This window comes from Vipera berus (genome assembly GCF_964194415.1).
Source record: "Vipera berus genome assembly, chromosome: 3".
NCBI lineage: Eukaryota > Metazoa > Chordata > Lepidosauria > Squamata > Viperidae > Vipera > Vipera berus.
The window spans coordinates 206,418,274-206,706,631 of NC_138204.1; the positions used below are offsets into that span (position 1 = coordinate 206,418,274).

Consider the following 288,358-nt stretch of genomic DNA (forward strand, 5'->3'; position numbering starts at 1 on the left):
GCAAAGTGGCACGTTAGCACAACATATTGAGATATTTTGTCACTGTACAGACACAAGGAAAAACATTTCTTGGGAATCTTGCAAACAGGAACAGTATAGCCCAAAGCACTACATATTTACACTTATCTAAAGAAGGGAATATATAGACCTAAAATACATAAAAATAGCAAGGTTATACAGATGCATTTTCATTTTAATGAGCTGTTAATAAATCCAGACTGCTATTTCAGACTTCTAATTAAATTGCTCTTCCGATAAATTGCTCTTCCAATTAAGTTTAATTTCTGAAAGATAATGGCAGAGACAGAAATCGACTGCACCACAAATTATTGATTGATAATACAGTTAACATGGTCATCAGGATCTTTGTTTGCAGATTAGCTATAGAATAAATTACAGGAAGACAGAAAAATGAAGCACTAAATCCTCCCTGATTCACACATAACTCAGTAATACCGTTTTTTTTTTTTTTAAAAACCACCACATTAACCATCAACATTATGACAATGAAAGAAAAACCAGAAGACTGCCACTCTGAAGCTCAGTAAATTTGCTTTTGGAGTTAAGTTCCATCAGCTGTATTTCCAAATCCATTGTGTTTGGTCATAGAACTGTACAAGAGAAAACTGAATCAATACTTCTGGAACTTTGTGCAAGCGTTTATATCTTGAACCCGCTTCAGGATTCTATGATCTCTGCTAAGTTATTTAATGTCTTCATGAAACCATAGGTGATCAATACGCAAACGACTCCCAGGTTTTTCTTTCACCTTCAGGAAAAAGCTTTGGTTCTATTTGTCTTCAGCCCAGTTTCTGGAAGGAGTTGATGAGGACAAATTGGAAACCATCGTAAGCAAGCTAAGTCAATGGTCGGTGGGATGAAACTGTGGAAGGTCAGTGCCCTCTGAAAAATCTTAACTGTGAGAAAGACTAATTGATCTAGTGCAAACATGTCAAACACAAGGCCCGGGGGCCGGATGCGGCCCGCGAAGTGGTTTCATGCGGCCCGCAAAGCCATCCTGGAAACAGTGAGGGAACGGCCCCCACTGCCTTGGCCCTGGCCCAGAGACCCTCCTTCTGCCAGAGACCCTCAGATCTGTCCCACTCCTGCCCAGGCCCCCATAGGCACCCTTGATGCAAACGATGTAGACCTGGCCATGCCCACCCAGTAGGCCATACACACTCTAGCCACGCCCACCCAGTAGGCCACGCCCACCCAGTAGGCCACGCCCACCGTGGCCATACCCACCCGGCCCATTGAGGGCAACCGCAATGCTGATGCGGCCCTCAATGAAATTGACACCCCTGATCTAGTGCTAGCTTCAATGGCTTTCAAGTACCTGTTATTAGTTGCAGCTTAGTAATCTTTGTACAATTAGACATGGTTTCATAACTTCCCACCTGGGTTTCTGAAATATATCACATGTGGGAATGTTTTTAAATACAGTTCAGAAATCAGTTTGCTAATAAAGGGCTGCAAGATTACTACCTAGCGTTGGGGGTTGTGGCCATATTACATCAATTTTCAGTGATCGTTTGAAGCTACAACAGCACTGGGGGAAAAAATCACTTATGACCATTTTTCATGCTTAGGACCGTTGCAGCCTCCCCAAAGTCAGGTGACCAAATTCTGGGTACTTGGCAACTGGTTCATATTTATGATGGTTGCAGTGTCCTGGGGTCATGTGATCAAGTGTCATTTTTCTCACTGTGCATTTGGGAGTGAGTTAGCCACCTCATTTCTCATGAAGGATGTTCAGAGACGCAATTTACACATTCTCAAAATGTAGCATCTAAAATTTACACGGGGTGTTATGGGCAACATAAGCCTTTCCAAACTGCAGCCTAAAAGTCATATTATATAAAAGACAGGTGTTCCAAACAAAAAACCCCATATTTAAGAAATTATATGGGGAAAACCGATCAATGAATGTTTAAATTGGACACAAGTTAGAAAATCAATGCACTGAGAACTAACACGATGGGTGCAGATCAGGAAACCCACGTAAAATTTACCATACAATCTGTTACACTACAAATCTGTTAGACTACAAAGGCTTTTCTTTAGGGCAGGGGTGGGCAACCTTGGCTCTTTTATGACTCGTGGACTTCAACTCCCAGAATTCCTGAGCCAGCCACGCTGAGGGGAAAGGGAGAGGTTTCCAAGCTGAGCCATGCTGGCTCAGGAATTCTGGGAGTTGAAGTCCACCAGTCATAAAAGAGCCAAGGTTGCCTACCCCTGCTTTAGGGCATTGTAAGAATTAACAGGCATCCTTTCACTATCAGTATCTGACAAACAGAAGTATATTGTCTCCAATATCCAATTATTACAAGTTTATTCTGTGAAGTTCTTTTGTTGTTTTAGAACCTCCAGAACTAGCAAATATCACCACAGGGGTACTATAATTCATGGAGGGATAAAGAAACTGTCTGAGAGATGAAACTTTATATTCTAAATAAGATATATGCTGTTGTCATTTAATAAAGATAATTAACATGTTCAAGACAGAGGTTTCAGGTATACTCTTCGTAGCTCATTTCAGCACTGAGTATTAATACTTAATGTCATACGGCATGGTGCATTAAATCGGACATATTTAAGATACCCACATGAATAACAAGGCAAAAAGCAAGCATGACTTGAGCTATAGAAAACTAACATGCAACTTTAAGGAAATGGAGCAAATAGCCTTGAAACAAAGAATACATCCAAACAAAAATAAGGATGTTATTTGAGATACAGAGATCAGATCTGCAGTTGCGTATCTTATGCAAATGTACTCTCAGCTTGGTTCATGTGATGGGTTTACCCACAATGAACTCATTTTTCTGACCACAAAGACTCAATTCAAACAACACCCTAGGCTAACATGGGGTTAGCTAATTTGCAAGATCTTAGGGGTTTACAAATCACTTGAAAGTATATAGCAGTAGTGGTACCAACAAGAAAGATGATACAGAAAAGTGAAAGACAGAGAGAAATGACTATGGCCTATAATAAAACTTGAGGAAAACAAAAGTTCTCAATTGAAGAATGGAGACAGTTAGAAGAAATGCAACCACAACAGAGTTACTGGCCTGAGAATTTGCAGAATGACAGCTACACCAATCTGTAATTTTCATTCATTCATTCATCCTGACAAGTGAGTCTGGGTGGCGAAGAAGCTAAAATAAATTAACATAATTCCAACTGCAGATATAAACATTTAAATACATACCAGCCAAGAAAGATATCACAGTGCACAGTTGTTAATACAGGAGACAGACCCTTCATACACTAAGGCTGGGACCCGAAAGTAGGTTTTTAAGACCTTATGAAAGACCACCAGGGTGATAATTAATGCAGGTCAAGATATAACCTGGTTAAAGCCTAGAAATGCCATTACGGTAAACACTAAACATGTTTACCTGTTCACCTTCAGCTGCTAACTGAAGCAGTGCAGTTGATTTATGTGCAAAGGTGAATGCAGCACCTGGTCATTATAAAGGTAAAAGGTAAAGGTTCCCCCGCACATGCGTGCTTGTCGTTTCCAACTCTAGGGGCCGGTGCTCATCTCCGTTTCAAAGCCAAAGAGCCAGCGCTTGTCCGAGGACGTCTCCGTGGTCATGTGGCTGGCATGACTAGATGCCAAAGGCGCATGGAATGCTGTTACCTTCCCACCGTAGTGGTCCCTATTTTTCTACTTGCATTTTTACGTGCTTTCGAACTGCTAGGTTGGCAGAAGCTGGGACGAGTAACAGGCGCTCACTCTGTTACGCGGAATGGCAGGTTTCTGATCAAATGCAATGACAGCTCTAGGTAAAACCCATTACCGCAGTACTGCTAGTTGACCACAATTGAGCCCAACATTCCTGGTGCTAAGCAAGACAGTTAAGTGAGTTTTGCCGCATTTTACAACCTTTTTGGCACAGTTGTTAAGTGAATCACTGCAGTTGCTAAGTTACTAACACAGTTGTTAAATGAATCTGGCTTCTACACTGACTTTGCTTATCAGAAGATCACAAAAGGTGATCACATGATCCCAGGACACTGCAACTGTCATAAATGCATGTCACCTGTCAATTTGGATCACGTGACCACAAAAATGCTGCAATGGTTGCAAGTGTGGAAAACGGTCATAAGTCACTTTTTTCAGTGCCATTGTAAATTTGAACAGTCACTAATTAAATGATTCTAAATAGAGGACTATCTATAACAGAGGCAGAAAGGCTAAAAAAAGCATAGCCTATTGGGGAGATGGGTGGTGTATAAATTTAATAAATAAATAAAAACTAAATCCAAATGGGTAATCTTCGGCCAGTCATTCTCCCTCAGCCCTAAAAAAGGAGGCAGTGAAAAACCATTTCTGAAAAACCTTGGCCAGGAAATTCGAGGGATAATCATTAGCTATCCAAAAAAGGAAGGAAGGAAGGAAAGAAGGAACGATGGATCTTAACCAGGGCTCGGTGAGAAATAACTTCCTCATTCAGAAGGGTAAGAGAAAGAACTATTAGAGATACATAAAATTGTTAGGAGAAAAGATACTATAAGAGCAAAGGGGGGGGGAATAGAAGAAATTGTATAGGTAGTCCTCAACTTACAACCACAATCGAATCCAAAATTTCTGTTGCTAACCAAAACATTTGTTAGGTGAATTTTGCCCCATTTTACGACCCTTCTTGCTACAGTTAGGTGAATCACTGCGGTTGTTAATTTAGTAACACTGTTAAGTGAATCTGGCTTCCCCATTGACTTTTCTTGTCAGAAGGTAGCAAAAGGTCCCATCCCCAGATGCAGCAACTGTTGTAAATATGAAGCAGTTGCCAAGCATCCAAATTCTGATCACGTGACCCTAGGGAATGCTGCAACGGTGGTTTAAGTGTGAAAGATGGTCACAAGTCCCTTTTTTCCACAGCCATTGTAACTTTGAACAGTCACTAAATAAACTGTTGTAAATCAAGGGCTACCTCTATTCAACCAGGCTCAAGGTTGACTCAGCCTTCCATCCTTCCGAGGTAGGTAAAATGAGGACCCAGATTGTTGGGGGCAATAAGCTGACTTTGTAATAATGCCGCTTGGGGGGGGAAAGCCCTAATAAGCAGGCATATACATAGAATGAAGGCTATTGCTAAGCACATTGGTTTGTGCTTAGAGTGTAAGCCGCCCCGAGTCTTCGGAGAAGGGCAGGATATAAATGGGATTTTTTTTAAAAAGGGAAGCTTTTTAAACCTTTAAAGAGGGGAACACAAGGAAGGGGGTGGAGAAACATGATTCCCGCAATTGGGAAGTAGGCAGACCCGATCCCTGGGGAAGGAGGCGGGAATAGGTAGTTCAGAAGCCCAGAGAAATGAAACCAAACAAAGAAGGGGTGTCAAACTCGCAATGTCACGTGATGTGTTGCGACTTTGTTCCCCGTTGCTGACAATGGGGTTGGCGCGGTTTAGGCATGACACATCCGGCCCAGTTTGACACCCTTGAAATAAAGGGATGTACATGTAATACATCTCAACCAGATGGTGTTGTTTCTCTGGGTCGTACAATATATGTGGATATATGCAATTTTTAAAAAAATTGGTCATATTTATAGTGTGTGTATGTATGTATGTATGTATGTATGTATGTGTATATATATATATACAGTTAGAACAATTAACCAGTGGAACAACCTGCCTCCAGAAGCGGTGAATGCTCCAACACTGGAAGTTTTTAAGAAGAGACTGGACAGGCATCTGTCTGAAATGGTATAGGGTTTCCTGCCTAAGCAGGGGGTTGGACTAGAAGACCTCCAAAGTCCATTCCAACTATTATTATTGTTGTTGTTGTTGTTACTGATGAGACCATCTCTTTCCAATTATATTTATCTACCCATCCAACCAAGCCTAGCAGAAGAGATATATAATCCAGGTCCCATCCACAAAGAGGTCTGGGGGACTCGGTAGATGAGCCTTTTTTTGTTGTAGCCTCCACCTTCTGGACCATCAGTCCATCTGAGGGGATATTAACCCCACCTTTGCCAGCTTTCTGGAAAGCCTTAAAGTATGGCTCTTCCTCGGGGATCCCGTGGTGAACCTGCAAAGTCCTTGTATGAGGCCAAAGGAGGTTGAGTGGTCCTGGGTGCCTCTCTGAGCTTGGTTGTTTCCTTGCAGACGTTTCATTGCTCAAATTAGGTAACATCATCAATACTAGACTAGCAACCATCTTGTTCCTCAGCTGGGTAATGACCTCCAAGGTCCCTTCCAACTATTATTATTATTATTATTATTATTATTATTATTATTATTATTATTATTATTATTATTATTATTATTATTATTATTATTATTATTATTTAAATTATAGTGTATATTGGAGGCAGTGACCCTTTGAGACCTGTATGCAACGGAATTTCATTTAAACGTCTGCCGATTAGGGTACATTTAAAGGGACCATCAACTTATTCTAGCTTATTCTATTCCGGGTGGGGGCGGGGGGGGAGGCAGGATGCGTTGACCAGCGAGGGAACCACGAGGAGGAAGAGCAGCAACAGAACCACGTGGAAGGGAGGGGCCAGGAGCGGTTTCCAAGGGGACGGGAAGAGAGGGGCTCGCGCTCAGGGGCGGGGCCGCAAGACAGGGGGAAGGGGGCGGGGCCAGCCCATGTGCCGCGCGGGAGGGGCCGAGCGCCTCGGCAGACGGAGCCTGAGAGGGGGGAAAAAAGCGCGCGCGGTGAAGGCTTCCCCCCCTTTTTCTTTTTCCCCCCTCCCTTCCCTTTAAACCGAGGCTTTCCCCCGCCCTCCTTTTCCTCCAGCGCCTACTCACCGCACTTACCCCCTCCCCCGAAGCTGAGGGGAGGGACCCCAGGTGGGCAAGCGGAGCCGCGCCGGAGCCGCCCGCAGTGACCAGGCGACTGGGTGGAGACGGACGACGGCCACCGCCGGGCGTGCGTGCGTCACGCGCGTGCGCGCCTCAACGAGCCGGATCTACCGGGAGGCGAAGCGCAGCTGCCGGGGAGAGATGGTGGCGTGCGGCAAGGGCGGTTGTGGCGGCGGCGGCGGTGACTCTTCCAGCCACTGCGCATGCGCCAGAGCCGGCAAAAGAGGAAGGGGAGAAAAAAAAAACCCGAGTTTCTCTGTGCCTCGATCAGCGTTGAGAAGGGGAGTCGGGCGGGCGCCAAAAAAAAAAAGATCACGGGGGAATCGCGTGGCTTGTAGTTCCCCAGGCTCTCGGGTTTGACCGCTTCGGATCCAAATGGAAAAAAAGACAAAAGAAATCCTTTATATATATTTTTTTTGGACTGCGGATCGGGCGGAGTGCCCGTCCCTCGAAAAAAGCCAAGACTAAATGGCAATGCTTTTTGGGGGAGTGGGGTCAATGAGGAAAAAAAAGGGTTATCAACCCACGAAAACACAAGGTGAGGCAGAAGATATGCTTCCTCCAGGCCAGGGGTCTTCAAACTTGGCCCTTTTATGACTTGTGGACTTCAACTCCCAGAATTCCTCAGCCAGCAAAGCTGGCTGAGGAATTCTGGGAGTTGAAGTCCACAAGTCATAAAAGGGCCAAGTTTGAAGACCCCTGCTCCAGGCCATATGAAAAGAAAGGACTCTGGAGAACCCTGGACCCGATCAATACTTTGCTCTAACCATGGCTTGTTGAATAAACTGCCATTTTGCTATACATGCCTAAGTATAAACCAGAATTGGGAAGCCAGGGTGCAAATTACCTTGCACTCGGCCAACAGTTCCCAACCTAGAGACCATGGTAAGAAGGGAAGGTGCAGGAAAGAAAGTCAAAAGAAATACATATAATTATGTGCTATCATAATTCCTGGGCTCCAAGATCACAGCAGATGGGGACTGTAGCCAAGAAATTAAAAGACGCTTGCTCCTTGGGAGGAAAGCTATGGCAAATCTAGACAGCACACTAAAAAGCAGAGACATCACCCTGACAACAAAAGTGCATATAGTCAAGGCTATGGTCTTCCCAGTTGCAATGTATGGCAGTGAAAGTTGGACCATAAGAAAGGCTGAGCTCCAAAGAATTGAGGCCTTTGAACTATGATGCTGGAGAAGACTCCTGCGAGTCCCTTGCACTGCAAGGCGATCAAACCGGTCAGTCCTAGAGGAGATCAACCCTGACGGCTCTTTAGAAGGCCAGATCCTGAAGCTAAAACTCAAATACTTTGGCCACCTAATGAGAAGGAAGGACTCACTGGAGAAGAGCCTAATGCTGGGAAAGATTGAGGGCAAGAGAAGAAAGGGACGACAGAGAATGAGGTGGCTGGATGGAGTCACTGAAGCAGTAGGCCTGAGCTTAAATGGACTCCAGAAGATGGTAGAGGACAGGAAGGCCTGGAGGAACGTTGTCCATAGGGTCGCGATGGGTCGGACATGACTTCGCAACTAACAACAACAAATGTGCTATCAAGTCATTTTCAACTCCTAGCAACCACATACATTTTTTTTTTTCCTAGGATGATCTATATCCTTAACCTGTTTCTTCAGATCTTCCAACAAGGCCTAAAATTTCACGAGATTGCCAAATTTGGCAAGATTTCAAAACCGTGCAATGGGGCTGCTTTTCCCAATTTATGCTTAAGGACCACAGCCAGTGAGGCAGGTTGCAGAGGCACTGATGTGCACTCCCGATTTACAGTACCTGGTGGCTCTCTTTGATGTTATGGAAAACTGTACGTCGAAACCATTAATGCTGACCCCAAAGGTTGGAGAGCCGCACACAGCCCTAAGCCGTGATTCACCAATCACAAAAACCTTGAGTGGCTCAAGGTATCAGTCGTTTGATTGGTTTACAATTGAGCCCAGAATTTATGTTGCTAAAGGAGAAATTTGTAAAGTGAGTTTTGCCCCATTTTACGACCTTTTCTTGCCGCTTTAGTTAACTGAATCGTTGCAGTTGTTGAATTAGTAACATGGTTGTTAAGTGAATCTGGCTTCCCCATTGACTTTGCTTGTCAGAAGATCGCAAAATATGATCACATGATCTGGAGACACTGCAACCATCATAAATAGGAACCATTTCTCAAGCATCTGAATTCTGATCACATCCCTGGGGATGTTGTAATGGTCATAAGTGTGAAAAATGGTCAGAAGTCACTTTTTTCAATGTTGTATTATTTATTATTATTATTATTATTTATTGTATTTTTATACCGCCCTTCTCCCGAAGGACTCAGGGCGGTGTACAGGACAATAAATATAAAAACGGAATACAAAGGTTAAAAAACGATTAAATATTATGCCCAAGTTTAAAACAGTAATTAAAAACATATTAAAACCCTAACCCATCAAACCAGGTCAGATTGCTCAAATAAATAAGTTTTTAGATCGCGCCGGAAGGAGCGAAGGTCGGGGGCCGTCCGGAGCTCAACCGGTAAGCGGTTCCACAGGTCTGGCGCGCCCACAGAGAACGCCCTCTCCCTGGGGGGCACCAATCGACATTCTTTGATTGGAGGCACCCTGAGGAGGCCCTCTCTGTGGGAGCGCACTGGACGGAGGGAAGTTGATGCCGGCCGCAGGTGTTGCCGTAGGTATTCCGGACCCATACCATGTAGGGCTTTGTAAGTTATTACCAACACCTTGAATCTCACCCGGAGGACAACCGGCAGTCAATGCAGCTCGCGGAGCAAAGGTGTAACATGGGAGTATCGGGAGACTCCCAGCACAACTCGCGCGGCTGCATTCTGCACCAGTTGGAGCCTCCGAGTGGACTTCAAGGGCAGCCCCATGTAGAGAGCATTACAGTAGTCTAGACGAGAGGTCACGAGCGCATGAGTGACTGTACGCAAGGCATCCCGGTCCAGATAGGGTCGCAACTGGCGCACCAGGCGAACCTTGTAACATTGAATGGTCACTAAATAACTGTTGTAAGTCAGGGACTACCTATAGGACGGTAGTTGCCTATTAATAAAGATGTCCACAGTTAAAGCAACACCCAAAAGGATTTGGCTATTGCTCTAGTCCAGTGGTCCCCAAACCCCGATCCGTGCACCAGTACTGGGACATGGCATGCCAGCAACGGGTCTGCACAAACAAGCAAAGCCGCATCTGCGGGATGCAGGCAGCACACAAAACCACACACCCTCCAGTCTGCGGAAAAACCTCTGTCCACGGAACTGGTCCCTGGTGCCCAAAAGCTTGGGGAACCTCTGCTCTAGACAGTAATATCTACAGGTAATCCTCAAGTTACGACCACAACGAAGCCCGTTTTCTGTTGCTGACTGAGACATTTGTTAAGTGAGCTTTGCCCCCATTTTTACAACTTCACAATTGTTGACTTTGACTTTGTTTTTCCAAAGGTTGCAAACATGACCCTGGGAGACTGCAACCATCATAAGTACCGTATGAGTCAGCTGCAAAGCGCCTAAATTTTGATCACGTGACCATGAGGATGCTGCCGCAGTCATAAGTGTGAAACGTGGTCATGTTACTTTTTTCAGTGCCGTTGTAACTTCCGTCACTAAGTGAACTGTTGTAAGTCTAGCACAGGGGTGGAGAACCTTGGGTCTTTTATGACTTGTGGACTTCAACTCCCAGAATTCCTGAGCCAGCCATGCTGGCTCAGGAATTCTGGGAGTTGTAGTCCACAAGTCATAAAAGACCCAAGGTTCCACACCCCAGTCTAGGACTACCTTTGTTGGTTCGGCCCTATTCCATGGTGAGCAGCAGCTGTTCTGGCTTTGTTTCATCCCTACACAATGATGAAGCTATTTGCTCCTTAAATGGGTCCTCCGTTAACACCACACCAAAAGCCCCTCGCCAGCAGACCCTGCAACAAATCCCTCTCCTTATGGTTTAATCCGATTAGTAACAAAACCCTGGTGGGGTTTTATTCTTCTGAATGGCACGGTCACAACACTGTTAGAAGCAACAGAAGCACGAATCTTGGTTCAGCCTCAGACATGCATTCACCTCTGGTTCTCGTCGGCCAGATGGCCACAAAGGTGGGGGAGAACTGGGGTTGTCGCCCAACACGCCAGGAGGACTTGAGTTTCAAAAGAACTTAAACAGAAAAGAGGATTTCTGAATCTCAAGACTTTTTTTTAAAAAAAAATGCCAAGCTTTAGATAGAGGCCATCAGCTGTTCTTCTGCACTGCCAGGACTTTAATTCCACCCTATTGGATGGCCTTATAGTCTTGGTTGCAGACATGAGTGTGAAAAAAATGATCAGGGATTCAAGAGGAAGACCCCGGGCCAATGGGGTCTCATTTCAGATCTTGTTGCAAAAAAGATGTTGAGTCTTTGGAAAAAGTACAAAGAAAAGCAACTAAGATGATTAAAGGCCTGAAGAACGGTTGCAAGATTTGGGTTTAGCTAGTCTAGAGAAGAAGGGACGCGGTGGCTCAGTGGGTTAGGACGCTGAGCTTGTTGATCAGAAAGTCGGCAGTTTGGCGGGTCGAATCCCGAGTGCCGCGTAACAGAGTGAGCGCCTGTTAGTCGTCCCAGCTTCTGCCAACCTAGCAGTTCGAAAGCACGTAAAAATGCAAGTAGAAAAATAGGGACCACTACGGTGGGAAGGTAACAGCGTTCCGTGCGCCTTTGGCGTCTAGTCATGCTGGCCACATGACCACGAAGACGTCCTCGGACAAGCGCTGGCTCTTCGGCTTTGAAACGGAGATGAGCACCGGCCCCTAGAGTCGGAAACGACTAGCACGCATGTGCGGGGGAAACTACCTTTTTTAGTCTAGAGAAAAGAAGGAGTTAGGTGGGAGCAGTATTTCAATATTAGGCTGCCACAAAGAGGAGGGGGTCAGTTTATTCTCCAAAGCACCAGAAGGCAAGACAAGAAACAACAGATGGAAACTAATCAAGGAGAGAAGGAACCTGGAATTAGGGAGAAACTTCCTAACAGTGAGGACAGTTAACTAGTGCAACAGCTTGCCTTCAGACGTTGTGAGTGCTTCATCACTGGAGGTTTTTAAGAAGAGACTGTCTGAAATGGTATAGGATCTGGAATACTGCATCCAGTTTTGCTCACCACGATGTAAAAAAGATGTCAAGACTCTAGAAAGGGTACAGAGAAGAGCAACAAAGATGATTGGGGGACTGGAGGCTAAAACATATAGGGAACGGTTGCTGGAATTGGGTATGTGTAGTTTAATGAAGAGAAGGGTGAGGAGTGGCATGATAGCAGTGTTCCAATATCTCGGGCTGCCCCAAAGAAGAGGGACTCAAGCTATTCTCCAAAGCGCCTAAAGGCAGGACAAGAAGCAACGGATGGAAACTCGTCAAGGAGAGAAGCAACCTAGAACTAAGGAGAAACTTCCTGACAGTTAGAACAATTAACCAGTGGAACAACCTGCCTCCAGAGGTGGTGAATGCTCCAACACTGGAAGTTTTTAAGAAGAGACTGGACAGCCATTTGCCTGAAATGGTATAGGGCACAGGTCGGCAACCCGCGGCTCCGGAGCCGCATGCAGCTCTTTCAGCTGTCTCCTGTGGCTTCCGGTCCTCTGCCATGTGCAGTCCAAAAAAAAAAAGGGACTAAAAAAGTTCAACCAATCAATTCAAATATGCAGGGTAGGTGCATATCTTGCCTTGGCTCCACTCTTCAGTCAATCCCTGTTCTGCGCATGCGCACATGTACATGCATGTGCACACATTTTTTTGCGGCTCCCAGTTTTTCCTTTTGTGAGGGAACCGGTTCCGAGTGGCTCTTTCACTGTTTCAGGTTGTTGACCCCTGGTATAGGGTTTCCTGCCTGAGCAGGGGGTTGGACTAGATGACCTCCAAGGTCCCTTCCAACTACTACTACTAATTATTATTATTATTATTATTATTATTATTATTATTATTATTATTATTATTATTATTATTATTGTGTTTGTTGTTGTTGTTGTTGTTGTTGTTGTTATTATTATTATTATTATTATTATTATTATTATTATTATTATTATTATTATTATTATTATTATTATTATTATTATTTTCCATATCCTATAGAGGCAGGACTAGAAGAACTCCAAGGTCCCTTCCAGTTCTATTCTGATTAAGTTGACTGTGCAGGTGGGAATCCTTTCGGCCTTTATTATAAAAGCCCAACTGCAGAAACTACTCATAGATCAGAGAGGAAATCCTGATTGGTTGACTGATTGATTCTCCAGGACCATCTTCTAGAGTCCCAGGGGTGTCAAACTCAATTTCATTGAGGGCCGCATCAGCATTGCGGTTGCCCTCAGGGGGCCGAGTGGGCGTGGCCAGGGTGGGCGTGGCCTACTGGATGGACGTGGCTAGAGTGCATATGGCCTACTGGATGGGCGTGGCCAGCTCTATATTGTTCGCGTCAAGAGTGCCTATGGGGGCCTGGGCAGGAGTGGGACAGATCTGAGGGTCTCTGGCAGAAGGAGGGTCTCTGGGCCAGGGCCAAGGCAGCGGGGACCGTTCCCTCACTGTTTCCAGGATGGCTTCGCGGGCCACATGAAACCACTTCGCGGGCCAGATCCGGCCCCCGGGCCTTGTGTTTGACATGTCTGTTCTAGACAGAGAAGAGTGACTAAGGGAGAGCTTGTGAAGGTCTCTCTCTGTTGACTCAGTCCAAGGGCTTAGTGGTACAAATAGTCCTCAACTTATGACTGTAATTGAGCCTGGAAATATAGGTGTAAGTCATGCCAGTCTTTAAACAGCTCGCCATGTGACTGCGCCCGATTTGAAGAAAGTTTTTTGAGGTGAACGTTAAGCTAATGGCACTCATTAAGCCAATCCATTGTCCTCAATGGGTGTTGTTTTTTTTTTTGCTGGAAACCAGAATTAAACGCTAATTTCCAGGAAAAATGTTGTAAATCACCGTCACATGACTATGGGATGCTGTAAGCAGTTGTAAATGTGAGCCAATGCTATTGCGTGGGGTGTGGGGTGAAGGTTGGGACCGTTAGAAGCTCAAATCCAGCTCATTAAGTAACCCTGGGAAGGGCCTTTGTAACTTTGAACAGTTGTTAAGTGACCGGATGGAGCTTTATCTGGAGATTAAGTGGGCAAAAAACACACAGCTATCTGACACCTAGTCAAGAACAACCTTAGCCTTTATGGAAATCGCTATTGCGCACCGTGGTAGGAAGATCAAAGAACAATCTGGAAAAGTGGGCTTTTCTTTTGAAGATACTCTGTGTGAGTGTTTTGAAGGTACTCTGTGTGACTGTGGAAAAGAACAACCCATATCACATATGCTACGCTGCATGCTATGTCCTTCAACATGTACGGAGGAAGGCCTTGTGCTGGCGAGAGAAAAGGCTGTCGACCTGGTCCAATAAATCATAATTGGCTGGAATGACCCAATACATTAGGCATAAGCCCCACTGGGTCAACCAGAGCTAATTCCAAAGAAAGATTTGAGTGACACATTTCTCCCCCCCCCCACAAAAAAAAATTAAGGCCAGAAACGGGCAATACAATTTTCCCAGCATAGTCTAGATTTAATTTAATTTAATTTAATTTAATTTAATTTAATTTAATCCATGCTAGCTCTGGAATTCTTTGAGTTGAAGTCCACAAGTCATAAAAGAGCCAAGGTTGCCTACCCTAAAATTACACTGCTGAATTTAGTAATTTCATCATAAATGACTTTGTGAGCGATCCGAATCAGGTCAGTGACTTGGTTTATTTTTCAGCTTCTTGCATAATTAGAAAAAGGAGAGCAGTTGCATTGTTAGCATAACTGTAGTTTTATTACCCAATTCTTTTGAGTAATGATTTTCTTAGTGTCGTTTCCCAGTTTAACACAAATTAATTGCCCCATTTTAAGAGCAAAGTTGACATGGGACTTACCTAAACAGCCACAATTTGTGTGCATTGTGCTTTCAGGTTCCTTCATATGGTTCAGAAGTAAAATACAGGTAGTCTTTGACTTATAACCATAACTGGGTGTAGGATTTTGGTCACTAACCAAAATGGTTTGAGACCGGAACCTCATTCCATGGTCATTTTTATTGTGGTTGTTAAATGAATCACTGGGGTTGTTAAGTGAATCCGGCTTCTCTGACTGAATTTGCTTATTGGAAGCTATTGGAAAGTCACGCGATTATGTGACTGCAAGATACTGCAGAGACTGTAAAGGTGACCGGTTGCCAAGTTGCAATCATGGGACTGGGGGGAAAGGTGTGTGGGGGGGAGTGTTGAGTTGTGTGCGACAGTCGTAACATTGAGGATGGGTTGTAAGTCACTTTTCCAAGGCTATCATAACTTCAAACCATTGTTAAATGAAAAGTCATGAGTTGAGAACTACCTGTGTTTACTTTTCTGACGAAGGAGGAGGAAGCAACTGACAAAAAAAATAAAATAAACCCACTTAAGTGAGACATAGAAAAAAAAAGCAAAGGAGTCCCTGTGGATTTTACTCTGCTAGTCATTGCTGACTATCGGGAGCGGTGCTCATCTCCGTTTCGAGGCCAGCGTTGTCCAAGGTCATGTGGCCAGCATGACATCACAGAGTGCTGTTAACTTCCCGCCAAAATGGTACCTATTGATATACTCGCATTTGCCTGCTTTTGAACTGCTAGGTTGGCAGGAACGGGAGCTCACCCAGTCAGATCGCGCTCAGGTCTCTTTCCAGCCAAGCCCAGCATCTTAAACCACTGAGCCACTGTGCTGCGCCTTTGGTGAGACGGGCAGTGTAGACATTTGGTCAATAAATCAATAAATAAACTGCAAAACTTATTTCTGCACTGGGATTCCCCTTATCACAGGGTTGTCAAAGTGGCGACCCACGGGCCGGATGTGTCACACGCAGGCCACGCCCAGCCTGGCTCCGCAAAGGCAAAAAAACATTGCGACATGTCATAATACGTCATGTGAAGCGATGGGAGTCCTGCTTTTTGTCAGATAGAACCTGGAAAACCTCAAAGTAAAAATCTTCAAGCAGAGAGACCTTTTAAAAGACCTTGCTACAGGCTCATGACACGCTGGATATGGCTAGCTTTATCATAGTTCTCGCAACCCATTTGGAGGGAGAGGTAGGTCGGGATTCCCATCCTCCTTTGTGTCACCTGTTTTCCCTTTGGCAGGGACGTTTCCTGCAAGGCTTGGGAACTGAATTATGCATGCAGTGCTTTCAAAGCAATGCAGCATTGTTGTTTTTTTAAATGCTGAAAGTGCCTTTTTGCAAAGACCCAAGGTTTCACTGAATTTATAAATTTCCTCTATTCTCTTCAGTTAGGCAATGTCCCAGGCAGCACTCAAATGGGGCAACTTAAAACAGCCAGGCCGTAAACCTTACAAATGTGCCAGAATTCAATTTCTAGAACCCCTGACGGGAAAAGTCATTCATCTGGAAAGTGCTGGTTTTTCAGAAGCTGCACAGCTATTTCTACCAGATCATGGTTGTCCCAAAGCGCTTTTCCAAAAATCAACTTGTTTTTCCTTGAAGACATTTCACTTCTCATCCAAGAAGCTTCTTCAATTTTGGACCATTTATACTCATGAACCATTCAAAATAGACTGTGATTAATACATAAATGTGTATACATACATACATATATGTGTATGTATTGTATGTGTATATATATGTGTGTGTGTGTGAAGGTTCCCCCGCACATGCGTGCTAGTCGTTTCCAACTCTAGGGGCCAGTGCTCATCTCCATTTCAAAGCCGAAGAGCCAGCGCTTGTCCGAAGACGTCTCTGTGGTCATGTGGCCGGCATGACTAGACGCCAAAGGCGCACAGAACGCTGTTACCTTCCCACCGTAGTGGGCCCTATTTTTCTACTTGCATTTTTATGTGCTTTCGAACTGCTAGGTTGGCAGAAGCTGGGACGAGTAACAGGCGCTCACTCTGTTACGCAGCACTCGTGATTCGAGCCGCCAAACTGCCGACCTTCTGATCGACAAGCTCAGCATCCTAACCCACTGAGCCACCGCGTCCCTTACTCTACATAAGAAACTATAAAAGAAATACAACAAGAACAAAATGTGAAAACTGTCCTGTATTTTTATTTTGTCCCATCTCTTTCAAAATTTGAAAGAGGTGAAACCAGAAAGTTTGAAAGACATGACACAACACAGGTAGTCTTCGACTTATGACCACAACTGAGCCCCAAATTTCTGTTGCTAAGTGAGTTTTGTCCCATTTTACGACCTTCTTTGCCACAGTTGTTATGTGCATCACTGCAGATCTTAGGTTAGTAACACAATTGTCAAATGAATCTGGCTTCCCCCATTGACATTGCTTGTCAGGAGGTCACAAAAGATGATCACAGGACCTCCTGGGACACTGTGATTGTCATAAATATGCATCTTAACCCACTGAGCCACCGCGTCCCTTACACACACACACACACACACACATATATATGTATATGTATATATAAGGGACGCGGTGGCTCAGTGGGTTAGGATGCATATTTACACACACACACACACACATACACATATATACACATACATACGTACATACATACACATATATATATGTTGTTGGCAACACCTCTGCCAACATCCCATTTACAATCGAACAGTGTTTCTGTATTTTAATGAAAGTCAGCCACTTCTAATATGTGCTAGTGTACTGACAGAAAAAAACTGACAATAAAGGTTATCTCACCTTACCCCAAATTATATAGTTAAATGTCTACGGGGATTCTCAATCATCCAGGTCATGGTTGTCCCAAGGGTGCTGAAGAACGGAAGCAGCTTCTTGGATGAGAAGTGAAATATCTTCAAGGAAAAAAACTAAGTCCAGTTGCCTTTTGGAAAAGCACCTTTGGGATATTGACAGTATGGTGACTAGTGCCTGATTATGGTAAGGCAATTCTTTAACTGGCTGAGGAATTCTGGGAGTTGAAGTCCACAAGCCATAAAAGGGCCACGTTTGAAGACCCCTGAACCAGCCCAAGGAAATCACCTCAGCTAGCAAGTCAGTTCCAGAAGGATTTGATAGTTTATGTCAAAAACAACAGTGCCATTTACCTGGCTCTTGCAACTTAAAAGGCAAGTAAGGTGTAAAAACTCAGTAGATCAGCTGGCAAGAAAGTGACTGTCCAAATTGATTTATAGTCTCCCCTCTTTTTTTTCTCATCACCCCCCCCCTTCTAATGGAAAAGTAATGAAGCTGAGTTCCTCCCTTGCCACATTTATACTGCATTCCAAAAGATAAATGAGATAAAAAGGTGATATTTGAGCCAGGCAAATGTGATTACAATAATATTTTTATTGTGTATTGCCCTGTTCACCGCCCTGAGTCCTTCGGGAGAAGGGCGGTATAGAAATCAAATTATTAAATTAAATTATTAAATTAAAATTACTGAATAAAGGACTGCTTTAAAGCACCCTTTCCAAGTGGGGTGCCCTTTAGGCGTGCTGCTATTACCTCTCTGCAGTTCTGTCTTTCCCATCATCCCCAGCCAGGTGGTGCACAAGATTGATGACAGAATCTGAATGTTAAGGTTATTCCGGAGAAGATGCCTGCTAAACTTGCACCCAGCCCATGAAATATAGTTTGGCCAGATTTACACCGTGAATGAAACTAAAAGCAATCAAAATCACCCTGTAAGTGTTAGTAAAATGTGGGAAAGTAGGAGCTATATTTACTGAACAAGCTTTAATCAAATCAACCTTAACTTAAGAGTGATCTGTGAACAGGGACAAGACAGATTGTTGGGGGCAATAAGCTGACTTTGTAATAATGCCGCTTGGGGTGTGTGTGAAAGCCCTAATAAGCAGGCATATACATAGAATGAAGGCTATTGCTAAGCTTGTAAGCCGCCCTGAGTCTTCGGAGAAGGGCGGGATATAAATGGAATTAAAATAAATAAAAAAATAAAGTACTTCAGTAAAACATGCCCCCTGTTCCATAATGCTCTAATGCCTAATCCGTTCTCCCACTCTTCCATTTTCCATTTTGTTCCAAGCAATGGGCAGCCAGGTTTCTGTGTCACATGGAGCATTCTGATAATAATGTCGACATCGGAACATCTAGGATTTCCAGATCAGGTTCCAATTAACCAACTGCCTTTGATGGTGCCACTTGGCAAACCTGAAAAGCAGCATCCAGTGGTGGATTTAGAAATTGTGGAGTTGGCACAGCTCTATCCTTTAACTCCTTATGTCTTCCTTTCTTCCTTCCCTCCCTCATTTACCATTTTCCTTCCTTTCTTCCTCCCTTCCTCATTTTCCTTCCTTCCTTCCCTCCATCCTTTATCTTTCTTCCTCCCTTCCACATTTTCCTTTCTACCTTCCCTCCCACATTTACCATTCTTCCTCCTTTCCTCCATTACCTCCCTTCCTCCCTCCATCCCTTTCTCATCTTCCTTCCTTCCTTCCCCTCTTCCTCTCCCTCCTCCAGTCATAAGGAAACCTCTTCAAATATGGCCGCAAATACACTCATTTATCTGCAAAACATTTGTGGAAATGAAGATTATGGTGTAATTATTATTAGCCTTCACTTTGTAAAATACCAAAGTCTGCTAGGCATGTTAAATAAAGTTGCCGTCTTGACTTTTTTTGTCCACAGCCAGAAAACACCCCTGTCAACATCTCATTTACAATCAACAGTGTTTGTGTGTTTTAATGAAAATCAGCCACTTCTACCACAGGTTGTGCAGAAAGGGAACAAGTCCATTTCCTAAAACTGCAAACTTTTTGTTCCACTTACTATCACTTAGTGTCATACAGTTAAAAAAATAAATCCCCAAAGAACAGGGAACTAAAGTCTCACGTTGACAGCAGGGGAAACTTCCACTTAATGTGGTCTGGAATAACGATCTGGTTCCTCCTTTGGAGAAATAAGATTTCTGTCTTAAATATAACTTGAACCGACAATGTGCAATAGCAAAGATATGGTATGAAACACGCCTGTGTGACCAGAAGAAGATTCCCAAAGAAGCTGGACCAGCCGACTGGGGATAATGGGAAATGTAATCCCAATCTTAAATTGGTGAAGACTTGTGAACATGATTAAAACACACAGTCTCCCATCCAGGTCTGTCAACTGACATTCAGAGCTATGATTTATGCCCATGCTTTGAAACGTACGTACGTACGTACGTACACACACACCATCACCAGCCTTACTGACTGCAGGTGCTGGGAATTGCAGTTCAGCAGCATTTCAGGCGTCAGTCTCCATTCCTGCTCCATCTGCAGCCTGCTCTGCAGAATTCCAGATTTGAGCTGAGTTTGCTTCTCTTACAATGGCCTTGGGTTCACCTTTTCCTACGGTCCGCTCGCACAAGGTATGGAAGCAAGTGGGGAGAGAGAGAGAGAGAGGAAAGGGAGTTGGTTGGAGGTACCCAATTTGTAGCCCCAAAAGGCAGCTGAAAAGCAAGGCAAGCCCCAGAAGCAGCTCCAGACGTGGTTGGAATACCACCAGCAGGGCTGTTCCCAGTAACAGCAATAGCATTTAGGCAGGTCTAGAATACTTCACTGTGGTTGAGTTGCCTTGGCCGTCTTGCTGCAGGACAGCTTTCTACAGGACAATTCAACGCGGGATAACTCAAAGAGAATGACAAGTAAATTGCAGCAGGCCTTGTCTTGCTTTAGGTTTGAACCTTCTCAAGTTAGAAGTCCTCGGGGCTGGGGTGAGCTGCAATTCCACTTGTCCCTCTCTTGAATTATTCTGCATTGAATTATCCTGCAATGAGATGACCGCAGTGATTTGGCCGCGTCAAGGTCTCCCATTCCACTTTTAGGCTTCTATACCCACTCCGTAGTGCTTTATTGGGTGATTTACAATGTAGGAGCATTATTTGCACATCGGCCCCAACAATCTGGGTCCTCATCTTAATGACCTTGGAAGGGTAGAAGGCCAAGTCAACCTGGAGCCGTGCTCTTTAACCACGGTGCCACCAAGGCTCAGTAAACTGACTTTGCTACGCAACCGGCACCAGACCCAGCTCTCTGTGGGTCACCTCAGAAGTATCTGAAAGGGTTACAAAGTGCTTTGGATCTGACTCAAGAAGGTGCTTCAAGGATATGAAGATAACACACTTGCCCGCAACTCTTTAAAGCAAGCCTATTCTTTTCCCAAGATTGGCCACAGGAAAAGACATAGCTGCATTTGTTCGTTCCTTCCTTCCTTCCTTCATTTGATTTTGATACTACACAGACTGACTCAAGGCATAGGTATGTTGTAAGCCACACAAAGTAAGGAACAGCATAAAAAGAACAAGTAAGTAAAAATGCAACAAATTTAAAAGAGTTATTACAAAAACAAAAACAAAAAACCACGATTACAAAAGAGTTTATCAAATGGCAGCCCAAAAAACAGCACTTTTAAACAAGGAGTCCCATCCAGCCTACCCCAAAGCCTGAGAGCGCCGGCCAGGTTTTCAAGCCATCTAGAATGTCATCAGTGTGGGAACCACTGAGACCTCTTTGAGGGAGGTGGGTGGTTCAGAAATGTGAAATATCAATCAATCAATCGATCAATCTCAGGGTTAACCTCATTCAGGGAGGCAAATGCCACGACAGGGAAGACACATTTCCTGAGTTCCAAAATATGACTTTATAGTTGTATACCAGGGATCTTCAAACTTGGCCCTTTTATGACTTGTGGACTTCCAACTCCCAGAATTCCTCAGCCAGCTGAGGAATTCTGGGAGTTGGAAGTCCACAAGTCATAAAAGGGCCACGTTTGAAGACCCCTGCTGTAAATTATAAAGTATTAATTGAAGGGACCTGGAGTGCGCTCATTCTGCTGGATTCTACAAGATGGTAAAAAAAACCACAGGAGAGAGATGGTCCTTCAAATTATTGGTCCTTCTGACATGTTGGGCTTTGGAGGTCATAATCAACACTTTGATTGCCCCCAGAAGTGCACTGGTCACCAGGCTAGATCGCAAAGAAGAGGTGTTTCAGAAGTTCAAGTTCTGAATAGAGGTCATGTGGGCATGTTGAGGCAAGAACCTCTCCACCTTCTCCTCTGCATTCTGGACCAGTTGGAGCTTCTGAGGTGTCTTCAAGGTCTTAAAATCCCATACGACTCTCCAAACACCGTTTCCAAATTATTTCCAAAGACCTGTAGAGTCCTAATGCTTGGAGGTCAAATGTGAAGACACTCTTGACCAGCTCTCAGAAGCCTAAATCAAAGTATGCATGGTTGTCTTCCATGCCACCTTAACGTATTGTTTATTTAACCATGATTTCTTGCAGAATTCTCCAACAGGTAATCTTCCACTGGAATCTTGCAGTTGGATGGGAGGTGAAGTTTCGATACAGGTAGTCCTCAACTTACAGCCATTTGTTTAGTGACTGTTCATAGTTAACAACAGCACTGAAAACAGAGACTTATGACCAGTCCTCACACTTCTGCCTGTTGCAGCATCCCCATGGTCACACGATCAAAATTTGGCTGCATGCATTTACAACAGTTGCAATATCCTGGCTTCATGTGATCATCATTTGTGACCTTCCCAGCTGGCTTCTGACAAGCAAAGTCAATGAGGGGAAGCCGGATTTGCTTACCAACCATGGGATTCACTGAACAACTGCAGTGAGTCACTTAACAGCCATGGCAAAAAAAAGGTGCTAAAATTGAGCACAACTCACTTAACGCTTGACAAATCACCCTAATTGTCGAAGAATATCTGTATATTGCTAAGTTGAAGAAGATTCACTTATTCAATGAAACACACATGGCAGGTTCCTAAAGGTAAAGGTAAAGGTTCCCCCGCACATGAATGCTAGTCGTTGCCAACTCTAGGGGCTGGTGCTCATCTCCGTTTCAAAGCCGAAGAACCAGCGCTTGTCCAAGGACGTCTCCGTGGTCATGTGGCCGGCATGACTAGATGCCAAAGGCGCACGGAACGCTGTTACCTTCCCAACGTAGTGGTCCCTATTTTTCTACTTGCATTTTTAGGTGCTTTCGAACTGCTAGGTTGGCAGAAGCTGGGACGAGTAACAGGCGCTCACTCTGCTACGCGGCACTCGGGATTCGACCCGCCAAACTGCCGGCCTTCTGATCGACAGGCTCAGCGTCCTAACCCACTGAGCCACCGCGTCCCTGGCAGGTTCCTACTGTGCCCTAAATGCAAACAGGATACTTTGGCACTGTCTGAATCCATCCAGAGTTTTCTTTCCAGCCAACCCCTTCTAAGCCACAAAATCGCTTAGCAGCCACGATTTAGCCTATGACAGATGCATCCTTCGATAAGCGAGCAGGCGAGACGAGGGAAATCTCAGGCCCAGCATCTGCTCTGACATAAGAGGATAATCTGCTTTTTCTTCAAATGAAATCTAACCAGATCACCCTACTATAGGCGGCTAGGCGTGTGGTGGATGCTAACCCTTGGATAATTGTAGCCAGCTTCTTAGAGATGTCTCAAACAGAAGGAACGATTGGCTTAAAGCCTTAACAAAACTGGGAAGGGACAATGTGCCCATCCATGCAGCTTGGTAGGTTTAAGGTAGCAGGTGACAAACAACAGGTAACGACCTGGAATATTTCATTTAAAAATTAAGGTCATAATTCCCTTGACCAATTATGTTTTAATTTTACGCTTCCCCTGAAAAACTAGGTGAAACCTAAAACCCTTGTTCCCAGTTTCCTAGAGCAAAACATTTTACAATCTTTTTTTTCTCCATTCTGCTTTCAATGCCAACATCAGATAGATATGGGACACAAACCAAGAGCTAGTAGACTTGTTCGCATTCTTTCTCTCTCTTTCCCCTTTCACAATATCTTTACTAAATTCCAGCAAACTGGCATAAAAGGGAAAAGAAAAAGGAACAGTATAAAACCAATTAAAAGTGACAATAAAGTACAACCAACCGATTTGTAACGACAACAATGACCTCCAGCTTTCTTTAGTCCAGAGATAATAACAAATTCAACCAGCTCAAAATTTAAGCAATACCAATATCTTACCCAAACCCATAAAATATTCTTCTCCTGATTTTAATCTAGCCGAAGAGAAATTGGGAAATGAGAATTATATTTAAAAGCTGCAATATTTCTCTACTTCAGTCCAGTTTAGTCCTCAGATCCCAAAGTCAAAAGTTGATTTTCCTCCTTGTTTTGTCAGAAATCGAACAGTGGTCTTCAAGGTTTTTAAAAACAAAAGAACCAAAAAAAAACCGTGAATTTGCCACGGTAAGAGCCAAAAATAAAGCAGCAAGAATCTATCAGCTATGAACCCCAAGTGGAAGGTTGTGGGCCTGTCAAATTTGACCTTAGAACTACAATAATTGAATGGATTTAGAGACTGAATCTCTTAACTAGTTCTAAAAAAAATACAGACGTTTGAAAATTCAAGACCACCTAACAGGGAGAGAGTTGAAAAGCTGTTTAAAAGCCTCTTCTTCTGGATGGACAGAGGCTGAAAAAGGCTAGAACGTCAAAGTCTGAGAAGATAGCATTCTTAGTGGGACCCAAATCCTTCGCTAATTCTCCTCACTGATGTCCTCGCGTTGTTATAATCCTGACCAAAAAAAACATTGCTAAATAAAAAGAAATGGTTCACACTGTGGTTTAGGTAAAACTCAAAAACAGAGACAGCAAGCTGCTTTACCATCACTCTTAAGTTCATTTTGCCATAGAATCCCTAGTTGTACCAACAGAAAAGAATATTTGTAGCTCAGGACTGACCTGTATAGTCCAGGGGTCCCCAATCCGTGGACCAGTACCGGGCTGCAGCATGCCAGCAACCAGTCTGCACAAACAAACAAAGCCTTATCCCCGGGATGCAGGCAGCACACAAAACCACGTCCCCTCCGGTCCACGAAAAAACGTCTCTCCCTGGAACTGGTCCCTGGTGCCCCAAAGGTTGCGGACCTCTGGTGCTCTCTGAGCTTGATGGTTTTCTTGAAAGACGTTTCGTTACCCAACTAGATAACACCATCAATGTTGACAACTGTAAGTATTATTAGTTGGGTAACAAAATGGCCGCAAGAAAATAGCCAAGCTCAAGAGAGCACCAGGGACTTCAAGCCCCAATTGGCTAAATCCACATAGCTTCCAAGGCCAAAACCAAACAAATCACACCATAGTTTAGGGCACCATAGGCAGCCAGCCAGTCAGCGTCAATTAACGTGTCGACAGCCAAGTTGTGTTCCCCTTTGGAGCTAAAGTACATCTACAGAAAATGTATTTGTCCTCAGTTCCCTCAGCTTTCAGAAAATCTCCGTGGTTGAATCTCCATTGTCTTCAAGCTCCTTTTAGTTCCTTGGCCTTAAAGTCTTAACTTTCCTTAACCAAACCAGCTCACTCATTCAGACAGATCTTGAGCTATATAGAACACACCCCGTCAGACTAATCTGCTGAGAAAAAGGAGTCACAGATTATGTTTTCCACCCCATTCCTCATGACTAAAAACAAGGGCAGAGAGGTTTTTGAATGGGGTGGTTAAGTCTAACAAGGTCTCTTTAGGGCAGTGTTTTGTTGTTGTCTTTTTTAAATTAGGCAACTTGTATGGATGTATGGAGTTCAACTCCCAGAATTCCCCAGCCGGCCATGTTGCAGTAAAAGGGTGGATGAAGGGCCAACGGACTCCCTCATGGAGTCAGGAGCCCAGTCCACACATCTCCAGGTCTGCCTGTGTTTGCACTATCAAAACTAGGCTATTCTTTCAGAGTACATGCAGATTGTCTGCTCAGCGCAAGGAGGGCACCATGAAAACCTGGCCAATTTTGGCCAACAAGCTACCAGCACGGGCAAACCCTGTTTTATCCTTAAGCATTTTCGTGCTATTTTACGCAAGCCACGACCTCCAATCTACGGTAGATACCAGCTTGCAAGCCAATAAACGATTGGCCACACCCAGCCTCTTAACAAGGTATATGGAACGTGCAAGTAAGTAGTCCTTGACTGACAAGCACTCGTTTAATGATCGTTCAAAATTGCAACGGCACTGGGGAAAAAAATGACATGTCCATTTTTCACACGATGGCTGGTCACGTGATCAAAATTCGGCCGCTTGGCAACTGGCTCGTATTTATGATGGTCGCAGTGTCCTGGGGGTCATGCGATCCCCTTTTGCGACCTTCCGACAAGCAAAGTCCGCGTGGAAGCGGCGAACGTAATAGCGGCAAGGATTCACCTGACAATTGTGGCAAGAAAAGTCATAAAAGGGGCAAAGCTCATATAACAACTGTCTTGCTTAAGCAGTGGAAATTTTGAGCTCGGTTGTGGCTGTAAGCCGAGGACTACTTGTACTCACTCCAAACTGCCCTTCAGAAGTACCTGAAAAACCTGGGTTTGTCGACCCATTTGGGATCAAAAGGGGAGCCATGGGGCTGGTTAGCACCTTGAAGACCCTCCCCTGCCTTTTAAACTTTGAATTCAAATCATTCATTCCACTCTTGTTTTAATGGCCCCCTAATAGTGGGTTAGGACGCTGAGTCTGTCGATCAGAAGGTCGGCAGTTTGGCGGGTCGAATCCCGAGTGCCGCGTAGCAGAGTGAGCGCCTGTTACTCGTCCCAGCTTCTGCCAACCTAGCAGTTCGAAAGCACCTAAAAATGCAAGTAGAAAAATAGGGACCACTACGGTGGGAAGGTAACAGCGTTCCGTGCGCCTTTGGCGTCTAGTCATGCCGGCCACATGACCACGGAGACGTCCTCGGACAAGCGCTGGCTCTTTGGCTTTGAAACAGAGATGAGCACCGGCCCTTAGAGTCGGAAACGACTAGCACGCATGTGCGGGGGAACCTTTACCTTTAATATAGTATTAGTATACTAAAGCTTTTGTGTGTTTTATGTTCTACTTGTACTCGCTTTATGACGGAGATGGGCAGTTTTTAAATTTGATGTATAAATAAAATAAAGCTGCCATTAATGATGCTTCCAAGCAGTAAGTATCAGGAATGTCATTCCTTAGCTGGAGAAGAAGCATTGTTTGGTGTTGCCTTTGGGCATGATTTATATACACCAAGGAGCATCTGCAGTAATTGTGTTTTGTTGGAATGATAATATTGTGTAGTGCGACAACATGATACAAGTCTCGCCTCTTAAGATACTTGTCTGCCCATCAGACTACATTATCAAAAGTGCAAAGCTCACAATGCAGATTTCACTATAGGTCGTCCTCAGCTTCCAACAGTTCATTTAGTAACCATTTGTAGTTACAATGGCACTGAAAAAAATTGACTGGTTTTTCAGGACCGTTGCAGCATCCCCCCAGTCATGTGATCAAAATTCAGATTCTTGGCAACTGACTCCTGTTTATGACGGTCGCAGTGTCCCAGAAGCCAGATTCACTTAACAGCCGTGTGACTCATAAACAACTGCAGTGATTCTAGGAAGAAACCTAACCTTGTACTTAAAAATGAAACTAATTTACTATCGGTAAATTACAATTACAATTGATCGCTTAGTAACTGTTCCAAGTTATGACCTACCTGAAAAAGGGACTTACGATCCAGATTCGAAAAGAATGCTCCAACACGGGAAGTTTCTAAGAAGAGACCCGACAGCCATTTGACTGAAATGGTATAGGGTTTCCTGCCTGAGCAGGGGGTTGGACTAGATGACCTCCAAGGTCCCTTCCAAATTTATTATTATTATTATTATTAGATGGCCAGGCATGCCATTACTTAGCAGAGAAACATGAAAGAGGGAAGAAAGTGCTCAGATGCTGTTTTTCATATAGGACAGGGATCCCCAACCTGTGGGCCGGGGCCCACTACCAGGCCGTGGCCTACTGACCACCGACCTGCAGAACAGCTGGCCAGTGCGTGCACTCCTCTCTCACTCACACCTATGCTACCGACATGCAAACGGGGTGCCGTGCGGCAAAAACGGGGCACCGTGCAGTGAAAACACAATGCTGTGTGGTGAAAATGCAACGCCACACGGCGAAAATGGGGTGGTCCTAGCGCCCGCATGGCAAAAACGGGGTGGTGCTAGAGAGTGTCATGCGGGCGTTAGCACCGCCCCATTTGCATCACCTGCACTTGCGGCCCTATTTGTGTGCGCACGCATGCGTAAAATACATAATAATAATAATAATAATAATAATAATAATAATAATAATAATAATAATAATAATAATAATAATAATAAAGTTGGAAGGGACCTTGGAGGACATCTAGTCCAACCCCCTGCTCAGGCAGGAAACCTTATACCATTTCAGGCAAATGGCTGTCCAGTCTCTTCTTAAAAACCTCCAGTGTTGGAGCATTCACCACCTCTGGAGGCAGGTTGTTCCACTGGTTAATTGTTCTAACTGTCAGGAAGTTTCTCCTTAGTTCTAGGTTGCTTCTCTCCTTGATTCATTTCCATCCATTGCTTCTTTTCCTGCCTTCAGGTGCTTTGGAGAATAGCTTCCCCTCCGTTTCCCTCCAGTCCACCAACTGAGAAAGATTGGAGACCTCCGATATAGGAAATGCTTTTGAAACTCAGCAAGCCCCTAGAATTCTTTCATTACCGCTTCATCCCTTTTTCCCAGTAGAAGATCATTTAGCATGATTTCTTGAAATCTTTGGATTCTGGCCTAACTTATTCCAGTCCTGATGAAAATATATTTTATGCCAAAAATCTAGACAGATAAATCTAGGTGTCCTGCCTTGGGAATAAGTCTGGTTGCACTTTGTCCAAAACTGCAGAGGTAGTCCTTAACTTACAGCCATTTGCACTTAACAAGGGCACTGGAAAAAATGACTTACAACCAGTCCTCACACTTACAGCCACCACAGCATCCCCCATGGTCATGTGGTCAAAATTCAGGTGTTTCACAACTGACAGGTATTCAGGATGGTTGCAGTGTCCCGGGGTCATACGATCACCATTTGCAACCTTCCCAGCCTGCGTCTGACAAGCAAAGTCAATGGGAGATGCCTGCTTTGCTTTACAACCATGTGATTCATTTAGCAACTGTTGCAAAAAAAGTCCTACAATCAGGCACAGCTCACATTAACAACCGCTTGGTTTAGTCATGGGGAATTCTGCTCCCAATTGTGGTGAGCAAGGGCAGCCTGTGCCTGTACAAAATTCTTACCACCGCATCTGGTTATTCAAAGAAGCAAAGCCTCCTTGACTGAGCACCAGGTTTATTATCTCCGTACAATTTTCTTAGTAAAAAAAAATACCAAAGCAGTTTCTCCTTACAGGGTTTCCTCCTTGACCCAAGGGTTGGTCTAGATTCTAGAAGACCCTCCAGGGTCCCTTCCCACCCTATTTTTCTATGCTCTATCTAGCGTACAGCCACAGGATTCTCTTGGGGGTCCTTCTACCCAAATCCTAACCATATCCAACGCTGTTCAGCTTCCCAACCCAAGCAAAGCTCAATTGGTTAGCACTGAGCCCACCCACCCACCCACCATTTTCTCCCTTCCAGGCATCTCCCCATCATATGGCTAGATTCACACAACCCCCTAAGACCACCCTGCGGTTGTTTCCTTCTTGCGCTTGGCTTTTGTCATGTCAAAACAACCCCGATGTATCGCAACCGATTCTACACCGGATCCGATTGCGGAAGGGAAGGCAAGGCAAGGCAAGGCAAGGCGAGGCGAGGCGAGGCGCGGGAAGGGAGGAGAATCCGAACCCTCTGCAGCTTGACCCCCAATGCCCAGATCGCCCTTTCGCCGTCCGGATCCTTCCTCCCGCACTCAACCCCTAAACGAGATCTACAGGAATTTTCTACACCCGGGGCGAGATGGACTCTCCTGGGTGGAGTTGCAAACACAACCCCCCCCCCAAAAAAAAACCACCCACCCCTCTCCTTTCTTCATTCTCACGAGCAGCCTTTACCCAAGCATCGCCCCCTTTATGCGCCGAGCTCCGAGCCTCCCTCCGGACCGGGGGGAGGGGGAGAGAAAACCCGACCCCGGGTCGGATCCGGACGACCCACCGGAGCACCCAAGGCAGCCAACCCCACCGCGTGTGCAGGCAGCCCAGGCAGACGGGCTGTGCCTTCTTTCGCTTTACTCCACCCCGCAGCGGCGCGCACTGGAGGGGGGGGGGGCTCGTTGGGCGCCGGCGGATCGGAGCGGAGCGCGGGGCTGGGTTCAGCGCATGGCCAGGCGGGCAAGCGGGCCCCCGAACCCCATTCCCCCAGCCAGGCTTCCCGCCGGAGCGGGATCGGACCCAAAAGCAAAGGGATCGGAGAGGTCCGGTGGGAGGCAGGACGGCGCCCTTCGGATCGCCTGCAGGCGCCCTGAATAGCCGAAAGCCCATTCTCGGATCTCTCCCGTCTTCCTTTTCCTCGATCCCTTTTTCTCTTCGGGCAAAAGCCTCGGGCTACTTCCTCCCCGCCGTAAAAGAGGGAGCTCCCCGTAGGCATTGCCGCGCCCCCCGCCCTCGCCCCGCTTACAAGGGGTTTCCTCGGGGGGGGGGTGTCGTCTTCAGCCCCCAAGCCATCGGAAGCCCCCTGGTCCGCAAGCGCCGGATTCCAAAGCCGGGAAAGCCACACTCACCGTTCGCTGCTGCTGCGCGCCGATCACTCGCACCAGCCCGGCTCGAGAAGCAGGCGGGCTAATTGCTGGAGCCGCTCCCACCCCCCCGCCACCACACGCCGCCGCCGCCGCCTCCTCAGGAGGGGGAAGAAAAAAAAAACCAAAATGCAAAAAAAAAGGGGGGGGGAAACCAGATTCCTGCAGCCTCTCGAGAAGGCAGCGAAGCTTCCGGGTTGGTGGAAGACACAACGTCACTTGCTACAGGTTTACGAGGAAGAGGAGGCGGCGGCGAGTCGCAAGCGCGCGCGCGAGAGAGAGACAGCTATAAAAGGAAGGGATCGGGGAAAGGAGGGAAGGCGGAAAAGAAAATGGGGAGGGGGGAAAGAAAGAAAGAAAGAAAGAAAGAAAGAAAGAAAGAAAGAAAGAAAGAAAGAAAGAAAGAAAGAAAGAAAGAGAGCTGCCGACCCCAATAGCTTAGATCTCGCCTAGACTCTTTGACACACACACACACACACACACACACACACAAACCCGCCAGGTAAACCTTTTCTTTTGGTAGAGGAAGGAGCCGAATCCGGAGCAGCCTTTGCGGGGTTGGCGTCCCTGCAGACGGACATCTAGCAGCGCGAGGTGCCGCGAAGGTTTTTTTGCATAAGGCGCCAAACGGGTTGCGCGGTTGCCTGCGTCCCTTTTCGTGAGTTTTGGCAAGACGCTGGTTCCGAACGAAAGGGGCTAGAGGCTCGCCCCACCTGACGGTCCAAAATATGAAGCCAAGATTAGCAATGAGATCTCATCCGTTTTATGTTGTAGAAAGGTGGCTACGATGGCTTGAACTGATCAGGATAGGTAGGTTGTGAGAGGCTGGTCAAGGGATCCGGAGACGTTAGCCAACTGAATTAATTCAAAGATTGTTCAGTCTAGACCAGGGGTAGGCAACCTCGGCTCTTTTATGACTCATGGACTTCAACTCCCAGAATTCCTGAGCCAGCTGGCTCAGGAATTCTGGGAGTTGAAGTCCATGAGTCATAAAAGAGCCGAGGTTGCCTACCTCTGGTCTATACTCTAGACCTAGTTTTTTTTTTCAGCTTTAGCAACTTAAAAAATGGATGAATTCAACTCCCAGGATTCCCCGGCCAGCGTACGGAGGTTAGCGGCAATGAAAGTTGGGTTTTTAATTGAGCTAATGAAACCTGCGGTGTGAATGCTGTTTCTAGAGTTGGGGCTATCCGATCTTCCCTGCAAGACTTCAGATGACCGCTAGAGGGCCAAAGTCCTGTTACTCTTTGCTGCCCTCTAGTGCTCCTAACAAGCTTTTGAAACCCGGATCTACTAACAATACAGATATCCTTAGTGATGCTTTTTGCTCTCCCTCCCCCCCCCCCCGAAAAAAGGTCTAGATTATGTTATATTAACCATGCTTCAGATGACGAATTCATAGTTCTGCCAACACAGCCAACCAGGTTTAATGAGAAGTGTGTGAACCCAAGTTCATCAGGCTTCTGCGTATTCCCTGGATAGCAAAAGTGGCTAACAAGTACTGGAGCACAGGACAACCAGAACTGTCACTAGAAGACAAAAATCGTTAAAGTGCATCTCACTTACTTTGGCCATGTCATATGGCGGGATTCACTGGAGAAAGCAATTGTGTTGCAGGATCCAATTTGGGTCTTTCACTCAGACCAGAGGTTTAGTCTTCTGAGCTTGCAGACTCATGCTGAAGTCCATCCTCTGGGAACTTCTCTCTCACCAGAACTTCTCACCCAGAGAACTTCTCTTTCACACATTCAGGTGAGAGAGATGAGGATGAGTTTCAGAATGAGTTCGAAAGCTCAGAAGATGAAATAAAATGAGGACCCAGATTGTTGGGGGCAATTAAGCTGACTTTGTAATAATGCCGCTTGGGGTGTGTGTGAAAGCCCTAATAAGCAGGCATATACATAGAATGAAGGCTACTGCTAAGCTTGTAAGCCGCCCTGAGTCGTCGGAGAAGGGCGGGATATAAATGGAATTAAAATAAAAATAAAAAAATTAAATCTCTGGTCCCACTGACCGATCCAGATTGGATCCTGCAACATTATCTTGGAACGCGTATATTCGCCTTCATTCATGAAAGCAATTATGTTTGGAAGAGTTAGCAGTAAAAGGAAACCAGGCCGTCAAAGAACAGTGTAGCTCAGAGGTCCCCAACCTTTCCGTGGAGAGAGGTTTTTCCGTGGACCAGAGGAGACATGGTTTCGTGTACTGCCTTCGTCCTGTGGATGGGGCCTTGCTTGTTTGCACAGACCGGTTTCTGGCATGCCGGGGCCCAGTGCCGGTCCACGGACCGGGGGTTTGGGATCCCTGATGTAGCTAGATACAGTCAAAGCTGATACCAGCCAGAGCATAGAAAAACTCAAAGAAGTCGTGCAAGATCAGTAGATTGTGGAGGGACCTGGGCCATAGAATTGCCAAGAGTCAGCTATGACTGAATGGATAACATCATCACCTAGAACTGTGGTGGCGAACCTACGGCATGGGTGCCACAGGTGGCATGCAGAGCCCTCTCTGTGGGGACGTGCGTCATTACCCCAGTCCTAGCCCTTCAGCTGGGTTTTATAAAACCTTTTCGCTTTAGGCCACCACCGCTGTGTGCAAAAAAAAAAAAGGCTCAATCAATCAATTTCAACTTCTCGCAGGGAAAAAAAAAGTTGGAATTGATTGAACCTTTTAGTCCCACCCAGTCTGTCATTACCACCACAGCCATGCCCACCCTATGGGCCACACCCACCCAACGGGCCACGCCCACCCAGCACCCAACAATATATAAATTGGTTTTTGGTTGCAGTTTGGGCTCTCGGTTTCTAAAAGGTTCTTCATCACTGACCTAGAAGATCCCACCAAAGAACTGATGAGCATTTCTAGGTTGGTCTCAACTCTACAATGAGCCTAGCTGCAGCCATCTTTGTCTCATTCTAGGCTGCCACATGAAAAGGGTGGGGTGTTTCACAGGTTCTTCGCTAGTCTAAACAATATTCTACACTTAATCTTAGCCAAAAGGCCAAGAAGCGATAATCTAAACAATATTCTGTCCCATGGGAACCAAGGTCATCTTTTACTCCCGGGACTAGGGACAGGGCGTTGTATTAAAAAGCCCGCCAAACATTTCTATTGGGAAAAGTAGTAAATTGCATATTTTGGGGGGTGGGGCATTATACTTTGTAACTGGGTAATTTTTAGTGGGAAATTCAGGCTTGGTTTCACTTTTGACCGTGCCGATACTTTGTAACCAATAAACATGTTCTTTGAGGAATTTACAAACTTTGGAGTTCTGCTTTATTTGTCTCTTGTCTATTGCAGGGGTGTCAAACTGCTGGCCCACGGGCCGGATGCATCATGCCGGAACCATGTCCACCCCAGCTCCAGCAACGGGGAAAAAGTTGTGACACATCACATGACGTGGCGGGTTTGGCACCCCTGGGTCTATCAAAACTATGACACCTGGAGCCGTGACATCATTAGGAATCAAGCTTCAGCCTAAGGAATGTTTATGGGCAGGATTAGTATTTCAGCAGAGTCCAAATGCATTGTTAACCCATGCCACAAGCAGAATATCTGGCAAATGAACAAGCTGTCCTTTTTTGGTACCTGGCATCTCTAAAAAGCTAGAGCCAAGAATGGTCAAGGGCGGGGGTAGGCAACCTTGGCTCTTTTATGTCTCGTGGACTTCAACTCCCAGAATTCCTGAGCCAGCCATGCTGAGGGAAAAGGGAGAGGTTTCCAAGCTGAGCCATGGTGGCTCAGGAATTCTGGGAGTTGAAGTCCACGAGTCATAAAAGAACCAAGGTTGCCTACCCCTGGTCAAGGGTTTTGTTTTTTTTTTGTTTTTTGTTTTTGTTTTGGAATCTGAGACCAAAATGGAATGATGTCTGCCCTTTGCTCCACTTGTGAATGGTGGTTGGACTGATAGATGACTCCTATTTCAATGCTGATGACCACACACAGGCTCAGGGTGATATCCTGCTGCTACTGCATTCTCCACATCTGTCTCAGCAGTTGCCATGATGCCAAATGACAGACCTGGCCCTGGCAAGATCCTCGTTGCTTCTTAAATTTATTCCTCCCAGATAATGGAGGGTCTAATGAAAACACATGGATGGATATGGAAGAGCAACAGTGCGCTCAAAACCAGTCTGTTGAAATATGTAGATTGAGCTGAGGAAAGCATGGGACTACATCACCCATATGCCCTCCAGTTTGGTTGGAATGGCCAGGAAGCTGGCATAAAGCCAGGCTGTTGAAGCAGAGGCACTTCTACAGAAAATGGTTCCTTGTAGTTGGGAACTGCACTATCCGTTGCGTTTGAATTCAGAATCTATTTTTAATGTGTACGCTTAATATTTCCAATTCTTTTTTCTATTATCTTCACAGGGGTTCTGAGGCCACCAATCAGGTAATCTGCCAAGAATAGTATATTTTCTGTATCTTTTTAGTTTATACAATTGTTACAATTGTAAGCTGCCCAGAGTTATCCTGAGGTAAAATGGGCAGCCAATAAATTTTGTAAATAAATAAATAGATGGATGTTGTCATAAACTGTCACTCAATTATGAATAATATAGAACAGCCCAATGAGGGACATTGCATTCTTGAAACCTCTCTCTCTCTCTCTCTCTGTGAGTGTGTGTGTGTGTATGTTTGTATATATGTATGTTAGCATTCCCCTTCATGGATTACTGCCTTGTCGTGGCGAAGGGGCTTGCGTAATTCAATGAAGCTATGAGCTATGCCGTGCAGGGCCACCCAAGACGGAAAGGTCATAGCAGAGAGTTCTGACAAAACGTGATCCACTGGAGAAGGAAATGGCAAACCACTCCAGTATCTTTGCCATGAAAACCCTATGGACAGTACTAAAAGGCAAAACGATATGATGCTGGAAGATGAGCCCCTCAGGTCGGAAGGCGTCCAATATGCTACTGGGGAAGAGCAGAGGGCTAGTACTAGTAGCGCCAGAAAGAATGAAGCGACTGGGCCAAAGCCGAAAGGACGCTCAGCTGTGGATATGTCTGGTGGTGAAAGGAAAGTCCGATGCTGTAAAGATTTTTTCTCCATAGGAACCTGGAATGTAAGATCCATGAATCAAGGAAAGCTGGACGTGGTCAAACAAGAGATGGCAAGACTAAACATCGACATCTTAGGTATCAGCGAACTAAAATGGACAGGAATGGGTGAATTTAATTCAGATGACCATCAGGTATACTACTGTGGGCAAGAATCCCTCAGAAGAAATGGAGTAGCCTTCATAGTCAATAAAAAAATAGGAAAAGCAATACTGGGATACAATCCTCAAAATGACAGAATGATCTCAGTTCGAATCCAAGGCAAACCATTCAATATCACAGTAGTCCAAGTCTATGCCCCAACCACCGGTGCTGAAGAGGATGAAATTGACCGGTTCTATGAAGCCCTACAGCACCTTATAGAACTAACACCCAAAAATGATGTCCTTATCGTCATGGGGGATTGGAATGCTAAAGTAGGAAGCCAAAAGATAACTGGAATAACAGGCAAGTTTGGCCTTGGAGTACAAAATGAAGCAGGGCACAGGCTGATAGAATTTTGTCAAGAGAATACGATGGTCATAGCAAACACTCTTTTCCAACAACCCAAGAGACGGCTTTACACATGGTCATCACCAGACGGTCAACACAGAAATCAGATTGACTATATGCTCTGCAGCCAAAGATGGAGAAGCTCTATACAGTCAGTAAAAACAAGACCAGGAGCTGACTGTGGCTCAGACCATGAGCTTCTTGTTGCAAAGTTTAGGCTTAAATTAAAGAAAGTAGGGAAAAGCGCTAGGCCAGTCAGGTATGAATTAAATCATATCCCTGTTGAATATACAGTAGAGGTGACAAATAGATTTAAGGAATTAGATCTGATAGACAGAGTGCCTGAAGAACTATGGACAGAGGTTCGCGACATTGTACAACAGGTAGCAACCAAAACCATCCCAAAGAAAAAGAAATGCAAGAAAGCAAAATGGCTGTCTGAGGAAGCTTTGCAAATAGCTGAGGAAAGGAGGGAAGCGAAAGGCAAGGGAGAAAAAGAAAGATACGCCCAATTAAATGCAGAATTCCAAAGAATAGCTAGAAGAGATAAGAATGCCTTCTTAAATGAACAATGCAAAGAAATAGAAGAAAACAATAGAATAGGGAGGACCAGAGATCTTTTCAAGAAAATTGGAGAGATGAAAGGAACGTTTCATGCAAAAATGGGCATGATAAAGGACCAAAATGGCAGGGACCTAACAGAGGCAGAAGAGATTAAGAAGAGGTGGCAAAATTACACAGAAGAACTATACAAGAATGAGCTTAACGTCCCTGATAATCACAATGAGGTGGTCACTGACCTCGAGCCAGACATCCTAGAATGTGAAGTGAAGTGGGCCTTAGAAAAGCTGAGCAACAACAAAGCTAATGGAGGTGACAGTATTCCAGCTGAGCTATTCAAAATCTTAAAAGACGATGCAGTAAAAGTGCTACACTCAATTTGCCAGCAAATTTGGAAAACTCAACAGTGGCCACAGGATTGGAAAAGATCAGTTTACATTCCAATTCCAAAGAAAGGCAGTGCCAAAGAATGTTCAAACTATCGCACCATTGCACTCATTTCTCATGCTAGTAAAGTTATGCTTAAAATTCTACAAGCTAGACTCCAGCAGTATGTGGATCGAGAACTACCAGAAGTACAGGCAGGATTTCGAAGAGGCAGAGGAACTAGAGATCAAATTGCTAACATACGCTGGATCATGGAGAAAGCTAGAGAGTTCCAGAAAAACATCTACTTCTGCTTCATTGACTATGCTAAAGTCTTTGATTGTGTGGATCATAACAAACTCTGGCAAGTCCTTAAAGAGATGGGCATACCAGACCATCTTATTTGTCTCTTGAGAAATCTATATGCGGGTCAAGAAGCAACAGTGAGAACTGGACACGGAACCACTGATTGGTTCAAAATTGGGAAAGGAGTCCGGCAAGGCTGTATACTGTCGCCTTGCCTATTTAACTTATATGCAGAGCACATCATGAGAAAGGCAGGGCTAGATGAATCAAAAGTTGGAATTAAGATTGCCGGAAGAAACATCAACAACCTAAGATATGCAGATGATACCACTCTAATGGCAGAAAGTGAAGAAGAACTAAAGAGCCTCTTGTTGCAGGTGAAGAAGGAGAGTGCAAAACTTGGGTTGAAACTAAACATTAAGAAAACCAAGATCATGGCATCCGGCCCTCTCAACTCCTGGCAAATAGATGGGGAAGAAATGGAGGTAGTGACAGATTTTATTTTCCTGGGCTCCAAGATCACTGCAGATGGGGACTGTAGCCAAGAAATTAAAAGACGCTTGCTCCTGGGGAGGAAAGCCATGGCAAATCTAGACAGCACACTAAAAAGCAGAGACATCACCCTGCCAACAAAAGTGCGTATAGTCAAGGCTATGGTCTTCCCAGTTGCAATGTATGGCAGTGAAAGTTGGACCATCAGAAAGGCTGAGCGCCAAAGAATTGAGGCCTTTGAACTATGGTGCTGGAGAAGACTCCTGCGAGTCCCTTGGACTGCAAGGCGATCAAACCGGTCAGTCCTAGAGGAGATCAACCCTGACTGCTCTTTAGAAGGCCAGATCCTGAAGCTAAAACTCAAATACTTTGGCCACTTAATGAGAAGGAAGGACTCACTGGAGAAGAGCCTAATGCTGGGAAAGATTGAGGGCAATAGAAGAAGGGGACGACAGAGAATGAGGTGGCTGGATGGAGTCACTGAAGCAGTATGTGTGAGCCTAGATGGACTCCAGAAGATGGTAGAGGACAGGAAGGCCTGGAGGAACATTGTCCATAGGGTCGCGATGGGTCGGACACAACTTCGCAACTAACAACAACAAATGTTAGCAAAAGGGACGCAGTGGGTTAGGGCGCTGAGCTTGTCGATCAGAAGGTCGGCAGTTTGGCGGATTGAATCCCGAGTGCTGCGTAACAGAGTGAGCGCCTGTTACTCGTCCCAGCTTCTGCCAACCTAGCAGTTCGAAAGCACGTAAAAATGCAAGTAGAAAAATAGGGACCACTAAGGTGGGAAAGTAACAGCGTTCCGTGCGCCTTTGGCGTCTAGTCATGCCGGCCACATGACCACGGAGACGTCCTCAGACAAGCGCTGGCTCTTCGGCTTTGAAACGGAGATGAGCACTGGCCCCTAGAGTCGGAAACGACTAGCACGCATGTGCGGGGGAACCTTTACCTTTATGTTAGCAAAAGGAGTAGACAGATGTGGAGGCAGCAGATCCTGTTAACAGAATTGAGGGTTCTTTTGCAAGACTACCGTCAATGATTCATTTTTTTGGATTTATTTTTTTTTAAGTTCGTGGTTAGATGGTGCCCTTGCTTTATTATGAAGTCAGGAGATTTGACGATTTACTGCAACTGGCCACGATGGCAGGCTGTTTGTATTTAAATACAGGTAGTACTTACGACCATGATTGAGCCTAAAATTTCTAAGCGAGACAGTTGTTAAGCTAATTTTGTCCCATTTTACGACCTTTCTTGTAACCATTGCTAAGCGAATCACTGCAGTTGTTGAGTTAATCACATGGTTGCTAAGTGAATCTGGCTTCCCCATTGACTTGACTTGTCCGAACACCACAAAAGAGGATGGCGTGACCACCACCCCAGGACACTGCAACTGTCTTATGAGTTTTATGAGTCAGTTGCCAAGTCTTATGAGTCAGTTGCCAAGCATCTGAACTTTTGATCACAGGACCATGGGGATGCTGCAACGGTCCTAAGTGTGAAAAATGGTCATAAGTCACTCTTTCAGTGTCATCGTAACTTTAAATGGTCACTAAATGAATGGCTGTAAGTGGAGGACTATCTGTAAAGGAATAGAGCTCGGCTCTTCTGTGGTTTTCATCCGCCACCCCTATTTTCAGGGTTTTGGAAAAATAACATGAGTGAAAGAGTCAAAAGGCATTTCCACAAGGCCACCCCAAGAATGACAAAACACCCCGCCACTTATTCCACAGTATCTCAAGTTAGCTTGCTAGGCAATGCTTTCATTTGGCTACTAGACCAGGATGGAAGCAGAACAGGTTCATGGGAACGGTCTCTAAAATCAAGGAGGGGCAGCACAGACAGTAAGTAGGATTCCAGTACTGGATTGGGGAGGAGGGGGTCTCTCCAAAGAGTTCTGCGTTGTGGAGGGCCTCGGGGCTCGCTGCTCTGTCCACTTCTTTTCAACATTAGTACGAAATGACTGGCGAGGTCAATGGCTGGCATGAGATCTGATACCCTCCGTAAGTTGATGCTACCCAGTTAGACATCTTGGCCTCTGGCAAGAGACGGGCAATGCAGCCGAAGTGCTGGGCCACAGTCTGGATGCTGCTAGGATCTGAACGGAGAGGAGCAGCTCTCTCAAAGCAGAATGTTTTGGGTCTGGGGGCTCAATGATTCCATGGAAATGCTTTTGAGTACTCTGGTTTTGATACATACATGCATCTACAGATACATACATGCATCTATGCATAAAGGTAAAAGTAAAGGTTCCCCCGCACATGCGTGCTAGTCGTTTCCGCCTCTAGGGGCCAGTGCTCATCTCTGTTTCAAAGCCGAAGAGCCAGTGCTTGTCCGAGGACGTCTCCGTGGTCATGTGGCCGGCATGACTAGACACCAAAGGCGCACAGAACGCTGTTACCTTCCCACCATAGTAGTACCTATTTTTCTACTTGCATTTTTATGTGCTTTCGAACTGCTAGGTTGGCAGAAGCTGGGACGAGTAACAGGCGCTCACTCTGTTACACGGCACTCGGGATTCGACCCGCCAAACTGCCAACCTTCTGATCGACAAGCTCAGCGTCCTAACCCACTGAGCCACCGCGTCCCTTCATCTATGCATATACGTATCTATGTATGTGTGTGTGTGTGTGTGTATGTATGTATATGCCAGTGAAGGAAGCTGAAGTCTTGTTTAAGGTGAGTTGGTGTATTATTTTCTTGGCAACAACTCAAAAATAGTTTGCTTTTGCCTGCGGGCTTTTAACTTTTCTGTGGAGCTTACACCTCTGGATTCCCTTCCTGATTTGGGGAAAGAAAAAGAAAAACAGGAGGGCTTTACTTGCTGCAAAGGGGTGGTAAATTTGAGTGAAAGAATGCAGAGAGGAGCAACAATGATGATTAGGGGCCTGGAGGCTAAAATATATGAAGAACGGTTGCGGGAATTGGGTTTGTCTCGTCTAGTGAAAAGAAGGAATGGGGCGACATGATATCAATATTCCAATACCTTAAGTGGCTGCAACAAAGAAGGTGGGGTGGGTGTCAACATATTTTCCAAAGCACCGGAAGGCAAAACAAGAAACAATGAATGGAAACTAATCAAGGACAGAAGCAACTAGAACTAAGGAGGAATTTCCTGACAGAACAATTAATCAATGGAACGACTTTCCTCCAGAAGTTGTGGGTGCTCGACACTGGAGGCTTTTAAGAAGAGACTGGAAAACCGTATGTCTGAAATGGTACAGGGTTGGACTAGAAGTCCTCCAAGGTCCCTTCTGTTATCAGTGCAGGCCTACTCTATTGTGACTTAATTCCGATCTATTTCCTCTTGCAGAAAGCTCTGGTTGATAAAAGGCCATTCAGAAGGTCTGGAATCAACTGAATACATTTATTTAAAAGCAATTTTAAATATTAAAAAAGTAGAAATTAACACATACAGTACTCGAACGGTCACATTAAACACATAAGGAGACAAGTGTACTTGTGTAGGATGATGATTGTAACATTCAAAGGAGATTTCAGTATCAACTAGTACTATAAGATCTGTTTTTCTTCTACAGGTGGTTGCAGTATGTCATAAAAAAATAAATAGCAATTGCTGTTCAACAGTAAGATAACACATCGTTTCCAGAACATACTTCCCTCCCTGGGAGAAAAAAAAAACTCCAAAAAACAAGCAGGCTTTCCAAATATATCATGAAATGTACAAAATTGCAGATAGTGGCTCTGAGTTTAAATAAGAACCCTTGTACTTAAACTCAACCTATATATCATACATTGCATCTTAATTCGCCTATGGACTCTAAATCAAATAGTCAGCTCTTGGTTCCCGATGGAACTCATTTTATTTAAAAAATCCATATGCTACTTCAAAAAGCTTACAAAATAATAGACATTTGACTCTACATCATTTTACACATCTTTATAGGTTCACTTTTATCTTTTTTTTTAAACGTGGATTTTGAGTTTGTTTTAAAAGACAGTTGACAAAGTGGATGAGTTTTCTCCTTTAATGCACTGGAAGGATGCTTAACAAGCAATATGGAATGCTAAGTCATTTTTGTTCTAGCATTTATATAAACAGCTTAAGCTGGAATGTTTGCAAACAGGTTCACTCATTCATCTTATACCTTTGAACAAAATGTAGGTGACCCAGACAAAGCAACGGTTTGAAAAGTCACTTTGCAATAAGAGCTGATAAATGCTTTGCTTTCTTTCATGTTAAGAGTTCTTAAACTGATTGCATTTTGTATGTTAACCAAACAATGAGGGTTTTTTTTTAAAAAAAAACCAAAACAACAGGTCCATATTGCTTTGGCTATGGATGTGTTGCAAAACTCAAGTTTATTTGATTTAACATGTAATTAATTGGAGCTCAGTGCTTGGAGTGAAATGAATTGTTTTGAGATGGAATTTCAACAGACTGCTCTAGAGGAAGTGAAACTTGGTCTATTGGCAAAGTAGTTTTTTTTAACCAGTTTCTGCCCAGTAAAACTGCAAAATATGTAACAAAACACTAGCTCTATCCATTTGTCCCTCCCAAAAGGTTTTATCTATTCTGAAAATGTTTAGGAAGAAGTGCTTTGGCCCAGCAATTCTCTGCTGTTTATCAGATACCTTTTGTAGGCTTCCATGCAAATCTATATTAAAAAAAATGTACTATTACTTTAAGGGATCAGCTCCTTAAACTGCAAGGAGTGGCACTTTTTTTCAGGTTTTGCAGAAATTTCAGAGAACACCTAATTGTGTAGCAGAGAGGTGTGGCTATTGTGCAAAGTCTGAAGCCTTCTTCCAAACTGTGTTTGAGGCATGCAGTCTTAACAAATAAATACGTAGCCGAAAGGAATTATGCCCTTACTACCTTGATTGGAAAAAAAATGAATCGAAGTTGCAGTCATAATATTTTAGCAGTCTTAATAATCACAGGTCCAAACAGGTCCTTCCTACATTGTTAACATTGTGGCTGCCAGACTCTTGGCATTGTTCAGTTTAGGCAAGCAAACTACTTCCAGATGTTCCTGTGGCTTCTCAAACAGCAGCTATTTTTCAGGAAAGGATATTTTTTTAATTGTTTCGCTAACGATTTTGAGTTCTCCAGGCAGTAATACAATAGCCATATTGTGACTGAATATGGCTTAGGTGGAATGAAGGTTGAAATCCCCCAATAGCTTAGTGAACGAATTAGACAGCCAGCTAATACTCTGATCAGTTGACATTTTGATCTGGATGGTAAGGAGATCACTCCAAAGCTACCCTATTTGAAACTGGAAACACAAGCTGACCAATGTCACTTAAGTTCTTGCCTGAACAGAGACTATAAGCAGAAATATGAAGAAGCCATGCGCGCAGTAGGAATGTGCTTTATACTGAGATCCTGAAAGAAAACCTCCAGCCAGGAGTTTCCTGTGGCTTTCTTTGCGAGGCTGAATAATTTTTATTAAAGACTTCTGAGATGGAGCCGAGTGAGGTAAAAGAGCACAGGAAGAGACTGCAGTTACACAATACAAACATGAACATGTGGCTTAATGCACCACAACAATTCTACTGGTTTTACCTGTAGCATTAGTGCATATTTTCGTTGGTTGGATGGATGGATGGATACCAAGGAAGGGGGGGGTTGCCAACTGACACCAGCTGTTCCTTTGGGGTGGGTGGGGAGAAAGGGAAACGCTGCTAGCTACCTACTTTGAGAATACTGATGTATTACTACGAACGGTAAATTCTGTACAGCTGAATAGGACTGAATGGGAACTAACAGTTTATTTAGAAAGCTGGCAGTTCACACACACACAGAGACAAAAAAAAAATTAAGTGCTTGATGCCAAGAATGGCTTGAGCAACCCAGTAAGGCATGCCAGCTTCAACAATGACCATAATACTGGCAATGGCAAAGAAACACCTTCTATATACAATACAGGTTTGAGTCCCTCATACGGGCAGGACCGTGTTCTTGTCTTGTTAACAGCAGTTATATATATATACATCAATATCCACAATTATGCACAGAATTACAGGGATGCAGCAGCTGTTTTGCTTCGTGCTTAAAGCCTGACTTGCAGGAACAATGTGCAATACTTAAGTTTCCGATTGGATTTAGTCTGATAAAATGTGGACGAAGGAGACGGGGAAGACCCCTTTCCGTTCTGGCTTCCCTTCAATATGGCCGATCTGCAAAGAGAAGAGCAAGGTGTCAGGCATCATTTGGCAGGAGGCATTCTCGGGAGGAGGAAGCTTTCGAGAGGCCTCCACCGTGTGAACAAGTAGTCCTCACCTTACAACCCCAATTGAGTCCATTTCTGTGGCTAAGCGAGGCAGTTGTCAAAAGTGAATTTTGCCCCATGGTACAACCTTTCATGACGCAGTCGTTAAGGGACTGACAAGGTTTGGCAAATATAAACATTACAAAGTGAATTAATAATGGGGTTTGTGTTAAATTTCCAGGGGCCGTGCAAACCCCTAGATCGCGGCTTTTCAACTTTTTCACCCATAGCACCACTTTTAGGATATGGCAACATCCGAGTACCACCAGTCGCCTAGCAAGGGGTCAAAAACTTGATGACCAAAAAAGGAAAAAAAGTGATGAAGTACAGGTAGTCCTCGACTTACAACAGTTCGCTTAGTGACTGTTCGAAGTTACAATGGCACTGAAAAAAGTGCCCAAGCCACAGCTGAGCAAGACACCTGCCTGCCTGCCTGCCTGCGCTCTTCCTCCTGTCTGAGGTTTTCATTGTTGTGAGCATTTCTGTTGAGGATTAGCAGCGGGGATGGGGTGGAGGGGGTGTTTGGTTTTTATTGCCCCCCACTGTCTGCTGGGTGGTTGCAGCAGGTTTTGGTCACTTCACATGACCCTGGGACGCTGTGACTGTCATAAATATGAATCAGTTGCCAAGCATCTGAATGTAAATCACAAGACCCTGGAGATGCTGCAACATTCCAGCTGATCGGCGCTTCTTGTAGGCTCAGCAGAAGCACTGGGATCAGCACCGAGCTCCAGCTGGATCCTGGCGCTGATCCTGGTGCTTCCGCTGAGCCCTGACAGCCCTGCAGCTCCAGCTGTCTCTCGCTCAGGCTTGTGCGGTGCTGCCACTGGTGCAGCTCATTCCCCTCCCCCCGCTACCACTTGTCTAGGATGCTTGCGTACCACCTGCCAGGTGCCAATGTACCACAGGTGGTACCCGTACCACTGGTTGAAAAGCCCTGCCCTAGATTTATGTTTCCAGAAGCAATCATGTAAAACGGCCAACTACAGTTGTATAAGGCCCTGCACTAAACAACATCACAGCATCCGTGTGACCCTCCAATTGCCATATGTGATTTTCCCTCACAGCTTCCTACGAGCACATCAGTAGGGAAACCGGCAGGAGGTCAAAAATGGTGATCATATGTGACATCCTCCCTTAATGACCTACCGTGTTTTACTTAATGACAGCAGCCAGAAGTGCTGGAATTTTCATCGCAAAACAATGTAATTGTGTGATGTTATGCTTTATGGCCAGGTTGCTTAGTGATGGAAATTTTTCTCCCTATTACTGCTGTTATGTGAGGATGACCTGCATACTGATATGTACTATATCCTTTGTTTTATTTAAACTGTTAAAAGTAGAAAAATACCTACCCACCACTCTTGATCCTCCTCTCCTGTTACGATAATAATTTCGCCTTCTACAAATGTAAGCTCATCGTCATTATCTGCTTGGCAATCGTAGATTGTCTTCACCCTCCTGACTTTATTCTTTCCCTGAAGAACAAAAAGAATCAAGTATATCATTTTAGCTAAGATGGAAAAAAGATGTGTCATTCATCCTTTAGGTTGCTAATTGTAAGCGGAATGGGACAACCTGCCACAGCCAACACGCCACGGAAGAACTTGCCATGCCAATGTGCCATGGAACAATTCACCATAGCCAGCTCGTGGCCAATGCACCACAAAGCAATTTGCCAGAAGACAACATGCCATGGACAATGTGCCACGGGAGAACTTGCCATGGACAACACACTACGGGACAACTCACCATGAGACGAGGGACAACTCGCCACGGGACAACTCACCATGGGATAACATGCCATGGGACATGTCACAGCCAATGTGCCACAGGACAACACGCCATGGGACACATGCCACAGGACAACTCACCACGGCCAATGCGCCATGGTACAACATATGGGGCAACACGCCATGGCCAATGCGCCATGGTACGGCACACTACGGGACAACACACGATGGCCACGTACCATGGGACAACTCACCATGGGACATGCCACGGCCAAAGTGCCGCAGGACAATTCACCACAGCTAACATGGGACAACTTGCCACGGGACAACACATCACAGCCAATGCATCATGAGACAGCTCACCATGGGACACATTTCATGGGACGATATGCCACGGGACAACTCGCCATGGCCGATGCACCATGGGACAACTCACCACTGGAAAACTCGCCATGGCCAACATGCCACAGGACAACTCGCCACGGGACAACACACCACAGCCAACGTGCCGTGGGACAACTCTCCAGGGCCAACGCACGACAGGACTACTCTGTGGGACAATTTAACAATTCTGCTTAATTATTTAAAATAAATTAAAAAAATATTTTAATTTTTGCCCTTCACATTTCAATCCTGTCCCTCCTTTTGCATCCTTTCTTGAACGGTTCTATTCTACCATTTCTTTGATATTAGTGTAACTCTTGTCCCACGGCGAGCTGGCCGTGCCGCATTGCCATAGACCCGACTACGAGACCAATGAGCCTATTCAGCTGCAGTCAGAAAACCTAGGGCAGATTTCTAGGCCACAGAGATAAGGCCGGTCCACTTGTGAGTAAGGAGTTGGCAAAATCTTTCCACTTGATGATGCAATTGTCTCTTTCAGAACAGGGATAAAGCATAATAATCCTTGTTTTACTGACCATCTAGAAACCTAACGATTTCCTGCTCTCAACACCACTACATTTTATAGGTATAATTTATCACGTGCAGGTGTATTTCTGAAACGCTGAATTCACAGAAATGCCAATAATTGTGTTAAACCAATCAACATACTTGTGCCTGGAGATGTACAAATCTGGAGAATAATTAGTCCTGCTAAGCATCTGCTTGCCTCTTTGTTTTACGATTACAGGTAGTGCTCGCCTTACGACCACAATGGAGTCCAAAACCTCTGTTGCTAAGTGAGACAGCTGTTCAGTGAGTTTCCCATTTTTACGACCTTTCTTGCCACAGTTGTTAAGTGAACCACTGCAATAACAGGGTTGTTAAGCAAATCTGGCTTCCCCATTGACTTTGTCAGAAGGTCACAAAAGGGGATCACATGACCCGGGGACATTGCAGCCGTCATAAGTATGAGCCGGTTTCCAAGTGTCTGAATTTTAATTTACTCGACCATGGGGGGGTGCTACAATGGTCATAAGTGGAAAATGCTCATAAGCCATTTTTTGCAGTGCTGTTGTAACTTGTAATAGTCACTAAATGGAATCTTGTAAGTCAAAGACTACCTGTATGGCACCATCAAAGGTGACACCAGCCAGAGGATAGAGCAAGGAATTAGTGCAAGATTGAAAGACAAGGAAAGATCTAGCCCAGGGGTAGGCAACTTTGGCTCTTTTATGACTCGTGGACTTCAACTCCCAGAATTCCTGAGCCAGCATGGCTACTAAGCATGGAAACCTCTCCCTTTCCCCTCAGCGTGGCTGGCTGAGGAATTCTGGGAGTTGAAGTCCACGAGTCATAAAAGAGCCAAAGTTGCCTACCCCTGGCCTAGCCTATAGAATCACCAAGAGTTGGACATGACTAAATGGACATTATCATCCATCCTTCATCATCATCACCACAACAGTATGGAGCCATAACATCGGAAACAGACCTACCATGTTTATTTTTCTAGGAAGTGGCACAGGGGTTTCCGCTGATCCAGGAGTTGTATCTCCAGACTCTTCAGATGCTTGTTTCTGGACAATCTCTTTCAATTGTATCTTTGGGGAAAGATCCATATTGGGCGATTTCTGATTGGCCTCAGAGGGCTGAGATCGGGAGGATATCTCCCCACCAGGAGATTTTGCCAAAGTTTCTCCTAGTTGTGGCTTTGGAGGGAGATCCTTCATTTGGGGTTTGGGAGGTAAGTCTGCTAGTTGGGGTTTGGGAGGCAGGTCCCCCAGTTGGGGTTTTGGGGGTAATTCTCCTGGCTTGGGGGCTAAATCTGCAGGCTGGAGTTTCTGGGGCAGATCGATACAAAGTGAAGCGGACTTTTGAAAAGTTTCAGATTGGTGGCTGGATTTATCCAGCGAAGGGAGATGAATTGTTTCTATTTTTCGTAACGCCACTGAAACGAAAAACAAAAACAGTGAGAGAATTTCCGATGAAGCCTTTTGCTTTTCCTTCCCTGTTTTCGGGGAAAACAAATCCCGTCTGTCTCCATTGCAGTTTTACCACCGCCACTTTATATTTATATTTATATTTATTAAACTTTTATACCGCCCTTCTCCCGAAGGACTCAGGGCGGTGTACAGGGCACTAAATATTAAAAGACAAAGTACAAAAGTTAAAAAACAATTAAATATTATGCCCGATATATACAATAATTAAAAACCATGTTAAAACCCCAACCCCCAAACCCATCAAACCAGGCCAGATTGCTCAAATAAGTAAGTTTTTAGATCCCGCCGGAAGGAGTGAAGGTCGGGGGCCATGCGGAGCTCGACCGGCAAGCGGTTCCACAGGTCTGGCGCGCCCACAGAGAACGCCCTCCCCCTGGGGGCCACCAATCGACATTCTTTGATCGGAGGCACCCTGAGGAGGCCCTCTCTGTGGGAGCGCACTGGACGGAGGGAAGTTGACGCCGGCCGCAGGTGCTGCCGTAGGTAATCCGGACCCATGCCATGTAGGGCTCTGTAAGTCATTACCAACACCTTGAATCTCACCTGGAGGGCAACCGGCAGCCAATGTGTAACATGGGAGTATCGGGAGACTCCCAACACAACTCGCGTGGCTGCATTCTGCACCAGTTGGAGCCTCCAAGTGGTCTTCAAGGGCAGCCCCATGTAGAGAGCATTACAGTAGTCCAGACGAGAGGTCACGAGCGCATGAGTGACTGTACGCAAGGCATCCCGGTCCAGATAGGGCCGCAACTGGCGCACCAGGCGGTATCAACTTTATTGGGCACAATATACTAATTTATACTGGGACCCGCTGACAGCAGCAGCAGAAGTGATAAACATGCAGTCTCAAAAGCCCAAATGCTATACAGTATACGGGGGGGGGGCAGGGGGAACGAACACCTGTGGTTTCTTTCGTTTACTCTTTCTTTTTCTATAGGACAATCTTTTATTTTTATTATTTTTTTCTTGCACAGGTGTGTAAAAAGAGAGAAAAGTCTATGGAGATTCTCAAACATCCAGGTCGTGGTTGTCCCAAAGGTTTTTGTTGTTTTTTTTCCCCAAAAGGACCCAGATTGTTGGGGGCAATTAAGCTGACTTTGTAATAATGCCGCTTGGGGGGATGTGAAAGCCCTAATAAGCAGGCATATACATAGGATGAAGGCTACTGCTAAGCTTGTAAGCCGCCCTGAGTCTTCGGAGAAGGGCGGGATATAAATGGAATTAAAATAAATAAATAAATAAATAAAAGGCAATTGGATTTTCTTTTTCTTTTTTTTTTCCTTTGAAAACATTTTGCTTCTCATCGTGGAAGATTCATAGAAACTGAAGAAGTTTCTTGGATAAGAAGCAGCCCCTTTTCAAAGAAAAAAAAAACAAAAAAAAAAGTCCAGTTGCCTTTTGGAAAAAAGCATCTCTGGGAAGAAGAGAGAAGAGAGGTTAGCTGAAAATAGAAAAACGATTTTAACCAACCCAAAACAACGGAAGGTAAAGAAGAGAATTTAAGGCAAAAGTCTACTTGTTGCATACTTGCAACGGCTGGCTCTTAAAGTAGTTGAATTACGGAGAGCAGATTCCATGGATTTTTATTTCAAACCATCTTTCAATGCAATTCTACACATATTTTACACACACACACACACACACACACACACACACACTGAATTGCACTGAAAGATGGTTGGAAGTAAAAATTCATGGAATCTGCCTACATCAAAGGCAGACTTTATAGGTCTCCTACCTTCATTCACTATCCTAGCTTAGATTGTCCAGGGTGGGTTTTTTAATTTTATTTCTTTTGAAGTGAAAGCCTATCAGCATATTAACATGCTGACATAAAATCCCCCTTGAGTCAATCTTGATAGTTCTTAATAATAATAATAATAATGAAGTTCTTTCATGGTATTTTTTTTTCTCCTCATCTAACTTACAGCCCTGGGATATTCTTGCGGTTTCCCATTCCAAGACTAACCTTGCCTGACCCTGCTTAGCTTTTTTTCCACTATCAGCCTTACCTTTCTGAGGTAGTTTTGGAAGCACTCGGGGCCCTAAGGCCGTCTTAGCACTCCCGGTGCTGATGAAGAAAAGACACAAGAGGTTAAATTCTATATTTATTTATTTTTTTAAAAAAGCCTCGTATTTAAGAACAACAGGCATCCATCAGCATTGCCAACATAAACATTTTTCAGACTGGACATCTTACAGAGGTGCTTACTGTCATTGTTACCACACTCGCAAGCAAACCGTGTGGTGAATCCCTCTTCCTTATGGGACTTGTCGGAAGCCAGTTAAGGAAAATCACAAATTGCGAGCGTGAGGCCACAAGGCGCTGCAACCTTCATAAATGTGAATTGGTTGCCAAGTGATCATGTGACTGTGGGGGTGGTACAATTGTAAACTCAAGAATGGGTCGCAAGTCACTTTTTCCCAGGCCATCGTAACTGTGAGCCGTTATTAAACGAATGGTTGTTAAGTTGAGGACTACCGTTGAACGCAAACTGTGCAAACACTAGATTACAGGGGTGTCAAACTCAATTTCATTGAGGGCCACATCAGCATTGCGGTTGCCCTCAGGGGGCCAGGTGGGTGTGGCCAGGGTGGGCGTGACCTACTGGGTGGGCATGGCTAGAGTGCGTATGTCCTGCTGGGTGGGCGTGGCCAGCTCTACATCGTTGGCATCAAGGGTGCCTATGGGGGCCTGGGCAGGAGTGGGACAGATCTGAGGGTCTCTGGCAGAAGGAGGGTCTTTGGGCCAGGGCCAAGGCAGTGGGGGCCATTCCCTCACTGTTTCCAGGATGGCTTCGCGGGCCACATGAAACCACTTCCCGGGCCGGATCCGGCCCCCAGGCCTTGGGTTTGACATGTCTGCACTAGAAGAAGCTAGGAAAAGGAGATATCAATGCAGGTGTGTGTGTGTGTGTGTGTGTGTGTGTGTGTGTGTGTGTGTGTGTGTGTGTGTAAAATCCTCTACAACATGAAAATCATATCTGCTTTCACATTCTTGTGTGATGACAGTAAATATACATCAACATATAAATATCTCACCCTGACTGTTGAGACATCCCTTCAAATTTGTTCGCAGTTTTGGTGGCTGGTGGGCCCAGATCATTACCTAAAAGTAAGAATATTGAACATTAAAATGTTTAAAGTAGCAGCCATGTCATTAAATGATTAGAATCCGTCATAGAAATGGCATAAAGCTTTGGACGTATATTCTTATGTATAATGATTTCAGTGAAAGATGCACGGCTTTCCAGAACGTTACAGGTAATCCTTGACTTATGACCACAGTTAAACCCAAAATGTATGATGTCAAGTAAGACAGTTAAGTGAGTTTTGGCCCATTTTACAACTTTCTTGTCACAGTTATTATGTGAATCACTGCAGTTGCTAGCTTAATAACCCAGTTGTTAATTGAACCTGGCTTCCCCATGGACTTTGCTTGTTAGAAGGTCACAAAAGGTGATTGTGCGACCTCGGGACACAGCAACCGCCATAAATATGAACTGTTTGCCAAGTGTCCAAATTTTGATCATGTGACCATGGTGATGCTACAACAGTCGTTAAGAGTGAAAAGCAGTCATAAGTCACTTTTTTCAGTGATGCTGTAAATTCAAACGATGACTAAACAAATGGTTGTAAGTCAAGGACTATCTGTAATTTGATACAATAAAAATCAGACTGCTAATGAGGAAAGAATATTCAAAATGAAACAGTCAATTCAACCTAATGTCAAACTCAATTTCATCTACATCATTCAGTACCGACTGCATCTCTGAATCTGTTTATCTATCATCAATTGTTGTGGTGTTTGGAGCTGTCCTTTGACATCATGGCTAGATATTACCAATAGCCATTCTTTCTTGAAGTGACAGAAAAAAGCCATTTCACCCAATTCTCTAGAAAAGGGAACAAGAGAGAAATGACTCATTTGCACCAGAAATCTTGGAAGCTTTCAGCCAGTGGTTATACGCCAAAGCAGCAGAAAAGCCCTACAAATTAAGGATCCTAGGAAGCTGCCTTAAACTCAGTCCACTAAGTTCAGTATTGTTTACAATGCTGTCAGCTGCTTTTCAAGGTCTGAATCTAAGATCTTTGATAGGGAAAGCATGGGCTGTCTCACCATCTATAGTCTTCACTCCTGAACCAATATCCAATCAATCTATGAGAAGGCAAATGAAACCTTGATGTATAGGAATATTCAAAATGAAACAGTCAATTCAACCTAATGTCAAACTCAATTTCATCTACATCATTCAGTACCGACTGCATCTCAGAATCTGTTTATCTATCATCAATATATATCATATCCATCATCATCTCTGCCTACCATATCTATCTATCTATCTATCTATCTATCTATCTATCTATCTATCTATCTATCTATCTATCTATCTATCTATCTATCTATCTCTTTCTCTTTCATATGTGTGTGTATGGATGTATGTATCTGTCTGTCTGTCTGTCTCTGTCTCTATCTCTATCACATACACTGCACCCACTGGCAACTCCTTCAATCAAATACTGTATGCCTGCTCCTGGGATTACACAGCCCCCAATCACCTTCTATTCACAAAGTCTTTATTTCTCTTTCACTAGACCTGCTACAAGCAACGTGTTCAAACTTTCAGAGAGAAAAAATGTATTTGATTCTGATACATTTCGCATTGGCCAAGGATGGCTAGACCTCCAAAGCAAACGTTCTCTATTGATTGATCACTTGATTGATTTATAGGTTGCCCAGCTCCAGTGGGCTTTGGAGCTAGCCTTGGATGCTGTAAATAAAAATGGTTTTTGGAGGCAAATTATCCAGAAGAAGTACTAGAAATGCACACCACTTTCCCTGCTTCCTAACCTGATTTAGGCTGTCTAAAACTGTAACCTTTTTCTCCATCAACGCTCTCATAATCTGGAAAGCCAAGAGTGGAAATCAGAATAGGGAGATCTCAAGAGATTCAGACCAGTCAAAATGCATGGAACTACTAAAAGATGATACAGAGAGAAACTCTTAAAGAAAATGGTCTTAACAGTTATAAACGTTGACAAGAAAGCTGAATACTCCAGAATATTAGGGATAGGAAAGGTATATACTAGTGCTTAAAAGGTTGTGAACCCTTTTGAATTCTCAATATTACTCTATGAATATGACCTAAAGCTTGATCTGTTCTCCACCCAAGCCCTAAAGGAAGAGAACAAAATTATACCAGTTAAAAATGTTATATTTTAATTTACTTATTAAGGAAGATGATGCAAAGTACATATCTCTGTTCTCTTTATCTAGTTTTAGGACTTCTGTGGAGAACGTTTTAACTCATGTTTATGCACAAATATTGAAATTATTCACAAAATTAAAAGGGTTCACAAACTTTCAAGAACCTCTCTAGAAGGTGTTGAAACTCATCTTGTACATATTCCTCCTTTTTTAATGAAAAGGTTACTTAAAATTCACGGCATACTCAAAAAAATTACAAACAACTAAGGTAATAAAAACAGACAAAATACCGTATTTTCTGGCGTATAAGACGACTTTTTAACCCATGAAAATCTTCTCAAAAGTCAGGGGTAGTCTTATATGCCGGGTGCTGAAAGTTTAGGGACATGGCTGGCTGGAAAACCTGGAGCGGATCTCCCATTTGGTCTGCGCAGGGAAAATGGGACCAATTGGAGAAGAAGCTGCAGTCTGTGATTTTTTACAGGCTGGGGTCTGGGCGTCTTTCGTTCTAAAGTTGAAGAGCAGCTGCAGTCTATCCCAACTTGAAAGGCAGGTGGGGAATGCAGCAGTCAGAGCAGCTGCTTAGCTCTAAGGACACATTTGACTCAGGAACTGGGCGGGTTGCCTGGAAAACCTGGAACAGATCTCCCATTTGGTCTGCACAGGGAAAGCTTTAGAGTGAATTAGGAAAAGTTTAATCGACTTACACTGTTTTATGTTTACATGTTTGATGACAAACAGCCTTATGTTTATAAGTGACAGTTTTCCTACTAAGTACCTGCATGTCATAAGCATTTGAATTAAAATTACCATATTAAAATCAAATCTGATGTTTTTTAATTTTTATTTGGTGTGCGTTGGAAGAGGGGTAGTCTTATACGGCAAGTATAGCCCAAACCCTATAATTTAACAGGAAATGTAGGGGGTCGTCTTATACGCCCAGTCGTCTTATACGCCGGAAAATACGGTACAGGTGATCTCATTCATCACATGAAAACTGCAGATACACTAACACCAAATAAAATGCACAATACAATATCTGTGTATGCCATTCTTCCCCTCACATGTCACGGCTGCTACAGACTCAGACGCTGTGTTGTAATTTATTGTTAATTTATTTTTGATCTTCTGCTGTTTAATTATGCTCAGGTTTGATCTAGGGGTTAAGGCACCAGGCTAGAAAGTGGGAGACCATGAGTTCAAATTCCACCTTAGCCATGAAAGCTGGCTGGGTGACTCTGAGCCAATCACCAGGAGACAGAAAATTCTAGTCCGACCTTAGGCATGAAAGCCAGCTGAGTGACTTTGGGCCAATTACCAGGAGACTGTGAGTTGTAGTTCCACTTTAGGCATGAAAGTCATCCGGGTTACTTTGAGCCAATCTCTCTCTCTCAGCCCAACACACCTCACAGGGTTGTTGTTGTGGGAAAAATAGGAGGAGGAGGGTTAGATATGCTCGCCATCTTGAGTTATGTTTTAAAAAATAATAAAGGTGGGCTATAAATAAATATAACTTGGTAGTCAAACAATATAGAATTCAGTAGATTCCTGTTTAGCTTTTTTTGCACTTCAGGAATTAGAACTATATTCTGTATAAATCTAGAAATATATTTGGCTATCATTATATGTCACCTGCGCTGATGTATAAGGCACTTTGAATATGTAGCAACTGTTGATAGCCTTATAAAAAGATTAAGATTTGATTTTTAAGCTGATAGAAAGTCTATTCATCTACAGCTCCACTGTTTACAAATTTCAGCTTTCACTCTGTTTTGAATCAATGTTCCATTTCTATTAAATTTTAGTGGTCCTTTAGACTTTTTAAAATGTTGGACATAAATCAGCATAAATGTTTATGCTGTTGATTCAAAACCATTCACAACAAAGTATGTAGTTCAAACAATCCTTAAACCTTTTTTAAAGCTAAAATTAAAAACAGATAGCCTAATGCAGGGAATCACAACTTAATCAATTAAACGTTTTAGTCCTCTGAAATGTTCTGAAACTATAACTGAAGCATACTGTTTTTATTATCTCTTTTTTTAGCACCATAAAATGCTAATTTAAACCATTTTCCGCAGAACACAAAATTAATATGTTAGAGGGAGGTCAACAGTTGGATGACAACAGCTTCAAAAGGTTTCCTAGGATGCTTCAAAACTTACTATTACGTCATCTCCCAACACAAAATACATACTGATCCAAAGACTGTTTTTCTAACAAACTTCCTGGCTTTACAAGGAGGTCATAATTTCCTATCTATCACAGGTTTCAGAAAAAAAACAACAATGAGCTATAAAACTTTGGAGTAACTCTAAAATTCCAGCAAGAGCATTTAATTTATAACCAGTGGTTCCAGCTCAATTAAAACATCATAACCAACCATGTTCTCATGTTGCAGAGAATTGCAACCATGTCTTGAACTTTCAAATATTAGGCATTATTTTTACCTTTACCTTTTCCATTTTGCATTTGTTTCTCTATTCTTCCACGCTGAAGGACTCCAGACACACAGTAACGTAAGATTTGTCAAGACACCACACCAAGCAACAACAGAAATCATGTTTCCCAAAGTTCAAACCATAACATGGGACACCACTAAGGGCTAGGACTCCCTACAAGCTGGCAACTTAAACCTCCCACTATACTAAATCATAGTGAGAATTCCTTAATCATGGTTGGATCGGGCACTGTTAGGCTCAAAGAATCAGGACCGAGTGCCAAGATATATTGCTTGTGCCGATACACAAGAATTTAGTCAACAGCACTAAATTGGTATTCGATAAGAGTTAATGGAATTCAAGGGGGAGCTGGAGTTGGACCAGTTGTGGGAATGTAATGATTCCAGACTGATTCCTCTCTTGACTCCACCCCCAGGCTCTACCTGTCCTTTCCCTACAGGCATTGAAACTAAATCAGTATGAATATTATTGTAACTCACCCCAAGACATTTGGCCCTTATTCTGGGGCCCATGAGGTTGTGGGCTGGGTGGGTCTGATAGGGTTCTTTTGTGTCCAGGGGGTGGGGGAGGGGGTTTCTTCTTAGACAGGGTGGAACTGCCACTAGAGGCTGGAGTGCTTAATGGGAGTGTTGAAGGAGGGCACGTTGGACCTGTGGAGATAAACAAATGTCTTCTTATCAACACAAAAGATGGGTTAACACCAATACAGCACAAGGGAAACTCAAAATCAGACAACAGGAAAAATACAGCAAAGGAGTGAAAAAAACAAAAAACCCCACAACAAATGGCCATTCCAAAAAGTGGAAAATTTAGCAAAATTCTTTTCCAACTATTAATGTTTCCAGCAATTACTGCGATTGGAGAAATAGATGCACATGTAGAGACATACATACAGTTTCAGAGAGAAGGCAACACAAAGAAACCTAAGATGCAGGAAGAGAAGTTTACATACAATACCAAGTAAATCCACTGACCCCAATTTGGATCGGTCACCAGAGATTTAATTTCCTGAGCTTTCAGACTCACTAGCTGACGGCGTCCATCCTGAAGAGAACCTCAGAATGTGTGAAACCTTCTGATGAGGGAAGTTCCCTCAGGATGGGGTCCAGCATGAGTCCGAAAGCTCGGAAGACGAAACCTCCGGTCCCAGTCACCGATCCAGATTGGATCCTGCAATTGGATTATGCAGGGACATGTACATTTGCCTTCATTCGTAAATCAAGGGCCTTATATTACACTGAAATCCATGATTTCAGTGAATGTACTTAAGAATAACTGGTGCAATATATAAATATTCATACACTGAAAAAACAAATATTAAACAAAAATAACATCTCTGGGCGGAACATTCAATTTTGGAAATAGAGCTAAAGCAAAGAGTGTATTATTTAAATGGTGATTACGTCCCACAAAAATAATCTCCGCTATATTGAGTCTTCTCAGTAGAATAAGTTAATTACTATGGTAAACCCCATTCATTAATGTTGGTGGTTTACAGATATGATTAAGAGTAGATCTGACTATTTACCAATAAAAATATTCATCAAAGTTAGAATGAATAAATCTAAGTAATAATTTTACTTATTATATCTAATGTTAAATCTAAAAGAATTGTGTCAACAGCCAAAAGTACAGTTTTAATGTAGTAAAGATCTCAAGTTCAAAACACTAACAAGCCGAGGTGAATGATTTATCAATGCGAAATATACTCTTGATTATGCGTTTATCTACTTGAACGTGATTTGAATTGAATCACGTAATCTTTAATAGAACAATTTTAGTCTCAAAATAGATACGTTTCAACACTGTTATATGTCTGATGTCTGTTTTCATATTAATTTCAGCTTATTTATATTTTTGCTGACTCATTATTCCTCTAGAAAAAAACTAGCTGTAGGATTATAAGCAAATACATTAATTAAATAGATTTAATCAAACTATTCATTTGTTGATGGTGTGCATACTAAGCAACAAAACAGCATATATCTCCCTTCATTCTATTAAGCTTGATTAGCACCCTGATAAAGAAGCGTGAGTGTGAGTGAGTTTAGGCAAGAATGCTTATTAATTGTAATCACAAGTTTCTTTGCATTGTAAATTAAACAATTTTATTTAAGAAAAGATAATGTATGCCATTTGAGTAATTAAATTAAATTAAATCTGTGTCCATTGGTATCTTATCTTGGGAGAGAGCATATATCAACTGATAAGCAAGGGGGGATTCATATCTTTTAGGTATCTGTCATAGTTGGACACGATTACAGTTGCCCTAATGTAGTCTTTCAGGTGCACCAAGCACCATAAACCAAGATGGTTCATTAATGGAAAAGATGTAAAGCTACGGGTTCGAATCACCACGGGTATAGGAGCACGTGCAAAGGCAATCAACAAAGTTCTTTGTCCTTGTTTGCAGTAAAGATTCATTTAGCTAAAATGTGTCCGAAAAAGTTCTTTCGAACCCAAGCCTAGGATTCAAATTTGCTAGGCAAAGTTAAGTGGTCTCTGATAAGAGATGATTGGTATCATGTATCCACTTTATTTTCCAAGAATGCTCTCAGGTTAGATTTGGGGATACAGGGAGTCCTCAACTTACAACAGTTCATTTATTGACTGTTCAGAATTGCAACGGCACTGGGAAAAATCATTTTACAGCCATTTTTCATACAACCGTTGCAGCATCTCCATAGTCACGTGATCAAAATTCAGAAGCTTGGCAACTGGCATGTATTTATGACAGTTGCAATTGTCCCGGGCTCACGTGATCCCCTTTTGCGACCTTCTGACAAGCAAAGTCAATGAAGAAGCCAGATTCATTTAACAACAGTGTTGTTGACTTAACAACTGCAGTGATTCGCTTAACAGCTGTGGTGAGAAAGGTTGTAAAATGGGGCAAAGGTCACTTAACAAATGTTTTGCTTAGCAACAGAAATTTTGGGCTCAATTGTGGTTGTAAATTGAGGACTACTTGTATTACCTATGAATATTACTTAAAGTAAATCTTTTTGAAGGTGACGTTTTGCCTTGCAACATACAAGCTTTCCATTTAATTACACTGAAAATGTAATTGACGCTTAATGTTTCCCTAATTTCTGATAAGGTTTGTTGCAAAGATCCTTATCTCCTATAAAACATCCTGCTCTTCCTCACAAAATAATGATTTGCTACTTTTCATTATTAAGCAATGAACTATCAGGCAATACAATGGAACAGATCTTATCATATTGTATATCTTGAGATATTACCTTGATATTTCCACTCTTTAGCAATAATTAATTTGACTGTTAAAAATTTGATTTTTTTTATTTTTACAAAAAAAATTTGGTTCTGCTATCAAATATATTTAATAAACCTAACCCTGGGGGAAAACCTTCAATCTTCTGTTCAATTATATGTGAAATCTCATTAAAAATGTTCTTCCGAAAACTTGGAATGTATCATATTTGTGCTCCAGAGACAGAATATATAACACCTATACAGAAGTATGGCTTATTGGGATCTTATATTAAAAGATCCACTTTTCGTGTGTGGTCAGAATCCAAAAATTATATATAATGCAGGCCTTCATTTGAAAAAAAACAATACAGTTGAGAATTATATATGCAGTACAGATTGTGGTAAATTGTACAGGTGACATAGAAATAGGGCTCGCATTTTCTTTTACATATTTTTATTCTCTTTTTAATATATGGTATTATTACTGTTCTATGTTTTATATTTTATATTCTGATATGGCCTAACAGCTGATCCATAAACTATTATTATCACTGCGTTCTAATGCTATTATTACATGTCAAAGATTACAGAAAACTGCCTTCAGTTTATAGTCATTATAATAGTTCACTGAATATTTTTAGGCTTTGAGAATCTTAGGTGCCACTGATGTTCAAGCACACTTCCTGTTTTGATGCAAATTAACAATTCTCTAAGGAATTTATCTACTTTAGGGTAGATTCGCCAACATTTATTTCAAATAAGAGCTGATATATTTTTGAAATTGTATCTGTAGTTGCTGTAAAAAATAATAATTAAATTTTCAAAACTAAATAGATTTCCATTCTATTTTCATTCTCCACTGTTTTAAAATTTCATACTGAATTGATCTGATACCATAAAAACCATAATATCCACCATCCTAATTGTGATTCCCTTTGCTTTAGACTGCAAGGTATGGAGTGTTTCTAAAAATCATTTATATTTCATAAAAGCTTTCCCCCAGTATAGGGTCTATGCTAACTAAGCTTGGCATCTTTTGTCCACAAGGGCATTCAGATTTTGCACTGAAGACTCAGAATTTATGCATTTACAAATAACCAAACATAAAAAATTATAATTTAACTTTTTTCACATTAAGTGATATATAGAGCAATTTGATGCAATCATTCTCCAATTAAGCCTAACTATAATCAATGAGATTTCGTCTGAAAAGAATTTATACATTCAAGCTTTAAAATATTTCCTCTACTCATATTAAAATTATTTTATCACTTTGATATTATTTGGCATTTTTAGGCAATTGTGCACCCATTTGGTTTGAACTGTAAGTACAATAGAAACTAAGAAACTAGATTACCATCTACCTGAGTAAAGCTTGGAAGATAATTGATAGCATAAACCATTTTTTGCTTTAAAATCAATTGATTTATTATGGAGGATATTCTAAGAACTAAAATCGAAACCTCTTTAGAAATATAATTTACATTCAACACATTTATCAGGAGCAGGGCTTTTTTTCTGATAGAACGCTCAGAACGGAGTTCCAGCACCATTTTTGGATGGAACCTCGTAGGGTAGGCAAGGTGGGTTGTATGACATGTGTGAGTTCCGGCACCTTTTTCTTTTACAAAAAAAAGTACTGATCAGGAGGTTTGTTTGGATTTTGCTTAGCATACTGTACAATTCTGGTTACTGCCACTTGAAAACGAGAATCTAAGGTTTAGTGTGTAGGGGAAAGACAAATTGTGGCTTATTTATACATAATTGTTAAGCAAACCACAAGTCTGTATAATGCATGAAAAGATTCCCACATCTTCCACATTACAAAGTAATAGTGAAAACAGGATTTTTTTTTTTAAAAAATGGCATCACTCAAATTACTGAGTGTAATTTGTAACTATTATCTGCTAGTTACAAAGAACAAAAATACTACATTTTTGTAGTACATACTACATAGAATTTTTTGTAGTACATACTACATAGAATTTCCTAAAAAATATAAAAAAAAATATAAGGTGATCATAACAGCTGTATTTTAAAATGGCAATAATATAATCACTGATTAGTGTGGAATAAAAATGTGTCACTCTCTGCTTAAGATGTAGTAGAAGATGGAGCTCCGATTTTCAAATCATTGAATAAGAAAATCGGCAGATTTCAAGCAGAAATACCGCTAGGAAGTTCTACATCCTGACCATTCCTGATACTATTAAAGCATCCAGGAGTATTTGTTAATTCTTGTGTAAAAGTTTCTAAACACAAGCGTTCATTTTTATTTCAAAAATGCTTGAATTTAGTGCCAGCAGAATGATTCCTCTAAGTATACTAAAGAATTGTCCTTTATTCCATCCCCAAGGTAGTCCTTGACTTATGACCACAATTGAGCCCAAAATTTCTGTTCCTAAGTGAGACATTTGTTAAGTGAGTTTTGCCCCATTTTACGACCTTTCTTGCCACAGTTGTTAAGTGAGTCACTGCAGTTGACAAGTTAGTAACACGGTTGTTAAGTGAATCCAGCTCCCCCCATAGACTTTGCTTGTCAGATGGTTGCAAATGCTAGCAAGGTTCTAACTGAAAAATGGTCATAAGTCACATTTTTCAGTGCTGTTGTTAACTTTGAATGGTCACTAAACAAACTGTTGTAAGTCGAGGACTACCTGTGGCAAATTCAGCCTCATTTTCCAATAATTGCAAAATACTAATGCCTGCCTATATAAGTCATTGTCCGGAAATTTTGGAATTTATAGCTTCGCAGCAATGCCCTGTCTAAACGTTACTCAGCTTTATAAAATACATAAAAAGAGGGAAAAAGGGTTTTCTGCGCTTCTGTAAATATGCCTAGCTAGTGAAACGAACTACTACCCATCATCACCACTTGAAAACCCTCTTCCAGAAAGCTAAAATCAAACGGTAAGTTTCTACAGAATTGGGAGGGAAGGGGACATAAATTCAAGCCCCATTCCTGCAACCCTCACAAGATGGCTGAACAAATACCTTTTCCAGCGTTTCTGGGAGGAAGCGGAGGCCCGTCTACTGCTGTTGGCGAAGTGGACGAGTCGATGCTGCCAGAGACAAAAATCTGATGTGGGAAGGCGCCGTAGGAGAGTCTCTGTTTGTCTCGTGGAGTGCTAAGACCGGGAAGAGCCATTTTGTCTTGGGGAGAAATACTGGAAGAATGACAAAAACTCTGCGGTCTCGGAGAACGTTCTTTCTTAATGGGACTAGGCTGTGGGGGGGGAAAAAATAACACTTTTTATTTCAAGGTGCCCTGTCTATTTGACTAATAAAGTTTATTTCAAAGTGCCCTCTCTATTTGACCAATAAAGTCAAAACTTTCCAGCTGAAGAACAGGAAATGAAGATTGCTCGGTAAGCCGCTGAGGCACGAACAGTGATTTTCGGTTTTGTCGTAAGAAGTTTCCTTATTTATTTCAACGGCGGGCAGAACTTTGCATTATACATCTCGTGAGAAAGACATCTACCCCCCCAAGAGGCATTTCTGAGCACACGGAAAGCTGATGAACTCCTTTTAAACTCTCTGAGAAACTTAGAACTGGAGGAGGCAAGAAAATAGGTTAGAGAGTTATATATGGACATATGATTTCTAAATATATTTTATTTATATATTTATTTATTTATTTTTATTACATTTATATCCCGCCCTTCTCTGAAGACTCAGGGCGGCTTACAAGCTTAGCAGTAGCCTTCATTCTATGTATATGCCTGCTTGTTAGGGCTTTCACACACATCCCAAGAGGCATTATTACAGAGTCAGCTTATTGCCCCCAACAATCTGGGTCCTCATTTTACCTACCTGGGAAGGATGGAAGGCTGAGTCAACCTTGAGCCTGGTGGGATGTGAACCTGCACTAATTGCAGGCAGCTGGTGTTACTTAAGGAGGCATTAGCCCACTGCTCCACCAAGGCTCTTTATTATTTTATTTTATTTTATTATTGCCAGGTGCAATCACCTAGAATTTCTTGTGAATAAGTCAGTAACTTTACTAACATCTACTGTATATCACGAGAATCTCGTCTGACTGTCTGCCTTCCCCTGGGAATGGCCAGATAAGGCTTCAAGGATCTTGGGGAATGTTAAGTTTATGCTGCTTGCAGCTGTGCAAGGACTCCAAGCTAGACCCTTGCTTGACTCCCTCCTTCCAACCTGGCTGGCAGTTTCCTAACCATTACTGAGTGAAGCTCTAAATAGGTGATTAGTATTTTGTTCAGGAGCTAACTAGCATTCATCACACGAAAACACGTGCAATGAATCAAGATCTATCCTACTCCAGTATCTTTGAAGCTACATCGCTCAGAATCTGTCTGTGGAGATTCTCAGTCATTCAGGTCATGGTTGCCCCAAAGGTGCTTTTTCAGGAGGCAACTGGACTTTCTTTTTTGAAGATGTTTCGCTTCTCATCCAAGAAGCTTCTTCAGCTCTGACTGGATGGTGCAGAATGGAAGGATTTATACTCCTCGCAGACAGAATTTACATTCTTTTAGAGCCACTTGAAGGTTTATCTGTGTCCTCAAGGTCACCTGAGTGGTGCAAATGGGTGTGGAGCCTTCTTGGAACTGCTCAGAATCATTAAAAGTCGGACAAAATAGAGGTTTGATTCCTCCTCCTCCTCCCCGCAAAAAGTATTTAATGGACTATTAACAATTTACTTTCATGAATGTGGTAACTACTGGTTAAATTTGTATGTTATACAATTATGCATAGAAAAGCAGGATATAATAAATGCATTTTTTGTAAATCAACCATTCGCTTCCTCAGGTAGTCCTCGACCTACAGCCACAATTGATCCCATTTTTTTTGCTGCTAAGCAAGATAGTTGTTGTGAGTTTTGCCCCACTTTACGACCTTTCTTGACACAGTCGTTAAGTGAATCACTGCACTTATTAAGTTAGTAACACGGTTGTTAAGTGAATCTCGGTTCCCCATTGACTCTGCTTGTTGGAAGGTCGCAAAAAGTGATCACAGGACGCCGGGACACTGCAACCGTCATAAATATGAGTCAGTTGCCAAGTGTCCAAATTTTTAATCACGTGACCACGTGGAGTCTGCAACGGTCCTAAGTTTGAAAAATGGTCACAAGTTACTTTTTTTCAGTGCCGTTGCAACTTCGAAGGGTCACTAAATGAGCTGTTGTAAGGCGAGGACTACCTGTAATCCCCCAATTCTTCTTTACCTTGTCATCCAGATCATCGTCACTTTCATCCATTTCTTCCTGCCGAAGATTCCACTCGTATTCGACGTGGACGTGTGGATTAAGTTTCCCCACTTTGGCCTGGGAAAGCTGAAATACATGTAATTCTGAAGTGTCATCCTTTGTGTTTGTGAAGAGCACATTCTTTCCTCAGCCAAGACCTTTTGTACTCTCCTGAAACGCACGGCTCTGTCTGACTTATTGAAAATCCTTTGTGATTATAAAAGAAATTAAGAAATACAGCACGATAAACTTTCTCACGCAACAGTTCATGCTTTGATATGAGGAATTCTTGTTTTTGCTAGGGGGAAATAGAGAAAGGCTGAAAAAGAGCAGAATGTCAGCCTGGCATCTCTGTCTGTAGCCGATTCATCCCATTCTACACTTGCAAAAAGAAAAAAGGAAAGACAAGAAAAAGAAAAAATTTCAGGCAAATTTTCCCTTCCCATCTTCTAATTGTAAAAAAAGCATGATTTTCTTACCAAATCTTCACACTGGATAGCTTTCAGTCTCTTCGCTGTGTCCAGGGCCGTTTCTCCAGCTTGATTTACTGCAAAGTGTCGGGATAAAATTAAACCTCCAAATATTGCCATGAAGTTAAACATTCATTAACCGTTAAAAGAAAAGAGGCAAAGAAAATCAAACGGTTGTTATAGAGAAGAAAGGTATCTGAGTTTAGTTATACAAGTAAGTCTTCAATTTATGACAGTTCAAAGTTACAACGGCACTAAAAAAAAAGTGCCTTATCACCATTTTTCACACTTACGACCGCTGCAACATCCCCATGAGATTTACATTCGGATGCTTGACAACTGACTCACATTTATGACGGTTGCAGTGTCCTGGGGTCATGTGATCACCTTTTCCAAACTTCAGACAAGCAAAGTCAATGGGGAAGCCAGATTTGTGTTACAACTGTGTCAAGAAAATTTGTGAAACGGGGCAAGGCTCACTTAACAAATTTCTCAATAGCAACATAAATTTTGGGCTCAGTTGTGGTCGTAAATCGAGGACTGCCAAAATCAAGGACTACCTATTACTTAAAGAAAATATTTTTGAAAGCGGTGTTTTGCTTTGCAACCTACAAGCTTCCCACTGAATGACATTTAAAATGTAGAAGATGCTAGTACATTTTAACATTCCCCCAATTTCTGATAAAGACTGTTCCAAGGATCCTAACCTCCTATAATAAATATCAACCCTGACTGCTCTTTAGAAGGCGAGATCCTGAAGCTGAAACTCAAATACTTTGGCCACCTAATGAGAAGGAAGGACTCACTGGAGAAGAGCCTAATGCTGGGAAAGATTGAGGGCAAGAGAAGAAAGGGGCGACAGAGAATGAGGTGGCTGGATGGAGTCACTGAAGCAGGAGGCATGAGCCTAAATGGACTCCAGAAGTTGGTAGAGGACAGGAAGGCCTGGAGGAACGTTGTCCATGGGGTTGCGATGGGTCGGACATGACTTTGCAGCTAACAACAACAACATAATAAATATTATTATTATCTGTTGTTTTACAAGTACACTGAGTGCTTCTGTACTGGAGGTTAATTCCTTCTGTGTCTAATGACACTTGGCCAAATAAGTAAAGTATACATAAAACTATAGGAAGGAGTCACAGTGAATTGGTTGCTTCTTCTTTCCTGAAGTGATCTCCAGAAAGTTTATGGAGATTCACAGTCATCCAGGTCATGGCTGTCCCGAAGACGTTTTTTTCACGAAGCAATTGGACTTTCTTGTTTTTTTCTTTGAAGACATTTCACTTCTCATCCAAGAAGCTTCTTCAGCTCTGACTGGACGGTGCAGAATGGAAGGATTTATATTCCTTGCAGACAGCTGGTCATTTGCACTATTTTCAGTCTTCTTTTGGGCATTCGAAAAGAATGCAAATGACCAGCTGTCTGCAAGGAATAAAAATCCTTCCATTCCCCCACCGTCCAGTCAGAGCTAAAGAAGCTTCTTGGACGAGAAGCGAAACGTCTTCAAAGAAAAAACAAGAAAGTCCAGTTGACTCTTTAAAAAAAGCAGCGTTGGGATGACTTCCAGAAAGGTAAGTGAACTGGGGCATGACCAGGAGGGGAGAGGCCGAAGTGTATGAGACCCAGCGCGACAGGCATTGGAGCATGTAGTGCCTCATGGCGGGGAGGAGATCATGTGAGATGGGGAGGTGCTGCAGTGCAGGCTGGGGCCTGTGTCCAGCTTCCAAGGGCCTCCCCCACTCCTGTGCACACCCCATGCTTCGCTTAACAACCCATGAGGCCACTAGACTATGCAACAGGTCCAACAGGGATTGTGGGCAAAGCGATCACATGGGTACCCCACTCAATGACCGTCACAACTTACAACCATAAGTCTGGGCTGAATTGTGGTCATAAGTTGAGGACTTCCTGCAATTAGAACAAATGGAAATTTATGTGTGTGCCACGTATAGGATTTTTTTGATGTTGGCAAACTGCAGAATGAAAATAATGCTTTGCTTTTTGCCCATGTGAGCAATGGAGCGATCTAATGGCAAGCAGGCACAATCTGAGTTCCTTGGTTACCGGTGCAAAAAACCAGATACGGGAATCAAGAATTACAAATTATGGCCCCTCCATGTTATATTTCATTTATGAATGTTGGGCAACACTTGAGAACTGTACATTATTCAACCGTTTGATCAATGGCATCTTATTTTAACAAGTTAACATCAAAAGCAGGGACCGCTGAGGTAAATCATCAAAGGCCTAGCTGAAATATGAACAAAATGCAAATAAAGAATCGTCAGGAGACTGCACTTCAGGAAAAGCTTTTTAGGGTAATAACTAGAGAAATACTGGTAATTACTTCCAGTCAACTGTGCCTATTTTATAGTGCAGTGATGGCAAACCTTTTAGAGACCGAGTGCCCAAACTGCAACCCAAAACCTACTTATGTATCATCAGGTGCCGGGTGGGCGTGGCCCATTGGGCGGGTGTGGCCAAATGGGTGGGCATAGCCCATCGGGTGGGCGTGGCTGTGATGGTAACAGGAGACTGGGTGGGACTAAAAAGTTTAATCAATCAATTCCAACTTTGCGAGATTTTTTTCCCCCGTGAGATGTTGATATTGATTGATTGAGTGAACTTTTTTTTTCTTTTTGCACACGCCGGCGGAGGCCTAAAGCGAAAAGGTTTTATAAAACCCAGCTGAAGGCCTAGGACTGGGGCGATGGCACGTGTACCCACAGAGAGGGCTCTGCGTGCCACCTGTGGCACACGTGGCATAGGTTCGCCACCATGATTATAGTGTATATATACATACATATTGAGCTTAAATGGACTCCAGAAGATGGTAGAGGACAGGAAGGTCTGGAGGAACATTGTCCATAGGGTCGCGATGGGTCGGACACGACTTCGCAACTAACAACAACAAATACATACATATACACATACATACATATATATATCACACACACACAGACACACACACACATACATACACACACACACACACACACACACACACACGTGTTTGTGTCTGTGTCTGTGAATATATACTTCTAGTACGCTTTATTGACTAATAGTGGAGAGAACTTACCTAGATGCAAAGTCGGCTTCCCCTTCAAAGCCAACTTCAAACATTCTGGTTTGTTATATATACTGCAATAATGCAGAACTGTATTCCCCAATGCTGTTTGCTTATCCAGGTTTCCACTAAAAAATAAAGAAAAAAAAATCCCTATATTAGCTTCCATGCCTAATTGTGGATCGACATGCAGCACGTATTCGCGAATTCATTTTATTCTGTAAAAAGTGTAAAATATACGTGAACCGCAATGACTATGTTAGCCATCAACCATATTTAAGAACTGCCCATCCCCTTCACAGAGGGAAGATCTACAATAAGATACTGAAAGCATAAAAAAAACAGCGTGTAAAACTTTAAAAAGGCAAGAATGTTAGAAATTGAGAGGTGGGCGGGGAGGGCTTTTAGGGGGGCTAAACAGCCCCAGGGTTGTGTACTTGTCTGGGTGCCCAAGCAAGGGCACAGACCCATATTTTTACACCTTTACGGAAGGCCAAGCGACTGGGGGCTCCTCCCCACCACAGGCGGAGAGGAGAGCGTGTGCCTGAGTTACTATATGCATGCGATTACACTGTGAAAGTCAGGGAGAGAGTAATTTATACCACAATAAAAACAAAGAGCGGTTACCAGTTTTGTACAAGGAAGTCAACCAGATGGAGAGAGGAGTGATCAGCAGTCCGGATTGCTAAATGAAGAGCGGTTTCCCCTGGCTCCTAAAGGCAGAAAGAAAAGGTGAAAATTAACAACTCTGGCTTATTTATGTCCTAACACAGACATGTCGCGTGACATATCGGAGCTTTTTCTCCATTGCCGGCAATAGGGTGGGCGTGGTTTCGCACGTCCGGTCCGCGGGCTGGCAGTTTGACACCCCTGCCCTAACAGAACCACAGAGTTGGAAGGGACCTTGGAGGTCTTCTAGTCCAATCCCCCGCACAGGCATTCCAAGATATACCATCCCAGACATATGGCCGTGCAATCTCTTCTTAAAACCTCCAGTGTTGGAGCACTCACAACTTCTGGAGGCAAAAGCCGTTCCACTGATTAATTGTTCTGACAGGAAATCTTCCAAAGAAGTGTTCGGTAAGGTGCAAATGATCACTCTCACCCACCATATATGTCTACGGTACAGGTAGTCTTTGACTTATAACCATTTGTTTAGTGATTTTTACTGGAAACCAGCCAAAATATGACAGAAATTGTGGTCATCTGACTGCAGAACGGCTGCAGCTGGCTGTAAAGTGCACAGGTTGCCAAGTGGCCATCATGACATATGATGGGAATCCCAGCTCCATTATGGTCATAAGTTGATGACTACCGGGAAGAATATGCAATTGTTTACTTTCTTAGGTCGAAGTAATAGTTGGATATATCAGGAGCCAAGCTTAAGGCAGGAGGAATGGGCTACTTAGAAGTGTTTGGTTAAAACAAAAAAAGTTAATTATAGATCTATTTCAATACACGCTTCTACACATATACACTGTTCTGTCCCAGCCTTTGTGAGTCTTTGTTAGCTCACAAGGACCAACCCCTCTTCCAACAAGTAGGCTGGAAATGCAGGAAAAACAAACCCCTTTTAATATTATTTACAGACCTGCAAAATGTCCCAAAAGCAAAGACAAACAAAACACGATTCAAACGGAGAATTGTTCACAGGCAAGGCAATCAGAACAGGATCCCATGAAACATGAGTCCTTTGCAAACGGTTGCCTTCAGTAACCAGCACCACCCACACCTTCCCTTTTTATTATGCAGCCCCAAGGAGTGGCTTCTCAATGCCTTCTCCTCCTCCCTTGGAGTCACCCCATTGCCTCCCTCTGTCCTGCTCTTGTTGCCTTTCGGCGATTACGAGCGTCTATGATGTCTTCCAGCTGTGAGTCCTCAGAGTCTGACTCAGCTTCCCAGCACAGCTGAGCACGAGTAGAGGGGCCAGGCTCTTCATCAGATTGTAAGTCCTGGAGCTCATTAGAGCCTTCCTCTGACTCTGATGGCTCTCCAAGCCCCTCCTCCTCCTCTGATTCCGGGTCCACTGGCTAGCACGGAATCACAACATACACATACAAACATAGAGAGGTATGTGCATTGCTACAAATATCATGACTATGATGCAATCCTCATTCCTGCCTGAGCAGAGGGTTGGACTAGATCACCTCCAAGGTCCCTTCCAACTACTTCTTCTTCTTCTTCTTCTTCTTCTTCTTCTTCTTCTTCTTCTTCTTCTTCTTCTTCTTCTTCTTCTTCTTCTTCTTCTTCTTCTTCTTCTTCTTATTATTATTATTATTATTATTATTATTATTATTATTATTATTATTATTATTATTATTATTATTATTATTATTATTATTATGCTTTTTCCCCGCGTACACGTGTCTCTTAAATGTATGCAAATTCAGATCCCTAATCTGAGATCTCACCTGTCCAGGCTCTAACAATGGTTCCATGAGTTCAACTCCTTCTGCATAAACTTGAATTAGTGCAAGTAAATCCCTGGATCTAACAGCCTCTAGTAGTTCATTCAGCTTAGCTGCTGTCGATGCACAGGTCTTTCTGGAGAATTTATGATCTACATATTTAGCAGTAATAAATTCTTTACGGGCAGTCCTGAAAAAAAAACAAAGCAAAAAATGTTAACCAGACTGCTTTTACAGAAATGATCTGATTCAAAGTTACATTTCAGGTCGACCCTTAACATTAAGTCATCTTTATTCATCTAGTCTCCATAATCCATAATGGTCTGCTAGAGAGATGCTTCAGATGGGATGTGTGGAAAACCAGCAACTTCCTTTTTCAGCTTTTGCGGCAGCAGTGGTTTCTGAGTATCTACACACGGCAACAGCTCACAGTCACTCGTGACCTCTTGTCTGGACTACTGCAAAGCACTCTACATGGGGCTACCCTTGAAGAGCATTCAGAAATCTGTAGTGCAGAATGAAGCTGAATGGGAATAAAGAGTGTTAGGTGTTTGACACATCATTGCTTCCTTGGATTGAATGGCTTGCCAATGTGCTTCGGAATGCAATTCAAAGTGCTGGTTATCATCTGCAAAGCCCTTCACAACTTGGACCTGGGTGAATTGCAGGACCATCTTCTTCCAGTTGTTTCTACCCATCCAATTCAGGCAGGCAGGATGGGCATGCTGTGGATCCCATCAGCCAAGGAATGTCAGGTGGCAAAAATCAGGAGACATGCTTTCTCTGCCATTGCTCCCTTCAGATAACAGTAGCAATAGTGATTGCACTTAGACTTATATACCACTTCGCAGTGCTTTAGAGCCCTCTCTAAGTAGTTTACAGAGTCAGCGTGTTGCCACCCCCCCAACAATCTGGGCCCTCATTTTACCAACCTTGGAAGGATGGAAGGCTGAGGCAGCCTTGAGCAGGTGAGAATCGAGTTAGCCTGTAACACTGCATTCTAACCATTGCACCACCACGGATCCCAGGATAAAATTCACGCAAGGCTGTGAAGACTTAGCTGTATGCCTGGGTCTGTGGCCCCGAATGTATTAAGGGCCCCCATTTCCTGGCTGTATTAACATCCATAGCTATGTTTTTACTGGATATGATATATAATTATTTTTAACTGTTTTAATAGTTTTAATTGCCTGAACCGTGAGATATGCAGTAAATAAATTTGATAACTAAAAATTGTCTTTGTTTTCATGATGTACCCCGCTCAGATAAATTTGATAAATAAATAATAAGAACTGTCTTTGTTTTTATGCTTTGTTAAGTACACAACCCAGAGTAACTTGAGATGAGTAGCTATAGAAATCATATAAACAAAAAAGTATTTTTTTATTTTTTATTTTAATTCCATTTATATCCCGCCCTTCTCCGAAGACTCAGGGCGGCTTACAAGCCAGAGAAACCTACAAAAGGGTCCTGAAGCAGCCTCTTCCCTCCAACTTTGCAGCTTTCAGAAAAGCATCAGAGGAACATGTTGTTTGCAAATGAAGTGTTCAATAATTTGCACAAGTCTCATAGGTGTTTGTGAGCTGTAAACTGCACTTTTTTTGTTACTTACATATCACTTGATGGAGTAGGTTTTGGAGACGGAGTCGGTAAGTTTCCCTCCATAATTTCATTAAAACTATTATTTCCTATATTCTTGGCCAGCTAAGAATGAAACAAAGAAACAAAAAAGCATGCAATTAAACAGATGACATTCATCTAAGACTTTGCAACCACAATATAGTTTAAACCTATCTGATATTTAAAAGCTGTCCTTCAACACAGTTTTATAAATACTGAGAGTGAAAACCAAATGCAAGACTCAATAGTCTATATCAGGGGTCTTCAAACTTGGCCCTTTTATGACTTGAGGAATTCTGGGAGTTGAAGTCTACAAGTCATAAAAGGGCAAAGTTGGGAGACCCCTGGCAAAGAGGAATGCAACCCCAACCAAAACAGAATTAACCTCAGTCCCTGTGTCTAGTTTCATGTTTACCAATAACACATTAGTCTTGTCTGGATTCAACTTAGTAGGCTTTCCTCGAACCCATTCCTGATTTGAGCATTCTGAATCTCGTGGCAATGCTAAACTTCCCAAGAATGCCCAACCTCTTCCAAACCACACCATCTCAGTTTCTGGAGGTAACTATTCTGAGTAGGAAGAGACTCCAGATATCCTGGATATGCTGTGGCAGACAAAACCAATCTGTCTCAGGACCAGAATCCCCTGGAACACCTCAAATTGCTTCCAGCCTCAACTCCAGATTGAACGTAGATTTCTGAAGGATTATCAATGCATAGTCAGTTTGGTCTAGATCAGAGGTCCCCAACCTTTGGGGCACCAGGAACCGGTTCCATGGAGAGAGGTTTTTTCCGCGGACCGCAGGGTGCGTGATTTTGTGTGCTGCCTGCATCCTGTGGATGGGGCTTTGCTCGTTTGTAAGGACCGTTTCTTGGCATGCCTCGGCCCAGTGCCGGTCCACGGACCTGGGGTTGGGGACCCCTGGTCTAGTGGAAGAGACAGTTTCATCTAGTGCAGGGATATCTTGGCAAATTTATGTGGACTTCAACTCCCAGAATTCTCCAGCCAGCTATGCTAGATGAGGAATTCTGGGAGTTAAAATTACCAGGGTTGGACACCCCTGGTCTAGTAGTTAAGACATCAGGCTAGAAACCAGGAAATTGTGGAGTTCTAGCCTTGCATTAGGCATAAAAGCCAGCTGGGTGACTTTGGTCCGGTCACTCTATCTCAGCCCAACCCACCTCACAGGGTTGTTGTTGTGGGGAAAATAAGAGGAGGAAAGTTATGTTTGATGCCTTAAGTTACTTATAAAAATAATAAAGGTGGAACATAAATACTGGTCTATCCATTTTTTCCTTAAAATTACAGCAGGTAATTAATTACCAAGAGTTCAGATGTTCCTAATTTGTCCAATTCTAAAGATTGGATACGAGAAATATGAACACCCATTTCTCTGTGTATTCCAGAACATTCTATACAGGTTAAAATGCCCAGGTTAGTAGAAATCCAGGTTGGATCTAAAGAAAATAAAAAACAGAGAAGAAAAACGTTAAAAAAAATCTTTCAATAAGAACAAGTTTGGGTACAGATTGTCCTAGCCCAGGGATAGGCAACCTTGGCTCTTTTATGACTTGTGGACTTCAACTCCCAGAATTCCTGAGCCAGCATGGCTCAGCTTGGAAACCTCTCCCTTTTCCCTCAGCATGGCTGGCTCAGGAATTCTGGGAGTTGAAGTCCACGAGTCATAAAAGAGCCAAGGTTACATACCCTTGGCTTAGGCCTATGACAATTGAGACCAAAATTTTCACTGCTAAGCGAGATAGTTAAGAAAGTTTTGCCCCGTTTTAAGACCTTTCTTGCTATAGTTAAGTGAATCACTGCAGTTGTTAAACTGGTAACATGGTCGTAAAGTGAATCTGGCCTTCCCCATCGACTTTGCTTGTCAGGAGGTCACAAAAGTGAATCACGTGACACACCCCCCCCAGCACACTGCAGCTGTCATAAATATGAGCCATTTGCCAAGCGTTATGAATTTTGATCACGTGACCATGGGGATGCTGCAGTGGTCATAAATGTGAAAAACGGTCATAAGTCACTTTTTTCATTGCTGTTACAGCTTCGAACAATCACTAAACAAATGGTTGTAAGTTGAGGATTACCCTTAGTTTACTGTAATCAGAAAAACCTGATGCTTTTTGATAAAGTTTTGTTATACTTTAGACTGTATATCAAATATGTCTTAGGTACAAACTTCCAGGAGTCATCTGTGTGTGAGTTGGGCACCCATATATATATATATATTAATAAATAGAAAGAAACTGTATGGTTCCTAAGATCCTGCCATACATAAAAAAACATTTTGGAAGCAGCAGAATACAGCTTCCAAGATCTGCAAGTGGGCATCGCACACCACCCAGAGGCTACCATATGAGGACAAATCATACAATGCAAACATTGCTTGGAGGTGGAAGATGCTTCTCATGTAATCTACCAGATTCCCTGCATGGATTGCCCCTGTGACTATGTAGGACAGATGGGAAGGAAGCTAACCACCAGATTGCAAGAACACAAGCGAGCGGTCAGATGAGAAGACCTGAACTAATTGGTAGCCTCACACTGCAGTGAATAAGGACACACATTCAATTTCTCAGCTACTAAGATTGTTGGACGAGCAGGCACAAAAACAGCCAGGGAAGTGATTGAAGCCTGGGAAACAGGCCCCTTGTCAGTCAGCAGGAATGCTGATTTACCACCACCTTATCAGCTACTTAGGAGCCCAAGGAAACAACAGCCAATGACTTAATAGCCAGACATCAACACCCCAATCAACGAAGAAAAATCCAGACACAACGGAATAGCCCAAAGCACACATTCCGCAGAGAGAGAAGTTCCCTGAGGATGGGCTCCAGCTTGGAAGATTAAACTTCTGGTCCCAGTGACTGGCTCAGATTGGATTCTGCAATAAATAAATAAATTTCCCAAAAAAGTTATTGTTAATCTACACCCAAGTACCTGGTGATCCACAGTCACAACAGACATCATTTCCAGCCAATCTCTGAATGTCATCAATGATGGCTTTTGTAAGATCTTCTAGGCTGTTCTCCCCTGTGCTCTGTTCTCCACGGAAAGCCATATTCAAAGCTTCTTCTTTGCTGTTGGTCAGTACTGATATCCACCTAAAATAAAACAGAAATGATAACAACATCAATTACTCTACATAAGAAACTATAAAAGAAATACATCAAGAACAAAATGTGAAAACTGTCCCGTATTCTTATTTTGTCCCATCTCTTTCAAACTTTGAAAGAGGTGAAACCAGAAAGTTTGAAAGACATGACACAACACAGGTAGTCCTCGACTTATGACCACAACTGAGCCCCACATTTCTGTTGCTAAGTGAGTTTTGTCCCATTTTATGACCTTCTTTGCCACAGTTGTTATGTGCATCACTGCAGATCTTAGGTTAGTAACACAATTGTCAAATGAATCTGGCTTCCCCCATTGACATTGCTTGTCAGGAGGTCACAAAAGATGATCACAGGACCTCCTGGGACACTGTGACTGTCATACATATGAATCAGTTGGCAAACGTTTGAATTTTGATCATGTGAGCACAGGGATGCTGCAGCTGTCATAGGTGTGAAAAATGGTCATAAGTCACTTTTTTTCAGTGCCTGTAACTTTGAACAGCATCCCCAGGGTCACGCGATCAAAATTCAGCCACTTGGCAACTGACTCATAGTTACAACGGTTAGACTGTCCTGGGGTCAAGTCGTCACCTTTTGCGAGCTTCTGACCAGCAAAGTCAATGGGCAAGCCAGATTCACTTAACAACTTTTGTCACTAAGTGAACAACTGCAATGATTCACTTAACAACTGTGGCAAGAAAGGTCATAAAATTGGGCAAAACTCACTTAATAAACGTCTCACTTAGCAACATAATTTTTGGGCTCAATTGCAGTCGTAAGTTGAGGACTACCTGTATACAGCCATTTTAGCAGGCAACATTAATCTTGTTTATTAACTGGACAAAAATGAACTTTGCTAATAACTCCAGGAAGGAAAATGTTCTTACGCGACATAATCTTGTTCATCCTCTGCCTGAAAGTGGTATGTTCTGTTATCTGGAACATAAACATGCAAATCTTCAAAACAATGAACACATTAATTGCATTCCTAGAGAAAAAAAATATTTAAAGACTTAAAAGCCAACGTTTAGTAACTAAGGACATATGCTGAAATGAGTCAGGGAACCTTCAGAGATTCTATTTTCAATAGGAAACATTTTGTTCACATTAAAAAAAAAAGAGCTAACTTTCTCTTACAAAAATATCCAGACAGGAATAGTACTAAATCAAGGGTGGGCAATTAATTTTCCCAAGGCGCCACATGAGAAACTGGAACTGTTATGGAGAGCTGACAACGCCCCCTCTGCTGCCTTTGTACCACCCCCCAATGCCGCCACTGCACCACCACCCTGCCCTCTGCCACTGCCGCCGTCCCACTCTCACCATTGAAGGTCAGACTTGGACTGCCCATAGGCCAGATATGGCCCACAGGCTGTAAATTACCCAGTCCTCTTCTAAATCAATGTACTATAGGCGAAGCCTGAGGGAAGGGTCAAACGTGTCATAAATCATGAGTCCCTGCATGCCCACAAGAGATCTAAGTCCAGCCCACCTTGAATTCCTTCTTATCTCCTGCTCATTTCCCTTGTCCATTAGTTGGCCAGATTATTGTAGATAGCTTAAGCTTGCAATAAATCTTTATACTCATTTGAACTGCCTGAATCTCTTGGCTTCCAACCAAGGCTTGACATGTACATCCTCCAACAACTGTTCAAGATAACCCCCAATCCTAAACAACCTAAAACCCAAGTAATTAACTTGAAAGACATACGTGATATCAGGTCAAATGATTTCTTGTCTTCAGCATTTGGTTTCACTTGGCATGTCAGCAGATTTAATTTAGCAGGTTGCCTGTTTGACTTAAACATAAGAAAAACACAATTTCAGTTTATTTAATGTCTGTTTCATTATATTTTTAACTTAAAGGTCACTATCGCACTGATGTTGTATTTTTTTCCCTTGTCCATTACCAAATGTATTGACCTTTTCATTTGCACCAATAGTCCTTGGTGGGCTAAGGGTGCATTAACAGAAATAAACAATTTCATCTTATCTGTAACTCATTCCTGAGAAATGTTAGAAGGTTTGGAAGAATTGATTTTTTTTCATGAGATGTCAGGAGGCATATTAATTTTCTTTTCTTCTGTTTCATTATGTCTGATTCTTAAGGATTGCTTGAACAGGTTCCTGTAGTTTTCTTGGGAAGTTTTTCCAGAAGTGGTTTGCCATTGCCTCCTTACTAGGACTGAGGGAGACAGACTGGCCCAAAGTCACCCAGCTGGCTTTGTGCCTAAGATGGGACTAGAACTCACAGTCTCCTGGTGATTGGCCCCAAGTCACCCAGCTGGCTTTCAAGCCTACGGCGGGACTAGAACTCTCAGTCTTCTGGCGATTGGTCCAAAATTAACAACCTGGCTTTCATGGCTAAGGCGGGACTAGAACTCACAGTCTCCTGGTATCTAGCCTGGTGCCTTCATCATTACACTAATGTTGCTTTCCGTTACTTGATTACAGTAATCTAAAGGCTACACTAAGCATAAAAAATGGAAACAGAAATAATCATAAAGAAAAACAGCCATCATTAGCTTAGCTTTTAAATCAAAATGAGCTTGGTTATTAATGATTTTTAAAAAATACGTTCTAACACAACGCTGGTAAAGAAAAAAAAATAAGTCTCTTTTAAGCCTTCCAGAAAAACTATTTCTTTCTCTATTACTTTACAAAAAAAAAACCATATTAATTTGGCCAAACATGGATGGAGATAATTTTGCAGCTGAGAAGAAACTATTTCCATCCATTAGAAAAAGTATTCCACAATCACTACTAATGACAGCTTGTTCTTGAATACAGGTCGTCCTTGACTTACAACCAAAATTGAGCCCAAAATTTATGTTGTTAAGCGAGACATTTGTAAAGTGACTCTTGCCCCCTTTTCCAACCTTTCTTGTCCCAGTTGTTAAGTGAACCACTGCAGTTAGTAACTTAGTAACTTGTTTGTTAAGTAAATCTGGATTCCCCATTGACTTTGCTTGTCAGAAGGTCACAAAAGGGGATCACATGACCCCGGGACACAGCAATGGTCCTAAATATGAACCAGTTGCCAAGCATCCGAATTTTGATCACGTGACCCTGGGGATGCTGCAAAGGCCGTAACTGCGAAAAACGTTCACAAGTCATATTTTTCAGTGCTGTCGTAACTTTGAACGGTCCCTAAATGAACTTCTGTAAGTCAAGGACTGCCTGTACCAAATTCAGCCTCACTTTTCAGAGACGCAGCTGGAATGCTTTGGAAAACAGACAGAACACAAGGGGGCGATATTTGCTCAAGGCTGATCATTAAATCAGAATTAATCAGATTGGAATTTTTCCTTGCTATTTCTATCCTCTTTGAAGCAACTTTGGCTCAAAAGTTGTAAACGTGATTTAAGGCTTCAATTTACACTCTCTGTTTTAAGCCAGACCATCACTCAAAACCACGAAAGCTATTTGCTCCCAATGATGTTCATTGAGTGACAGCAGAATGGCAAACCTTCTAAATTTTGAATTTCATTTATATAAGGGAACACATCTAAATATCAAAACTTATTTTCAAATGGTAAATTTCCCTGGAGACTGTCTTGTATGGGCTGGGAGTGAACGTCTGGCTACAATAACTACTACTAAGTGTTATGTGAGGTAATAACAAGGAAAACTCCTAATACCAAAGCTCTTAAATGAAGGACTATATTTAAATTAACAATAGATTTCTTGATCTACAAGGGTAGGCAACCTTGGCTCTTTTATGACTTGTGGACTTCAACTCCCAGAATTCTTGAGCCAGCATGGCTCAGCTTGGAAACCTCTCCCTTTCCCTTCAGCATGGCTGGCTCAGGAATTCTGGGAGTTGAAGTCCATGAGTCATAAAAGAGCCAAGGTTGCCTACTCCAATAATCCAAAGTGTTTCATGCATTACAAGGAATACGTACATTTTTATCTACATGTTATGAATAATGGTTTGCAAAGAGAAATCTGAATTTACATATTTATGCCCAATTTTGAGAAGTTACCGGAAATTTAGCAGAACTCAAACTAGGGCGTTATGAAGCCTGTAGAATCGCAACAGAAAATAGGGCATTATGAAGTACAAGTAGGCCTTGACGTACGACCACAATCAAGGCCAGAATTTCTGTGGCTAAGTGCAACAGTCCTACTTTACAACCTTTCTCACCACGGTTGCTAAGTGAATCACTGCAGTTGTTAAATTAGTAACACGGTTGTTGAGTGAACTGGCTTCCCCATTGACTTTGCTTGATCGGAAGGTCGCAAAAGGGGATCACGTGATCCCAGGACGCTGTCCCCGTCATAAATATGAGTGAGTTGCCAAGCATATGAATTTTGATCTTGTGACCATGGGGATGCTGCAACGGTCGTAAGTGTGAAAAACGGTCATAAGTCACTTTTGTCAGTGCCATTGTAAGTCAAGGACTACCTATATAACAGGGATGTCAAACTCAATTTCATTGAGGGCCACAACAGCATTGCAGTTGCCCTTGCGGGGGGGTGGGGGGGGACAGGGGGGGCGCGGCCTACTAGGTGGGTGTGGCTGGAGTGCGTGTGGCCTATTGTGTGGGCGTGGCCAGCTCTACATCATTTGCGTCAAGGGTACCTATGGGGGCCTGGGCAGGAGTGGGACAGATCTGACGGTCTCTGGCAGAAGGAGATGGGACCGGGGCAAGTGCCAAGGCATGGTCCACTGAAGGAGCCTCACTGTTCCTCTCAGGCCATGCGGGGGAGGAGGGCGGAGCTGGAGGGTGGCGCGGAGGTCAAATGCCCAGCCCAGCCCTCAAGGACCCGCGGCACTAAGTCCAGCCCCACTTCCCCAAGGGGTGCCCAGCTGCACTTACCTCAAGGCTGCTGCTGCTGTGCTTGCTCTCCTTAGCCAGGTTGCTCATGATGGGTATGAGGGCAAAGTCAAGAGGGAGGCCCACTCCCTCTCCATGTAAGGAGACCCGGCTTTGTATCCAAAGCTCCCTTAGCAATAGGATGGGAGACACCCCAGGATAGGCCAGGAGGAAGGGGCAAGGGGATGGTGAAAGGGCAGCAGGGAAGGACTAAGGCAGGACTTCCCTCAGACCCTCCCTCTCCTTCCTTCCTTCCTTCCTTCCTTCCTTCCTTCCTTCCTTCCTTCCTTCCTTCCTTCCTTCCAGTGGTGGGAAAATATTTGAGATGAGGGAGGGAGAAAAACAGGCAAGAAACGCAGCTGGGGAAGTGTCATCCTTCGTGAGGAATGAAGAAATGCACCATCGCCTGGAAGTGGCCAGCATATGGCCCTCACCTACTTCACATATCCGACTTGGTGGGCTCTGGGGGAGGGGATGCTGTGAGCAGCATGAGAGTCGATGTTACCTGCACAATGCTGCCCAGTCCCCAGCCTGCCCGGTTTTGGCAGGCAGCGGGGAGCTCTCTTCACATTGCTGAGAGACTGAGCCGGATGGCATGAATCTGAAGAGAAGCGCAATGCTGCCCAGCCCCTAGCCTGCCCGAAGTAGGCAGGGCCATGTGCTGGCCACTTCCAGGCAATGGTGCATTTCTTCATTCCTCACAAAGGGTGATACCTCCCCAGCACGCGCCCAGTGGACGGGGCCGACGCGGCAGGGGCTGGTCCCTCGCTGTTTCCAGACGGCCTTGTGGAGCTAAGACTGAATGCGTTTCAGCATAGATGGCCACCACGAAATTGTACATTGGCTCCCGGTTGGCCTGGGCCAGGACCAAGGCAGCGGGGGCCGTTCCCTCACTGTTTCCAGGATGGGGTTGCGGGCCACATGAAACCACTTTGCAGGCCGGATCCGGCCCCCGGGCCTTGTGTTTGACATGTCTGCATAATGACAGGTAAAGCAGCTTCTCGGGAAATGCCATGTTCACTCTCGCTCCTCAAAGTATCAACCATTCACAAAAGCATCCTGTCACACAGCATCACAGTCTGGTTTGGAAGTATCGCTGCTTCAGACAGGAAGGCGGTGCAGAGAGTGGTGAGGACAGCAGAAAAGATCATTGGCAGTTCCCTCCCCTCCATCCAGAACATAAGCATATAAGCGTTTCTTGAGCAGGGTCCGCAGGATTGTCTAGGATGCTACACGTCCTCTCCATGTCCTGTTTTCCTTGTTACCTTCTGGGAGGAGGGGGCTCCGTGGTATCCGAAGCAGAACATTCAGTCACAGTTTTCTTCCATACAGTATTAACTTTGTGAACTTTAAAGCGTCCTCCTTCCGTTATGTATTCAAGATGGACAGTGAGTAATATTTATGTTACTTATATGTAAGGATGTAGGTCTGTACATATGTTGTATATAGTATGTTTTAAATGAGTGTTATGTATGTGTACACTTTGAGAGGAAGCAACTAGATTTCATTTTTAATGTGTGCCATTGTGCCCACAGGAAAAAAAATGACAATAAAGGTTATCTAATCTAATAACAGAGAAGTAGATTCTCCACAGAAAGTGGTCCCTTGAGAAATATTCCATAGGTCTGTGTAAGACAATATTATCACTGTTCCTTGCAGACAGAAATTGCCTTTAGGAATAGTCCTGGATTTCCGACCGTTTGTTTAGTTCTATGTTGTAACGGCACTGAAAAGGGTGACCTGTGACCCTTTTTCACACTTGTGACCATTGAAACATCACATGAACATCACATGAACAACATGTGTCATGGTTCCGACAGATAAAACTCTTCAAAGAACTTCAAGGCATTGTTTACCTTAAAGAATCTTTATTTCAGTAGCATAGCATCGGCACTTACATAATCGAAGCCCAAAACTGAATTCCCCTCCACTGGGCACATAATATCAAAGCACAATTCCCTCCCCCAATTAACAGTCATAAATCACATTCCCCAATTACCGGTAGTTTGAAATGCAGGCTTCCTCTCCAGCTCGCCAATTCTTATCATCTCTTATTTCAATAACCTTGGTTCTCATACTAGGTTCAGTATTGTTATGTCTAGCTAAACTCTCATGCACATTCCTCCCCCCAGCACCATCTAACTCTAAGAGTAAAAGCAAAAGAAGAAAATGGTTGCATCTCCATCTGTTGTCAAAGCAAAAACATCCGACGTTAGCAGCGTTGACAACATGTTCATGTGATCGAAATTCGGACACTTGGCAACTGGCATGTACTTATGATGGTTGCAGTGTCCTGGGGTCATGTGATCACCATTTGCATCTTTCCGAGGAGCAAAGTCAAGGGAGAAACAGTTTCCAGCAAAAAAATGCCCATTTTGAAATATTGGATTCTCATTTATAATCACTACATTCATTTAACGACCACAGCAAAAAAAAAAAAAAAAAGGTCTTAAGATCACTTCCGGTGGGCACCTCAACTTACAACCAGTCCCAATTGGAGTCGTAAGTCGAGGACAGCTGTGTTCTACTGCTATTCAGTCAAAAATAAAATTAATCTAATATGATCTAATCACTAGACTAGCCTTGATATTAACTTCACTCCACAGGGTGGGGATAATTTATTTATTTATTTTTATTTTTATTTTATTAAATTTATATAGTGCCCTTTCCCGAAGGACTCAGGGCGGTTTACAGGGTATTTAAAATAACCAGTACAAAAGTTAAAAACAAATTTAAAAAAAAAAGATTAAATCATCCCTAAAATTAAAAACCCCAGTTAAAAATAATCATTTACAATATAAAAAGACTACTCACAGTTGCATGCGAAATGGTCAGGATTCCATTTTTAACTGTACATTTTCTTCTCTGCCAAACTTTACGTATGCTGATAAAAAAAAGCAATATGAATCAATCTGCTATTATTCAAAATTAAGATTTTTTTCCCCATCAGGTGCGGCAGAACAAGCAGGCACCATCTGATATACTTCCCGCATTTGTCAGAAATATACACAATTTGTATTTAAATGAAAAAAACCCCTATATTACTCAAGTACACAAATAGGACTACTGATAGAAGAGAATATTTGTAGCTCAGAGTAGAACAGTGGGGTCCTCGGTGTTCTCTGAGCTGGGTGGTTTCCTTGCAGATGTTCCGTTACCACACTAGGTAACATCATCAGTGCAATGGTTTGGTAATGAAACATCTGCAAGAAAACCACGCAGCTCAGAGAACACCAAGGACCCCACATAAATAGGACTTTTCTTCATAGGCAATTTTCACTGCTCCATTGAATTTCTTGAGTTTTATATACACTGCGTGCAATGACACACCACTAGGCAGTCAACCAGTCTACTATCTAAGAACGATGGAAAAGCGCAGGGTGTTAAAAATTAAAAAAAAAAACACCTAACTTTTAACTCACCTGTTGTATATCCCTTACCTCTGACAGAAACTCATTATTCAAAACAAATGACACTAAGTCAAGTTAGATTAAACTACTTAAATTTGTTAGCAAATAAATAAAAAACATACATAACTGTAAATATTTTTCAGAGTGCCTCTTTGAGGTACCTCCAGGGTCCACGAGCCCTGGGAGACATTTTGGGAGAACGCTCTTGCATGGCCTTGCGGCATCCAAAAACGGTAGGAGACAAGCCCGATTCTCATGCAGAAGATCAGGACCCTCTTGTGTGGCCCAAAGGGTCTGGAGGCCTGGCGTATCCCCCCAAATGAGATGACGTATCGCCTGTGCCAAGGGACTTCAAACTTGGCCAATTTAAGACTTGTGGACTTCAACTCCCAGAATTCCTCAGCCGGCATGGCTGGCTGAGGAATTCTGGGAGTTGAAGTCCACAAGTCTTAAATTGGCCAAGTTTGAAGACCCCTGACCTGTGCTGTGACAAACTTGTCTTAGATCTGTTACCACCAATCTAACAGCTAACAAATATGTTAGCATAAAGGTGTTAGCTTTGTTAACAACTAACAAAAATGGTGCAGAGTCTCCTTGAGCAGGGAGTTGGACTAGAAGACCTCCAAGGTCCCTTTCAACTGTTATTCTGTAATTCTGTAAACAGGGCAGGTGCAGACTTAGTTCTGCTTGACGATAATTCAGCAAAACTGGGTTGAAACAGCCACATTATTCTCCCCAGTATGAGTCCTATTTCTTCCAACTTTACAGTGCCAAAAGGCATTTTACTTTTCCTCATGCACAGTAGGTACCTTTCTGAAAAGAAAAGGCTGTGTTATTTTTTTTTTCCTGTTCCATGATCTACATTTTTCTTTACAAAAGCTCTTTCATTAGGCTTCTTACCAGGCCCTCGCCACAGGCCTGCACGTGTAATGACTAAGCATATGGGGAACAGCTACATTAATTTATCCATTCAATTAAAATAACACTAAATTAACATTTAACCAAACACCATACTGGTTTTGGACCTCCACCCCCCACACTTTTTTGACCCCTGCTAAATTGCACTTGATAGTCAAAGCTATGGTTTTCCCAGCAGTAATGTATGGCCGCGAGAGGTGGACCATAAATAAGGAAGGCTGAAATATTGATGCTTTTGAATTGTGGTGTTACAGAAGATGCTTGAAGTGTCCCTTGGACTGAAAGGAGATCCAATCAGTCAATCCTAAAGGAAATCAACCTTTACTGCTCTTTGGAAGACGGTGGATTGTTGTGAAAAATTGAAAGCAAAAGGAGAAGGGGACGGCAGAGGAGGAGATGGTTAGATAGTGTCATCAATGCAATGAACATGAGTTTTGGAAAACTGCGGAAAACGGTGGAGGAAAGGTGGGCCTGGTGTGCTATAGTCCATGGGGTCACTAAAAATTGGACATGACTTAGCAACTGAACAACTTCAACAAATTGCACCTCCTGATGGAAAGTTGGATTAGTTTTGATTTGCACAAACATAATAATAATAATAATAATAATAATAATAATAATAATAATAATAATAATAATAATAATAATAATAATAATAATAATAATTTGGAAGGGACCTTGGAGGTCATCTAGTCCAACCCCCTGCTCAGGCAGGAAACCCTATACCATTTCAGACAAGTGGCTGGCCAGTCTCTTCTTAAAAACTTCCAGTGTTGGAGCATTCACTACTTCTGGAGGCAGGTTGTTCCACTGGTTAATTGTTCTAACTGTCAGGAAGTTTCTCCTTAGTTCCAGGTTGCTTCTCTCCTTGACTAGTTTCCATCCGTTGCTTCTTGTCCTGCCTTCAGGTGCTTTGGAGAATAGCTTGACTCCCTCTTCTTTGTGGCAGCCCCTGAGATATTGGAACACTGCTATCATGTCACCCCTCCCCCTTCTCTTCATTAAACTACACATACCCAATTCCAGCAACCGTTCCCTATATGTTTTAGCCTCCAGTCCCCCAATCATCTTTGTTGCTCTTCTCTGTACTCTTTCTAGAGTCTCGACATCTTTTTTACATCGTGGTGACCAAAACTGGATGCAGTATTCCAGGTGTGGCCTTACCAAGGCATTGTAAAGTGGTATTAGTACTTCACACGATCTTGATTCTATCCCTCTGTTAATGCAGCCAAGCACTGTGTTGGCTTTTTTGGCAGTTGCAGCACACTGCTGGCTCATATTGAAGTGATTGTTCACTAGGACTCCGAGATCCCTCTCACAGTTACTACTATTGAGCAAGGTACCACTATACCAGTGCATTTGATTTTTCCTGCCTAAATGTAGAACCTTACTTTTTTCACAATTGAATTTCATTTTGTTAGATAGTGCCCAGTGTTCAAGTCTGTCCAGATCCTCCTGTAGTCTGTCCAGATTATGCTTAACATCATTATTTCTTTATTCATAAAAATTACTGGCTCACCTACTAACACACACCTGGAAATCTTATTAATTTCAGTTCAAAGATTTAGACCGGGGGTGTCCAACTTTGACAACTTTAAGACCTGTGGGCTTCAAGTCCCAGAAGCGTGGCTGGCTGGGGAATTCTGGGATTTGAAGTCCACAAGTCTTAAAGTTGCCAAAGTTGTTGGCTATTCCTGTTTTAGAGAGATCAGAATATGCAGAAATTTAATGCACAACGATGGCCTTTCTACTATGTCAATTAATACGTAATGAACAACAAGCATCTCATTAAAAGATAAAGACTGAACTTTAAAATTATTGACATGTTTAGTCATATTTGCTCAGATCTGAATGCGTTATTACATTCCACTGGGTTATAATAAATGGAGTTTGGGCTGAATCTTTAATTATACTTAATATTTACTTTTTACTTTTACTTTTATTAAATTTGTATACCGCCCTTCTCCCGAAGGACTCAGGGCGGTTAACAGGGCATATATAAATAACAATACAAAAATTAAAAAGGAATTAAACAAATGCCCAATTAAAGATTACAATAGCAATAAAAGACCCATTAAAAACCCTAACGTTCCCCATCAGGCCAGACCAGCTAGTTCAAATAAGTGGGTCTTTAACCCGCGCCGGAAGGAGCGAAGGTCCGGTGCCATCAGGAGCTCAACCGGCAGTTGGTTCCATAATGCCGGAGCACCCACAGAGAAGGCCCTCCCCCTGGGGGCCACCAGTCGACATTCCCTGACCGGAGGCACCCTGAGGAGGCCCTGTCTGTGGGCACGCACAGGGCGGAGGGGAGTTGACGCCGGCAGCAGGTGGTCCTCGAGGTACCCTGGACCCATGCCATGTAAGGACTTGAAGATCATAACCAAAACCTTGAACCTCACCCGGAAGACAACTGGTAACCAATGCAGCTCGCGGAGCAAAGGTGTAACATGGGAGTACCGGGAAACTCCCAAGACAACTCTCGCGGCCGCATTCTGTACCAGTTGAAGCCTCTCTATCAGAGTTAGGAAGAGGGTTGAAAGAGATTGATTTTTTTTTTTTTTTTGGAAGTGGGGATTTGTGACTGATCAATAAAACAGCAATAAAACAGGCTGCCTTCCTAGGCAATTTTATTTTTCTGATTTATGGGCAAATAACCTTGAGACTGCACAGTGCTCAGCTACGAAATGGGACATTATGGTTAAGAGTTCTGGCACCACGTCTAGTTTCTTTATTGCGTGTTTCGATTTCTCAGGAATGTGTATGTCGTGCCAGCTTAGGAAAAAAATGTATTTCAAATACATGCGGATTGATTTTTAAAAAATAAATAAAGCATGAATATTAAAAAGAAATACAGGTAGTCTTCGACTTACAAACTATTAGTTTAGTGACCATTCAAAGCTACAACGACACTGAAAAAGTGACTTACAACTGCATAATTCACTTAACAACCGTGGCAAAAAGTTGTAAAATCAGGTGCAGCTGACTTAACCACACTTGCTTAGCCATGGAAATTCTGCCCCCAATTGTGGTCATAAGTTGAGGACTACCTGTACTTAGACTTATTTTCTTCAAGCAACCTATAAATACATGATCCCTTCAAACCCAAGTCAATTCCTTTTTATGATTAGTGCATTTAGCACATAAAATCCCTACAACAGCTTTTCAATTGTTACGTCAAACCGAGGTGAACCGAGCTGAAAAATGAATCTTCCTTTTCTAACACATGAAATATATTTATGTGTATCCTTTGTAAAAAAAATATTTTAAAATGCCTATTTATTAGCTATATAAAAACAGATTTATACCACAGTCTCAACCAACCATGTGCTTCCCTTGAGCTGCTGTGAGATGTTTGATTGGACAAGAATGGAGTGTAGTGTAGTGTAGTGTAGTATAATGTAGTGGAATGGAATGGGATAGAATAGAATAGAATAGAATAGAATAGAATAGAATAGAATAGAATAGAATAGAATAGAATAGAATAGAATAGAATAGAATAGAAACATCTTGTCTGGAATAGAATAGAATAGAATAGAATAGAATAGAATAGAATAGAATAGAATAGAATAGAATAGAATAGAATAGAATAGAATAGAATAGAATAGAATAGAAACATCTTGTCTGGAATAGAATAGAATAGAATAGAATAGAATAGAATAGAATAGAATAGAATAGAATAGAAACATCTTGTCTAGAATAGAATAGAATAGAATAGAATAGAATAGAATAGAATAGAATAGAATAGAATAGAATAGAATAGAATAGAATAGAATAGAATAGAATAGAACAGAATAGAACAGAATAGAATAGAAACATCTTGTCTGAAATAGAATAGAACAGAATAGAATAGAACAGAACAGAACAGAACAGAACAGAATAGAATAGAATAGAATCATCTTGTCTGGAATAGAATAGAATAGAATAGAATAGAATAGAATAGAATAGAATAGAATAGAATAGAATAGAATAGAATAGAATAGAATAGAATAGAATAGAATAGAATAGAATAGAATAGAAGAATAGAATAGAATAGAATAGAATAGAATAGAATAGAATAGAATAGAATAGAATAGAATAGAATAGAATCATCTTGTCTGGAATAGAATAGAATAGAATAGAATAGAATAGAATAGAATAGAATAGAATAGAATAGAATAGAATAGAATAGAATGTGGCATGGAATGGAATGGAATAGAAAGTGGCATGGCATGGCATGGCGTGGCATGGCATAGAATAGAATAGAAATGGAACAGAACAGAACAGAACAAAACAGAACAGTTGGAAGGGACCTTGGAGGCCTTCTACTCCAACCTCTTGCTCAGGCAGGAAACCCTATACCATTTCAGACAAAATGGCTGTCCGTTCTCTTCTTGGAGCAAAAGTTCTCACCAGCATTAACAGAAGCCAATTTTTGAAATGCTGGAAGGTTTTGAATGCAATAAATGGAATACAAAATACTTGCTCTATTCCAAGAAGGCAGTTCTGCATTTTAAAAAAAAATCATTTCATTGTATTAATTCATCTGTCAAAGATCGTAGTGTGAAATCCATACCCATCGCTTTTCTTTAAAAGGTATCCCTTTTTTTCACTGCCGTATTCTTTATTTCCCTGAAGTTGATGCATGCTGTATCCTCCTTGCCGGCTCTGTGAATCCTAGACAGTAAGAAAGGGACAAATATATTGATATTTTCCTTCCCCTGATTAGATCTTTGTTTTCTTTGCTTCACCTTAATTCCTTTATTTACAGAACTACAGCACAGAGAATGATTTCGTTTACAGAAGACTGGGACACAGACTGTGTGTGTATATATATATATATTGGCTTAGCAGATAAAGGATTATTGCATACTTCCACAGTGCCAAATAGCTCTGAATGAAAATCTTAGCAGCACATTTAGTTAAAAATAAAATCAGAATGTACGATGGAAAAAACATAGAAGAGATGGAAGCAAGCAAGCTATATACACACATGTAAAACACATGTACGGTATATTGATTGTTCAATGATATTTCCAACATCTCATTTTTGTTCTTGGGTTTGAAATTCGAATGAAATTCAAAGGTATACATGTGCGGATGTCTGTATATACCTATGGTAAACATACACAAATACACAAGCCTGATGAAAAATGTGACTGACAGTGACGACAAGATCTGCAAATTTACTGTGAATATAATAGCCATTAATGCATTGACTTACTCTCCTAGACTTCGATCAGAGAAGGCAAAAAAAAAAAGAGAGAGAGAGAGAGAGAGAGAGAGAGAGAGAGAAAGAGAAAAGACAATTTATTTTTCTAAAAGGATAATACTTTGCAGCCTATTTCAATTCTCAACACTTAGCAAGGGGTGTAATAAAAAATAGTCAGAAAGGATCAGACAATTGTTTTTCTTTTATAATAAAATTCTTAATGCCAATAGAAAGATGTGACACAAATCCCCACAGAAATTGTGTATACAGGGAACTTAGCAACCATTCATAGTTACAATGGACCTTCCCAGGATACTTGCAACCCTATTCCAAAATTCCAATGGCTATCCCCACCCCGTAGTCATGTGACTGCATTTTGGGTGCTCGGCAACTGGCCCATCTTTATGGCAGTTTGCAATATCCTGTGGTCACGTGGCCACAATTTACAATATTTGGTGTTGTTGTTTTTTTGCTGTAAGTTGGCGTTTACTTCTGGTTTTTCCACCAAAAAAGAGAGCACCCATTGCAAATAGTGGATTTGCTAACAATCACTGCAAAAAAAAAAAGGTCATAAAATTGGGTGCGATCACACGATGTACCTCCTAAACACTGGCACAACTTACGACTGTAATTCCAGGCTTAAATTCGATCATAAGTCGAAGATCACCTGTTATGTATGTTTTTTTAAAGATAGAACAGAACAGCAATACCAAGAGCTTACTGACAGCCATTCTGTAGCGTATGCTCTGATAAATGGCCACTGATTCTGAATTTGAAATTAACGACACTAAAATTTAACCACAATTCCCCCCTTTCCCTATGTTTCACTTTCGTTAAGATTTGTTGAATCTGAAACAAGAGCACTTGATTTCCCACAAGATCGGAGTCCTTTTCTTTGCATCGTGTCAACTAACATGCGACTCAGTGAGTACAACGTTGTTTTGGATAGAGTGGGTAAATTTGGGAAACACAGAAAAATCCCCGTAAGGAGATTTTTCCCCCCTACCCCCAAATGTAACACCAGAACACCCTTTCATTCTTCTCCATGCTTCTGTTTCCCAAACTGTTTTCCTCCTCCACACTTCCCTACGTAGATCCAGAATGGCAACGACGTTCTTGCAATTTTTACAGGGAACAAAGCACCGAAGGAGATGATCCGGTTAGCAGGGAAGAATTTTACACTATGCACTTGCTCTACCTTCTACTTTTAACATCAGCCTTGAGAAAATTATCATTATTATTATTGTTATTGAATGGGGCACTAATTAGAAACTCATGATAAGTTCGCCTATTTTCCTACAAACACTTTCCACGAAGTCACTGTGGAAAACAGTACACAAGACGCCAAGTTTAATGTTGCTCCCTTCCATCATGCAAAATCGCAGATTTCCGAGACGATTTAACAAAAAAGCTCTATACTGAAGAGTTATTTGAAGGGGAGGCACATGCCCATGTACTAGAGCAACAAATCTAACTTTTTAATCCCATCCTACATGCCCAGGGAGCAAAATGACCTTTGGAGTGTGTTGGTGTTTCATTCACAGCAACTGGGCAGGGCTAGTGTTGAACAGTAGAACTGGAAAAGGGGAAAAAACCTATTGTGAATAAATGAGATATATTACTCATATTTCTGTACCGCTTCTTTCCATTAAATGGGTCTCCCAGTAGTAATGTATGGCCGTGAGAGTTGGACCATAAGGAAGGCTGAGCCCCAAAGAACTGATGCTTTACAATTGTGGAGTTGGAGGAGACCCTTGAAGAGTCCACTGGACTGCAAGGAGATCCAATCAGTCAATCCTAAAGGAAGTCAACCCTGACTGCTCTTTGGAAGGACACAGACTGTAACTGAAGCTCAAATACTTTGGCCACCTAATGACAAGAGAGGACTCCTTGGAGAAGACCCTGATTGTTGGGAAAGATTGAAGGCAAAAGGAGAAGATAAGATAATCTTTATTGTCACTTTACTGTGGGCTCAACGGCAAAACATCAAAAATGAAATTTAGTTGCCCACTCTCAAAAGTGTACACATACATAACACACATTTAAAACATACTATATACAACATATGTACAGACCTACATCCTTACATATAAGTAACATATAAATATTAATCACTGTCAATCTTGAATATATAACAGAGTTCACAAGGTTAATACTGTATGGAACAAAACTGTGGCTGAATCTGGATGTTCTGGATGTTCTGCTGTTCTGGATGTTCTACTTCGGATACCATGGAGCCCCCTCCTCCCAGAAGGTAACAAGGAAAACAGGTTGTGAAGAGGATGAGTCGTGTCCCAGATAATCTTACAGACCCTGTTCAAACAATGCTTCTGTGCTATGTCCTGGATGGGAGGGAGGGAACTGCCAATGATCTTTTCGGCCATCCTCACCACTTCTCTGCACCGCCTTCCGTCTGAAGCAGGGATGCTTCCAAACCAGACTGTGATGCAAAGGGGATGGCAGAGGAGTAGATAGTGTCATCAACACAATGAACATCATTTGGGGCAAATTCCAGGAGACAATGGAGGACAGGGGGAGCGGGGGGGCTGGAGTGCTATGGTCCATGGGGTTGCCAAGAGTTGGACACGACTTAGCGACTTGAAGAACAACAAGAAGTAGATAATGTGTAGGAATGACCTTGGGAGGCAGGAGGAAATCTTGCAGCCAGGGCAATGTCCTGGAAGAGGCAGCTCAGTTCATGACATCAGTCTTGCAAGGTAGCCCAGACAAGAAACACGACCAGATGATGTAATCCTATCTTATTGTAAGGCTGCTGTCAACTCTACAACGAACCTGGCGAATCCATCTTGATTGTTCTAGGTTGCCACAAGAAAGGGTGGGGGTGTGGAGTATTTTCGCTAGTCTAAACAATTCTGAGTCCTGTGGGAGCTAAGGTCAGTTAGCTTACAGCAGGGGTCTTCAAACGTGGCACTTTTAGGACTTGTGGACTTCAACTCTGGGAGTTGAAGTCCAAAAGTCATAAAAGGGCCACGTTTGAAGACCTCTGCCTTAGAGGGTTAGGCGTTTTATTGGAAAGCCCGCCACGTTTTTCTATTGGCGAGCGTAACTGATTGCATAGCACTGGGGTGGGAAATTTGACTTTGTAGTAGTGTAACTCCTTGGAGGGAATTTCAGACTTGGTTTCACTTTTGACCGTGCAGATATTTTGTAACCAATAAACATGTTCTTTGAGGAAGCCTCTAGCCTCGGAGTTCTGATTTAGTTAGTCTTAAGCATCGGAACCATGACAGCTACATTAACAGAATCTTGCAAGACTTCAACTATTTTCTGCCTCCTCTGTTTTTAGTCTCTGGAAGACTAAAAATGCTCCCAATGCTTTCCTACTAGCTGCAGACTGAGCTGCCAAAGAGCTATGGTGGCCCAGTGGTTAGAATGCAGTACTGCAGGTTAACTCTGCCCACTGACAGGAGTTCGATCCTGACCGGCTCAAGGTTAACTCAGCCTGCCATCCTTCCAAGGTCAGTAAAATGAGGACCCAGATTGTTGGGGGCGATATGCTGACTCTGTAAACCGCTTAGAGAGGGCTGTAAAGCACTGTGAAGTGGTATATAAGTCTAAGTGCTATTGCTATTGCTATTATCAGACCGTAGACCTTTTTCTGTTTCCCAGAGTCATTTCCACACACAGGTAGTCTTTGACTTATAACCCCACAATTTCCGTCACTAAGTGAGGCAGTTGTTAAGTGAGTTTTGCCCCATTTTATTACTTTTCTTTCCACAGTTGTTAAGTGAATCTGGCTTCCCCATTGACCTTGCTGGCCAGAAGGTTGCAAAAGGTGATCACATGACCTCGGGGGCACTGCAACTGTCATAAATACTAACCAGTTGCTGAGCATACAATCACATGACCGCAGGGATGCTGCAACGGACATAAGTATGAAAATTGATCATAAGTCACTTTTTCCAGTGTCATTGTAATTTTGAATGGTCACTAAGTGACCATTGGTTCAGGTATGTCGAGGACTACCTGAACAATCACAGGGAGGCTCCAGGAACTTTGCACTGATTGCAGGAACTTGGGAGGAAGACAAAGTAACCATAATAGTTTCTGAATATAAGAGCTTTCCCCGAGAGTTACTTGCAAATATCTGGCAGCGTTCACAGCCTGTTTTCCCAAGGGACAAGAAGCAAAAGTTGAATCCTCACAAGGAAGAAGCTTGCTGTTACAACAATGCCATTCGTGGGATGAACCTTTAGCCCATATGGCTAAAGCCACTAGACAAGAGAGTGGAAGTGATCATCCACATCCTTCAATCCTCCATGTATAAAAATGAAGAGTAAATTAAGTTTAAAGAGCTAGGCCAGGGATGTCCAATCTTGATAATTCTACATCTCATGGACTTAAACTCCCAGAATTATCCAGCCAGCTATGATGGCTGGGGAATTCTGGGATTTGAAGTCTACAGGTCTTAAAAGTTACCAAGCTTGGACACCCCTTAGCCAGGGTGGCTAGGGACTTCTAGAAGTTGAACTCCACAAGTCTTAAAAGTTGCCAGGGTTGGACGCCCCTGAGCTAAGCTATTTAAAGTTGAATCAAAGAGAACAAAGTAAAACAAAGCAATGTTCTAGAACAAAAACACAGGAAGCTCCAGAAATGGAAGAGTTATCATTATGGTAATCACCATAATGAAAGGATTCCAGGGGAAGATACATTTAGGCAGGGTTGTTGAGCATCGGATAAATGAAAGACGGTAATGGCTGAATTAAACTAGCACCAATAAAATGCTAAGCATCCTGGAACTGGGTGTTTTAAAGTACTTCCTTCAACTATTTAAGCCTAACTGGCCTTTGAGACGGCCACAAAAATATGGGTCACCGTGCTACTTGCAGGCCATTAAATTGGCAGGCATGGGAAAAACAAGCTTCTCCGTGGAGTTTGTGGCTACATAATTCTCTTTCAAAGATATAATTTCTACTTCCTCCGCAGACTGTTTTCAATTGGAATCTAAAGAACTGTTTTTGCATCTGTTTTGCAAAATCTGATCTTAAAAGGAGAATTTAAAGGTTGTTGTCATTTTATTTCAGATTCTGGAATGAAATCTGTTTCTGTGTGATTCTTATTGTAAAGGTTGCATTCTTTTAATCACGAAGTTTAAATTATGTCTCCTTTTGAAAAAGATGTTTCAGCCCTGAAATGTACCAGAAAAGTTATTAAAATACAGTATTGTTTCTTAGCTTTTCACCAAAAAATACTTTAATGATTCATTTAGCAATCAGTTTCAGTCAGAGTTAGAACTTGTTCTCCAAAGAAACAAAATAGGTTTTGAATAGTTTTAATGGTGACCTACAAAAACCTTGTGAGGGATGGTTTTCATTCATTCTTTCCCACAAAATCTTAAATTAATGTGAACTAATTTGCCCAAGGAAATAAATATTTCTCTAAACTCAGGTAGGATACATAATGCACAGTCCACTAAAGGAATAAAGTGGCTTCATTTTTAAAAATGTGGAAGGGCAAAGCAGAGACGAATAAACATATAAAAAGCATACTCACTTTAATGCTATCTAGGCTAAATAAACTATGACTATGGTTAATTTTGCCCATTGCCAATGCATGAAGAAAGTCACTATTAAAGAATTTTATAAGCAGCACTTACACATTCTTCTGAGCATATCTGGGTTTGGCAAAATAAGAATCAGTGAGCATTGCCACCTGATTCTCAGATTGAGAAGGTGACGGCTATTATTTTATTAAAACTCTTTTATTCCACTTTTTAACTCAGTGGGCTATAGAATATTAATCTAAAGGTGAACACTACAGTAATATTAGATGCAATTCATTGGTTGTCAATCATAAAGCCCTTTGAGACTTAGGATCTGGTTACTTATAAGACCAACTTCCTTCTCTTTCTGTCTGACTTATCTTATCTGAAAGGGTTTCTGCATTCTGAGCCCCCTCCGTGAATGCTGTCATTCACGGAGTAAGTAACACCAGCTGCCTGCAATTAGTGCAGGTTCGCATCCCACCAGGCTCAAGGTTGACTCAGCCTTCCATCCTTCTGAGGTAGGTAAAATGAGGACCCAGATTGTTGGGGGCAATTAAGCTGACTTTGTAATAATGCCGCTTGGGGTGTGTGTGAAAGCCCTAATAAGCAGGCATATACATAGAATGAAGGCTACTGCTAAGCTTGTAAGCCGCCCTGAGTCTTCGGAGAAGGGCGGGATATAAATGGAATTAAAATAAAATAAAAAAATCTTGAAGAAGAATGGAATGGAATGGAACAGAACGCAATAGAATAGAAGAACAGAGCTGGAAGGGACGTTGGAGGTCTTCTAGTCCAACACCCTGCTGAAACAGGAGACTTTATACTATTTCAGACAAGTGGTTGTCCAATCTTTTCTTAAAACCTCCAGTGATGAAGCATTACAACTTCTGAAGGCAAGCCATTCCACTGATTGATTAATGGTCTGTGGGATCGGCCTTGGGAGGAGGAAGAGCAACAATGGTGCAGTAAGAGACCTCTTAGCCCACAGAAGGAATGGAGATGTGGAAAGCATCTCAGACCCTTCTCTAGTTCCCTGGAAAGTGAAGGCAATGGAGCAGAGATGTGTTTTGAGACTTGCAAGATTGATGCCAGTCCTTCCAGACAAGAAATCAACATCCTAAGTAATGACATACCTTTATTATGAGGCTATAACAACATAATCTCTTGAGGTGCTTTCCACACACCTCATTTCTTCTGTGAGCTTAGGAGACAGGCTTTATCTTAAGCTGTGTGTACCCTATAAAACAATATCCTCCCAAAATGATGAAATGGTGTGTGCAAATGACCTTGGCAGACAAGGGGAGGAGCCACAGTTAGGGGAATGGTTGGATAAGATATGAGGTAGCTTAGCCCACAGAAGGAATGTGGGTGTACAAACAACCCAGAAGGGGCCCTTCCCATTTTCTTTAGGAGGAAAGGTACTTTCAGACTTGCAAGATTCCTGTTTACAATAAACTGGAATTAGTTCATCAGGGCGTGCTTCCTGTCTGGATCACATCACAAGGTATATGTGACCCATACATTAATGGTTCTTTCATAAAGCTATAAAAATATGGTTCTAAAGCAAGATAATCTGCTCCCTGATAGCTTATTCTGATTGCTCGGAATTGTCCTTCTGTAGTGCATGATATGCATTTTTGTCTTTTGCTGTTTCTATTACCTGTTTTCTGATCTAACCATAATATTTATTTAATTTATTTATTTAATTAAATTTTTATACCGCCCTTCTCCCGAAGGACTCAGGGCGGTGTAAGGTGCCTAGAGTTACACCCCTGATGGAGGGAGCTGGCTGGCTGGCTAGCTGATAGGTGAAAGGATAGATCTATAGCAAACAGCTGGATAAGCAAATGATTATCAAACACTCAGAAAGAAATCCACAGAGGGAGGGGGGAGAAGGAGGGGGAGAGAGAGAGAAAGAGAGAAGGAGAGGGAGCTAACTACAGTTGCAAGAAAAAGTATGTGAACCCTTTGGGATTATGTGGTTTTTTGCATGAATTGGCCATAAAATGCGCTCTAAGCGTCATGTAAGTCACAACAATAGAAAAACACAGTCTGCTTAAAATAATACTACACAAACATTAGCTGTTGTCATGTTTTAATTGAAGATAAGATAGAAACATTCACAGTGCAGGGTGGAAAGAGTATGTGAACCTTTGGACTTAATAACTGGTTGACCCTCCTTTGGCAGCAATAACCTCAACCAAACGTTTCCTGTAGTTGCAGATCAGACCTGCACAATGATCTGGAGTAATTTTGGACCACTCCTCTGCACAAAACTGTTTCAGTGTAGCAATATTCTTGGGATGTCTGGTGTGAATCGCTCTCTTAAGGTCATGCCACAGCATTCCAATCGGGTTGAGGTCAGGACTCTGACTGGGCCACTCCAGAAGGCGTATTCTGTTCTGTTGAAGCCATTGTTTTGTTGAATTACTTGTATGCTTTGGGTCATTGTCCTGTTGCATCACCCATCCTCTGCGGAGCTTCAGTTGGCAGACAGATGGTCGTACGTTTTCCTGCAAAATGTCCTGATAAACTCTGGAATTCATTTTCCCATCAATGACAACACTCCATCCAGGCCCTGAGGCAGCAAAGCAGCCCCAAACCATGATGCTCCCTCCGCCATGTTTTACAGTGGGCATGAGGTTTTGATGTTGGTGTGCTGTGCCTTTTTTCTCCACACATAGTGTTGTGTGTTTTTCCCAAACAACTGAATTTTGGTTTCATCTGTCCACAGTATATTTTGCCAGTAGTGCTGTGGAACATCCAGGTGCTCTTTTGCAAACTTCAAACGTGGACAGATGAAACCAAAATTGAGTTGTTTGGGAAAAACACACAACATTATGTGTGGAGAAAAAATGGCACAGCACACCAGCATCAAAACCTCATCCCCACTGTAAAACATGGCGGAGGGAGCATCATGGTTTGGGGCTGCTTTGCTGCCTCAGGGCCTGGACGGAGTGTTGTCATTGATGGGAAAATGAATTCCAGAGTTTATCAGGGCATTTTGCAGGAAAACGTACAACCATCTGTCCGCCAACTGAAGCTCCGCAGAGGATGGGTGATGCAACAGGACAATGACCCAAAGCATACAAGTAATTCAACAAAACAATGGCTTCAACAGAACAGAATACGCCTTCTGGAGTGGCCCAGTCAGAGTCCTGACCTCAACCCAATTGAAATGCTGTGGCATGACCTTAAGAGAGCGATTCACACCAGACATCCCAAGAATATTGCTACACTGAAACAGTTTTGTGCAGAGGAGTGGTCCAAAATTACTCCAGATCATTGTGCAGGTCTGATCTGCAACTACAGGAAACGTTTGGTTGAGGTTATTGCTGCCAAAGGAGGGTCAACCAGTTATTAAGTCCAAAGGTTCACATACTCTTTCCACCCTGCACTGTGAATGTTTCTATCTTATCTTCAATTAAAACATGACAACAGCTAATGTTTGTGTAGTATTATTTTAAGCAGACTGTGTTTTTCTATTGTTGTGACTTACATGACGTTTAGAGCGCATTTTATGGCCAATTCATGCAAAAAACCACATAATCCCAAAGGGTTCACATACTTTTTCTTGCAACTGTACTTCACAAATAGACAAATAATTTGGCAGAATACCTGAGAACCTAATGGGATGGATGGTTTTAAAAGGACACAGGTTGACTTAATATTTTGCCACACAGCATTTTTCATTTATCTGAGCTGATCTATGAATATGCCCAATTTCAACCAAATCTAGTAACATCGCCATAAATGCCAGCATGTAAAAGAAATGGTAGCAATTTAATAATAACAATAATAATGATAATGATGATGATGATGATGATGGAAGGGACCTTTGAGGTCATCTAGTCCAACCCCCTGCTCAGACAGGAAACCCTACACCATTTCAGACAAATAGCTGTCCAACTAAGAAGATGGCACGCCTGACTGAAGTAGAAGACAGAGGATAAAGAAGTCAGCCGAAAAATCCTGAGAAAATTAAGGAATCTCTGCAACTTTCCCAACCATCTTCCAATAATCAAGTCAATGGGGAAAGCCAGATTCACTTACTACGACTCACTTCATAATGGCAGTGACTTGCTTAACAACCACAGCAGAAAGGTCATAAAATGGAGCCCAACTCAGAGATGATCAAGGAACTCACTGCTATGAAAGCTGAATGAGCTGGATATAGATATGCTTAGTCCTAACAGAAGATGATTTGTCCACTTCTGGGACAGAAAGCAAGGTGTTTTCTGTCATGAACTTGGGGGACAGACCGTTCCGTTCTAGGAATGGGTTCAAGAAATGACAAGAGAGTTGAACCAACAACTCTGGTATTTTCCATCACAAGAATTATGCTACAAATGTCTTAGGGAATGGCCTTAAAGGATTACAAGAAAAGACCTCACTGCACTAAAGCAAGGATCAGACAAGTACAGTTTGAGCCTGTTCCAAGAAAGTAATTTGGCAAAATGCCTCAGAAAGGCCCCTCTCCAACTCTCATGAAGAGAAAGGGAGGGAGGAGGGAAGCCCATTCAGACTTGCAAGATTCCATCGCTAGAACTGTTCCAATAAAAGTAGTTCTAGACTTACATGGCATTGGTTTATTTAGTTACTAAATTTATATTCCACCCATCTCATTGCTACAGTGATTCTAGTTTGCAGAATGATACAAAACTTTAAAAGATAATGCAAAAGACTTAACATTGGAAAGATTAAATAGTAGGCTTCTTACTCTGGTTTACCTTATAGGGCTCACATATATACCATAAGCTAGAAGCATGTCTGAGTCACACTTGTGATATCCTTGAAGAATGGCAGATAAGTAACTTGCAATAAATTAGGAGACTTTATAATATTACAAATCTTTCCCAGGATCTGCTTGGGTGTTTTCTTTCTTCATTTTGTTTTCCATACTCTCTGGCCATAAGCTATTAATTACAAGAAATGACATATTCCATACTGTATATCAATAATTAATATAATGCAAATAACCCAATTAGGAATGGTGGGGGGTGGGTGGGTTTGTTAGCGTAATTTTAAATGCAGACTTTATTCAGCGTAAAATGGAGTCAATGGCATCCAACCCTTGCTGATACTAGTTTTGCTTGTGATTCTTACCTCTTTTTGGTCAAGTTGTAATGAGGATTTTATCAAGTCCCTCAATGCAGTGAGCTGCTTCTTTTCCTCATCTTGTGTCTGTTTTATCTAGAGCGAAAAGATCCACAACTTGTTACTCATGTACATTCCTTTATTATTTGGATCAACATCAATCTACTTAAGCGTCTGTCTTCGTGGCTGTGCATAATATTAGATTTTTATCCCGCCTTTATTAGTATATAAGTAACCCAAGGCAGCAAACTGCTAAGCTTGTAAGCCGCCCTGAGTCTTCGGAGAAGGGCGGGATATAAATGGAATTAAAATAAAAATAAAAAAATAAAAAACATACTTTAATACTATTTCCTCCCATTCCCCCCCCCCATAACAACACTTTGAGGAGAATTGGGCTGAGTGTGTGTGACTGGCCCAAGGACACCCAGCTGGCTGGGTGACACCAGAAGACTAGAACTCACAGTCTCCTGCTGAATAACTCAAAGTCGCTTAGAGTTTGTGGTACAATTAGTTCACATGGTGTAATAAGATGGAGGGTTTGTTTTCACTGTGAGTTGGGGGGTGGCAGCACGAAGGGAGGCTCAGCTAATCTCAATGTATACATGGTTGTACTTTGACAATAAAGGTTCATTCATTCATTCATTTATCAAGGGTCCCCAACCCCTGGTCCATGGACTGGTACCGGTCCGCAGGATGTCAGAAACCGGGCCACACAAACAATTGAAGCCCCATCTGAGGATGCAGGCAGCACATGAAAACATACCCCTCTTCATGGAACCGGTCCCTGGTGCCCAAAGGATTGGGGGCCCCCTCTGACCTAGATGTTTTTCCTGCTTAAAGTGGGACTGAAATTTGTAGATTCCTGTTGATTGGCCAGAGGTCACCCAGCTGGCTTTCATGCCTAAGGCAGGACTAAAATTCAAGAGTCTCCTGGTGACTGGCCAGAAGTCACCCAGCTGACTTTCATGACTAAGGCAGAACTGGAACTCATCATCTCCTAGTCCCTAGCCCAATGCCTTATACTTTAATTATCTATATGTATGTCTAGAAGGTCGGCAGTTTGGCGGGTCGAATCCCGAGTGCTGCGTAGCAGAGTGAGCGCCTGTTACTCGTCCCAGCTTCTGCCAACCTAGCAGTTTGAAAGCATGTAAAAAAATGCAAGTAGAAAAATAGGGACCACTACGGTGGGAAGGTAACAGCATTCCGTGCGCCTTTGGCGTCTAGTCATGCCGGCCACATGACCACGGAGACGTCCTCGGACAAGCGCTGGCTCTTCGGCTTTGAAACGGAGATGAGCACCGGACCTTAGAGTTGGAAATGACTAGCACGCAAGTGTGGGGGAACCTTTACCTTTATGTGTAGTGGAGATGAAATATTTGCTTTTTTCCTCTCTTCGTTATTTTTTTATTATCTGAAAACTATAATCTGCTCACTCCAGAAAGGAAGTATTGAGAATGCAGATTTTCTTTATTCTTTTTTTTACCAATATGTATATATTCAAAACAAGCTAAATAGAGGAAGTACATTCAGTCTCTTGTACAACAACCACAGTCACTTTCAAGAAATTACTGATCCCATGGTTTGACCACAAAGTCAGGCATTCCTCACGCTACAAAACACCATTTTACCACACAAATCCTTTTTACACTAACTGCCAGCACAGGAGACTCTCGGAACAGTGGGGCTGGTTGAGTATTAACCTAGGTACATAAGAGGTACGTTATAGAAATATAGTTGAATTTAAAAAAGAAAATTGCTGGAACAAATTCCCACATAATGTTGAAGTCGTTGTGATATCCACATGGGTGCAGGGCAATGGGTTTCAAAAAAGGTATAGGTTAGAGCAGTGTTTCTCGACCTTGGCAACTAAATGGCATGGGTCCAGATTATTTACGGGAGTACCTTTTGCCAGCGTTAACTTCCCATCGTCCTGTGTGCTCCCACAGAGAGGGCCTCCTCAGGGTGCCGTCGGTCAGGGAATATCGACTGGCAGCCCCCAGGGGGAGAGCATTCTCTGTGGGCGCGCCTGCCCTCTGGAATCAGCTCCCTGTTGAGCTCCGGATGGCTCCTGACCTTCGCTCTTTCCGCCGCGAAGACCTGGCTATTCGAACTTGCCGGCCTGGACTGAGGGACTGGGATTTTTAGATTTAAAATTTTAAATTTTACATTTTAGAATGTGTTTTATTGTTTAGGGCTACTTGGTTTAATTTATTTTAATTTTTGTATATTATGTGTTGTATATAGTGTTTTAATTGCCCTGTACACCGCCCCGAGTCCTTCGGGAGAGGGGCGGTATATAAATCCAAATAATAAATAAATAAATAATAAGATGTGTGGACTTCAACTCCCAGAATTCCCCAGCCAGCATTAGCTGGCTAGGGAATTCTGGGAGTTGAAGTCCACATATCTTAAAGTTGCCAAGGTTAAGAAAGATTGGCTTAAATAGCTCCTCAAAAGTTCCTAAAATTATAATAAGGTTATTTATTTCTATAATGTACCATGACAGAGCCAATCTACCAGAGGGCTATTCAAATGTGTAGCCAGCCAAATACTTTTATTTTATTTCTCTGAGTCTTCTTTTGGTCATTCCAAAAGAATGCAAATGACCAGCTGTCTGCAAGGAATATAAATCCTTCCATTCTGCACCATCCAGTCAGAGCTGAAGAAGCTTCTGGGATGAGAAGCAAAACATTTTCAAAGAAAAACAAGAAAGTCCAGTTGCCTCCTGAAAAAGCACCTTTGGGACAACCATGACCTGGATGACTGAGAATCTCCATAGACGTTTCATTCTCAGCAATCTAAGCAAACTAGTCCAGTTAGTTTAAGAAGTCTGAAAGTTGGCAAGGCCAGCTAGTCCTTTCGTGAAAGTGAATCTCACCTCACTTTTTATTCTTGGATATGTGTACCCCGCCGTAGGTAATTATCAAAAAGGCCCTATCTTGTGAATGACTTACGTTATATAAATCAGCAGCTAGCTTTTCAATATACTGTTTGAGTTTATCAGCTGTCTTCAAGCCGTCTTGAAAGAAACTATAATGAAAATAAAATGTTATTTATCAGCAATATTGGAATTGGGTTTTAAATTTCACAGGTTCCCCTCCCCCAATATTTAGGTTTGCCCCATTCCTCACATCCCCATGTCAACAGGGGAACCAGAGATATGTACCAGTGGAACAGCTTACCCCCAGAAATCCTGGGTGCTCCATCACTGGAAATTTTTAAGAAGAGACTATCACCTGTCTGAGATGGTATAGGTTCTTTTGCTTGAGCAGGGCGCTGGACTAGAAGACCTCCATGGTCCCTTCCAGCTCTATTCTATTCTATTCTATTCTATTCTATTCTATTCTATTCTATTCTATTCTATTCTATTCTATTCTATTCTATTCTATTCTATTCTATTCCATTCTTATTCTGTAATTCTATTCTATTCTATTCTATTCTATTCTATTCTATTCTATTCTATTCTATTCTATTCCATTCTTATTCTGTAATTCTATTCAATTCTATTCCATTCTTATTCTGTAATTCTATTCTATTCTATTCTATTCCATTCTTATTCTGTAATTCTATTCTATTCTATTCTATTCTATTCTATTCTATTCTATTCTATTCTATTCTATTCTATTCTATTCTATTCTATTCTATTCTATTCTATTCCATTCCATTCCATTCCATTCCATTCCATTCCATTCCATTTCATTTCTGAGATGAATATACTCATTCTCTCTCTGGGGTTTCTAGATTCTTACAAAATTTCATTTTTAATATCGATTTTATTTTTTTTATGATTATGTGTGTGTTGGTTTTTTTATTCTGACTGTTATAAACTGCCCAGAGTCATTTTATATGAGATGGGTCCCCATATAAATTTGATTAAGGTAATCCTCGACTTATAACCATTCCTTTAGTGACGGTTCAAAGTTACAACGGCACTGGGAAAAGTGACTTATGACCCATTTTCCCACTTACGATGATTGCAGTATCCCCATGGTCACGTGATCAAAAATTAGGCACTTGGCAACTGGCATGTATTTATGACGGTTGCACTTGTCCCGAGCTCATGTGATCACCTTTGGTGACCTTCTGACAAGCAAAGTCAATGGGGAAGCCAGATTCACTTAATGACTGCATGATTCACTTAACAAGCACAGGCCAAGCAATAGTAAATTTCCTTCAATGTGAATTATATCTTACATTCAAAGCAGCTTTTTTCTTCTCTTTCCAGATTATAGCAAGTCACCTCCTGATTCGTTTTTCAAACCAGTTTGTGCGACAGTGAAAGGATAATCAAACCAAACATTCTATGCCGAAAACAATAGGAATGAAATATCTGTGACTTCATCTGAGGTTTTGAACAAAGGCCATTCAAATTTTGTTTTTCTTGAAATGGAGAAATTTCAATAAAAGCAGGTGATGTCATCCCCGGGGAGAAAAAAAAAACCTTCTAAATTTTAAATAACCCATTGCAGATGAATATCTGAAAAAGTATACTCACTTGCATTGTGCATGATAATACTTAATAAGATTCTGCAAAAGATCTACGCCCTTTTTTGTCTTGATTTCATTAACCTTAATGAGATACTGTGGAGAGAAAAAAATAAATAAAAGCTCAGTAGATAATTATACATTTGGGCTTAGCTGCATTGAAATGCAGGTTCTATTTGAAATCTATTTTAACAAATTTAGCAATTATCTCACAAGTTGTTTACAGCTAGCATCTAAAGGCACGCTGCTAACGTGTGATTAAAATTGTGTTCTATGTAGAAGAGCAAAACATAGCAAGGATATTTTATATTAAACCAATACTGTGATGTACAGTGCTTTCTAAGTTGTCTAATGCTATTGTTATGTCTTCTTTCCTAATACAATTAGCATCCTTTTTAAACATCATTTAGCTTGGTCTAAATTTGCATTAAGTGCAAATTAAGTAAGCCTGTTCTACAGTACGCCACTGCACTAAATACATTTAGATGCATGAAAAGCTGCAAACCTCAGGTTTGTACGTTCCTCAATATGCTACAACTCCATACGCAAAGTCCAAGTTCATCATAAATGCTGCTTACGAATTATGCTAGCATCACATTCATTTTTAACGTTTTGATTATCTGTAAACCACCTAGAATCGCTTTGGATTGTGGCAGAGATAACTGACACAAATAACCATGGAGCCTTGGTGGCACAGTGGTTAAAAAGCAGTATTGCAGGCTAACTCTGCCTATAGACAGGAGTTTGATCCTGACTAGCTCAAGGTTGACTCAGCCTTCCGTCTTTCTGAAGTCAGTAAAATATGGATCCAGACTGTTGGGGGAAATATGCTGACTCTGTAAACCGCTTAGAGATGTCTGTATGAAATGTCTGTAGGCAATCAACCAAGTTTATACAGCACCAAGAACACAGGTTTCAAGTTGTGTTATACATTGTGGCCAGGATAAATAGGTTTATAGAATGTTTAATCATGAGGTGTCCTTGGCGCCCTCTGAGCTTGCTTGTTTTCTTGCAGACGTTTCATTACCCAATGCTAGCACTGATCATATTACCTAGTTTGGGTAATGAAACGTCTGCAAGAAAACAAGCAAGCTCAGAGGGCACCAAGGACCCCTCATGTCAACTCTGACCTACAAATGTTCTCCTTTATTAATGTTTAATCATTTAAATTTTAAAACGTGACCTACTTCACACATCTGGAGTTGAAACAGCCTTCTCTCTTTCTCCATTTCTTCTGCTATCTCAGCTCCAGTAATCTCTGTTCGTATCATCCCATGTTGTTTGGCGTGTTCCCTTTTTTCCTTTTCAATTTTCGTGCTGTCAAATTGTAAAACAGACCCACCAAAAAGCATTTAGGAAACCTGTCAAATGTTGTCAATCCCAAGAAACCACCCACTGAGTATCTAGGATATAGAAACAACGACATTTCTCATGTTTTCCATTTTATCAGACTTTGTCAAACAATAAATCCAAAACTAAAATAGCTCTCCACCTTAAAAGCTATCTGTTAAGTGCTAAAAACCAAGAGGAGGACTCTATTTTAGAAATCCAACATGAGCATGTCAAGAACGATTCGAGTTATATACCACCTTGGCATTGGAGGTTTTTCCAACTTACGCTTCATTTTAAGGAAATTAACTTTGGAAGCAATCCTGTTCCAAAAAAGAACTGCAATATGTTTTGAATCCTTATTTACTTATTACTTTTAAAAACTGCAACGTGATTCAGGTCTGGGGTTCCCCCAGCCGTGGGCAACAAACAGTAGGATGCACTGCTACAAATTCCTAAGTGGGGCTGAGTTATACATTTATTTTTGACACGATGAACCATGAAGTGATAGACATGTGAAATGAGTTCAAGTACAGGTAGTCCTCAACTTACAACCGTTTATTTAGCGACCGTTGAAAATTACGACATCCCTGGAAAAAGTGACTCGTGACCATTTTTCACACTGACGACCGCGGCAGCTTCCCCAGGGTCATGTGATCAAAATTCAGATGCTTGGCAACTGACCCCTATTTATGATGGTTGCAATGTCCCGGGATCATGTGATCCGCTTTCTGAGAAGCAAAGTCAATGGGTAAACCAGATTCATTAACAACTGTGTTACTAACTTAACAATTGAAATCCTTTACTCAAGCGTTGCTTCAGCAGGGTCCGCAAGATTGTCTGGGACACTATGCATCCTCTTCACGACCTGTTTTCCCTGTTACCTTCTAGGAGGAGGGGGCTCTGTTTTATTTTATTTTATTTTATTTTATTATTTTATTTTATTTTATTATTTTATTTTATTTTATTTTATTTATTTTATTTTATTTTATTTTATTTTATTTTATTTTATTTATTTTATTATTTTATTTTATATATTCAATTTTATTTTCCCATTTCTTCCACAAACGTCAACAAATATATCGCCATACATAAATACACATAGGTTTGGGTGCTGCTCGTCCATTTCCCGTTTCACTGTATCCACCCTCCTTCTCTCTCTTCCTTCTTCTCTACTTTCTTTCTCCCTTTCTCCTTTTTTTCCTACTTCCCTCTTCTTCCTCTCCTCTCCTCTTTCCCTCACCACTCCCCTCCCGTTTCTCCCCACTTCTCCTCCTCTTTCCCTCCAACCTTCCTACTTCCTCCTACAGGAGGGGGGCTCTGTGGTATCCGAAGCAGAGCATCCAGATTCAGTCACAGTATTGTTCCATATTGTATTAACCTTGTGAACTCTCAAGCTTCCTCCTTCTATTATGTATTCAAAATGGAGTGTGTGTATATATGTATATGTGGGTGTATGTATAGGTGGAGATATAGATATAAGGGATGCGGTGGCTCAGTGGGTTAGGACGCTGAGCTTGTCGATCAGAAGGTTGGCAGTTTGGCGGGTTGAATCCCGAGTGCCGCGTAACAGAGTGAGCGCCTGTTACTCGTCCCAGCTTCTGCCAACCTAGCAGTTCGAAAGCACGTAAAAAATGCAAGTAGAAAAATAGGGACCACTACGGTGGGAAGGTAACAGCGTTCCGTGCACCTTCGGCGTCTAGTCATGCCGGCCACATGAACACGGAGACGTCCTCGGACAAGCGCTGGCTCTTCGGCTTTGAAACGGAGATGAGCACTGGCCCCTAGAGTTGGAAACGACTAGCACGCATGTGCGGGGGAACCTTTACCTTTATATAAATATAAATATAAATATAAATATAAATATAAATATATATATATATATATAGAGAGAGAGAGAGCGGATAGCTAGAGTGAAATAGATGGTAGCTAGAGATAAATAGATAGATAGATAGATGATAGCTATGAGATAAATAGATAGCTAGAGATGATAGATAGATAGATAGATAGATAGATAGATAGATAATGATAGATAGATAATGATGTAGATAGATAGATAGATAGATAGATAGATAGATAGATAGATAGATAGATATAGATAGATAGACAGACAGACAGACAGAAAAACAGACAGACAGATATGTATATACAGTGGTGGCCAAATTTGTGGAAACCTTTTGGGAAAAGTGTATTTTTGAGGTTTGAAGGCTAATAACATCACTTTTTTGGCGTAGTACCATAAAATTATATATCAATGGAAAGATCATTTAATCAGGAATGTAATGCAACAACACTTGTTCAATTATCTGCACTGTATTCTCTGAAAAGGTATAGCCAAATACTCAGAAAAAGAAAGCACAACTTGCTTCGGTTGATATCAGGTAGCTTTCCTTCATCTGATTGTAGCCAATGTGCATGAGTGTTTAGAGAGCCAATCAGGTGTCATCTTGTTTTGGCAATGAGCCAATCAGAGCACAGTAGGGTTCAGGTATTGATGTCGTGTATTGAAGCTGAGAGGAGGACATTTGTCAGTGTGTTGTGTGATCGCTATCAAGTGGGTTGGTTTTTTTTGTGTGTGTGTTCTTTCATTTAGTGAGCTTGTAAAACGTAATAAAATTAAAGTAATGGTGCAAAGAGTTGACTGGTTGCCCAGAAAGCGATGTAAATTAGTATTATTAAGTGAACAAGGCTACAGTTATAAAGAAATTAGAAGAAAAAATTGTGGAAACTTAACCAAAGCTGGCATTTCTACTGTACACTTTTCCCAAAAGGTTTCCAAATTTTGGGCCACTACTGTAGCATATGTATATGTGTGTTATGTATGTGTATGGGTAGATATATGCTTTCTTTTGAGAATAGGCAACAGATTTCATTTTTAATGTGTTCAATGTAAAAAAAAATAACAATAAAGGTTATCTTATCTTAACAACTGTGGCAAAACTCATTAAATGTCTCACTTAGCAACATAAATTTCGGGCTCAATTGTGGTTGTAAGTTGAGGACTACCTGTATAGAAAGACAGGAGGTTATTTTATTTTATTTTTCACATTTCCGTCCTGCCCATCCCGCTCAAAGAGGGACTCTGGGCCGTGTACAATAAACGTCTTGACTTTAAGCACAACTGGTTGTTCAGCAAAGTTAACCATACTTACAATTTGGTCTCATAATCCTTCCAGGCTTTATCAAAAGGTTTTTTGAGATCCTTAGGGAAGAGAAAAGTAACTTGAAATAAGTTTATGGCAGTGCTATCTTTATATGTGTACACTTAAGGTATCGTTCCACGCTTATACAATGACTTAAAAGCTTTAAGTATTTCCCCCCCACCCCGAATCTTAACAGCTCGTATATCTCAAGTTTATTTTTTTTTTAAAAAAGGATTGATGGGAAAGATAAGTATGCAGTTGTAAGCAGAGGTTGTCAGTTGTTCATGCAAACGTGATACTATCCCCACTACATTGATAGGTAAAGGTAAAGGTTCCCCTGCACATGCGTGCTAGTCGTTTCCGACTCTAGGGGCTGGTGCTCATCTCCGTTTCAAAGTCGAAGAGCCAGCGTTTGTCCGAGGACGTCTCCGTGGTCATGTGGCCGGCATGACTAGATGCCAAAGGCTCACGGAACGCTGTTACCTTCCCACAGTAGTGGTCCCTATTTTTCTACTTGCATTTTTACGTGCTTTCGAACTGCTAGGTTGGCAGAAGCTGGGACGAGTAACAGGCGCTCACTCTGCTACAAGGCACTCAGGATTCGACCTACCAAACTGCCGACCTTCTGATCGACAAGCTCAGCGTCCTAACCCACTGAGCCACCGCGTCCCTGTTACATTGATAGGTAACAGCAAAACCAGAGAAGCCACCACCCTATTATTAAAGCCCATATTAAATGTCAAGGCTTACCCCTTTAATTCCTTTCAAATCTCCTTTCAACAGGGAATCCAAGGTGAAGATAACATTATGGCTCAACCCTTGCAGCTAGGAAGAAAAAGCAATATTATTCAGTATTTTAAAAACAGTGAATTTAAAATGGACTACTAGTGGCCCTCAACTCACAACCATTCATTTAGTGACTGTTCAAAGTCAAAACAGCACTGAAAAAAATTGACTAGTGACCATTTTTCAGACTTACGACTCTTGCAGCATCCCCATGGTCACGTGATCAAAATTCAGACACTTGGCAACCGACTCTTATTTATGACGGTTGCAGTGTCCTGAGTGATCCCCTTTTGTGACATTCTGACAATCAAAGTCGATGGGGAGGCTAGATTTACTTAACAACCTTGTTACTAACGTTAACAACTGCAGCGATTCATTTAACCACAAGAAAGGTCGTTAAATAGGCCAAAACCTACCGAACAACTGTCTTCCTTAGCACCAGAAATTTTGAGCTCAATTACGGTCGTCAGTACCGAGTACCGAATCAACCTCATTTTTTTGTCTCGTTTCTAGGAGGCATTTGCACTCCAGAGCCGAAATTTAACTTATTCGTGCATATTGGCAGTAGACCAAACTTTGCACAGCACAGGTTTTATCCTAGTTAACAAAGCTAACACCAAGAAAAAAAGGATTTCAAGGAGGTGTTTTTAGATAAAAGAGTAAACCGTTTCAAGCACTGCGGAACAATATTCAGCCAACACAGTTTAACCACCGCTGAAGATCATCCATGGGCTTTCCAAAGATTTTACTTCTTTAAAGCAGCTGGGAGCCTTTTGAACTTCACAGCTTTTTTTTTTTTTGGAAGGGGGAAGAAGTTCTCCGTTTCGTTTTTCATTTAGTTTTCAAAACTAAAACAGAACTGGGGAGGCTACCTTGAAGAACAGGCAAACTGTTCTTCTGTTGAGAAACTTATTTATTTATTTAAGAGGGTTTATACGGCCGCCCACTCACTCTCCGTGACTCTGGGGGCTTGCAAAAATAAAAACCCAATAGGCAAACAGTAAGAACAATAATCCCCACCCCTGGCAACAACCATCAATCAGATAAGCCATTTGATGAGGCTTCGTCGAGTGGGCTCCTGAGGCTTTTTTTTACTTTTATAAAGAAAGGAAAAAAGTAAAGTAATTTGAATGTTAAGATTTGAGTCAAATTGTGAAGCCTTTTCAAGGCGCTAGGGCAAGCCAATGCATTTGGAGATACAAGGGGAAAAAACCAGGACCAGTAGGGTCCCATAAAAAAGGAAAGAAAAACTTGTAGGATTTACGAATGAAGGCAAAGTCAGTGGGCAAGCTTGTAGGATTTAGTTCAGCGTTTTTTCCACTTGGGTAACTTGGAGATGTGTGAACTTCAACTCCCAGAATTCCCCAGCCAGCATGCTGAGAGTTGAGGTCTGTAAATCTTCAAGTTTCCCAGGGCCGGAAAAACACTGGGGTAAGAAGTTTACATGTATGAAATCTGATCCCTGAAAATCAGCTTCAAATGTTTCTGCACCTCTCAACCATGTGCAGATTTGTCGTTCGTTTTATTAAAAACTATTAATCCAAAAGATCACAAGATGTTGAAGCCAATGCATGATGAGCAAAACCAAAAAGCTCATACAATCCTTGGTTGTATAAACCGAGGCATGGAATCAAAATCGTGTGAAGTACGGTATTAGAGCTGCTTTATAAAACCTTACTAACCCCACACCGGAATACTACAATCCAGTTTTGGTTACCACATTAGAAAAAATAAGTTGAGGCTTTGGAAAAAGTACAAAGAAGAGCAACTAAGATGATTAAAGGCCTGGAGACTAAAACATAGGAAGAACGGTTGCAGGATTTGGGTATGGCTATGTTGTGTAGTGAGTTCTTTACTGGCAATAAGCGAGACGAGAGGTTGCAAACAGGAACATTGCTTTATTGAGGCAAACAGGAACAGAACTGAAACAGAGGCTTCTGCGCAGCTACTTATATGGTTGGCCACTAGGCGGCGGCCAATAGGTTTAAAGGAACCCATTCCCACCCCAAATCATCCAATGATCTTCTTGGAGACAACAAGTCTGGCTTAGTCAGTAACCGTAACACAGACATACCAATTGAGCAACCTTAAGCAGCATTCAAACAGACACGTGAAATAGTTCAAGTAAAATCCCAATACATTACAGGCTAGTCTAGAGAAAAGAAGGACTAGGGGTGACATGGTAGCAATATCCCAGGATTTGAGGGGCTTCCACAAAGAAGGGAGTCAACTTATTTTCCAAAGCACCAGAAGGCAAGATAAGAAACAGTGGATGAAAAGTAATCAAGGAGAGAAGCATCCTAGAACAGGGGTGTCAAACTGCTGGCCCGCGGGCCGGAGCGTCACGGAGAAACCGCGCCCATCCCATTTTCGGCAATGGGAAAAAGTTCCGATACGTTGCGTGACGTCATGAGTTTGACATGCCTGTCCTAGAATTAAGGAGAAACTTCCTAACAGTGAGAACAATTAACCAGGGGACTGGCTCGCCTTCAGAGGTTGTGGGTGCTTCATCATTGGAGGTTTTTAAGAAGAGACTGGACAGCCACTTGTCTGGAATGTATAGAGTATCCTGCTTGTGAAGGGGGTTGGACTAGAAGACCTCCAAGGTCCCTTCCAGCTCTATTTGGAATCAAACCATAACTTTGTTTGTCAGAAGCTGACTGTGAAAGTCGCAAAGGGCAATCACAGGACCCCAGGACACTGTAACTCTTGTAAACACCTACCAGTTGCCAAGCGCCCAAATTTTGATCACATGACCCTGAGGATGCTGTGACGGTCACTGGCAACTTACTTTTTTCTGCGCATTTGTACCTTTGAACATTCACTAAACAAATAGTTGAGGACTACCTGTATTGCTCTGGAGTACCAGAGAGGAACCAATGGAAGAGCAGAAACGTTGATACTAAATATGGCCGCTCAAGATTTATACATTCATATTACATGAACTCAAAGCTGCTATGTACTGACTAGCAAAGGTTCATGCAAGATGCTGTCATTTTGACGTGAAGAGCCCTGAGGAAGTATTCTTTATCTGATAGCCATGGATGTCCCAGGCTCCTGCTGCTTTCTTCAAAACAGCAAAAGCCTACCTCTTCTGGATGTATGTGCAACATCAAAACACTCATAAAAAATGGGTGTCACCCCTCCCAGGTAAACCAGACAGGAAACACAACTAAATGAAATTAATTCTACTTTACCGTAAGGCTACGTTAAAAGAATCTTGCAAGTCTGAAAGGTACAAGCTTCCTGCTGCCGTCTTTAATTGCATGACACATTAGGAAAGGACTTTCCTTGATTTCAAACTCTGAGTGTTAAGCTACTCTGGGCTCCTGCCTGCCTTATCTGATTGTTTCCTAGGCAATATCTCTTCCCCTTGTCATCCAGATATTCCATTAGGAATGAGTGGCGCTTGCGTTACAGGGTGCAATGCTGCTTTTGCCAGATTGACCCTCTTTGGAAGTTGTTGCTGATGGATTTGACAGAATAACTGAGGTTATTTTCCAAAAACAACTTTGGAGAGACTCAACAATAGCTTCAACTAGGAAGCTGTGACATCCTAGACCAGGGGTAGGCAACCTTGGCTCTTTTATGACTTGTGGACTTCAACTCCCAGAATTCCTGAGCCAGCATGGCTCAGCTTGGAAACCTCTCCTTTTCCCCTCAGCATGGCTGGCTCAGGAATTCTGGGAGTTGAAGTCCATGAGTCATAAAAGAGCCAACATTCCCTACCCCTGTCTTAGACTAAGCCAAATTCAAAACTGCTAGAGCCTTCCTGGAAGCTTTTCATTCAGAAAAAACAGCAATCTACAGACCCATAGAGATAAACTACATTTACCCAGCATTTGAAAGAGGCAATAAGAAAGCTGAAGAAAGAACTAAAAAGATCAGAACACATCTTTTTCTGTAACCAATACCTAGATATGCAGGGATTAACATCAGACAACCAGTCAAGGAGAAAACAACCCTAATCAAGCAACTAACAAAAAAAAGGCATACCCCCCACCAACATTTGTAGACCAAGCTACTGTATATTAACAGGTAGCAAACCCCACACTCAATAGCACTGATGATGTTACCCTGGTGAGTAATGAAGTATCTGCAAGGTCAGAGAGCACCAAGGACCCCACAGAAGCAACTGCTTAGAATTTCCCTTGCATCAGGCTCTCCAAACTTGGCCCACTTTCAGATTTGTGGACTTCAACTCCCAGAATTCTTCATGCTGGCTGGGGAATTCTGGGAGCTGAAGTCCACAAGTCTTAAAGCTGCCATGTTTGGTGACCCCCACTTTATACCAATGGAACAAATGCAAATGTAGCATTTAGAATATAACAAATACTACATATTTGCTTCACATGGTATTAGAGAAGGAAGGAGAGCCAGTTTGGTGTAGTGGTTACAGAAATTAGGCTATAAGTACCAGTCCCACCTGAAACACAAAGTCAACTGGGTGAATTTGGGCCACTTATTCTTTCTAAGCCCTAGGAAGAAAGGGGGACACCACTTCCTAAAAATATTGGTATGAAAACTGCAATAAACTTGTCCAGGAAATCTCCAATGTCTACTTTGACCTGAAGGAACACCCAAAATTAAATACAATTCATTTACAGGAACAGGATTTCCACTGTATGCTTCCATACTGAATCTTAGTCACCTCTTAAAATTACTTCCCATTTTGTGGCAGCCACAGGTCGCCAGCACATCCAACACACTAACTTTCCAAACTAGAATTACAAGGGAGAATTAAAGAAGAGAACGTGAAAGAAGGGAAGAGAAAGAGAAGGAGGGCAAATTATGATCACATGTTGGATGAGATATTACATTCATTCTATTGTTTGTATGGTGCAGTGGTTAGAATATAGCAGACGTGTCAAACTCGTGACGTCATGCAATGTATCGGAGCCTTTTTTTGCCTTTGCCGGCAATGGAGTGGACGCGGCTTCCAGATGATGTGTCCGGCCCATGGGCCGGCAGTTTGATACCCCTGGAATACAGTATTGCAAGATGAGTCTGCCCACAGCCTGGAGTTCGATCCTGACCTACTCAAGGTTGACTCAACCTTCCATCCTTCCGAGGTGGGTAAAATGAGGACCCAGATCGTTAGGGATAATATTCTGACTCTGTAAACCGCTTAGACAGGGTTGTAAAGCATTGTGAAGTGGTATATAAGTCTAAGTGTTATTGTTATTCCTATTGTATCCCTCAAAATAAGCTTAATTGAACGGCATGTATTTGTACCTTGAAGTAATAATTCCTATACATTTAGACAATAAATACAATATTTTATAGCTTTACAGTTTTGTGTTCTGAGGAATGGAAAAGTTATTATTTTAATACTGAACAGATTTATTAAATGTACTGAACAGGAGGAGATTGAAGGAGAGAAAAAATACACATTCACTTAAAATTATTTCAACAGCATTTCAACCGTTTCTCCAGAAATATCCAGTACAAAAAGCAGACAAGAAAATTAGTTTTAAAATCCAGATTTAGGGCAAATGCTATTACAAATGATTGTGTAGACTGAATAGCTTCAGTCATTCACACAGCTGGACCAAGTGCTTAAAAACATTGCGTTAGTACTCAATAAATGTAACATGGGAAGTCGGGGGGGGGGGGAGGGGGGGAGGGGGGAGAGGAAGGGGGGGAGGGGGGATTTTTTAAGGGAAAAATTGTATGTTAAAACTTTTTAATAAAAAAAAAAACATTTTTTCCATAGCTGCATAGAGCTGGATTTACACTACAATGCTCCCTCCAGAAATGTAAAGGGTTCAGTTGTTTATTACAATCAATACTTATGTAACAATATAACCTACATTTTATATAACTTATATAACAGTCCTTATATAATAATAATTGTAAATATATTGAAGGACAAAAGGATTAGAAGCATCTTACCAGATTTTTAAGCAGTGTTGACAATTCCTTAGTCAGCATGGAAAATTTTACAAAAGCAGTGCCCAGGTCTGGGTTATCTCTACTTAAGAAATTACTTCCAAATTTATCTAGCACTTGTGCATAGCTTTCTTCATTTTGGACGTGTTCTAAAAGAGAAAAATGTTTAGTTAATTCCACTTTGCGAGAAGACAAAATAACAGCAGAAAGAAGTAAAATAAATATTTTTTTTCTAGAAGAACAATGCTAAAATTGGTCATTTCTTCATTTCAAAGATATTTATTTTATTATTTTTTATTTATTGAACTTATATACCGCCCTTCTCCCATGGGACTCAGGGCGGTTCACAAGGTAATTAAAATAACGCTACAAATACAAAAAGTTAATAACAATTAAAATAATTAAATTATCCTTGAGTAAAATATAAAACGCCTATAGCTCCAATTAAAACCCAATTACAATAAGTTAAAATTAAAATTCTCAGTCCTGGCCGGAAAGCTCAAAGAGCCAGGTCTTCAGGTCCCGGCGGAACAAATGAAGATCAGGGGCAGTCCTGAGCTCTACGGGTAACTGGTTCCAAAGGGCAGGCGCACCCACAGAGAAGGCCCTCCCCCTGGGTGTTACCTGCCGGCAGTCTTTTGCCGGCAGCACCCTGAGTAGGCCCTCCCTGTGGGAGCGCACAGGACGAAGGGAACTTGATGCCGGCAGCAGGTGTTCCCTTAGATATCCCGGACCCACACCATTTAGGGCTTTATAGGTCATCACCAGCACCTTGAATCTCACCCGGAGGGCAACCGGAAGCCAATGCAGCTCGCGGAGCAGAGGTGTTACATGGGAGTATCGGGAAGCCCCCATCACAACTCGCGCGGCTGCATTCTGCACCAGCTGAAGCCTCCGAGTGGTCCAGGAAATTAAAGCTATGTTATTTCATTTAGTTATTTTCAGTTGGACGGCATCAGCAAGTATTAACAAGAGACTCTAACTATTAACAAGAGCCCTCTCTCAACAGAGGGGGAGGGATGTGACATCATCAATCTCCAGTCTACAACCACAGTCCTTTCAGCAATTCCAAGAAGGCTCCACACCCATTTGCACCACTCAGGTGACCTTGAAGACACAGATAAGTCTCCAGGGACTTCAAAAACTCTCTAAAACAGGGGTGTCAAACTCAATTTCATTGAGGGCCGCAAGAGCATTGCAGTTGCCCTTAGGGGGCCGGGTGGGTGTGGCCTGGGTGGGTGTGGCCTACTGGGTGGGCGTGGCTAGAGTGCGTATGGCCTACTGGGTGGGCATGGCCAGCTCTACATTGTTCACATCAAGGGTGCCTATGGGGGCCCGGGCAGGAGTGGGACAGATCTGAGGGTCTCTGGCAGGAGGAGGGTCTCTGGGCCAGGGCCAAGGCAGTGGGGGCCATTCCCTCACTGTTTCCAGGATGGCTTCGCGGGCCGCATGAAACCACTTAGCGGGCCGGATCTGGCCCCCGGGCCTTGTGTTTGACATGTCTGCTCTAAAAGAATGCAAATGACCAGCTGACTGCAAGGAACATAAATCCTTCCATTCATCCAGTCAGAGCTGAAGAAGTTTCTTGAATGGGAAGTGAAGTTTCCTCAACGTCTTCCAACAAAGATGCCTTCATCGAATCCTAAAGATTTGCTATTTGGATCATGTTAATAACGAAGAAATGCTCCAAAAGAGTTTCTCCTGCAAATTACATAACCTAGTCGCACGCAGCTGGCTTCAACTTGCAAGTTATATACTCCATATGGAGATGGCAATGAAATGGATTCTTCCCCAATGTGAAATGACCAAGAGGATGCCCTTGAAATACATGGCAAAGAACGTTTGTAGAGGTCTTAAAGACCTTAAACATCACATGAGCAGATACCGAAGTATTAACCCTAAACCAAAGATACATGGTTTGGGAGGCCCTAATGCTAATAATGCTAATTGCAGGACCAATATTGGACTTTTAGGGAGAAATAATCCTAACAATGTTTTGCTCTCTTACAAAGAGTTGAAGTTGAGACTATAAAAAAAGAATTTGAAGAATGACCTGGAAATAAAAATTCAGCAGCAACATCACATCATCATTCCAGGAACGTCTTGTGGTAGTACATAAAGGTAGTCCTCAACTTCTAACGGTTCATTTAGTGACCACTGGAAGTTACAACGCCACTGGAAAAAAGGGACTTATGACTGCTTTTCACACTTACGGCCGTTGCAAAAATCCCCATCGTCATGTCATGAAAATTTGAACTGATTCATATTTATGATGGTTGCAGTGTCCTGGGGTCATGTGATCCCCCTTTTATGACCTTCTGACAAGCAAAGTCAATGGGGAAACCAGATTCACTTAACAACCGTGTTACTAAGTTAACAACTGCAGTGATTCACTTAACAACAGTGGTAAGAAAAGTCAGAAAATAGGGCAAAACTCACTTAACAAATGTCTGGCTTAGCAACAGAAATTTTGGGCTCCGTGGTGGTCATAAGTCAAGGACTACCTGTGCCTGAATATGCATACACTAAAGACCGCTCCCTGGTTCAATTGTCAGGACATGCTTTAATAGCATATCAATTAAAGAATCACCATGCTTTAATAGCATGTTAATTAAAGAGAGAAAGAAAAACAGCAATGTCCAACAAAAGAATTAGTGATGAAACTTGGAAAAACAAGCAAAAAGAAAAGAATGTTTCCTAGAACAAAGCAGAAGTTTTCCTCACTGAATCAGAAACAAATTATTCACTTAAGAGTTTTGATCTCCTTGACTGTGGTTGAGTAACAAAGGACATGGCATAAATAAAGGCTATGAATCACAGCAAACAAACTAAAGGTTAATTAAAACTCTTCTGTTCTGTGACTGTCCAACAAAAGCTGCACTCGACAAGATGCTTAATATAGTTAATATAAGTATGGAATATATTAATAATGCTAAATAAGTGCATCACGGCGATAAGATGCTGGGGGGGGGGGAAAGGGACCCAAACAAGAAATATTTTATTGCCCCAACTGTAGAAATTCCTATGGCAATATATTTTGTCATAGAAAGATATAATATCCAATCTGCTTAAAAAAGGACCAAGAAAGGCTGCACAGAATATAAATTCTTACATTTCAGAAACTGCAGAAAGAATTCAAAGACAAAATTTAATCAATCTCACAATTCGATATTAAGCCTGAATTACAAATTAATTGTCTGTCTGTTTATTTAACCAACATACATGCTGCCCATTTGCCAGAAAATAACTGTGAAAGGCAAGTATACAAGTAGTCCTTGACTTACGACTGGCTGCTTAGTTACAGTTAGAAATTACAACAGACCTTCCAAAAGTCACTTACAATGTAATAACAAAGTTACAATTGCTACACCTACCCCTGTGGTCACACTTTGGGGCAACTGGTCCACTTGTATGACCATTTGCAGTCTCCTGAAGTCACAAGACTGTGATTTTGGATGTTTTTCATGGGTTTCTAGCATTTTAATTTCCATTTCCAGTAAAAAAAAAACCATTGGGTAAAATGCTGCAACCACCTCCAAAAATGCTGAACAATCAAATTCTGTCACGTGATACCTCAATTTTGGACTACAATGACTAACAACTGCAGTCATGGTTGTTAAGTCAAGGATTACCTGTATTGTGGGAAAAAAGATGTTCTTCTTCTTATACATTTTTGGAGTGGGCTAACAAGATGCATAACCAAAATCCGGTAACAACTATCTGCCTTAGGTAAGCTGCTGTTTCATCTTGCCATGAAGTGGTTTTAGGAACAGGCATTACAAAATTTTGCCTTAAACAAATAAGACCAGTTGCACTAAACAAATTAAACAAATGAGAGCTAACTTTGTCTAGTGGTTAAGGCATCAAGCTAAAAAGTGGGAGACTATGAGTTATAGTCCCACCTTAGCTATGAAAGCCAGCTGGATGACTTTGGGCCAATCACCAGAAGAGAATAAGTTCTAGTCTCGCCTTAGGCATGAAAGCCAGCTGGGTGACTTTGAGCCAATCACCAGGAGACTGTGAGTTCTAGTCCCGCCTTAGACGTGAAAGTCATATGGGTGACTTTGGGCCAATCACCAGAAGAGGGTAACTCCCCAGTCCCGCTTTAGGCATGAAAGCTATCTGGATGACTTTGGGCCAATCACGGTGAGATGTTGAGTTCTAGTCCCAAGTTAGCCATGAAAGTCAGCTGGGTTGCCTTGAGCCAGCCTACCTCACAGGATTGTGGCTGTGGATAAAATACGAGACGGAAGATGTGTTCAATATATTCACTACATCGAATTATTTGTAAAAAAAATTAAGACGGGATACAAATAAATAAATAGAAGGGGAACTGGCAGTTTTATTATCTTTATATGTTTCTTTGATGCTTTCCTCTTACAAATTTACATGCTTACTCTTTGGAAACTCAACAAAGTCCTAAATCTCTCTTGGTGCCTGCCGCTTCTTCTACCTCATCTGGCTTTAATTTGGGCTTTTGGCTTTTTAAAGCTGCCATGATGCAAAGCAATATAACAGCTTTCAACAACATATTTATTTCTAGGAATATAACTTACTTTTTCATTAAAGGTTCTGAACAGAAACATAACACAAGGGAATGGCAGAAGCCTAGGAGAGGTTGGAATGGGGATAGGATAGGATAGGATAGGATAGGATAGGATAGGATAGGGTAGGGTAGGGTAGGGTAGGGTAGGGTAGGATAGGATAGGATAGGGTAGGGTAGGGTAGGGTAGGGTAGGACAGAACAGAACAGAATAGGAGAGGAGAGGAGAGGAGAGGAGAGGAAAGGAGAGGAGGATAGGATAGGATAGGATAGGATAGGATAGGATAGGATAGGATAGGATAGGATAGGATAGGATAGGATAGAACAGAACAGGAGAGGAGAGGAGAGGAGAGGAAAGGAAAGGAAAGGAGAGGAGGAGAGGGATAGGATAGGATAGGATAGGATAGGATAGGATAGGATAGGATAGGATAGGATAGGATAGGATAGGATAGGATAGGATAGGATAGGATAGGATAGGGTAGGGTAGGGTAGGGTAGGGTAGGGTAGGGTAGGACAGAACAGAACAGAACAGAATAGGAGAGGAGAGGAGAGGAGAGGAGAGGAGAGGAGAGGATTAGGATAGGATAGGATAGGATAGGACAGGACAGAACAGAATAGGAGAGGAGAGGAGAGGAAAGGAGAGGAGGAGAGGGATAGGATAGGATAGGATAGGATAGGATAGGATAGGATAGAACAGAACAGCTTTGCAAGAGCAAAGGGACCAACTTCATTATTATTGTTGTTGTTGTTGTTGTTCTTGCTGTTACTACTACTACTATTACTGTTACCTCCAAGGACCTTCCAACTCTGTTATTCTGTTATTTAGTATTCTGTATTCCAGTATTTAAAATGTCAACTCTCAAATTTTTCTTTTTCGTACATGAAAAAATGCAAGCGCATTTTTTTTAACGTAGGGAAGAGAGATTAAAAATTAATGATGAATGTAAACGCTGCATAATTGCCACTTTAGCTGCTAAAAGCAGATGTTATTCTGCTCTAGCAAAGCTGTTAATATTCACCACTAAGATTCATTAGTGCATGCATATAAAATCATCCAGCTACTACCTGCATGACGATTGATATAGCAGTTGAAGAATGCTACAGTGTCCCTGGTTGTCTGAAATATTTTTTATTTCTTTGGGTGTTTTATGACCTTTGAGTGTTGTTGTGAGCCACCCAGAGTTGTGTTGTGTAAGAAGAGCATCCGTATAAATATTTTTAAATAAATATCGGCTGGCAAGTGGAAATGGAAGGAGGCCTCCCTACTCTCTGAGTTAAGTTCATCCTCCAATGATTTCTGGTGATCGCCACTTGCGTCAAATATTGGTTCTTCTAGTTTTAATAAGTATGTTAAATATATATCCGAAATTGTGTTTAGAAGTAAAAAAAAAACTGAAAGAAAACCATAACTATTTGTAAGATTTAGGAGTATATCTATCAGTGGTGGCGAACCTATGACATACGTGCCAGTGACGGCACCGAGAGCCCTCTCTGTGCGCATGCACACCGTTGCCCCAGCCCCACCTCCCCCCCGCAGCCCCCTCACCAGCAGCCCCCCTGGAGAGCCACCCCTGGGTGCGGCCCACGCAGAGCAGCAGGACATGGCAGCTGGGCAGCAGGGACAAGACTCTGACCTCGCACCCCATCACGCGCAGATGCTGCTGCAGGGCGCAGGAAGAGGGTGTGGCCGCTATGGCACTGCAGGGCCGCCTGGGAAAACTGCTGCGGCAGGCCGTGGAGGCAATAGGAGGCCCTGTGGGCGGGCGGGCAGCAGAGCGGGTGGGTACACACACACACACACACACACACACACAATGTATATACACACTTAAAAGGTTTTATGGCTCAGTGGGTTAGGACGCTGAGCTTGTCAATCAGATGGTCGGCAGTTTGGCGGGTCAAATCCCGAGTGCCGCGTAACAGAGTGAGTGCCTGTTACTCGTCCCAGCTTCTGCCAACCTAGCAGTTCGAAAGCATGTAAAAATGCAAGTAGAAAAATAGGGACCACTCCGGTGGGAAGGTAACAGCGTTCCATGCACCTTTGGCGTCTAGTCATGCCGGCCACATGACCACAGAGACGTCCTCGGACAAGCGCTGGCTCTTCGGCTTTGAAACGGAGATGAGCACCGGTCCCTAGAGTTGGAAACGACTAGCACGCATGTGCGGGGGAACCTTTACCTTTACCTATATACACACACACACACATATATATACACAACATACACACACACACACACACACACACACAGACAAAATATGTATATATACACTTAAAAGGTAGGTCATGAACATTTCAATAATTTCTAGGAATATAAACAAAAGGATGTAAATCGAAAAAAAATGCATTTAAAAAAATGTTTAAAGTTACTTTCTTTAGTCCGGTTCATCTCTTGTCAAAATATTGTAATAATAACCCATATTTTCCCACTCCATTATATTTTGAAATTCTTCCTAATCCTCATCGTTCAAAACAACTTATTTCAAGTGTATTTATTATTTATTAACATATAGTAAATAATTATATAGAGAAATAAAGCTTACCTTGCCCAGAATTATATATTGCTTTTACAGATTTTTTCACTTTTTGTAGTGCAGTTCTGTCCTGATCTAAGGCCTAGAAGGAAAAAGGAAATGGAGTGAAAATAAGTCAAATCAGGGAAAAAAGAACTTCTGCTTCAATTTGTGTATTTCATTGCAAAACAAGCAGTGCAGAATAGTTTTGCCAGCTGTAAAGTATTGTTTAAGCGCCATTATCGGTCTCTGAGAGACATTCATGAACCATTTCCTTCAATCCAACTACAAATGTTAGCCTGTAGAAAAAGCTAAGAGTGAAGCTCAAAGTGACAACAGTGATTAATGATGGGACATAGGATCACTCCTCAAAGTTCTGGCTGTGGCAGTAACCCCTGTGGTCACATGAACCAAATTTGGGCACTTGGCTCGCACTTATGACTGTTTACAGTATCCCGTGCTCGCACTTATGACTGTTTGCAGCATCCCGTGCTGATGTGATCGCCATTTGTAACCTTCCTGCGAGCTTCCAACAAGCAAAAACAATGGGGAAGCCAGCAGGAAAGATTTCAAGTCACTCCAGTGAATTCTCACACATACCCCGCGGGAGGTCTTTCTTCACTTGCACCATACCCTGTTTTCCCTCTTTGATCACAGTCCCTGTCCCCTCCTTCCCCCTTCATTGACAGGTAACATGCTCTCCTTCTTCCCTTCGTTCTCACTCCCCCCTTCGCTCGCACGCACTGCACCCTCCTTCCCCTCTTTGCTTGTGAACCCTGCACACTCCTTCTCAGAATAACAAGAGTTGGATGGGATCTTGGAGGTCTTCTAGTGCCAGAATGGGACAACTCACCACAGCTAACTCACTGCAGCCAATTCGCTGTGGGAAAACTGAGCCGCAGGCCAATTCAAAAATTTCATTTCATTATTTAAAATATTTTTAAAAAAAATTATTCTAACTTTTGACGTTCCCATTTCATTTTGTCTCTCCTTTTCAATCCTTTCTTAAGATTCTACTTTACCATTTCTTTGACATGAAGTAACTTTTGTCCCGTGGCAAGTTGTCCTGCGGCGAGTTGGCTGTGATGAACTGTCCCGTGGTGAGTTGGTCACGATTTGACTGTAGCGAGTTGTCCTAGACCCTCTAATGCAGGGGTCCACAATCCCTGGCCATGGTCTACTATCAGGCCATGACCTATTCACAACCGGGCCATGTGAGCAGTGGGCTGGCACATATACACATATGTGTGGAGCTCATCTTGAGCAAGTTGAGCTGTGTGTGCAAGTTGAGCTGCACGTGTGCATGCACTGGCCTGACGCTTGGATGGCCTGGTTCCCCTCTCCCCCTTGCCATGCTGCAAAGGTTGGGGACCACTGTTCTAGTGCAACCCACTACTCAAGCAGGAAACTGTATACACGTATTCTGGAGAGACAGAAATTTCCTGAGGATGGGCTCCAGCACAAGTCAAAAAGTTCAGAAGACTAAATCTCTAGTTCCAGTGACTGACCCAGATTGGATCCTGCAGCATTATCCTGGGACACATACATTTGCCTTCATTCGTGAAACCCTGTACCAGGGGTAGGCAACCTTGGTTCTTTTATGAGTCATGGACTTCAACTCCCAGAATTCCTGAGCCAGCATGGCTCAGCTTGGAAACCTCTCCCTTTCCTCTCAGCATGGCTGGCTCAGGAATTTTGGGAGTTGAAATCCACAAGTCATAAAAGAGCCAAGGTTGCCTACCCCTGCCCTATACCATTTCAGACAACTGGTTATCCAATCTTTTCTGAAAAACCTCCCTTCTGATGATGTTACCTAGTTTGGGTAATGAAGCGTCTACAAGAAAACAACCCAGCTTAGACAGCAGCAAGGACCCCCTCATTTCAACCCTGAGCTACAAATAGTCTTCTTTAGTCACTTGCATACACATGGCTATATTATGTATTTCTATCCATGAATAGATGGGTATATATTTCTATCCAGGCAAATAGATGGGGAAGAAATGGAGGTAGTGACAGATTTTATTTTCCTGGGCTCCAAGATCACCACAGACGGGGACTGTAGCCAAGAAATTAAAAGACGCTTGCTCCTCGGGAGGAAAGCCATGGCAAATCTAGACAGCACACTAAAAAGCAGAGACATCACCCTGCCAACAAAAGTGCGTATAGTCAAGGCTATGGTCTTCCCAGTTGCAATGTATGGCTGTGAAAGTTGGACCATAAGAAAGGCTGAGCGCCAAAGAATTGAGGCCTTTGAACTATGGTGCTGGAGAAGACTCCTGCGAGTCCCTTGGACTGCAAGGCGATCAAACCTTGGGGGAGGGCCTTCTCTGTGGGAGCACCAGCCCTGTGGAACCAGATCCCCCATGAGCTTCAGATGGCCCAAGATCTCCGGTCCTTTCGCCGCGGCCTCAAAACACTCCTTTTCCACCTGGCTGACCTGGACTGACAGGGATTTTAATTATGTTTTTAATTTTTTAACTCTAACTTTTAATTTATTTTAATTTTAATTTTAATTTATTGTACAGAGGCCTTTAATTTTAATTTTTATCTTAACTTCTGTATTTATTATATGTTACTGTTGTTAGCCGCCCTGAGTCCTTCGGGAGATAGGGCGGCATATAAGTCCCAATAATAAATAATAAATAAATAAACCAGTCAGTCCTAGAGGAGATCAACCCTGACTGCTCTTTAGAAGGCCAGATCCTGAAGTTGAAACTCAAATACTTTGCCACCTAATGAGAAGGAAGGACTCACTGGAGAAGAGCCTCATGCTGGGAAAGATTGAGGGCAAGAGAAGAAGGGGACGACAGAGAATGAGGTGGCTGGATGGAGTCACTGAAGCAGTAGGCGTGAGCTTAAATGGACTCCAGAAGATGGTAGAGGACAGGAAGGCCTGGAGGAACGTTGTCCATAGGGACGCGATGGGTCGGACACGACTTCGCAACTAACAACAACAACAATCCACAAATAAATGTTGTTTTTGTTATTTCTGTTTGTTTTGTTTTGTTTCCTTTTTAAAATTTCCAGATAGTATATTTTTCAGTTTGTTTTTGTATTCAGTTAATAAAAGCCAAAGTAACAATATTAAAAGACACTCTGTATAAAAGCCCATCGTGCTGAACACTTAGACAATTAAGATGGAGATTTCATTTTTTTTCAAGTGCACTAAATTATTAATATCATGTTAATTAGGTGAACAATTATATGAAAAAGAAAGCCTTCTAAATGGAAGGTATTCCTTTGAAATGTATTTCATAACTGCTTAAAAGAGAGAATATACAGTTTTGTAAAAGAACACATTGAATTAATTATCAATATGCTAAAGAATAAGCTTCACTTCTCTGAAAGATTATTCAGCTTAATTAGTTTTACAACTGAAATACAGCATCTGGTATTCTGCAATATACACTGATAAGAAAGATAAGTCTTTCACTGCGAGGACCTCAAATAATCCAGCTTTGATCAGCAATTTGCAAATGTTACCACATCTTGTTATCCAAGATAAAGAATACTTTCAGCATATTCTCCCATAAGTAAAATTAGAGACTCTTGATTAATTAATTGACAGGTTAAAATATTTGAGCTACACTTACAATTATTGAGCTATACTCAGTCACTATAAAATAAGTTAACCAAGTTCAATAATTTGTTTTAACAACTATTTTTCAGTGATATATTGACCCAGGAAATCTAGAACAAAATAGACATAATGAATGCTACAAAACGTATTTTGCAAAGTCATCTTTCCACAGTCCAGTTACTTTATTTATTTATTTTTAATTAAGAATGCTAAGGAAGAACTTTTCAAGTCAAGTTTACAAATTAGATTAACATTAGGTTTCAGTAAAAATAGTGAAGGAGGCAAGATTTTGAAATCCTGTGATTTCAATATTGAATCACAACATAGTTTCCAGATGACTGTACAGGTTGACTTACAACACAATTGAGACCAATATTTATGTTGCTAAGTGAGACAGTTAAGTGAATTTTGCCCCATTTGATGACCTTTCTTGCTACAGTTGTTAAGTGAATAACTGCAGCTGATAAGCTAGTAACATGGTTGTTAAATGAATCTGGCTTCCCCATTGACTTTACTTATTAGAAGGTCACAAAAGATGATCACATGACCCCACAACAGTGCAACCGTCATAAATATGAGTCAGTTGCCAAGCGTCTGACTTTTGATCACATGACCATGGGGCTACTGCAATGGTCATAAGTGTGAAAAAGCATCATGTCACTTTTTTCAATGCTGTTGTAACTTTGAATAGTCGCTAAATGAATTGTTGTAAGTCGAGGATTACCTGTCGTTCAAAATATATGGAAGTAATCAAGATAGCCAAAGCTAGTTGAACGAAGAATAAATTCAATTTTAATTTGAAATTAATAATTTCTAATATTTTGTTAGTTGAGTTTTTGTTAGTATTTGATAGCAGCATTAACATCTCAAGGTTTTAAAGTTAAAATAAAATCTTAGAAGTCCATATTATTGTCTCTCTCCCAACTCCCAAATATCCTACATGTCATCATGTTGTCTCTTGGTGCTTTACCTTGACCGGACACTCTGCAACAGGGGTCTTCAAACTTGGCCCTTTTATGACTTGTACAACACCCTTTAACTGATTTTTTCTACATTTCAAAGTATCCTTTACCATTGACTTTCATTGACTTGCTGTTCAAAACTAATTGGTAATTTTCTCTCTAGAACAACTCTCTCTACTCTAACCTTTGTTGAATTCTTTCTCACTGATTACAGAAACAAATATAAATTAGAGTTACAAGTTCAAGAGAGTGATGGGAACAACAAATAGAAATCATTTCTTCTTTCTAACTTGTGGCTAAGATTATTCATTTCGGTCAGACAAATTCAAAATAGATTATTATGTAGTTCTGAACTAGTAGTGTAGTTAATGTGTAATTAATTCTTTTCTATGGGTATCAACACAAAATTTTCTTGCATCCCTGTAAATCACTCTGCATTTCTTGCTGCCAAAATTGTGTAATCTTCCAAAAATAATCCGAGTAACATGTCACTGCTTCCAAAGAACAAGTTACAAGTATTAAAAATAAGCACAAAATCAAAAATCATGTTGCAAAATTATATACAGCACAGACGCAAAAGTAAACCCTCCTTCAGAGTTATTATGATTGGCTTTAGGATTTTTCAAAGTATGGAACTGCAACCTAAACAAAACCATGTGGTTCAATCTAAGGCAGGGGTCCCCAACCCCCGGTCCATGGACCGGTACTGGGCCACAGCATGCTAGCAACCAGTCCGCACAGATAAGCAAGGCCCCATGCGTGGGATGCAGGCAGCACACAAAACCATGCACTCTCCAATCTGTGGAAAAACCTTTCTCCACGGAACCGCTCCCTGGTGCCCAAAAGGTTGGGGACCTCTGATCTAAGGAACACTTTGCATGGACATGTATGGAGTTTTCTGCTTATCCAAGCTTCTTCAATGTGAACAATGTGATCCTTCAGATTTCACCAATGTTCTGTTCAACATTGCTGGCTGGGGAATTCTGGGTGTTTAAGTCCACTCATCTTAAAATGGCTGAGGTTGAGAAATACTGCTCTAGGCAGAACAGGGGCTGTAGGAGAACTGAGAGCATGAGAGTTCAAGTAGAAATATGTTTTATTACTTTCTGAATTCAACAGTTCCTGCTCAGATGTATTTACTTCATAAAAGATTAATTTGCATTCCTAAAAATGGAAGCATAAGCATAAACATTCACAATAAGATAAGACCTCTCTTTTCTTCATGCAGTGAGAATTATCTACTGTATCAGAATTGCCCAGAAAGAATTTTAGACCAGGCATGCCAAACTCGCGAACACGTGACATCGTGCAATGTATCGCGACTTTTCCCCCATTGCTGGCAATGGGGTGGGCGCAGTTTCGGCATGATGCATCCAGCCTGCGGGCCGACAGTTTGATATCCCTAATTTAGACAAACAGGAATATAATCCTTGACTGAACTCTATGAGGGAATTTTCTACATATATATATGGAATAGAATAGAATAGAATAGAATAGAATAGAATAGAATAGAATAGAATAGAATAGAATAGAATAGAATAGAATAGTACTTTGGAGGTCATCTAGTCCAACTCCCTACTCAGGCAGGAAACCCTATACTATTTCAGACAAATGGTTAGCCAATTTCTTCTTAAAAACTTCCAGTGTTGGAGCATCTAACTGTCAGGAAATTTCTTCTTAGTTCTAAGTTCTCTCCTTGATTAGTTTCTGGATTTCTTAAGCTACACATTGGCCACCAAAGAAAGACTATACAAGTAGTCCTCAACTTACAACCACAATTGAGCCCCAAATTTCTGTTGCTAAGTGAGACATTTGTTAAGTGAGTTTTGCCCCATTTTACGATCATTCTTGCCACAATTATTAAGTGAATCCCTGCAGTTAAGTTAGTAATATGATTGTTAAGTGAATCTGGCTTCCCCGTTGACTTTGCTTGTCAGAAGGTTGCAAAAGGGGATCACATGACTCCAGGCCACTTCAACCATCATAAATATGAATCAGTTGCCAAGCCTCTGAATTTTGATCACGTGACCATGCTGATGCTGCAATGGTCATAAATGGTCATAAGTTTTTTTCCAGTGCATTATACAGTAGCTTTAGTAACCAAACTGTTGTAAGTTGAGGATACGTGTACTTGATATCTTTTCATAGTTACATGATAAGCATTTTCTTCCACTAAATCATAGAAAACAAACTGTCAGCACAGAATAATTAATTCAAAAATATACTTATTAAAAGTCATATAAATTTAAAGCCAGTTGATACAGTTTGAAAAAAAAAATCTATGTAACACTAAGTGAACGACATAAGGTAGCTAAGCAGCAAATTGTTCGTCCTACAGGTGCTTGTTGAGAAAAGTCTCCATTAGACTGTAATTATCTAACAAGCTATTCATTAGGAGTAAAATGGATTAAAACTCCTCCAAGATTTCCTGAAATTGAGTAAAGACTTACCACAAAAGATGAGGGGATGACTCATTCCAATTTTCTGTACCACTATTTACATTAACTAGTCAAAAATCAGAAAGAATCCCAACGCACCTTTTAAAGTCACCAAATGTTATTAAAAGGCACAATATTTTGTGAGCTGCAGTTTGCTTGGAAAGGCAAATAATTAATAATATCTGCTACTTTGAAAAGATGCCACCAAACAGCTTCAGATGTTTTGCTGCCATGTAGTAAGTAGCGTGGCTCTCCTCCTACATTCATTCAGGTAGTCCTCGAATTACAATCAGTTGCTTAGTGGGCATTTGAATTTCTGATGGACCAACTTCAGGCCTACTTACAATGAGATTTGAAGTTCCAACAGCTTCCCCCCCCAAGTCACATGACTGCACTTCAGATGATTGGCAACTGGGCCATATTTGCAGCTGTTTGCAGCATCCTGTGGTCACATGACTGCATTTTGCAATAGTTTTGGTGAAAATCAGCATTTACTCCCGGTTTTCAGCAAAACTGATTCATAGTGCATCACTGGCTCACTTAACAATTGCAGCGTTTGCTTAACAGCCACCACAAAAGAAGGACGTAAACTCAGGTCGATTGTGTTTTATAACCGGCATAAGTTATGGCCATAATCGGCAGACTCCATTACGATCAAAATTCTAGGACTACCTGTAATTATTTTTTATTTTATTTATTTAGATTTCTATACCGCCCTATTCCCGAAGGACTCAGGGCGGTTTACAGGGCAGCATAAAATACAATATAAAAGATAATATAAAATTAAAATACATTAAATTAATTAAGCCCAACAATTAAAACATTAGTTAGTATCAGCAATTAATTGTCCTGGTTTACAAATGCCCCTGCTCCAGCTAGTACAGTTAGTCCTTGACTGACAACCACAGTTCAGCCTAAGCTTTCTGTAGTTAAGTGAGACAGATATTAAGCGAATTTTGCTCCACTTTATCACCTTTTTTGCCAACTAACTAACTGAAGTTAAGTTAGTAACACAGTTGCTAAATGAACCTGGCTTCCCCATTGACTTTGCTTGTTAGAAAGTTGCAAAAAGGGATTATATAATACCGGGACATGATAGGGGTGTTAGGGTGACATGATAGCAGTCTTCCAATATCTCAGGGGCTGCCCCAAAGAAGAGGGAGTCAAGCTATTCTCCAAAGCGCCTGAAGGCAGGACAAGAAGCAACGGATGGAAACCGATCAAAGAGAGAAGAAACCTAGAACTAAGGAGCAATTTCCTGACAGTCAGAACAATTAATCAGTGGAACAACCTACCTGCAGAAGTTGTAAATGTTCTGGATTGGACAACCATTTGTCTGAAATGATATGGGGTCTCCTACTCGAACAGGGGTTGGAGTGGAAAACCTCCAAGGTTCCTTCCAACTCTGTTGTTCTGTTCTGTTCTGTTCTGTTCTACTCTACTCTACTCTACTCTACTCTACTCTACTCTACTCTACTCTACTCTACTCTACTCTACTCTACTCTACTCCACTCCACTCCACTCCACTCCACTCCACTCCTCTATTCATCTGGGACAATACAACCATCATAAATACGAACCAGTTCTCAAGTGTCCAAATTTTGATCATGTGGCCATGGCAATGCTGCAACGGTAGTAAGTCACTTTTTTCAGTGCCGTTGTAACTTTGAATGGTCACTAAATGAATCGTTGTAAGCCGAGGGATACCTGCATGAAAACTACTTTTAGTTGCGCACATACATGATGCTGTATAACAATTCAGTGACTAATAACAGGAAGTTCTACAGTAGAATTTCTCCATTTCTTCCAGTTCATATAGAAAAAAAAACCCCAGGACTGAACATTCTTTTCCTAATACATAAATATGCAATCAGAAATGCTGTAAAATTGTTTGTGATTCATAAAGAAGTTGCAAGATCAACATTTCTTAGCATCAAAGGAAAAAAATTGCACACATGTCACTCGCATACTCAACTACAAAAGTATGCATATGTGTCACTGCTCAGTTCTGGAAACACTGGTTGCAAAGTCATTCCTATTACTTGAAATGCCAATAACAGTTTGAACTCCAAGTCAGGTGAAAAGAGAACAACTGAAGCAGAAAAAGACTTGAGAGTAAAGATAATGGCTGACTGATTACATCCAATCTCAGAGTTGCCCTATTACTTCATTACTTGTGCTGTTATAATCATATCTAAGGCCCCTTCTTTAAAACAATCATTGTTTTTTAATCATCTGTGGCAATAGCATGATCACGAACCAAACCTACTTAGCTCTGATAAGGCTCAAACAGTAACTGCTATTTTCTTTAAAAAGGCAGCATATCTGAGCAGCGACGTTGGCACAACATGTTTAAACAGACCAGATAAATACCTAGCTAAGCTTGATTAAGTTGGATTAAGGTTTTTTTTTAATGGTATAACAGAGAGTGAATAGAGAAAAATCAGCAACTTGTGTAGTTCGCAAATCGGGAAAAAAAATTCATTCAAATCCAGCAAATTGCACAATTCATGTACAGAGCAGGACAGACCCCAAATAATGTCACCTAACCCAAGTTAAATGATTGCATTGAATGCAATTTTAGTAGCTTTACAGATGCACTAAACATGCAAACTGGAAATGAAAGAATAATTCACCTATATTCCCTGCTTCCAACAGGCCTCTATTTAAATTGATTAAAAGAGATAAGTATTTATGCCCAAAGTATGGCTTATAGAACAAAAGATAAACTAATGAGTGGCATAATTCTAAAAGATGTTAAATTAAAGATGTAATAGCTCTCAAAGGTATTTGAAAACCCCAACCTACTTTCCTAATTGCCCAACACCTCACTCTTTCCTTAATCACTGGTAACCATAGAAAACACTACAGTAATTAGGATTTCCCCAAAAGTAGAAAGCTTTTTGTAAGCCACATAAAACCAGTGTTCTGGCACAATATGAAGATATTTTGGGGAGAGATAATAGAATAACAGTTAGAAGTCACCTTGGAGGTTTCCTAATCCAATTCCCTGCTCAAGCAGGATACCTTATACCAGGGGTAGGCAACCTCGGCTCTTTGATGACTCATGGACTTCAACTCCCAGAATTCCTGAGTCAGCTGACTCAGGAATTCTGGGAGTTGAAGTCCATGAGTCATCAAAGATCCGAGGTTGCCTACCCCTGCCCTATACCCTTTCAGACAAATAGCTGCCCTATTTTTTTTCTTAAAAAATTTCCAGTGATGGAGCATTCACCACTTCTGGAGGCAGGTTGTTCCACTGATTAATTGTTCTGACTGTCAGGAAATTTCTCCTTAGTTCTAGATTGCTTCTCTGCTTGGTTAGTTTCCATCCCTTGCTTCCTGTCCTGCCTTCAGGCGCTTTGGAAAATAAGATGGCCCTCTGCTCTTTGTGGCAGCCCCTCAAATATTGGAACATTGCTATCATGTAGTCCCTTAGTCCTTACACACATACTATCTGTTTGGTTGACCTCTAAAATGTGGGGTCTTTTTCAAGACTGTTTATGAACTTGGAGAATTGTCTGCAATGTTTTGTATCCATCATAATGCTATTTTTTTAAAAAAAAACTCCATTCTTTTATAATACCTAAAACATTAATCACACTGAAGAACAATTTCTTTTGCCATTTCCATACTAATATTAGGTAGGCAGATTTCTGCTCAGCTAAGGAGACCTGCTCACTGCTCTTCCCCCTGCTGGTGTGCAAGTGCGTGCACACAGACAGAGACACGCAAACACACAAACAGATCCTTTCCCTAATCTTCCAATTTGGTCCAAAGAGCCCCCAACTACTTGAGACACATCTGGATGATACATGGGTAAAGAAAACATTCTGTTGGCAGATTCTGTTCTGTTAGCAGATGGGAATCTCTGGAAATTACTTATGTTCGTTTATATCTATGTGTAGCAATAAGTTTAGTTTGAAAGAAAAACTACAGCAGATAAAAATGGAAAAACATAGAAAGCACAAGTTAAACAGCATAACAACAAAGTGTGAGAGAGCAGCAACCGTTATCTAAAACCATTGGTTTTGACACTGAGAAACCTGACTTACAAAATGGCCAAATTTGCTGGTTTTCATGTCTAAGGTAGGACTAGAACTCACAGTCACCTGGTGATTGGCACAAGGTCACCTGATTGGTTTTCATGCCTAAAGTGGGACTAGAACTCACAGTCTCCTAGTGATTGGCATAAGGTCACCTAATTGGTTTTCATGCCTAAAGTGGGACTAGAACTCACAATCTCCTGGTGATTAGCCAAAGTCACCCAGTTGGCTTTCATGCCTAAGGCAGGACTAGAACTCAGTTTCCTAATTTCCAGGCCAGCACCTTTACCACTACACCAAACGTGTTCTCAATTTTCTGTTTTGATAGTTCGCAAAAATATACAACCTACATTGTGTAAAAATGTACCTTACAACAGAAATTTCATACACAAACTAAATCATAATAATAGCAATCCCTACCTGAAAGATATAGCAAAACCACATTTCCTGTAAGGATTTATTTTAAAATGCTGCCTTCACTGATAACATAATTAGTCAGAGGCAAAAGAATTGTAGCTTATGGATTAATGCTGTAAGATGTGGAAGGAACAGGTTAAAATATGGAATACCTCAAAAGTCTGTTTCTTTTGTTCTTCTATTTTTGAAGATCAACATGAGCAACGTTCTTCCACCTACCTTAAAATACACATTTGTCAGCTACTTAAAAATACACATTAGTCCTGTTTGCAATGTTCAGATTGCAGGAATATGACCAGCTTGTTCAGGCTAAGGATTTTTATTTTTTTTAATATTAAGGCTGGACATATTTCTTTTTTAAAAATACCATCTGCCAATAACCAAAGTGAACATGCAGAGCAACATTTCTCAATCTTGACAACTTTAAGATGTGTGGACTTTAACACCCAGAATTCCTGATACAGCATGGCTGACTCTGGAATTCTGGGAGCTGACGTCCATTATGTCTAAAAATTGGGAGTTGAAGTCCACACATCTGAGAAACACTGATCTAAGGAATCATCAACATCAAGAGAGAGAAATCTACAATCTTAAATCTATAGATGTTTAGAGGTATAAATCTGAAGTCTGTTCAATGGATCCTTTGAGTTCAATTGTATCTTGCCAATACAAGCCTGATTTAATATACATTTGTGATAGGAGGGTTTTTTAAAATTAATTTAAACACCACTTTCATCATCCATCCAAAAATAATAACAAGACTCTTCCAAATGATATAAGGAGCATCTTTTTCCTTCCTTCTCAGTAAAGTCACCACTGAATACAATCTTAAGTGATATTTTTCTAAGCTCTAAATATAAGAGTTTACTTTTAAAGGAATAAATACAGTCTTAACAGTAATTTTAAATTTGGCAAGATAAAAGGTATTAAAATATATTAAAGCACTTCCTTAAAGTAAACTTCCTCATAAGGTCATTTCTCAATTACGTACATGTAATGAGTACCCACATGTATGTATATTATGTATAAGCTACTGACATTGCTAATTTGATCTAGAAATACCTGAGATGTAGCATATTATTTTGTTCATCCAGAGAAACATAAGAAGCAGCATAAATCAACTTTTCTTATGTCCCAATGTGCTAGGGAAGTGATGTACAAAATTCCATAGCAATGGTATCCAGAGGTAGTTCTTAAAACCCATCGCTTAGCAACCATTCAAAGTTATGATAGACCCTCCCCAATCTACTTTCCACCTAGATTCAAAGTTATGACAGCTGTCCCGCTCCCCCCCCCCAGTCATATTGACTGCATTGGGTTGCATTTAAATCTGTTTGCAGTGTCCTGCAGTCACATGACCATATTTTACAACTATTTTGCCAAGAACCAGCATTTACTTCCGATTTTTGGCAAAAACCACCCCAAGAGGATCAATTGGTCCACTTAACAAATTGGGTCAGTCACGTGGTTTACCCGATTGACAACTGTCACACGAATTATGACTGAAATAGGCCGGCTCCATTATACTCATAATTCGGGGACTACCTGTATTTCAGAAAAGGTTACAATCTTAATCAAGATAAATTAAAGGAACAATTAATTTTTTAACCCACATTAAAATAAACCAACACAAATTCAATATGTAATATAAATACCAAATAACAACATAGACAATGTCATTCACCTTCTTTATAATCCTAAGCTTGTTTGTGCAGTAGCTTGAATAAGAAATGAAGTTAGGGATGGTAACGCATCAGCATATGCTATATACAAACACTGTATACCTCATGGATACTGTGAAATAATGATTGCCTAGTTGAATAATGAAATATCTGCAAGCAAACAACCAAGTCCAAGGAGCATCAAGCATCAAGCACTCCATATAAAAGTTATCTCCATTTTAAGCTTCTCAGCCCCTCCAAACTTGACAAACTGAGGTAGATACACCTTTGCTTGATTATGAAAACCCACAAACCAAGTCTAGAAATATAATAATTTTGCTGATATTTTGGCAGGTGTGAATAAAAACTGGAGAGAAATATAATGCATACTTTGCTGTCAAACCTAAAGTTCTGAATGTCTGCAAACCTATATGCAAATATATACCAATATATATATGTAACTTTTTTGGCTTGCTAACAAAGAATAGAGACTGATATGATCATTTCAAACTTATTTGTTCTCATCAGTCAGCCATACCCTTCTGAGATTCGAACCTGGGCCGACTGCATCTTAAGCAGTTGTTTTAACCCCTAGGCCACAGTCAGTCTCTCTCTCTCTCTCTCTCTCTCTCTGTATATGTATATGTATATGTATATGTATATGTATATGTATATGTATATGTATTCGTAGATTTTCACAGGTACAGGTATGTAGGTCTTGGCGTATTCGGGTCTTTTCCCGTGTAAGATTGAGAGTGTCTTGGCGACGTTTCGGCAAGGTCCCACTCATCATCTTCAGGCTGGTGTCTTCGGCTTCGTGCTTATTTATAGAGAGACAGCAGCTCCGATCACACTTTGCTCGCACAAGCACGAAGCCGAAGACACCAGCCTGAAGATGACGAGTGGGACCTTGCCGAAACGTCGCCAAGACACTCTCAATCTTACACAGGAAAAGACCCGAATACCTCATGGATACTGTGAAATAATGATTGCCAAGTTGAATAATGAAATGTCTGCAAGCAAACAACCAAGTCCAAGGAGCATCAAGCATCAAGCACTCCATATAAAAGTTATCTCCATTTTAAGCTTCTCAGCCCCTCCAAACTTGACAAACTGAGGTAGATACACCTTTGCTTGATTATGAAAACCCACAAACCAAGTCTAGAAATATAATAATTTTGCTGATATTTTGGCAGGTGTGAATAAAAACTGGAGAGAAATATAATGCATACTTTGCTGTCAAACCTAAAGTTCTGAATGTCTGCAAACCTATATGCAAATATATACCAATATATATATGTAACTTTTTTGGCTTGCTAACAAAGAATAGAGACTGATATGATCATTTCAAACTTATTTGTTCTCATCAATCAGCCATACCCTTCTGAGATTCGAACCTGGGCCGACTGCATCTTAAGCAGTTGTTTTAACCCCTAGGCCACAGTCAGTCTCTCTCTCTCTCTCTCTCTCTGTATATGTATATGTATATGTATATGTATATGTATATGTATATGTATATGTATTCGTAGATTTTCACAGGTACAGGTATGTAGGTCTTGGCGTATTCGGGTCTTTTCCCGTGTAAGATTGAGAGTGTCTTGGCGACGTTTCGGCAAGGTCCCACTCATCATCTTCAGGCTGGTGTCTTCGGCTTCGTGCTTATTTATAGAGAGACAGCAGCTCCGATCACACTTTGCTCGCACAAGCACGAAGCCGAAGACACCAGCCTGAAGATGACGAGTGGGACCTTGCCGAAACGTCGCCAAGACACTCTCAATCTTACACAGGAAAAGACCCGAATATGCCAAGACCTACATATATATATATATAAACATATATCAATATATCAAACAATCAAACATATATCAATATATCAAACAAATAATAACACCAATATATAATATCATAATCTAAAAAAAAGGCAACATTTTTTGAAAAGTACAGTATTTGAACACCATCAAAAAGATCCATTTCATGGGCTTTTAAAAGAGGTGGCGTTTTCCATCACTTGAAACAAATTTCTGTATGTTCAATTGTCAGTTTACTCTTTCTAAAATTTTAAACATCCACCATGGATTTTAAAACAAAGGACTCTGACTCAGATTCTGGGTTAGCCATGCCACTATGACGGAGGAAGAATGTGTTTGGCAGAAATTGAGATGGCAATTGTAAACCAAAAACTTCAATATCTAGCAGGGTTTTTCAAAAAAACACACTACATATTTTGCAATGTAATTACAGTCCTTCATAACAATAGTAATTAACTTATTTTTCAAGTTAGATTGAAAGAATTTTCCAGGGTATAAATTTGTAAAGACCTCTTGAAAAAAGGGTCTCATACCATTCTAGTAGTGAAAAAGAGGGTTTTTGTGAAAGATGCGGTTTAGCAGTTTATCCATCTGTCCGTTCCTCATCCTTTCCCCAACAAGCTCAGGATGTGATCATTTTCATATCATTACAGTTTGCCCTGGCTTAGCCAAAACAGACTGTATTTTGTGGAAAACAGAAGCAATCTCCTTTTGGTAGCTTTGGTATGAAAAGGGTGTTCATCACACTGTTATGTCTTACAGCATTTGCTTTAGAATTTCAATCTAAGTGGGAATGCAAAAGATATATACCAACAGAAGAGAATAGCTGTAGCTCAGGGTTGAACTGAGGGTCCTTGGTGGTCTCTGAGCTTGGATGTTTTCTTGCAGACGTTTCATGACCCAACTAGGTAACATCATCAGTGCTTCAGTGCACTGAAGATGCACTGAATCTTCTGAAGTGCACTGAAGATGTTGCCTGTCTACAAGAAAACAATCAAGCTCAGAGAGCACCAAGGATCCCACAAAAGATATTCTAACCCAAACAAAGTTTTCTCAATATCTTTTCAGTAATTATAATGCTGCTCCTGATTCAATGCCGAAGTACCATGGCACTGACTTATTCCAATCCTAAATCAATGTCCAAAATATCTCAGATGGGATGGAATGGAATGGAATGGAATGGAATGGAATGGAATGGAATGGAATGGAATGGAATGGAATGGAATGGAATGGAATAGAATAGAATAGAATAGAATAGAATAGAATAGAATAGAATAGAATAGAATAGAATAGAATAGAATAGAAATAGAATGGGACCTTGGAGGTCATCTAGTCCAACTCCCTGCTCAGGCAGGAAACTCCATATCGTTTCATACAAATCTTTGTCCAGTCTCTTCTTAAAAACTTCCAGTGTTGGAGCATTCACAGCTTCTGGAGGCAGGTTGTTCCACTGATTAATTGTTCTAACTTTCAGAAAATTTCTCTTTAGTTCTATCCTCGTGCAAAATCCATGTGGAATTGCTTCTCTCCTGGATTAGTTTCCATCCATTGCTTCTTGTCCTGCCCTCAGGTGTTTTGGAGCTTGACCAGTGCCAGACAGTCTGAAACTAAAATCCATAGATCTGAAGGACAGTAAAGTCAGAGCCAGTCACCTATATTTTCCCTATTCCTTCTATTTGACTCAGCCCAATTTTGAACAAATTCACTGGAAAACAGACACAGCAGAGTGGCCTTACTGAGAACTCCCGCTTAAGCCATTCACTTCTAGAAAATCATCATGACGCTGTTGTTGTTTTTTTTTGTAGAGCAAATTACAGGAGGGTTCTGGTGTTCATTTAAAAAAATTCCAAAAGCCAGACTCAAAAGGAGAAGGAAATTCCAGTTGTGTAGAGGAAAAAAACAAAAGTAATTCTCCAAAAAGGTCATCCGGGGTTTGAAGGATAAGAAGACAAAAAGTATTTTGCTAGTGGCTATCTACTCAGATTGGAAATTCATGTCCAAGCAGCTTCTGGGACTTAATTATAACTATAATGTGACTTAGCAATCGTCCCCCACATCCATTTGTTGCCCTTATTATGAATCATTCTGGTTTTTGTTTTTTTTTTAAAAAAACAACTACAGATATGCTGGCCTAGTTACACTGAGTTTTATTTTGCAGCAAATTGCTTTCTGTCCTAACAATAACTGGATGTTCTGCTTAAACATTCATTGGGCATTAACATCAATATTTTTCTTTCAGCATTTGAGCACAAGCAGTAGGATAAGATAAAACCCTATCACAGACCACATAACAAAACCTGCAAAGTGGAGAAAAGTTTCAAGCTATTCATATGCTACCATCTTTTTCTGTCTCTCTGTCTCTCTCTGTGTGTGTGTGTGTGTGTGTGTGTGTGTGTATACAGGACGTTTTCGAGTTACAACAGTTCTTTTAATGACTGTTTGGTGTGACAATGGCACTGAAAAAAGTGACTTATGACTGGGGTTTTTTTTCCCAACCTCCTCATAAGCAAAGTCAATGGGGATTTATTTAACAAACATGTAACTAACAACTGTGGCAAGGAAGGTTGTAAACTGGGGCAAAACAGACTTAATTTTTTTCTGGCTCAATTATGCTTGAATGTTGAGGACTCTATGTGTGTGTGTGTGTGTGTGTGTGTGTGCATGCGTATTGTTAGTGTCTTAAATCCTCATGGGCAGGGAAGCATGTTGTGTTCAAGTAATGCTATTATGCTTTTCCTCTTGTACATCTACATTTAGAATCAAGGGTTAAAATTACCAAACTAAGCGAACACTGAAAATAGGGGGCAAATGATGTGTGCGTGTTATACGCCGATATAATGTTAATGACCCATAGTAAATACCGCACCTTTTTAAAATGAGGTGCGTGTTATACGCCGGTGCGTGTTATACGCCGATAAATACGGTATATATAATATAATTAACTACGAAGAGCTAATGACACAAAAACTATCCTTTTAACATCATCTAAGCATTATGATCCCATTTTTGGCTGTCCATGCAAAGTGTTCCTTAGATCACAGGTCCCCAGGGACCAGTTCGTGGTTCCACGGACCAGAGAGTGCCTGCATCCCACGGATGGGGCTATGCTTGTTCGCGTGACCTGGTTTCTGGCATGCCGCAACCCAGTACCGGTCCACGGACCAGGGGTTGGGGACCCCTGGTTTAGGACTGAAGTCTTTGATCTTCTCTGAGCTTAGCTCTTTTCTGGAAGATTTTTCATTACCCAACTAGATCTTCAGTGCTGATAGGGACTGGCTTTTGCTTCCAGATTATATACAATAGGTTGCCCTGTCAGTGTTGGTGTTGGTGTGACTATGGTTTTCTTCTTGGTAGTTCCTAGATTAGGGTGTGATTTTCCTAATTGATTAAAAAAGGTAAAAAGTTTCCACTATCCAGTCGTGTCTGATGCTAGGGTGCGATACTCATCACCGCTTCTTGGACGAGGGAGGCAGCGTTTTTCCAAAGACACTTCCATGGCCATGTGGCCAACATGACTGTACGCTGAAGCACACAGAATCCTGTTACCTTCCCACCGAAGTGGTACCTATTTATCTACTCGCATTTGCGTGCTTTTGAACTGCTAGGTGTGCAGGAGCTGCAGCAAGGGACGGGAGCTCATCTCATTGTACGACGCTCAAGTCTCGAACTTGGGCTGTCAACTTCCCAGCTGACAAGTTCAGAATCTTTAACCGTTGAGCCATCGCGCCCCTCCTAATTTTTTAGGGTATTAATTATTTGAAAATAATCCCATGAACACAGAAGTCTGTAAAAATCAACCCACTGCTCCTGCATGTCTCAAGCCGAATAACTTGTTATAGGCTATCTTTGCTTTATAGCAGATAATACTTCCTGCCATTTCTACAACTGTAGGATAAAGGTACTAATTACAACAGCAAGCTGCAATAATCGTATCTGCCAATATCCTCGTGCAAAATCCATGTGGAATTTCAATTCAGCTTGTATTGTATTATTCCACTGCTATGGAATCTGAAGACTAAAATTTGTAGCGAGCGTGTCTAGTGATTAAAGGCACATGCGTGCACCACAGACCTCTAAGTGCAAAATTTCAGAGCGAGTCTCAACCAAATATAGTCACAAAAACCAATGTGCATAAATATTGAGCAATGTATAGCATTTGCTGTTGGATTCTGTTTCCTAAAGCCATTACCGCCTGCAGCTGTACGCTTTAAACATTCAAACTTCACTAGCTTAAGAGACCATTTCCATTCAGCACACTAAAAGGACTGTGCTAATGTGCCTGCAAAAATAATAAATTGCACTGAAGCACTCCAATGATGAGGCATTAACTACTGTTGAATATCCAGAAAGAACAGGATGGTTCATGGTATTTATCTGATAACATATGCACTGTTCACTGCCTAAAAACAGTAGCACCAACAACCAGACTGCAACTGCACCAATTATACTACTGTGCATGCATGTCGACACACCTCAGAATAATGAATAATGAATCAAGACATAAAAATATTTGTTTGATATTATACCAACAGTAGGTTTTCAACTTCCACAACATCCTGTTTCCTCTCTCTTTTGTCACAAATTGCAGAAAGCAAAAAAGGAAAACTACAGAGTAGGACTCTTATGGTCAACTGAACAGAGCACGTAATTGAAATTTAATTGTATGGGAAACTTTCTCTTTTGCAAGCTTCTGACAAGCAAAGTCAATGGGGAAGCCAGAGTCGCTTCACAACCGTGTTGTTAACTTCACAACTGCAGCAGTTCACTTAACAACTGTGGCAAGAAAGGCCATAAAATTGAGCAAAACTCACTTAACTGTCTCACTTAGCAACACATTTTTGGGGGGGCTCAATTGTGGTGATAAGTCAAGGACTACCTGTATTTTACCATTACTTTTAGATCCCTTTGGAATACCACATGGTACCCAAAACTGCTAAAAATAAATAAATTACTGTCTTTATATCTTATATGTAGACTTTCCAGAGACATCTGTTTGGACATTTTATGAAACAGGATACTGTCTTAAATGGGCACTTGATCACATTCAGCAGGACTCCCACAAATTATATTTACACTATAATCAGCTATAATATAATCAGCTACAATATAATCAAATATATTGCATTCATATATAGATATACACATGCACATAGTCAAACTGCATAATGATAATTGCCAGGAATGAATATAGAGTCAAACAAATATTACATTATTCTGTTTTGACAATTTGAATGCTGCGAGTTTTGAGTTTCTGCAAGGAGAGATTCTTTTTTTTTATTTTTCTTTCCAACCCAATGGAATGTGAAAAAGAGTGTAAGTAAAAGGATTTGTCTCCACTGGTAGCATAACTCTCCCAAATAACTGAACAGAATGGGATCAAATTTGATGGGGGGGTGGGGGGTAGAAGTCAACAAAAGAAAGGTCAGACTGGAAAAAGAAGCTAGATCAGGATAGAGACTGCAAAGGTTTTTTTAAAAAAAAACAAAAAACAAAAACTCCCCGTGTATTCCGACGAAAGGAACAGCAAGGCAGAGGCTCAGAATATTTGTGTGTGCTCCATACATCCTTCCTGGTCACATGACCCAGAGCTAAGTTAGTAAAGCGAATGGAAAGCATTTCAAATGCCAAACTCCGTATGTCTGCAATAGCACTAGCAATTAGACTTATATACCAATTCATAGCGTTTTTACAGCTCTCTCTAAGCAGTTTACAACAGCCAGCATATTCTCGCCAACAATCTGGGTCCTCATATTATCGACCTCAGAAGGACAGAAGACTGAGTCAACCCTGGGCCGGTCAGGATCAAACTGCTGGCAGTCGACAGAGTTAGCCTGCCATATGCATTCTAACCACTGTGCCATCACAGCTGTAACTATCAATTACAACTGCTGGATCTTCTGGATTTTGCTGTTGTTCAGTCACTAAATCGTGTCCAACTTTTGCTATCCCATGGACCACAGCATGCCAGTTCCCCTATCCTCCACCATCTCCCAGAGTTTGTCCAAATTCATGTTCTTTGTGCCAATGACACCATCTAACCATCTACTCCTCTGCCGTCCCCTTCTCTTTTTGCCTTCAATCTTTCACAACACCAGGATCTTCTCCAATGATACCTCTCTTCTCATTTAGTGGCCAAAGCATTTGAGCTTCAGTCTCTGTCCTTCCAAAGAACAGTCAGGGTTGATTTCCTTGGCTGGTCTGATCTCGTTGCTTCAAAAGATTCTTAAGAGCCTTCTCCAACACCACAATTCAAAAGCAGTCTTCTGGATACCCCTTCTCAATAAGCTGAAACTGGTCATATTATTCATGCAGCCATCCTCCATCTGTTTTATATAGCTACCCATCAGTTGATGGGTGGAAAATCTATCCCAGGTTTTAGGCTGGCTGGGGAATTCTGGAAGCTGAAATCCACCCACCATAAAGTCTCCAACTTTGAAAACTTTAGTCTATACCAGGGGTCTTCAAACTTGGCCCTTTTATGACTTGTGGACTTCAACTCCCAGAATTCCTCAGCCAGGCACGCTGGCTGAGGAATTCTGGGAATTGAAGTCCACAAGTCATAAAAGGGCCAAGTTTGAAGACCCCTGGTCTACACAATGGATTACTGTCTTTGGGAATAAACTCTTATCTGGCAAAGTCCCGCAGAGGCTTCAGAGAAGATAACTGGCTCCAAATACACTTAACAGGCAAAAAAACGGTAGCCATTTTGGATCCAGTTTCATTCAAAATGTCAGCTTTCTTCCTTGAAGCTCTGAAATGCTTCATTTCTAGCTCAAGGTCAGGTTAGCATCAAAATACTTCTAATAAGCCCATGTTGCCAGAGTAATGAAAGAGAAAACTAGAGACAACAGTAGAAAATGTGTTTTTTTTTAGACATCTCAACGAATCACACAGAAAGATTTCCAATAAATACTCATCATGGTTCTCTATGTTGTATCATCTGAGTAAACAGTATTCAAAATGCAGAACTATAGTGGGATAGACCATCATTGTTTGCAATTCAAACTTACATTGTCTTTATTCAAGGTAAAATCTTTGGTATTTGAGTAGTATCTCCAAACAATGTTGGCGATATCAGAATATAAATACAGGGCACCTGAGGGGGAAAAATATCATCTTTGCATGGCCTAATTATGTGTATTATTATTATTATTGGTATATTAATAATTTTAATATTTCTTATTGTTTTATGATGTTGTAAGCTGCCCAAAGTCACTCAACAGTTAAGATAAGCGACATATAAATTCAATAAATAAATAAGCATAGTGGTAGCATATAGTTTTTTCTCCCCTAACATTCTTCAGCAAATTGATTTAGAACTACTTTGAAGAAAAAATTACTGGTAATTATTCTTAAAAATATAATCCGTTAGGTAAAGTAGGGATTTTATCAACTGCAACCATTTCTGCTTCAAACATTTCACTAAATAGTTTTCAAATGGCCATGCTGAGGATTCTTTTCTCCAGCAGAGAAAAATTAAGTCCTTAAAATGTTACAGAAAATCATTAAGTTTTTATAAACCAAGCAATCAACAATCTGGCTTGCTACTTAAACAACAACAAAAAATGACAATCAATAAAACCACTGAATTTCATTAGTTCTTTTTCTTTCTCCGTTAATTCCATTTGTTATGATATAAATACAAGGAAAAAAAACATCTTTCTGCTTTCTTGTTAGTAGAGAAAACGATTTTTTTTTAAAAAACTGATATTTGTTATTTTCTTACCAAGAAAAAGAAGAGAAATTCAATGATTAACCAAAGAAAAGAAATGTATAAAATAACTTTAAGAAATTATGGTACAAAGGCCTGATCCTTACTTTAAGGTATGTGGATTTCAATGCTGGGGAATTCTGGGAATTGTAGTCCATATATCTTGAAGTAGCCTAGTATTAAAAACTGGACTAACTGGGTTAGTCCAACAATATTTCTGAGCATTCTCAAAAAGAATAAAAATATCTCTAAATTCACTATTCTGAACATTGCCAAGGATTTGAATACATGCTGACCTAATAATTATATCCAATTTATTTCAAGAGTTTATTTTACCCAAGATGCTTTAAGACTGCAGCCTTCAAGAAAATACTTTCATAACACATTTTAGCCAAAGTGTAGCAGCTTCTACAAAACTCTAATGAAAAAAAAATCTAGTAAAACTCTAAGCTTACTATGAAGATTGATACATTAAGTCTATGCAGCCAACACAGAAGGTCACCGTGGATACATTTTGCCTGGCAAAAGTGTTAACTTGAGTAACATAATGTCTTTTAGTATTTCACAGTTGCAACTGGATTTAAAATTGCTTGCTAAATGACAACAATCCTCAAAGGCACTTTATTAAAGCTTGAAGGTCACCCAGAAAAAGTCCTGAATTGTCAGATTCCAGCTGTTTCCCCACCCTATCCAGGCAAGATGACAGAGAATCATATGACTTGTAAATTCCTCCCGTCTACATCTTTTTGGGATCAGAAAACCAGAAATCGATGGTAGCAGCAGGAGTGATTTATCTTTTGTCAAACTGCAAGCAAAGCTCTGATTTTCCTTTATCTTACCAAACTCCTTTCAGAAGAAAGCTTGAAAGATGACATAATGGGATTTAAGAGAAAGACTCAACATGATCAACAGACCTTGGAAGAGCCAGCCAAAAGGATTCAGGACCAAACCCATTGACCCCATAACACACTGATCTCTTAAGCTGAATGAACACTTGATAATTTGATTGGCTACATTCATCATTTGGGAAATTGTACAAAACAGTACTTACACAGCAAAAACTATCAAGCAGCCACAGCACAGTAGAAAGTTACAAATATGAAACAATGCCATTCCTTCAACAAGACATTTTATGAAATTGATCTTTGGTTCTATTATCCAATTACTTAACAACATTAAAATGGCTTTAAGCAAGACTTCTTTGAATAAAAGACACAATTACCACCAATCTTTCAGAATGTCATTTTGTCTTCCCTAAAGCAAAAGCATTATCAGTGCAATCTCAGTGTGTGTCAGGGAATTAAAGCTCTTTCAAGAAGGCCAGGAAACATTTTCTGCCAGCAATAATTTAAAGGATGCCAGAAAAATACTAAGTTAATTCTGTAGCCTTTTAGCCAATGACTGTAAGATGATGGGATAACGATTTAAGGAATGATATAATGACATGATAGAAAAATGAAATAGGTTATTTTTGCTTCATTTTGCAAAAATGTCTTCTGCTATGCATTCTTTTTATAAAAACAACACAGTTTCTGGTCTGCAAGATTTGTACAGTCCATTCCACATGTATATTTTGCAGACATTAAGGACATCTTTGCTAATTTTGACATTTAATATTGGGGAAAATGGATTAGACTGAGCACATTACTCCTGTCACAAAATAAACCACCGTATCCTCCCTTACTTTTATCATCTTCCAACTTCTCATTGGAGACTTTGCTGGGGTTCCGCATATGTGAGCAATTTCCTCCACTGCTTGTCCTTGCCACTAATTATTTACTGTTTCACCTGTGCCAAAGATACACCAAGCTTCATTCATTCCATACAACCATTTCCTCTGCGTAATTATATGGACAAACAATCTTGCCTCTGTTGCCCCTAGTGTCACCATGAATGCCAAATAAATAGCAGGATATGGCAGGGAGAGCACGCAGGCTGGCCTGCCTCCCAGCCTTTCAAATGGGTGCAGGAGCTCTGTAGCCCCTTATCGCCCAGAGCACACATGTCACAATCACGAAGGATGCAAGGCAGCATCCGCAGCCCAAACGGAGAGGACAAACATCCATGTACTGTACCTCTTCTAGCAGCGTGATGGTGTTCCTGCAGTTCAGTAGCCGGGTGGTAAAACTGGACGTCGTTGGGGAATTGTAATCTTCCGTCGTCTCAGCAATAAACTCCGACACAGTGATCTGGTCCGGCATGGTCCTGCCCAATGGGGACAGTCGGAAAGCCACAAGGAGAAGAAAGGAGAGACAAGAGAGGGAGAGCATTAAAGACAAGGCAGGGCATCAAGGAGAGGAGATCAGCTGGGCTCTGACTGCAGTGGGAGCCTGCTAAAAACAGAGGAGAAGCAGGATGCCCTTCCGGGAAGCGATTATACTAGGGGTTGGGGGGGAGGAATCTCCCCTGGGCCACCTCTGTCTCCCCAGGACCAGCTCGTCTTCCGCCATCCAAAGTCAACAGGGGCTGCTCAGGTCTTCTCAGAGCCCCTATCTCCCAAAGGGGGCGCGTCCCAGGCACACCCCCAACTATCCCCACCCCCAAGATCTCCCCAGACTTTGCTAACAAGCTGCCAGCAGAGTGCCAGGTCCAGCCATTCAACCCCCCCCTCCCCCTTTTTTGCAAAAATGCAAAGTGATCTCTCCCAGCTCCAGAAAGCCACTGGATCTCTCCTGGTCCCAGCAACGGGGAAAGGGGGGGGAGAGGGGTGGGCAGCCTCCCCAGGAGAGGAAGGGGCGCTCGGCCAAGATCTCCTCCAGCCCGGAGAGGGTACACCAGCCCCATGGCATCTCCCCTTCCCCAAAATAGGGGGAGTCCATCTCTCCTTCTTGGCCCGGGTCGTAGCCCTCACCCCCACCCCCCAATCCTGGAAACTGGGGGGGGGGGAAACTGCTCTGCAAGGGACGGAGCACTCTCCCCTTGGCGGGGCTGCTGCAAGAGGGTCTCCCCTTCAGCCCAGAGCTACTAACTTGCGCAGGCGACCCCTCTACCCCTCCGCTGCGCCCCCCCCAAGCTGCAGCCGGCGGGGGGGGGGAAGGGAAGGGACCAGGCGAGGGGAAAAATCAGCAACAGCGGCGGGAGAGGAGAAAGGAGAACGCCGGCTGCAATCCCCCCGAGCAGGACCGCCGAGGATGCCCGTCCGTCCGTCCGCCCGAGCAACGCGCCTCTTCCTCCCTCCCTCCTCCCTCCCTCCGCGCGCGCTCCCGCGCCGCCCGCTGCAGCCGCCTCCGCCAGCGGGCGGGCGCGTGCCTGCCTGCTCGCCTGCCCCGCCTACTCCGGAGGATGGGGGGGGGGGGGCGATGGTCGGAGCGAGAAAGAGCGCGGGCGTCAACGCGCAGGCGCGCCCTCCTTCAAGCCTTCCAAGTAGCGCATGCGCTCCGGTAAGTTTTTGTTTTGAGAGAGAGAGAGAGAGAGAGGGGGGGGGTGGAGGGAGAGAGAATGATTTACTAATCCGCCCCGCCCACTCCTCTCTCCCCCCCCCCCACCACCACCCCGGCTTCGCCGCCGCATCACGTGAGGAAAACAAGGAAGTGGCCGGCGCACGCGCCTCGTCCCTTTTTTCTCGTGCGGCGGGATTCTGGCAAGGAGGGAGCGGGCGCGCGCTGGGCAGTAGCAGCCCCTCCTCCTCCTCCTCCGCGCGCGTGCCCGCGGCAACCCCATTTTTTGGGGGTGGGGGTTCATCCCTGACTCCGGGCTGGTGGCTCCGAATCAAACCGAAAAATGTCCCCGGTGTGACTTAGACTTTGCAGGGGTCTTCAAACTCGGCCCTTTTATGACTCGTGGACTTCAACTCCCAGAATTCCTCAGCCAGGCATGCTGGCTGAGGAATTCTGGGAGTTGAAGTCCATGAGTCATAAAAGGGCCGAGTTTGAAGACCTCTGGCTTAGGGAAAAATAAAAGAGAGACTCTGCCAAAAGCCGCCAAGAATGCTTATAATACCGGGAAGGTTTTGCTTTTCCCGGTCAAACCATTTGTTGCTTTTGTTTGGGAAAGAAGAATAATCAAGCTTAAGAGGAGAAGGGACTTGCTCAGTTCAGAATAACAGGAGAGTTGGAAGGGACCTTGGAGGTCTTCTAGCCCAACCCCTTGCTCAAGCAGGAGACCCTGTAACATTTCAGACAAATGGTTGTCCGGTTCAAGCATCAACTAGGCTAGGGAGTCGGGCTCAGTTAAGGGATTAAATTCTGAATTACCTGAAAGAGACAGTTTGGTCTAGGGCAGGGGTAGGCAACCTTGGCTCTTTTATGACTCGTGGACTTCAACTCCCAGAATTCCTCAGCCAGCATGGCTCAGCTTGGAAACCTCTCCCTTTCACCTCAGCACGGCTGGCTCAGGAATTCTGGGAGTCGAAGTCCACCGGTCATAAAACAGCCCAAAGTTGGCCTACCCCTGGTCTAGGGTTAAGACATCAGGCTAGAAAGCAGGGAAACGGGGTTCTAGTTCTGCCTTAGACACGAAAGCGGGCTGAGTGTGTCAATCATCAAGAGACCTTGAGTTCTAGGTCCACTTTGACCATGAAAGTTGGATGGGGATTTTGGGCCACTCACTGGGAGTCTGGGCATTCTAGTCCTGCCTTAGCCATGAAAGCTGGCTGGGTGACTTTGGGTTAATCACCAAGAGACATTAAATGCTAGTTCAACCTTAGCCATGAAAGCTGGATGGGGGATTTTGGGCCACTCACCAGGAGCCTGGGAATTCTAGTCCTGCCTTAGCCATGAAAGCTGGCTGGGTGACTTTGGGTTAATCACCAAGAGACATTGAATGCTAGTTCAACCTTAGCCATGAAAGCTGGATGGGGGATTTTGGGCCACTCACCAGGATCCTGGGAATTCTAGTCCTGTCTTAGCCATGAAAGCTGGCTGGGTGACTTTAGGCCAACATTAGGAGACTCTGACTTCTAGTGCCCCCCCCTTCGTGGGAACGCATGCAAAAAGGTACTCCAGGATGGAACCTCGTGAATTTAAAACAAAGCTGCAAGTTTTGGAGGGAAGGCCACAAACCACTTAATTCTCCTTTGTCACACTAGGCTTTCTTTTTAAAAAGTAGACTGACCCACATTTCCTCTACAAACTTGTTCCTTTGTTTATTGCTTGGGGGTGGAGGAAGGAGAGGGTGCATTCAGCTGGATCTCCTCAGCTGAATTCAAAGAATTTTAAAGGGTAAAAAGTCAAACTGAGATTAGCTTCGCTTTGCCGGATGGAATAGCTTCTCAGGTGCTTCTGAGCAGTCAAATAGGAACATTTAGAGAAATGGGGCTGGTGTACTGGTTTGGAAAGTCGGACTGACTCTGCTGCAGGAGATTGCAAAAATGGGGCAACTCCAGCATTGATCACCCAAGACAAAGGAGGAACCATGTGTGTCACCACTTCCCCAAGAGTGTGGAGTCCTCAGTGCTCTCTGAGCTTGGTGGTTTTCTTGCAGACATTTCACTACCATGCTAGGTAACATCATCACTTCCCCAAGATCACACCTTCTGAATCTGTACTTTAATTGCCAGGCAGTGGAGCATGACAGGGAAATGCTGAAATTGGCAGAATATGGCAGACACCGCACCCATTCAACAGAAAATAAGTCCAGTGTGATTGCCTGGGATTCAAATCACTCCTCTCCAGCTAAGAGAAAATGTCACAGATTTTGCACGTTTGTCTTTCAATAGAAGTGGAAAAAGAGGAATAACACACTGGTACAGCTAAGAACTTGACCACAAGAAGAAGTTGTGAAGTTTCATGGGAAACTGCAGGGGAGGGGGGGGGAGGTGTAACTGAGGCATGTTAATACCACAGGTACGATGGAGGCCTGACATATTTCTTTCACCTAGTGAAAATGTAGTGTTTGATGTGGCTTCTTTGTGTGTGTGAGAATTCCTTTGGCCCCTGCTGAAATGAGTATGTATGTGTATGTGTGAAAAATGAACTCTCACCATCTGTTGAACATCATTTTACAATGTGAACAAACCAGAGGGATGGTTTTTCACCAACCACTTGGAATTAAACATTGTAATAAACCCTAACCCTTACCCTTAATCTCTGTAGCACCTGAGGGCAGGACAAGAAGCAATGGGTGGAAGCTCCTCAAAAGGAGATCCAACCTAGAAATATGGAGGAATTTCTGGACTGTGAAAGCAATTAACCAATGGAATAACTTGCCTCCAGGAGTTGTGGCTGCCCCATTGCTGGAGGTTTTCAAGAAAAGATTGGACAACTATTTGTCCAGGTTATTATAAGAACTTCTGCCTTGGGCAGGGGGTTGGACTAGATGACCTCCAAGGCCTTTTCCAGCCCTATGAATCTATGAAACGTATTGCTCTTGGGGCTGGAGTTCATGAGGATTGAACTGTGTTACAACCAAATCAGGAGAAAACAAACTAGGTGAGGTATTGCTTAACTCTTTCCCTCCCTGCTATTTTAGTCTCTCAGATTGCCTTGAGCAATTTAGCTTTCCACATCCTTCACTTTATATTCCCCAGTGGATTTTCAATCAAACGTATTTCCCTGGAATGTCTGTTAATTTACATGCAGACTATTAGTGAAGCAATATCATGCAGGACAGGAATGCAAAGGAAAGGGCTGAAGGTTTTATTTTTCCTTTTACCCTTCCTGTTCTGGCTGCAATTACAGGAGTCCCCTTTATATTCATCATAGCTTTCGTTAACTTACTCTCTCTGCCCATGTTAATGCTTTGGGGGGGGGGGAAATGTGTATGTCTCGAATCATTCCAAATTTAATAAAGCAAAAAGGAGGTTTAATCCCATTTTCTGGCATCTCTGCTTTATGCTTTCATAAATATCATTAAGACTGGAATCTGGAGAATGACAAATACTTTGTAATTTAAACATCTGTTGAAATCCCACAAATTTCAGTGGGATTTAGACTCACCAAATATTCTTATTTTGGAATTACAAATTCAAGAGGAGCTGTAACTCAAACATTCCAGGCTTAGTCCTATTCTCTGGGGTTTGTAACTAGATCTGGGGGAAATCTTAACTGAAAAGTGGCCAACTCTTTCTTAACTTAATAACCTTTGGATCTGTTCAGTTTCCACTCTCATAATCCTCCTCTCTCCATGAGCTGGATGGATGCTAAGACTTTTGTTTTGCTCTGTTATTTTGGTTCTGTCCTAAACAATACTATTTTGGCCAGTATAAAGTGATGGAATTATAGTCATTGTTTTGCCAGTATGAAGTCAGATGGCTTTAGCATTACAAACAATACAAATGTTTAGCAGTTGTCCTAAAATAAATTAATATGCAGCTGACCTCATGGCAGTTACCAATACAGGTAGTCCTCGACCTACGACCCCAATTGAGCCCAAAATTTATGTTTCTAAGCGAGACGGTTGTTAACTTTGCCCCATTTTATGTCCTTTCCTGTCAGTTGTTAACCGAATCATTTCGCTTATTAAGTTAGTGCAATGTCACGTGGTTGAACGGAGAGGCGGACACTTGAGCTGGGTATTGATTCTTTATTGAGTCAGAAATGAAGCTGGGGCAAAGGGGTTACCTGGCGTCTCTTTATACCTGCCCAGGTGAAAGGTGACCAATAGATTTAAACCTGGGCTTCCCGCCAGTGCAGGTGGCCAATGGATTTAAACCCTGGCTTCCCGCCAGAGCTGACCATGCCCTGGGGCTGTCAACGACTCGCTCTATTCAGGCTTTCCCGCCAAAACGGTTATAGCCTGGAGCTGTCCAGCCCCCTGCTGTGCTGACATTTCCGTGTATGCTTTAAAGGCATACACTACAGTTAGTAACACGGTTGTTAAGTGAACCTGGTTCCCTCATTGATGTTGCTTGTCAGGAGGTCACAAAAGGGAATCACATGACCCCCCCGGGACACTACAACCGTCACAAATATCAATCAGTTGCCAAGCGTCTGAATTTTGATCATGTGACCACAGGGATGCCGGAATGGTTATAAGTGTGAAAAACAGTCGTAAGCCATAGAATCAAGATCACTTGAAGTATTAATACCACTTTACAAGGCCTTGGTAAGGCCACACTTGGAATACTGCATCCACCACAATGTAAAAAAGATGCTGAGACTCTAGAAAGAGTGCAGAGAAGAGCAACAAAGATGATTAGAGGACTGGAGGCTAAAACATATAAGGAACAGTTGCTGGATAAGATAAAATAACCTTTATTGTCATTTTTTTTTACTGTGGGCACAACGGCACACATCAAAAATGAATTGGGTATCTATAGTTTAATGAAGAGAAGGACGAGGAGTGACATGATAGCAATCTTCCAATATCTCAGGGGCTGCCCCAAAGAAGAGGCAGTCAAGCTATTTTCCAAAGCGCCTGAAGGCAAGACAAGAAGCAACGGATGGAAACTAATCAAGGAGAGAAGCAACCTAGAACTAAGGAGAAACCTCCTGACAGTTAGAACAATTAATCAGTGGAACAACCTGCCTCCAGAAGCTTTGAATGCTACAATACTGGAAGTTTTTAAGAAGAAACTGGACAGCCATTTGTCTGAAATAGTATAGGGTTTCCTGCCTGAGCAGGGGGTTAGACTAGATGACCTCTAAAATACCTTCCAACTTTATTTTTTTTTATTATTATTATTCTAAAACTTTTATTCATAAAATATGAAACTCAGACAACTGAACACTCAAATTGACTGGCACTAATGGTTGACACGGGTTGCTGCCAGCATCGTAGGTATCAACCAGGTATCTCCTTAAAATGTAAGATGTTCCAAGTAGCGCAGTTTTTTGTAGCTTTGCTGGAGTTATTGCAGGAAGCTGCAATTTACTGATGTATTTTGCAAAGTTTTTGGACATAGTTCCCAGTGCCCCGATGACAATGGCTATCACTGTTACACGTTTCATCCATAATTGCACAGTTTCGGTGGCCAGGTCACGGTATTTCATAATTTTTTCCAGTTCCTTTTCTTCAACTCTGGCATCTCCTGGTACAGTGATATCAATCAACTGTATGCTTCGGTTCTCTATGACTGCGATATCTGGCATGTTGTTATTGTTATTATTATTATTATTATTATTATTATTATTATTATTATTATTATTATTATTATTATTATTATTTTCCATTGTAACTCTGAACAGTCACTAAATGAACTGTTGTAAGTCAAGGACTACCTGTAAATAATAGATAAATATAGAAGAGGAGGACAATGGGCAGAAAAATGAAAACCCTTCAGCAAAACACATATCACACCCAAGTCTTAGGCATCTCGTTCTTTGTCATGTCTTCTATGGGCCAAACAGCTCACTCAACTCATCCTACCAGAATAGTGGTAGGATGCTCAGGCAGGAGACCTTTATTCCTAAACCAGCCACTATTCACTGGTGTCCATTGTGGGACCTTGGACATTGTAAACCCTGAACAGAAGCCCTATTCACACCTTTGTGTGACTGGCATGAAAAATGGCATTCTGAAATGCCATAACTTCGCTTGTGTCCTCAGTTAACAATGGAAACTGGGACTGCGAACTGCATTGCTAAATGACACAGATGTCACATGACTGCACCAATTTGTGATGGAACTTAACAATGGCGGTGAAAAAATACACGACTGTCAGTCCTTTCACCTAATGACCGCAGTAATCAAAATTTGGGCTCTTGGCAATCAACATGAATTTACAACAATTGCAACATACTGATAGAAAATTTGTAGCTCATGGTTGAACTATGGGGTCCTTGGTGCTCTCTGAGCTTGGTTGTTTTCTTGCAAATGTTTCAGTACCAACTATGTCTATCACTGATATAACCTAGTTTGGTAATGAAATGTCTGCAAGAAAACAAGCAAGCTCAGAGAGCGCCAAGGACCCCACAGTCCTCCTCCTCCTCCTCCTCCTCTCCGCAAACACTACTCCCTTCTAGCACTGATGATGTTACCTAGTTTGGTAATGAAATGTCTTTAAGAAAACAACCAAGCTCAGAGAGCATCAAGGACCCTACAGTTATAGCATATAGGAGTATTGTCAGCACTGAAGAGCCATATAAAGACCAAATAAAAGTGTAATCAATAGCAGCCTTGAAATTTATTAGGCGTTTTAGCTGTTTTGAACTTTTCACTGTGAAACACAAAGGGGCGTCTTCATTTTACAAACAATTTTCAGATGAGAAGAAAGTGATTGCCACCACAGCAAGATAATTTAGCACATCCTGATAACGGCAGTGATGTTTAATGCTGCCATCAGCACCATTACGGTATGTATTTCAAATGTGAGACTTGAGGTGTCATACAGAAGTGAATTTAAATGTCTTTATTATTGGAAAAATTCCCTATGTATATTTTATTTCCTCCTATTCTCCCCACAATAGCAGCCCCCTGAGGTGAGTTGGGCTGTGAGAGAGTGACTGGTCGAAGTCACCCACCCAGCTTTCATATCTAAGGTAAGAACTAGAACTCACCGACTCCTGGTGATTGGCCCAAAGTCACCCAACAGCTTTCATGCCTAAGGCTGGACTAGAACTCACAGTCTCCTGTGGATTGGCCCAAAGTCACCAGCTGGTTTTCGTGTCTAAGGCAGGATTAGAATTCACAGTCTTCTAGCGACTGGCCCAAAGTCACCCAGCCAGCTTTAGTGCCTAAGGTGGGACTGGAATTCACAGTCTCCTAGTTTCAAGCCTGGTGCCTTAGTCAACTAGACCAAACTGGCTCTCTACTGTTTTCAGTGCTTTCACAGTGTTTCATCTGTAATTTAGCTGTGGTAATTGGACTTGGACTTCGGGAAGCTTCTCCCCATTCCCTCCCCCTTGGAAAACACAAACATTAAACAAAAAACTAAAGTTCAATTGGTAAGAACTTTAACTGAAATTTCCTTACTCTATGCTTCTTGGAGTAGACGGTGGAAACATCAGATAAGAATCCTCCACTTTAACATCCCGACCCTACCCATGCATTTTCTCCATATTTCTGTTTCAACCTCCTCTGGATAGAGTTGGCTCCGATCCTTGCCTTTAATTAATCCTGTCATTCAATGGCTTGCATTCCCTACTTTGGGATGAATTGGATTCTTAGCATAGTACAGCAATGAATCAAAAATGGACTCTACTGCAAGGAAGCCAGAGAAGAAAGTTTAAAACAGGGTGAACCCTTTGCGGTTGTTTGGAAGGGTGTGTCCCTAGTATGGAACAGCTACAGCCCTTTCAACGGTACAAAGAATATATTTTCCTTTTGTTGTTTGGGGGCAGGACGGTAAACAAATGATAATTTCAAATCTTTGTAGGCAGGTTCCTAAGAAAAGTCTTTTCTTGGTGTTCAAGACTAGCCTGTTGGAAATACTTCTTTCCTGTTACTTACACTCAGAACTCTTTTAACTCTTTTAATTAAGGAGAAACTTCCTGACAGTGAGGACAATCAACCAGTGGAACAGCTTACCCCCAGAAATTGTGGGAGCTCCATCACTGGAGATTTTCAAGAAGAGACTGGACAGTCACCTGTCTGAGATGGTATAGGTTCTCCTGCTTGAGCAGGGGGTTGGACTAGAAGACCTCCAAGGTCCCTTCCAGCTCCTATTCCATTCCATTCCATTCCATTCCATTCCATTCCATTCCATTCCATTCCATTCCATTCCATTCCATTCCATTATTTTCTATTCTATCTCTATCAATACAATTGGTCATCAATTTATAATTGGTTGCTTAGCAACTGTTTGAACTTAAAATGGATCCCAAAAAAGGTACTTATGACCCACATTTGAAATTCTGACATCCGGGTGCCCTCTAAAGTTACATTGCCGCATTTTGTATGCTTGGCAACTACCCCACATTTTGGGGCATTTGCAGTGTCCTGAGGTCAAATGACAATTTGCATTGTTTTTCCCCTGAAAACCAGCATATACTTTTGGTTTCCTGCAAAAGAACGCCTAACGTGAACCATGGTTGTGCTTAACAACTGCCCCCCAAAAAAGTTGTAAAATCAGGCATGGTTACGTTATGACCTGGTTAATGACCATCACAGCTTACAACTGTAACTGTAGGCAAAAATACAATTGTAAATCAAGGATTACTTAAGAGTTGTGTCTTCAAAAAAACCCAAAAACCTATGTACCAATTAACCATCCTTTTTATGCAATTATTCTGATTTTCTTGGTTAGCCTGACGCCAGATGAGCACTAAACTCAGCTGAGCTCATAAAACACAAACACAAGTGTGATTGGTTTCTTTGTAATTTAATTTATCATGTAAAGCAGGGGTCTTCAAACTTGGCCCTTTTATGACTTGTGGACATCCACTCCTAGAATTCCTCAGCTAGGTGCGCTGGCTGAGGAATTCTGGCAGTTGAAGTCCACAAGTCATAAAAGGGCCAGGTTTGAAGACCCCTGATGTAAAGGGAGCCATAGTCTTATGATTATTCTTCTAGGATGTCATATGGTGAGAAACATCCACTGTGTCTACTCGGCATGGTTAATTTGGTTACCGAATCTACCCATTTTCTGTGTTTACACAACACACTGAACAATGAACCAATCAAGTGTAAAAGTAAACAAGCCTAGCATTCTGCATGAGGAGACTGAGACCGTTCAGCATTCAACTGATTTGAGTAAGTGGGTCGTGGTTGTACCCAAGGCAGGGGGAGGGAACCTCGGCTCTTTTATGACTCATGGACTTCAACTCCCAGAATTCATGAGCCAGCCATGCTGAGGGGAAAGGGAGAGGTTTCTAAGCTGAGTCATGCTGACTCAGGAATTCTGGGAGTTGGTCGAGTCATAAAAGAGCCGAGGTTGCCTATTCCTGATCCAAGAAGTCACATATTTTTTTTGAACTGTGGATGATCTCATATAATTCTTTTCCAAACTAAAATTCCTTTTTAAAGTTCAGTACACCATATATGCCCATATTTAACCTATAAATATAGGTGGTCCTCGACTTAACAGCCCAACTGAGCCCCAAATTGCCTATTCTCATCTATGCTCATATTTCAGCAAAAAAAATCGTAGCCATCAGTCATTCATATCCCTACCAAGTCTCTCCAGTACTAATGCCTATAACCTTTAAGCTCCTATAAGCTAAATTCGTGCTCCTTTTGACTTCTCCCATGTTTGCTGCTCTTGGCTGATCTGCAGTGATGTTAAAGTAGGTCATATCCAAATTCCTCAGGAAAGAAAAATGACACAGGCTATGTTTTGCATAACTGTCAGGTCAAAAAAGAGGCAGTTACATTTTAGTCCACCATTGGTATGTGGTTTTGTGTGAAGGTTGGAAAAAAAATATGGCTCATTTCGTCTCCATATATTAAGACTGCCACAATATGTAAAAAAAAAAAAAGATGTTGCGACTAGAAAGAGTGCAAAGAAGAGAAATAAAGATGATTAGGGGGCTAGAGGCTAAGACATATGAAGAACAGTTGCAGGAATTGGGTATGTCTAGTATAACCAGGGGTGACGTGATAGCAGTGTTCCAATATCTAAGGGGCTGCCACAAAGAAGAGGGAGTGAAGCTATTCTCCAAAGCATCTGAAGGCAGGGGAAGAAGCAATGGATGGAAACATATGAAGGAGAGAACCAACCTAGAACCAAGGAGAAATTTTCTGACAGTGAGAACAATCAACCAGTGGAACTGGTTGCCTCCAGAAGTTCTGGCTGCTTCATTATTGGAGGTTTTCAAGAAGAGATTGGTCAGTCATTTGCCCAAAATAGTATAGGTTCTCTTGCTTGAGGAGAGAGTTGGACTAGAAGACCTCCAAGGTCCCTTCCAACTCTGTTATGTGATCCTCAGATTTTGACCATTTGTTCAGCAACCCCGAGCTTCCCTCATCCCCGAGACACACTGTGCTCTGCATAATGACTGCAATGGGGAGAGCCGGGATTGTTTGGGTGCCTTGCTTAGTGACAGCAACAACCTAATGACTGTGGACTTAATTGTGGTTGTAAGTCGAGGGCTTCCTGTATTGCTTTTAGAAGATGGCCAGGAATTTGAAGTTGTAACCCCAATTCATTAGAAGGAAATCAGATTGAGGACAACTGGACTAATCTCAACTCTGTTCATAATACTAGTCCATTTTACCCTAAGTTCCCATCATTAGGAGCATCTGCAGAGGTGGGTCAAAAAAAAAAACACAATATGTTGCCCACAGCCCACAATCTTTCTCATAAGTATCATAATGTACTTTAAGAACAGGACTTTGATACCCTATTTGTAATTGACATACTGACTTTTTTGCCTTACGTCCTACAAAACACTTTGCCCACCACCTTATACTACATCTGGAAAATCACCCCCAGAAACTGGGGGTGCTCCATCACTGGAAAGTTTCAAGAAGAGACTGGACAATCACCGGTCTGAGATGTTATAGGTTCTCCTGCTTGAGGAGTAGAAGACCTCCAAGGCCCCCTCCAGCTCTATTCTATTCTAATAACTAAAGATTTAAGACAGGGGTGTCAAACTCAATTTCCTTGAGGGCCGCATCAGCATTGCAGTTGCCCTCGGGGGGGGGTGGGGTGTATGGCCTACTGGGTGGGCGTGGCTGGAGTGGGCGTGGCCTACTGGGTGGGCATGGCCAGCTCTACATCTTTCACGTCAAGGGTACCTATGGGGGCCTGAGCAGGAGTGGGTGCATTTCTTCATTTCTCACAAAGGATGATACCTCCCCAGCGTGCGGCCCAGGGGGCAGTGCCGATGCGGCAGGGGCTGGTCCCTCACTGTTTTCAGATGGCCTTGTTAAGGTAAGACTGAATGCGTTTCAGCATAGATGGCCACCACGAAATTGTACATTGGCTCCCGGCCGCCCTGGGCCAGGGCCAAGGCAGCGGGGGCCGTTCCCTCACTGTTTCCAGGATGGGTTCGCGGGCCACATGAAACCACTTTGCGGGCCGGATCCGGCCCCCGGGCCTTGTGTTTGACATGTCTGATTTAAGATATTCAGCTTCTGTTGTTGCAGAACTTTTTAAAGAGTCAGAAGGTTTAACAAGTTGTTTAAAACTCTTCGTCACAAACTCTAACAGGAATGTGTGTGTGTGTTATAAATATTCCACCTTGATTTAAAATAGGTAAAATTAGGACATTAATGTTATGCATTATTTCTATGTGATAATCTCTTCTTATAATAAAACAATGTCAAGAAACAACATGCCTATAATCCATTTATATATGCTGGTATATCAGTATTTTCTTGAGAGACAGGTGATGTTTCCATTTTAGGTGATTAATTCACTAAGTGCTTTTTCAGATCAATTTAAACTCACTGTAGGTGGGGTAGAGCTTAGAAAGGAGATGTAGGAGTACAAAATATTGTTTGTACCCCACATTTTGTGTATCTGCAGGTGTTTAAGTTATCTTTATTTTCTGCTGTCTCTTTCTAAAGTACTGTCTAATAGGAAATTGTGAACGATAGCTGCTTTTGATTTCATGAAATATTTAGAATAAGTCCCACTGCGCTAAAATAGAGCTTTGCTATAATGCTCAATATCTCTATCATTTTATGGGAACTTATGCATTAGGTATCAAGGATCAATTGAAGAAAAGGACATGATATATAGGGTCTTTAAGGTCTCCTTGAAATACATGGACCAGTCAATATATCTGTAGGGCCTGTTGTGGCATTATACTAAGGTTATATAATTTGAGGTCTGTTGAACTGGGCAGTTTCCCATGTTTGGTTGGGGTTTTATTTATGTATGTATTACATCTAATAAATTACATCAAATATGATTTATTTATCATATTTGCATAGCTGCTCATCTCATATAGTGAATCTGGGCAGCATACCTGATAAAACAAGACTCCCTAAAAGCCAAATATATTAAAAATAACAGAACCACAATTTTAAATTAAAAATAAAAACAAGTAAGATAACCAAAATGGCGTCTAGCACACAGGGAGTGCACCAGTTCATGATCAATTTGGTCTAATGGTTAAATGATTTAGTGGTTAAGCAAGGTCTAAAGAGCCAGTTTGGTCTAGTAGTTAAGGCGCCAGGTTAGAAGCCAGTGGCTGTGAGTTCTAGTTCTGGGTTACACATGAAAGCCAGCTGGGTGACTTTGGGCCACTCACCTGTGAGTTCTAGTCCCGCCTTAGGCATGAAAGCTGGTCGGGTGACTTTGGGCCAAACACCAGGAGACGGTGAATTCTAGTCTCATCCTGAGCATAAACGCCAGCTGGGTGACTTTGGGCCAAACACCAGGAGACTGTGAGTTCTAGTCCTGCCTTAGGCATGAAAGCTTGACTCGGTGACTTTGGGCCAGTCCCTCCCTCTCTCAGCCCAACTCACCTCACAAAGTTGTTGTTGTGGGAATATTAGAAGGAGGAAGGAATATTGTGTGTGTTCACTGCCTTGAGTTATTTACAAAAAAATTAATAAAGGCAGAATATAAAATAAATAAATAAACACATACAGATAGACCTTGACTTATGACCATAGCGGAGCCCAAAATTTCCATTGCTTAGCAAGACAGTTGTTAAATGAGTTTTGCCCCATTTTATTTTTCTTGCCACAGTTGTTAAGTGAATCACTGCAGTTGCTAAGTTAGTGTCATGGTTGTTAAGCAAACCTGGCTTCCCCATCCGAAGGTGATTACATGACACCTGCAACTGTCATAAAGGCATGCCAGCTGCCAAGCATTCCAATTTTGATCTCGTGACCATGGAGATGCTGTAACCAGTTATAAGGGTGGAAAAAAAAAGCATCAGTCCCTTTTTTCCCCAGTGTCATTGTAACTTTGAACAGCCACTAAACCAATGGATGAGGACTGCCTGTGGCCATCCAACAGGTTCCAGTCTTACCCTGGGATCGCCCAGCCTTTTTTTTTTAATCTGCAAACTATCCACATGGGAAGCTTGATAAACCCCACGGGGGCTTGGTTGCACCACTTTTATAGGCTCCTATCAAGCCCAGCGAATCATAAATCATAAATTATAAATCATAAATTATTTTAGTGGTAGAAAAAAGAAACAGGCAAGCAGCTGCACGTCCCTTATCGAGATTATTTATCTGTCTCTGTTTGAAATGTCCCTTTGACCCCGTCGTGTTAGGTAATTCCATTTCAGAAGACAGGGAGAAAAAAAAATGACGGTAGTGGTAATATTCATTAACGTCAGTCCTAGACTACGAAAAGAAAGCCTAATTCATTTGCCCACTTAGACCCAGCTGAGGCCGTCCATTTCATTTCAGACAGTTCAAGAAATCAATTGCCCAGCAGGTCACTCGCTTGTTGCCATTAGCAGATGACACTCGTTTTGCATAACCGTGTCCTCCTTCCATCCGTAGGCTTCATCTCTACTTAACCCAGAGATTCTCAGATGCCATCAAAACAGTCCCTTGGGGCAAAGAATTCTGGCTAATTCAGTCCTATAAATGTCTGGGGGGAAAAACCTCCTGTCCCTTAATCTACCTTCTTTTTTATGTCCTTTATTGGTTTTGGATCTTCGCTAAGCTTTTTGTTGTTGTTGTTTTTTGGGGGGGTTGCAGTCATGTTGATTTCTGCCGCTGTCTTTTATTTCTTCCCTAACTGGAACTGTTTTTGCTGTACTTTTAGTGTGTATGTTTTACGAACTTTCACTTACCACAAGCTTTTGTACCCATCCGCTTCTCTTGTGCTGGAGCTAAACTAACCATCACTGTTGTTTTGAACCATTTAGTCATGTTCAACTCTTGGTGACTTTATAGGCTAATGCTCTCCATGCGGCCCTGTCAAGCACAGCTTCTTTCGATTTTTGGATGCTCAACTTTGATGTTATCAAGCTAGCATGTTCTTCATCATCATCATCATCATCATCATCATCATCCTCATTATCATCTTGAAAGGGACCTTGGAGGTCATCTAGTCCAACCCCCTGCTCAGGCAGGAAACCCTATATCATTTCAGACAAATGGCTGTCCAGTCTCTTCTTAAAAACTTCCAGTGTTGGAGCATTCACAGCTTCTGGAGGCAGGTTGTTCCACTGGTTAATTGTTCTAACTGTCAGGAAGTTTCTCCTTAGTTCTAGGTTGCTTCTCTCCTTGGTTAGTTTCCATCCGTTGCTTCTTGTCCTGCCTTCAGGTGCTTTGGAAAATAGGTCGACTCCCTCTTCTTTGTGGCAGCCCCTGAGATATTGGAACACTGCTATCATGTCACCCCTCACCCTTCTCTTCGTTAAACTAGACATACCCAATTCCAGCAACCGTTCCTGATATGTTTTAGCCTCCAGTCCCCTAATCATCTTTGTTGCTCTTCTCTGTACTCTTTCTAGAGTCTCAACATCTTTTTTACATCGTGGTGGCCAAAACTGCATGCAGTATTCCAAGTGTGGCCTTACTAAGGCATTGTAAAGTGATACTAACACTTCGTATGATCTTGATTCTGTCCCTTTGCTTGCCCGTTCTTCTTTTTCCACTAACCATTCCTAGCATATTGACTTCTCCAATGAATTTGCACGCATAACATGGCCAAAATAATTCAGACGTAGTCTCATGATTTTTAGCTTCTAGTGATGTGTCTGGTTTTGTACGATTTAACATCTCTCTGTTAGTTACTCTGGCTGTCCATGGTATTTGGCAATAATTTAGTGAGCACCACAGTTCAAAGATGTCAATTCTTCTTTGATCAGCCATTCTTAGTGTCCAACTCTCACACCCGTACATCATTACAGGGAAGGCTGTTGCTCTAACTAGCCTGCTTTTTGTACTTATGTCAATATTTTTGCTTTTCCAGAATCATCACTAGGAATTTATTAAAATCCCCTTCTCTTGTCCAAGAGATGCACAGTTCTACATTCCATTCTATTTTCCCTTAAAATGGTTGGGACCAGGATTTCTCTTGCTGACGAAGGCCGTGGGTGAGTGAGTCTTGCTGATTTTAGGAACTTTTTTTGCCATTGTTGTTAAGTGAATCACTGCAGTTTTTAAGTGAATCTGTCTCTCCCCTCCCCGGAGTTTGTCTGGAAGGTCACAAATGGAGATTACATGACGCTAGGATGCTGCAAACATTGTCAAATGCATGCTGGTTGCTAAGCACCCAAACTTTCTCACATGACCGTGGGGATGCTGCAATGGTTGTAAATGTGAAGGTTGGTTCATAAGTCACTTTTCTCAGCACCATTGTAACTTCTAATGGTTGCTAAACAAATGGCTGTAAATTGAGGACTACCTTTGCTTGAAAAAGGTATCTTCAAAAGGAAGAAGTAAGGCAAATAATTTCAGAGGGGAGCAATAATTATTTCTTTTGTTCTCAGAGAGTGCAGAGAAGTGTGTAAGACCACACTTGGAATACTGCATCCAGTTTCGGTCACCACAATATAAAAAAGATTTTGAGACTCTAGAAAGAGGGCAGAGAAGAGCAACAAAGTTGATTAGGTGTCTGGAGGATAAAACATACGACATTGAGGGAACCAGGTACATCTAGTTTAATGAAAAGAAGGACTAGGGGTGACATGATAGCAGAGTTCCAATATCTAAGAGGTGCCACAAAGGAGAGGGGTGTGTGTGTCAAGCTATTCTCCAAAAAGCAGCTGAAGGCAGGACAAGAAGCAATGGGTGGAAACTAATCAAAGAGAGAAGCAATCTAGAACTAAGGAGAAATTTCCTGACAATTAGAATAATTAATCAGTGGAACAACTTGCTTCCAGAAGTTGTGGGTGCTCCACCACTGGAGGTTTTTAAGCAGAGATTGGACAACCATCTGTCTGAAATGGTGTAGGGTTTCCTGCCTGAGCAGGGGGTTGGACTAGAAGACCTCCAAGGTCCCTTCCATTTCTGTTATTCTGTTACAGCCAACATAATCTTAAAAGAAGCATATACACATATTTTTTGTATGGGAAAGAGTCTCTTAATATAGCAAATTCTGCCGGTAGTTTTTATAAACAGTGATAGAGTACCATGTAAATTTAAGCATTTTTTAATTTTAGCATTTTTTTTTATCAGCAAGCATTGCTGGTACTTGCTTATAGGAACCATATCCAGGAGCACCTAATACTGAATGCATGAACAACAGAGAAATCTTTTTTTCCCCTTGACATTGCCTATTTTAGATACACACACCAGTTGATATGATATCAAGATCAACCGGCAACTGTAATCTGTAAGAAAGAGGGAAGTGTTGGTAGACGAGGGGATGATCAAACAGAGGTTTGGGCTTACAGTTAGAAGCAGAGGTACTAGAAAACTATTGTTGGAGCTGCGACATGAATTTTAGAGTTTTCAATTGGTAAATGGGAATGAAAAAAAAGACTTTTTTCAAATTAAGAAATGTATTAATATGACAAAAGAATGATAGCCAAAGAAAACTATTGTTTTCCCACGATAGAGGACATCTTACTAATGCTGGGAGTTTTTCTTGCTATTTATCTGCTGGGATAAAGACTCAATAGTGGAGGATGAAAAAATATTTAAAAAGAAAGCTAAGGAATACTTGGAAAGATGACAAAAGCTGGAACTAAGGAAGGATGGGGCCTAGGGCAGCGACTTTAAGATGTGCGGACTTCAATTCCCCGAATTTCCCAGCCAGCGTGAATTCTGGGAATTCAAGTCGACACAACTTAAAGTTGTTGAGGTTGAGAACCACTGGCCTAAAGTAAAAGACATGCAAGTAGGAAACTAGATAGATAGATAGATAGATAGATAGATAGATAGATAGATAGATAGATAGATAGATAGATAATGGATGGATAGATGATAGATGGATGGATGGATAGATAGATAGATAGATAGATAGATAGATAGATAGATAGATGATGGATGGATAGATAGATGATAGATAGATGGATGGATGGATGGATAGATAGATAGATAGATAGATAGATAGATAGATAGATAGATAGATAGAATGATTTAGTGCTACCGGTAGTAAAAAAAATTCAGCAGCAGGCATCTGAAGCTACCCAAACAAGCACCAATGTATTTAATACTATTATACGCTTTTGTATGCCTGAAGAGCAACAAGAATAATTAGGGGACTGGAAGCTAAAGCATACAAAGAAAGGTTACAGGAATTGAGTATGTCTAGTAGTCTAATGAAAAGAAGGACTAGGGGAGACATAATAGCAGTGTTCCAAAATTTGAGGGGCTCCTACAAAGACGAGGAAGTCAAACTATTTTCCAAAGCGTCTGAAGGCAAGACAAGAAACAATAGATGGAAACTAACCAAGGAGAGAAGCAACCTAGAACTAAACAGAAGTTTGTAACAGTAAGAGCAATCAACCATGGATTGGCTTGCTTTCAGAAGTTGTGGGTGCTTCCGTCACTAGAAGACTTTAAAAAAAGACTGGACAAACTGTAGTCTGAAATGATATAGGGTCTCCTGCTCAAGCAGGGGGTTAGACTAGAAGACCTCCAAGGTCTCTTCCAAATGTATTATTCTATGTTCTATTATATTCTGTGCTTTTCAGAGAATTTATCAAAATCCACTGCCTTATAGAAAATTCTTGGAGAACTGGGAGCTACTGAAGAATCACAAGAATGTCGCCTAGTGTAGCCCTGGGAGAAACATTTTATTATCCCTTTGCATTTTCTGCTGTCCCTCAAAAGTATCAAAGGAAAACTGATGTTTTGTATTTAAGTGGCGAGATTAAAGGGCTATTAAAATCTGAAAGTCGATTCTTTTAGCAGGCGAATCTCCCATTTCCAAGGCTGCCTTTCAACCATCTTTCTCAAAAGAATGCTGGAAGGGGAAAAAAAAATCCTCAGAAATTGAAGTGCAGCTGAACCCCGAGCCGCCCATGATAAACTGACTTACTTGCTGATTCAGTTTTGCCTTTGTGTTTTGAAGCTGTCATGCCACAGCAAGTTACACTAACAAAGGCATTTAAGGCATTCGAGATTTGCAAGAACAATAAGCAATAAAGCCTGTACTTTGGAACTGCTGTATTCAGGAAAGAAACGGAAAATGCAGCAAATCAGAAATGCATAAAGAGCCAGAGCAGGGAAAGGAGATGTGTTTGGCAGGGGTAAAAGGAAGATAATGGGATTGTTGGAATTGAATCTCTTTTCTGTTCTACTTCCTCAATGCAAAAGGCCTTTGGCAATGGGTAAAATTGTCAAGTGTAAATAACAATAATAGGATGAAATCACTGACCATATAACAAAATAACAGAAGAACAGAGTTGGAAGGGACCTTGGAGGTCATCTAGTCCAACCCCCTGCTCAGGCAGGAAACCCTATACCATTTCAGACAAATGGCTGTCCAGTCTCTTCTTAAAAACCTCCATTGGTGTAGCACCCACAACTTCTGGAGGCAAGTGGTTCCACCGGTTAATTGTTAATTGTTCCCTTAGTTCCAGGTTGCTTCTCTCTTTGGTTAGTTTCCATCCGTTGCTTCTTGTCCTGCCTTCAGGTGCTTTGGAGAATAGCTTGACTCCCTCTTCTTTGGGGCAGCCCCTGAGATATTGGAATATGATCAGTGACTAAAGTAAAATTTCACAAACCTACTACTCTGCAGACTTATCAAAATCCACTCCCGCCCTGAAATTTCTTGGAGAACTTGAAGCTATTGAAGAATCAAAGGAATATTAATTGAGCGTAACTCCTGGCAGCTTCGGTTGCTTAACGACCATTCAAAGTTACAAAAAGGAGATTCACAATCTGGATCCAAAGTTATGAGGCCCTCCCCCTGTGGTCACATGATCACAATTCTGGCACTTGGCAACACAGCTGCATATACGGCCGTTTGCGGTGTCCCTCGGTCACGTGACTGTGTTTTACAATAGTTTTGCCGAAAACTGGCACTTACTTCTATTTTTTGGGCGAAATTGTGCCACAGTGAACAAATGGGTTCCCTCAAAAACTGCACTTTTCCCCCCCAACCGCTGCATTCAGTTAACAACCTTCAAAAAAGATTGTGAAATCAGGTCGGTCACATGATTGACCCATTTTACAGCTACAATGATCAAGGATTGTAACTCAAGGCTTACCTGTGTTTTAATCTATTTATTTTTAGATTTTCCCCCCCCCCTGAAGCTCCCTCCCAGCTTTGTTTTTAATTCTGATACTTCTGCTTCACAGAGTCTTTTCTCACTGAGCAAATTCATTTTATTACCAGGGAATGAAAAGCATTGCATTATTTATTTAAGACGGAGGGAAAAATTAATGAAAACAATAATTCCAGAGGTTATGAATAGCTACAGTAAAGCAGCAGAGGACAGCATAATAAAGCAGTCCCTTCTAAACCTTATGATTATATATATGCCCTAGCATTTTCAATCATGTAAAAAAAAATCTAGGTCAGGAATGAGGATCCTAGTCTGGCCTAGTTAGAGATTAAACCAGCTACGGGCAAGAGAGTCAGATATTGGACAGTAGGCAGAAACCCATACCAACTAAATCCTCCCATATGATTCTCAGATTCCCCTTGACCCAGGAATTAAGTTTTAAAATAGTCCAAAATACCAAAATATTAATCCCGTGGTCTTGTAGGAACTATCAGTTGTAGCTATGTGAGCATGGGGATAACCTAGCAACCTAGAACTAAGGAGAAACTTCCTGACAGTTAGAACAATTAACCAGTGGAACAACCTGCCTCCAGAGGTGGTGAATGCTCCAACACTGGAAATTTTTAAGAAGAGACTGGACAGCCATTTGCCTGAAATGGTATAGGGTTTCCTGCCTGAGCAGGGGGTTGGACTAGATGACCTCCAAGGTCCCTTCCAACTACTTCTTCTTCTTCTTCTTCTTCTTCTTCTTCTTCTTCTTCTTCTTCTTCTTCTTCTTCTTCTTCTTCTTCTTCTTCTTATTATTATTATTATTATTATTATTATTATTATTATTATTATTATTATTATTATTATTGTAACAAATATTTTAATTAATATTCTCCCAAGCTTGAATTGCTCACTCTTTTTTAATTCGAAAAAGTGAGCAAGAATACTGGACTGTTCAACATTAAGAAACTCCGGAAGAGTTTGTCAGTATTGGCTGTGCTGTAAAACAGCTGATGCACAAACATCCTGCAGAGGTGGAGGAAAAACAACAACCCCTGAGACTGCTCATCAAGCTATATTGCAAATCTTTCAATATTTTTCAGTCTTATTTCCCATTTGTATACCTTGGACAATTATCCAAGGTATCCATCCCCCAAAATGGAATCTCAGTTAATGATCATGCTTTCAGGACCTCTACCAAAAAAGTCATGTCTTTGTATCTGAACTCTAGCCTCAAGGGGTGAGTTGAACACTAATGGATGATCTTGGGCTCTAAATTACAAAAAGAAGATACAAGGTCCAAGGAAGAGTGCAGAGAAGAGGAACAAAAATAATAAGGGGTCTGGAAGCAAAATCGAATAATGAATACCTAAGGCAGGGATAGGCAACCTTGGCTCTTTTATGACTTGTGGACTTCAATTCCCAGAAGTCTTGAGTCAGCATGGCTGGTTCAGGAATTCTGGGTATTGAAGTCCACAAGTCATAAAAGAGCCAAGGTTACCTACCCTTGACCTAAGGCAGACATGTCAAACACAAGGCCCGGGGGCCAGATCCGGCCCGCGAAGTGGTTTCATGCGGCCCGCGAAGCCATCCTGGAAACAGTGAGGGAATGGCCCCCACTGCCTTGGCCCTGGCCCAGAGACCCTCCTTCTGCCAGAGACCCTCAGATCTGTCCCACTCCTGCCCAGGCCCCCATAGGCACCCTTGATGCGAACCATGTAGAGCTGGCCATGCCCACCCAGTAGGCCATACGCACTCTAGCCACGCCCACCCAGTAGGCCACGCCCGCCCTGGCCATACCCACCCGGCCCCTTGAGGGCAACCGCAATGCTGATCTGGCCCTCCATGAAATTGAGTTTGACACCCCTGACCTAAGGGAACTAGCTGTGTTTAGTCTAACAAAGAGAAAGCTTAGGGGTGACATGATAGAAGTCTTCCAATACTTGAAGCCTTGCCACACAGAAAAGGGTGTAGGTTTACTCTCCCTTGTACCTGAGAGCAGGACAAGAGAGCAGGAAGATCCTCAGAAGAAGATCCAACTTGGAAATAAGGAGGAATTTCCTGACTATGACAACAATTAATCACGGGGACAATTTGTCTCCTGGAGTCGTGGGTGCTCCATTGTTGGTGTTTTTCAAGAAAAGATCAGACAACCATTTGTGCAGGATGTTATAAGGACTCCTGTCTTGGGCAGGGGTTTGGACTAGAAAACCTCCAAGGTTTTTCCCCAGCTTTATGATTCTATAAAAGTCACAGCCAAAGTTTTCATCAGGACCCTCTCTATATGTTCATCGTTTCCCCCCAGAAACATCTACCTCGACCTGTTTTGATGATCTTCAATGTCTGACATATCTCTCTTTATTTTTTCATACCTTTTATTTTGTTGTGTTCTCTACGGGCCCAAATAAATCCCATCCTGTTTAGCTCGGTATTTTATCTCTCTAAGTATTTTTACAGTCTTTCTAGCTGTAGAGTTTTATCTCTCCAGCCCTCTTCAGTTGCTGTAGTTACACCTTTGAATGCCCGATGGTAGCTAAATTCTTGACTCTTTGCTGAGGCCGCTGGAGGCGTCTGCTCATGAGAAAAAGGAATAGAGAGGGTGAATGGGAGCACGGCAACTTCATGAGAAGTGAAGAAACTCCTTGGATGAGAAGCTAAATGTTTTCAGAGGGAAACCCCCCCCCCCACAAGAAAAAGCATCTTTGGGACAACCATGACCTGGATGATTGAGAATCTATGTAAAGATTGACCCTTGGAAATAGGTTAAGGTGAGTTTGGGCTGTGGTTACAGAGAGAACAGCTGATTCTTCCAAAATGAAGGCAAGAACATTGTCTGTTTTCTCAAGAGCCTCTCGTTGAGAAGTACCAACAGCTGAGTGATAGGTTTACCCTCAGAGTTTTGACTTGATAGTGAAGGGTACAGGTAGTCCTTGACTTACGACCACAACCAAGCCCAAAATTTCTCCTGTTAAGTGAGACATTTGTTAAGTGAGTTTTGCCCCATTTTACAACCTCTCTTGCCACAGTTGCTAAGTGAATCACCACAGTTGGCTAGTAACGTGGTTGTTAAGTCAACCTGGCTTCCCCATTGACTTTGCTTGTCAAAAGAGGATCAGATGAGCTTGGGGCACAGCAACAGTCGTAAGTATGAGCCAGTTGCCAAGCATCTGAATTTTGATCACATGACCATGGGGATGCTGCAAAGGTCGTACGGGTGAAAAACACCGTCATACGTCATTTTTTTCAATGCCGCTGTAACTTTGAATGGCCACTAAATGAACTGTTGTAAATTGAGGACTACCTGTATCCACCTATTTCTGAATCCATTTTCAAATCTACGGTGATGGTGTTCCGTTAAGCAGGCATTTCCGGGCTTGATTATGACAGCTTTCCTAAATCCATTCCTTTCTTTGGGACTGGTTATCGATAATCTACTACTTGTGGAAACCAGCGTCAGATTGAGGGAAACATGAGAATCAGGGTCACAAAACCCATGTTGAGTTTCCTATTCAACAACAAAAAAACCTCAGTTATCCTAGCCTACCTCCAAAGATGGCTCTGAGAAGAAAGAGAAGAAACATGTACGCTACCCTGATCTTTTGGAATTAGGAAATGGATGGACTGGGGAGGGATTTGTCTGCTCCAACGCCCTACTGTGAACTTAAGATAAGGCCTCAGTACAAACTTCCTTTTTGTATCAGCGCATGTCAAGAAATTGTTAAGTCTTGTGGTGTCACCATAACCGGCAGCGTTGCTGATTTTACACTTCTATGCTGCTCGGCTTTTAAAGCATCCCACTTCAAATAGCACTTGGATTTACTGAGCTTGCAATACCAGTTTCTCCACCTTTCTTGGTTTATGTGTGAGAGAAGTTGGATGTTTGCATTTCCTTGTTCGTAGCTTTCATAAAGCACATGCAACAGAGCAATTTTTGGCCTTCTCCCATTCATAGAATGAGCACAAAAAGATATGCGGGGGCCTTGTTGAGTGCTCTCTGAACCTGGTTGTTTCCTTATAGATGTTTTCATTTACCCAAACTGTAGGAAAGATTTTATTTATTTATTTATTTTAATCCCATTTATATCCCGCCCTTCTCCGAAGACTCAGGGCGGCTTACAATTTAAGCACAAACCAATGTGCTTAGCAATAGCCTTCATTCTATGTATATGCCTGCTTATTAGGGCTTTTGCCCCCCCCCAAGCGGCATTATTACAAAGTCAGCTTAATTGCCCCCAACAATCTGGGTCCTCATTTTACCTACCTCGGAAGGATGGAAGGCTGAGTCAACCTTGAGCCTGGTGGGACGTGAACCTGCAGTAATTGCAGGCAGCTGGTGTTACTTAAGGAGGCATTAGCCCACTGCTCCACCAAGGCTCATAGAAAGAAGGCTGAAAAAAACTCCTGGCCAAAACCTCCATAGGCTCGGCCGTTTTCCCTTTTATGCAGTTCTCCTCCATCCCATTTCGGTCCGTCGTGTGCCTCCGGGAAAGTCGCCCGAGCCTTCTCTCTGTTTTGTAAAATTGGCATGGAAAGGGAGGTGTGTGGTCAATCAATGGATGCTCTTCTTAACACTTACAACATTCTCCGCGAGGTTTCCCACAAATCACATTCCATGCAGGAATGGTTTTAATTTTCAGAGAATAGAATAGAATAGAATAGAATAGAATAGAATAGAATAGAATAGAATAGAATAGAATAGAGTAGAGTAGAGTAGAGTAGAGTAGAGTAGAGTAGAGTAGAGTAGAGTAGAGTAGAATAGAATAGAATAACAGAGTTGGAAGGGACCTTGAAGGCCTTCTAGTCTAACCCCCTACAGGAAACACTATACCAGGGGTAGGCAACCTCGGCTCTTTCATGACTCATGGACTCCAACTCCCAGAATTCCTGAGTCAGCATAGGTGACTCAAGAATTCTGGGAGTTGGAGTCCATGAGTCATAAAAGAGCTGAGGTTGCCTACCCCTGCACTATACCATTTCACACAAATGGCAGTCCAGTCTCTTCTTAAAAACTTCCAGTGTTGGAGCATTCACCACTTCTGGAGGCAGGTTGTTCCACTGATTAATTGTTCTAACTGTCAGGATGTTTCTCCTTAGTTGTAGGTTGCTTCTCTCCTTGACTAGTTTCCATCCATTGCTTCTTGTCCTGCCTTCAGGTGCTTTGGAGAATAGCTTGACTCCCTCTTCTTTGGGGAAGCCCCTGATATACTGGAAGACTGCTATCATGTCCCCCCTCGCTCTTCTCTTCGTTAAACTAGACATACCCAATTCCAGCAACCATTCTTTACCCGTTTTAGCCTCCAATCCCCTGATCATCTTTGTTGCTCTTCTCTGCACTCATTTTAGTTAGTTAGATATTAGGCAACATTTCTATACCTGAGAATGTTGTAGGTGTGGAAGAGGTAAATCATAACTGTCATGTGGATCAGGTATCATAGCTTTGTTGAATCTCTATAAATGAACACTGGCCAATATTGGCCAAATTGATACTTGATGCTTTACAGATATTAAAATACATGTAATGTGTTTGTATATACAGGTGGTCCTTGAATTACGACTGTTATGAAGTCTGCCCATTACAGTGGTAAGTTGTAATAGTGGTAAAATGGGTCCTTCACATAGCTGGCCTGATTTTACAATGTTTTTGGTGCAGTTGTTAAGCAAATGCGATGGGTGTTAACCAGGTCGATGGTTCGCTATGCATGTTTTTTTGCCAAAAAACAGAAATGCTGGTATTCAGAAAAACTATTGTAAAACATGGTCATATGACCACAGAACGCTGCAAACCTTATTGCCAAGCACCCAGTTTGATCATACAGTATGGTTGTGGTGTGGGTCCAATCATTGGAATTTCAGATCCAGGTAATAAATCCCCCTTTTTAGTTATATCATAACTTCAAACAGTTGCTAAGCATAAGCATATGTCATAAGTCAAGGACTATCGGGATCCAATCAGGCTTTCTCCAAGTTACCTTTGCAGACAACATAGAGCTGCAAGCAGAGAATGTTACACTTCAGCCACAGCAGCGTTGGAAATAATTGTGCCTGTCCACCAAATTATTTCCTCCATGGTGCAGAATTGAGAAGGGATCACCTGGTGTCCTACTTTTCCTCATGTATTCTACTCCTGCTATGTATTTAACAGAGTTAAGGCCGGAATAACCAAAGGCCTGACCATTTCGAACCATCCGGGTGAATTATCCACAGTATTGCTTAGAAATTTCTATCTTTAGTTATATTCAGATGCATAGGTAATCCTCAGTTAATGACTGCAACTGTTCAGAATAGAATGAGTGGTGCTTGCTACTGGTTCTAGAAATTCCACCTGTTTTAGCATCCCTGAAAGTCATGTGATCACAAACTGGGTGTAATGTATTGGGGTTTCTTGCTTGTACTGATCCACGTGTCTGTTTAAATGCTACTTAACGGTTGCTCAATAGTGTGTGTGTGTAACGGTTACTGACTAAGCCAGACTTGTTGTCTCCAGGGCTATCATTGGTAGATTGGTAGATTTGGGGCAGGAATGGCTTCCTTTAAATCTATTGGTCGCCGCCTAGTGTCCAACCGTATAAATAGCTGCGCAGCAGCCACTGTTTCAGTTCTGTTCTGCTTAGCTTCAATAAACCATGTTCCTGTTTGAAACCTTCCGTCTCGCTCAATGCCTGCAAAGAACCCGCTACACAACACTGGGCACTTGGCAACTGGCACAAATTTGCAGCAGTTGCAGTGTCCCACTGTCTCATGATTGCCACTGGCAACCCAATTCACTGGTGCTGACTGAGGGCCGTGTAGGATGGACTTTGTAATATTTGCAATATGGATTTTGTAGTATCTTTTTGTAGTACTGGCTCTAGGGCCAGATTTGGCTGCCAGCTGGAAATTGCCAGCAATTAAATGGTCTTGTGAAAACTAGCGTCTCATACTTATTAAACCTGAAGCCCACCATCTGTCTTGCTTCCAACTTTCATAATTCCCAGTCAGGAAGGAAAGGCCACCTTTGAAGCTTTCATCTTCTAGTAATTTTCTCCCACTTGCCGGATAATATTATCAGCCTGTTGAAGGAAGTTGCTATAAAACTAATTTGGATTCAACGCTTTGATCATCTGAACTACTCCGCTAAACGGTGATATTATTAGCAGCTATTTGTATGGAATTTAGAGATGGGAGTAAATACTGTCAGATAAAATACTCGGTCAACTTCTGCAGCAACAAGAAAGCTTCACTTACCACCACAATTGAACCCAGAATTTTTGCTGCTAAGGGAAATGTTTGTTAAGTGAATTTCCCCCCCCCCCCATTTTACAACCTTCTGTGCCACACTTGTGGAGTGATTCTCTGCAGCGGTTAAGTTAGTGACATGGTTATTAAGTGGATCTGGCTTTGCTTGTTAGCAAGGCACAAAAAGTGATCACGTGAATGGCCATAAGCATGAAAAATGGTCATAAGTCACTTTTTTCAGTGCTGACGTAATTTTGAACAGTCACTAAATGAAACGTTGCAGACTATCTGTAGAACCAATGCTGTAAGATACTATCAGCATTATTATTATAATACTATTATACTATTCATGCAGCGCATATTGGATTTTCATTATGAGCGAAAGCAGATGGGTCCCAGATCCTGTTCTCTCCCTGCAGTGTCTTCCTTCTTACCTTATTCACATTTATTTATTTACTTATAAAATTTATAGACCTCCCATCCTACCTCAAGGTAATTCTGGGCAGCTTACCTAGAGAAACTTTACATGTTCACATACAGAAAACCTTCAGTAAGATTCTGGAGAAAGAACAGCCATATTAATCGTGCCACCACTCATTGCTCCACTATATTGTCTACACAGGTAGTTCTTGATTTATGACTACGATTGAGACCGGAACTTTCATTTGATAAGCGAGACGCTCATTAAGTTGGGCCTGATTTTACAACCTTTTTTTTGCTGCAGTTGTTAAGCGAATCTTCACGGTCATTAAGTGAATCACACAATTGTTAAGGAAATCTGGCTCCCCCCCATTGACTTTGCTTGTCGGAAGTGAGCTGGGAAGGTTGCAAATGATGATTACATGAGCCCGGGACATTGTAACCGTCATGAACACTTGCCGGTTGCCAAGCAACTGAATTTTTGATCACATCAAAATTCTATGGGAGACTGCAATATTCATAGAACTGGTCATAAGTCACCTTTTTTGCAGTGCCATCATAACTTTGAACACTTGCTAAACGTATGCTTGTAAAACACTTCAAAGAATCTTCAGGCATTGTTTATTCTAAAAAGTCTATAATAATGAGAACAGAGCGTTGGCACTCATGGATGGATGCCAAAATCTGAATTCTCCTCCCCTGAACACATCTACCAAACACAATTCCCTCCCTTAACTAACGTCATAAATCACATTCTCCAATTAGTTTAAGATGCAAACCTTCGACTGTTCTGTAACTCGCCATTCCTTATCTTACTAAAAACAACCAGGGTAGCATTCTCCTCCCCCACAGCTTCATTTGATTCAAGAGCAAAACAGTTTAAAGGAAAAGGCTGCCTCAAAGCAAAAACATCCAATGTTTGCAGCGTTGACACTACATATATGAGAAAGGGCGACGAATGTCTACCTCACTCATCAAGTTTTTAAACCTTTATTTCCCTGTTTATCAAATGGCCATAATAGCCATTTTTACAGAGGTGAGGAAAAAATCACTCTTTTAAATATATATATATATATATATATATATATATATATATATATATATATATATATATATATATATATATATATGTATTTGCACCCCGTCTTTCTTTGTTCAAATAGCATTAGCTGCATCAGTGTGTGTGTGTGTGTGTGTGTGTGTGTGTGTGTTTCTTTTCTCTGTGCAGGAGTCATTGTGCTTATTCTGTATTATCTCAGTCAAAACAAGACTAGTGTTTTAACAATGACAGCAGCAAGCATTAAACAACAAGTTGAGCATTAAAAAAAACACCAAGATTATTTTTTTTTCTAAAAAAAAGAGGATATTAAAATCACAAAACGTGGGGAAAAGGCAGGAGCAGAATTTCCAAAATCACACAAACATCTCTGAAAAAGGCCACAATTTTGTAACTCCTAACAACAGACAGGAATCTCCAGCGCAGCGTTGCACTTCAATAGGACTCACAAAGCTGTTATTCTGGCTTAAAACACCGTTTCTTACCGATTCCATAATGAATCCCTTGAGGAGAAGCTGGACAACCTGGAAGTTGAAGATCTCATGTCTCAACACAAGAAAGTTGCCTAGAAAAATGTGAGGGAAAAAGAGGGACAAGCTAATTAAAATCAAAGAGAATATATCAAGGAAAAGGCATACATATTATTAAGCACACCTATGCACTCTTTTTTAATCAATGGCTCATTTCATACTCAAACACAATAGCTACAGTTACAAGATGTAATTCCCACAGGAACTGCTGTGAAGTCATTTGACATAAAAACTATTCTGAAGTAAACAATTAAACTTCTTGTACTGTAGTTGACACAGCAGTTTTGTTTTTTTTTATCTCCGTGTGGCAGAAACTGCTCAAATTATAACCATTTCATCCCAGCTGATTAAGGAAATTCTCCCTGCAGCCATACCTTGAAGTAAAACAAGAACTGCCACGCTAAACTCTTAAATCCAGATTAATAAAATCTTGCTCCTGCATTTACATAATACAGCTCAACCCAATAAATAAACTCTATTATATCTTAGCCTGGCTAAGTCAGTGGTGGAATTTTTAAAATATAAAGAACCACAAATGACCTCTCTCATTTTAGTCTACTGTAGTGTTTTGGGTGACCCAAATCAATTTTTCTTTCAGTGATTGAAAACAGAATTTAAACAAAGATATCATTGATAGTAAAGTAGAAAGTAAGGTTCTACACTTAGGCAAGAAAAAAAAATGCACAGGTATAGTATAGGTGGTATCTTGCTCAATAGTAGCAACTGTGAGAGGGATCTCAGAGTCTTAGTGGACAAGCAACTTAAATATAAGCCAGCTGTGTGCTGCAGCTGCCAAAAAAGCCAACACAGTGCTAGGCTGCATTAACAGAGGGATAGAATCAAGATCACGTGAAGTGTTAATACCACTTTACAATGCCTTGGTAAGGCCACACTTGGAATACAGCATCCAGTTTTGGTCACCATGAGGTAAAAAAGATGTTGAGACTCTAGATCAGACATGTCAAACCTGCGACGTTACGTGACGTTGTGCAGCATATCAAAGCTTTTCCCCCATGGCCGGCAATGGGGTGGTTGCGGCTTTGGGATGATGTATCCGGCCCGAGGGCCAGCAGTTTGACACGCCTGCTCTAGAAAGAGTACAGAGAAGAACAACAAAGATGATTAAGCGACTAAAACATATGAAAAACAATTCCTGGAATTGGGTATGTCGAGTTTAATGAAGAGAAGGACTACATGATAGCAGTAGTCCAACATCTTAGGGCTGCTACATAGAAGCTATTCTCCAAAGCTCCTGAAGGCAGGACAAGAAGCAACGGATGGAAACTAATCCAGGACAGAAGCAACCTAGAACTAAGGAGAAACTTCCTGACAGTGAGAACAATTAACCAGTGGAACAACCTGCCTCCAGAAGCTGTGAATACTCCAACACTGGACGTTTTTAAGAAGAGACTGGACAGCCATTTGTCTGAAATGGTATAGGGTTTCCTGCCTGAGCAGGGGGTTGGACTGGATGACCTCCAAAGTCCCTTCCAAATTTTTATTTTTATTATTATTATTATTATTATTATTATTATTATTATTATTATTATTATTATTATTATTGTTGTTGTTGTTGTTGTTGTTGTTATTATTATTATTATTATTATTATTATTATTATTATTATTATTATTTGCAGTTCTAGAGTGCAACTAATATAATAAGAAAACATGGTTTAAGAGCACCTTCTCATAAAGGTTTTATTGAATATGGGTAGTCCTCAATTTACAACCATTTGCTTTGTCACCCTTTGAAATTACAATGGCATTGAAATAAGGGACATACCACTGGTCCTCACACTTACGGCCATTTCGACATCCCCCACAGTCATGTGATCAAAAGTCTAGCACTAGGCAACACGCCTGAATTTACGGGGATTGCAGCATCCCGTCATCACCATTTGCGGCCGTTCCAGCCGGTTTCCCACAAGCAAACTCAATGGGGGAAAATAGGATTCACTTAACGATTATGTGATTTACTGAACAACTGCGGTGATTTTCTTAACAACAGTGGCAGAAAAGATCATAATATCTAACGTGACTCGCTTAACAACCAGTTTGCTTAGCAATGGAACTTCTGGTCTCAATTGTGATGGATTAACTTGGGCCACAAAAAGAAAAGAGCAAGATGACCATTAGATGGCAGCATAGTGTTAGGCTTTCTATATCTCTCTGCTGCCCTCAAGTGGCTGTTGAGTTATTTACAGCCCAAATACATTACACAAGTAGTCTTTGACTCACAACCATTTGTTTAGTGACCATTTGAACTTTTAAGGGCCCTGACAAAAGTGACTTATGACTGGTCTTCACACTTAAGACTGTCACAGCATCCTCACAGTCACATGATCAAAATTCAGGCCTTTGGCAACTGCCACGTACAATGGTTGCAGCATCCTGGGGGCTGTTGGCCATTCACAACCTTTTCAGTTAGCTTCCCACCAGCAAAATCTTGCTGGAACCCGGTTCCCCTTAACGACCACATGATTCACTCATCAACTGCAGTGATTTGCTTAACAACCGTGGCGAAAAAACATCGCAGAATTGGGTGCTATTCGCTTAACAGCCCCCCTTGCTTACGAGCAGAACGTCCAAATTGGTCCAGATTTGGTGGTCATAAGCTAAGCCTGTACTGTAAGATTTTTATAAATCCCATCAGAAGGACATAAAAGAAGCAGCAGTGAAAGAATGGGAAGAATCTTGGAATTACGGTTGGGAAAGTTCTATGTTGGGTAGGAAATAAAATCACCAGGTGGGTCAGGTTAAAGGAAGTGATTCTTGACATTGTGTGCCCCACGTCATTTACAGATGATTCCGCAGTTTCAGCTTAACATGTGGATAATTGGCACCAGCAAAGCTGTTCTAAGATCAGCCTAATTTCAGATCAGATCAGACTTGCAGCAAATGCCAAAAATAGCAAAATAAAGTGTACTTCATTATGTAAGGAGCAAGAAAGAAAGGCAAAGAAATGGTGAGAACAAATAATCATTGGAATAACTTGCATCCCAGAGCTGTGTGTGTTCCATCACTGGAGTTCTTCAAAAAATAAACTGGACAGCCATTTGACTAGGATAATATAAGGTCTCCTGCCTTGAGCAGGGGGTTGGACTAGAGGATCTCTCAGATCCCTTCCAGCCCTATGTTTCTATGTTGTATGTTCTAGATGCTCCTGAGAAAGTGTGGGAACCAAATTTATGAAAGCATCACTTGAGCGTATTGAATAGTTTCATGTGGAGCTATCTGAGAGCAGGCAAACTACATTCATATGGCAAATGAGTGGGCAAGGTAGTTATATGAACTGAAACTATGGTTTGAATTAAGTTTGTAAGCCATAAATTGGGAGTGGTCATGATAGTGGTTGGCATGAAAGCCAGCTGGGGGACTTTGGTCCAATCACCAGCAGAGGTTGAGTTCTAGTCCCGCCTTAGGCATGAAAGCCAGCTGGGGACTTTGGGCCAATCACTAGCAGAGGTTGAGTTCTAGTCCCGCCTTGGGCATGAAAGCCAGCTGGGGACTTTGGGCCAATCACCAGCAGAGGGTGAGTTCTAGTCCCGCCTTAGGCATGAAAGCCAGCTGGGGACTTTGGGCCAATCACTAGCAGAGGTTGAGTTCTAGTCCCGCCTTGGGCATGAAAGCCAGATGGGGACTTTGGGCCAATCACTAGCAGAGGTTGAGTTCTAGTCCCGCCTTGGGCATGAAAGCCAGCTGGGGACTTTGGGCCAATCACCAGCAGAGGGTGAGTTCTAGTCCCGCCTTAGACATGAAAGCTGACAGGGTGACTTTGGGCCAGTCACTGTCTCTCAACCAACCCACCTCACAGGGTTGGTGTTTCTGGGAAAATAGGAGGAGGAAGAAATATTAGATGTTGCCTTGAGTCATTTATAGAAATACTAAAGTCAGAATAAAAATAAATAAGTAAATACATTGCTAGCAAATTTGAGGAGAGAGTTCATACCACCACAAACGGTTTTAAGATCTAATTCGCACACAATGCTAAATCATAAATCACATTTAATTTTGTTTGGCCACCGCAGAGTAGTTTATAACCTAGCAGCGTACAATCTTTTAATTTACATTATTCATACCTAACCACAAATATAACCATACATATTTTGCATGTCTTTTATATAACTCTTTATACCTCCCTACACTTTTTTATAACTCTTATATACCCAGGCCTTCTTTAATGGACCGTATTCTTCCACCATGTTTTATGCTGGTCTAGGACTGTAATAAAGATTGATTACATTTCATTTCATCGAAGTCTGGGTTCATATATCAGTGTACGTCAAAACCAGAAAAACTGAATTACTACTCAGTCTAATTCTTTAATCCAAGCGATGATGTCATGTGTTTCTTTTCGCTGCCAAGAGAAAACGGAAAAGAACTTTTAAGAATAGAAAAACAGCCCTGTTGTATCAGACTGAGGGTCAGTCTGGGTCAGGATTCTGTACCATAATGGTGACACAGGTACCAAAAGAAAGCTCTCAAACATGCTATTCAGTCCCTTCTGCCTTGGTATTCAGATATTTTTGTAGGCATTGTGTTTGTAGACTTCAACTGCTTACGCCTTCTTAAACTAATCTAAATTGGTAATCCTGAACTTAAGCTATCAGAGTCAGACAACATGATTTTCAAGGCTAATGTTATATTAGGACAAAATATGGGACGCAGGTAGCTATTGGACTACAGTAAGAATATAATTAGATTCTGGCTATTTATTTATTTTGTATAGGAATAATTAAACAAAATGAATCTAAACCTGAAGTAAAATTTTATTCTAAAGCAGTAAATCTTTCCTGAAACAAATTTTAAACACACAGATGGAAATCTAACTGAACAGAATTGCTGAGAGCTGGATGGCATATACGTTTAATTCTCCTCCTCCTCCTCCTCCTCCTCCTCCTCCTCCTCCTCCTCCTCCTCCTCCTCCTCCTCCTCCATCATGATCATCATCATCATAATCTGTGGAGATTTTTGCTAACAGCATCTCAAACTTCAACAACTCCTATTGATTTATTCTTCTCCACCAAGACTGATACATTTTTAATTTTGAGTATTTTGACCTCTTGGCTTACCCCTTGGAGAAAGAAGCAGGCCAGAGGTTACAATGAGTTCAGGGATTGCTATTATATTCTCTGACATTTTCCTAAACTGCACTCCTACACACATTTTGCTTCCATTTGTTAAGACATTTTCATCTTTTTGTGGAAGACTTTTCAACAGGTACTTCACTGTGAGAAAGCCAATCTACCGGTGAAGGCACCAGACTAGAAGTTGGGAGATTATGGCTGGATGAACTTTGGGCCATTCACTCTCTCTCAGCCCATCCCACCTCACAAGATTGTTGTGAGGAAAATGAGAGAGGAAGGAGCATTATGTTCGCCACTTTGAGTTGTTTATAAAAATAACAAAAGTAGGGTAAAACTCTAAAATAAAATTTAAAAAATAATTTTTATTTTTATTTTGAGTGAGATACTTGGAAGCTCATGTATTTTTGACATTTTTCCTTTTATTTACAGATATGCTGGCTTGGCTGGATAGAGAGTACTCTATAAGTCTCATAGAATAGGTTTTATTAGATCTTTACCAGACTATTTAGAGAATAGAAGCATGTTCCTTTTTTTTGTTTTTAATTGACAAATGACCAGACTCAGGTTATTGCACCTTGGACATCTATGGAAAGACCAAGCTCTGTGGAGGAGGTGGAAGGAAAGAGAAGAAGAGGACAACCAGCTGAAAGAGGGATGGACACAGAGCTGTCTTGCAGAGGTTTCATTACCCAGCCAACCAAGCTCAGAAAGCACCAAGGATCCCATGGTTCAACCGTGAGCTACAAATATTCTCTTCTGTTGGGATGGATTCAATTACACAGATGATGAGTGCACCATTAGAAGACCTGAAAGGGCAGGTTAGGGATAGATCATCATGGAGAAAATCTGTCTACATGGTCACACCAACTTGATGGCACATCATCCATCCATCAGTGAGGTAAGAAAGCCAGCACTGTGACTTTTAGGCAAGCAGCTGGCCTGGCCTGATGGGATGGGGTTGGGTTTTATTAATGTGTTTTAACTTTTTTATTGTGTTTTAACTTATTGTAAGAGTTGTGGGCATTCTGTTTAATCTCTTTTAATTTTTGTATTTTGTATTTTGTCTTTTAACATGCATTGCCCTGTTCACCGCCCTGAGTCCTTCGGAAGAAGGGCGGTATACAAATAAAATTAATAATAATAATAATAATAATAATAATAATAATAATAATAATAATAATAATAATAATAATAATAATAATAATAATAATAATATAACTAAGCAGTGGAACTAATCCCATATAACATCTAGCCCAGGATATTTGTAATCTGTTTTGTAGTAAATAGGACTGTCAAACAATCCCTGGGGGAAAAAAAATCAATTCTTTGAAGAGAGATGATTCCTTTTGGATGCTTTTGGATGCCAGAACAATCTCTTTGATGTATGATTTGCCTCTTGCTGAGATTTTGTTTGGCAAAAAACTCTGGGCTCACTTACCTAGGTGGCTTACAGCCAACAGATGCCCGTAATGCTGAAGCTCCTGTGGTTGCAACTGGTTGCATAAGGAAATGTAAATGTTCCACTATGAGAAAAGATCCAGGGTTTTTGCCGCCCATGAAGTCTAGAGTCTGCCTTTTTAATGGCATTGCTTGGGCTATGCCAACCGTTGTGGTACATGATGCTTGTTGCTCACGTGAATTGGTGACATGAACATTGGGGCAGGAGTGGATGTAGAAGGAAGGGAAACTGCCAACAAAGAACCTTTGAAAAGCATAGTGCAGGGCAGTGAGAAATTAAAAAATGATCTCAGAAGAAGTCACTCTGTACAAACCAGCCAGGATCTGCAGAGTTCCAAAGAAATAATGCTGATGAGCTGCTTGATGGATGGACACATCTATCTTTATTTTCTTAAAAGTAGAAAGATGTGGGAGTAGGACTATCTTTAAGAATTCTGCAGTGGTTGCATGGTAAGAAAAAAACAATTTGAGACTCAATTGTAGAGAGCTAGCTATCTTGAATATGTAGCCTATACTAAAGACTCCATAATTGCTTCATAATTGTGCTATGGAGTTAGTAGCTAAATTGACATTAATATTAGAATGCTGGTTCATCTTAAGCTCTCTTTTAGCAATGCAAGAACAGCACGCCTGATTCCATCCCAAGTCACAAGGTGTAATTTATAATTTGGTGCCAAGGGTTCTAGTTTCAGTCTGCAGCATCTTCACGTAAGGACAAGAATGACACCATTCCCCTTCCAGTCTAAAAACCTAACAAAGATTTTGCCTGCCAATGTGGACAAATGCTATGCTTGTTGGGATTAGTTATATGACATGCAATACTTATGTGAGTCGAAGACTGATTATCACTGAGCTTTTTAAAGGTTTAGAACTACATTCAGAAAGTGGATGGAGGCAGGACCAAAAAGGGACTTGATTCAAGGCGGGGAGAGTTCAAGAGTTGCAAGAAGTGAAATTGACTAATTTCTTGGCACTATCTATTCCAGGAAGAAACAACTAATCCTTATTTAACAACCTTATTTGGGACCGGAAAGTCCCTCATTAAGCAATGTGGTCTTAAGATGGCACCACTTAGTGACAACAGTTCTGTAAATCCCAATTGATGGTGTTGAATGAGGACTTCACATGGCCATGACTTCTGATTTCCTGCTGGCTTCCCCATTGACTTTGCTTTGCTACTACTCATTCAGTGCCATTGTAAGTTTCAACAATCACTGAACAAGTGGTCATTAAATAAGTAATCTCTCCCTCTCTCTCTCTCTCTCTCTCTCTCTCTCTCTCTCTCTCTCTCTCTCTCTCTCTCTCTCTCTCTCTCTCTCAATCTTCCATTTTATCCACAATAACCTCCCTTTTTAATAAAGTTAAGTTGCTCAGAAATTCCCAGGCAGCTTGCCATTTTTATTTCATTAGGCTATTTTGGAATATTTGTCATGGAGAAGTATCTGTGGATAATGTTTGTACTGGGATGGAAAACCTGCAAAGTCCCAAAGGTGCTTTTTCAAGAGGCAACTAGACTTTCTTGTTTTTTTTTCTTTGAAGATATTTCGCTTCTCATCCAAGAAGCTTCTTCGGTTCTGACTTCCATTCTCCACCATTCGGTCAGAACTGAAGAAGCTTCTTGGATGAGAAGTGAAACATCTTCTAGGAAAAACAAAGTCCAGTTGCTTTTTTGAAAAAGCTTCTTTGGGCCAACCGGGACCTGGTTGACTGAGAATCTCCATAAACAAAACCTGCAAAGATTTTGCAGGGTGAATTTGCAAGCAGGAGTTGTGTGTTTCTAACTCACGAAACTTTTCTGTCAAATTCATCCTGAGGTCAAATAGAGGTTATGTTTTTAAGCAAGCTTATGCTTCTCTTTCTTCTCTTTCTCAGGATGCTGGATGATGTGGAAGCTTCAGGATGTTTGGAAGGAAGAATTGTTCCATGATGCAGTAAGTTCATCGGTTACTTTTAACATGTGTACTGTAAACCCAAAGAATACATTTTGCCAAGCTTTGTTGACTGTTTTGTCTTGCAGTTATGTAATGCAAAAGAGCCGGTTTGATCCAATTGTTAAAGCATCAGGCTAGAAAAGCAGGAGATGCTGAGTTCTAGTCCTGCTTTAGGCATGAAAGCTGGCTGGGTGACTTTGGGCCAGTCCCTCTCTCTCAGCCCAGCCTACCTCACAGGGATGTTGTTGTGGGGAAAATAGGAGGAGGAAGCTGCATTGGATATGCTCACCACCTTGAGCTAATTGTAAAAATAATAAAGAGGCGATTTGATAGACAGACAGACACCCAGCTTTTTATCTCAACTCCTAACAATATCAGTGATGCCCTAGACGTGATGTCCCGCTGCCTGAAAGCGGTCCGGGAATGGATGGGGAGAAACAGGCTTCAACTGAACCCGGACAAGACTGAATGGCTGTACGTACCGGCAAGCCAGGAGATTCAGAACGTCCCACTGCTTAACATTGGGGACAAGTTACTTCCCCCTGTTGATAGGGCCCGCAACCTGGGTGTCCTCCTAGACTCGCAGCTCTCCCTGGAAGACCACATTGGAGCTGTGACCAAGGGGGCCTTCTCCCGGGTTCGACTAGTTCGCCAACTACGGCCTTATCTGGACCTGGATTCCTTACGTACAGTCACCCATGCCCTTGTGACATCTCGCCTAGACTATTGTAACGCTCTCTACATGGGGCTGCCCTTGAGATCCACTCGGAAGCTTCAACTGGTGCAAAGTGCGGCGGCACGGACACTCTTGGGAGCCTCCCGATACTCCCATATCACACCTCTCCTCCGTGCGCTGCACTGGCTTCCGGTTGCCTTACGTGTGAAGTTCAAGGTGCTAACAATGACATTCAAAGCCCTACATGGCATGGGTCCGGACTACCTACGGGAGCACCTTCTGCCGATGTCAGCACCCCACCGTCCTGTGCGCTCCCACAGAGAGGGCCTCCTCAGGGTGCCACCGCTCAAGGAATGTCGGCTGGTGGCCCCCAGGGGGAGGGCATTCTCAGTGGGTGCGCCAGCCCTCTGGAACACCTTACCAACCGAAATCCGGATGGCCCCTGACCTCCGTACCTTCCGTCGCGACTTAAAAACTTTCCTGTTCCAGCAGGCTGGCCTGGCATGATAACGTTAATTGGGGTCCCAGTTTGTGTTCATTAGTGTTTCTTATCATTTTATTGTTCGGTCTGTATACCTTCCTTCCTCTGTACACCGCCCCGAGTCCCTCGGGAGAAGGGCGGTTTATAAAAACTAATAAATAAATAAATAAATAAATAAAAAGAAAGAATTGTAATGGCACACATGAGATATGAGCGTGCCTCAAATGTACTATATCTAATGGATATTTCATAAACCTGTTTGCTACCAACATAGGGACTGTTCCTTTTTCAATCTGTAAATTGGCTTCGTTCTTGAAAGAAATATTTTTCTCCATCAACCGCTTTGATCAGTGCTCTTGATCATAAGTGGATGCCCAATTGCAGGCTGTATGCCTTATGAGTATGACTGGAAGACTGTAATAATCCAGGAGGATGGGAAAATTGTAATCTTTCTTCTTAAACCCTTTGATCAGAATCCCATTGCCAGTTTCCACTGCTTATTTCTCTTTATGGAAGATTTGAATTCTTGCGAGAGCTCAGGTCCCTGAACCTAAGCGCAGTGGCAAAAGAGGGCAGAACAATTAAACAGCAGAACAAACCCATTTCAAAAGTGCTGTTTTTAATCTGATGACTTTATTTTTATTTTTAAATTTACTCGGCTCTGGACTGTTGGGGATAGAGCAGCCTGGAAAGGTAGTTAGGAAATAAAGTTAAGTAAAATATATTATTTAAATGTCTTGAATGCAGAATAGGGACTTAGCCCAGAATGTTGACAGACATTCATTATAGATGAGGAAAAACTGGAGTTCTTGGGAAAATATATAAGATAGGAAAAGCTCACTTCTATCTGAATTGCATTTTGAACAGGAAATAAAGGGAGAGAGAAAAACAGGAAGTTCTCTTGTCTTTCAAAGAATAGACTCATTTTGCTAAACAATAAGCCAGCTAAGAAATAGAGAAGAGTCTTTCCTATATCTTTCTCTTGCTGTTTACCCCAGTGGACAATTAGACTCACAAATAAAAAAAAAGATGATGCAATCTCCTTTATATATATATTTACTTGCTTGCGTACTTATTTACAGTCTACCAGATTGTTCTGCCTCTCACTTTTGACCGTTGAATCCTTCCCAAGGACATAAAGACTTCATTGTAATATACGTGCTGTTCCTCAAAATGCAACTTTTGATAACTTATAAAGCGAGATTCCGTCTACCCCTATCGTGTTCAATTAACAAAATAAAAGAATATAACAGAGTTGGAAGGGACCTTGGAGATCTTCTAGTCCAACCCCCTGCTCAGGCAGGAAATCCTATACCATTTCAGAAAAATGGCTATCCAATGTCTTCTTAAAAACCTCCAGTGATGGAGCACCTACAACGTCTGGAGGCAGGCTGTTCCACTGATTAATTATTCTAACTGTCAGGAAGTTTCTCCTTAGTTCTAGGTTGCTTCTCTCTTTGATTAGTTTCCATCCGTTGTTTCTTGTCCTCCCTACGGGTGCTTTGGAGAATAGCTTGACTCCCTCTTCTTTGTGGCAGCCCCTGAGATACTGGAACATTGCTATCATGTCCCCCCTCACCCTTCTCTTCATTAAACTAGAATTACCCAGTTCCTGCAAATGTTTAACCTCCAGTCTCCTAATCATCTTTGTTGTGCTTCTTTGCACTCTTTCTAGAGTCTTAATATCTTTTTTATATTGTGGAAACCAAAACTGGATGCTATATTCCAAGTGTGGGTCTTGGAATATTGGAATAAGGTCATACCAGGACATTATAAAGTGGTACTACAATTGCTTTAGACCCTCCTCTTCATCTCCTCCTTCTTTCTATATTTATCAGTAGGACAATTAAGGTGACCAGGCACATTATCCTGTGTTTGATTATTATCCTGATCCAGCTGGTGAATCGAAACATTGAGAGACGCAGACTTGCAAAGAAGTAAAAAAAAAAACAACAACCAACCTGTATCTATAAATTTTAAGTCTAAGGCAGGCTTCCCTAACACAGTACACAACTACCAGAATTGTCAGACAGTACGAAGGCTTGTTTTCGTTTTAGATTTCTCATTGAATTCCTTCTCAGGTTTCTTGCTGTTCCATTTTTATTGCTCTTTTACCGTGAGTTAGAATTTATGATGATGGTTCTATATTTTTTTTCCCCTGCAATAAGTTGCTTTGAATGGCTGTTCAAATGACTCTTCAATTTGGCGCAAAAAAAGCAAATGGTCTCTAGATCTAAATCCCTCCCTCCCTCACTCACTCACTCACTCAATCAATCAATCGTTCTTTCTTAAAATTATGCACTGCCATGAAAGGTTAGATATCATTAATACCTGGACAAGAGCGGTTCTCCAAAAGTAGCAAATGAAGTTGAGATACATTTTATGTTCAGCGCCACCTAAAGATGAAACTGCATAATGACATTTCATGTGCTGTGTTGTGTGGAAGATATTGCTTAAGCAAGCCATTTGCCACTTGAAATCTTTTATTAGAAACATGTGTATCATACTCGGCTTAATCAAATAAATTCAATCATGTTGTCAAATGCAATATATCCACTAAATTCGATCCATACCATAGTCATATAAACGCAACTTACATGAAGTTATCTCATTTTTAATTTCGTATTATTTGAAGTAGCGTGCTTGGTTTCTAATTCATCTATCAAATGGTTCGGTTTAATTGGATAGTTAGTAAATCACATAATTAGGAAAGGTTCCAGGGCCTCTTTCCTTCAGCTTGTCTCCTAGGAAACCAACAGCATCCTCAAGCATGTCGATCAGCCTGGACGTTGTATCTTATTTATTTATTTAACAAATTTATATAGCCATTCGACACACAAATAGCTGACTCCTGGTGGCTTACAACCTTTACAAAAATCCACCAAATAATAAAAACCCATTAAAAAAATCCACTACCCATGGCAGCAACCACACAATCAAATCAGCTACTTAATTCATCTATCATCTATTTGTGGTCCTGAGGCCCGCTGACAAAAATCACATTTTTAGGGTCTTTCAGAAAAGTAAAAGAGAGGAAACCAATCATAACTTGGTTGGGGGGAGGGGTCCCATCATAATCACATATTATTTATTCCTTGAACAAACTTTGGACTGTGATTAATACTTATATGTAAGGGTGTAGGTCTATACATATGTTGTACATAGTATGTTTTAAATCAAGTTCCCTTCGTCCAGTGCGCTCCCACAGGGAGCGTCTTCTCAGGGTGCTGCCAGTAAAAGATTGCCGGCGGGTAACACCCAGGGGGAGGGCCTTCTCAGTGGGTGCGCCTGCCCTCTGGAACCAGCTGCCCGTGGAGCTTAGGACTGCCCCTGACCTCCGTTCATTCCGCCGGGACCTGAAGACCTGGCTCTTCGAGCTCTCTGGCCCAGGCTGAGAATTTTAATTTTAATTTTAATTGGGGGCTTTTACTTTTTCAGGGACTGTTGTAATTTTTTTTAATCGTTTTTAACTTTTGTATTTCTTGTTTTAATTACCCTGTAAACCGCCCTGAGTCCTTCGGGAAAGGGCTGTATACAAATCTAATTAAAATAAATAAATAAATAAATAAATGTGTGTTATGTATGTGTACACTTTGGTAGGAAGCAACTGAATTTCATTTTTAATGTGTGCCATTGTGCCCACAGGAAAAAGTAACAATAAAGGTGGTCTAATCAAATATTAAGGAACCATCCACACTATATTTCCACATCTGCATAAAACCTAAAAGCAACGCAAAACAGAAACAGCCTCAAAAGCATAGTGAAAAGGATAAAGGACTTGATAGATGGATAAAAAGGCCAAATCCAGTCTAAAATCTGACTGTGACCAACCATAATCAGTAATAACCTGGAGACAGCAGAATAGAAGAGAAAGAACTGGTCAAAATCACAAGCTACAAAGATCTGCAAGTAGAAGTAGAATGACTGTGATAAAAGAAAGCAAGGTAGCATCAATAGTGAAAGCTGCCTTGGCTGCAATCCCAACACATCTGGAATATCACCAGAATAGTATCAGCACTGGGAAAATCTCCAGAAGTCAATTGCGAAAGGCAGCTTTGCTTCAAACAGCTTACATCCTGAGACAATATTTTTAATACCATCAACAACATCTGCCTATCCCAGGTCCTTGGGAAGGGCTTGATTGGATAAAAATGCTAAATGCAGTCTAAGCATCTGTCTGATTGTGCAGTCAATAATAACAGTAGTAATATGGGTTGATATGAGAGCCTTGGTGGAGCAGTGGGCTAGTGCCTCCTTAAGTAACACCAGCTGCCTGCAATTAGTGCAGATTCGCATCCCACCAGGCTCAAGGTTGACTCAGCCTTCCATCCTTCCGAGGTAGGTAAAATGAGGACCCAGATTGTTGGGGGCAATTAAGCTGACTTTGTAATAATGCCGCTTGGGGGGGGGTGAAAGCCCTAACAAGCAGGCATATACACAGAATGAAGGCTACTGCTAAGCTTGTAAGCCGCCCCGAGTCTTCGAGAAGGGCGGGATATAAATGGAATTAAAATAAATAAATAAATAAATATTAAAACAGGTTTTCTACAGCATGCCCAACCTCATCAGTTGCTATTTCAATCAGTTAATCAGAATAGAGCTGGAAGGGACCTTGGAGGTCTTCTAGTCCAACCCCTTGCTCAAGCAGGAGACCCTATACCATTTCAGACAAGTGACTGTCCAGTCTCTTCTTCAAAAACCTCCAGTGATGGAGCGCCCACAATTTCTGAAGGCAAGTTGTTCCACTGGTTCATTGTCCTCACTCTTAGGAAGTTTCTCCTTAATTCCAGGTTGCTTCTCTCCTTGATTAGTTTCCATCAGTGCTTTTTTTGTAAAAGAAAAAGGTGCCGGAACTCACACATGTCATACAACCCGCCTTGCCTACCCTACAAGGTTCCATTCAAAAAAGATGCCGGAACTCCGTTCTGAGGGTTTATTTATTTATTTAATTAAATTTCTATACCGCCCTATTCCCGAAGGACTCAGGGCGGTTTACAGGGCAGCATAAAATACAATATAAAAATAATATAGAATTAAAATACATTAAATTAATTAAGCCCAATTAAAACAACATTTAAAAAAGCTAAAACCCCTTCAGTCCAGGCCTGATAGATCAAAAAACCAGGTTTTCAGGTCCCGGCGAAACGAACGCAGATCGGGGGCGGTCCTAAGTTCCACGGGTAAATCATTCCAGAGGGCAGGCGCGCCCACAGAGAACGCTCTTCCCCTAGGAATAACCCGCCGGCATTCCCTAACCGGTGGTATCCTGAGAAGGCCCTCCCTGTGGGAGCGCACGGGACGAAGGGAGCTTGATGCCGGCAGCAGGTGTTCCCTCAGATAACCCGGACCCAAGCCATTAAGGGCTTTATAGGTCATCACCACCAGTTCTATGACAAAAAAAGCCCTGCTTCTCTCCTTGATTAGTTTCCATCTATTGTTTCTTGTCTTGCCCTCTGGTGCTTTTGGTAAATAAGTTGACTTCCTCTTCTTTTCGGCAGCCCCTCAAATACTGGAGTACGGCTATCATGTCACCTCTGGTCCTTCTTTTTTCTAGACTAGCCATACCCATTTCCTACAACCATTCTTCATATGCTTTAGTCTCCAGGCCTTTAACTATCCTATCGCTCTTCTCTGCACTTTTCCCAGTCTTTTTTTGTCATGTGGTGACCAAAACTGGATGCGGTATTCCAGATGTAGTCGTACTAAGGTTTTACAAAGCAGCACTAATAATTTCAAGAGATGCTTCATCTGAACCTGGAAAAGCCATTTGCCTTTTCCGTCTAATAGATCTCAAAGAACACTGACAGCTTTTTCTCTTAATGAATGTGGAGTATCCACACTCAGTGATATTCCAGAGCGTGAACTTTTCTAATTTATCTCTTTCCACTCCGTCACCATGAAAGAAAATCTCACGGATGTTGGTAGACTAGAATTGGACCAGTGTGCGCCAGCTGTTCTACTGCCATTTTTCCTTCCTTTGTTCCTTGCTCAGAGCCAGAATAGATCAGATCATAATTCAGCCTCTTTAAGTCCCTACATCCCTAGCAGAGAACAAATTGGTTTCTCATAATCTCAACCATGCCTTCCTCCAAAAGTTGCCACTTTTCTCTATGGGTGTTGCCAACATCTGTAGACAACGCAAAACGTATGTGTTTCCTGGCAGAGCTTTCTGTCACAAGATTTATACCCTTCTTTCCAGTCATATGAAAGCTGCTTATTTTAAAATACCATATTCTTTCATTTCACCGCATCTAATTCACTGGATATCCTCATTTTAGATTCCATTGCCAGATTGTCATGGTATCTTCTCAAGCCTACACAATCAAATTGGTGGCTGCTCAGATGACAAAAGGCCAGGAGTCAAAGCCGGAGGAAATTGTGGATAAATTATTTTCCTTCAAATACCGCTGATGTATTTTTTTGATAAAGGATAAAGTGGATATTTCGTGTGCTGGATTTCCCAGGTTCAAATTATGGCATTTTGGGGGAGAGAGAGGCTCTCGGCATAATCCCAAAATACTTCACAAAGATGGATCCATCCATTCTACAGAAAGTCCTCATCTTACGACCAAAATTTCTGTTGCTAAGCAAGATAATTGTTAAGTGAGTTTTTCTCCATTTTATGACCTTTCTTGCCACAGCTTTTAAGTGAAACACTGCAATTATTTTATTATTATTATTATTATTATTATTATTATTATTATTATTATTATTATTATTATTGATTTAATTTTCAATTTGATTCACAGTCTGGGACTGGTAAAAACTTAACAGTTCAAGTCCTAACCAAGGGCCTAAAAGCTATTAAGGTAACATCTGAGTATATAGCCAGTTCCAAGTAGGGTACTTTTTTGCAAAGTCAGGATATTCAGGACTAATTAGTTCAAAATTTCCATGTATCTAGGCAGTCCTTTGGGTATTGCTCCAAAGGCTCCTGTTACTATTGGTACAATCATCAATTTCTTCCTCCATAGTCTCTCAACTTCAGTTTGCAAATCACAATGTTTTTGTTATTTTTTTCCTCTTCTTCTTCTTCTTCTTCTTCTTCTTCTTCTTCTTCTTCTTCTTCTTCTTCTTCTTCTTCTTCTTCTTCTTCTTCTTCTTCTTCTTCTTCTTCTTCTTCTCCTCCTCCTCCTCCTCCTCCTCCTCCTCCTCCTCCTCCTCCTCCTCCTCCATCATCATTATCATTATATCATTTTTGTCAGATGATGGGCATGTGTTTTGAAACAATAGAAAATATTTGTAGCTCGGGTTGTAGATTTTGGTACTGGTTTACTCGCTGAGCTTCCAAAGTCATGCTGATAATGTTACCTAGACTGGGAAGGAAACATTCGGGAGCTAAATGGCAAATTCAGAGAGCAAACCAAGATGGAGATGTGTTTATTCCAGGCATGTTTAATCTCAGTTACTGATGATTAACTCACTACCTTCACTGGAATTTGCCTCCAAGCTTCCACTAGTCTTCTGTGAAATAATACTTTCTAACAATTCTTTTGAACTTCTTTCCTATCAGTTGGCGGTTATGCCCCTGTGTTCTTGATTCTTGCTTAATATTGAAAATACTGCCTTCTAGAACCTTATTCACACTCTTATTATATTTAAAGGTTTCAATCATGTCCCCCCTTTCCTTCCAGACTGTACTTATTCAGTTCCTCCAAACTCTCCTGATATCTTTTGTCCCTCGGACCTTGCACCATTCTTGTTGCCCATCTCTGGACTCACTCAATCTTATCAATATCTTTTTTTAAAAAGTGAGGTCTCAGAACTGGACACAGTATTCCAAATGAGGTCTGACATGATAGCAGTGTCCCAATATCTCAGGGGCTGCCACAAAAATGAGGGGGGTCAAGCTATTCTCCAAAGCACCTGGAGGCAGGACAAGAAGCAATGGGTGGAAACAAATCAAGGAGAGAAGCAATCTAGACCCTTGGAGAAATTTACTGACAATTAGAACAATTAATCAGTGGAACAATCTGCCTCCATGAATGCTCCAACACTGGAAGTTTTTAAGAAGAGATTGGACAGCCATTTGTCTGAAATGGTATAGGGTTTCCTGCCTGAGCAGGGGGTTGGACTAGAACAGGGGTCCCCAACCTGTGGGCCACAGCCTGGTAGTGGCCCATGGCCTGCTGGCCACTGGGCTGAGGGACAGTCTGGCTAGTGTGTGTGCATGTATGCACACACCCCCTCACTTGCACTCACAAAACAGGATGCCATGCCACGGGGTGTAAAAACGGCCCACCACTGCGCCTCAGGGTGTGAAAACGGGCTACTGCAGCACCATGGGGCACAAAAATAGGCTGCCACCATGATGCAAGGTGCAAACATGGGTGCTGCCATGCTGCAGGGTGTGGAAATGGGCCACCGCCATGCTGCGGGGTGCAAAAACAGGGTGCTACTGCACCACGGAGCACAAAAACGGGCCATTGCCACACTACAAGGTGCAAAAACAGCCCCCGCAGCGCCACAGGGTGCAGAAACAAGGTGCTGTGCCACACAAGAATGGGGCAGGGCCAGTGACTATCATGCAGGCGCTAGCCCCACCCCATTTGCAGTGCATGTGTGCTTGTGGCCCCGTGCACACACGTCTTTACACACGCATGTAAAATGTTTCCTCCTCTCTTTTCCTCTGGTCCGCCAACTGACAAAGGTTGGTGACGTCTAGACTAAAACACCTCCAAGGTCCCTTCCAACTCTGTTATTCTGATTTATGCTGGATGATCCATTCATTTGTTTTCCTGGTGGTGGTCTTTTGGATGTCTCTGCAACAAATGGAGATCACAGACCGAAGTTCTACCGGTTAGTAGTCTTGCCCAAAGCAGCTCAATCATCATAGTTGTATTTCACAATTTTGCACTGCATTATTAGTTTGCTAAAAGGGACGCGGTGGCTCAGTGGGTTAGGGCGCTGAGCTTGTCGATCAGAAGGTCGGCAGTTTGGCAGGTCGAATCCCGAGTGCCGCGTAACAGAATGAGCGCTTGTTACCCGTCCCAGCTTCTGCCAACCTAGCAGTTCGAAAGCATGTAAAAATGCAAGTACAAAAATAGGGACCACTACGGTGGGAAGGTAACAGCATACATAACAGTTCCATGTGCCTTTGGCGTCTAGTCATGCCGGCCACATGACCACGGAGATGTCCTCGGACAAGCGCTGGCTCTTCGGCTTTGAAACGGAGATGAGCACCGGCCCCTAGAGTCGGAAACGACTAGCACACATGTGCGGGGGAACCTTTACCTTTACCTATTGGTTTGCTGCATAGATGAGATTATTGCTTTTTGGCAGGGATCCAAAGAGCACCTTCTGAGGCATTCAATTATTAATAGAGAATGTAATTGAGATCTGTATCAGACCCCTAACATGTCTTTGATGGCAATTACTTTTCACGGTTGGGCTGGTTCCTGGATATGGGAGTCAGTTCCTACAGTCCCTGAGCAGAATAAAGTATAAAAGAAAGCAGAGGCAATTGAACAAATGCCTCTTCAGAATACAGCTCAGCTTTTCTACAGAAAGAGTCTCTTTCACAACTCCGTAAACTCTGCTCTGATTTTAGTTGTGCAGAAACCGTTCCTTTTTTTCCTTTTTTTGAGCAAAGTAGGGTAATATTATTCCAATAGGGCCTCTTTGGGGTCTTTTATCTTGAATCTCAATCTAAAATTATACATTCCTGGGTACCTGTAATTCAGCCTTTCCAAATGGGAAATTGTAGAATAACCTGGAGAAAATGGAATTGGTTCGTGAACTTTTTCTGGTCACCTCTTACAGCAGTGTGACATGATACAGAGAGACCTCGACTTACAACAGTTTGTTTAGTGACCATTTTGAAGTCACAACGGCACTGGAAAAAATGGACTTACGACTATTTTGCACGCTTAGGACCGTTGCAGCATCCTCGTGGCCACGTGATCAAAATTTGGATGCTTGGCAACTGACTCCTATTTATGACGGCTGCAGTGTCCTAGGGGTGGGTAGGGGTGGCCATGTGATCCCCTTTTGCGACCTTCTGACAAGCAGAGTCAATGTGGAAGCCAGATTCACTTAACAGCCAGGTTACTATTTATTTTATTTTTTATTTTAATTCCATTTATATCCCGCCCTTCTCCGAAGACTCAGGGCGGCTTACAAGCTTAGCAATAGCCTTCATTCTATGTATATGCCTGCTTATTAGGGCTTTCACACACACCCCAAGTGGCATTATTACAAAGTCAGCTTATTGCCCCCAACAATCTGGGTCCTCATTTTACCTACCTCGGGAGGATGGAAGGCTGAGTCAACCTTGAGCCTGGTGGGATGCGAACCTGCACTAATTGCAGGCAGCTGGTGTTACTTAAGGAGGCATTAGCCCACTGCTCCACCAAGGTTCTAACGTAACAATTGCAATAATTCACTTAATGACTGTGGCAAGAAAGGTTGTAAAATGGGGCAACAGAAATTTGGGGCTCACTATTGGTTGTAATCTGAGGACTGTGACTAAACTAGAAGTACCTGGATAATAATCCATTCCTTAATTTTTCAGAAACGTTTGGTTGATATTTTGGGAAACAGTGGTGAAAGCCTTGTCAAATATATAGTTTTATTAAAGTTTAAAGATGCCCGGAACAGTACAACTGGGAAAGCATCCAATAATTGGCGCTTAGAATAGTGTGTGTGTATTGTACACACACGTGCACGCATTTGTTGGAAGGAGGTCTGGAAATTTTCTAAAGCATTCTGTCCCAAAGAAATTGTGGTGTCTGACAGTTATTCAGAAATAACTAAGAGGGAGAGAGAGAGAGAGAAAAAAAATGTACTCGCTTGCCCCTGCCGTGCACAAAAATGTGCTTGTGTTTTCGTAAACAATCATGAATGCGTTCACTTCCTAGCTAGAAAGCTACACTACTTTGACAGAATGGAAACGTGACCAGCACGTAGCCCGTTATTTAAATCCTGACATCTTCTACTTTGGGAAGGGATGAGAAAAAAACTTCAGTCTGAAATTTTGCTCTGACAATTGGACTAGACCGAAAACACAGACAGCTTCTTAATTCAGTGGAGACCACTAACAGAGTCCGCTCCTAAAGATTTATGGGTGGAGTTTATACAATATTTTTTTAATGGGGTCAGGATAGAATAAGGGTGTTATGTGAAGGATCCAATCCAGTCAAAAGGGAGGCAATTATAAAGCCCCATCGGGTGGAAGAGAAGGAGGAGGAGGAGGAGGAGAAAAAGGTGGAGGAGGGAGGAGGGGGGGGAGGAGGAGAGAGATGGGGAAGGGGGAAGGAGGAGGAGGAAGAGGAAGATGGAGATGGAAAAGGAGAAGAAGGAGAAGGAGAAGGAGAAGGAGAAGAGGAGGAGGAGGGGAGGGGGATATGAGGAAGTTGGGGGAAGGAGGAGGAGGAGGAGGAAGAGGAAGATGGAGATGGAAAAGGAGAAGGAGAAGAAGAAGAAGAGGAGGAGGAGGAGGGGAGGGGGATATGAGGAAGTTGGCAGAAGGAGGAGGAGGAAGAGGAAGATGGAGATGGAAAAGGAGAAGGAGAAGAAGAAGAAGAGGAGGAAGAGGAGGAGGGGAGGGGGATATGAGGAAGTTGGGGAAAAGGAGGAGGAGGAAGAGGAAGATGGAGATGGAAAAGGAGAAGGAGAAGAAGAAGAAGAGGAGGAGGAGGAGGAGGGGAGGGGGATATGAGGAAGTTGGCAGAAGGAGGAGGAGGAAGAGGAAGATGGAGATGGAAAAGGAGAAGGAGAAGAAGAAGAGGAGGAAGAGGAGGAGGGGAGGGGGATATGAGGAAGTTGGGGAAAAGGAGGAGGAGGAAGAGGAAGATGGAGATGGAAAAGGAGAAGGAGAAGAAGAAGAGGAGGAGGAGGAGGAGGGGAGGGGGATATGAGGAAGTTGGCAGAAGGAGGAGGAGGAAGAGGAAGATGGAGATGGAAAAGGAGAAGGAGAAGAAGAAGAAGAGGAGGAGGAGGAGGGGAGGGGGATATGAGGAAGTTGGGGAAAAGGAGGAGGAAGAGGGGGGTAAGGAGGAGGAGGAGGAGATTATGTGAAGAATCCAATCCATTCAAAAGGGAGGCAATTATGAAGCCCTATCTGGAGGAGGAGGAGGAGGAAGAGGAGGAGGAGGAGGAGGAGGAGGAGGAGGAGGAAGGAGATGAGGAAGTTTGGGAAGGAGGAGGCGAAGGAGAAGGGGGAAAGGAGGAGGTGGTGGTGGAGGAAGAGGAGATAAAGGGGAAGGGGAGGAAGAGGTGGAGGAGAGTGGGGTTTGCTACCTATTTATATATAGTAGCTTGCCTTGCCAGTTTTGGTGAAGGTGTGGTTTCTTCCTTGGTCATTCCTTGACTACAGTATTGTTTCAGGCCCCGTGCCCACAACCTTATTAATCCCATCCGCCTCTGCCCACTCAGAAGTTCTTACTAGGGGTCCTACCCACACACAATCAGAGCAACAGGTTCAAAAAATAACCAGAAATAGGATTCCTATCATTGAGGACCTCTCGTCTTTGGATAGCCTGTGAAGTCTATCCATGAGAGAAGACTATAAGATGGAGATAGATTATACTTTTTGAAAAAAATAAAAAATAAAATCCAAATTCTAATCCAATTCCATTCTCACGGATTGGAGAGACGTCTCCAATCAAGGACAGGGACAAAGAGCTAGCAACCTAAACGAGGTGACTGAAATCCATTTTGGGTCAGTTGATCAATTGCTGCAGATGCCTCTGCTGGTCACCAAGGATCAAAGATGCTCAAGTGGATCGTGCCCTCTGCATCAACCTCTCCCCATTGATCAGACAGGAAGCCGTGGGCATGGGAAAGGAAAAGGAAGTGCTCTAAATCCTGATCCAGCCTCAAGATTACAATAGCCACTGTCTCTCATTGTATTGGAATGTGGGCATGACCACCTTGGGGAAAGAGGGGAAGAGACGTTGCCTAGGAAACAATCAGAAAAAAGAGGCAGGAGCCTCCAAAGGCTTAGCAGTCAGAGAAAGAAACTTGGGAAGGATCCGCCCTAATGGATCAGGTTAAAAATGGCGATGGGAAGTCTGAACCTTGAGACTTGCAAGATTTTGTTAATGTAGGCCAGTGGTCTTCAAACTTAGCCCCTTTCTGACTTGTGGACTTCAACTCCCAGAATTCCTCAGCCAGGCATGCTGGCTGAGGAATTCTGGAAGTTGAAGTCCATAAGTCGTAAAAGGGCCAAGTTTGAAGACCCCTGATGTAGACTAACAGTAAAGTACAGTAAAGTACAATAGTTTAATCTTGTGGTATCTCCTGTCTGGATTACTTAAGGAAAGCTGACTCTCCTTTGGCTGCTGCCACCCTTCTATCCAGGATTATCCACCCCCATTCCCTCTGCACAACAAACCCCTTTATGATCCTTGCCCAGGATTCCCCACCCCCACCCCAACTCAGAGCCACAGAGAGCAAAACAAAGTCATCCCTTCAAGACCGGTCAGGTCAAGAAAGAGACATAGGTAGATCTTCCTTAGAACTGCCTCATTTCATGACCGTTAGAAACTGCAATAGCTCTGAAAAAGTGACTCTATGACCTATGCTCAACATTTACGACCATAGCGATGTCCTCGTGGTCCCTATTTATATGCTTTGCAACATTTACAACCATAGTAACGTGTGCCTCCACCCCCCACACACATTTTTGTGCTTTGCAACTGGCTTGTGACAAGCAGACACAAAGGAGAAGGCAGCAGTAAAATCAGAAGTCATGTGAGGTCTCACTTATCAACTGCAATACTTAGCGACGGAGCTGCCATTCTCAATTGTGGTCACTAAGCAAAGAGTATCTGCAATAAGAAACAGCTAGGACTCTATTTTACAGGTAGTCCTCAACTTATGACCACAATTGAGTACAAAATTTCTGCTCTGAAAAAAAAGTGGCCTTTGACCATTTCCCCACCTTTACAACTGTTGCAGCATCCTCATGGTCACATGATCAAAATTCAGATGCTTGGCAACTGGCATGAACTTATGACAGTTGCAGTGTCCCAGAGTCATGTGATCACCATTTGCAACCTTCCCAGCTAGCTTCTGACAAGCAAGGTCAATGGGGAAGCCAGATTCTCTTTACTAACTACTAACTTAAGAACTGCAGTGATTCACTTAACAAATGTGGCAACCAAGGTCATAAAATGGGGCAAAACTCACTTAACAACTGTCTCACTTAGCAATGGAAAATTTGGGCTCAATTTTGGCCGTACACTTATTTTCTTAACTGAAAGAACATATAGGGATATTCCCATTCTTATACGTTAACAGTTTTGTGCTTGTGTGTGTGGGAAGTCAGCCCCCCCCAGAGAAGGAAATATTAAAAGGGCAGAAAAATATATTTCCTCAAAGGATCTTAAAGAGGCAGAAAAGCATGCCCAGTTTTCTTAATAGCCCCAAGTCTGCCTCCCCCATGCAGAAACCAGCTCTGTAGAAGTGCAAATGTAAATAATCCAGGAAGGTTGGAGGCCCCCAGCTAGAAGCTTAGGAAGACAAAGACACCTAAAATCTACATACCCCACCCAAACTCTGAGACAGGACATAATAGGATTAACCCACAGATACCAAAGGGCACACTCAGACTCAGGTCAAAGTTCATGGCACAGGAACAACTCCAAACCAAAGGCTCCAGAGGGTATAAAAACCCACTCACTATGTGTGCTCTCTCTTTTTTTTTCTTCCAGAGCCATCTTTCTGTCTGGCTCTCCTCTTCAATAAACTGCAACCTTCTTTCTAAAGCAGTCACCATGTTGTTTATTCCCGGCTTGGACTGAACCACGATGAAGACTTTTCCTTCAACACTTGGAACCACAAAATGGTTTCAGCAGCTTTTTCTTTCCCTGTTAACTTTTGCTCCTCACTGCCCACATTTAGAAGATTAATGTCTCTGCTAAAGCCCAGGAAAATCTTAGTAAGAAGAGATTCAGAAAGCCCATCTGGGGCTTTATAAATGAAGAAGACCCAAATCAGAGTGACAACTAGCATCGTATGTTCAAAGTGGTCACCACAGTAAAATTGTGACTGCCACATCCTGGCCTAGGAGGACAAAAAGAATTCTCTCTTTCTTTCTTTCTTTCTTTCTTTCTTTCTTTCTTTCTTTCTTTCTTTCTTTCTTTCTTTCTTTCTTTCTTTCTTTCTTCCTTCCTTCCTTCCTTCCTTCCTTCCTTCCTTCCTTCCTTCCTTCCTTCCTTCCTTTCTTCCTTCCTTCCTTCCTTCCTTCCTTCCTTCCTTCCTTCCTTCCTTCCTTCCTTCTTTCTTTCTTTCTTTCTTTCTTTCTTTCTTTCTTTCTTTCTTTCTTTCTTTCTTTCTTTCTTTCTTTCTTTCTTTCTGTCAGAATCCATTTATATCACATTCATAAATGTATGTTTAAAACATTATCCCCCCGCCATGGATTCTGCCATCTCCCGAGGAAGGAGGAGCGCATGTGGATTCAGCCTGCCTTAGGTTATTTCAAAGACTAAGGGAAACCTTTTGAACTGGGGGAACAAAAGGGAGGGTTAGAGAAGAAGGCATCTGGCCTGTGTCTCCATTTAAATCTGTAGAGGAAGAAGGCAATAACCATAAAGATTCAAAGTTCCTTTTTCCCCCCCACGAAAGGGATGACATGAAGTAAAATGATGGGGGGCTGACCAAATGGGGTTGAGGGAAGGGGGGGTTGAACCGGGAACCCTTTATAAAGTTTCAATTTGTAAAACAATACTAAGTCCTGTCTTGTATTTCCACAACCAAGCATGTCCTAGTAAAAATTCCTTTTGGACTAGAACTGACTCCAAGAGTTTTTGTCTTCCTAAGACGTGGATTGGGGTGGGTCCTGACACTTTCTTTCTTTCTTTCTCATTTTGTTCCTCAAATAATACTTGGGGAGGGGGAATGTCACCAGAGATTTCAGGTACCTATTTTGAATCCCACAGGGTCAGAAGAAGCAGCTGGGAGAAGCAGAATTCAACAGGGACTAGTAGCATGAAGAAAAAGAACGCGTCGCGTGCTTCTAATTCTTCACGCTTATTTTTCATACCCAGAAAGGAAAAGAAAAAGGAAAAAAAAGGGAGCAACTAAAGCCGTCCTTAGCTCCCAACTCAAGTCAACCAAGAATGACAAAGAGATTCAATCTTATGTGGGAATAACAGTGAATTCCTTTTGGTGTGAGGATTGGGAGTTTTGTGCCAAATGATAAAAATGGAGCATCTTTTTGCCAGGAGACCTCAGTGGAATGTGCTCTGTTTCCTGTGTCTGTTTTGCCAATAGAAAGAAAAGCTTTTTCCAGTCCAAGGAGTTGTGCAGTCTGCAAATGTTTAAGAAGCATGGCTTTTTTCTTTCTTTCCAAGAGTAGCTTCTAAGCCACATCTTAAGAAAAGACTGGTGGTTAGCTTCCACTGTTGTTATGGCATAGCCATTTGCAATCTTGCATTCTAATCCAACAGAGACTGGGTCAGAGAGGGGGAAAAATATTGTAAATGCAAACAATGGTTTTTGTTGTTGTTGTTGTTTTTATGATCTATAGGCAAACTTTAGAGAAGCTAGAAAAAGTTTCACCCAGCAGTAAAACGAGATTGGATGAGAAGAACATGGTGATGCAACTTTTTAGAGAGGTGTTGTCTAGGAGAGAACAAGAATTGCTCTTTGGTATCTTAGAGCAGGGGTGTCAAACTCGCCACGTCACGTGACGTGTCGCAACATATTGCAACTTTTTCCCCTTGCCGGAGCTGGGGGGTGGGTGGCGGTTGCGGCTTCCAATGTGACGCATCCGGCGTTTTGACACCCGTGTCTTAGAGGAATCTATCTATCTATCTATCTATCTATCTATCTATCTATCTATCTATCTATCTATCTATCTATCTATCTATCTATCTATCTATCTATCTACCTACCTACCTCTCTCTCTCTCTCTCTCTCTCTCTCTCTCTCTATCTATCTATCTATCTATCTATCTATCTAACTAAATTTTGTATGTGCCAATCTCACTACCAAGTGACTCTGGGTAGCTTACAGAAACCACAAAATCAGAAGTACAAATATGTAAAACATTAAATAAATTAGATTAGTTAAAAAGCAGAATACTACGGGATGGAGGTAGAATCTTCTCTTAATCCACTAGCCCTCTTCAGTATAAGATGCCCCCATCGGGACCCAAAGCCAACTGGCAGAATCAGGCCTCAAGGCCCTTTTGGAAACCCAAGAGGGTTGGGGCAGACCTCATCCCAGGAGACATGATGTTCCAGATGGCGGAGGTCATGGCAAAAAGGGCTCTTCTCCTGGACCCCGCCATCTGGAATTCCTTGACCAGTGGATCCACAGCCTGCCCCTTCTGCTGGAACAAATGGGGCAGGGCAATCCCGTTGGGGCGACATGGTTTCTCGGGTAGCCTGGACCCATGCCATCAAGGGCTTTATCTAATAGGGTGTTGTTGTTGTTGTTAGCTGCGAAGTCAGTTGTTAGCTGCTTCAGTGACTCCATCCAGCCACCTCATTCTCTGTCGTCCCCTTCTTCTATTGCCCTCAATCTTTCCCAGCATTAGGCTCTTCTCCAATGAGTCCTTCCTTCTCAATAGGTGGCCGAAGTATTTGAGTTTTAGCTTCAGGATCTGGCCTTCTAAAGAGCAGTCAGGGTTGATCTCCTCTAGGACTGACCGGTTTGATCGCCTTGCAGTCCAAGGGACTCGCAGGAGTCTTCTCCAGCACCATAGTTCAAAGGCCTGAATTCTTTGGCGCTCAACCTTTCTTATGGTCCAACTTTCATAGCCATACATTGCAACTGGGAAGACCATAGCCTTGACTATACTGTATATTAGTAGCAGAGCAATCCAACACAGGACATAGCCATCAGCCACAGCCCCAGGGAAGCAGGACATGATCTTTAGGACATAATGTTGTTGTTAGCTGCGAAGTTGTGTCCGACTCATTGCGACCCTATGGACAACGTTCCTCCAGGCCTTCCTGTCCTCTACCATCTTCTGGAGCCCATTTAAGCTCAGGCCTACTGCTTCAGTGACTCCATCCAGCCACCTCATTCTCTGTCGTCCCCTTCTTCTAATAGGTTAACATATAGCTAGTCCTCAATTTATAACAGTCTGTTTAGTCACCTTTCAAAGATACAGCAGCACTGAAAAAAGTGACTTATGACCGTTTTTCACCCTTTATGACCATTGCGTTTCCCCACAGTCACATGATCAAAATTCAGATGCTTGTCAACTGACTCATATTTATGACAGTTGCAGTGTCCGGAGGTCATGGGATCCCCTTTCGCGACCTTTTCAACAAGCAAAGTCAATGGGAAAGCCAGATTCACTTAACAACCAGTTGCTTAGCAACTGGCACGTATTTATGATGGTTGCATTGTATTGTGACCTCCTGTCAATGGGAAAGCCAGATTCACTTGCTAACCGTAACACTACTATAATACTGCAACTGTAGGGACTCACATAACGGCAGTGGCAAGAAAGGTTGTAAAATGGCCCGAAACTCCCTTAATAACTGTCTTTCTCAGTAACAGAAATTTTGGCTCAGTTGTGGTCATAAGTCAAGGACTACCCATATTTCCTGGATATTTTCTCATGATGTTTTTCTCCTTCTCCCAGCCAGTTCCATTTTGTTGTCCGGCTAAGGAAAGCAAAATGGACACGAAGGATGCATTTGTAGGGAAGAAAGAGGAGACGGAGGAAACGGGACCTTATCTGATTCACCAGCCACCTTCCCAATCCATGCAGTCGCATCCTGAGCAAAATAAGAAGTTCAGAGCTTCCTTTCTATGAGTAATTTCCCCTTGGGCTCCTTGGTTTTCCATGTGCATTCGACTTCTTGAATATAAAAGCATTGCCGTCTTTCTTATTTAGGGAAATGAGACAACCGTTTTGGTTTGAGGATCTTCTAACGTCTACGATAGGGGACTGTTATCAGAAATAAACAGCTGGGAAAAAATTCCTCTCTTCAGATTAACATTCTGCATTTCTACGATAAGCCTGTGAAGCTTCTATTCTTTGGGGAATTATTTGATCTGGTGAGCTGTCAAGGGTAAAAATGAATGACAAAAATGGTGCACACTAGGAAACAAGTAGCTGTCTTCATGTAAACTGGAAATCAGTTTCTTTCTACTGTGGGGTACCATGACTATTGTAGGAATCATCCAGGCTATTAGCAAGTAAGGTTGTTACATTTTTCCAGCCCTTCGTACTGGAAAAATTAGGCACAGCCAGGACAGAGATAGTGAGCAGGGCCACAATAAAACCTAACCTGGCCCTAAATTAAATGAAATAAACAGCATATAGGTAATCCTCAATTTACAACTTTTCATTTAATGACTATTTAAATTACAGTGCCACTGAAAAAGTAACATATGACCGGTTCTCACACTTACAAGCATTACAGCATCCCCATGATCACGTAATCAAAATTCAGATGCTTCACAACCTGTGTATATTTACATGGGGATCCTGGGATCATGTCATCACCATTTGTGACCTTCTCAGTGGGCTTCTGACAAGCAAAGTCAATAGGAGAAACCAGATTTGCTTAAGAATGACATGATTCACTTAACAATGGAGGTGATTTATTTAACAACCATGGCAATAAATTGGGCCACAACTGACTTAATAGCTGCTTTGCTTAGCAATGGAAATGGGCTCGGTTGTGGTCATAAGTCGAGGACTATCTGTATAGGAAACAAAATAGATTTGCTTATGTATTTTAGATACAGTGGTACCTTGGTACTCAACTGCTTTGAAGCTCATCGAATTTGGTACACAACTCATTTTGATGCAAAAATATTGTCTCAGTACTCGTTGTTTGTTTGTTTCATACTCAACACACAAGCTAGAATGTGCCAGTGTTGCCTTGAGACTCACTACATTATTCCTTATGGGAAAAATGTGTTTGGTATTTGATAAAGGCTGGTGTGTGATCGTCTTTTTATGCCCAGTCCTGACTGGTCATCTTGGAGGTGTTGGTTTCTGATCAGTCCTTTGTTTGTGTAGGTGAAGAACAGGTAGAGCTGGGTTGGAGTTAAGCAAGTCATCATCCTAGAGCCATTACGTTCTCACAAATGGTTTGAGTCTAACTCTTCTTGAATTTTGTTGATCCTTGTCTTATGCCAATTTAGTACTGTAGATTAGTTGACTAGATAAATGTCAGGCACAAAAGATCAGGATTATACATACAGCCTTGGTGGAGCAGTGGGCTAATGCCTCCTTAAGTAACACCAGCTGCCTGCAATTAGTGCAGGTTCGCATCCCACCAGGCTCAAGGTTGACTCAGCCTTCCATCCTTCCGAGGTAGGTAAAATGAGGACCCAGATTGTTGGGGGCAATTAAGCTGACTTTGTAATAATGCCGTTTGGGGTGTGTGTGAAAGCCCTAATAAGCAGGCATATACATAGAATGAAGGCTACTGCTAAGCTTGTAAGCCGCCCTGAGTCTTCGGAGAAGGGTGGGATATAAATGAAATTTTTTTAAAAAAAATAAGTTCCAGCTCAGAAGATTTATTGCTCAAGCCTATACACAAGAATCACATGCAGTAGTAAATTGGTGCCAGTTATGGGTCAATAGATTTCAAGAGGGGTTGGACAGTTTGTGAGAATGTAATAATGATTTCCTTAACTCTGCCCTCCTAGCTCTGCCTGCTCTTCTCCTACAGGTATTTTCTGATTGGTCTTTTTGAAATGATTATTCCTGATTGGTTCGTAGTGGATTCTGACTGATTGCTCAAATTAACTAGTTCCCCATTGCTCCTTATACAGGAAAGTTCCTGATTTGTTCATCTGTTCAAAACTCCGTGGAAGGCCTAGGAGGCAGAGAGCTCATGTTGTATGCTGAAAGTCATGAAGAATTGCTTTAGTTATTTGATGATGGAAGTCGCTCATCAGAATGAGTGGATTTGCCAAAATTAATTTTATTCAATTTTCCTGCCATAAATTCATTCCAACTAGTGTATCCATCGATTTGCATTTTTTTAAAAAAAAATTAAGCACAACATTTATTCCTTTGAAAATACACATGCTTCTCTTTATGTATGCATTTACTCTTTAAAAAAAATAAATCAGTAGCTTTATTAAAACTACGTGTGCTTTTCTCCCGTAACACATTTTTCTATATATGCTTATTGCAGGTGGTGAAGACTGAAAGAGATATTTGTATAACCTCTTATGACTATCTTATTCACTCCCTCAGGAATTTTCTAAATGTAGCTGAGGAGAATGTCTGGAAATATGAAAAGTCAAGTCCTTTATTAAATACATATTTAAATGAATAGGCCACCTTTTCAAGAGAACATGCCCCCCCCCCCAAAATGAATGATATGTAGATTCCTTCCAATTATAACAGGTTAATGTTGGAACTCTTGTATTCATGAAATGTTTATCAAAGAGGCATGTTTACTGTTATGAAAATAGCCCCACTGAGCTCAGAAGCAGGAGACACTATTATGTATATTGGTTCTTTTTAGGGCATATCACAACGTTTTTCCCCTGGGGTGGGTGCGGCTTCCATGTGACGCATCCAGCAGTTTTGACACCCGTGTCTTAGAGGAATCTATCTATCTATCTATCTATCTATCTATCTATCTATCTATCTATCTATCTATCTATCTATCTATCTATCTATCTATCATCTGTCTGTCTGTCTGTCTGTCTGTCTGTCATATCTATGTATCTATTATCTATCTATCTATCATCTCTATCTATTATCTATCTATCTATCTATCTGTCTGTCTGTCTGTCTGTCTATCATATCTATGTATCTATTATCTATCTATCATCTCTATCTATCTATCTATCTATCTATCATCTCTATCTATTATCTATCTATCTATCTATCTATCTATCTATCTATCTATCTGTCTGTCTGTCTGTCTGTCTGTCTGTCTGTCTGTCTGTCTGTCTTCATCTGGAGATGAAGCGTCGGAGACGAGGTCTAGAGAGCGGTTGGAGATCCAGCCGATCCGAATCCGACCGATTGCAGTTAAGAATCTTTATAAGGTCTTATCTTGCGGCGATAAGGACGGCGAAGTCTAACTACTTTGCCGCCCTTATCGTGTCCGCAGATAATCGCCTGGCCGCCCTGTTTAGGGTGACTCGCTCCCTCCTTAACCAGGAGGTGAGAGAGGATCCCTTGCGGGGACGAGCCGAGGAGTTTAGTCATCATCTGGCGGAGAAAATCGCTCAGATCCGGACCGGCCTGGACTCTGACTGGGCAGAGTCTGATGTGGAGGAATCGGGCGGTCTTGAGCACGTTATCTGGACTGAGTTCGACCCTGTTTCCCCTGATGATGTGGACAGGATCATGGGGAGACTGAGCACCACCACCTGTTTGTTGGATCCGTGCCCCTCCTGGCTAGCTTATGCGGCTCGGGAGGGAACACGAGGCTGGTTCCATGCAGTAATAACTGCTTCTTTGAAGGAGGGTGTCTTCCCTGCCACCTTGAAGGAGGCGGTGGTGAGACCCCTTCTCAAGAAGCCTGCTTTGGACCCAGCTGCTTTAAACAACTATCGTCCAGTCTCCAACCTTCGCTTTTTGGCGAAGGTTGTTGAGAGTGTGGTGGCGCATCAGCTCCCTCTGTTCCTGGAGGAAACTGATTATCTGGACCCGTACCAATTGGGTTTCAGGCCCGGACACAGCATGGAGACGGCATTGGTCGCGTTGGTGAATGATCTCTGGAGGGCAAGGGACAGGGGTTGTTCCTCTGTCCTGGTCCTATTAGATCTCTCAGCAGCTTTCGATACCATCGACCATGGTATCCTGCTGCGGCGTCTCAGGGGGTTGGGAGTGGGAGGCACCGTTCTACGGTGGTTCTCCTCCTACCTCCAGGGCCGCTCGCAGTCGGTGTTGACGGGAGGGCAGAGATCCGCCCCGAGGCCTCTCATTTGTGGAGTCCCTCAGGGGTCGGTTCTCTCACCTCTCCTGTTCAACATCTATATGAAGCCGCTGGGTGAGATCATTCGTGGCTTCGGGGTGGGGTATCATCAGTACGCTGATGATACCCAACTTTTTTTTTCCACCCCGAACCAACCCAGTGATGCCCTCGCCGTGATGTCCCGGTGCCTGGAGGCGGTTCAGGTCTGGATGGGGAGAAACAGGCTTCGTCTCAATCCCGCCAAGACTGAGTGGCTGTGCATATCGGCATCTCGGGCTAACCAGGTTATTCCACCTCTAACGATGGGGGGGTGAGGTGTTACCCCCCGTTGATAGGGCTCGCAACTTGGGCGTCCTCCTGGATTCACGACTCAATTTTGAAGATCACATAGGAGCCGTGACCAGGGGGGCTTTTGCACAGGTTCGCCTGGTGCGCCAGTTGTGTCCCTATCTGGACCGAGACGCCCTACGCACAGTTACTCATGCGCTTGTGACCTCCCGTTTGGACTACTGTAACGTTCTCTACATGGGGATGCCCTTGAAGACCACTCGGAGGCTTCAACTGGTGCAGAATGCGGCCGCGCGAGTTGTAATGGGGGTCTCCCGATACTCCCATGTAACACCTCTACTCCGCGAGCTGCATTGGCTTCCAGTTGCCCTCCGGGTGAAATTCAAGGTGCTGGTTATCACCTATAAAGCCCTACATGGCCTGGGTCCGGGGTATTTGAGGGAACACCTGCTGCCGGCATCAAATGCCCTTCGCCCAGTGCGCTCCCACAGGGAGGGTCTGCTCAGGGTCCCACCGGTAAGAGATTGCCGGCGGGTGACACCCAGGGATAGGGCCTTCTCAGTGGGGGCGCCTGCCCTCTGGAACCAGCTGCCAGTGGAGCTGAGGACTGCCCCCGACCTCCGATCATTCCGCCGGGGCCTGAAGACCTGGCTCTTTGAGCTCTCGGGCCCAGGCTGAGGAGAAATTTATTTTAATTGGGGTTTTTAATTGTACAGGGTTGGTTTAATCTTTTTTAAATTGGTTTTTTAACTTTTGTATGGTTGATTTTTAATTCCCTGTAAACCGCCCTGAGTCCTCAGGGAAAGGGCGGTATATAAATGCAATAAATAATAATAATAATAATAGTCTGTCTGTCATATTTATGTATCTATTATCTATCTATCATCTCTATCTATTATCTATCTCAATGTACACATGTTGTACTTTGACAATAAAGGATTATTATTATTATTAATATTATTATTATTATTATTATTTATTATCTATCATCTCTATCTATTATCTATCTATCTATCTATCTATCATCTATCTATCATCTATCTATCATCTCTATTATCTATCTATTATCTATCTCTATCATATCTATCTATTATCTATCTATCTATCTATCTATCTATCTATTTATCATATCTATCTATTATCTTTGTTGTTGTTATCTGTGAAGTTGTGTCTGACCCATTGTGACCTTATGGACAACGTTCCTCCAGGCCTTCCTGTCCTCTACCATCTTCTGGAGTCCATTTAAGCTCACGCCTACTGCTTCAGTGACTCCATCCAGCCACCTCATTCTCTGTCGTCCCCTTCTTCTATTGCCCTCAATCTTTCCCAGCATTAGGCTCTTCTCCAGTGAGTCCTTCTTTCTTATTAGGTGGCCAAAGTATTTGAGTTTTAGCTTCAGGATCTGGCCTTCTAAAGAGCAGTCAGGGTTGATCTCCTCTAGGACTGACTGGTTTGATCGCCTTGCAGTCCAAGGGACTCACAGGAGTCTTCTCCAGCACCATAGTTCAAAGGCTTCAATTCTTTGGCGCTCAGCCTTTCTTATGGTCCAACTTTCACTGCTATACATTGCAACTGGGGAAGACCATAGCCTTGACTATACGCACTTTTGTTGACAGGTTGATGTCTCTGCTTTTTAGTGTGCTGTCTAGATTTGCCATGGCTTTCCTCCCCAGGAGCAAGCGACTTTTAATTTCTTGGCTACAGTCCCCATCTGCAGTGATCTTGGAGCCCAGGAAAATAAAATCTGTGTCTATTATCTATTATCTATCTATTATCTCTATCTATCTATCTATCTATCTATCTATCTATCTATCTATCTATCTATCTATCTATCTATCTATCTATCTATTATCTATCATCTCTATTATCTATCTATTATCTATCTCTATCATATCTATGTATTATCTATCTATCTATCTATTTATCATATCTATCTATTATCTATCTATTATATCTATCTATCTATCTATCTATCTATCTATCTATCTATCTATCTATCTATCTATCTATCTATCTATCTATCATCTATCTACCTTTGGAGAAAAATAGCATAAATTTGCCCCACTCCTTCATGTACAAATCCATAGCAAGCGACCAGTTCAAATTATCAGGTACACCAAAACTATTTGCAGACAAATCAACTGAATATTGCATCCTGTAAATTAGGATTATGACTAAAGCGTGGAAAGGAAGCTCTTCAAAACTAAACTCAGACTGGACATTTGCTGGCACAGAACTTAGTGGCTGAATCAAATTAATGTGAAATGCAGCTGGCCTGCTCTCGTTTATGTTATTAGTGGGTTCTCATAGCCGTCTTAGGCTCGCCTAGTTATAGTACTACAATGTCAGTAAAAAAACACAACTGTCAGGTTTCCCAACTATATCACTTACAGGAGTGTTTCTCAAAGTTGGGAACTTTTAAAAATGTGGACTTTAACTTCCACATTTACAGACCACACCTGGAAGCCTGCAAGCAAGCAAGATGTTGAGACTTTGGAAAAAGTTCAGAGAAGAGCAACTAAGATGATCCAAGGCCTGGAGACTAAAACATACGAAGAATGGCTGCAGGACTTGTGTTTGGCTAGTCTAAAGAAAAGAAGAAACAGGGACGACATGATAGCAGTATTCCAGTATTTGAAGTGCTGCCACAAAGAAGAGGGGGTCAAGTTATTCTCCAAAGCACCAGAGGGCAGGACAAGAAACAATGGTTGGAAACTGACCAAAGAGAGAAGCAACCTGGAACTAAGGAGAAACTTCCTAACATTGATTGTCTTAATTAGCTCTTGGTTAAGAAATATGGTTTTCAGTTGATTGTAGATGGGGAAGGGTATATAAATAAAGAACTTGCGGTACATCAGCAAATAACCTGACTTGGACTCACTTAAAAGCAGCAGCAAAAGTCTTGCCATTGCTAGAAAGCCACACAATTAAAAGTATGCTGACACCATCCTGCAGCATAGCTTCATTAATCAGTTCCCAAAGGTGTCTGAACTAAGACATTCTTCCAGTGTCAAGAACATTTTAAATTAAACCTTATCCTTCCCTCCCTCATCCTGTATTAATCTGCCCACCAAAGGGGAGACCATAACTAAAGCTCAGATTGCCTTGTGTTGCCTGATCCCATCCACAATTATTCAGCATTGCTGAGTTTAAAAGAGAGGCAATATCCATATAGATCAATGAAACTTTCTCTCTAAACTTCACACAAAGCTATGTTTCATGCAAATATTTTAAATGAAATTTTATCAGCGTTTCTGTACGTTATTCTACTTGAGTGATGTACAGTAAACCTTTCCTTCAGAGGATTTCAATATTGCAATATTGTTAGTAATAACTAACTGGCTTCTACGAATTTTGCCTTATTCCCTGGTAAGGACTGGGGCCTTAGCATAGATTACACAACTCAAATAGCAAAAAAATAAAAAAAATTGAATTTGAATGTACTTTCTACATAACACTTAAGATTAAAATAGTCAGATCGCATCTTTATCATATTGAAGGTAATTTAAAGGTCTTTTTTTAAAAAAAAATTGTCATGAAGTTCTTATTGCTTCTCTCTGCAGAAAACTTTTGGAGTAAAATTAGCTCTTTGCCGACTGCTAGTCTTCGCTTTATCTCCTTCGGCTCAGAGAGATTTGAAAAGTAATTTAGTCTCTGCATTGGGCTGAACTTAAAAAGAAATAAAACCTGTGGACTTCATATGCAATGGACTTTGTAACGATGCAAAATAAGATTCATTCGTAATGATGATGTTGTTTGAAGTGGGAAGAAGGAAAGAAAACTTTTAATTTAAGTTTGAATTTTAGCCAGGATCTGGGCAATAGGTGGACATGTGGCTTCTCTTGCAGAACAAGAAATCTGCCCACAAGTGCTGTTCTTAAAATGAATATTTTTCCCCCAAAGTAAGGATTTTTGAACTTGGTAGGAAATCTTTCTGAATTACATATTTAGCAGCGACATTGTTCAGTGAAAAGCATGGGTCACCCAGCAGTTAAAATATAAATGTATCCATAAAGCAACACAAATCGTTTTGCGGTCTGTGACTTGTTATTTAAAACATCCCAATTTAAGGAGAACACAAAGTTGGCCTCGACCATTTTTCCCCTAAATCCACAGTCCCTAAACCAGCAGCTTTAACTCACCAAGCCTTGTCCAGTTTGATGTCCCATTCCCGAAGAGCATGCCAAAAGGAAGGCCATCATTCTATTGTCTTTAAAGTGCTAAAATTATTTTCCAACATGGAGCTGGAAAAAAAGGAGAGAGATAGAGAAAAAAAACAACAACGCTGCACCAATAGTAATTCCCAGGAATTTTTGTTGTGATTATTTGCTTGCTAGATTAAACAAAGCACATCCCAAGATCCAGGGATCCAGAGATATTTTCTGGGGGTGCCTAAAAAGTTTTGACTTCCATCCATAAAAATCTTGGCTGGTGTGGAGACAGAAATACAGTTGGGAAGGGAAGTCCACCCATCTGAGCTGAAAGAAGGGGAGGGAAAGGCCACGCACTGGACACCCTTCAGACTGATAGATTTCAGGAAATCCAAGCATTTAAACAGGAAATCTGAATACTAGCTAAACATTCTATAATCTCCAGAGTTAACTTGGAACTTGGCTGCTTAACCCTTCCGCTGCTGAGAGCTGGAGAGGAAACTCAGTCAGATGGGCTTTCTTGTAATTGGATCTCTTTAACAGTTCCCTCTTTGCGTCCATGTGCCAAAACAAGATCATGCTCTGAACGGGATTTCTCCCTTCCCTACACCCATTTTTTTTTGAAATTTACTAGCATCTGGCCAAAGAAATTTAATTTCTTTCTCTCTCTTTCCCCTCTCCCTGCCCCCACCAATGTCTGAATCACTACATAGCAAAGGCACTGGAATGTTGTGGCTAATATTTTCCACCAGACAGACATATCTAGAACGATCAGCATTACAAAAAAATATATGAGATTGTGTATCTTCCCTAGGTCCATTTTGTCCATCTAGAGCAGGGGTGTCAAATTCGCCATGTCCTGTGATGTGTCACGATGTATCGCGACTTTTTTCCCATTGCTGGAGCTGGGGTGGGTGTGGTTTCGGCACGACACATCCAGACCGTGGGCTGGCAGTTTGACACCCCTGATCTAGAGCAGGGGTGTCAAACTCAATTTCATTGAGGGCCGCATCAGCATTGCGGTTGCCCTCAGGGGGCCGGGTGGGTATGGCCAGGGTGGGCGTGGCCTACTGGGTGGGCGTGGCCAGCTCTACATCGTTCGCATCAAGGGTGCCTATGGGGGCCTGGGCAGGAGTGGGACAGATCTGAGGGTCTCTGGCAGAAGGAGGGTCTCTGGGCCAGGGCCAAGGCAGTGGGGGCCGTTTCCTCACTGTTTCCAGGATGTCTTCACGGGCTGCATGAAACCACTTCACGGGCCGGATCTGGCCCCCAGGCCTTGTGTTTGACATGTCTGATCTAGAGAGTCAGTTTGGTCTACTGGATAAGGCATCAGAAGTAGAAAGTGGGAGACCTTGAGTTCTAGACCCACCTTAGACATGAAAAAAGGCTGGGTGATTTTGGGCCAAATCACTAGGAGATTGTGAGTTCTAGTCCCACTTTAGGCATGAAAAATGGCTGGAGAATTTTGGGCCAATCACTCTCTCTCAGCCTAACCCACTTCACAATATTATTGTTATGGTGAAATTAGAAGGAGGAAGGTGTGTTGGTTATGCTCGCCAGCTTGAGTTATTTGTAAAAATAATGAATGCAGAATACTAATAAATAAATAAAAATCTTCCTTAGGCAATGGTTCTTTCTGCTCATTCATGTAGTTGCCCCATTTTATTGGGTCTCTTTTCTAATTTCACGGCTTATGCCAGCTGGATTTATATCTCAGTTGTGCAGCTAGGAAGCTTAATTTCAGGATCTTATCTGTGGATTAATTGTATTAGCTTTCTGGTTCAGTCCAATCCGGGAATAAACAACAAGGCTGTTGAAGGAAAAGTCTTCATCATGGTTCAGTCCAAGCTGGCAATAAACAACATGGCGACTGCTTTAGAAAGAAGGTTGCAGTTTATTGAAGAGGAGAGCCAGACAGAAAGATGGCTCTGGAAGAAAAAAAGAGAGAGCACATGTAGGGAGTGGGTTTTTATACCCTCTGGAGCCTTTTGTTTGGAGTTGTTTTCTATTTCTGTTTGAGGCTTTGTATTTCCTGTGTCATTTGTTTTGACCTGAGTCTGAGTGTGCCCCTCTGGCATCTGTGGGTTAATCCTATTATGTCCTGTCTCAGAGTTTGGGTGGGGTATGTAGATTTTAGGTGTCTTTGTCTTCCTAAGCTTCCAGCTGGGGGCCTCCAACCTTCCTGGATGGATTATTTACATCTGTATTTCTACAGAGCTGGTTTCTGCTTGGGGGGAGGGAGACTTGGGACTATTAAGAAAAATCTGGGCATGCTTTTCTGCCTCTTTAAGATCCTTTGAGGAAATATATTGTTCTGCTCTTTTAATATTTCCTTCTCTGGGAGGCTGACTTACCACAATATATACCGTATGTATGGCCACAATGATTGAAGCTCTGGTCATTTTTTTTTTACATTTGCTCTGCTTGGCCAATGGCCTTTTATGTAGCATCATCATCATCATCATCATCATCATCATCATCATCATCATCATCAGTAGTAGTAGTAGTAGTAGTTGGAAGGGACCTTGGAGGTCATCTAGTCCAACCCCCTGCTCAGGCAGGAAACCCTATACCATTTCAGACAAATGGATGGCCAGTCTCTTTTTAAAAACTTCCAGTGTTGGAGCATTCACCGCTTCTGGAGGCAGGTTGTTCCACTGGTTAATTGTTCTAACAGTCAGGAAATTTCTCCTTAGTTCTAGGTTGCTTCTCTCCTTGACTAGTTTCCATCCGTTGCTTCTTATCCTGCCTTTGGGCGCTTTGGAGAATAGCTTGACTCCCTCTTCTTTGTGGCAGCCCCTGAGATATTGGAACACTGCTATCATGTCACCCCTCACCCTTCTCATATTAAACAGAACACAGTTGTTTACAGCCTGCTCCAGAAACCGTTGTGTGGACTGTGTCCATCCATTCTCCTTCCGAAAGCGTAGAAATGAACAGCAGCACTGCCCAACTTGAAAGCGAGCCCAGGAGAAACAGAATATTATAGTCTGCTTATTTTTCTCTTGAGCAGAGAAGACAAATGCTTGACCTTGACAGATGCTCCCACAGGCATCTTCATTGCTATGAGTATGTATTTTTTTTTTTTACAGTGAAAGAAAGCAAAGTTCTGCAATTAAGAGTTTATTAAGTACTGGATTTAGGGTCCTTGGTAAACAATAGTAGAAATGACTAAAATCGCATCGAGAGAAAGCGAATAAACATTGACAGCCCTGTTACTGCACAGACAGAATTTTAATTATCACATTCAGTTCTGAACCAGCTTAAGGACTCCTTGCTGGGTTGGAAAAAAAATGTTGTTTTGTCTTCTGCTTTTCAAAACATAGCCCAGTTTTTGCTCCTTCTCCTTAAATGAGCAGTCATGGAGGGTCGTTAAGGCTGTCATCCTTTCTGACATAATAACAGAGCTGGAAGGGACCTTGGAGGTCTTCTAGTCCAACTCCCTGCTCAAGCAGGACACCCTATACCAGGGGTAGGCAACCTCGGCTCTTTTATGACTCATGGACTTCAACTCCCAGAATTCCTGAGTCAGCCAAGCTGGCTCAGGAATTCTGGGAGTTGAAGTCCATGAGTCATAAAAGAGCCGAGGTTGCCTACCCCTGCCCTATACCATTCCAGACAAATGGCTGTCCCAGCTCTTCTTAAAAACCTGATGGAGCACCCACAACTTCTAGAGGCAGGTTGTTTCACTGATTAATTGTTCTAAGTGTTAGGAAGTATCAGGAAATTTGGTTCTCTCCTTGATTAGTTTCCACCCATAGATTTTTTTGCTCTGCCTCTTATTTTGGTTCCTTTTCATCCTTATCTAGAGTAGAAGCAAAATGCCTCTTCATGTGTGCACCAAGCTTGCCTCATACAACTGTTGTGATTCAGGGTCAGCCTGTGGGTTCGGCAGTTGGGTCGGACAATTCAGAGGAGGAGGAGGGGGGTGTTGAAGAGCTTGCTGAGGGTGTTGGAGAGCTTGCTGATGAGAGCCCTCAGCCAGGCCCCTCCCATCTGGTCACGACGCAGACTCAGCTGTGTGAGCCTGACAGCGTGGATGAAGATGACCCACAGCTGGCCCTGTTCAAGGACGCCCGACGCAGGAGGCAGTCAATCAGGAGTAAACAGAGGAAGGCAATGGGGCACCTCGGAAGGAGGCAGAGAGAAGCCACGCCCTGAACTGTTTAAAAGGGGAATGTGTGGGAGGGCTGGTTTGCTGAAGGCAACCGTTTGAATAGCTCCTGTATCTTGGTTTGTGTTTGCTCTCTTTGCTCTGTTTGCTCTGTTTATGTTTTTATGTTAATAAATTTGGCAGGCTTCGTTCCAGCCTCTTGCCTTCTTGTAAAAGGGGTTGTCCCTGCCTTTTCTGCAGGGCCGGTAGCAGGCTGGTACAGAACAACAACATACAGGCCACCCCTTCAACCCTCTCTCCCAGTTCATTTAGAAGGCAGTTCTAACAGCAATGTCTTTAAACCAAACATTGCCCTTTTGTTAGCCCAGTTACCTCTCTGAAATGGTGCTGCATTCGTACTGACTGGAATAAAGACAAGAACCTCTGACATTGATTGCTCAATAGAAACAGAGACAAAATGCAAATGCTTCATCTGGATAATTGCAATGTCCCACTGGTCTAATCTATGGTGCAGTTGGAGTTGTTTAGATTCTTTGGTGGACCCATCTTCTGGACCTACTTGTCATATGGCAGGGGTAATCTTTAACAGTGGGAAGTTTTCTGTGAGCAAGAGATCTCGTTTGATTTTTTTATGGAAGCATGGGACTGTGACTTCAGTTCAGAACTAAGGAAGCTTCTTGGATGAGACATGAAAGGTGTTTAAAGGGGAAAGAGAGAGGAAGGGGGAGAGAGAGAAAGAGGAAGAGGAGAAGGAAGAGAAGAAGGACGAGGAGAAGAAGAGGAAGAAGAAGAAGAAGAAGAAGAAGAAGAAGAAGAAGAAGAAGAAGAAGAAGAAGAAGAAGAAGAAGAAGAAGAAGAAGAAGAAGAGGAGGAGGAGGAGGAGGAGGAGGAGGAGGAGGAGGAGGAGGAGGAGGTGGAGTGACAGGAGAGAGAGATTATGAATCTCTGTGTGTTTTTCTATCACTCCAAACTGATTTGTAAAGTAAGTCATATTTCCAAAAAAGATCTAACCCCAAGTGCAAGTAAAAAAGGTAACATCCACATCGAAAGGAGTTTCATCAGCAACTTTAATCAACTTTAATGTTTGGTTTTCAAGATCATTCTGTTACCTGCTTAATAGAGTTAATGTTTCTTTTTATTTTTCAACCACTCTGAGTACATTAGAGAGATGGTCTGTATCAGTTCAGGTTTTCTGGACTCTCTGCTGCTGATCTTTCTTTGGGGTATCTTTGTGATGGCTTTTTAATTGTGAGGGTTTCTGTGCATTGGCAAATAAGACAGTTCCAGTGTGTTAACAGTTAGATTAGATTACGTAGTCAAAAATCAATTGTTTGTGGCATGGGGACTTCAGCCCTAGTGATACAAGGAGTGGTCACTCCTGTTCTCCATAGAAGGCATTGTTGAGGCTGGCTGTTTTCTTAGCTTGGCCCAGATATGAAAATACTGCAGATGGGTGGGAGAATTAAATAATGTAGCTTAATAGCAAAAGCAGATCTTGGCCATGATCCAACAAAGATTGAAGCTTGCTGGAGCCAACTGAAATCCTATAACCTATTAAGCACTAAAGTCTTGTGAACCCTCTGTTGGATTTTCTTTGACTACAGCAATTAGCTAGAAGAGTGAAATTCAAACTTTAAGGTTCAGTTCCTTGCTATCAAGCGATACTTTAAGAATCAATAGACACGATCTTTGGGAACTCTTTCTTCCATCCAGCTGGCTTGGTCGCTCAACAGTGAAACACTGGTGAAGCAGGCTCAGCAGCGCCTGAATTTTGTGTGTCGCCTGAGAAAAGCACATCTTCCTTCCCCTGTCCTGACCACTTTCTACAGGAGCATCCTGTCATACAGCATCACAGTCTGGTTTGGAAGCATCCCTGCTCCAGACAGGAAGGCGGTGCAGAGAGTGGTGAGGACGGCAGAAAAGATCATTGGCACTTCCCTCCCTCCCATCCAGGACATGGCACATGAGTGTTGCTTGAGCAGGGTTCATACAATTATTTGGAACACTACACATCCTCTTCACGACCTGTTTTCCTTGTTACCTTCTGGGAGGAGGGGGCTTTGTGGTATCCGAAGCAGAACATCCAGATTCAGGCATAGTTTCATTCCATACAGTATTAACCTTGTGAACTCTCAGGCTTCCTCCTTCCGTTATGTATTCAAGTTGGACAGTATTTAATATTAATTTGTTATGTATATGTAGGGGTGTGGGTCTAGACATATGTTGTATGTAGTATGTTTAGGTGTGTCATGTATGTGTCCCCTTCATGGATTACTGCCTTGTCGTGGCAAAGGGGCTTGTGTAATTCAATGAAGCTATGAGCTATGCCGTGCAGGGCCACCCAAGACAGAAAGGTCATAGCAGAGAGTTCTGACAAAACGTGATCCACTGGAGAAGGAAATGGCAACCCACTCCAGTATCTTTGCCATGAAAACCCTATGGACAGTACCAAAAGGCAAAACGATATGACGCTGGAAGATGAGCCCCTCAGATCAGAAGGCGTCCAATATGCTACTGGGGAAGAGCAGAGGGCTAGTACTAGTAGAGCCAGAAAGAATGAAGCGACTGGGCCAAAGCCGAAAGGACGCTCAGCTGTGGATGTGTCTGGTGGTGAAAGGAAAGTCTGATGCTGTAAAGATTTTTTCTCCATAGGAACCTGGAATGTAAGATCCATGAATCAAGGAAAACTGGACGTGGTCAAAAAAGAGATGACAAGACTGAACATCGACATCTTAGGTATCAGCGAACTAAAATGGACAGGAATGGGTGAATTTAATTCAGATGACCATCAGGTATACTACTGCGGGCAAGAATCCCTCAGAAGAAATGGAGTAGCCTTCATAGTCAATAAAAGAGTAGGAAAAGCAATACTGGGATACAATCCTCAAAATGACAGAATGATCTCAGTTCGAATCCAAGGCAAACCATTCAATATCACAGTAGTCCAAGTCTATGCCCCAACCACCAGTGCTGAAGAGGATGAAATTTACCGGTTCTATGAAGCCCTACAGCACCTTATAGAACTAACACCAAAAAATGATGTCCTTATCATCATGGGGGATTGGAATGCTAAACTAGGAAGCCAAAAGATAACCGGAATAACAGGCAGGTTTGGCCTTGGAGTACAAAATGAAGCAGGGCACAGGCTGATAGAATTTTGTCAAGAGAATATGATGGTCATAGCAAACACTCTTTTCCAACAACCCAAGAGACGGCTCTACACATGGACATCACCAGACGGTCAACACAGAAATCAGATTGACTACTGTATATGCTCTGCAGCCAAAGATGGAGAAGCTCTATACAGTCAGTAAAAACAAGACCAGGAGCTGACTGTGGCTCAGACCATGAGCTTCTCATTGCAAAGTTTAGGCTTAAACTGAAGAAAGTAGGGAAAAGCACTAGGCCACTCAGGTATGAATTAAATCGTATCCCTGTTGAATATATAGTAGAGGTGACAAATAGATTTAAGGAATTAGATCTGATAGACAGAGTGCCTGAAGAACTATGGACAGAGGTTTGCAACATTGTACAAGAGGTAGCAACTAAAACCATCCTAAAGAAAAAGAAATGCAAGAAAGAAAAATGGCTGTCTGAGGAAGCTTTGCAAATACCTGAGGAAAGGAGGGAAGCAAGGGAGAAAAAGAAAGATATGCCCAATTAAATGCAGAATTCCAAAGAATAGCTAGAAGAGATAACGATGCCTTCTTAAATGAACAGTGCAAAGAAATAGAAGAAAACAATAGAATACGGAGGACCAGAGATCTTTTCAAGAAACTTGGAGAGATGAAAGGAACGTTTCATACAAAAATGGGCATGATAAAGGACCAAAATGGCAGGGACCTAACAGAGGCAGAAGAGATTAAGAAGAGGTGGCAAAATTACACAGAAGAACTATACAAGAATGAGCTTAACGTCCCTGATAATCACAATGAGGTGGTCACTGACCTCGAGCCAGACATCCTAGAATGTGAAGTGAAGTGGGCCTTAGAAAAGCTGAGCAACAACAAAGCTAGTGGAGGTGACAGTATTCCAGCTGAGCTATTCAAAATCTTAAAAGACGATGCAGTAAAAGTGCTACACTCAATTTGCCAGCAAATTTGGAAAACTCAACAGTGGCCACAGGATTGGAAAAGATCAGTTTACATTCCAATTCCAAAGAAAGGCAGTGCCAAAGAATGTTCAAACTATCGCACCATTGCACTCATTTCTCATGCTAGTAAAGTTATGCTTAAAATTCTACAAGCTAGACTCCAGCAGTATGTGGATCGAGAACGACCAGAAGTACAGGCAGGATTTCGAAGAGGCAGAGGAACTAGAGATCAAATTGCCAACATACGCTGGATCATGGAGAAAGCTAGAGAGTTCCAGAAAAACATCTACTTCTGCTTCATTGACTATGCTAAAGCCTTTGATTGTGTGGATCATAACAAACTGTGGCAAGTCCTTAAAGAGATGGGTGTACCAGACCATCTTATTTGTCTCTTGAGAAACCTATATGCGGGCCAAGAAGCAACAGTGAGAACTGGACACGGAACCACTGATTGGTTCAAAATTGGGAAAGGAGTCCGGCAAGGCTGTATACTGTCGCCTTGCCTATTTAACTTATATGCAGAGCACATCATGAGAAAGGCAGGGCTAGATGAATCAAAAGTTGGAATTAAGATTGCCGGAAGAAATATCAACAACCTAAGATATGCAGATGATAACACTCTAATGGCAGAAAGTAAAGAAGAACTAAAGAGCCTCTTGTTGTGGGTGAAGAAGGAGAGTGCAAAAGTTGGGTTGAAACTTAACATTAAGAAAACCAAGATCATGGTATCCGGCCCTCTCAATTCCTGGCAAATGGATGGGGTAGACATGGAGGTAGTGACAGATTTTATTTTCCTGGGCTCCAAGATCACTGCAGATGGGGACTGTAGCCAAGAAATTAAAAGACGCTTGCTCCTCCGGAGGAAAGCAATGGCAAATCTAGACAGCACACTAAAAAGCAGAGACATCACCCTGACAACAAAAGTGCGTATAGTCAAGGCTATGGTCTTCCCAGATGCAATGTATGGCAGTGAAAGCTGGATCATAAAAAAGGCTGAGTGCCAAAGAATTGAAGCCTTTGAACTATGGTGCTGGAGAAGACTCCTGTGAGTCCCTTGGACTGCAAGGCAATCAAACCGGTCAGTCCTAGAGGAAATCAACCCTGACTGCTCCTTAGAAGGCCAGATCCTGAAGCTAAAACTCAAATACTTTGGCCACCTAATGAGAAGGAAGGACTCACTGGAGAAGAGCCTAATGCTGGGAAAGATTGAGGACAATAGAAGAAGGGTACGACAGAGAATGAGGTGGCTGGTTGGAGTCACTGAAGCAGTAGGTGTGAGCTTAAATGGACTCCAGAAGATGGTAGAGGACAGGAAGGCCTGGAGGAACGTTGTCCATAGGGTCGCGATGAGTCGGACATGACTTCTCAGCTAACAACAGCAACAACATGTATGTGTTTCACTTCGAGAGCGGGCAACTAAATTTCATTTTTGATGTGTGCCGTTGTGCTCAAAGTAAAAAAATGACAATAAAGGTTATCTCATCCCATCCCATCCCATCCCATCTCATCTCATCTCATCTCATCTCATCTCATCTCATCTCATCTCATCTCATCTCATCTCATCTCATCTCATCTCATCTCATCTCATCTCATCTCATCTCACCTCACCTCACCTCACCTCACCTCACCTCACCTCACCTTACCTTATCTGTCCTCTCTAAGCTACTAATCAGGATTGACCAGGGATGGCAGGGAAAAGAAGAAATCACTTTACTCTATACAGGTAGTCCTTGATTTACAACAGTCCGTTTAGTGACCATTCAAATTTACAACGGCACTGGAAAAAAAGTAACATATGACCATTTTTCATACTTACGATCGTTGCAGCATTTCCAGGTCATGTGATCAAAATTTGGCCATTTGGCAACTGGCTCATATTTAGGATGGCTGCAGTGTCCCTTTGCGACCTTCTGACAACAAAATCAAATGGGGAAGTCAGATTCACTTAACAACTTACTAACTTACTAACAACTGCAGTGATTCAGTGAACAATTGTGGCAAGAAAGTAAAATGGGACAAAACTCACCTGAGAAATGTCTCACTTAGCAAGTAGGAATTTTGGGGTCAATTGTGGTCGTACGTCGGGGACTACCTGTATTTGAATGCAAGCTAACCTGTAATTAGCACTTTTGAACCTATCTATGCCTGAACTGAAATTCAGGTAACAGTTGATAAATATCTCCTCCAAATTTATATTCCTGTACGCCTACCTAGCACAGGGGTAGGCAACCTTGGCTCTTTTATGACTTGTGGACTTCAATGGCTGCCTCAGGAATTCTGGGAGTTGAAGTCCATGAGTCATAAAAAAGCCAAGGTTGCCTACCCCTGATAGCAGTTCGAAAGCATGCAAATGCAAGTAGATAAATAGGTACATTTCAGTGGGAAGGTAATAGCATTCCATGCACCTCGGCATATAGCCATGTTGGCCACAATGATCATGTGACAAAGCTGGCTCCTTGGCTAAGAAATGGAGATGAGCAGTGCCCTCCAGTGTCAGACATGCCTGGACATGGGAAACTTTTGCCTTTATGTCCAGGGAAAGTGAGGCAAAAAACTCAAGAAGGCAGCTGCAGCATAAATAAGGAACATGCACTGCCACTACCTTTTTTTCTGTAAAAAATTTATTCATTTTTTCCATACAATTCAATAGTACTTATTCAACCACGTGTTGTCTGAGTTTATCATTCACTAATACAAATTTAATTCCTAATACTTTATTCTTTTCTCCAGCCATTGATAAAGCAAGTGCCAAGTCTGATAGTATGCTGTTTTTTCTTTTTCTTTCAACCTCCTAGTAAGTCTGTCCATTTCTGCACATTCTAATATATTTTTTAATTATTTCTTCCTCTGATGGTAATTCTTCCTTTTTCCAGTATTGTGCAAATATGATTCTTGCTGCTGTTATCACATGTAAAATCAAATCTTTACTTTGTTTATCAATCTTTTCTGGCATAATAGCTAATAAAAAAAATCAGGTTTATAAATCTACATGTTTTCCCAACATCTTTTCTAGCCAAGTATGTATTTTTCCCCACTACCTCTTTGCTTCAACACATGTCCACCGTACATGATAATAAGTACCTGACTTATGTTTACATTTCCAACATCTGACATATTTTTAAACATTTTTGTCAATCTTGCTGGTGGCAAGTGCATCTATAAAACATTTGATATAAATTTGCTTTGTAAGAAGCTGCCATTGTCAGTTTATAATTTGTTTCCCACAAGTTTTGCCATTTTTCTAATTCTATGTTATATCTGCCACTCTCTTGATGCTATTGCTGTCGAAGGAAAAGTCTTCATCATGGTTCAGTCCAAGCCGGGAATAAACAACATGGCGACTGCTGTAGAAAGAAGGTTGCAGTTTATTGAAGAGGAGAGCCAGACAGGAAGATGGCTCTGGAAAAAAAAGAGCGAGCACATGTAGGGAGTGGGTTTTTATACCATCTGGGGCTCTTGAGGTTGTTTCCTGTTCCTCTTTGAGGCTTTGTATTTCCTGTGTCATGTATTTTGACCTGAGTGTGGGTGTGCCCTTTGGCATCTGTGGGTTAATCCTATTATGTCCTGTCTTAGAGTTTGGGTGGGGTATGTAGATTTTAGGTCTTTGTCTTCTTAATCTTCTAGCTGGGGGCCTCCAACCTTCCTGGATAATTTACGTCTGCATTTCTACAGAGATGGTTTCTGCTTGGGGGACGGAGACATGGGGCTATTAAGAAAAATTGGGCATGCTTTTCTGCCTCTTTAAGATCCTTTGAGGAAATATATTTTTCTGCCCTTTTAATATTTCCTTCTGTGGGGTGGCTGACTTCCCACAGGGCAGAAGAAGAAAGTCGAGATGGTAGCTGCCATGTTTAAAAGGAGCAAGGCTTCAATCACACAAAGGCCTGCCTTTTGACCATTTTGATTCCCCAGCAGATTTTCTTCGTTATACAAAGTTTGGTAACAAATAAATAGCATTAATTTTTTTAAAAAATATATATCTCTAGGGAGCTTTCTTTATCTTTGTGGGTTCTGGTAGTCCACCTCAGCCAATTAAGTAAGTGAAAAGAATATGTTTACTTTCCAAGTGCCTTTTTTTTACTATTTTGCTTCTGGCCCTATGAAAAATTACAACTGAGCAGCAACTGATGGAAATCTCTGAGAGTGTCATTTATAGATGGTACAGGATATCCTACTGCAGATTTTCTCAGCCTTGGCTACTTTAAGATATGTGTACTGTGACTCCCAAAATTCCCCAGCCAGGCATGCTGGCTGGGGAATTCTGGGAGTTGAAGTCCACACATCTTAAAGTGGCTAAGGTTGAGATATCCTATCCCTTCTGGTCAACCACAAAAACCCGCATCTTCATTCTCTTCTATACTAGGTGCTATCACCCCCAAATTAGCCAGAATTAAGCAGGCATTTTACACACACTAAACCAGGCTTTTCAGAGTTGCTGTCTTTTCCAGATGCAGCTTGTTATGAAATAGAGGATTAAGTCTACGACAGCATCCACCTGTGTTTCCATGAGTAATCCAAAATGAATTCCTCAGAATGTTCTTTTATTCTGTTATTCTTCAGTTTCTATCATCATCATCATCATCATCATCATCATCATCACATAGTCATCATGCATTCTGAGATGCTTAAAAAATTGTAGGCGCTTTCTGGTTTGAAAAAAGAAAGGAATGTTGCTTTTCCCCCTTGGTGTGTTGGTCTACAACAGAATCAGAAACATATGTGTTACATTATCCTGATTTCTCAAAATAGATTTCTCTCTGAGTCAAATTTAAATGATGGTGCAATATTGCAATTTGAAGAAGAGGAAGGGACTCTTGATAAAATGTAATGGATTTTTACTCTTTAGCTGTAATTTGGACTGTTCTTATGTATATCCTTTAAGGCAGGGTTCCCCAACCCCTGGTCCATGGACCGTTACCAGGCCACAGCATGCCAGCAACTGGTCCACACAAGCAAGCAAAGCCCCATCTGTGAGATTCAGGCAGCACACAAAACCACACACTTTCCAGTCCGTGGAAAAACCTCTCTCCACGGAACCAGTCCCTGGCGCCCAAAAGGTTGGGGACCGCTGCTTTAAAAGGAAAATGGATCAACACCATCTTATCTAAGTTGAGTATTGATAGGGGCTTTTTCTCAAAGATTAACAGTATAACTTTTGAGATGCTGTGAATGTAAACAAGCAACTGGGTCAAAGGAATGATTGAGCTGTCAAGCAATCTTAAAATCAAAATATTGTTATAGAATTTTGAATCCTTCTCTCTTGGCTGAGGCTTAGATTTGTATGTGTGTAGATCACAACTGAGCCCCAAATTTCTGTTGCTAAGTGAGATGGATGTTAAGTGAGTTTTGCTCCATTTTGCGACCTTTCTTGCCACAGTCGTTAAGTGAATCACTGCAGTTGTTAATAATATGTTTGTTAAGTGAGTCTGGCTTCCCCACTGACTTTGCTTGTCACAAGGTTGCAAAAGGTGATCATATGACCCCAGGACACTGCAACCGTCATAAATATGAACCAATTGCCAGGCATGCGAATTTTGATTATGTGACCATGGGGATGCAGCAACGGTTGCAAGTGTGAAAAAAATCATGTCACTTTTTTCAGTGCCATTGCAACTTTGAATAGTCACTAAAGTAGTTGTAAGTTGAGGCCTACCTGTATCGTCAATCCTACATGTCAAGGTATTGATTTAACAGCTAACCAGCTGATGTAATGTAAGATGTAAGATGTAATGATGGGAATGACTCAGCAGGGTCTGTGTCTCTTTAAGAGCCTTTGTATAAAGGGAAGGCTCTGCTGATGTGTTCTCTCTCTTCTTCCGTATCCTGCTGTAATTGTTTGTTTGATCTTGCTGTATTAGAACGTGTATGTGATATTGTGCCTGAAGTATGATATTGTAGATAGTGTAATTTAATACAAACCACTGTTTACTGTGTTTACTCCTAGCTTATCTCATGCAATAAGACTGTGCACACTCTGACACTGCAGAAGACTTTCAGACTTTTCCATATGAACAAACAGATGGGCACAAATTCAATCTTCCTTCATAGCTCCTTCTGCAGAATACAGTTCCATTCACGTATATGAAGACTTGAGAAACTCAAATATTTATTGGGGGAAAAATGGAAATGAGTTCATTGGTCCAAGAGGTACTTCTTGGAATCACTATGAGATCCTTAAAAATAAAGTGGTCCCAGGATCATTCCAGGAAACGATTGTTAAGTGAATCTGACTTTCCTATTGACTTTTCTTGTCAGAAGGTTGCATAACGTGATCACAGGAAAACTGCAACCATCATAAATATGAGTCAGTTGCCAAGCGTCTGATTTTTGAACACGTGACCATGGGGATGCTGCAACGGTCATCTAAGTCACATGTTTTTCAGAGCCACTAAAGTCAATGGGGAAGCCAGATTCACTTAACAACTGTGTGACTAATTTAACAACTGTAGTGATTCCCTTAACAGCTGTGGCAGAAAAAGGTGGCAAAGTCGGGCAAAACTCACTTAACAAATGTCTCACTTAACAAGAAAAATCTGGGGATCAAGTGTGGTTGTATGTTGAGAACTACCTGTATTTCCTGGACAAGGAGTCCTTGAGGTTGTTGCTGTCTCTCCTGAATAATAATAACAACAAAAACAACAACAACAACAATAATAATAAATAAAAAGTTGGAAGGGACCTTGGAAGTCATCTAGTCCAACCCCCTGCTCAGGCAAGAAACCTTATACCAGTGATGGTGAACCTTTTAGAGACTGAGTGCCCAAACTGCAACCCAAAACCCACTTATGTATCATCAGGTGCCTGGTGGGCATGGCCCATTGGGTGGATGTGGCCAATTAAGTAGGCGTGGCCCATTGGGTGGGCATGGCTGTGGTGGTAACGGCAGACTGGGTGGGACTAAAAAGTTCAATCAATCAATTCCAACTTTGCGAGATCTTTTTTTCCCCACGAGAGGTTGAAATTGATTGAACCTTTTTTTTTGCACACGGAGGTGGAGGCCTAAGCGAAAAGGTTTTATAAAACCCATCTGAAGGCCTAGGACTGGGGTGACAGAGCACGTGCCCACAGAGAGGGCTCTGGGTGCCACCTGTGGCACATGTACCATAGGTTTGCCACCACGGCCCTATACCATTTCAAACAAATGGCTGTCCAGTCTTTTCATAAAAACTTCCAGTGTTGGAGCATTCACAACTTCTGGAGGCAGGTTGTTCCACTGATTAATTGTTCTAACTGTCAGGAAGTTTCTCCTTAGTTCCAGGTTGCTTCTCTCCTTGATTAGTTTCCATCCATTGCTTCTTGTCCTGCCTTCAGGTGCTTTGGAGAATAGCTTGAGCCCCTCTTCTCTGTGGCAGCCCCTGAGATATTGGACCATTGTTATCACGTCCCCCCTAGTCCTTCTTTTCATTAAACTATACATACCCAATTCCAGCAACCGTTCCTTATATGTTTTAGCCTCCAATCCCCTGATCATCTTTGTTGCTCTTCTCTGTACTCTTTCTAGAGTCTCAACATCTTTTTTACATCATGGTGACCAAAACTGGATGCAGTATTCCAAGTGTGGCCTTACCAAGGCATTGTAAAGTGGTATTAACACTTCACGTGATCTTGATTCTATCCCTCTGTTAATGCAGCCTAGCACTGTGTTGGCTTTTTTGGCAGTTGCAGCACACAGCTGGCTCATCTTTAAGTGATTGTCCACTAGGACTCCAAGATCCTTCTCACAGTTGCTACTATCGAGCAAGGTACCCCCTATACTATACCTGTGCATTTGGTTTTTCTTGCCTAAATGTAGAACCTTACTTTTTTCACCATTGAATTTCATTTTGTTAGATAGCGCCCAATGTCCAAGTCTGTCCAGATCCTCCTGTATCTTAAGCCTATCTTCTGGAGTGTTGGCTATTCTTTGTTCCCTTTCAGGGCTCTTCCTGGCTTCCTTGATAGTTCTCATTTAGGTTATTAGCTGGGAAACCCTGTTGATTGCTGTTGTTCCCTTTCTTGGCACATGCTCGGTCATTGCCCAGAGCTCTGTCACCATCAGCAGAGTGTTTAGCAGTGTTTGCAACCTTTTCCTAATACACAAAGTGGCACAAGATGTTTCTGTGGGCGGTGGCATCACGCAGAATCACAACACCAGCTGGCGTAGACAAGTGTGTGTTCCGACAAGCTCAGATGCAATAGGAAGAGTTGCTCTCTGCAGCTGATCGGCAGGCACCCTTTTGAGATGGGGGAAGAGGCAAACAGATTCCTATTGGCAAAGAAATAGCTCCAAGTAAGGAAAACTGGGGGGAAAGTGTCTTTAGGAATCAGCTTTAAAATCTATACACTTAGCAAATGAATTTACAACCAACTCCAAAAAGGGGACTTATAACCTGGATCCCAAGTTCTGATGGTCAACCCTGCTCCCCTGGACATGGGACAGCGCTTCAGGCACTTGGCAACATGACCACAATTACAGCTGTAAAAGCCGGCTGGGTGACTTTGGGCCAATCACCAGGAGGCGGTGAGTCCTAGTCCCGCCTTAGGCATAAAAAGCCAGCTGGATGACTGGGCCAATCACCAGGAGGTGGTGAGTCCTAGTCCTGTCTTAGGCATAAAAAGCCAGCTGGATGACTTTGGGCCAATCACCAGGAGATGGTGAGTTCTAGACCCCCTTAGGCATAAAAAGCCAGCTGGATGACTTTGGGCCAATCACCAGGAGGCGGTGAGTCCTAGTCCTGCCTTAGGCATAAAAGCCAGCTGGGTGACTTTGGGCCAATCACTGGAAGACAGTGAGTTCTAGTCCCCCCTTAATAAAAAAAAAAACAGCTGGATAACAAGTACAGGAGACAGTGAGTTCTAGTCCCACCTTAAGCATGAAAGCCAACTGGGTGACTTGGGCCAATCAGCAGGAGACGGTGAGTTCTAGTGCTTTCCCTCCTTGTCCTCTCACCAGCAGACTAAAGGAATGCACAGCATCTATTCAGAGCTGGGCCTGACTCAGTTTGTTCTCCTGCCCCCATGGCACACTTATTTACATTCGGTTTCTAATTTCCAACTGACCACATGCAAGGACAGCCAAAGGGCCAGATGTGGCCCAGGGACTGTAAAATGCACAGGTCTGTTCTAGATAATTCTTCAAGGGCAGCCCCACGAAGAGTACATCACCATAGTCCATTTGAGCATGACTAACTGAGAGCGTTTACTGTCAATAAATTGTGTCTCTGTTGCTACGACTGCTAGATTGAAGAGAAAAAGTTTGCAGCACTAGAAGAAATAGAGAACAATGTTCTCACGTAACAGGAGCAGAGAACCCTGAGTCTGGAACACTGGAACAGCTTGCCTTCAGAACTTGCAGGTGCTTCATCACTGGAGGTTTTTAAGAAAAGACTTGGATAGAAATGATATAGGGTCTCCTGCTTCAGCAGTGAGTTGAAAAATCTCCAAGGTCCTCTCCAGCTGTATTCCGGTTGATTGAATGTGCTCTGCCATCCAAGGACTTCCTATTCAAAAGCTAAAGTGAATGGGATGAATGTGTTAATCTCTCTTTAGCCATTGGGCACATTTGTTGGGGCTATTAAAAATGCTCAGAACATTCAATATTAAAATGCACCGAGGTTTATCTTAAACCTTACTCCAAATCTCATCAGCACGTCAACCTTAGATCACACTGTTCCTTTTTTTAAAGATCCAGTTTCTGAAAATGAATTAATCAGTGTGATACTTTGCATGAGGAATCCTACCAGGAGCTGGAACTCAACTGATCTCAAATAAAATTGTGCCTTAATAACTAGATGCAGAATTGTAGCCTATATTCTTAATAAAGTTGAATTATTTTTTCAGCTATAATAAGTCACACACTTATAAGATATAACATTCTGACTGATCTATACATATCTATCTATCCATCATCTATGATCTATGATCATCATCTATCTATAATCTATCTATCTCTAGCTACATACCTATCTACACACACACACACACACACACTATCTATCTATCTATCTATCTATCTATCTATCTATCTATCTATCTATCTATCTATCCAGTGCTTTTTTTGCAAAAAAAAAAAAGGTGCAGGAACTCACACACGTCACACAACCCACCTTGCCTACCCTACAAGGTTCCATCCAAAAAAGGTGCCGGAACTCCGTTCTGGACGTTCTATGACAGTGATGGCAAACCTTTTAGAGACCAAGTCCCGGAACTGAAACCCCAAACCCACTTATGTATCATCGAGTGCCGGATGGGTGTGGCCCATTGGGTGGTTGTGACCAATTGGGTGGGTGTGGTCATTGGGTGGGCATGACTGCGATGGTAACGGCAGACTGGGTGCGACTAAAATGTTCAATCAATCAATTCCAAGTTTGCGAGATTTTTTTTTCCCTGCGAGAAGTTGAAATTGATTGATTGATTGAACCTTTTTTTTTGCACATGGCGGTGGAGGCCTAAAGCGAAAAGGTTCTATAAAACCTAGCTGAAAGCCTAGGACTGAGGTGACGGTGTGCGTGCCCACAGTGAGGGCTGTGCGTGCCACCTTTGGCACCCATGCCATAGGTTCGCCACCATGGTTCTATGACAAAAAAGCCCTGTGTCTGTCTGTCTGTCTGTCTGTCTGTCTGTCTATCATCTATCTATCATGGACTCATGCAATAGGTTGCATTATTTCCATTATATTATCAACAAAAATTGTTCTTACTGACATCTGCAGAACATAAAGTTACCTACTTTGGGCAGTGGAATCTGGCAATAGATGGGAAGAGATGACCTTAAATGTCCATTGACTTTAAGAAGGGTACAGAAAAACCTAATCTGAGTTTGCACACATGCACCAATGAAAAACAAAATATATCCCCTGCAGGGAACATCACAACAATTCAAGCATAGATATTAACAGAGTCAGATAAGCTCCTGCTTCAATTCCTGCTTGACTGGCTGATTTTCATTGTTAGATATTTTGTCTCCTACTTAGAGGGAGATAGGAACAAAGCCAGACACGCACATTCGGCTAACAAGGGAATGCAGTATGGCTTATTAATATGCAATCTTAGTGCAAAGTGTATACAGAGACGTATACACGCAGAGTGCACAAAAAGTCAAGTCTCATAGACAAAGTCAAATTCTAGACAATTTGACCTCAATGAATCAAACTATTATAGGTGACAAAAAATGAATACAGTATGGTTCTTCTCTCCACCCAAGCATGCTTATCTACACTGTGGTCTTAGGAGCACTAATAACTTTTCTTGACTAACCGGGACTTCATTAAAGTTTATTATTTCCCCTCCTTGCCATCTTTTTACAGTATCTGAAATAATTTGACATTCGGCATTGCCACCGTCTGCAGTCCAGAGTGGCATTTTCCTTTCTGTTGACTCTCTTTTGGTCTCTATTTTGGCTTGAGCTGGGTCAACCTTCCTTCTGGTGTCCTTTCCCTGGCTGTGGATCATTTGACTCTCAGCTGTCTCAGCCACTGCCTCCTTTGTCCACATCCCATCTGGTCATCTTTCATTCAAGCAGCATCCTCTGCCAAAGTCAGAAAAAAAGATCTCACTCTGCTTTGTCTACCCGTTATGGATTCTTTTATCCTTCCCTCCCTTTATCCATCCATCCATCCATCCATCCAGTCTGAAAGTATATTTCTTCCCCTCTTTAGAGTCCAGGAAATTAGGAAGAGTCTCTTCTGAGATGTTTTACCAGATCCACTTCCTTCCATGGGCTTAGCTGATATTTGCCTGACCTTCAAAGCTAGAAGAACCTCATTATTTCACCCTGCTTTATGTAACTGTTATGGATTTTTAAAAAATCTCCTTCCCCTCTCCCTCCCTCCCCCCCTCCCCTCTCTCTCCTTCCTTCCTTCCTTCCTTCCTTCCTTCCTTCCTTCCTTCCTTCCTTCCTTCCTTCCTTCCTTCCTTCCTTCCTCTTTCTTTCTTTCTTTCTTTCTTTCTTTCTTTCTTTCTTTCTTTCTTTCTTTCTTTCTTTCTTTTTCTTTCTTTCTTCAAAACCTAAGGAGTTCAAATTTTTCCTCTCTTTGTCTCTGTCCCAGGCTTAGATGCCTAAGCTAGATGTCAGCATCACCAGACAGAGTGAGAAAAAATATTGACTTGACAAGTCACGTATAAGCTTTTCTTGTTACAGGGCAATTCAGCCTTCCCATAGTCTGGTAGATGTATCCTTCAACTCCTAATGAATGTTAAAGTAGAGGAAAAATAGACATGAAGTAAAACTGGGAAAGCTAATTCCTCCCCCCCTCTCTCCAGAAATAATGGAAGCCCCTTACCACTGCAGTGCTCAAAATACTGTATTCATTTTTGGAAAAGAAGATCAAGGATGTTGGCTCTCTGCAACTTCTTGGTTTTAAAATGATTACATTATCCAAAGGAAGATGTACATAGTCAATGTAATCACTAGATAATTTTTGAGGTTTTTTTTTAATGAAATGAGTACTTCATAAATAAATAAGGCATGATGCATTATTTATAACCACGATAAATGATCTTTTTCAGATCCTTTTTATATTTTTTGTTTTGGTTAAGAAAAAAATATCAGCTCAGATATTTGTGTCTCTCTCCATTTCTGCACCCATTATAACTTGAATCTTGTTTTGTAATCCACAGTGCAGAATGTAACTTGAAAAAGGTGTTCTGTTAGTGAATATTTTATGAAGGAGGAACCAAGGCAGAACAAAATCAAATTCCATGTGATTTTTGAAGTCTAACTATGGCATTAGACAAAGTGAAGCTGCCTCAAGCAGGAGATGCTATGACAGGGCAACAAATCTGTGTGATATGTAATTTGTGAGGTTCTTAATGCTCTCTGAGCTTGGCTGTTTTCTTGCATATGTTTCATTACCCAACTAGGGGACATCATCGGTGCTAGAAAGGAGTGGGATTTGCTTTCTGTTTATATAGTAGTGACTTGTTCTGTCAGTTTTGATGGTACCGTTCTTGGTGGTTCTATGACTAGGGTGTTGTTTACTGCTTAATTGCTGGGCAATTGTTAATCTTGTTGTTAATCTCTGCTTATCTGGGTGTCAATTGCTGGCAAGCAGTCTTTTTGATCTTTGTGCTTCCTGTTTGGTTTTTTAATTATCTCTTTTGAATGCTAGGTAGATGTTGTTTATCTCTATGTGCCTCTCGATGGCTAATTGTCTAATTGGTCTGAGTGCCAGGCTTCTCTAGTATTTTTGGACTTATATGGTCTGGGAAGTAGGGATGCGGTGGCTCAGTGGGTTAGGATGCTGAGCTTGTCGATCAGATGGTCGGCAGTTTGGCGGGTCAAATCCCAAGTGCCGCGTAACAGAGTGAGCGCCTGTTACTCGTCCCAGCTTCTGCCAACCTAGCAGTTCGAAAGCACGTAAAAATGCAAGTAGAAAAATAGGGACCACTACGGTGGGAAGATAACAGCGTTCCGTGCGCCTTTGGTGTCTAGTCATGCCGGCCACATGACCACGGAGACATCCTCAGACAAGCGCTGGCTCTTCGGCTTTGAAACGGAGATGAGCACCGGCCCCTAGAGTCGGAAACTCTAGGGAACCATTACCTTTACCTATGGTCTAGGATGTTCACTGTTTCCTAGCTGAAACTATGGTGAAGAGTGCATCCATGAACACCAAGTAGCAGTCAGAAGACATGACTACAACTCCTTAATTGCACAACATATGGATAGATTTCACCATTGTTTCAACTATAGTTTAAACTTAGATTTTGGGAAGAATCCAGAGAAGAGCAACAAAAACAATTAGGGGCCTAAAAGCTAAAACATATGAAGAACGATTGCAGGAACTGAGTAAGCCTACTCTAGGACCAGGGGTGACATGATAGCAGTCTTCCAACACTTGAAGGGCTGCCACAAGGAAGAGGGAGCCAACTTGTCCCAAAGGTGCTTTTTTTCAGAAGGCAGCTAGACGTTCTTGTTTTTCTTTGAAGACATTTCACTTCTCATCCAAGAAGCTTCTTCAGCTCTGACTAGAAGAGAAGCAAAACGTCTTCAAAGAAAAATAAGGAAGTCCAGTTGCCTCTGGAAAAAAGCACTTTTGGGACAGCCATGATCTGGATGACTAAGAATCTCCATAGAAGGGAGCCAACTTATTTACCAAAGCACCTGAAGGCAGGACAAGAAGCAATGGATGGACACTAACCAAGAGAACAACTAAGGAGAAAATTCCTAACAGTGAGAACAATTAACCAGTGGAACAAATAGCTTTTGGAAGTTGTGGGTACTCCATCCTTAGAGGCTTTTAAGAAGAGACTGGATAGCCATTTGTCAGATATAGTATAGGTCTGTGAGAGCATGGACTTGGACTAGATGATCTCCAAGATCCCTTCCGACTCTGTTACTGTTAAACAACAGCCTAATCCAGGAACCATCAAGAAAACTTCCAGTTTTTAGTCTAACCACAATGGGAGATGGCACCATCTTGTTCCTCAGCTAAGTAGCAAAATATCTTAGGTTGGCTCTGATTTCTTGGTTGGCCACTGTGACCTTCCCAGAAGATTCATATTTTCTTAAGCAACCTTTCTTTCTCCCGCAACATTCCTTATCTCCAATCTCTAAGATCCCACATCTTTACTATAGTTTAAAGTAGAAAATATTAAAATGTCTTCCCCTGGCCACATTTTAGCTGAATTCAGAACTCCTATGTACCAGTGCAAAATGCAAACATATACAATGCACATATGCAATGTTTGGGTGCTAAATATGTTCCAGGGATTTGGGGCAGATAGTTCGGGAAAGTGATAAAAGTGAGAAGAATGGCCAAACAACCATCAATTCCTTTTAGAAAAAATAGGCCCATGTGAGTCTTAAAGATCACTGCTTCTCAGAAAACTAAACAGCGTAACAACTTCACTCTAGAAAGAGTACAGAGAAGAACAATAAGATTGATTAGGGGACTGGAGGCTAAAACATATAAGGAACAGTTGCTGGAATTGGGTACGACTAGTTTAATGAAAAGAAGAACTAGGGGTGACGTGATAGCAGTGTTCCAGTATCTCAGGGGCTGCCACAAAGAAGAGGGAGTCAAGCTATTCTCCAAAGCACCTGAAGGCAGGACAAGAAACAACGGATGGAAACTAATCAAGGAGAGAAGCAACCTAGAACTGAGGAGAAATTTCCTGACAGTTAGAACAATTAATCAGGGGAACAATTTGCCTCCAGAAATTGTGGGTGCTTCATTGCTGGAGGTTTTAAAGAAGAGATTGAACAGCCATTTGTCTGAAATGGTATAGAGTTTCCTGCCTGAGTAAGGGGTTGGACTAGAAGACCTCCAAGGTCCCTTCCAACTCTGTCATTCTGTTTTTTGTGAAAAATAAAGGATGCTTATTTTCTCTTTCTCATGAGCTATGGCACCAGCTTGCTGGATTTTATGCAGGCTCCAAAACATTTTTTTAGTTGATAAACAAACAATAATTGTGATGTTGAAGTTGAAGGCAGAATTTGACCCCCCAAAGACGCTTGGTTGCTTACAAGCTATTTGCAGATGAATGACTCCAGAGCAGTACACCAGCAAAGGATATAATAATTCGCACTGTATCTGATGCAAAGCTAAAGGAAAATGCAAACAAATATGGATTTCCTTGCCTGCTGCACCCAAATAATATCTGTGAATTTCTCAGAGCTCCAACTCTGAAAATATTGGATTTTTATTGGAACAGAAAAACATTCTGGATGGAAAGATTGAGGAAAAGGCAGTTGTCTGACTGCTATATTTGACACTGCAGTGTATAAAAGGATCCGCCAAAACTCTACAGGTGTCAGGCTCCAAGAACCGAGAAAGACACATAAAGTTACTTCTAAGCAGTTTCCTTTATTGTTCCTCACCTATAGACAAAAATCTTGCCAAACAAAAGCAACTACTTGCATCATTAAAGACACACTCTGAGAACTTCTAGGTAGGAGCTATTTTGACTCCTTTCCCTCTCAACCAAACTATCTTCAAGGTACTGGTAATGGTGTTCAAGGCCCTACATGGGATGGGTCCGGAGTACCTCAGGGATCACCTGCTGCCGGCATCAACTTCCCTCCGCCCTGAGCGTCCCCACAGAGAGGGCCTCCTCAGGGTGCCACCGGTCAGAGAATGTCATCTGGTGGCCCCCAGGGGGAGGGCCTTCTCTGTGGGCGCCCCGGATTTATGGAATCGGTTGCCGGTCGAGCTCCGGATGGCGCCCAACCTTCGCTCCTTCCGACGCGATCTGAAGACTCACTTATTCGAACAAGCCGGCCTGGCCTGTTGGGGTTGGGTTGGGTTTTTACTGTTGTTTTTAATATATCTATTTATTGTTTTAGCTGGGCATTGTGTTTAATCCTTTTTAACTTTTGTATCTTTGTATTTTTATATGTTTGCCCTGTTCACCTCCCTGAGTCCTTCGGGAGAAGGGCGGTATATAAATAAAATTATTATTATTATTATTATTATTATTATTATTATTATTATTATTATTATTATTATTATTATTATTATTATTATTATTATTATTAAATGTCATTGTCTCTTGCTCCTCTGGAATGAAGCCCCTCCCTATTGGAATCCAGACTACATTCCATCACATCAAGTCATCTGTGATACTCCATTTGGGGTTTCATTTGAGGCATCAATTTTAAAAAAAGTAATACTGTGATATTTAGTGCCCCGAAAGTCATTTAATTCATAGGGTGACCCCACTGAATACAAGATTTGGAGTTTGCAGTTATGGACTTGGCTAATTCTATATTCCACAAAGAAAACAACATTTCAAAATTTTTCTTATCAGTTCTTCTTTGGTTTAATGAGAGATAATTTGTCTTTGTTGCAAACCACAAAATTTGAGGAATTTCACAGGGGAAAAGTTCTTCCACTTACTAGGTTATTGGAGAGCCCAAGATATCTACACATTTAAAGGAGAATATTTGTAGCTCAGGGTTGAACTGTGGAGTCCTTGGTGCGCTCTGAGTTTGATTGTTTTCTTGCCGACGTTTCATTACCAAACTAGGTACCGTATTTTCCGGCGTATAAGATGACTTTTTAAGCCATGAAAATCACCTCAAAAGTTGGGGGGTCGTCTTATACGCCGGGTCGTCTTATACGCCGGAAAATACGGTAATATCATTAGTACTAATGAGCAGAAGTGTGCCTCCAGGCAACATTTTCCCGTATGTGGTACCAATAAAAGAGAATATTTAGAGCTCAAGTTTGAAATAAAGAGTTCTTGGTGCCGTCTGTGCTAGTTTGTTTCCTTGCAGACATTTCATTACCCAACTAGGTAATAACATCAGTGCTACAAGGGAGTAGGGGTTTTCTAGCACTGATGATGTTACCTACTTTGGGTAATGAAACGTCTGCAAGAAAACAATCCAGCTCAGAGAGCAGCAAGGACCCCTCATTTCAACCCTGAGCTACAAATGTTCTCCTTTATTGATAACCTGCTAGATTCATCCTTTTGAAAATATGCGTTTTGTGCATATTTAAATTACAAAATTTTCATATCTGCAGAGGTCCATGTCTCTTAGAGATTTTAGAACCTATCTACTACTCCTGAACATGCCACAATTTTTGCCTCCACCTTTTTTATCAGTTCCATAGAGAGAACTGGGTTCTATCTAGGCTGGGTTCCTGATCCATAGGCCAGGCTTAAACTGGTATAGAATATACGCAGAGAAATTGGGATCCAATGTTTGACAATACAATGATTCTGTCTGCGTTTCCTGAGCATTGCAACAAGCATTTGCATCGTGCAACTTTAAAAAAAAACCCTAGCTCTTCAAGTTATAATTTGTTGCATACATTACCGGCAAAAACAAGATGGGAATTTAAAAATTCAGCCAAATGTATTATCTGCAACCTGCAAGATCACCTGTCTTCCAACAATCATTTTACCTTCATTGAAAAAGAGGCAGTTAAAAGTAATGCAGTTTAGATCCAAACCTTGAATCAGCCTCTTGAGGTTCCATCAAGATTTTGTCTTTATTTATTTTTTTAAAGTATTAAATAGAACATTTCCCCCCCCCCCAAGACATAATTTTAATCATTGAGTTTGTTGTTCTCTTTCTTACTACTAACTATTCATTCTGCTGGTTGTAAAACAGAATCGGGGAGATCTGAGAAGAGTTTCAGGTTTGGCCTTTCTAGAAAACTTTGGATCAGAAAAGGCCAGCTTTTGTGGCAATCTTCTTCATGCTTTGTGAGTCAGTGTTTTTTTTATAAAAAAAACAACAACTTTGGGGGGCTTTGCTGAACTTGGATATCCGTAGTGAAAAGAAGAAAATGGGGAGAAGATTTTCCCTCCCTCCCATCCTTCCTCTTTCACTCCCTTCCTATATCCCTCCCTCTCTATCATTCCTTCTTTCCTATTATTCCCTTCTTATCATTCCTTCTTATCATTCCTTCCTTCCTTCCTTCCTTCCTTCCTTCCTTCCTTCCTTCCTTCCTTCCTTCTTTCCTTCCTTCCTTCCTTCCTTCCTTCCTTCCTTCCTTCCTTCCTTCCTTCCTTCCTTCCTTCCTTCCTTCCTTCCTTCCTTCCTTGGCAGCCACAAAACTGGGACCGCAGGTCTGTATGTTTAATAGGCATCTACCATCTTGCTTAAGGACCAGCAACTTGCAACCTGCATAGTAGAATTTAGACCCCAATGTGGGCTTGGCTTGGCAGATCCTGGTTTCTTCTTCAACCCTGTCACCAAATGCTAATATTATGGTAGGTAACCCAGGAAAACTGAAATGCAATCTACCAATTAAAGATGAGCCATTTTATATATACGTATTCCTGCTTAATTTGCATCAACACCCACCCACTGCAGTTCCAAATTAGCTTTAAATATCCCCCCTCATTTTCAAAAGGCTACCCACCTCCCTCACATACATTTTGCCACAACACAGATGATGCTATCCTATGACTAAGCAATGTTTAACTTATTTTTTTCCCCCCAAGTCTTTCTCAGCTGTACTGAAACCAGCCAGAGAATAGGAGATGAGCCCTGATGAGCAATTTAGCAATGTGGACTAGATACAAGAAGTTCCCTCATATAAGTTAAATTATAAAATACCAATTTGGGCAATACCTAAACACGCAATAGAAAATATAAGTGTGGGATTTAAACATGATGTGACTACATATAAAGAAATTCTTAGAATGGAAAGGAATGTATGGCAATTAAAGTCATTTAATATTTTTTTTAATTGAAAAGTTTTAAAATACATTTTATCTTTAACAATCCCCCCCTCCCCCTCCCCTACCTATCCCTCCCTACCCCTCCCCCCACTCCCCCCCCCCCCGACTTCCCAGAGCTAAGTACAAGGTATAAAAACAAAGAACAATCATAAACATCCATATGCTAACAACAATAAACTCTTAAATTTATCGCTCTCTAGCTCATATAAGATAACTACAAGCAATATTAATATTACATATAAAAAGAAAGAAAAAAGAAAAAAGAAAGGAAGACTTATTCAAATGCTAAATGAAACTTTTTAGTCCCATATTTCTTCTGGATATAAAGTCATTTAATATTTTAAAAGAAGAAAACATAGTTCAGACCTGGTTTCAGTATGGGCAGTTACAAGCTAGATGGAAAGAAGACCAGAAAATTGGCATTTCGACAACTGATGAAAATTTGGTAAAACAAATTAGAGATCAAAGTCAAGCGCATATAAGAAGGATATATAATGCATTGATAGAAATAGATTCAGAAATGGAACTTGTTAAAGATTGTATGATAAAATGGGCCCAGAATTTTCAGGAGCCAATAATGATGGATATTTGGGGAAAAAATTGGGTCAGAAATGTAAAATTCACACAGGCACAAAATTTAAGAGAGAATTTTTACAAAATGTTTTATAGATGGCATTTAGATCCGAAAAAAATAGCATGTATGTATCCAAATTATCAGCCTAAATGTTGGAGGTGTGGTTGTGATGATGCAACCTATTATCATATAAGGTGGACTTGCAAAAAAGTTAAAGCTTTTTGGATTAAAATTTCGTGGAATATGCAGAAAATATTTAAGAAAAAGATAAGGTTTTCTCCACAGTTGTTTCTGTTGGGTATTATTACAGATTGTACTGTTATAGAAACCAAATTGATGTTGAATTTAATAACGGCAGCAAGACTTTTGGTAGCGCAATATTGGAAGAAGGAGGACCTGCCTACGATAGAAGAGTGGACGTTGAAAGTTTCAAACCTGGCGGAAATGGCAAAAATTTCAGCATATTTGAAAGAACAATCACAACAGAGATATATTTTGGAATGGAGAAGATGGATCGATTATATTCAGAATAAATATGGGACTAAAAAGTTTCATTTAGCATATGAGTGAACATTAGTATTATAAGATGTATTATTATTTAGTTATTATTACTTAGTTATTTAGTTATGTTTAAGGAGAGTTAAAGTGTGATAGAATTTAAAGTGTTTTTTTTTTTAGTTAGTTAGCATATTTTAGCTTAAATTTGTAAAAGTTAATACCCTGTATTCAGCTCTGGGAAGTGGGGGGGGGAGGGGGAGGGAAGGGAAGTGGGGGGAGGGGGAGGGAGGGAGTTTATGTTTTTAAAATGTTTAAAAAAGAAAAAGAAAAAAAAGAAGTTCCCTCACTTATAACAGTTCATTTAATGACTGTTCAAAGTCACAATGGTACTGAAAAAGTGACTTAACGATTGTTCTTCACACTTACAGCCATTGCAGACATCTCCAAGGTCACGTGATCAAAATTCGGACGCTGGGCGACTGACTCCTATTTATGACGGTGGCAGCGTCCTGGGATCATGTGATTACTTTTTGCGACCTTCTGACAAGCAAAGTCACTGGGGAAGCCAGATTCACTTAACAACCGTGTTACTAACTTAACCACTGCAGCGATTCCCTTAACAGTTGCGGCAAGAAAGGTCGTAAAATGGGGCAAAAAACAGCAGACATTTCAAAGACTACTTCTGTCTGGATTATGGATGTTATATTGCATAAGTCTCGAGATAGGTTTAACCCTGAAGGCCACTTGAGAAATGACAAGCTCATTTCTCATTCCTCAAAAGCATTGGTGGAGCAGTGGGCTAATGCCTCCTTAAGTAACACCAGCTGCCTGCAATTAGTGCAGGTTCGAGTCCCACCAGGCTCAAGGTTGACTCAGCCTTCCATCCTTCCGAGGTAGGTAAAATGAGGACCCAGATTGTTGGGGGCAATAAGCTGACTTTGTAATAATGCTGCTTGGGGGGGGGGGCGAAAGCCCTAATAAGCAGGCATATACATAGAATGAAGGCTATTGCTAAGCACATTGGTTTGTGCTTAAATTGTAAGCCGCCCTGAGTCTTCGGAGAAGGGTGGGATATAAATGGGATTAAAAAAATAGAATAGAATAGAATAGAATAGAATAGAATAGAATAGAATAGAATAGAATAGAATAGAATAGAATAGAATAGAATAGAATAGAATAGAATAGAATAGAATAGAATAGAATAGAATAGCCTTGGTGGAGCAGTGGGCTAATGGGTCCTTAAGTAACACCAGCTGCCTGCAATTAGTGCAGGTTCGAGTCCCACCAGGCTCAAGGTTGACTCAGCCTTCCATCCTTCCAAGGTAGGTAAAATGAGGACCCAGATTGTTGGGGGCAATAAGCTGACTTTGTAAAAATGCCGCTTGGGGTTTGTGTGAAAGCCCTAATAATAAGCAGGCATATACATAGAATGAAGGCTATTGCTAAGCACATTGATTTGTGCTTAAACTGTAAGCTGCCCTGAGTCTTCGGAGAAGGGCGGGATATAAATGGGATTAAAAATAAAAAAATAAAAATTGTTACATCAGTTTTACTGTTTTATTTTTTTCTGGCTTTGAGTCAGTTTTTGACTTCGGGCAACTGCCTGGAAAAAGTCCATGGAAATTTCTTTGGCTTTATTTTCAGAAATAATTTGCTCTGACCTTCTTCTTCTTCTTCTTCTTCTTCTTCTTCTTCTTCTTCTTCTTCTTCTTCTTCTTCTTCTTCTTCTTCTTCTTCTTCTTCTTCTTCTTCTTCTTCTTCTTCTTCTTCTTCTTCTTCTTCTTCTTCTTCTTCTTCTTCTTCTTCTTCTTCTTCTTCTTCTTCTTCTTCTTCTGACTGAGAGTGACTCGCCCAAGGCCACCCAGCTGCCTTTATGCCGAAGGCAGGACTAGACCTCACGTTTTCCTCATTTTTAGCCTGGTTCTTTAACCACTGCACCAAACTGGCTGTCTATCAATTAATTAGTATTCCAGTAAAGAGAACAGAAAGCTTGTTTGTTCTGCTTACTTGAAGAAATAACAGTCTGATACCCTGAAAGCTTTCCTTTGTTTTTTGTCTTTTTTTGCTCCAGTGAAAAATTCACATTTCCCCAAGGTGCTTCTTAGAGCGAGCTTTCGTGTCCTTCGCCGATGGAAGAAAAGTGACTGGAATGGCTTCTCCGTTTTTCAGTGGCAAATTAGAAGACAGATTGGGAATAAATTGCTCCAAGGTCAGCTGGAAGGATGCCAGATCGAAGGTTGTGACATATTCTTTACTAAAAGGGGAAGAGGAGGAAGATTTTTATGGGTAAACCTGGAGTTTTTGCATGACACAGCATGCAGAATACCTCATGAGGCAAAGTGGTTTGAAAAATCGATGGAATTGATTCCAGCTCCCAAACGCATGAGGCATTCAGAAAAATTCGTGCGATTTTTTTCCACACTGGACTGGGAGCAAATTAAAGTAAAGGGGGCAGTGCTCACTCCATTTCTTAGCTGAGGGAGCCAGCATTGTCCGAAGCCCCTTCTGAGGTCATGTGGCCAATGTCATGGTTCCGATTGGGCTTGAAACTATTGAATGCCAAGCTTTATGTCAAGCTGTCGAAATCTGAATTCCCCTCCCCTGAGCACATAGAATCAAGCACAATTCCCTCCTCCAATTAACAGTCATAAATCACATTCTCCGATTAGCTTGAAATGCAGGCTTTCCCTCCAGTTCTCCAACCCGCCATTTCTTATCATCTCTTATTTTTAAAAAAACCCTGGTTCTCACACTGTTACAATATTGTTATGTCTAACTTACTCTGAGGTATTCAGCTGGTTTGCACCAGTTCGGTAGAACCAGTAGCTAAATTTTGCTGCATTCGGAGAACTGGCTGGCTTCCAGAAGTCCAGTCTAGGCTTTCCAGGCCTAGAACAACCCACCGGAAGTGCATGGATGCCACTTCTGGAAGTCTGTTCTAGGCCTTGGAGGCCCAGCCCTGCATCGTATAAGAGAACCAGTTGTTCAGGTAATTGAATTCCACCACTAGCCAAGGTGCACGGAATGCTGTTACCTACCCACCAAATTGGTACCTATTTATCTACTCGCACTTGCATGCTTTGGAACTACTAGGTGGGCAGGAGCTGGAGCAAGTAACGGGAGCTCACCTTGTCATGCAGTGCTTGGCTCTCAAACCCAGGCTGTCAGCTTTCCTGTGCCTGTAACCGCTGACCCTCCCAAACAAATTAAAACTGTGTGAAATTCAAGGCTAACAATTACTGTATGCACAACCCAGCAAAGACTATGGAGGAGTTTCTTTGTTTTACTTTGGGGATCTGGGTGCTCTCTGAGCTTGGTTGTTTTCTTGCAGATGTTTCATTAACCAACTAGGTAACATCATCATAGCAGTGATGGTATTACCTAGTTGGGTGATTAAACGTTGACACAAAAGCAACCAAGATCAGAGAGCACCAAGGATGTCAGAGTTCAACCCTGACGTACGACTATTGCAGCTTTCCCCACGATCGTGTGATCAAAATCCAGAGGCTGGGCAACTGACTCATATTTATGACAGTTGCAGTGTCCCGGGGTCACGTGATCCCACCTTTTGCGACCTTCTGACAAGCAAAATCAACGGGAAAGCCAGATTCACTAAACAACCTGCTGCTAGCTTAACAACCGCAGCGATTCACATAACAACTGTGGCAAGAAAGGTCATAAAATGGGTCAAAACTCACTTAGCAACTGTCTTGCTTAGCAACAGAAATGTTGTGCTCCGTTGTGGTTATAGCTCGAGGACTATAGCTCGAGGAGTTTATGTGACCTACTTTAGAAGACTTTACAGTTCTTCACAATCCTCCCCAAATGTTAACCAAATTCAAAACGATATTAAAGCTAACGGGATCAATTGCCGACATTCTTCTAAAGGAGGTGTCAGGTTAGGGTGACAAACATGTTACTCATAAGACCTCATTGTTTACATAAGAGACACGCTTTCCAAACAGATGTGTCATTAGAGAAAAAAAAATATTTTTCTCTTCCCTGCGATGCCATTGTAATGGGATGCTGTAATGGGCTCATTTAAATTTTAATTTCCTGCAAGTCAGCCACAGCTTCTGCAAGCAATCAGATAGCCTGCTAGAAGGAGGATCCATTTACTTCTCCCATTCTCCCGTTTAAGAGAAATTGCTTAGTGATAATAACAACAGCAACAACAATAATAGATTTTATTATACTGCCATCATCTCTCTCTCTCTCTCTGTCTCCCCTCTCCCCCTCCCCCCCGTTGAGAGGCTGTCAGCCCCAGAATAACTTCAGCAAGCTTTCCAAATCCTTCTGCGTATGCATTCCTTCCGTTTGGAATTTGGAAGGTGCCGCAGGAACAGCAACGGGAGGAGATGGAGGCTGCATACAGATGAGCTCTAATCCCTGACGCCTGGCTATCCGTCTAAAATGTATGATGTGGTTGGTGCCTGAGTTGAAGAGCACCTATGAATCGGCCCCGGGGGTGAGATTTGGATGGAAATTAAGTGCATTAAAAATAGCCACTCTTCAACGAAGAATCGGTACTCGGTGTACCCAGATGGAGCATCAAAGGGATACTTGCAAGACTTTGACTTGCATATCAGCTCGCAGAGCCGATCCAGACCGCAGGGCCTTGAGATGGGAGGAGAAGACATCAACGGAGACGCTGCAGTGGGTGCTGCTGCTGCTGCCTGCAAATGTTGGTGGGCAGCGATTGGTGGGTTCCTGGCCAGCCTTTCCCCTCCCTCTCTCCATCACCACTGCTCAGCCCCTAGAATGCAGGGGTGGAACAGCTGGGCAGCCAGGTTCTCCCTTGGGGCTTATAATCACAGCCTGCTTTTTTTTTTTTAAAAAAAAAAAATTGCATTTACACTGGTAAAAGTGAAGTCACTGCTATAGGGGTCTGCCTGATCCACTGGCTGACAGCTTATATGGTCAGGAAATTGTAGCCTGATAATTTAATTTTCTACTGTTGTAGAATTTTTGAACTAGTAACATGATTTTTTTTTACTTTTATATCCTGCCATTTACTGAAGAACTGCATAGGGCCCCCTCCTTCCATTTTTCCAACAACAACCTTGTAAAAGATCTGTCTGTCTGTCTGTCTGTCTGTCTGTCTGTCTGTCTGTCTGTCTGTCTGTCTGTCTATCTATCTATCTATCTATCTATCTATCTATCTATCTATCTATCTATCTATCTATCTATCTCGCCTCATGAACTTATGGAATCTCTCTATAGAATAATAATAACTTTATTGTCTCTTTGAATGTACACTAATCGACATACATTAAAATGAAATTTCACCGCATACAGCTCTCAAAGGGTCACCACCTCCAATATACGCTACATAAATATGACAAAAATAAATAAATAAATACAGAATTATATATATATATATATATATATATATATATATATATATATATATATATATATATATATATATATATATATATATATATATATATATATATATATATATATATATATATATATATATATATATATATATATATATATATATATATATATATATATATATATGTAAATTACTAACAAAGAGTTAAGGGAGACTAATATGCATTTCAAACTTATTAGTTTTCATCAGTCAGCCATACCCTTCTGAGATTCGAACCTGGGCTGATTGCACATTAGGCAGTTGTTTTTACCTCTTGAGCCACAGGATCTCTCTCGCTTTGTTAGCTTTTTTTTTTTTTAGAAGCAAGGGGAGATATGTGTCAAATACTTTGTTAGTAATTTATATAAATATATGAGCTGTCACCGGTGTGACTACTGCCTGTTCGATGGCCTTCAAGATAGGCTGAAACAGGAAATAAAGTGTTCTGTACCAGCCTGCTACCGGCCCTGCAACAAAAGCAGGGACGACCACTTTACAAACGGCAAGAGGCTGGAATAACGTCTGCCACATTTATTACTACAAAAACAAACAAGACACGAACCAAGATACAGGAGCTTTGAAACACTATCCGAGCGGTTGCTTTCAGCAAACCAGCCCTCCCCACACATTCCCTTTATAAAGAGTTCAGGGCGTGGCTTCTCTCTCCCTCCTTCCGAGAAGCCCCAATGCCTTCCTCTGTTTACTCCTACTTGACTGCCTCCTGCGTCGGGCGTCCTTGAACAGGGCCAGCTGTGGGTCATCTTCATCCACACTGTCAGGCTCACACAGCTGGGTCTCCATGGTGACCAAGTGGGAGGGGCCTGCCTGAGGGCAATCATCAGCAAGATCTTCAACCCCCTCAGCAAGGTCTTCAACACCCCCCTCCTCCTCTGAGTCGTCCGACCCAACTGCCGAACCCACAGGCTGACCCTGAATCACAACATAAAGATTTGCCCCATGTTTGGGGCCTAGCAAGGTAATCTAAATAGTTAACAAGTATTTGACATATATATATATATATACATATATATATATATACATACATATATATATACATATACATATACATATACATATACATATACATATACATATACATATACATATACACACACACACACACACACATATATATATATATATATATATATATATATATATATATATATATATATATATATATATATATATATATACACACACACACATATATATACACATATACATATATATGGTAGATGAAAAGGGACCTCTGGGATTGATGATGGTTTGGAAAAGGCTGCCTAGCACAGATTCACCCAACCAAAAACTATTCAGTAGGAACCTGAATTGGGTTGTCAAGACTTTAAAGATACCTATAGATGTGTGGTTCTCAATCTGGAACTCAACAATGGCTGGGTTTATTCAACCCAATCAACTCAGCTGCAGGCATAGCATTTAAATGCACCTGGAAGATGAAGCTAGTGTTAGCTTGGGTGGCATGTTTTAATATGTCCCAAAGCCACTTTTCCAAAAGGCAACTGGACTTCCTTGGGGTTTTTTCCCCCCCTTGAAAACGTTTTGCATCTGTTGTAAACTGGAGATAAATAGTGTTGTATATGCAGTGCAATGCAGTGAGACACGCACAGGTTTGTACATTGGGAAACCAAACAATCATTTCACAAACATATGGTGCAACACAGGAGAACAAATCCATCAGGAAAAGGATTCAACAGTCTGTCTGAATCTGAAAGTCAAAGGTCGTGCTTCTGAAGACAGTAAAGTTCACATTTTGGACAGAGAGAACCACTGGTTTGAAATAGGGATCAAAAAAGGCATTTATGTTAAAATTGAACAGCCCTCTTTCAATAGAGGGGGATATGACACCACCTATCTTCTGTCTACAACATGGTCCTTTTAGCAGTCCCAAGAATGTCCCACAGCCATCTGGACTCTGATTTAGGTGATTCTGAGGATATAGATCAGGGGTCTTCAAACTTGGCCCTTTTATGACTTGTGGACTTCAACTCCCAGAATTCCTTAGCCAGGCAAGCTCGCTGAGGAATTCTGGGAGTTGAAGTCCACAAGTCACAAAAGGGCCAAGTTTGCAGACCCCTGATATAGATAAACCCCCAAGTGGCCTCAATGATTCTCAGAGAGCTAATGACTGATCCTCAGAGTACTAATGACCAGAGGACTGCAAAGAATATAAATCCTTCTGTTCCCCACCATTCAGCCAGAACCGAAGAAGCTTCTTGGATGAGAAGTGAAATGTTTTAAGACAAAGCAAAACAGAACAAGACAAGAAAGTCCAGTTGCCTTTTGGAAAAGCATCTTTGGGACAACCATGACCTGCATGATCGAGAATCTCCGTACACATGTTTTAATATGTGCAACTTAATTTGTTATGCAAGGTCAGCTTGTTGTGTTCATTTCTGGTTCAATGTACCGTATTGCGTAGATCTAGCAAATGCTAAGTTTATTCCACATCACAGTTAATATGCAATGGGGAGTAAAGGGTGGAAAGAGAGTGGCCCAAGGAGCAAAAAAAGCTAAGGGATTTCGGCAATTTCAGCCAATACATGAAGATACACGAATAAATGCTTTTAAAAGGGCTGTTTCCAAATATGCTGATGAATTATGTTTGCCCTTTAAGAAAAAGAAGTATTTTATCATATCTTCTTGGCAGGACTGAAAAAGTAGCAACTGCCCTAGCAGCAGCAGTAGCGGCAGAAATATATTTAGTATGTGTCAGAAAAGTTGAGTAATTTTCTGGAATAAACAAGGATTGTCTTTTTACTTTTCAGTTCCAATTATTTCTTAGCTGTATTTTTTCTCTCTCCTGCTTGGGCCAGAATCCAGCATCTTCTTGGTGTAGGGACTCCAGCCGTATGCAGTCTGGCAGACATTGTGTTCCCCTCTCTCGTACACCAGGAAGCAGTAGAAATCTGGACTCCGAACATCTACTTGCATAGGAAACATCCACAGGTTTGGAGCATCCTCAAATACACATACACACATATATAATGCCTGATGTTTTCATGGACTATAGAGCATTCCATTAGCAGTTAATCATCCATGAAACTTTCATTGAATTCATCAGTTAATTAAAGGAATATTAACCTGATTTGTTTCCCATGATTAAAATGCCAAGCGAAGGGAAGGGAAGGGAGGGAGGGAGGACACACATACACACACAAACACACACACACACACACAGAGAGAGAGAGAGAGAGAGAGAGAGAGAGAGAGAGAGAGAGAGAGAGAGAGAGAGAGAGTCTTGAAGCATATTGTTGCACTGGTGTACTTGTATGAGGGAATGACCTTGGGAGACAGGTAGAAGAACCCCGGACTATAAAGAGATCAGGCAAACAGCAGCTGAGTCCATAGAAGGAAGGTAGTATGGCAAAAATCTCAGAAGGAACTCTCTCTGTTTTCTTGAACTGTAAAAGGTCTCTCTCTCTCTCTCTCTCTCTCTCTCTCTCTCTCTCTCTCTCTCTCTCTCTCTCTCTCTCTCTCTCTCTCTCTCTCTCTCTCTCTCTCTCTCTCTCTCTCTCTCTCTCTGTGTGTGTGTGTGTGTGTACCTTACAAAGCTGTCCAGGTAAGATGCACACCCAGAAATACCGTGACTAATTGTATGTTTACATTAACAGACTGGCAAGTAGGCCAATATAGAAGGGAAGGGAAGGGAAGGGAAGGGAAGGGAAGGGAAGGGAAGGGAAGGGAAGGGAAGGGAAGGGAAGGGAAGGGAAGGGAAGGGAAGGGAAGGGAAGGGAGAAGTGGAGAAGGGAAGGGAATGGAATGGAGAAGTGGGGAAGGGAAGGGAAGAGAGAGGTGGAGAAGGAAAGGGAGAAGTGGAGAAGGGAAGGGAAGAGAGGTGGAGAAGGGAAGGGAGAAGTGGAGAAGAGAAGGGAAGGAAAGGGAGAAGGGAAGGAAGATGTAGGGGGAAGGGAAGAGAGAGGTGGAAAAGGGAAGGGAGAAGTGAGGAAGGGAAGGGAAGGGAGAGGTGGAGAAGAGAAGGGAAGGGAAGGGAGAAGGGAAGGAAGATGTAGGGAAGGGAAGGGAGAAGTGGGGAAGGGAAGGGAGAAGTGGAGAAGAGAAGGGAAGGGAAGGGAGAAGGGAAGGAAGATGTAGGGAAGGGAAAAGTGGGGAAGGGAAGGGAAGAGAGAGGTGGGGAAGGGAAGGGAGAAGTGGAGAAGAGAAGGGAAGGAAAGGGATAAGGGAAGGAAGAAGTAGGGAAGGGAGAAGTGGGGAAGGAAAAGGAAAAGTAGAGAAGGGAAGGGAAGAAGGAAAAGAATGGAAAGGAAGGGAAAGGAAAGGAAAGGAAAGGATGAATGCTATCTAGACTGCCTTCCTTGAATTTTACTGAAATACATAAGTTCTCTTAGATAAGAATCTGTCCTTTTGTTCTTACTAACATGCTGTACATATCTCTGATTTATTATCTTTTTCAGGCACCATTGCTGATTACTATATGGAGAGTGGGGTTAAGGGTTGACCCCTCTAATTAGTTGCCTTCTTTGTTTAAAACGCATCCATCAACCCTTGCTGAGATGCCTTCTTTATCTTCCTGTCCTTGGTGGAGAAGAAATGCACGTCCTGTCCTTGTTCCCCCTTTCAATCTGGTGGCCTTGGGCTCTTTCATGAATGGGAACAGAAGTCACATAGGCTCTGTGACTGGAGGGGAGGACATGAATTCTGAGTGACCTCTCTTTGATGGCCTAAAAAGGCCCTCCAAGAGAGCCTGGCATCACTGTCAATTCTTGGTGGCTACTCACTCAAAAGGACCATCCATTTACACATTGTGATCCGGTATGAGCAATGACAAAGGACTCACAAACAAATGCTTTTAGAGTACCCTGCTGATACAATTTTGTTTTCGCTTTTCTTTTTTTTTTAAAAAAAAACCCTAATGCAATCTCCTCAATATTCTCGAAACATCTTGCCCACTTGGTTCCCTCAAAGGCAAAGCACTGTGCTCAGGAACTTCTAAAATGGACTCCCTTGGGTTGTTTTTGCCCTTTTCACCAGGGATTTAGCCAGACTGGGGAATTCTGGGAGATGAAGTCCACAAGTCTTAAAATTGCCACATTTGGAGACCCCTCGGGTAGGATCCAAGACTCTTCCAAGACGAGATTATGCCTGAGAAGACACCAAAGAGTCTCTTGGGAGCATAAAAGCTAAATGATTCATTATCGTGTAAGTTTTCGTGAATCAAAACAAGCCATTTCATTGGCTGCCTGGGGGGGGGAGGGCACGGCTAAAAGAGGACCCCTACTTTCCTGTAGCTGATGAGAGGTGAGAAAAGAAGGCAAGGAAATGAATGATGGAAACAGAAAGAGAGTAGAAGAGAGTATTTGTAGCTCAGGGTTGCACTGTGGGGTCCTTGGTGCTTTCTGGGCTTGGTGATTTGCTTCATTACCCAACTAGGTAATATTATCATAGCACTGATGACGTTACCTAGTAGGGTAATGAAACGTGTCTAGTCTAATGAAGAGAAGGGTGAGGGGTGACATGATAGCAGTGCTCCAGTATTTCAGGGGCTGCCCCAAAGAAGAGGGAGTCAAGCTATTCTCCAAAGCACCTGAAGGCAGGACAAGAAGCAACGGATGGAAACTAGTCAAGGAGAGAAGCAACCTAGAACTAAGGAGAAAATTCCTGACAGTGAGAACAATAAACGAGTGGAACAACCTGCCTCCAGAAGTGGTGAATGCTCCATCACTGGAAGTTTTTAAGAAAAAAATTGGACAGCCATTTGTCTGAAAGGGTATAGGGTCTCCTGCTTGAGCAGGGAATTGGATTAGAAAACCTCTAAGGTGACTTCTAACTGTTATTCTATTATCTCTGCCCAAAATATCTTCATATTGTGCCAGATCATTGGTTTTATGTGGTTTACAAAAAGCTTTATACTTTTGGGAAAATTCCAATTACTGTAGTGTTTTCTATGGTTACCAGTGATTAAGGAAAGAGTGGGATGTTGGGCAATTTGGAAACTAGTCAAGGAGAGAAGCAACCTAGAACGAAGGAGAAACTTCCTGACAGTTAGAACAATTAACCAGTGGAACTACCTGCCTCCAGAAGCGGTGAATGCTCCAACAGTGGAAGGTTTTAAGAAGAGACTGGACAGCCATTTGTCTGAAATGGTATATAAGGTTTCCTGCCCAAGCAGGGGGTGGACTAGATGACCTCCAAGGTCCCTTTTAATGTTGTTGTTGTTGTTGTTGTTATTATTATTGAAACAACCAAGGTCAGAGAGACCAAGGATCCCACCACAGAAAGATGATCTGTAGACATTGGCCATTATCAGAGCTGTAGATAGGCCTTGTATTGTGGGAAAGGGCTCCTGGCTTACGTTCACACACCCATCAAATGTGACATCTGAGTTAATCCAACATAATGTCGATGTTTAAATGTTATACAGAGACTGATCGACCATATTATGATTTAACGGGCTAAGACAATAACCAGACTAATCTAAACAACATGTGGAAATAGATCATGAAAACCTCAAGAAGGAAGATGAAAGAAATGGTGCTGTTTGATTGCTCACTTTATTAGCTACAAAACAGAGTCAACACCCCTCCCCCCAAGACCTGCTCCTTTCTTAATAGAAAATATGTTGAGATCTTCTTGGCGTATCCTCTTGTGAATGCTTAGGTCTTAATTTCAAGCAAGCAACTTTGTTAATTGGAAAGCATTTCATTCCCCATGTAAAATTCAATGAATTAAAGTTAATGGGACACCGTGGAGCATTTATTTCAAATAAAGTATCGGTTTATCTTCCTTCATTGATCTAAGCACTTAGAACCAAAATTGCTTTTTTGTTCTTGGAATTATTTTCCAATTAGCCAGCACTGATTTCCTAATCTCTGTGTGAATCCATGACAAATATGGTAAGTAAACTCATCCCCTAGATCAGGGGTCAGCAACCTGAAACAGTGAAAGAGCCACTCGGAACCTGGTTCCCTCACAAAAGGAAAAACTGGGAGCCGCAAAAAATATGTGCGCAGGGTTTGACTGAAGAGTGGAGACAAGGCGAGATATGCACCTACCCTGCATATTTGAATTGATTGGTTGAACTTTTTTAATCCCACTTTTTTTTTTTTTGGACTGCACATGGCAGAGGACTGGGAGCCGCAGGAGACGGCTGAAAGAGCCGCATGCGGCTCCGGAACCGCGGGTTGCAGACCTGTGCCCTAGATAAATGGATAGATGTAGAGATATAGATATAGATATAGATATAGTGTCATGGTTCCGACAGATAAAACTCTTCAAAAGAACCTTGAGGCATTGTTTACCTTAAAGGATCTTTTATTCGAGTAGCAAAATATCGCCACTTACATAATCGAAGCCAAAAACTGAATCCCCCTCCCCTGGGCACCCAGTATCAAAGCACAATTCCCTCCTCCAATTAACAGTCATAAATCACATTCTCCAATTAGCTTGAAGTGCGGGCTTCCTCTCTAGCTCTCCAGCCCGCCAACTGTTTATTAGCTCTGGGCTCAGTAACTTTGATTCTCATGCTAAGTTTTAGTGTTGTTATGTCTAGCTGGACTCTCATTCACATTCCCCCCTCCCAGCATCATCTAACTCTAAAAGCAAAAGGGGAAAAACTACATTTCCATCTGTTGTCAATGCAAAAACATCCGATATTAGCAGCGTTGACATATATAGATACAGATAGATAGATAGATAGATAGATAGATAGATAGATAGATAGATAGACAGAGAGAGAGAGAGACAGACAGAAACAGACACATAGAGAAATATTTATAGATATAGATATACTGTAGATATAGACATAATTTTGAAATATGGTAAGTAAACGTATTTCCTTAGATAAATGGGTAGATAGGTGATTTTACATATATACTTTACATTTATCTATATATAGATATATAGTTTTGACAAATACTATACACACACACACAAACATACATACATACATACACAGGGAAAGTTGATATAGAGATATAGATATAGATGATATATAGATGATATAAAGATATAGATGATATGGATATAGATATAGATGATATGGATATAGGTGACATAAATACAGATATAAATATAGATGATATAAATATGTAGACAATTTTTATTGATATTGTATAAATCAGGATATGCTGGGAAAGTAGATATTTCTCTGAATGAAGCGAGGATAATTATTACCAGATGCCTTAAACCTATCTGCTAGATTAGTTCTACCACATAGCCAACGTTGCCTCGCCTGATCTTCGTAGAGAAGCAGCAGCAGGAGAGAGAGAGAAAAAGAGAGAAAGAGAGAGAGAGAAAGAGAGAGAGAGACTCAAATAATCAATATCTAGACTACACCCTCTCTATGGCCTACAACCAGCTCAGCAGAGTATACAATCCAGATAATAATAATAATAATAATAATAATAATAATAATAATAATAATAATAATAATAATAATAATAATAATAATAATAATATTGGAAGGGACCTTAGAGGTCATCTAGTCCAACCCCCTGCTCAGGCAGGAAACCCTATACCATTTCAGACAAGTGGCTGTCCAGTCTCTTCTTAAAAACTTCCAGTGTTGGAGCATTCACCACCTCTGGAGGCAGGTTGTTCCACTGGTTAATTGTTCTAACTGTCAGGAAGTTTCTCCTTAGTTCTAGGTTGCTTCTCTCCTTGACTAGTTTCCATCCGTTGCTTCTTGTCCTGCTTTCAGGTGCTTTGGAGAATAGCTTGACTCCCTCTTCTTTGTGGTAGCCCCTGATAATAATAATAATAATAATAATAATAATAATAATAATAATAATAATAATAATAATAATAATAATAATGATGATGATGATGATGTTGGAAGGGACCTTGGAGGTCATCTAGTCCAGGAAAAGCTCCCTTAGATCGACAGAAGACTTTGAAGAGTTTGAAAGAAGAGAGGACGAATGGAAAGCTACAAAGAGCCAACACGGGATGGAACCAACGATGGAGGAGCTGGTTCCTGGGTCTGACAAAAGCTGGGAAGTATGGAAATTGTTGAATTGACTGCGCACGGGTACATCAAGATCCAGAGACACTCTGAACAAATGGGGCTATTTGGTGGCTTCTGCTCTTTGTGATTGTGGCGACCTGCAGACAACAAGACGTACTGTGTAGTATGCGTACCTGCCTTTTTTGTCCCGATCAGTGTACACTTGAGGACCTCATGGCAGCGCGACAGAATGCAATTAATGTTGCTAGTTTCGGGTCAAGATCTGTTTAATTTGTACATATTTTACTCTCATATTTTATATTTTAAATTTTATGTCATTTAGTATGCCTTATTTTAATTGTGATGCTTCTGACGAATAAACAAACAATTCATATTATCATAGTATAAAATACAAATAAAACAAAGATAATACTGTAAGGGAAATGGAGGAGGGAAAAGAGGGGGGGAGAGAAAGGTAGAATAAGAGAAAAAAAGAAATGGAAAGCATTAACTTCCCACTTTTTTTCAGTGCAGTAGAATAAAAATAATGAAATACAGCGTCAATTTTTTACGTTTATATACTTAGTACATACTAGCGATTTCTATAACAACAAACGCATCTAGTCAGCAAATCCCAAAGTCAGAATTTTATTTTATTTTTCTGTCTAGAGCACAAAGTCCACAAGTGGTTCCAAGTAAAAACAAAACTGGATATGTTCTTTAATTAAAGCAGTTAATTTGCCAGTCTCTTTTAATTCCATCAATTTTTCCATCCATTCTTCCATTGTGGGGATTGTTATATCTTTCCATTGTTTTCTCTCCTTTTTTAAAAAAATAGATATGAACCGTTAATATGACTAATGTTTTTTTTTCTTCCTTGTCTTTTTCTTTGCAATGTTTTGTTCCATTTTTCAATTATCATCTCTTAAGTCTACTCAGTTCCCATTTTTCTCCAGCGTGGCGGGAGAAAGAATGACAGTAACAGCTTTTGCCAAGAGATTGCAGATTCTACAATAACAAAAAATATTGTTTGTGTAAAACATCCAAATTGAATTCCAGTGGCAGAGCAGCAGTGTTTTTCATAGCAAGAATTCCACTCCTTGCTACAAAGAAAACAATCTTGGTGTTACATTTGGGTAGCAAATGTAACTAAATATGCATTCTCTGCATCGGGTTTTATTACGGACGGAGAGACCATACCTGCAAGTCCAGATGAACGTTAAATCTCTTTTGGGTAGTCCCAAAAAGTTCTTGCATCTGCTGGCTGAAAATATGAAAGTTATATCTGCTGACAGAAACCTGAGCCCACAGTGTGTGGCAGCAGCCAAAAAAGCCAATGCAGTCCTAGGTTTCATTAGCAGAGGGATTGAATCAAGATCATGTGAAGTACTAGTACCGCTTTACAAAGCCTTAGTAAGACCACACTTAGAATGTTGCATCCGGTTTTGGTTATACGTATATGGGCGAAATCCAAATTTTAATCAGCTGTGATTAATGCCTGTTTTTGATGAAGGATAAAATTTGCATTAAAAATGCCACTGCTATGCCAACAGAGCTATCACTAACAGAAGACATCTCAGCCAGAAGCAAAGAGCAGCAAATGTTTGTTTTCCACCCATTAAAAAGTTGGAAGAGATCCTCCAGTCACTTTGTTATTATTATGTTTTAAAAGGGGGTGAGTGGGGTTAGGTCTGGCTAGGTTTTCCTTGGACTCTTTTTTTTTTGCCTCCAACTCCTTAAAGTAAAAACAAGCTACCTCATAAAACTATCTTGTGGAAACATTTTTTGGTTGGTGAGGGAGAGGGAGGGGGATTTAGCCAACCCGAAGATCTGATTGGATTTCAGGACCCCAGGAAGGCCTTAATTTCAGTGTGCGCTTTTAAACCCAGGGTCTTCAAACTTGGCCCTTTTATGACTTGTGGACTTCAACTCCCAGAATTCCTCAGCCAGGCACGCTGGCTGAAAAATTCTGGGAGTTGAAATCCACAAGTCATAAAAGGGCCAAGTTTGAAGACCCCTGTTTTAAACCATGGGAGATTCTGATTATATGGCGAGCAGCCATCAACCAAATCCCTGTGGCTTTGCTTCTTGCAACTAAAAGTCTGCAAGCTCCAGTTTTGTCGCTTCCAGCTGTTGCTATTTCTTTGGAAAAAAAAACAATTCTTGCAGCAGCGGCTAGGATAAGCCTTCTGCGTCTCTCTAGGCTGAGTCACACGGACAAAAAAAATACTCTTAGTACAATATTTGGACAGGTGTCCAGCTGGGGAATTGCAGTGATCAGGAAGGTGAAACAGCTCCCAGTTTTGATGTTTTGGCTGTGGGAGGGGTTTATCCCCCTTCCCCAAATAAAGAAAGCAGATAAAACTGAATTTGGAATTCCTTCTTGCTCATTATACCCAAATAAAGGGGATGGTTGGGATAGCAGTTAAGGCACTAAGCTAGAAACCAGGCAACTGTGAGTTCTAGTCCTGATTTAGGCATGGAATCTGACTGGATGAGTTTGAGCCAATCACCAGGAGACAGTGAGTTCTAGTCCAACCTTAGGCTGGAAAGCCAGCTGGGTGACTTTGGGCCAATCACCAGGAGACGGTGAATTCTAGTTCCACCTTAGGCATGAAAGCTGCTAGGTGACTTTGGATCAGTCACTCTCTTTTTGTCTCAGCTCAAGCTACCTCACAGGGTTGTTGTTGTAAGAAAAACAGAAGGAAGGAAGGAAGGATTATCAGGTATGTTTGTTGCCTTGAGTCACTTCTAAAGTAATAAAGACGGGGGCGGGGGGAATCAAATAAATAAATAAAATCGCAGAAAAGAAAAGGGATTGTGTGGTTTTTGCTGCTTACATATATAGGAACTAAGAAAAAGGCATCTTTTGGGACATCTAGTAAATTGAAAATACTCTTTTGCCCACATGTCTGTCATCATGCAGCTGTCGGCACACAGACACACACACACTCACACACACACACCACTTTTGAAGAATGGTTACCTATTTTGGTGAGGTTATGCTTCGATGTCCAGGAAAAAAAAACATGCATTGAAAAAGCAAATATGGTGTAGAATTGAATTCTAATGAGAAAGCATTCTCGGATTCTCATTTCCTACCTGGATTTGTGCCACATCTCAAACTGGGTCTTTCTTACATATAGGGCAGTGGTGGTGAACCTATGGCAGCATGCCAGAGGCGGCACTCAGAGCCCTCTCTGTTGGCACGCGCACCACCACCACCACCACCAGGTCCATCAGGCTGCCACTGCTGCCTGGAGCAGGAGCCCCGCCCAGCACAAAGGAGACGACACGGCCGACTAGCAAACTCAAGTAGAGGTGGTAGAGCAGAGGTCACCAACCATTGTCGATTGGTGGACTGGAAGAAAAGGGAGGGGGAAGCATTTTACATGCGTGTGTGCAAATGGAGGCGGGGCTTGTGCCTGCGTGTTACTTACTAGCCCTGCCCCGTTCTTGCATGGTGCAGCGCCTTGTATCTGCACCCTGCGACACGGCAGTGGCCGTTTTTGCGCCTTGCAGCACAGTGGCCCATTTTGGTGCCCCCGGTTTTTGCGTGCCAGAGGGGGCACTCAGAGGCGCCTCCCTGCCCCCCCCCCGAGGGCACCACAATGATGATGCGGCCCTGGCACTTTGCGATAAATAAGTGGGTTTTGGGTTGCATTTGGGCACTCGATCTATAAAAGGTTCGCCATCGCTGACTGGTAAAGGGTTTATATTTTAACTTAAGGTTTGCTCCTTGGGAGGAAAGCTATGGCAAACCTAGACAGGACATTAAAAAGCAGAGGGATCATCTGTTGCTAAGTGAGACTGTTGTCCCGCTTTTTAAACCCATTTTACGACTTTCTTGCTCAGTTGTTAAGTGAGTCACTGCAGTTGTTAAGTTAGTAACATGGTTGTGAAGTGTACCTGGCTTCCCTTTTGACTTTGCTTGTCAGAAGGCTGCAAAAGGCGATTCCGTGACTCCTCTGCTTTCCTGGCATAGGGAATCTGGAGAACAATGGAACAATTAATGCAGATAGGGGGGAAAAATCCTTCTTTTAGAATCCATGTAGGGATTCAGGCCATCTCAGTTCAACCTCTCATTTCCTCCATTAATTTTTATATCTTCCCAGCCCTGTTGGCTTCCTTTCCTCCCATTTTATGAAGCCCCAGTGCTGCTGTGCAGTTGTATGTTGTGTTCGATGCAGCTGATTGCACAGAGGCATCTGCACCTTCTGGAACTCAGCATGCACAGATTCTGCTATATATATATATTCTTAATAATTTTAAAAATACGAATCCCAGGCATATTTACTTAAAGTATAAAATCTTCGAACACCAGGATGGATAAAAAATTTATTATATATATATAATAAATTTAAAAACTGGAATCCCAGGTGTAGACATTTGAAGTTAGTAAAAATAAAAACGATGAACTCCGGGATATAAGAGAAAATTCTTCTTTATTGCTGAGCTTTCGTCCACAAGCGGTTGACATCATCGGAGCAAGGGCTGAATTATAAGGGAGTCAGTACATACACTTGTGATTGTACTGTCATAGATACTAAATTGATGTTGAATTTAATTATGGCAGCAAGACTTTTAGTAGCGCAATATTGGAAGAAGGAGGAACTGCCTACTATAGAAGAGTGGACTTTGAAAGTTTCAAACCTGGCGGAAATGGCAAAGATTTCAGCATATTTGAAAGAACAATCGCAACAGAGATACATTGTGGAATGGAGAAGATGGATCGAGTATATTCAGAATAAATATGGGACTAAAAAGTTTCGTTTAGCATATGAATAAGTATTAGTTTTATGTGATGTATTATTAGGTATTCATTATTGGTTAGTAATTGTTTAAGGGCAGTTAAAGCGCGATAGAATTTAATATGTTTTTTTTAGTTAGTTAGCATATTTTAGCTTAAGTTTGTAAAGTTAATACCCTGTATTCAGCTCTGGGAAGTCGGGGGGGGGGGGAGGAGGGTAAGGGAGGGCAAGGGGGAGGGGAGGGGGAGGGAGGGAATTTATGTTATTAAAAAATTGTATTTTAAAACTTTTCAATAAAAAAAACATATAAAAAGTACATACACTTGTATGGCGGTTATAACATTCAAATTGTGGAATGTGGGTGTGGCCTGTTCGTGACAAGCTCTCTCGTTTATAATCACAGTGGTTCCAGCTTTGCTGGAAAAGGCTGGTCTCTGGTTGATTTTTAAAAGTTGCGCATTAGCAGCTGCTTGGCGCGTATCAGATGTTAGGCGTTTAAGTCTCGTCGCGCCGCGTGTAGTCATGCGCTGGCTGACTACAAGAGCCTGTCAGCCAGCGCATGACTACACATGGCGCAACGAGACTTACGCGCCTAACATCTGATACGCGCCAAGCAGCTGCTAGGCGCGACTTTTAAAAATCAACCAGAGACCAGCCTTTTCCAGCAAAGCCGGAACCACTGTGATTATAAACGAGCGAGCTTGTCACGAACAGGCCACACCCACATTCCACAATTTGAATGTTATAACTGCCATACAAGTGTATGTACTGACTCCCTTATCATTCAGCCCTTGCTCTGATGATGTCAAGCTCAGCAATAAAGAAGAATTTTTCTCTTATATCCCGGAGTGTGTGTGTGTGTGTGTGTGTGTATATATATATATATATATATATATATATATATATATATATACACATACACACATACATATATAAAACATGAGGAAGATGAGGAAAAATGTTGGCTGTAATTTACTTAAAACCAGTTGGCATATTAATCATAATGTTTTGCCTGTCCTTTTCTCACGCTTGGTGGTTTGGGTCTGTTCCCAACTGGTCTTTCCACTGTGTGGGCTGCTCCGTTTAGTCCTTCAGCAATGATCTCCCTTCTTCAATGCATAATGATAGCCTGTGGGATGCCTCAGAGAGTAAATTACTAGCTGTGCCACACAGTTGCTTGGCTATGAAGGAGTGACGTGGCCTTGCAACTTCTGATTATTGAGGTTTTCCGCATCTGAAGGGATGAATATCTCTGGGCAGAAACAAAAGGTTTTATTATACCTTCAGTTTAAGTCCAGGATACATCCCCAGAGCTTTCTCCCAAAGGCATGTGAATGTGAAACATTTCAAGACCAGCTGAAGTTCCATAAGGAACATCCAGATCGGAGAGACAAGATTCCAGTTTGTTCTTGGCCATTGAAGCTCTTGAGGAGAGTCTCTCAGACAGGATCCTTACCAGTGGTTAGCAGCATTTTATAGCAATTAGAAATAGCATTTAGGCTGATATACCGTCCCATGGCCCTTTACAGCCCTCTCTAAGTGGTTTGCAGAGTCAGCACATTTGCTCCCAATAATATGGGTTGTCATTTATTGACTTTGAAACGATGGAAGGCTGAGTCAACCTTGAACTGATCAAGATCGAACCCCAGGCTGTGTGGGAAGAACTTGTCTGCAGTACTGCACTGTGCCACCAGGGCTATTATTATAGCTATTACTGTGCCAGGATCACATTTTCAAGACTTTCCATTGCCCCGGTGGTGGTAGGGTAATACTAGAAGAAAATCTAAATCTAGCCTGGGAATTCTGTGGAAAAAACAACCCCACAGGGTTGTTTTATGGAGAGACGTGGAGATGAGATTGTTATGCATGCTGATTTTTGCTCCTGTAAGTGAATCCATCCACCTTTTTGCTGGTTGTCCTGTTCTTCTCTTTCCTTCTATTCTTCCATCACTATAAACTTCTCATGAGAGCTAAGTCTCTGCATAATATATCCAAACTATGATAACATGAGCCTGGTCATTCTGCTTTGAGTGAGAACTTTGGATTGATCTGAAGGCATTTCTATGATCCATTTGTTTGTTTTCTTGGCTGTCTATGGTGCAGGTAGTCCTCAACTTACAACAGTTTATTTAGTGATCATTTGAAGTGTTGAAAGAAAAATCTTCATCAGGGTCCAGTCCAAGCCAGGAATAATCATAATGGAGACTGCTTTAGAAAGAAGGTTGTAGTTTATTGAGGAGGATAACCAGACAGAAAGATGGCTCTGGAAAAGGCTGACCACATGGAGCAGAGTGGTGGGCTTTTATACCTTCTGGGGCTCTTGAGGTTGTTTCCTGTTCCTGTTTGAGGCTTTGTATTTCCTGTGTCATGCACTTTGACCTGAGTCTGAGTGTGTCCCTTTGGTATTGGTGGGTTAATCCTATTATGTCGCCTGTCCTTAGAATTTGGGTTGGGGTATGTAGATTTTACAAGGGACGCAGTGGCTCAGTGGGTTAGGACGCTGAGCTTGTCGATCAGAAGGTCAGCAGTTTGGCGGGTCGAATCCCGAGTGCCACGTAGCAGAGTGAGCACCTGTTACGCGTCCCAGCTTCTGCCAACCTAGCAGTTCGAAAACATGTAAAAATGCAAGTAGGAAAATAGGGACCACTATGGTGGGAAGGTAACAACGTTCCGTGCGCCTTTGGTGTCTAGTCATGCCGGCCACTTGACCACGGAGACGTCCTCGGACAAGCGCTGGCTCTTCGGCTTTGAAACGGAGATGAGCACCGGCCCCTAGAGTTGGAAACGACTAGCACGCATGTGCGGGGGAACCTTTACCTTTACCTTTACCTTATGTAGATTTTAAGTGTATTTGTCTTCCTAATAGCTTCCTGGCTCCAACCTTCCTGAATGGATTATTACATCTGCATTTCTAAAAACTGGTTTCTATTGCTCTTCTTTTGGGTTGTTCTGAACCTCCCGGTCAAGCCTATAGCTCTGATATGTTCCTTGGTCTCCCATCCAAGTGCCAACCATATCTACACCTGCTTAGCTTTTCTTCAAGATCAGCCATGGCCATTGGTCCTAGTATCTCTTGAAAGTGCTAAACAAGAGATGCATTTTATTTAGCATAAAAGACCGAAGGGATATTCAGTCAGTTTAATGTTCTGCTTGAAGCTACATCAGAAACAATAAAATTTAACATTGAGAAAAATCCACAATTGCAGTTATTCCAGCTCTGGGCAATGCGTTCATTCAGGCATAAGCATCAAGAGTGAAAAATTTAAAAAATGGGGAGAATGCAAAGAAGGACAAAATAATATAAGGGCGGTATAGAAATCAAATTATTAAATTAAATTATTAAATTAATATTTTATGGTTCATACAGAGGGCACATTTATGCACGGCAAACAACCAGCCACCAATCTTGTGATAAAATTAAATTAACTGAGATGTAGTGATTGGACTCATTAGCAATGCTGAGGCTGGGAAATCATGCCTAAGGGATCACCCCTTTCACCTGTCATCGCAAACCTCTACATGGAACACTTTGAAACCCTCGCTCTAGAAAAATCATGCCATGGGATCATCCTTGGTGGAGCCTTGGTGGAGCAGTGGGCTAATGCCTCCTTAAGTAACACCAGCTGCCTGCAATTAGTGCAGGTTCGCATCCCACCAGGCTCAAGGTTGACTCAGCCTTCCATCCTTCCGAGGTAGGTAAAATGAGGACCCAGATTGTTGGGGGCAATTAAGCTGACTTTGTAATAATGCCGCTTGGGGTGTGTGTGAAAGCCCTAATAAGCAGGCATATACATAGAATGAAGGCTAGTGCTAAGCTTGTAAGCCGCCCTGAGTCTTCGGAGAAGGGCGGGATATAAATGGAATTAAAAAAAATAAAATAAAAAAAAAATCAAAAAAAATCATGCCAAAAAAAATCATGCCATGGGATCATCAAAATGATCCCATGGCAAACCTCTACATGGAAAACTTTGAAACCCTCGCTCTAGAAAAATCATGCCATGGGATCATCAAAAAAAATCATGCCATGGGATCATCAAAATCATGCCAAGGCTCATAAATACATAGACCCAGGCAGTATTTTATTTTTTAATGTTCTGCTTGAAGCTACATCAGAAACAATAAAATTTAACATTGAGAAAAATCCACAATTGCAGTTATTCCAGCTCTGGGCAATGCATTCATTCAGGCATAAGCATCAAGAGTGAAAAATTTAAAAAATGGGGAGAATGCAAAGAAGGACAAAATAATATCATTTTATGGTTCATACAGAGGGCACATTTATGCACGGCAAACAACCAGCCACCAATCTTGTGATAAAATTAAATTAACTGAGATGTAGTGATTGGACTCATTAGCAATGCTGAGGCTGGGAAACTGCTGTCTTAGTGAAAGAACTGCTGTATTTATTTAGTGTTTCAGGCAAAGGGCAAGAAAACGGAAGCTAAAATGTTGTTTGGCTGGCAGATGTATGCTTTAAATGTAAACTGTGAAAATTAGTGACAGAGATTAATCCAGCAATGGATATTCTAGCCTAGAACATAGCCCTTCTCCTTCCACTCTAACTGCAATATACCTAAATTCAGAGAGATTGATTATTTATGCCCCTGTTTTCTTGATTTCCAAAACTGTTGCCTATGATTTATGATTTCTTGCAATGGGGCTGTAATGCTCTAGTGTGATGCATTTATTCTGCAACCACCCCACTTTTGATGGATTATAACAGTCAAGAGGATGATGGTGAACACAACTGCACAAAATGTGGAGCAGTATGTGCAAGATGGATGATAGAAAGACTTAATTTCCATATGCACAGCCACAACTCCTGACTCAGATTTTTAACTTTTAATCCCTCCTGTGAAAGCATTCAGGGTTAGGCTACATTAGAAAAATGTTAATAAAAGATTGACAAAAAAGAGGCAGAGATTTATTATCTATATGAAGCAGAGAATAAGGCACAACCTTGGAGAACAGGAGCGATCATAAGACATCACTAGGACACTCAAGTGACTTTGATCCTAAATTAACACAATATGTATGAAAGGCAGTTTGATGTAGTGGTTAAGGCACCAGACTAGGAAACAGGAGATGGTGAATTGTAGTCTTTCCTTGGGCATGAAAGCCTTCTGGGTGTCTTTGGGTTAATCACCAGGAGACTATGAGTTCTAGTCCCACTTTAGGCATGAAAGCTGGCTGGGTGACTTTGGGCCAATCACCAGGAGACTGTGAGTTCTAGTTCCACCTTAGGCATGAAAGCCTGCTGGGTGATTTTGGGCCAATCACCAGGAGACTGTGAGTTCTAGTCCCACCTTAGGCATGAAATCTGGCTGGGTGATTTTGGGCCAATCACCAGGAGACTGTGAGTTCTAGTCCCACCTTAGGCATGAAAGCTGACTGGGTGGCTTTGGGCCAATCACCAGGAGACTATGAGTTCTAGTCCCACTTTAGGCATGAAAGCTGGCTGGGTGACTTTGGGCCAATCACCAGGAGACTGTGAGTTCTAGTTCCACCTTAGGCATGAAAGCCTGCTGGGTGATTTTGGGCCAATCACCAGGAGACTGTGAGTTCTAGTCCCACCTTAGGCATGAAATCTGGCTGGGTGATTTTGGGCCAATCACCAGGAGACTGTGAGTTCTAGTCCCACCTTAGGCATGAAAGCTGACTGGGTGGCTTTGGGCCAATCACCAGGAGACTATGAGTTCTAGTCCCACTTTAGGCATGAAAGCTGGCTGGGTGACTTTGGGCCAATCACCAGGAGACTGTGAGTTCTAGTTCCACCTTAGGCATGAAAGCCTGCTGGGTGATTTTGGGCCAATCACCAGGAGACTGTGAGTTCTAGTCCCACCTTAGGCTTGAAAGCCTGCTGGGTGATTTTGGGCCAATCACCAGGAGACTGTGAGTTCTAGTCCCACCTTAGGCATGAAAGCCTGCTGGGTGATTTTGGGCCAATCACCAGGAGACTGTGAGTTCTAGTCCCACCTTAGGCATGAAATCTGGCTGGGTGATTTTGGATCAATCACCAGGAGACCGTGAGTTCTAGTCCCACCTTAGGCATGAAATCTGGCTGGGTGATTTTGGATCAATCACCAGGGGACTGTGAGTTTGAATCCTACCTTAGGCATAGAAAGCTGGCTGGGTGACCAGTCACTGTCTTTCAGCCTAACCCGCCATACAAGGTTGCTGTGATGGGAAGTATAGGAGAAAGGAGTATCAGGCATACTGTCTGCCTTGAGTTATTTATAAAAAATAAGAAAGGCAGGATTAAAAATAGTAATCATAAAAAATAAAATACTGCCTGGGTCTATGTATTTATGAGCCTTGAAGAGAAATACTTGATCTAAGAGAAAGCAGTCCATTCTTAGCTGGGATGTCATCTGCAAACAGGACTTGGTCTTGTCTCTCCAGCTCTCCCACTCTATCTAATATGTCTAATAATGTTGACAGACTTGCATTTGCTGCCTTGCCCTGGGCCTCTGGCTCTTGAAAGATAGGCTAAATTCAGCCGGTGAGATACATCAAAGTTTGACGGTCTTATTTATGTATTTGTTTTATTTTGCAGCATCCTTCTTTGTCAGTTGTCGGAGGCAGGGAGATGGGCCTGATGGATGAAATTCTCCAGCTCTGTTTAAAACCGTGAGTCACTTTAGTAATCCAGCATACAGTGATGGATGACAAAATCGGCTGATGGAGGAACTTTTGGGGAGCTGCTGCTTCAGCAGCGGAGAAGAAGCAAAAGGCAGAAAGGAAGTTTGGTTTCCTAGTTACACCAACTAACCATCTTCTCCCAAGGGCTGAGCTTTTACAAAATTGCAAAATTTAACACCAGGAGTTGCTAACAGGCAAGCGACAACCATGAACGATTCAGTTTAGATTCACAGATGGATTGAAACCATAGTTTGGAGATAGCCAGCCTGGCTCAATAAATCAAATTGATTCTGTCTGTTTGATTCAATCAAGGTTGGAACTATCAATACTGTTTTACAAAGCCTTAGTAAGGCCACACATGGAATACTGTATTGCATCCAATTTTGGTTACTACAGTACAAAAAAAAAGATGTTGAGATACTGGACAGAGTACAGAGAAGAGCAACAAGGCTGATTAGGGGACTGGAGGCTAAACCTTATGAAGAACAATAGTAGAAATTGGGTATGTTTAGTCTAATAAAAAAGAAGGACTAGGGGAGACATGATAACAGTGTTCCAATATTTGAGGCGCTCCTACGAAAATGAGGGGGTCAACCTATTTTCCAAAGCAAACTGAAGGCAGGACAAGAAGCAAAAGATGGAAACTAATCAAGGACAGAAGCAACCTAAGACTAAGGAGAAATTTCCTAACGGTGAGAACAATTAACCAATAGAATACTTAGCCTTCAGAAGTTGTGGCTGCCCCATCGCTGGAGGCTTTTAAAAAGAGATTGGACAACCATTTCTCCCGAATAGTATAGGATCTCCTGCTGAAGCAAGGGGTTGGGCTAGAAGACCTCCAAGATCCCTTCCAAACTCTGTTATTCTATGTTCTAAAGGGGCTTTCTGTACACGGGAATAAAAATCTGAATTGGTTTGATTTGATTTTCACTATTTGGTCCCATGACTTAGTACAGAATGTTGTGTTGACTCCTGGCAACAGGGCCCTACAGTTTTCTTGATAAGAATTCAGAAGCGGTTGCCTTTTTCTTAGGGCTGAGAGAAAGTAACTGGCCCAAAGTCACCCAGCTGGCTTTTTTAAAATAGTGATATTACCCCCCCGTAGATAGGGCTCGCAACTTGGGTGTCCTCCTAGATTCACAGCTCTCCTTGGATGATCATATAGGAGCTGTGACTAGGGGGGCCTTCGCCCAGGTTCGCCTAGTGCGTCAGTTGCAGCCCTATCTAGACCGGGATGCCTTGCACACAGTCACTCATGCACTCGTGACCTCCCGTTTGGACTACTGCAATGCTCTCTACATGGGGCTGCCCTTGAGGACTACTCGGAGGCTCCAGCTGGTGCAGAATGCAGCCGCGCGAGTGGTGGTGGGGGCTTCCCGATACTCCCATGTAACACCTCTACTCCGTAAGCTGCATTGGCTTCCGGTTGCCCTCTGGGTAAGATTCAAGGTGCTGGTTATGACCTATAAAGCCCTAAATGGCATGGGTCCGGGTTACTTAAGGGAGCACCTGCTGCCGGCATCATCTTCCCTTCGTCCAGTGCGCTCCCACAGAGAAGGCCTCCTTAGGGTGCCGTCGGTCAAAGAGTGTCGACTGGTGGCCCCCAGGGGGAGGGCATTCTCTGTGGGCACGCCAGACCTTTGGAACCGTTTACCGGTGGAGCTCCGGACGGCTCCCGACCTTCGCTCCTTCTGACGTGACCTAAAAACATATTTATTTGAACAAGCCGGCCTGGTCTGATGGGTTTAGGGGTATTTTAATGCTTTGTATTAATTTATTGAATTGGGCTGTTGTATTTAATATTTTTTTAATTTTTATATATTGTATTTTATTGTATTGCCCTGTACACCGCCCTGAGTCCTTCGAGAGAAGGGCAGTATAAAAATTAAATGAAATAAATAAAATAAATAAAATATGCCCAAGGCAGGACTAGAACTCACATCGCCTGGTTTCTAGCCTAATGGCTTTAATGGCTGGAGATGATCCTGGCTGAGGAATGCTGGGACTGAAGTCCACATATCTTAAAGCTGCCAAAGCTGAGAAACTGTGTATTAAGCCAACTATTTCTAACAGCTACCTTGTTCTTCAGTGTCAGCAAAAGCAGATATAGAATGGAAATCTGGTATAGCAGGATTTTGCTCTCCAAGTTGGGAAGACAACTCACAACCGGTTCATCATCAGCATGGAGAGAGATTGTTTTAGCACAGGGGTCTTCAAACTTGGCCCTTTTATGACTTGTGGACTTCAACTCCCAGAATTCCTCAGCCAGTGGGCCTGTTTTAGCAGAACTGAGATCTTCTGCTAAAGACTTTCAATGCTACAAGAACCTAGATTGGCTGATTAGTTCTGTCTCTAGGTAGGAAATGACCATTAACCAACTTAAAAAAAACTCTTTCCTTTTCATGATTCAAGGAGACTTGGCTGTCATTGGCAATCTTATCTTCAAAATCATGTTTATAATGTCCAAGAGTCTCCTTCTTCCAATGCGGCAGCTTATATTTGTTCCTTCTCTGAATTCTGCTGAGGTTAGTGCTCTGTTTTTAATTCTCTTTCACTTTGGTTTTTATTCTGCTTTATATTATGGATAGTCTTTATAGACTTCTATTTTAAATTTTTGAAGGCTGCTTTGGCAGCTTTGAGTAACAATAGCAGCATTGTTTTACCATTTCAGTATTGTTACTTTTAAGAAGAGTCTGGACAGCCATTTGTCCGAAATGGTATAAGGTTTCCTGCTTGAATAGGGGCTAGAAGACCTCCAAGGTCCCTTACAACTCTGATGATGATCTTAATGATGATGATGTCATCCAAGCTGCTGAGTTTTGGAAATATCACATGGCTTAAGGTTCTCTAAGACAGGGCTTTTCAACCTTTTCACCCATTGTACCACCTTTAGGATATGGCAACATCCGAGTACCACCAGTCACCTAGCAAGGTGTCAAAAACTTGATGACCAAAAAAAAAAAAGGAAAAAAGTGATGAAGTACAGGTAGTCCTCGACTTACAACAGTTTGCTTAGTGACTGTCTGAAGTTACAATGGCACTGAAAAAGTGCCCCCCAAGCCACAGCCGAGCAAGACACCTGCCTGCCTGCCCGGCTGCGCTCTTCCTTCTGTCCGAGGTTTTCATTGTTGTGAGCATTTCTGTGGGGGTTGGCAGCAGGAGTGGGGTGGGGTGGGGTGTTTGGTTTTTATTTCCCCCATCTGCTGGGTGGTTACAGCAGGTTTTGGTCACTTCACTTGACCCTGGGGCATTGTGACCGTCATAAATATGAATCAGTTGCCAAGCATCTGAATGTAAATCACAAGATCCTGGAGATGCTGCAACATTCCAGCTGATTGGAGCTTCTTCTGGGCTCAGTAGAAGCGCCAGGATCAGTGCCGAGCTCCAGCTGGAGTCTGGCGCTGATCCTGGCACTTCCACTGAGCCCTGACAGCCCTGCAGCTCCATCCGTCTCTCGCTCAGGCTTGTGCGGTGCTGCCACCAGTTCAGCTCATTCCCCTCCCCCGCTACCACTTTTCTAGGATGGTCACGTACCACCTGCCAGGTGCCAATGTACCACAGGTGGTACCCGTACCACTGGTTGAAAAGCCCTGTTCTAAGAAACAAGGGCATAAAAAAATCCCCAGGATCCACCCAATCTTTTTTTTCCGCAAAAGTGAGCAATATTGACTTTACATGAGTTTGTTTACCCTCATAAACAAAACAGAAAGGGTAACTCTTGAGCCGATCTAACATCATCAAATGGTAACCATAGATAACCTTTAAAAATAAGGGACCACTTGCAATTCCAAGGTGAAAAAAGTTCTCTCTCTCTTGCTCACTATTTATTTATTGATGGGGTGGCAATTCTTGGAATGCCTTACATCAGGGCTTCCAAAATTGGCATCAAGGTTCCCTACTATAGATAGTGCTAAACTTGCCCTAGAACCAATCGATCCAGAGGTTCAAATAACAAGGCTCAAATTATTCTACTTCAGGCACATTATGTGAAGACCCAGCTTTTTGGAGAAGGCTCTAAGGATGGAAAAAGTTGGAAGGAAAGAGAAGAGAAGAAGCAGCAAGGTGTGTAGATTCAATTACAGTGGTGATGGGGCCACCATTGGAAACCCCAATGTCAATGCTGCTAACATTGGGTGTTTTTGCATTGACAACAGATGGAAATGTAGCCATTTTCTTCCTTTCGCTTTTAGAGTTAGATGATGGTGGGGAGGGGGGATGTGAATGAGAGTCCAGCTAGACATAACAACACTAAACCTAGTGTGAGAATCAAAGTTACTGAGCCCAGAGCTGATAAAGAATTGGCAGGCTGGAGAGCCGGATAAGAAGCCCAGCTTCAAGCTAATTGGGGAATGTGATTTATGACTGTAAATTGGAGGAGGGAATTGTGCTTTGAGACTATGTGTCCAGTGGAGGGGAATTCAGTTTTGGGCTTCGATTATGTAAGTGCCGATATTCTGCTACTCGAATAAAGATCCTTTAAGGTAAACAATGCCTCAAAGTTCTTTGAAGAGTTTCATCTGTCGGAACCATGACACCCAAAGGACCACGCTGGGGATAAATCATCTTAGAGAAAATTTATCTCTGCAATTGCTAAGAATTGGCATTAACTTGATGGTGCATTATCGATCGATCGATCGATCAGTCAATCAATCAATCAATCACTTTCTGTGTCTTCTTACTAACCACACTGAATAAATGTGAATAAATGTCAATCAGTGAATGAAGAGAAGGAAAGGAAAATGGGAAGAATCATATCACAGAACCTTTTCCCCTGAAGACACTGATCTGGCAAAGGAGAACCAGGTAGAGGAATGATAACACTATAGCAATTACGAAGTGTTAAGAATGTGACGGAGAGTTCACAGCATGGTCCACTCTAGGAGAAGGAATGGCAGAAGCTGCGGCTGGAGTTAAAAGAGGGATCAGCCTAGAATCCCTACACAGTCACAAGTGAGCTACATCCAACCTCCCTTGAGTTCTGTGGACCCTTCTCTAACTCTAAGCGGGTGCTGACTTTAGTTGATTTTAGATTCTTGTGCATAGCAATAAATCAGTTTAATCGAGCCTTCATGTGTAGACCTGGTCTTTCGCACCTGATACGCCTCTACCTATCACTGGACTGCAGAATGTGGTGCTTGTGGGAAGGCTGCCTGGCTGCCATGTATCTGAGGGGAGATGCTTCTGCAGTGATATGCGGACTAAATTGGCTTAGCTTATATTTATCTGACTTCTGTGCTGCTCCTCAGAAACACAGCTAAAGCAACGAACAGATGGCAGAGTGTGATTTACATCTTCCTGTTTAAGGAGAACGGGTGAAATTCGTTCTTCCGGACAGGTTGACATGTTTTTCTCCCCACTCTTTGCCCTCTTTCCCCTCCTTCAGCATTTTTGTGTCATGGTAGCAAAGCAAGGCAGCAGCACAGTCTGAATTTTCCATTTAGGACAAGAGGCTGGGTGCTGGCCAGACTTTTAGGGCACAATGCAAGGAAAGCATTTCCTCGAATCTTTTAAAACTGCAGCTTGCTTGCTAGAACAGTTTGTTCCCTACAGCTACGTAGCTGCTTTTTTTCAGAGAAAGATCCTGGGTTTTGGCAGGGGTGGGGAAGAGGAGTGTGGAAAAACTTTTCATTAAAGAAGCCTCTGGCCTACGAAAGACAGAACAAGAGCTTCCCAAATTGCCCATGCAAACAGCTAGCCAAATGAAAAGAAAACCTATTCTTCCTCAAGGCAAAGATTCAAAGGCATCTTGGTTGTGTCGGTCAAGTTCAGGAGTACGAATTACCCAGAATCTTAGTCCATGATTAGGAGAACCATCTTGCCACTTTTACAGATTACAAGAGTCCAACATGTTGGTAGCATGGTGTGAATTGCTCCCTTATAAAGACTCTTAAATAAAGAGTCACTGGGCAGTACAAAAATGAGATGAATGAATCAAGGTATAGTTGAATGAATAAATGAATGAACGAACGAATGAACGAACGAATGAACGAATCAAAATAAATCACCTCAACTCTTTGGTATAGCAAATTTAATTACTTGTGTATTTATTTATTTATAAATTTATAAAAAATAAAGTGAAAAATGAGGACCCAGATTGCTGGTGGCAATATGCTGACTCTGTCAGCTTCTTAGAGAGGGATAAAGGTAAAGGTAAAGGTTTCCCTGCACATGTGTGCTAGTCGTTTCCAACTCTAGGGGCCGGTGCTCATCTCCGTTTCAAAGCTGAAGAGCCAGCGCTTGTCCAAGGACGTCTCCGTGGTCATGTGGCCGGCATGACTAGACACCAAAGGCACACGGAACGCTGTTACCTTCCCACCGTAGTGGTCCCTATTTTTCTACTTGCATTTTTACGTGCTTTCAAACTGCTAGGTTGGCAGAAGCTGGGACGAGTAACAGGCGCTCACTCTGTTACGCGGCACTCGGGATTCGACCCGCCAAACTGCCGACCTTCTGATCGACAAGCTCAGCGTCCTAACCCACTGAGCCACCGCGTCCCTATTAGAGAGGGATATAAAGCACTATTATTATTCCCATGAAGCAGTATATAAGTCTAAGTGCTATTGCTATATAAACGTCTAGTATGCTTTAGTCTACATCGGTATTTCTCAGCCTTGACAACTTTAAGATGTCTGGACTTTAACATCCAGAATTCCTTAGCCATCTTGAGGAATTCTGGGAATTGAAGTCCAGACATCTTAAAGTTGCTAAGGTTGAGAAACTCTGCTCTAGATCACTGGTTTCCAGTGATCTATTTAGGTGTGTGGACTTCAACTCCCAGAATTCCTCAGATGGTTAAAATCATTAGACTTTTTTTTTTTAAAGTAGTGCCTAGTAGTCTTAGGAAAGGGTCAAATAAATGTTAACTCTCCCAATTCATGAGGCTCTGAGTGCAAAATCTTTCACCCTCACAGGTACCTACCACTTCATGCTGCTGATTCTGGTTTCATCTGCAAACATTTCCCCCCCCCCCCCGCACCCTAAAGATTTAAAAGTCAGTTTGTAAAAAGAAAGAAAATCACTTGTTTTTAAATAATGTGACTGAATTGTAGAGCACAAGATCTGTTCTGAGTTAGACGTGTTTCTCTGCAAACGCTTTCTAGATTTTTCCCCCATGCTTTCCTCCCCCCCCCCCACCTTGTTTGCTAAGTTTTCAGCCACAGAGCCTAGGCAATGTTGCCATAGCATACCAGCGATTTAGAAATTATCTCCTCAAACAGCTCTTTAAGTTGCCAAACAGAAAAGTTACATCAAACAGACTCGATTGATTGGAAGAAAAGGAAAAGGAGGGGGAAAAAACACGCCGAGGGATTTGGCTTCCCTCAGAAAAAGCTGAGTCACTTTTTCCCTCAGAAAAAGCTGAGTTGCCTGAGAAATAATTTTTCTTGGTAAATCTATTCTTTAGATCAGGGGTCTTCAAACTTGGCCCTTTTATGACTTGTGGACTTCAACTCCCAGAATTCCTCAGCCAGCAAAAGGGCCAAGTTTGAAGACCCCTGCTTTAGATGCTGCCTCTGTTTATTGGTTTTGGGTAGTGATGCTTGTTAATTTTTTATTTCAGGAAATGCCATTATTTTTTTGACAGGCACAGTGAAGTAGGCTTTTAACCTAGTATTTTGTAGAAGTTGTATTTTCTCAAAGATTGGGCAGGGGATTATGATATTTGTGATCTGACACACTTAGAAAGGAATTATGGGAAGGCTGTAGAAAGAACGATAGGAGTATTGTTCTGGTAGGAGTATCATTAAGCTTGTATAATAGAGCTGCCATATCTGGTTTGCAAAAATCTGGATCACCACTAGATGGCAGCCAACAAAGGTGGAAAACTAGCTCCTTGGCACCATCTGGTGGCTCTCCAGAATATTGCATTTTGAATATGAAAACCCTACTGTATAGTACAGGGGTAGGCAACCTTGGCTCTTTTATGACTCGTGGGCTTCAACTCCCAGAATTCCTGAGTCAGCTATGCTGGCTCAGGAATTCTGGGAGCTGAAGTCCACGAATCATAAAAGAGACAAGGTTGCCTACCCCTGGTATAGTACCAACCCAGCGATGCCCTCGCCGTGATGTCCCGGTGCCTGGAGGCAGTCCAGGTCTGGATGGGGAGAAACAGGCTTCGTCTCAATCCCGCCAAGACTGAGTGGCTGTGCATATCGGCATCTCGGGTCAACCAGACTATTCCATCTTTAACGATGGGGGGTGAGGTGTTACCCCCCGTTGATAGGGCTCGCAACTTGGGCGTCCTCCTGGACTCATGACTCAATTTTGAAGACCATATAGGAGCCGTGACCAGGGGGGATTTTGCCCAGGTTCGCCTGGTGCGCCAGTTGCGACCCTATCTGGACCGAGATGCCCTACGCACAGTCACTCATGCGCTCGTGACCTCCCGTTTAGACTACTGCAACGCTCTCTACATGGGGCTGCCCTTGAGGACCACTCGGAGGCTTCAGCTGGTGCAGAATGTGGCCGCGCGAGTTGTGATGGGGGTTTCCCGATACTCCCATGTAACACCTCTACTCCGCGAGCTGCATTGGCTTCCGGTTGCCCTCCGGGTGAGATTCAAGGTGCTGGTGATGACCTATAAAGCCCTAAATGGCTTGGGTCCAGGATATCTGAGGGAACACCTGCTGCCGGCATCAAGTTCCCTATGTCCAGTGCGCTCCCACAGGGAGGGTCTTCTCAGGGTGCCACCGGTAAGAGATTGCCGGCAGGTAACACCCAGGGATAGGGCCTTCTCAGTGGGGGCACCTGCCCTTTGGAACCAGCTGCCAGTGGAGCTGAGGACTGCCCCCAACCTCCGTTCATTCCGCCGGGGCCTGAAGACCTGGCTCTTCAAGCTCTCTGGCCCAGGCTGAGGATTAATCTTATTTTAACTGGGGTTTTATTTATGTAGGGACAAATATAATTTTTTAAATTTGTTTTTAACTTTTGTATCTTGGTTTTCTAATCACCCTGTAAACCGCCCTTCAGGAAAGGGCGGTATATAAATGTAATAAAAATAAATAAATAAATAAATACTTTCTCGTTATTTTCCCCAATTTGTCCAGCAGCAAACACTTATGCTTGGCTGGAAGGAGACTGTTTTTGTGTTTTATATCATGACATATGCAGTGTATTTCTGAGAAATGCAAAGTTTTATAGTGACTCTCTCACCTAATTTAAGCATGCCATGGGTTCACCCAAAAGAAGGAAGTTTATTCAAATTGCAAAACTTGGGATCTTTCAAACAACACCTGACAAGTTCCTTGCTGTACCTAATTTTATTTTTGTTCTGTTTGGATGTCTTTTAAATTAAAGAATGAATCACTTGCAAACAGACTGCATAGCAAAGTACCAAACGCAAGCTGAATTTCTTAAAAAAATGGCTCTGAGCAGCATGCAAAGCAAAAGACAATCTTTGGGTTGCTATGATTCAGCCTATTGGCCCTTGGCCTCAGCCACAAAATCTCACAACAATCATTATGTAAGTCTGTAACACGCTTCCAAAATTTCATATACCTTCACTGGCCCAGAGAGGCTCAGGAACCCATCCTATAGGATTGCCTGTGTGGGAAGTCAGCCCCCCAGAGAAAGAAATATTAAAAAGGGCAGAAAAATATATTTCCTCGAAGGATCTTAAAGAGGCAGAAAAGCATGCCCAGTTTTCTTAATAGTCCCAAGTCTCCCTCCCCCACGCAGAAACCAGCTCTGTAGAAATGTAAATAATCCAGGAAGGTTGGAGGCCCCCAGCTGGAAGCTTAGGAAGACAAAGAGATCTAAAATATACACACCCCACCCAAAGTCTAAGACAGGACATAATAGGATTAACTCACAGATGCCAAAGGACACACCCAGACTGAGGTCAGAATATGTGACACAGGAAATACAAAGCCTCAAACAGGAACAGGAAACAACTCCAAACAAAAGGCTCCAGAGGGTATAAAAACCCACTTCCTACATGTGCTCACCCTCTTTTCTTCCAGAGGCATCTTCCTGTCTGGCTCTCCTCTTCAATAAACTGCAACCTTCTTTCTAAAGCAGTCGCCATGTTGTTTATTCCCGGCTTGGACTGAACCATGATGAAGACTTTTCCTTCAACACCTGTTTGACAATGAACACAATTTGACACCAGAGATGTACAACTCTCTTCACAGAGTTTGGGCAAAAAAGTCAAGATGGCAATTGGAATATTGCAAGCAATGCTCTCTTTGTCATAGAGGGAGTTGGTATCTCCTGCCTTGAAAGAGACGGTGGTGCATTCACTCCTCAAGGGGCCATCTTTGAACCCATCTGGCATTGATAACTATTGTCCAGTCTCCAGCCTTCCTTTTCTGGAGAACTTGAGAAGGCATTAGAAGGCTTTATGCTATCTAATAAAATGAAATTCAATGGTGAAAAAAGTACGGTTCTACATTTAGGCAAGAAAAACCAAATGCACAGGTATAGTACAGGTGGTACCTTGTTCAATACTAGCAACTGTGAGAGGGAACTTGGAGTTCGAGTGGACAATTACTTAGATATAAGCCAGCAGTGTGCTGCAGCTGCCAAAATAACCAACCCAATGTTAGGCTGCATTAACAGAGGGATAGAATCAATATCACGTGAAGTGTTAATACTACTCTGCAATGCCTTGTAATACTGCATCCAGTTTTGGTCACCATGATGTAAAAAAGATGTTGAGACTCTAGAAAGAGTACAGAGAAGGGCAACAAAGATGATTAGGGGACTGGAGGCTAAAACATATAAGGAACGGCTGCTGGAATTGGGTATGTCTAGTTTAATGAAGAGAAGGATGAAGGGTGACATGATAGCAGTGTTCCAATATCTCAGGGGCTGCCACAAAGTAGAGGGAGTCAAGCTATTCTCCAAAGCACCTGAAGGCAGGACAAGAAGCAATGGGTAGAAACTAACCAAATAGAGAAGCAACCTGTAACTAAGGAGAAATTTCCTGCCAGTTAGAACAATTAATCAGTGGACCAACCTGCCTCCAGAAGCAGTGAATGCTCCAATACTGGAAGTTTTTAAGAAGAGACTGGACAGCCATTTGTCTGAAATGGTATAGGGTTTCCTGCCTGAGCAGGGGGTTAGACTAGATGACCTCCAAGATTCCTTCCAACTTTATTATTATTATTACGTTATCATGGCTGCCAATTTTTTTTGCTTTTTTTTTTACCGTAAACTGTGGGTACCTCTTTCCCCACCCTAACATTTAAAGAAGCCTTTGGAACATTCAGGTTTATTTCACCCATGGTATAAAAATCTTAGCAAATTGGTGAAATAATCCTTTTCGTCAACTTGGAGAATGACAACCAACTTTTCATTGTAGCACAGTAATATTTAGAAAAAAACAGAGCAGGATTCAATTCATTTGATACATTTATATCCCAATCTCTACACAATTATTTTGTCAATAAAAATAAATATTGGGTGGTTTTTTTCTTCTAACAAACTTTATTATACAGGAGAAACTGGCCAGGGTTTTCCAGTTATATGTAATAAATAGAGAAAAAGAATAAATAATGAATAAATAATCAACTCCTCCCTACCAAAGCAACACAATCATTTGATGTGGAGCCAGCGAGGAAGATATTTTTATGGGCATTGTTGAAATGCTAGCAGGAAGTTCTACACTTTTTAATGCCTGGGGCTGTTGAATTTGGAGCTTATAATTACTTGGCTGACTCTTGGTGTCTTAATTGACTTTCTTGTACACAACATTTTTCCTGTATATATTGTGAAGAGGTACAATGTAGGTCAAGCTCAACTCCCAGTGATGACATCCTTGAAGCTCTATCGACTTTTTGCTCTGCAAAAACTTTTTCAGTGATTTTCTTTTGAGGGTGGGCTACTGATGGTTTCTCATTCAAGTGTTAACTATGACTGATACAGCTTAGGTTTTCACAAACTCTGCCACCTGCTAGACCAGGGGTGTCAAACTCAATTTCATTGAGGGCCGCATCAGCATTGCGGTTGCCTGCAGGGGGCCGGGTGGGTATGGCCAGGGTGGGCGTGGCCTACTGGGTGGGTGTGGCTAGAGTGCGTATGGCCTACTGGGTGGGCGTGGCCAGCTCTACATCGTTCGCATCAAGGGTGCCTATGGGGGCCTGGGCAGGAGTGGGACAGATCTGAGGGTCTCTGGCAGAAGGAGGGTCTCTGGGCCAGGGCCAAGGCAGTGGGGGCCGTTCCCTCACTGTTTCCAGGATGGCTTCGCGGGCCACATGAATCCACTTCGCGGGCCGGATCCGGCCCCTGGGCCTTGTGTTTGACATGTCTGTGCTAGACCTATTTACAGAAACAACTAGAATGGATCTATAAAAAAAAAGAGGGATGGATTATTATTTGAATCCAGTAACTTCTACTCCCTTAGTTGGCAGAATTTTCACAGGTAACCTTGGTTAGGATTTGTCAGTTCCCATGTCTAATCTACAACAATGTTCTCAACTGAGATATTCTAATTATGAAATTTCCTTCTCATCTACCGAATGACTGGTGATGAATTTTATTGGCTTTACAATCAATTATCCATTCACCAAGCTTTGGGCTGGACCTACGTTATTGTATTTTGGGGTCTTTCTCTCTCTCATTAAAACCTGCAACAGACTTTCAAGATTCTAATATAACTTACACTATAAAGTAACATTAGTCTAGTTTAATGAAAAGAAGGACTATTGGTGACATGATAGCAGTGTTCCAATATCTCAGCAGCTGCCACAAAGAAGAGGAGATCAACCTATTTTTCAAAGCAGAAAACTATACCATTTCAGAAAAATGGCTGTCCAATCTCTTCTTAAAAGCCTCCAGTTTTGGAGCATTCACAGCTTTTGGAGGCAGGTTGTTCCACTGATTAATTTTATTTTTTATTTTTTTAATTTTAATTCCATTTATATCCCGCCCTTCTCCGAAGACTCAGGGCGGCTTACAAGCTTAGCAGTAGCCTTCATTTTATGTATATGCCTGCTTATTAGGGCTTTCACACACACCCCAAGTGGCATTATTACAAAGTCAGCTTAATTGCCCCCAACAATCTGGGTTCTAACTGTCAGGAAGTTTCTCCTTAGTTCTAGGTTGCTTCTCTCCTTGATTATTTTCCATCTGTTATTTCTTACCCTGACTTCGGGCACTTTGGAGAATAGCTTGACTCCCTCTTCTTTGTGGCAGCCCCTGAGATACTGGAACACTGCTATCATGTCACCCCTCACCCTTCTCTTCATTAAACTAGACATGTCCAATTCTAGCAACCATTCCTTATATGTTGCAGCCTCCAGTCCCCTGATCATCTTTGTTGTTCTTCTCTGTACTCTTTCTAGAGTCTCAACATCTTTTTTTACATCGTGGTGACCAAAATATGTTCTGGTAACACACTTAAACCAGGTCAGTTCATCACTTAGTGGCTAGTTAGATTTAATCTTGATTTCTTTAAGCCTGGTTTAGCTGCTTGTGGGTTGAGTAATTTGTCTGAACCCACATTGTTCAACGGGTTGATCATCTTGGTTGAATCGAGAGAATAAGGTTTGTGAACATATTCCACTTTATTTTGTTTTGGGCTGGAAAGTGGGAATGTGAATTTGGTTCTGAATATTTTATATTTTACTTTAGTATGAACTGATCAAACATTGCCAAAGTGCCTAGGTAAAATATACATGTTTCATCAGAAAGCATATCTCCAAGATAATTTCTCCTATGCTGAATAAACTTAAGATAAATCTGTTTATTTCCACATTCATTGCATGTATGGGGTGGAGAGAAATATTGCAGTCTCACATATTTGAAGCTTGGGCTGATTGTCCTGCAAAATATATATATATATATACATATATATATACATATGTCAAATACTTCGTTAACTATTTAGATTACCTTGCTAGGCCCCAAACATGGGGCAAATCTTTATTTCCTGTTTCAGCCTATCTTGAAGGCCATCAAACAGGCTGTAGTCACACCGGTGACAGCTCATATATTTATGTAAATTACTAACAAAGAATTAAGGGAGACTAATATGCATTTCAAACTTATTAGTTTGACTGATTTCAAACTTATTAGGCTGACTGATGAAAACTAATAAGTTTGAAATGCATATTAGTCTCCCTTAATTCTTTGTTAGTAATTTACATAAATATATACATATACATATACATATACATATACATATACATGTACATGTACATGTACATGTACACGTACACGTACACGTACACATACACGTATACGTATACGTATACGTATATGTATACGTATATGTATATGTATATGTATAGGTTAAGGTACCAGGCTGGAAAGCAGGAGATTATGAGTTCTAATCTCACTTTAGGCACTTTAGCCGCTTTGGGCCAATCATCAGGAGACAATGAGTTCTATTCCTGCCTTAGGCATGAAAGCTGGATGGGTGATTTTGGTCAATCACCAGGAAACTGTGAGTTCTAGTTCTGCCTTAGACATGAAAGCCAGATGGGTGATTTTGGGCCAGTCGCTCTCTCTCAGCCCAACCTACCTCAGAGGGTTGTTGTTGTGTGGAAAATAGGAGGAGGAAGGAGTATTGCCACCTTGAGTTCTTTATTTAAAAAAGTGGAAATAAATCAATAATAAAAATTGATCCATAAAGAAAAAAACCCGCTCAAATTACTATGGAATAGTTTTACTATTACTTAAGGAGTAATAGTAAAACTAAATAAACTAAATAAACTAAATAGTAAAACTAGCACATGCGTGCTAGTCGGAAACGACTAGCACGCATGTGCGGGGGAACCTTTACCTTTACCTTTAAGGAAAAACAAGCTTGGTGATGTTTATGGATTGTTAGTGGTGGAGTTCACCATTGTCTGATGAAGAATCCCAGTTGGGTAAAGATGGAGCAGAATTCACTAATGAAGAGGAAGCATCTGGGTTAGAGCCGGAAGGCTGTTCAAACGGACAAGCCAAATATCTTGTGTGACCCAGCTCCTCCACTATTTTCTTAATATTGAGTTGAATCACAGAGTCTGCCATAGTGTCCCGACTGATCGTACCAAATAAATCAGAACTCCAAGGCAGAAGATTTCCTCAAAGAACATGTTTATTGGATACATAATGTCAGCACGGTCAAAAGTGAAACCAAATCTGAAATCCCCCCCCAAAGTTCAAAGTAACACAATGTAACAATTCCCACCCCTTTACTAAGCTAACAATCACACTATCCAATAGAATGGCTTGCCAGGGTTTCTAACAGAACGTCCCTCCTTCTCCACCACAGTATGCAAATGACCTTGGTTCCCATGGGATTCATTCATGTTTAGACCAGCAGAAATGCCTCGTTCCCCCCTCCCTTTCGTGTGGCATCCTCAAACGACAAAGATGGCTGAAGCCAGGTTCGTTGTAGAGTTGACACGTAGTTTAGAAGAGTGTGGAAGCCCTACCTCTGGCAAGGGAGAATGAGAACCCTCGGCCCAATTTTTTTGCCTCCCTCACACTTATTAATACCACTTTACAATGCCTCAGTAAAGCCACACTTGGAATACTGCATCCAGTTTTGGTCACCACGATGTAAAAAAGATGTTGAGACTCTAGAAAGAGTACAGAGAAGAGCAACAAAGATGATTGGGGGACTGGAGGCTAAAACATATAAGGAACAGCTGCTGGAATTGGGCATGTCTAATTTAATGAAGAGAAGGGTGAGGGGCTGACATGATAAGGGGTTGGACTAGATGACCTCCAAGGTCCCTTCCAACTTCATTATTATTATTGTTGGTTGTTGTTACTATTTATTATTATTATTATTATTATTATTATTATTATTATTATTATTATTATTATTATTATTATTATTATTATTATTATTATTATTATTATTTGTCTGTCTTTTATTGACTTTATTCTCATTTCTTTCTCTGAGTATTGTGAGCCACCCCAGAGCTGTTGGGAGTCATCCGGCTTATAAATTGAGTAAATAAATAAACAGATCTGGGATGATGTGACAAGTCCCCTAATTTCAAAACAGCACAAAAATGCACCTTCAAACTTCGGATAAATTGCCCTCTGCTGAGAGATGGGTAGATGAATAGATGCATTGTGTATATTCCCCTAAGAAACTTCTCCCATCTGATCCCACTGATACAAAGGCACAGCTGCGGGGAAAAAGGAAAAAAAAAGATTGCACTTTTTTTATAATTCCACGCACGTTTCTTACGAGGGATGCTTTTGCCTTTAGATAATTTCTGCTTTGCTGGCAGATCCAGGCCATTATAGACAGGGTTTTGGACAATGTAACTTTCAGTGTCTCCTAAAGGCAAGTCTTTCACTTTTCTCCCACATTCTGTAAAGCTGAAAAATGGAAGAAAATGGAGGAAAGCCTAGAGAAGAAAGAAGAAGCGAAAGAAACATCTTCAAAGAAAAAAAACAAGAGAGGCCAGTTGCCTCATGAAAAAGCACCTTTGGGATATATCAAAAAGAGTTCATTGGAAAAGGAACTGTATTAGAAAAAAACAAGGAAAAGTAGTATTTATTTATTTATTTATTTATTTATAAAATGTATTTATTTATTTATAAAATTTATTAATTTATAAAATTTATTTATTAATTTATAAAATTTATTTATTAATTTATAAGATTTATTTATTAATTTATAAAATTTATTGGCCACCCATCTTACAATAAGGTAACTTTGGGCAGCTTATGAACATAATAAATATATCTACATTAAAACACGAATACATTAAAACCTAGATCCTACCTAAAAACATTTAAGCAGGAGGCCCAGATTATTAACATATAGGGAACGGTTGCTGGAATTGGGTATGTCTAGTTTAATGAAAAGAAGGACTAGGGGTGAGATGATAGCAGTCTTCCAATATCTCAGGGGCTGCCACAAAGAAGAGGAGGGGGTCAACCTATCCTCCAAGGCACCTGAAGGCAGAAGCAACGGATGGAAACTAACCAAAGAGAGAAGCAACCTAGAACTGAGGAGAAATTTCCTGACAGAACAATTAATCAGTGGAACAACCTGCCTCCAGAAGCAGTGAACGCTCCAACACTGGAAGTTTTTAAGAAGAGATTAGACAGCCATTTGTCTGAAATGGTATAGGGTTTCCTGCTAAGCAGGGGGTTGGACTAGATGATTTCCAAGGTCCTTTTAAAATTATTACTATTACTATTACTATTAATCATCCGCACAGTCAGCCAGACTGGATTTGGCATTTTTGTCTACCTATCGAATCCTTCCCTGAGTTGGCAGATGTGGATGATTGATGGTATTACAGATATCGTCGCAGGATGAAAGCAGTTCCTAGTAAGGCCACCTCTTGGAATTGACTAATGGCAAATTTGTCAATGCCAGTGGTGTTCAAGTGGTGCTCCAGTTGTTTTGGGATTGCACCCAAGGCGCCTATTACTATTGGTACTACCCTTGCTTGCCTTTGCCACAGTCTTTCTATTTCTATTTGTAGGTCTTTGTATTTTGTTATCTTCTCCAGTTCTTTCTCGTCTATTCTGCTGTCTCCAGGCTCTGCCACGTCCATTATCCAGACTTTTTTGTCTTTCTTATTGACAATTGTTAAGTCCGGGGTGTTATGTTGCAGGTGCTTGTCTGTTTGAATTCTGAAGTCCCAGAGCAGGTGGTTGAGCAATAACAGATCCCATCCTCCTCCACTCTGCCCTCGCCCTCACCACCTGTCCTTGATTTTAATCTTTGTTTTTAATTTATTCAGGTTTTAACCAGTGATGAGATTCAGCCAGTTCGCACCACTTCGGCAGAACCGGTAGCTAATTGTTTGTTGCCCAGGCCCAGAATGGACTTCTGGAAGTGGCATCCACACAGAGAACTGTGTGGTTCACATATTTGAATCCCACCACTGGTTTTAATGTGCGTGTGTGTGTGTGTGTGTGTGCGCACGCGCGCATGCGCGCGTGTATTATGTCCGTTAGCTGCCCAGAGTTACCTTATGGTAAGATTGGTGGCCAATAATTTTTTTTATAAACAAATAAATAAATATTACTTTTCCTTGTTTTATTTCTAATAGTTCCTTTTCCAATGAACTCTTTTTAATATATCCCACGGGTGCTTTTTCAAGAGGCAACTGGACTTTCTTGTTTTTCCTTTGAAGACTTTTTGCTTCTCATCCAAGAAGCTTCTTCAGCTCTGACTGGATGGTGGGGGGAATGGAAGGATTTATACTCCTTGCAGACAGCTGGTTATTTGCATCCTTTTAGAGCAGACATGTCAAACACAAGGCCCGGGGGTCGGATCCGGCCCGGGAAGTGGTTTCATGCGGCCCGCGAAGCCATCCTGGAAACAGTGAGGGAACGGCCCCCACTGCCTTGGCCCTGGCCCAGAGACCCTCTTCCTGCCAGAGACCCTCAGGTCTGTCCCACTCCTGCCCAGGCCCCCATAGGCACCCTTGATGCGAACGATGTACAGCTGGCCACGCCCACCCAGTAGGCCATACGCACTCTAGCCACGCCCACCCAGTAGGCCACGCCCACCCTGGCCACACCCACCCAGCCCCCTGAGGGCAACCGCAATGCTGATGCAGCCCTCAATGAAATTGAGTTTGACACCCCTGGTTTAGAGAATCGTTGATGCCCCCTGGAGGTTCCATTCTCCTCCATCCACTCAAAGCTGAAGGAGCTTCTTGGATGAGAAGCGAAAAGTCTTCAAAGGAAAAAAACAAGAAAGTCCAGTTGCCTCGTGAAAAAGCACCTTTGGGACCACCGTGACCTGGATGACTGAAAATCTCCACAGACATCTTTTTAAATATATGTTTGGCGTCACAGGTTTTGTACACTCATTTCTCATTCCTGCATAAAATACTGCACGGTACAGGTGGTTTTACGTGATACAGCTAGACTTACAACCAGTTATTTAGCAACTGTTCAAAGTAACAGCAGTGGTGGGAAAAAAGTAACTTATAACCAGTCCTTGCTCCTACAACATAACGTTTGCAGCATCCCCATGGTCATGTGATAAAAATTCAGGCACCCAGCAACTAATACGTATATATTTATGATGGCTGCAGTATCCCGGGGTCGTGTGATTGTCATATGACCTTCCCCAGCCAGCTTCCGACAAGCAGTCAATGGAGGAAGCTCTATTTGCTTAATGACCTAGCAACTGCAGTGATTTGCTTAATGACTGTGTCAAAAAAAAAGTAGGTAAGTCGGATGCAACTCATTTCCTAAAAACGTTGTGATCAAAATTCAAATGCCCGGCAAGTGGTTCATATTTACAACAGGCTCAATTGGGGTCGTACGTCGAGGAGAGAACGTGGTCCACCCCATCCCACCAGTAGCATAAATACTAGATCTTGCTCCTCAAACCTGCTTCTCAAATCTCCTTCCTCATTAACCTGGGTGGTTTTTGCTGGTTGACTAAACGAAAGTGACCCCCCCCGCCAACACACTCAGTTCTTAATAACTCTTGTCATTTAAATAAGCGGTATAAAACAGATCTGACAAGAAACCCCACATAGACCAGCTAAGACAAAAGATGACGTGCAAGCAAGAGCCATGAATGTTAAAGCCATCAATCAGAAAAAAAAAGGTACAGTACAATGAAATATAAAATTCTTTTCATACCTTTTCATGTCACAGGCAGGAAAATGATTGCAGAGTGTGGCGATGATTCAGTCCTTTGAGAAGAAGAAACAGCAAGGTAAAATGTTCTCTTTTGGAAGAAAACCGGGGAGGAATTTAAGAAGCTGAGGAAAAAAAAATAATTTGGAGGGAAGTTATGAGAAGAAAAGGCAGGGAAAGTTGGGTCTTCAAAGACCTAGGTAACTTGGGATCAGGTTGTTTGAAGGATCAGCTCTCCCCTATAACATGATTAAGGCCTACATGAGAAGATGGTCAGGAAGCTGGAGGCTAAAACATACAAAGAATGTCACAAAAGTGCTTTTTCAAGAAGCAACTGGACTTTCTTGTTTTTCTTTGAAGACATTTCACTTCTCATCCAAGAAACTTCAAAACACCTTTGGGACAACCGTGGCTTGGATGTCTGAGAATCTCCATAGACGTACGAAGAACGGGTGCAGGAATTGGGTGAGTCTAGTTTAATGAAAAGAAGGACTAGGGGCGATATAACAGTGTTCCAAAATTTGAGGGGCTGCCACAAAGAAGAGGGAGTCAAGCTATTCTCCAAAGCCCCTAAAGGTAGAACAAGGAGCAACCTAGAACTAAGGAGAGAAGCAACCTAGAACTAAGGAGAAATTTCCTGTCAATGGAGAGCAATTGATCAGTGGAACAACTTGCCTCCAGACATTGTGGGTGCTCCAACACTAGAAGTTTTTAAGAAGAGATTGGACCACCATTTCTCTGAAATGGTTTCCTGCTTGAGCAGGGGGTTAGACTAGAAGATCTCCAAGGTCCCTTCCAACTCTGTTATTCTGCTATTCTATTATACATTTCTTTTCATTCCATTCAGTGGGTGCTCCATCACTGGAGGTTTTTAAGAAGAGACTGGAGAACCATTTGTCTGAAATGGTAT

The 288,358-nt window shown here is 41.9% G+C and overlaps 1 protein-coding gene across 3 annotated transcripts; it reads right to left on the bottom strand.

Annotated features, from left to right (window-relative positions):
- Window positions 1–40,884: 40,884 nt before the first annotated feature.
- Window positions 40,885–148,082, bottom strand: ASAP1 (ArfGAP with SH3 domain, ankyrin repeat and PH domain 1). Of its 3 annotated transcripts, none has more exons than XM_081323302.1 (29): window positions 147,906–148,082; window positions 147,012–147,141; window positions 122,344–122,416; window positions 115,263–115,408; window positions 109,332–109,406; window positions 108,591–108,640; window positions 105,297–105,426; window positions 104,120–104,205; window positions 102,579–102,654; window positions 99,634–99,720; window positions 88,386–88,486; window positions 82,320–82,389; window positions 76,397–76,484; window positions 75,573–75,621; window positions 74,510–74,673; window positions 72,881–73,014; window positions 71,549–71,640; window positions 69,940–70,126; window positions 68,156–68,241; window positions 67,541–67,656; window positions 64,468–64,535; window positions 63,968–64,075; window positions 61,771–62,002; window positions 56,043–56,213; window positions 50,935–51,001; window positions 49,905–49,963; window positions 47,386–47,837; window positions 45,135–45,253; window positions 40,885–43,683 (listed from the first exon to the last, which is right to left on the bottom strand). In XM_081323302.1, coding segments are annotated over exons 2-29 (3,213 nt in total). In that variant the 5' UTR covers window positions 147,138–147,141; window positions 147,906–148,082; the 3' UTR covers window positions 40,885–43,682. The 3 variants fall into 3 exon arrangements, with proteins under 3 accessions (XP_081179428.1, XP_081179427.1, XP_081179429.1); XM_081323301.1 differs by having other exon boundaries at window positions 45,131–45,253; XM_081323303.1 differs by lacking the exon at window positions 56,043–56,213 and having other exon boundaries at window positions 45,131–45,253.
- Window positions 148,083–288,358: the final 140,276 nt, after the last annotated feature.

Coding starts and splice junctions, on each gene's coding strand:
- ASAP1 (XM_081323301.1), bottom strand. CDS start 147,137: ATGCCGGACCAGATCACTGTGTCGGAGTTTATTGCTGAGACGACGGAA. Junction 75,622..76,396: donor ATCATTTGACCTGATATCAC/GTATGTCTTTCA, acceptor TTTATGTTCCAG/ATAACAGAACATACCACTTT. Junction 73,015..74,509: donor TTGTGACTGTGGATCACCAG/GTACTTGGGTGT, acceptor TATTTTCTTTAG/ATCCAACCTGGATTTCTACT.